The following is a 288,358-nucleotide window of genomic DNA, read 5'->3' as shown; positions in this document are numbered from 1 at the left end:
ATGTGTACCGAGTTTCATATCATTACATGCAAGTGTGTTTGATTTATGGACAAGTGTTCGGATCCCGTTCCAGGGGGCGCTGTTGAGCCCCCCTGCCACGCCCGGGTACCAGCTTCAGCCCGGCCCTGATGGCCGCGGGTTCTGACCTGTGTGCAAAGTTTCAAGAGTTTTCGAGCACGTTAAAGGCCCCAAAAGACCCTGAAACCTTGAAAAACAGGAATTTTAAACAAATCTCACTCAAAAGACAAATCCCCCCACCCCTCACACACACAGAGACGCAGAGGCAGAGAGAGAGAGGGAGAGAATTCTCCAAAAAATCACATTCAAACCAAAATATCTCACTTCCTGTTGGTCACAGCTTATGACTATAAATTAGAAAGTTGTCCGGCTTGATGAGAACAATATACATAACGATTTTTGTGACTCTACTTAAAACTAAGCTCCCATTTTTGACTAAAGGTGGCGCTACTGAGCCCCTCACCACGCCCGTTTCTGAAACTTTGCACATGTCTACTGGATAATAAATGTGATGTGTCTGTCGAGTTTCATCCAATTTCAAGTATGTTAAGAGTCTCAAAAGCATCTGAAAAGAATATTAAAGTTTGATGCGTTGCCACGGCAACAGTATTTAAGATATCAATAAACCTTTCACAGGTCTACATCTGCCGTGTGTCTACATTATACACATAAAGTTTGAAGCAAATCGGGTAAAAATAAGAGGGTGATTTCAAAGCATTTTGAAAGTGACACACTTCCTGCTGCCAGTTGGTGGCGCTATAACTTTGACTCACAATAGTCACATCCATGTGATCGGCCTCTTACAACAAACACACTGCTGAAGTTTAATCAAGATCAGTTAATGTATGCAGAAGTTATAACACACTTCCTGTTTCCATTATTCGCCATAAATTCGTGTCCTCGCCACGGCCAAACCGTTCGAGATATCAAAAATCCGTCCGCAATTTAGCATCCTCAATGTCTTGACTTCATGCTGACTGAGTTTGGAGGCGAATGGATGAGTTCCCTAGGAGGAGTACATTAAATTCCACAGCATGCATTTCAAAACAACCCATAATAGCCGACTTCCTGTTGGGCTGGCATAAAAAGTAAAAGTACGAAAGTTGTTCGGCCCGATGAGATCTATATGTGTACCGAGTTTCATATTATTACATGCAAGCGTGTCTGATTTATGGACCAAGTTTTCGGACCCTGTTCAAGGGGGCGCTGTCGAGCCCCCCTGCCACGCCCGGGTACCAGCTTCAGCCCGGCCCTGATGGCCGCGGGTTCTGACCCGTGTGCAAAGTTTCAAGAGTTTTCGAGCACGTTAAGGGTCTCAAAAGTGCCCGAAAGGTTGACAGAAAAATAATAATAATAATAAATATAGCTGCGAGCAGCGATTACGGGCCCAAGCCGGTGGCACCGCAACCCCGGAGCCTTTAGTTACCTAAAGGCATCGGGGATGGCGGTGCCGCCGGCTTTGGCCCTCCATCGCTGCTCGCAGCTATATTTATATATATATATATATATATATATATATATACACACACACATATATACATTATATATATATATATATATATATATATATATATATATATAAATATCTATCTATCTATCTATCTATGTATATATATATATATATACACACACACACACACATACATATACATATATATATATATATATATATATATATATATATATATATATATATATAAGACAGAAAATATTACTTGTCTTACCTTATTCTGATTTTATGATACACTCAAAATATTCTACAACAAATCCTTTAAATTTAATGTAAAAATAAAAACGAAAGTAAGCAGTGTAGGTCTCACGTAACCCTCTCATTAGAATCACAATGTTTCAATATTTGCGATGTATTTGGATTCTAAACTATTCTTTATTATAGGCTTTGTACTTCACTCGTGTTCCAATATCGATGGAAAAAATCATCCTCTTCACACGCGCAAAAATGTGCTTGGAAACATCACAGTGGAGCTCTGCTTTCTGTGAATGGTACAAATTGTACTACTGACTATTTAAACAGAGCAGTGTAATTCGTTTATGTTAGGTTGACTATTTTTATTATTATATTGTATTAGGGCTATAATGAAGAGGCTGCGATGTCAAGATTGCAATTCTGGAATGTGTGTGTGTGTGTGACGCGGTTGCGGTTGAACAGTGGACACAAAAACATAAATAAAATGTTTTAGTTAATTCCTACATCCATAGGAATACATTGAAAATGCTCGCTCTACTCCGCACCATTATCAATGTCTGTGCGGACGTCTGTATTTTACTAGTATATAGTATACTATAGTTAGCGATTTAAAAGCCCTCAGCGGTGTCACACGTCGATTAACCGGTGGGAAAATTTTATCACAGTCACATCCCTAATATATTTATATATAAATACAATAGGCCTACCTGAAAGAGAATTTTACTTGCCCGACCAGAGTATAGCCTGATTAGAATGTCAATAACAAAAAAATAACTTGGGAGTCACTAAAACGAGACATTATTCTAATTTCATTACATTCATTTTAAGTTGCAATCAGCAGTTAAAAATGAATGTATTACTGATCAATGGTAACAAGGTTGCACTGCTGAGGCTCATGCTGCTTCTCCAGGAGAATTGTAAACAAATGAGCGCAGCACACAAAAAAGCAAACCAGTTAACAACATACTGACTATAAAAATTACAAATATGGAGTTTTTATATATTTTATAACATATGATAGAGTTAAGCAACCTCACTTGACGAGTAGGCAACTATTTCCTGAATACAATCACGATTGAAACTGTGACATTGATTTCATACAACAGGTTAATAAACAGTTACAATTAAGTCACTTACATTTTAGATGCAATATTGACTGTTTAACTATTTTTGCTGCTGAAACAGAACAAAAACAAAGATCACAGCAGAACCATTGCGCATCTCACAGCAACTTGTTTTCTCATTACTGAATGATTCACATTTTGAAACGAATCGGTTGACTTAAAGATTCAATGGTCAATCCATAAACATCTGTCTCAATCATGAATGACTCAGTCATTGGAACGAATCGTTTGAACGAATGAATCAATGACTCGCTCATTAAGATGGTCGCCTGGCGACACCTAATGGCGGTTTAGTGTTATGTTTAAAAGTATCATTTTTTTCAACGTGCACCATTATCAATGTCCGTGCGGACGTCCGTTTTTTACTTTCACTTTTATATTAGCGATTTAAAAGCACCCGCTCGTGTCACACGTCGATTAACCGATGGGAAAATATCCTCACAGTCATATACCTAATAAATTTATATTTAAATACAATAGGCCTACCTAGTAAAACGTTTTATATACTATTTTGATATCCTTTTGGACACAAGAGGGCAGTATAGCCCTATGTTTGCTTTTTTGTTGAACCAAATAGCACTAAATAGCCTGTTTTTAACTTTTTCATACTTCTTGAATTGCAAAAACAGAATAAAATAGGTTTAGTTCTAATATTTGTATAATTTTATATAAAAATAAATGGTGTATAATTACATTTTTAGAAGTTATGAGATGTTTCCTGCTTCCTTTTTGACATTAATTTAATCCCTCGCCATAGCAAAACCGTTTGAGATATTCAATATCCGTTTACAATTTAGCATCATTAATATATTTTTATCATGTTGAAAAAGTTTGGTGGGAACAAAATAAACCTTTTAGGAGGAGTAACTAAAAACTCAGAGGCTGATTTAACAAAAAATCCATATTCAGACCAAAATATTTGACACCCTGTTGGTCGTAGCTAATAACTGTCAATTAGAAAGTTGTCCGGCTCGATGAGACCAATATACGTACTGATTTTTGTAATTGTGGGTAAAACTAACCCCCCCACTTTTGTCAAAAACATTTTGAAAGTGACACACTTCCTGCTGCCAGTTGGTGGCGCTATAACTTTGACTCACAATAGTCACATCCATCTGATCGGCCTCTTACCACGAACACACTGCTGAAGTTTCATCAAGATCAGTTAATGTGTGCAGAAGTTATAACACTTCGTGTTTCTCTTTTCTCGCCATAAATTTGTGTCCTCGCCACGGCCAAACCGTTTGAGATATCAAAAATCCGTCCGCAATTTAGCATCCTCAATGTCTTGACTTCATGCACACCGAGTTTGGTGGCGATTTAATTAATTCTCTAGGAGAAGTGTTTCAAATTCCACAGCAAGCGTTCTCCAAACAACCCATAATTGCTGACTTCCTGTTGGGCTGGCATAAAATTTAGAGCACGAAAGTTGTTCGGCCCGATGAGATCTATATGTGTACCGAGTTTCATATCATTACATGCAAGTGTGTTTGATTTATGGACAAGTGTTCGGATCCCGTTCCAGGGGGCGCTGTTGAGCCCCCCTGCCACGCCCGGGTACCAGCTTCAACCCGGCCCTGATGGCCGCGGGTTCTGACCTGTGTGCAAAGTTTCAAGAGTTTTCGAGCACGTTAAAGGCCCCAAAAGACCCTGAAACCTTGAAAAAAAGGAATTTTAAACAAATCTCACTCAAAAGACAAATCCCCCCACCCCTCACACACACAGAGACGCAGAGGCAGAGAGAGAGAGGGAGAGAATTCTCCAAAAAATCACATTCAAACCAAAATATCTCACTTCCTGTTGGTCACAGCTTATGACTATAAATTAGAAAGTTGTCCGGCTTGATGAGAACAATATACATAACGATTTTTGTGACTCTACTTAAAACTAAGCTCCCATTTTTGACTAAAGGTGGCGCTACTGAGCCCCTCACCACGCCCGTTTCTGAAACTTTGCACATGTCTACTGGATAATAAATGTGATGTGTCTGTCGAGTTTCATCCAATTTCAAGTATGTTAAGAGTCTCAAAAGCATCTGAAAAGAATATTAAAGTTTGATGCGTTGCCACGGCAACAGTATTTAAGATATCAATAAACCTTTCACAGGTCTACATCTGCCGTGTGTCTACATTATACACATAAAGTTTGAAGCAAATCGGGTAAAAATAAGAGGGTGATTTCAAAGCATTTTGAAAGTGACACACTTCCTGCTGCCAGTTGGTGGCGCTATAACTTTGACTCACAATAGTCACATCCATGTGATCGGCCTCTTACAACGAACACACTGCTGAAGTTTAATCAAGATCAGTTAATGTATGCAGAAGTTATAACACACTTCCTGTTTCCATTATTCGCCATAAATTCGTGTCCTCGCCACGGCCAAACCGTTCGAGATATCAAAAATCCGTCCGCAATTTAGCATCCTCAATGTCTTGACTTCATGCTGACTGAGTTTGGAGGCGAATGGATGAGTTCCCTAGGAGGAGTACATTAAATTCCACAGCATGCGTTTCCAAACAACCCATAATAGCCGACTTCCTGTTGGGCTGGCGTAAAAAGTAAAAGTACGAAAGTTGTTTGGCCCGATGAGATCTATATGTGTATTGAGTTTCATATTATTACATGCAAGCGTGTCTGATTTATGGACCAAGTTTTCGGACCCCGTTCAAGGGGGCGCTGTTGAGCCCCCCTGCCACGCCCGGGTACCAGCTTCAGCTCGGCCCTGATGGCCGCAGGTTCTGACCTGTGTGCAAAATTTCAAGAGTTTTCGAGCATGTTAAAGGCCCCAAAAGTGCCCGAAAGGTTGACAGAAAAATAAGAATAATAATAATAATAAATATAGCTGCGAGCAGCGATTACGGGCCCAAGCCGGTGGCACCGCAACCCCGGTGCCTTTAGTTACCTAAAGGCACCGGGGTGGCGGTAACGCCGGCTTTGGCCCCCCATCGCTGCTCGCAGCTATATTTATATATATATATATATATATATATATATATATATATATATATATATATATATATATATATATATATATATATATATATATATTATTGTTCAAAAGTTTGGGGTCAGTAAGATTTTTAATGTTTTTAGGAGAAGTCTCTTCTGCTCACCAAGGCTGCATTTATTGATTAAAAATACAAACAAAAACAGTAATATTGTGAAATATTATTCCAATTTAAAACAGCTGTTTTCAATTTTTAAATATTTTACATAGTAATTCATTTCTGTGATCAAAGTTGAGTTTTCAGCATCATTACTCCAGTCTTCAGTGTCACATGATCCTTCAGAAATCATACTAATATGATGATTGATGCTCAATAAATATTCATTATTATTTTCAATGTTGAAAACAGTTGTGTACAGATTTTTTTTTTTTTTCAAAATGCTTTGATGAATGTAAAGTTCAAAAGAACAGCATATATTTCAAATATATATATTTTTAACATTATAAATGTCTTTACTGTAACTGTTGATCAGTTTAACTCATCCTTCATAAATAAAAGTACTGATTTATTTTATTTATTTCCCCAAAAAATAAAATTTTAATTATTACTAACCCAAAACTTTTGAGCGGTAGTGTTTAACGTTACAAAAGCTTTAGATTTCAGATAAATGCTGTTCTTTTGAACTTTCTATTCATCAAAGACTGTACACAACTGTTTTCGACATTTAAAATAATAATGAATGTTTCTTGAGTATCAATCATCATATTAGAATAATTTCTGAAGGATCATGTGACAGTGACGACTGGAGTAATGATGCTGAAAACTCAGCTTTGATCACAGGAATAAATAACAGTTTAAAATATATTAAAATAGAAAGCAGCTGTTTTAAATTGGAATATTATTTTACAATATTACTGTTTTTGTTTGTATTTTTAATCAAATAAATGCAGCCTTGGTGAGCAGAAGAAACTTCTCTGTTATGTGCGCGCCACAGACTGCACGCACGTCCGCTTAGAGTTCCGCCTTTTGCCTTCCGTCAATATTTACATTTACATTTACATTTATTCATTTAGCTGACGCTTTTATCCAAAGCGACTTACAATTGCTATATATGTCAGAGGTCGTACGCCTCTGGAGCAACTAGGGGTTAAGTGTCTTGCTCAGGGACACATTGGTGTCTCACAGTGGATTCGAACCCGGGTCTCTCACACCAAAGGCAGGTGTCTTATCCATTGCGCCACACCACCCCGTTATTATTATTATTATTATATTATTATTATTATTATATTACGTTATTAGAAAAATATTTTTTTAGAGAATCGATTTTTTGACATTTGTGAATCGATTCAGAATCGTCCACGTCCGCATCGCGATGCATCTAAGAATAAATTTTTTCTCCCACCCCTAGATTTCATACAACAGGTTAATAAACAGTTACAATTAAGTCACTTACATTTTAGATGCAATGTTGACTGTTTTTGTTCTGTTTCAGCAGCGAAAATAGTTAAACAAAGATCACGGCAGAACCATCACGCATCACGTGTTTTCTCATAACTGAACGATTCAGCATTTTTAACGAATCGGTTGACTCAAAGATTGAATGATCAATCCATAAACATCTGTCTTAATCATGATCGACTCATTCGAACGAATCGTTTGAACGAATGAATCAATGACTCGCTTATTAAGATGGATGCCTGGCGACACCTAATGGCGGTTTAGTGTTGTTTAAAAGCATCATTCTTTCCCACATGTGTGTGATTTGTGTGTGCAACATTATCATTATTTTTCTTACACTATTATATTAGCGATTTAAAAGCACCCACTCGTGTCACACGTCGATTAACCGGTGGGAAAATATCCTCAGACACATACCTAATACATGTATATTTAAATACAATATTGGCCTACCTGGTAAAAAGTTTTATATACTATTTTGATGTCCTTTTGGACACAAGAGGGCAGTATAGCCCTATGTTTGCTTTTTTGTTGAACCAAATAGCACTAAATAGCCTGTTTTAACTTTTTCATTCTTCTTGAATTGCAAAAACAGAATAAAATGGGTTTAGTTGTGATATTTGTATACTTTTATATAGAAATAAATGGTATATAATTACATTTTTAGAAGATTTTTAGTGTTTCCTTTTTGGACATTATTTAATCCCTCGCCATAGCAAAACCGTTTGAGATATTTATTATCCATTCACAATTTAGCATATTTAATGTAGTTTCATCATGTTGAAAAAGTTTGGTACGAATAAAATAAATAGTTTAAGAGGAGTGGCTAAAAATTCAGAGGCTGATTTTGCAAAAAAATCCACATTCAGACCAAAATATCTGACTTCCTGATGGCCAGAGCTATTGAATGTAAATTAGAAAGTTGTCCGGCTTGATGAGAACAATATACAAACTATTTTTTCTTTACTGTAGTTAAAACTAACCCCCCCCCACTTTTGTCAAAAGCATGTTGAAAGTGACACACTTCCTGCTGCCAGTTGGTGGCGCTATAACTTTGACTCACAATAGCTACATCCATCTGATCGGCCTCTTACCACGAACACACTGCTGAAGTTTCATCAAGATCAGTTAATGTATGCAGAAGTTATTCCACTTCCGTGTTTCTCTTTTCTCGCCATAAATTCGATTCCTCGCCACAGCCAAACCATTCGAGATATCAAAAATCCGTCCGCAATTTAGCATCCTCAATGTCTTGACTACATCCACACCGAGTTTGAAGGGGGCACGGTGAATTTTCTAGGAGGAGTATTTCACATTCCACAGCAAGCGTTTTCCAAACAACCCATAATAGCCGACTTCCTGTTGGGCTGGCGTAAAACTTGACCGGGGTAAAGTTGTTCGGCCCGATGAGATCTATATGTGTACCGAGTTTCATATTAATTCATGCGAGCGTGTTTGATATATGGATCAAGTTTTAGAACCCCGTTCAAGGGGGCGCTGTTGAGCCCCCCAGCCACGCCCGGGTCCCAGCTTCAGCCCGGCCCTGATGGCCGTGGGTTCTGACCTGTGTGCAAAGTTTCAAGAGTTTTTGAGCACGTTAAGGACCCCAAAAGCCCCTGAAACCTTGATTAACAATATAAAAGCAATAGTCAAATCCCCCCCTCCCCTCACACACACACAGACACAGAGAGGGAGAGAAAATTCTTCAGAAAATCCACATTCAAACCAAAATATCTCTCTTCCTGTTGGTCAGAGATGGTTCATGTAAATTAGAAAGTTGTCCGTCTTGATGAGAACAATACACATACCAAGTTTTGTTGCTGTTGATAAAACTAACACCCCCACTTATGACTAAAGGTGGCGCTACTGAGCCCCTCACCACGCCCGTTTCTGAAACTTTGCACATGTCTACTGGATAATAAATGTGATGTGTCTGTCGAGTTTCATGCAATTTCAAGTATGTTAAGAGTCTCAAAAGCATAAAAAAAGAATATTAAAGTTTGATGCGTTGCCACGGCAACAGTATCTAAGATATCAATAATCCTTTCACAGGTTTACATCTGCCGTGTGTCTACATTGTACACATAAAGCAAATCTGGTAAAAATAAGACAGTGATTTCAAAGCATTTTAATAGTGATGTACTTCCTGCTGCCTGTTGGTGGCGCTATAACTTTGACTCACAATAGTCACATCTGTGCGATCGGCCTCTTACAACGAACACACTGCTGAAGTTTCATCAAGATCAGTTAATGTATGCAGAAGTTATAACACACTTCCTGTTTCATTTTTTCGCCATAAATTCGTTTCCTCGCCACGGCCAAACCGTTCGAGATATCAAAAATCCGTCCGCAATTTAGCATCCTCAATGTCTTGACTTCATGCACACCGAGTTTGGAGGCGAATCGATGAATTCCCTTGGAGGAGTACATTAAATTCCACAGCATGCGTTTCCAAACAACCCTAAATAGCCGACTTCCTGTTGGGCTGGCGTAAAACTTAGAGCACGAAAGTTGTTCGGCCCGATGAGTTCTATATGTGTACCGAGTTTCATATTATTACATGCAAGCGTGTCTGATTTATGGACAAGTGTTCGGATCCCGTTCCAGGGGGCGCTGTCGAGCCCCCCTGCCACGCCCGGGTACCAGCTTCAGTCCGGCCCTGATGGCCGCGGGTTCTGACCTGTGTGCAAAATTTCAAGAGTTTTCGAGCATGTTAAGGGCCCCAAAAGTGGCCGAAAGGTTGACAAAATAATAATAATAATAATAATTAAAGCTGCAAGCAGCGATGAAAGGGCCCTCGCACCCGTGCCATCAACACTCGGTGGCTTTAGGAAGACAGAGCATGGTTGGGAAATGTACATTTAAGGAGGTATATATAGTAAGAGTATGTCAAAGTCAGTTACAAAATGTTTTGTATAATGGTGATAATAGCATGCTTCATGACTCAGCTAAGTGTTGCTAGCATGTTTAGTCTGTTTCTAGCATGCTTAGTACACAATAATTATGTGGTTAGTACTGCATTACTGTGTTAACCATGTCAGTTTCTGTTGCCAGTAGGTGGCGTTATGACTATAACTGAATATGAGCATGGATGTGTGTTCAGGACAGAACTCTTATCAAACGTGTGAAGTTTGGTGCAAATTGGACATTGCCTTCTTGAGTAACAACAAAGTCATGTTTCATTGAATTAGCATTCTTTAGCACTTAGCTAAACATTGTTAGCATGTTTTAACATGTTTCTAGCATGTTTAGAAATCAATGGCATTTTTAACATGTTGCTAGAACGGCATCAACATGTTAAACATGTCACTTCCTGTTGCCAGTAGGTGGCGCTATTACTATAACTGAACATTCTCATGTAGATGTGTTCAGGCCATGACTCTTATCAAAAGTGTGAAGTTTGGGGCAGATTGGACATTCCATGCCTGAGTTACAGCAAATTCCTATTTAATTGCAATAATAGCATGCTTTAGCACTTAGCTAAGAGTTTGCTAGCATGTTTCTAGTATGTTGTTAGCATGTTTAACACTTGCTGGCACTTTTTTATATGTTATTAGGAGTCCATAACAGTGTTAAACATGTCACTTCCTGTTGCCAGCAGGTGGCGCTATGACTGTAACTGAATATAAGCATGGTCATGTGTTCAGGACAGAACGCTTATCAAAAGTGTGAAGTTTGGGGCAGATTGGACATTTGAGTTACAGCAAATTCATATTTAATTGCAGTAATATCATTCTTTAGCACTTAGCTAAGTGTTTGCTAGTATGTTTTAGCATGTCTATAGTATGTTGGTAGGATGTTTAGCACCTACTGGCATTTTTTTATATGTTATTAGGAGTCAAGAACAGTGTTAAACGTCACTTCCTGTTGCCAGCAGGTGGCGCTATGACTATAACTAAATATGAGCATGGACATGTGTTCAAGAGATAACTCTTATCAAACGTGTGAAGTTTGGGGTAGATTGTACATTGCCTTCTTGAGTAACAACAAAGTCCTGTTTCATTGAATTAGCATGCTTTAGCACTTAGCTAAGTATTGCTAGCATGTTTTAATATGTTTCTAGCATGTTTAGAACTCAATGGCATTTTTAACATGTTGCTAGAACGGCATCAACGTGTTAAACATGTCACTTCCTGTTGCCAGTAGGTGGCGCTATTACTATAACTGAATTTGAGCATAGACATGTGTTCAGGCCATGATTCTTATCAAACGTGTGAAGTTTAGGGCAGATTGGACATTCCATGCCTGAGTTACAGCAAATTCCTATTTAATTGCAGTAATAGCATGCTTTAGCACTTAACTAAGTGTTTGCTAGCATGTTTCTAGTATGTTGCTAACCTGTTTAGCACTTGCTGGCTCTTTTTTATATGTTATTAGGAGACCACAACAGTGTTAAACATGTCACTTCCTGTTGACAGCAGGTGGCGCTATTACTATAACTGAATATTCTCATGTAGATGTGTTCAGGCCATGACTCTTATCAAACGTGTGAAATTTGGGGCAGATTGGACATTCCATGCCTGTGTTACAGCAAATTCCTATTTAATTGCAGCATTTGCATGCTTTAGCACTTAGCTAAGTGTTTGCTAGCATGTTTTAGCATGTTTCTAGTAGAGCCCGACCGATATGGATTTTTGGGCGCCGATGCCGATACCGATAAAAAAAAGCCAGATACCGATATATCGGCCGATATTATTTATGTGTATATTATAATACAGTAGCAATATTATTTATGTGTATTATAGTACAGTAAGTTTGGACACACTTTACAATTGGTGTGTACAAACTTTTGATGGGTACTAGAGCCCGACCGATAAAGGATTTTGAAGGCCGATACCGGTACAAATATTTGTTGGTTTTAAAATCCGATATTCCGATATATCGGACGATATTTTTTATTTTTTTTTCAGAAACGCGCAACAAAACATTAACAAATTTCCCTAACATTAGTTATTTGTAGTTATTTATGAGTTTTAACTAAAATAATATGATAATGCATTTTAAAAAGAAACTTGTTTCTTTTATTGTCACAACAGAACAGAAGAACATCAAAATATATTAAAGTTCTGATAAATAAAATGTATAAAAATACAAACTTAAGATTTTTTTTTAAGACTAAACGTTTAGTCCTTTGAACAAAAACAACAATTTCACATTAAAATTGACAACAAATTCAAATAGTCATAATTTACTCTCTCAAGTTGTTTTTTTCTTCTGTTGAAAATAAGTTATTTGGATGAATGTGGGTAACCAAACAGTTGATGTACCCCAGTGACTTCCATAGTATATTTTTCTCCTTTGGAAGTCAATGGGGACCAGCTACTGTTTGGTTACTGTTTGGTTATCATACCCACATTCTTCAAACTATTAATATTAGAAAAATATTAGAAGGAAATTAATACAGTTGGAACAACATTAGAGTGCCTGTAAATAATGAGATCATTTTTATTATTGGGTGAACTATCCCTTTAAGGACAAGAGGCAATGTGTTTACAATTGCTACTGTCTCTTTAAAAGCTGAGCACGACACGTCTAATGTACACGCATTTGACAAACAGATTTTCTCTCAATTTTGCCTTCACTTTAGACAACCGACTTTGTTTATGTAAATATTGTGTGTATTTAACAGTATTAGCACAATAATACTCGAAAGATAACTTAGTCCAGTATCCAGGCGCTGGTAGAAAGGCTTTTAGTGCATGTGAGCTTCACATGTACGCGCTGAGAAACGCACACGTTAGAACAGCGCATCAGCATTTAAAATTAAATGTTTAACCGACAAAGCATTAAAGCACATGCACATTATGAACTTTTGTGAACTGCAGTGTTAACATTTTATGTGAATATAGCCTACGTCGCGTTGTTCCGCTTCACTCTCGGCTTATTTAACCGCAGCAAAACTGGACATGAGTCACGAATTTTGTCATCCTTATTTGAGTTAAGAGAACTGATAGGGATGTTCTTTTAATTGTTATTCAAGCAACGTATGTCTAGTGAGTCGTTACCAACTCACCATGAACACACTTCACCGATGATCTCACTCGCGGTTCTCTCTGCCCGACTCTGGCTGGATCAGCAGGTTGCAGAATGTGTGGCGCGTTATACACGAGTGTTGCCAACAGGGACGGTGTAGAGTACCCTCTGGTGGACTAACTATACAACGCCAACACTCATAACATGGTTGAAGGGTGTTTCGTCCGTTTTTATTTTATTTTTGAAATATTTATTTATCGGCCGTTATAAATGCCGATACCGATAGTTTTGAAAATGCCTAATATCGGCCGATAATATCGGCCTGCCGATATATCGGTCGGGCTCTAGTTTCTAGTATGTTGTTAGCATGTTTAGCACTTGCTGGCACTTTTTTTTATATGTTTTTATATGTCCACAACAGTGTTTAACATGTCACTTCCTGTTGCCAGCAGGTGGCACTATGACTGTAACTGAATATGAGCATGGTCATGTGTTCAGGATAGAACGTTTATTAAAAGTGTGAAGTTTGGCGCAGATTGGACATTGCCTTCTTGAGTAACAACAACATCCTGTTTCATTGAATTAGCATGCTTTAGCATTTAGCTAAGTATTGCTAGCATGTTTTAACATGTTTCTAGCATGTTTAGAAGTCAATGGCATTTTTAACATGTTGCTAGAATGGCATCAACGTGTTAAACATGACACTTCCTGTTACCAGTAGGTGGCGCTATTACTATAACTGAATATTCTCATGTAGATGTGTTCAGTACAGAACGCTTATCAAAAGTGTGAAGTTTGGGGCAGATTGGACATTCCATGCCTGAGTTACAGCAAATTCCTATTTAATTGCAATAATAGCATGCTTTAGCACTTAGCTAAGAGTTTGCTAGCATGTTTTAGCATGCTTCTAGTATGTTGTTAGCATGTTTAGCACTTGCTGGCACTTTTTTATATGTTATTAGGAGTCCATAACAGTGTTAAACATGTCACTTCCTGTTGCCAGCAGGTGGCGCTATGACTATAACTGAATATGAGCATGGTCATGTGTTCAGGACAGAACTCTTATCAAACGTGTGAAGTTTGGGGCAGATTGGACATTCCATGCCTGAGTTACAACAACTTCCTGTTTCATGGCGAAACATCGAAATTTATCAGGCCGCCGAGGACCCGCCCTTTGACGAAAACTCAAGATCTTCGCAATTTAACGTCGCAAAGGCCTTAAGATTACACTCACCAAATTTGAAGATGATCAGATGAAAACTGTAGGAGGAGTTCGTTAAAGTACGAGGCCTGAAAATGGCAAAAACTGCACAAAAATCTGAGAGGAAGTTCAAAATGGCTGACTTCCTGTTGTGTTTAGGGCTATGCTCCAAGAGACTTTTTTGTAGGTATTAGGTCATTACATGTATGTACCGAATTTCGTGCACGTACGTGGAACGTTGCGGGAGGCGCACTCCGTTGAACTTTTATAGGTGGCGCTATCGAGCCATTTTGCCCCGTCCAATTCTGAAACCTATATCAGATGTAAATTTTCGCCAGTTCTGACGCGTGTGCAAAGTTTTGTGAGTTTTCGAGCATGTTTAGGCCCTCAAAAATGCAATTAAATGCGGAGAAGAATAATAATAATAATAATAAACAGAGCAATTCCAAGAGGGTCCTCACACCATCGGTGCTCGGGCCCTAATTAAAGCTGCAAGCAGCGATGAAAGGGCCCTCGCACCCGTGCCATCAACACTCGGTGGCTTTAGGAAGACAGAGCATGGTTGGGAAATGTACATTTAAGGAGGTATATATAGTAAGAGTATGTCAAAGTCAGTTACAAAATGTTTTGTATAATGGTGATAATAGCATGCTTCATGACTCAGCTAAGTGTTGCTAGCATGTTTAGTCTGTTTCTAGCATGCTTAGTACACAATAATTATGTGGTTAGTACTGCATTACTGTGTTAACCATGTCAGTTTCTGTTGCCAGTAGGTGGCGTTATGACTATAACTGAATATGACCATGGATGTGTGTTCAGGACAGAACTCTTATCAAACGTGTGAAGTTTGGTGCAAATTGGACATTGCCTTCTTGAGTAACAACAAAGTCATGTTTCATTGAATTAGCATTCTTTAGCACTTAGCTAAGCATTGTTAGCATGTTTTAACATGTTTCTAGCATGTTTAGAACTCAATGGCATTTTTAACATGTTGCTAGAACGGCATCAAAGTGTTAAACATGTCACTTCCTGTTGCCAGTAGGTGGCGCTATTACTATAACTGAATTTGAGCATATACATGTGTTCAGGCCATGATTCTTATCAAATGTGTGAAGTTTGGGGCAGATTGGACATTCCATGCCTGAGTTACAGCAAATTCCTATTTAATTGCAATAATAGCATGCTTTAGCACTTAGCTAAGAGTTTGCTAGCATGTTTTAGCATGTTTGTAGTATGTTGTTAGCATGTTTAGCACTTGCTGGCACTTTTTTATATGTTATTAGGAGTCCATAACAGTGTTAAACATGTCACTTCCTGTTGCCAGCAGGTGGCGCTATGACTGTAACTGAATATAAGCATGGTCATGTGTTCAGGACAGAACGCTTATCAAAAGTGTGAAGTTTGGGGCAGATTGGACATTCCATGCCTGAGTTACAGCAAATTCATATTTAATTGCAGTAATATCATTCTTTAGCACTTAGCTAAGTGTTTGCTAGTATGTTTTAGCATGTCTCTAGTATGTTGGTAGGATGTTTAGCACCTACTGGCATTTTTTTTATATGTTATTAGGAGTCAAGAACAGTGTTAAACGTCAATTCCTGTTGCCAGCAGGTGGCGCTATGACTATAACTAAATATGAGCATGGACATGTGTTCAAGAGATAACTCTTATCAAACGTGTGAAGTTTGGGGTAGATTGTACATTGCCTTCTTGAGTAACAACAAAGTCCTGTTTCATTGAATTAGCATGCTTTAGCACTTAGCTAAGTATTGCTAGCATGTTTTAACATGTTTCTAGCATGTATAGAACTCAATGGCATTTTTAACATGTTGCTAGAACGGCATCAAAGTGTTAAACATGTCACTTCCTGTTGCCAGTAGGTGGCGCTATTACTATAACTGAATTTGAGCATAGACATGTGTTCAGGCCATGATTCTTATCAAATGTGTGAAGTTTGGGGCAGATTGGACATTCCATGCCTGAGTTACAGCAAATTCCTATTTAATTGCAGTAATAGCATGCTTTAGCACTTAGCTAAGTGTTTGCTAGCATGTTTCTAGTATGTTGCTAACCTGTTTAGCACTTGCTGGCTCTTTTTTATATGTTATTAGGAGACCACAAGAGTGTTAAACATGTCACTTCCTGTTGCCAGTAGGTGGCGCTATTACTATAACTGAATTTGAGCATAGACACGTGTTCAGGCCATGACTCTTATCAAACGTGTGAAGTTTGGGGCAGATTGGACATTCCATGCCTGTGTTACAGCAAATTCCTATTTAATTGCAGCAATAGCATGCTTTAACACTTAGCTAAGTGTTTGCTAGCATGTTTTAGCATGTTTCTAGTATGTTGTTAGCATGTTAAGCACTTGCTGGCACTTTTTTTATACGTTTTTATATGTCCACAACAGTGTTTAACATGTCACTTCCTGTTGCCAGCAGGTGGCACTATGACTGTAACTGAATATGAGCATGGTCATGTGTTCAGGACAGAATGTTTATTAAAAGTGTGAAGTTTGGCGCAGATTGGACATTGCCTTCTTGAGTAACAACAACATCCTGTTTCATTGAATTAGCATGCTTTAGCACTTAGCTAAGTATTGCTAGCATGTTTTAACATGTTTCTAGCATGTTTAGAAGTCAATGGCATTTTTAACATGTTGCTAGAATGGCATCAACGTGTTAAACATGACACTTCCTGTTACCAGTAGGTGGCGCTATTACTATAACTGAATGTTCTCATGTAGATGTGTTCAGGACAGAACGCTTATCAAAAGTGTGAAGTTTGGGGCAGATTGGACATTCCATGCCTGAGTTACAGCAAATTCCTATTTAATTGCAATAATAGCATGCTTTAGCACTTAGCTAAGAGTTTGCTAGCATGTTTTAGCATGCTTCTAGTATGTTGTTAGCATGTTTAGCACTTGCTGGCACTTTTTTATATGTTATTAGGAGTCCATAACAGTGTTAAACATGTCACTTCCTGTTGCCAGCAGGTGGCGCTATGACTGTAACTGAATATGAGCATGGTCATGTGTTCAGGACAGAACGCTTATCAAAAGTGTGAAGTTTGGGGCAGATTGGACATTCCATGCCTGAGTTACAGCAACTTCCTGTTTCATGGCGAAACATCGAAATTTGTCAGGTCGCCGAGGACCCGCCCTTTGACGAAAACTCAAGATCTTCGCAATTTAACGTCGCAAAGGCCTTAAGATTACACTCACCAAATTTGAAGATGATCAGATTAAAACTGTAGGAGGAGTTCGTTAAAGTACGAGGCCTGAAAATAGCAAAAACTGCACAAAAATCTGAGAGGAAGTTCAAAATGGCTGACTTCCTGTTGTGTTTAGGGCTATGCTCCAAGAGACTTTTTTGTAGGTATTAGGTCATTACATGTATGTACCGAATTTCGTGCACGTACGTGGAACGTTGCGGGAGGCGCACTCCGTTGAACTTTTATAGGTGGCGTTTTTTTATAGCATGTTTAGAACTCAATGGCATTTTTAACATGTTGCTAGAACGGCATAAAAGTGTTAAACATGTCACTTCCTGTTGCCAGTAGGTGGCGCTATTACTATAACTGAATTTGAGCATAGACATGTGTTCAGGCCATGATTCTTATCAAATGTGTGAAGTTTGGGGCAGATTGGACATTCCATGCCTGAATTACAGCAAATTCCTATTTAATTGCAATAATAGCATGCTTTAGCACTTAGCTAAGAGTTTGCTAGCATGTTTTAGCATGTTTCTAGTATGTTGTTAGCATGTTTAGCACTTGCTGGCACTTTTTTATATGTTATTAGGAGTCCATAACAGTGTTAAACATGTCACTTCCTGCTGCCAGCAGGTGGCGCTATGACTGTAAGCATGATCATGTGTTCAGGACAGAACGCTTATCAAAAGTGTGAAGTTTGGGGCAGATTGGACATTCCTTGCCTGAGTTACAGCAAATTCATATTTAATTGCAGTAATATCATTCTTTAGCACTTAGCTAAGTGTTTGCTAGTATGTTTTAGCAAGTCTCTAGTATGTTGGTAGGATGTTTAGCACCTACTTGCATTTTTTTATATGTTATTAGGAGTCAAGAACAGTGTTAAACGTCACTTCCTGTTGCCAGCAGGTGGCGCTATGACTATAACTAAATATGAGCATGGACATGTGTTCAAGAGATAACTCTTATCAAACGTGTGAAGTTTGGGGTAGATTGTACATTGCCTTCTTGAGTAACAACAAAGTCCTGTTTCATTGAATTAGCATGGTTTAGCACTTAGCTAAGTACTGCTAGCATGTTTTAACATGTTTCTAGCATGTATAGAACTCAATGGCATTTTTAACATGTTGCTAGAACGGCATCAAAGTGTTAAACATGTCACTTCCTGTTGCCAGTAGGTGGTGCTATTACTATAACTGAATTTGAGCATAGACATGTGTTCAGGCCATGATTCTTATCAAATGTGTGAAGTTTGGGGCAGATTGGACATTACATGCCTGAGTTACAGCAAATTCCTATTTAATTGCAGTAATAGCATGCTTTAGCACTTAGCTAAGTGTTTGCTAGCATGTTTCTAGTATGTTGCTAACCTGTTTAGCACTTGTTGGCTCTTTTTTATATGTTATTAGGAGACCACAAGAGTGTTAAACATGTCACTTCCTGTTACCAGTAGGTGGCGCTATTACTATAACTGAATTTTCTCATGTAGATGTGTTCAGGACAGAACGCTTATCAAAAGTGTGAAGTTTGGGGCAGATTGGACATTCCATGCCTGAGTTACAGCAAATTCCTATTTAATTGCAATAATAGCATGCTTTAGCACTTAGCTAAGAGTTTGCTAGCATGTTTTAGCATGCTTCTATTATGTTGTTAGCATGTTTAGCACTTGCTGGCACTTTTTTATATGTTATTAGGAGTCCATATCAGTGTTAAACATGTCACTTCCTGTTGCCAGCAGGTGGCGCTATGACTGTAACTGAATATGAGCATGGTCATGTGTTCAGGACAGAACGCTTATCAAAAGTGTGAAGTTTGGGGCAGATTGGACATTCCATGCCTGAGTTACAGCAACTTCCTGTTTCATGGCGAAACATCGAAATTTGTCAGGCCGCCGAGGACCCGCCCTTTGACGAAAACTCAAGATCTTCGCAATTTAACGTCGCAAAGGCCTTAAGATTACACTCACCAAATTTGAAGATGATCAGATTAAAACTGTAGGAGGAGTTCGTTAAAGTACGAGGCCTGAAAATGGCAAAAACTGCACAAAAATCTGAGAGGAAGTTCAAAATGGCTGACTTCCTGTTGTGTTTAGGGCTATGCTCCAAGAGACTTTTTTGTAGGTATTAGGTCATTACATGTATGTACCGAATTTCGTGCACGTACGTGGAACGTTGCGGGAGGCGCACTCCGTTGAACTTTTATAGGTGGCGCTATCGAGCCATTTTGCCCCGTCCAATTCTGAAACCTATATCAGATGTAAATTTTCGCCAGTTCTGACGCGTGTGCAAAGTTTCGTGAGTTTTCGAGCATGTTTAGGCCCTCAAAAATGCAATTAAATGCGGAGAAGAAGAAGAATAATAATAATAATAATTAAAGCTGCAAGCAGCGATGAAAGGGCCCTCGCACCCGTGCCATCAACACTCGGTGGCTTTAGGAAGGCAGAGCATGGTTGGGAAATGTACATTTAAGGAGGTATATATAGTAAGAGTATGTCAAAGTCAGTTACAAAATGTTTTGTATAATGGTGATAATAGTAGCTTCATGACTCAGCTAAGTGTTGCTAGCATGTTCAGTCTGTTTCTAGCATGCTTAGTACACAATAATTATGTGGTTAGTACTGCATTACTGTGTTAACCATGTCAGTTTCTGTTGCCAGTAGGTGGCGTTATGACTATAACTGAATATGAGCATGGATGTGTGTTCAGGACAGAACTCTTATCAAACATGTGAAGTTTGGTGCAAATTGGACATTGCCTTCTTGAGTAACAACAAAGTCATGTTTCATTGAATTAGCATTCTTTAGAACTTAGCTAAGCATTGTTAGCATGTTTTAACATGTTGCTAGAACGGCATCAACGTGTTAAACATGTCACTTCCTATTGCCAGTTGGTGGCGCTATTACTATAACTGAACATTCTCATGTAGATGTGTTCAGGCCATGACTCTTATCAAAAGTGTGAAGTTTGGGGCAGATTGGACATTCCATGCCTGAGTTACAGCAAATTCCTATTTAATTGCAATAATAGCATGCTTTAGCACTTGGCTAAGAGTTTGCTAGCATGTTTCTAGTATGTTGTTAGCATGTTTAACACTTGCTGGCACTTTTTTATATGTTATTAGGAGTCCACAACAGTGTTAAACATGTCACTTCCTGTTGCCAGCAGGTGGCGCTATGACTGTAACTGAATATAAGCATGGTCATGTGTTCAGGACAGAACGCTTATCAAAAGTGTGAAGTTTGGGGCAGATTGGACATTCCATGCCTGAGTTACAGCAAATTCATATTTAATTGCAGTAATATCATTCTTTAGCACTTAGCTAAGTGTTTGCTATTATGTTTTAGCATGTCTCTAGTATGTTGGTAGGATGTTTAGCACCTACTGGCATTTTTTTATATGTTATTAGGAGTCAAGAACAGTGTTAAACGTCACTTCCTGTTGCCAGCAGGTGGCGCTATGACTATAACTAAATATGAGCATGGACATGTGTTCAAGAGATAACTCTTATCAAACGTGTGACGTTTGGGGTAGATTGTACATTGCCTTCTTGAGTAACAACAAAGTCCTGTTTCATTGAATTAGCATGCTTTAGCACTTAGCTAAGTATTGCTAGCATGTTTTAATATGTTTCTAGCATGTTTAGAACTCAATGGCATTTTTAACATGTTGCTAGAACGGCATCAACGTGTTAAACATGTCACTTCCTGTTGCCAGTAGGTGGCGCTATTACTATAACTGAATTTGAGCATAGGCATGCGTTCAGGCCATGATTCTTATCAAACATGTGAAGTTTGGGGCAGATTGGACGTTCCATGCCTGAGTTACAGCAAATTCCTATTTAATTGCAGTAATAGCATGCTTTATCACTTAGCTAAGTGTTTGCTAGCATGTTTCTAGTATGTTGCTAACCTGTTTAGCACTTGCTGGCTCTTTTATATATGTTATTAGGAGACCACAACAGTGTTAAACATGTCACTTCCTGTTGACAGCAGGTGGCGCTATTACTATAACTGAATATTCTCATGTAGATGTGTTCAGGCCATGACTCTTATCAAACGTGTGAAGTTTGGGGCAGATTGGACATTCCATGCCTGTGTTACAGCAAATTCCTATTTAATTGCAGCAATAGCATGCTTTAGCACTTAGCTAAGTGTTTGCTAGCATGTTTTAGCATGTTTCTAGTATGTTGTTAGCATGTTTAGCACTTGCTGGCACTTTTTTTATATGTTTTTATATGTCCACAACAGTGTTTAACATGTCACTTCCTGTTGCCAGCAGGTGGCACTATGACTGTAACTGAATATGAGCATGGTCATGTGTTCAGGACAGAACGTTTATTAAAAGTGTGAAGTTTGGCGCATATTGGACATTGCCTTCTTGAGTAACAACAACATCCTGTTTCATTGAATTAGCATGCTTTACCACTTAGCTAAGTATTGCTAGCATGTTTTAACATTAGCTAGCATGTTTTAACATGTTTCTAGCATGTTTAGACCTCAATGGCATTTTTAACATGTTGCTAGAATGGCATCAACGTGTTAAACATGACACTTCCTGTTGCCAGTAGGTGGCGCTATTACTATAACTGAATATTCTCATGTAGATGTGTTCAGGACAGAACGCTTATCAAAAGTGTGAAGTTTGGGGCAGATTGGACATTCCATGCCTGAGTTACAGCAAATTCCTATTTAATTGCAATAATAGCATGCTTTAGCACTTAGCTAAGAGTTTGCTAGCATGTTTTAGCATGCTTCTAGTATGTTGTTAGCATGTTTAGCACTTGCTGGCACTTTTTTATATGTTATTAGGAGTCCATAACAGTGTTAAACATGTCACTTCCTGTTGCCAGCAGGTGGCGCTATGACTGTAACTGAATATGAGCATGGTCATGTGTTCAGGACAGAACGCTTATCAAAAGTGTGAAGTTTGGGGCAGATTGGACATTCCATGCCTGAGTTACAGCAACTTCCTGTTTCATGGCGAAACATCGAAATTTGTCAGGTCGCCGAGGACCCGCCCTTTGACGAAAACTCAAGATCTTCGCAATTTAACGTCGCAAAGGCCTTAAGATTACACTCACCAAATTTGAAGATGATCAGATTAAAACTGTAGGAGGAGTTCGTTAAAGTACGAGGCCTGAAAATAGCAAAAACTGCACAAAAATCTGAGAGGAAGTTCAAAATGGCTGACTTCCTGTTGTGTTTAGGGCTATGCTCCAAGAGACTTTTTTGTAGGTATTAGGTCATTACATGTATGTACCGAATTTCGTGCACGTACGTGGAACGTTGCGGGAGGCGCACTCCGTTGAACTTTTATAGGTGGCGCTATCGAGCCGTTTTGCCCCGTCCAATTCTGAAACCTATATCAGATGTAAATTTTCGCCAGTTCTGACGCGTGTGCAAAGTTTCGTGAGTTTTCGCGCATGTTTAGGCCCTCAAAAATGCAATTCAATGCGGAGAAGAATAATAATAATAATAATAATAATAATAAACAGAGCAATTCCAAGAGGGTCCTCACACCATCGGTGCTCGGGCCCTAATTAAAGCTGCAAGCAGCGATGAAAGGGCCCTCGCACCCGTGCCATCAACACTCGGTGGCTTTAGGAAGGCAGATAGTGCAGCAGATTAGTAAAAAAATCGTTCACTTTGGTATAGAAGCATGAAATTTGGCACAGATACTCTCTAAGGGCCACTATTTTGGAAAAAGGCGTTGGCCACTCAAAAATTCAATATGGCGGCCATTTTTCAAAATGGCCGCCATTGCTATTCAATGCTTATTATATCAATTATTCAAACAGTGATCCAAGCATAAAATTTGATACAAATATACTCTCTAAAGGACATGTTAATAGAAAAAGATGCTTGTCCCTCAAAAATTCAAGATGGCCGCCATTTTTAAAGATGGCCACTGTTCCTGTTGAATATTAAGGTGAGACATGGCAGGCAAAAACATTTTTTTTTTTTTTACTGGTCAATTTTGAGATTTTTGGATATTTGTCTTCAATAACATGTCTTCTTTCAGACTGTGGTGAAAAAAAGTCCAAAAAACACATTTAGATCTTTATTTTACTACACTTTGTCTGTTTGCGTCTGTAGATTTCGCATAAATTCAAAAAAAGTTGTCGTTGTAAATCCTCCCGCCGATCCGCGATCTCTGTCTGCTCTCTGTCATCACAGGCACCGCTGGAAAGCTCTCTCTTCACTGTACAATTCTGTCGAATCCAAATATGGTCATTTCCTTTTTATCAGCAACCAATCGCGAAAGTAAAAGGGCTGAATGCGCGATCTCATTGGCTGATGATAAATCTTTAAAGCCCGTTTTCTCAAAATGACCTTTCTCTCATACTCCAAGTCTGAAATCTCCACTTCAGTAGCACCTACATACACCAATCTTTCCAGTCTTGTACCTAGTTATATTATGAAGACATTTACCGAGGGATCTGTAAATATATTATTCCTAGCCTGAATTATATAACATTTTATTCCAAAAAACATGGCGAAAATCATTTTTTAAGGCTATTGACAGTATATTATGATTTACAGGATAACAAAAGTAGATATCCATAAATGCCTCTGTATTTTTCCCCATCTAATATGTGAACACAATGAAAAAATATTTTTTAATCTGGCTTTATCCAATACTCAGATTTCGTTTTTTAAAATATATACAAATTAGCGCATATTTAATTAGATATTGCCTAATTTGCTAATTTAAACATTAAATCACAGAAAACTTAATACATTTTTTGAGGCGGCCACAAAAAAAACAAGGAAAAAAGCAAACAAACAAACACCACGGCCTATCTCTGAAAAGTAATAGCCCTATGAACTAAATAATAATAATGACTTTTTATTTATATTTTTCCTGTGAAGGACAAATAGCCTAAATGTATGTAATCTCTCTATTTATAAGGTATTTTGAATGTTTTTAGTCAGTGGAATTTCTCGCGATCATTGACCTGATGAGAATGTAATGTTATGTTTCTTTGTTGGTTGCAGATGACTTGAGAAGACAAATGTGGCCTCTCTGCTAAAATTGCCAGGGCCTCTTTTTGGTGCCAGTCCGCCACTGGATACACTGCTGATTTTGAAGGTTTTCCTACTTACAAAGCATGTAGAGGTCTGTAATTTTTATCATAGGTACACTTCAACTGTGAGAGACGGAAATCCAGAAAATCACATTGTATGATTTTTAATTAATTTGCATTTTATTGCATGACATAAGTATTTGATCACCTACCAACCAGTAAGAATTCCGACTTTCACAGACCTGTTAGTTTTTCTTTAAGAAGCCCTCCGGTTCTCCACTCATTACCTGTATTAACGGCACCTGTTTGAACTCGTTACCTGTATACCTGTACACACACTCAATCAAACAGACTCTAACCTCTCCACAATGGCCAAGACCAGAGAGCTTTGTAAGGACATCAGGGATAAAATTGTAGACCTGCTCAAGGCTGGGATGGGCTACAGGACAATAGGCAAGCAGCTTGGTGAGAAGGCAACAACTGTTGGCGCAATTATTAGAAAATGGAAGAAGTTCAAGATGACGGTCAATCTCCCTCCATCTGGGGCACCATGCAAAATCTCACCTCGTGGGGCATCAATGATCATGAGGAAGGTGAGGGATCAGCCCAGAACTACACGGCAGAACCTGGTCAATGACCTGAAGAGAGCTGGGACCACAGTCTCAAAGAAAACCATTAGTAGTAACACACTACGCCGTCATGGATTAAAATCCTGCAGTGAACGCAAGGTCCCCCTGCTCAAGCCGAAGCATGTCCAGGCCCGTCTGAAGTTTGCCAATGACCATCTGGATGATTCAGAGGAGGAATTGGAGAAGGTCATGTGGTCTGATGAGACAAAAATAGAGCTTTTTGGTCTAAACTCCACTCGCCGTGTTTGGAGGAAGAAGGATGAGTACAACCCCAAGAACACCATCCCAACCGTGAAGCATGGAGGTGGAAACATCATTCTTTGGGGATGCTTTTCTGCAAAGGGGACAGGCCGACTGCACCGTATTGAGGGGAGGATGGATGGGGCCATGTATTGCGAGATCTTGGCCAACAACCTCCTTCCCTTAGTAAGAGCATTGAAGATGGGTCGTGGCTGGGTCTTCCAGCAGGACAACGACCCGAAACACACAGCCAGGGCAACTAAGGAGTGGCTCCGTAAGAAGCATCTCAAGGTCCTGGAGTGGCCTAGCCAGTCTCCAGACTTGAACCCAATAGAAGATCTTTGGAGGAGCTGAAAGTCCGTATTGCCCAGCGACAGCCCCGACACCTGCAGGATCTGGAGAAGGTCTTTATGGAGGAGTGGGCCAGAACCCCTGCTGCAGTGTGTGCAAACCTGGTCAAGAACTACAGAAAACGTATGATCTCTGTAATTGCAAACAAAGGTTTCTGTACCAAATATTAAGTTCTGCTTTTCTGATGTATCAAATACTTATGTCTTGCAATAAAATGCAAATTAATTACTTAAAAATCATACAATGTGATTTTCTGGATTTTTGTTTTAGATTCCGTCACTCACAGTTGAAGAGTACCTATGATAAAAATTACAGACTTCTACATGCTTTGTAAGTGGGAAAACCTGCAAAATCAGCAGTGTATCAAATACTTGTTCTCCCCACTGTATCTGCAAGAGGGAAGGCGGAAGGACCATCAGAATTAAGACTGGTTTCAACAATATAGGTGACCAGTTCAGAAAGAGCCATAAGAAAGATGGCTGGTTGAATCGTTTCACTCTGTGACTCTTTCTCAAGCCTTCTGAGGTGGAGTTTCTCTCTGTTGTAAAGATGAATGAGACACAAATGATGGTATTTCAGCTCCTGTGCAATGGCATCAGCACCACTTAGTTGAGACAATAATTCAGCAGCCTTTCTCAAACTTTTTTCAGTCAGGGCACCTTTCAAAAGTGGATAAAATCTCAAGGCACCCCAGTGTAAAATATAATTTAAAAACACTGCATAACCCAAATGTAAATGCAAATTTTATATATATATATATATATATATATATATATATATATATATATATATATATATATATATATATATAATGAATTTACAATTTTATTAATCCGTTCATATGTTTAAAAAGAAGAATGTATTTATGTACATTCAAATATATTTATATATGAAATGTCAGGGTTTTTTTTTTTTTTTTTTTTTTTTTTTTTGCCTACGTAATTTTTTGGCGGCACCCCTGACACAGGCACCCACTTTGGGAAAGGCTGAATTTAGCATCATTCAGTGTTTGTGCACATTCATGTAGTCTGTCATTCAGTTGGAGTGTCATTACCTGACGTAGGTCAGATTCAGGAGATATGTTATCACAAAAAAAGCAAACCTGATCATCTAGACTTTTCTGCATCATGGTTCTGCGATGCTTTGTTTGGCCTTCATCTGTCTCACTACATTGAGCATCGGATTGTTGCTTCTGGGCACGAAGTAACTTTGTGTTGTTGAACCGAAGTCGACAATTGTAGTGATACTTCGCTTGGTTCCTTCTCAAAGTAGCTTCTATACCACCACCTTCATCCAGTCGTTCCAGGTCCAGGGTCATTGGCATTTTGTTCATCTTGTGAAAGAGTGGAATGTTGGTGGCAATCATTTTATAGCCATCATGTTGAGAAACATGATGGGTAGGTGGTGATTGGAGGGGTTCCTTTGTGTCTGTCTGACAAAGACAACATTTCATCCAATCAGTTGGCCTCTTGGCTGACATGGGATTTTCATTTGCCATTTTGGAGATTTGTTGTCTGATTAAGGCCGAGGGGTTATCCTTTTACCACCTCAATCATAGACATAGTACACATTCAGGTATGGGATACAACCAGGTGCGGGTCACCTACACCTAGCCCGATCATTCATCCAGTGCCATTTAAGTCACGTGTGATCTGTACACCTTCCAGGTAAGCATACATGAACAAGTCATGTATTGCCCCGCTTACCCTTGGCTCGGCTCTCCTACGCTGGCACAACCTGTCAATTCGGGTGTGGTTTAGGGACACTAAACTTAGCTATACTATTACTACTAGTCAAGAACTACAGTGAAAGTAAAACTAGATTAGCTGACACTGAATCCCATGCTGAGTTCCACAGCAGTGAAGTCACCAGTGTGCCCTGGTTGTGTAATGACGTTCACTCTATTAAACAAAACCTTCCTTAACACATTAAATTGAGCTCTGACAGAAATGGTGGCCATCTTGAAAATGGTCGCCATCTTGAATTTTTGAGTGGCACACATCTTTTTCCATGATAATGTTCCTTTAAGAATATTTGTACCAAATTTCATGATAGTATCACCATTTGAAAAAAAAAAAATTAAGGATTCAAGAAAAATGGCGGCCATCTTGAAAAATGGCGGCCATCTTGAAAAATGGTTGCCATCTTGAATTTTTGAGGGACAAGCACCGTTTTCCAAAAAAACATTCTGAAGAGAGTATTTTCACAAAATGTTATGCCTACATCACTGTTTGAACGATTGACATAATGAGCATTTATCAGAAATAGCGGCCATCTTGAAAAAATGGCCGCCATGTTGAATTTTTGGATGGCCAGCGCCTTTTTCCCAAAGAGTGACCCTTAGAGAGTATCTGTGCCAAATTTCATGCTTCTATACCAATTTGAACGATTCTCTTGAAATATGCCATTAATCTGCTGCACTAAGAGCATGGTTGGGAAATGTACATTTAAGGAGGTATATATAGTAAGAGTATGTCAAAGTCAGTTACAAAATGTTTTGTATAATGGTGATAATAGCATGCTTCATGACTCAGCTAAGTGTTGCTAGCATGTTCAGTCTGTTTCTAGCATGCTTAGTACACAATAATTATGTGGTTAGTACTGCATTACTGTGTTAACCATGTCAGTTTCTGTTGCCAGTAGGTGGCGTTATGACTATAACTGAATATGAGCATGGATGTGTGTTCAGGACAGAACTCTTATCAAACATGTGAAGTTTGGTGCAAATTGGACATTGCCTTCTTGAGTAACAACAAAGTCATGTTTCATTGAATTAGCATTCTTTAGAACTTAGCTAAGCATTGTTAGCATGTTTTAACATGTTGCTAGAACGGCATCAACGTGTTAAACATGTCACTTCCTGTTGCCAGTTGGTGGCGCTATTACTATAACTGAACATTCTCATGTAGATGTGTTCAGGCCATGACTCTTATCAAAAGTGTGAAGTTTGGGGCAGATTGGACATTCCATGCCTGAGTTACAGCAAATTCCTATTTAATTGCAATAATAGCATGCTTTAGCACTTGGCTAAGAGTTTGCTAGCATGTTTTAGCATGTTTCTAGTATGTTGTTAGCATGTTTAACACTTGCTGGCACTTTTTTATATGTTATTAGGAGTCCACAACAGTGTTAAACATGTCACTTCCTGTTGCCAGCAGGTGGCGCTATGACTGTAACTGAATATAAGCATGGTCATGTGTTCAGGACAGAACGCTTATCAAAAGTGTGAAGTTTGGGGCAGATTGGACATTCCATGCCTGAGTTACAGCAAATTCATATTTAATTGCAGTAATATCATTCTTTAGCACTTAGCTAAGTGTTTGCTATTATGTTTTAGCATGTCTCTAGTATGTTGGTAGGATGTTTAGCACCTACTGGCATTTTTTTATATGTTATTAGGAGTCAAGAACAGTGTTAAACGTCACTTCCTGTTGCCAGCAGGTGGCGCTATGACTATAACTAAATATGAGCATGGACATGTGTTCAAGAGATAACTCTTATCAAACGTGTGACGTTTGGGGTAGATTGTACATTGCCTTCTTGAGTAACAACAAAGTCCTGTTTCATTGAATTAGCATGCTTTAGCACTTAGCTAAGTATTGCTAGCATGTTTTAATATGTTTCTAGCATGTTTAGAACTCAATGGCATTTTTAACATGTTGCTAGAACGGCATCAACGTGTTAAACATGTCACTTCCTGTTGCCAGTAGGTGGCGCTATTACTATAACTGAATTTGAGCATAGGCATGCGTTCAGGCCATGATTCTTATCAAACATGTGAAGTTTGGGGCAGATTGGACGTTCCATGCCTGAGTTACAGCAAATTCCTATTTAATTGCAGTAATAGCATGCTTTATCACTTAGCTAAGTGTTTGCTAGCATGTTTCTAGTATGTTGCTAACCTGTTTAGCACTTGCTGGCTCTTTTATATATGTTATTAGGAGACCACAACAGTGTTAAACATGTCACTTCCTGTTGACAGCAGGTGGCGCTATTACTATAACTGAATATTCTCATGTAGATGTGTTCAGGCCATGACTCTTATCAAACGTGTGAAGTTTGGGGCAGATTGGACATTCCATGCCTGTGTTACAGCAAATTCCTATTTAATTGCAGCAATAGCATGCTTTAGCACTTAGCTAAGTGTTTGCTAGCATGTTTTAGCATGTTTCTAGTATGTTGTTAGCATGTTTAGCACTTGCTGGCACTTTTTTTATATGTTTTTATATGTCCACAACAGTGTTTAACATGTCACTTCCTGTTGCCAGCAGGTGGCACTATGACTGTAACTGAATATGAGCATGGTCATGTGTTCAGGACAGAACGTTTATTAAAAGTGTGAAGTTTGGCGCATATTGGACATTGCCTTCTTGAGTAACAACAACATCCTGTTTCATTGAATTAGCATGCTTTACCACTTAGCTAAGTATTGCTAGCATGTTTTAACATTAGCTAGCATGTTTTAACATGTTTCTAGCATGTTTAGACCTCAATGGCATTTTTAACATGTTGCTAGAATGGCATCAACGTGTTAAACATGACACTTCCTGTTGCCAGTAGGTGGCGCTATTACTATAACTGAATATTCTCATGTAGATGTGTTCAGTACAGAACGCTTATCAAAAGTGTGAAGTTTGGGGCAGATTGGACATTCCATGCCTGAGTTACAGCAAATTCCTATTTAATTGCAATAATAGCATGCTTTAGCACTTAGCTAAGAGTTTGCTAGCATGTTTTAGCATGCTTCTAGTATGTTGTTAGCATGTTTAGCACTTGCTGGCACTTTTTTATATGTTATTAGGAGTCCATAACAGTGTTAAACATGTCACTTCCTGTTGCCAGCAGGTGGCGCTATGACTATAACTGAATATGAGCATGGTCATGTGTTCAGGACAGAACTCTTATCAAACGTGTGAAGTTTGGGGCAGATTGGACATTCCATGCCTGAGTTACAACAACTTCCTGTTTCATGGCGAAACATCGAAATTTATCAGGCCGCCGAGGACCCGCCCTTTGACGAAAACTCAAGATCTTCGCAATTTAACGTCGCAAAGGCCTTAAGATTACACTCACCAAATTTGAAGATGATCAGATTAAAACTGTAGGAGGAGTTCGTTAAAGTACGAGGCCTGAAAATGGCAAAAACTGCACAAAAATCTGAGAGGAAGTTCAAAATGGCTGACTTCCTGTTGTGTTTAGGGCTATGCTCCAAGAGACTTTTTTGTAGGTATTAGGTCATTACATGTATGTACCGAATTTCGTGCACGTACGTGGAACGTTGCGGGAGGCGCACTCCGTTGAAATTTTATAGGTGGCGCTATCGAGCCATTTTGCCCCGTCCAATTCTGAAACCTATATCAGATGTAAATTTTCGCCAGTTCTGATGCGTGTGCAAAGTTTTGTGAGTTTTCGAGCATGTTTAGGCCCTCAAAAATGCATTTAAATGCGGAGAAGAATAATAATAATAATAATAAACAGAGCAATTCCAAGAGGGTCCTCACACCATCGGTGCTCGGGCCCTAATAAACAGAGCAATTCCAAGAGGGTCCTCACACCATCGGTGCTCGGGCCCTAATAATAATAAACAGAGCAATTCCAAGAGGGTCCTCACACCATCGGTGCTCGGGCCCTAATAAACAGAGCAATTCCAAGAGGGTCCTCACACCATCGGTGCTCGGGCCCTAATAATAATAAACAGAGCAATTCCAAGAGGGTCCTCACACCATCGGTGCTCGGGCCCTAATAATAAACAGAGCAATTCCAAGAGGGTCCTCACACCATCGGTGCTCGGGCCCTAATAATAATCCTAACGAAAACAATAGGGCCTTCGCCCTTTCAGGGCTTGGGCCCTAATAATCCTAACGAAAACAATAGGGCCTTCGCCCATTTTCAGGGCTTGGGCCCTAATAATAATAATAATAATAATCCTTACGAAAACAATAGGGCTCTGCGCCCTTTCAGGGCTTGGGCCCTAATAATCCTACCGAAAACAATAGGGCCTTCGCCCTTTCAGGGCTTGGGCCCTAATAATAAATAATCCTACCGAAAACAATAGGGCCTTCGCCCTTTCAGGGCTTGGGCCCTAATAATCCTAACGAAAACAATAGGGCTCTGCGCCCTTTCAGGGCTTGGGCCCTAATAATAATAATCCTAACGAAAACAATAGGGCCTTCGCCCTTTCAGGGCTTGGGCCCTAATAATAATAATCCTACCGAAAACAATAGGGCCTTCGCCCTTTCAGGGCTTGGGCCCTAATAATCCTACCGGAAACAATAGGGCCTTCGCCCTTTCAGGGCTTGGGCCCTAATAATAATAAATAATCCTACCGGAAACAATAGGGCCTTCGCCCTTTCAGGGCTTGGGCCCTAATAATAATAATCCTAATGAAAACAATAGGGCCTTCGCCCTTTCAGGGCTTGGGCCCTAATAAAGAATAATCCTTACGAAAACAATAGGGCCTTCGCCCTTTCAGGGCTTGGGCCCTAATAATAAATAATCCTACCGGAAACAATAGGGCCTTCGCCCTTTCAGGGCTTGGGCCCTAATAATAATCCTAACGAAAACAATAGGGCCTTCGCCCTTTCAGGGCTTGGGCCCTAATAATCCTAACGAAAACAATAGGGCCTTCGCCCTTTCAGGGCTTGGGCCCTAATAAAGAAAAATCCTTACGAAAACAATAGGGCCTTCGCCCTTTCAGGGCTTGGGCCCTAATAAAGAAAAATCCTTACGAAAACAATAGGGCCTTCGCCCTTTCAGGGCTTGGGCCCTAATAATCCTACCGGAAACAATAGGGCCTTCGCCCTTTCAGGGCTTGGGCCCTAAATATAGCTGCGAGCAGCGATTGCGGGCCCAAGCCGGTGGCACCGCCACCCTGGTGCCTTTAGTTACACTAAAGGCACCGGGGTGGCGGTGTCACCGGCTTGGGCCCTCCATCGCTGCTCGCAGCTATATTTATATATATATATATATATATATATATATATATATTAGTGGTGGGCCGTTATCGGCGTTAACGCAGCGACTCTTATCGCGCGATAAAAAAAATATCGCCGTTAATCTATTCTCCATGTTGGGTTGGGAGCGTTGGGAGCTGGCTCAAGCTACACAAGCTATGATGACGCAATCTACCCACGGCTGCGAGGAACACCCGGCTGCAATGCATCATATTCGTCGTCATCTTAAGTAAACACGGCTGAAAGTGAAAGCTGGTGTAAAAGATCGGTGCAACATCCATTATTTGGACTTGGTTTGTATTTAAGCCGTCCGACGTAGACTGTGTGGTGTAACAGTTCGGTAAGTTAACACACGACTAATCCGTTCTACCACCTCAAATTCAAAACGAAACATATCACTGAATACCAGCGCGCGCGTATTATTCCCAATATATCTTAGTGAGTGGTGTAGCACATAATCTCTTTTTATTAAAAGCGCCCGATTTTAAGAATCGTTGTTGTGTTTCTTTTTAACTGAAAAGACATCAGTTAGTCAATATTCTAATTTTAAATTTGGGGTTTCATAAGCTCCAAGCCATAATAAACATTAGACCTACATAAGTCTCTGCAGCTAGTGTACTTAAATTTTATTTATCTGCAAAATTATGTTGTATAGTTACAGTTTTGCACAATATATGTTCTCAAAACTACATACACCCTTTCAAAAAAAAAAAAAAAAAAATACATTTAGCAGTTGTTTAGCTGGGTCTGTGTAACCTGTTCTGAAATGGTTTAATTATAATATCGTTATCGCAAGAGGCTGCAATCGCAATATGGATTTTAGGCCATATCGCCCATCCCTAATTGATAGCCTATAGTAGTTGATAATAACATAGGCCTACCTAATGTTGCCTACGGACGGTAACAGTACAGTAGTAACCTTTTACAGTCTATGAGTAGAACAGCTTTCTCAAGCAGTTTGTGATGCATTTTGGAAACAGGAGATGAGCACCTGGTCTAATGCGCCACCTGGCTTGAGAAACCCGTTCTCAAAGACTTACTTTTATAGTCATTATTTGGGTAGCACACATACTCAGAATGCCTTCGGCAGAATTCAAATGAGCCATTTTAATCTAGATTAATCTAGATTAATTTCAAAATTAATCTAGATTAATCTAGATTAAAAAAATTAATCTATGCCCACCTCTAGTTTTAATACATTTAATATATTTTTGTTAAAAATGTTTTGTTTCAAGTTATCATTAGGGTGATTAGTGTCGTTCTTCTTTGTGAAGTTTCAATTTTAGTGATTAAATTCTTTTGGTGCATAGAAGTAACCCTACATAACCTTTGAGTTTGTGCCAATACCTGCAAACTGAGATTGTTTAGTGGAAAGGTTAGTAATATTTGCATTAGTAATGTGCAATATTAACACTCAGCTTAAGTTCAAAATGCAGGCATATTGAACTTGGATCCACAAGTATTAGGTACACACCAAGGATGATCATTATCAGTACATACAGTTGTAATGATATTGACACAGAGGAGCATATTTTTTCCCCAGTTAATAATTATTTTTTTCTCAGCAGCAGACGACATAACGGTAGCACACGCTCATAATAAACAGAACATTATCGTTCACTGTCGCCTTTTGGCTTGCATAGTTGGGGACAATTAATATACAGCAATATTATTGATTCGACTGCACTGACACTATTGGATGAGAACTGAACTGAGCTGGATGATGACATCACTATATTTTCTTCAGAGCTGCTTTATAGATGAATTTAACTAATTTCATAATTGATGAACTTTACACAGTCATTGAACTGAACTGAATTAACACTAAACTGATTTCAACTGAATAACAACTGTTTACTGTACTATTTTCTTTTTAGAGCTGCATTACTGCAGAATTGAATTCTGTTTATATCAATGAATCATTAATTTCCATATCAATGTAAAGCTGCTTTGTATATCTGTATTGTATAAAACGATATATAAATAAAGGTGAATTGACTTCAATCACAGACCAAATTTTTTTTTTTTTTTTTGGTAGTTGATATAACTAATTATTAAACTAAGTTATTTATTTATTTATTTATTTATTTTTTACAGTGGATGCCATTTTCCGAGGATATCGAATGAATCACTGTCTTCATTGTAAAACCATACTCTTCTTGGAAAATTTAAAAATAAATTTTTACAAAATAGTACACATTTTGCTCTGAAAAGCTCAGTATACTCTTTAACCCTCTGGGCTTCTTCGTATAATAGTAACACTTAGCTTCCTCCCGCCCGAAAACGGGCGAAGCCTTAAAACTTTACTTTACTTTTTCCCAGGATAACCAATCAAATATATTTTTGTTCTATAATGTTTTCTGATTATTATTTAGAATTTTTTGAATTTTTTATGATACTTTGCATTAATTATATAATTTTTATGAGCTATTTTTTCAATTAGAATTAATATACATATTTTTATTTTATTTATTTTATTTTATTTTTCAATAAATGCAACATTTCACATCAAAATAGAGTGCAGGCCTAAAAAAAAAAAAATTCAACTGAGAAGAGCGCCATCTAGTGGCTTCAAAATGTATTAATTTGTGTCATGCCCTATAACCGCCTATAGGCGGCCTATAGCTTTTTTATTTATTTATTTTATTTATTCCCATTCGGAAAGAATGTTTTTTATTACTAAGCAACCACTGAATGGAACAACACAAATTATATATCATTTTAAAGCTTAGGATCTCAGCTTTTTAATGCATATAATTACATTTATTAACTCCTAACGAGTGCTGAGTAATCCCTCTAAAACCAAGTGTACCGCCAGCAGGCGCCACCTAGCTGCGAAAATATTCTTTACCATATTTTTAAAAAATCTTGCCTTGATTAACACAAAGTTGATGTCATTTGAAAGCTTAGAGTCTGAACTTTACAGTGAATGTATCCACTTTGAAAAACTCTTAAGTATTGCTGAGTTATTTGCTGATAAATAGAATTTCCTTTTTTTCATAATCTATAAAATAATGTACTGCAATGTGTCAAAAACATCATACAGCTCATGAAACATTCTCAGATAATTGAAAATGGCACTTCATTTTTTACAGCATATTATTACAATTAAAATGAGCCCAAAATTAACATAATCTATTGCTTTTATGACAAGATATTCTTCATGGAGAAAATATTGCCCATGAGGGGGTGTCAAAGACTGTACAAAAAGGCTATCTCTTTTCCAAATGCTGTAACTTTTGATTCCTTTATCCAAAAATTATAATTTTTTTATCCAGATGCAGCTAACATGTAGGGGGACTTCACTAATTTTTTTAGTGAAATAAGGTAGAATTTTCCTCCTACCTTATTTCCTTCCTGAGTTATTCCATGACAAATAAGAAAGATATGCAAAATCATAATAAAAATTAAATATATATATTGTCTTTTATCCGCTGTTTCTTGGCAGGACAATGTCCAAATGTAATGTAATTTATATTTTCAAAAAATGTAAAAAGAGTTCTTTCAAACGATACCTACCTTTTGACTCTCCTTGCTATAGTTTTGGAGTTATTATGATTATATAATTTTTATATAGTTTGGGGCAAAATTGGCTGTTTCAGTCTTACCAGTTCATTTCTCTCTCTGTGTGTGTGTGTTTGTGTGTGTGGGTATGTGTGTGTGGGGGGGAGGGTGTCTTATTTGCACTCTTGATGTTCTAGAGTGTCACCCCTTCATTGCTGTACACTTATTTTCAGCACAGTGGCTGATCTGTAGCTTGTACCACCAAAAGTTTCTCTGAGTTTTCCTATTTTTTCGTATTTCCCATTCATTTCCTATGTCGCCCGTTTTCGGGCGGGAGGAAGCTAAGTGTGACTTTTTTTTTTACGACCCTTTAACATATCAGAATCATCTCCTTGATTTTTTTGTGTGTTCATATAGGTAATAAAACAAAAGTCACCAAGTTTCACCCCCATCCGATGAAGCAAAAAAATTAAACAATTCGAAATGTTCAAGTTTTCGCCCGTTTTCGGGCGAAGAAGCCCAGAGAGACCTGTTGTTAAATAATAATTAATTAACAAAAACAAATGTCTTCTACAGAGGACAAATAGCAATTGCTGGGACCTGCAGGAGGATATACAGTATGCATACTCACTTTTTGCCTGTCCAGAATCTTCATAGCATAGTATTGTCCCGACTGTCTATGCTTGACTAGCATTACTCTCCCAAAAGATCCAGTCCCAAGAGTTTTCAGCCTGTCAAAGTCATCTAGACATGATGTGCTCTGCAGATCCAAAGGCAGAGGACAACAATTAGTTCTGCTGGAGAAAATGGTCTTTGACTTTGATGTTTACTGTAATAAAGCTCTCATACCTGTGGCTGACTCTCCCATTTAATCAAAAAATCATCTTTGGCTTTTGTCAAGACTTCTTTCACTAAACGGAACAGATTACAGAATAAACATCAGTGGCAAAAGATTGTTCTCTGCTTGAGGGGAGAATAAATGTTAAAATTAAATGTAATTTTATGTTTTTGAGCAAGAAGGAAAAAAAGGCAGGAAACCTCAGTAGAGTCAGTGCACTTCCTGCCAACACCGTATGTTAGACATAATACAAATTAAAATGGTAACACTTTACAATAAGGTTCATTAGTTAACATTAGTTAATTACATTAGTTAGCATGAAGGAATAATGAACTGCACTTATACAGCATTTATTAATCTTTGTTAATGTTAATTTCAACATTTACTTTATTAAAATCTTGTTAACATTAGTTAATGGATTTTGAACTAACATAAATTAACAATGAACAGCTGCATTTTTATTAACTAAAGTTAACAAAGATTAACAAATACAGTAACAAATGTATTGCTCATGGTTAGTTCATGTTAGTTAATACATTAACTAATGTTAGATAGTGTAGCTTATTATAATGTGTTACCATTAACACATTAAAAAAAGTGTGTGCTATAGCTATACTAAAGCCAGCTGCATAAAGCCAGCTACAACCAACATTACAATATAGGCCTATGGACTTTTGATTGATATCTTTTATGAGGTGCAGGCTGCCACTTGGTCACGAGATTTGCTTTTGCATCTGTTTGTCAGATGTATATCAGTAACAGAGAATTTGGTTACATTTTATATTGTAATTTCACTGGAACCAAAAGTGCCGTGTTAGTAAATACAGACATCAAGTAAACTGTGATAGCAGTGTGCAGGGCGGCCTATTATCTCGTCTGTTACGAACTAGAAGGAAAGATAATAATTCATAGATGTAATGCTTTAATAGCCACTGTTCACTAAAGTGAAAATTCAGGTTTGTTTGCTAGCTCTGAGAAGACTTGTTTCTCTTCCTGTTAAAACCACAAACAGTCTGACAACAATCAAAGTGTACGGAAATATATGCATTTGGACAAGGCTAACACATTTTACTCTGCACTCATCAGATATTTTCTATTAAAATACCTACATCACATCATATCCTTCAATCTATAATGGTTGAGAAAATAAACCAGAGATATAATCTATGCAATGAGTTAATATCAAGAGTAAGCCAGTTTAAGAAAGCAGTATTCTAGTGCATTGAAACAACATTCATTAGATTGTTTATTAATTTAAAATATATCTCTGAAAAGGCTTAGACTTACTTGTTGCATCCCAAAGGCCAGAGTACTCTGACACATGTGGCCCTTCATTCTCTAGTCCTTTCTCTTGGTTTCCTTTCCGGTATTTGTAAAAAAAACGGCTAGCTAAAGTGTCCAGTCTCTGAAGGGCAGAGTTAGTGCCTGATGACTGCCCAAAGTTTGGATCTTTTGTCTGGGCCATCACACACGCACTGTTCATACAGGAGGAAACTCTCAAACTGGTTGATAACCACAAATGCTCTTCAACTAAAGTCTCTGGAGCACAGACAAGCCATAGTCATTTCCTGTTTGAGAGTACAGATTAACATAGAGTCGTTGTCTTACCACCAACTGAGCTAGTTATACTTCCTGTTAGAATATGTGTTAATGAAGAAGTAAATACGGGTCATCAGGCCCTTTGCTCAACATCCCAAACAGTGGAGGAAAAACAAAAGAAACACTCTGAGGATCCAAAGGCCAACACAGGGAGAATGTAGGCTATTGATTCCAACTAAGAGATAACTCGTCAATAGAACCTGTAGAAATCTTTTACTTATTCTCAGAAAAGACAATTTCTTTCTTCTGCTGAACACAAAAGATATTTTGAAGAATGTAGGCCTACCCACTGACTTTCTAAGTCAGTTGTCATTGTCTAAGTCAATGTTGCTGTCATTATGCGCTCTATAAAGTAATCACATCAACAGGTTCATCAGTGTTACTCAGTCCTGACTTATGCAATCATGTAAAGTGTGACATTATTATTGACTTGTATTAGCCTACTGCTACTCATCACTCTAATTCACAATTCAAACTAAGTTCCCCCTGATAAAACCACTAAGGTAAGTATGGTAAGTGCTTTCCTTAGAGTATGAATTGAACAAACAAACAAACAAACAAACAAACAAACAAACAAACAAACAAACAAACAAACAAACACTGGTGCACATTTCCAGGCAGTTGCCACTAGACACCCTTACAAACAAAAGCAAAATAATAGGCCACCGCCGTGTCGAACGGTTAAGTCGTGGCGCCATCATGTGGAGAACAGATGAAATAAACTTCAGTGATGATTTGGATATCTACATTAATTGGCCAGTTTATTAAAATGCACGACTAAATGGTGAGATTAAAATATCATTCAAACACAAATGTTACAAAATTACTAATAGGCTAGGTAGACAAAGGACATCATATTTGTTTAAATATTATTAAAGTGAAATACAAAAAAGCAAAATCTAGCTGTATTTTACTTACTGTCAGTTTTAAGTCACCTTTCAGTTTTTAATCTAATGTCACAGTAGCCTAAACAGTGGAAAATGCTTAACAATCTAATTTTGTTCATATATTGGTGTCTGTTAGGGTCACATAATAACATTTTGTGAAAAAAAAAAAAAAAAAAAAAAAAATTGATACAATTAATTTAGAAATAGGAAATGTATAATATTTATTATTAGCTTCTTTATTGATATTAGTCATCTGAATAAGAACCCGGATGGAAACATTGGTTTGTTGCTAAGAATCCGTGCGCTCCGGAAGAGTCCATGTATTTCGCAGTGGGGAATTATGATCACTCAACAGTAGACATACACGCTAAAGCATGCCACTTAATCATGTAGTAATACACAGTAATCTTATTACATTTTATAGGCAATAAAAATGTCCAAACTGTGGTTAAATTATATTGTGTTATTTATACTGTGTAAACAGCATGCAGTCCACGCGCCCCTATCTGAAGAATAAGTCGGTCCATCTTCATCGTACACTTGCGGTAACTGGACAACATACAGTGCAGATTGAGGTCTTTCATTCAAAGCCAAACATTTAATTGAAATGTTAAAACGAAATAATATTAATTAAGGTAAAAACATAAGAATTACACACAAAGAAACAGAGAAAAGCGAGGAACAGCGACATCATCGCAGACAGAGAGACAGAAGCCCGTGTTTAGGTAATTTACTCACAACCTTCTCATTTTCATCATCAATGATCTGATTACAGTGGTCACAAAGTTTATACAAAATAATAATACTATTGACATATAATTATTCAATTGCTTGGGCTCAGTGTCTGTAAGCTATCTGGCTGTCTTGTGTGTCAGAATGCGGCGCATCTCTGCATCTCTCATCGCATCCGCATCTACAGTTTATAAATAATGATTATTTGTCACTTTAATAACATGCAATATAACCTAAGCATTGTTGACGAGTTCATTGTGCAGTTTAGATGAACAGCTGCATAAATCCTGGCAATGCATTACCGGTGTTTTATTATCATTTGGGCCTCCTTGCATCAGTGGATCATGCAGAGAAATCAGAGGCAAATGGATCACATGACAGCGCGAAACACCCTGTATTTAACTGTGAGTTAGAAGGAGAATGAATGGAGAAAGCCACGTGTTTGGATGCAGTTCGGGTCTTTTGATCATCCTCGTTATATGTGGCCTACACAACACGCATGCCAATTGCCAACACTTCCATCACATAATGATCATGAATTAACCTGTGCACATGAGCCAAGAACAACAAAAGATCAGGATCTATCTGTCTGTCTGTACATTTCTCCACCTCATGCCACATCCTCTATAGCCTCTTAGCAGTAGAATATAACGTTTGTTGAGCCATGAGCTCTATGCTGTAACAGACCAGTGATTCAAGTCTAACAGCAGATTACATCACTGATGTCTTCTGTTCATGAGAGAGAATGGTTGAAGAGAGGTTGATGTTGTTTGGTCATTGGTTCACTGTTGCAATAGGGATCTCCCAGTCACGTGACCCCTAGCCGTGTGTCAGCCATTTTGACGGTATACATCCGTCAGCTACTCACATTGGCTATACTGTCTATGGACTGTCTAATGGCAATAGATCTATTATTAGGGGTGGGTAATATATTAGGGAGTATATTATTATACTAATAATATAATTATTAGTATAATTGTTTTATAATTAGCCTAAATATTGCAATACTTTGCGCTACAGTATTGATATAATTGCGTGCGCAAAATATCTCGATACTGAACAGAATCGAGTTTTCCCCCACCACTATTATTAGCTTCAGCTAACTCTTCACGTCATGTCATCGCACTTATTAGCATCACAAAAATATATATCAAGTATACAAGAGGAAGATAGGAATCATAGATCCATATGAAGCACCGCAAGTTCTTTTTACAGGCATTTAATGTGTAGAAAAACTTCCTGACATTGAGTTCGGTGACATTTACAGCTGACGTTACCTTATTCACTTCCCATCACGCTACACCAGAGCTTCATTAAAAGCATACAAAAGCAGGCTATCGGTTGTCATGGACATGTTACAAAAACTGAATAGACGTAAAAAGTCAAGTAACCTTGTATAATTTCATCTCAACTTTATTGTATATTTTACATGCACTTTTAGGGGTGTTTCCTCAAGGGGAGTGTCTAAAAAAAAAACTGGGTGAGAAAATAACCCATATTACAAAATGTGACATTAAACATGTAAATAACTAAAAAAGCAAATAACACTGCCCAACAGCAACATCCGCAGCCGCAGGTGAAGTTACAGCGGGAGGCGCTGATCTCATTGACTTAAAAAAGACACCCTACATGTCTGCGGTGGGTTTAGTGGGGGGTAATTGAGAATGAATGGGGGAAAGTCACGTGAGAGGAGGCAATGTCTCTATCATGATATGATTGGTTTGTGCTATAAATCCCGCCTCTTGTTTACGTGCGCATTCTTGAATTGTCCCGAATGAAGACATGTTTCTCAAACGGAAGGTTGCATCCTACGAAGGCTGCATATCTCAGCTGCCATGTCTCAAATGTCGCTGAAGGCCATCTCAATTTGAAGGATCCCTTGGAAGGCAGCCTTCGTTTTGAGTCCTTCATTCGGCCTGTTTTGAAGGATGCATCAGATGTATCCTTCGTTTCCTTAAATAACACACAATCCTTTGCACACATTTAAATTCACGAAAAAAAAACAAAAAAAACAGATGGAAAACGAGTCAGTACTGAGCTTGACTGAGTTTATTATGAAATGTAAGACAAAAAATATGTTTCGGACATGAAAGCATAGATGTTATCTTTTGTTTTGCTGTAAATTAATCACTTAACACTAAACTGACAATAATGTAAGCCACTGGGAGACCTCAGATGGCTGTCATTCACTGTATTGCATTAGTCAAGTCAAGTCAACTTCATTTATATAGCGCTTGTAACAATGTAGATTGTTCCAAAGCGGCTTTACAGAGATACAAGGATAGTTTAAAGTAACAGAGATTGTTTTGGCTTTATAGCAGTTCTTGATTAAAGTTATTTTCCAGCTAAAGTTAATTTGATTGATTCACTTCCGCAACGATCATTAGTTATTAACTTAGGGGCCACTAACACAACACCGTTTTAACAGGAATCTCTAAACAGACTTTAAATGCGAAACCTGTGAGAAACGCTGATGGCGTGCACATGCGTATTACGAGTTCAGTCTATTGGTATGCACGTTTGAATGTATGTGCGCAGGTTTGTAATTCCCTACATACCAAGCCTTAAAAAACTACTTGTCTGGCCTTAACATTTTTGATACAGAATTTTATCACTTCGGGGTAGATACGCGAACCGAATTTTCCCGACAACGCTTTATCTGTAGAGTGGTAAAGGGATGCTCCATAAGGAGAAACTAGTTGGTACTTTAGCATCCGCTATGACATCGGGTCCAGGCGCAGGTCCTTCATCAGATCTGTATACAGCCTGGATCCGGCAGGCTGCGGGAAAACCTCGGGATAAACAAAAACACTAAAATTAGCGTAGATGCCATTCTTCTTATGATGTAATGAGTACATCAGGATTTATGGGAAGTGTTCCCGGTTCCGGCTGACCTGATCTATGCAGCCTAACATTGAATTATAGAAGTCTATAATGTGTTATGTGTATGCTAAGTCAAAGAGATGTGTTTTTAGTCTAGCTTTGAACTGACAGAGTGTGTCTGCTTCCTGGACAATGGTAGGAAGACTGTTCCAAAGTTTTGGTGCTAAATAGGAAAAGGATCTACCACCAGCAGTCGATTTTGATATTCTAGGTATTATCAACTGGCCAGAATTTTGAGATCGCAATAGACGTGAAGGACTATAATGCGTTAAGAGCTTGCTCAAGTACTGCGGAGCTAAACCATTTAGTGCTTTGTGAGTAATCAGCAATATTTTAAAATGTATACGATGTTTAATAGGTAGCCAATGCAGTGTTGACAGAACAGGGCTAATATGGTCATACTTCCTGGTTCTAGTAAGAACTCGAGCTGCTGCGTTTTGGACCAGCTGTAGTTTGCAGGGCAACCACCCAGTAGAGCATTACAATAATCTAGCCTTGAGGTCATGAACGCATGAACTAATTGTTCCGCATTTGTCAATGAGAGCATATGGCGTAATTTAGATATATTTTTAAGATAGAAAAATGCGCTTTTACAGATACTAGACACGTGACTTTCAAATGAAAGATTGGTATCAAAGAGCACACCCAGTTTCCTAACCGACGACGAAGACTTAACAGAGCAGCCATCAAGTGTTAGACAGTATTCTAGGTTATTACGTGAGGAGGTTTTTTGTCCAATAATTAGAATCTCTGTTTTTTCAGAATTTAGTAGTAGGAAATTACTAGTCATCCAATTTTTTATATCAGCTATGCATTCCATTAATTTTGTGAATTGGTAGTTTTCGTTAGGTTGTGAAGAAATATAGAGCTGAGTATCATCGGCATAACAGTGAAAGCTAATTCCATGCTTCCTAATGATATCTCCTAATGGTAGCATACGTACAGAGTGAACAGCAGTGGTCCTCCTAGTACTGAGCCTTGTGATACGCCATACTGAACTTGTGATCGATAAGACATCTCTTCATGTACTGCTACAAACTGATAGCGGTCAGATAAGTATGATTTAAACCATGCTAATGCAATTCCACTAATGCCAACATAATTTTCAAGTCTATTTAAAAGAATGTTGTGGTCAATAGTGTCAAATGCAGCACTAAGATCGAGTAACACCAATAGAGAGATACAACCACGATCGGATGATAAGAGCAAATCATTTGTGACTCTACTGAGACCTGTCTCGGTACCAGAGCATATGATTGGAGTGGAGCGGTGAGAATCTCAGCTCATCGCTCACGGAACTGTTCACCCCTCCGCTCCCCTGCTCAAAGCTACATCAGGCCGCTCCGCTCATTATCGCTCAGCGCTCAACGCAGTTTGCTTCGCGCTCCACTCAAATCCCCCCCCGCTCGCTCCAAAAAAGGAAAAAAATCTACATGTATAATCACTTTTAGCTTAGACCACAGCCTTACCTCCTAAAGAACTAATGAGCAACAACAACATTTTTCAAATAGAAATGTTTTATTTCAAATTACAAATTAGGCCTATGTAAGAAGGAATATAGCCTACACAAAAAGTCCTGTAAAATTAAACGAATAAATGGGCCTAATAATATAAATAAAAATTATATAAACAAAAATATACATAAAAGTTTTAAAAGTAAATTTACTATTAGGCCAGAATTTTGATAAGTGAACTTTTGCGCAACGCGCACGATTAAAATTTAAATGGGGATAAATTCGAGAGATGTGTCTTTTTTTTACTGACTGAAACGATGTCTCAAAATTCGTTTTCTTCTACCACATTATCATATGAACTCCATTATTGAGCCGAGTTTTGACTGAAAATAGAATCCATCTTGCACAGTCATCAACAGTAGTCAGGCTTGACTGAGCATGCTTCAGAATCGTGGTGTGAGCGGAGCGAAATTGGAGCGGGAAATAGGGCGATGCTCCGTCCTTTTAAAAATGCCGCTCTGCGCATTTCTATGCTCTGCTCGGTAGTATGGTACGGTCTAAATCCTGACTGAAAATCCTCGCAGATATCATTTCTTTCTAAAAAGGAACATAGTTGTGAAGATACTGCCTCTTCTAGTATCTTTGACAGAAAGGGTAGATTCGAGATCGGCCTGTAATTGACTAATTTTGTAGGATCAATTTGCGTTTTTTTAACAAGCGGTTTAATCATAGCCAGCTTAAAGGTTTTTGGTACGTATCCTAGAGATAAAGATGAATTAATGATAGTAAGAAGAGGATCTATGACCTCTGGAAGCATCTCTTTCAGTAGCTTAGTCGGTATAGGGTCTAACATACATGTTGTCGCTTTAGATGATTTAATGAGTTTAGCGAATTCTTCCTCTCCTATAGCAATACACTGGGGACACTATACTGTCAAAGAGCACCGTCCTTCGGATGAGACGTTAAACCGAGGTCCTGACTCTCTGTGGTCATTAAAAATCCCAGGATGTCCTTCGAAAAAGAGTAGGGGTGTAACCTCGGCATCCTGGCCAAATTTGCCCCTTGGCCTCTGTCCATCATGGCCTCCTAATCATCCCCATATACTGATGGGCTTCATCACTGTCTCCTCTCCACCAGTATGCTGGTGTGTGGTGGGCGTTCTGGCGCAATATGGCTGCCGTCGCATCATCCAGGTGGATGCTGCACATTGGTGGTGGTTGAGGAGATTCCCCCTTCCATGTAAAGCGCTTTGAGTACCTAGAAAAGCGTAACAAATATATAAATGTAACGAATTATTATTAATTATTATTAATAAATGAATCGAATTTTTCCTTAGGGAGACTACAATGCACTCCCTGATGCGGTACTGTAGTAGACGGTTGCATAGTTATAATTTTGTCCCTGATATTATCAATCTTATAAGTGAAGAAGTTCATAAAGTCATTACTGCTGTGTTGCTTGAAAATTTCTGGGCTTGAAGCTTTCTTTTTCGTTAGTTTAGCCACTGTTTCAAATAAATACCTAGGGTTTTGTTTATTTTCTTCTAATAGGGTTGAAAAATAAGCAGATCTAGCAGCTTTTAAGGCCTCTCTGTATGCAATCGAACTCTCTTTCCATGAAATGCGAACTACCTCTAGTTTTGTTTTCTTCCAGTTGCGCTCCATTTTTCTGGCTGCTCTCTTAAGTGCCTGAGTGTGCTCATTGTACCACGCCGTTGGACTATTTTCTTTAATCTTCTTTAAGCGCAACGGAGCAACTGTGTCTAAAGTGCTGAAAAAGAGAGAGTTAAAAGTTTCTGTTGCAATATCGAGTTCTTCTAAGCTATCCGGGATGCTGAGATGATGAAACTGATTAGGAAGATTATTAATAAAGCAATCTTTAGTGGCAGAAGTGATAGGTCTAACATATTTGTAATACGGAGTTGGCTTTGCAGCCTTTGCTAAATGTAATTTACACGAGACTAGATAATGATCTGAGATGTCATCGCTCTGCTGCAGAATTTCAACGGCATCAACATTTATTCTGTGTGATAATATTAGATCTAGAGTATGATTACGACAATGAGTAGGTCCTGACACGTGTTGTCTAACTCCAATAGAGTTCAGAATGTCTTTAAATGCCAATCTCAATGCATCTTTTTCATTATCTATGTGTATATTAAAATCACCAACAATTAGTTCTTTATCTGCAGCCAATACTAACTCTGATAGAAAGTCAGCAAATTCTTTGATAAAATCTTTATGGTGCCCTGGTGGCCTGTATACAGTAGCCAGCACAAATGTCCAACGTGATTTGTCATTTACACTATATATTTTTACATTAAGCTCCAACACTTCAAAAGAAGTATATTTAAAACTAGATTTCTTAGTGATTTTGAAAATATTACTATAAATTACAGCGACACCCTTTGCGTTTCAGACGAGGTTCATGTTTATAACAGTAATCTTGCGGGGTGGTCTCATTTAAAGTAATGTAATCGACGTCATTTGGTTTTAGCCAGGTTTATGTCAAACACAGCACATCTAGATTATAGTCAGTAATCATATCATTAACAATAAGTGCTTTTGAAGTAAGGGATTGAATATTCAGCAACCTAAGCTTTATCATTTGCTCATCTGTATTATAGCTGTTTTTTATTTGTTGAACATCAATAACATTTTTAACCTTAGATGGGTTGAAACGTTTTTTTGGATTTCCAAATTCGGGAAACAGACACAGTCTCTATGTGATGATAGCTAGGTGAAAGAGTCTCTATGTGATGGGATTTATCTGACCTTGGTGACGTGAGACAGCTAGCAGACGGTCGGTTAAGCCAGTCTGTCTGCTTCCTGACCTGAGCCCCAGATTGTCATGTTTTATCTCTAAGACTATGAGCCAAATTACTAGAGAGAAGAGCAGCACCATCCCAGGAGGGATGAATACCATCTCTTTTCAACAGGTCAGGTCTGCCCCAAAAACTTTTCCAATTGTCTATGAATCCTATATTATTTTGCGGACACCACTTCGACAGCCAGTCATTGAGTGAACACAATCTACTGACTATCTCATCACTCCTGCGAACAGGAAGGGGACCAGAGCAAATTACAGTGCCTGACATCGTACTTGCAAGTTCATACACCTCTTTAATATTAATTTTGGTGATCTCCGACTGGCGGAGTCGAACATCATTTGTGCCGACGTGAATAATAGGCCTAATCTTAAAGAATTTACGATTAGCATTTGCCAGCATTTTTAAATTTGCTTTGATGTCAGGCGCTCTGGCTCCCGGCAAACATGTGACTATGGTGGCTGGTGTCTCTATTTTCACGTTCCGTGTAATAGAATCGCCAATAACTAGGGCACAATCAACAGGATTCTCAGTGGGTGTTTCCCTGAGTGGGGAGAACCTGTTTAATGTTGTTATCGGAACGGAAGAGCGGTGTTTTATCCCCCGACTATAGCGTCTCACCGTCACCCAATTGCCCTGCTGCATGGGCTCTACTTCAGCTGGAACCGAACAATGTACAGAGTTCACTAAGCTAGTCGCATCCAAAGCAGTATCTAAAGCCCTTGCATTCTTACTATCCTCGATTAAAGTTTGGATGCGTGTCTCTAGTTCTGAAATGTTCCCCGTCAGCTTTACTATCTCCCTGCATTTATCACATGTAAATCCTTTGCTGACAGAGAAGGATATGCTAAACATGTTGCATGAGGTGCAAGTAACAATAAGAGGAGAAGATGACATGACTTACCGTGTTTGTTGACTGATCCTACTCACCCAAGTTGTTTGATGGACTCGCGAGCGTGCGTGAGAAAAATAAATAAATAAAGAGCTTGCGGATGGCACGCTAACAGGCTAGCGAATTACTAGCGTGTTGTGCTAGCAATAATGATTTAGATTGAAGCTAGCTATGTCAGGTGAATGTGTGATGTTGTGTAAGTTATATTTAGCAGTATAAACAACAAGGAATGATAGTAAATAATGATTCAAAACAGAAAGATATACGAAGCTTTCAGACGCACACCAACGCAAACAGCAGCAGAAGCAACGAGGCAGACAGGAGCAATCGATCCTGAATAGGAAGACAATTAATATAACGATTTGTAATACAAAGCATTTATCCAAAATTAAGTTTTAATAGTATTTTCGTTCCGTGAACGTGGGGGCGGGAACTTGACGTAGCCATGCACACATACTAGACCGTCTCATTCTAGAGTTTAATTGCTGAGGAGGACACTAGCCTACAAGGACTGGACTAGGAGGGACACAGTCTCGGTAGGATGCAGCCTTCAGTTAGAGAAACACCCCATGGCGTTAATGGGAAGACTAATTAAACAGTAAGTAAACAACTCAGCCATTTAGATATCACAGCTTTATGTAATGCCAAAATCAAACTGGAAATAGCATGAAAACATAAAGACTTTGGGTTTTTTTAAGTGAACAATCAGCTTGGGGAAATTAAAGGTAGGCCTATATCTTCTTGTCTGTGACCAGTGTGTAAAGCTTGATGACCCAAAACACACCCATTACTCATTAAGAGAACAGGGACAATCCTTTTAGACCATGCGCCGACCATTTTTCCCATCGTTAAACTAGCAAAAGTGGATTCGGTTAGCCGTGGATTCAGACACTAAGTGCACTTGCGCTGTGTGTTTTAGACAATGCGCTTAGATCGTTAAAATAGGGCCTGATGACTGCTGAAAATAAGTTCACTATTACAAAGAAAAGCTGAACATTAGTTCACAAATAATATAGGGTAAGTGTACCCATTAAGCCCATTTTCAACTCTGAAGTCAAATTTAAAAAAGAGAAAATAATATTTTATGCTGCTCATTATTTTAACCAATCCAGTGATTTGCTACTTCCTTGCCATTTTTATTGCATACCAATCACATTTGGCAATGTTGAGTTAGCCCCACCATGTGCATGCTGTCTCAGGGGACCTCACACAAAGTCACCCCAAAACTTTGGTGTTTCGGGGTCCTTCAGAAATCAACACAGTTCTGCAATTTTCAGCCATTTCTTTGGTAACTACATTGATATTATGTCAAACAAGAGATAAATGTATTGTTTTTTGTGTATGAACAAATAGTACTTTATCATTATATATAATTTTCCTTTAAATGGAAAGATGAGTTTTATTAGCTTGCGTTCAAAGCTAATCTCTAGGTCAAACCATTAACCTTACAGAAAGGCTAGACTGCCAAAGAATTAAGCAGTGAACTGCAAACAATAAATGTTTTGAGATTCATTTTACATCAATTTACAAATAAATACATCATAAATTGTTTTGTAGAGAAGATTATTTTCATAAATTAACTTCTTTTAAGATGGGCTTAAATGGTACAGTGTCACAAAACGCATGCAAACTATAGCCAACACAAGCTAACCTTGAATGAAAAAAAACAACATTTCTCAATGTGGGCACAATGAAAACTACTATGATACTTAGTCCACAGTATATTTAAGCTCCATGCATGCATTTGTAAACATATATTACATTTTTAAAGGAAAACATTGTCTTTTTTCACCATTACTTACTGTGGAACCATTTAAGCCCACCTTATGTGTTTCAATGAGGAATCCCTCTAATTGCAAACTTTTATCAATTTTCTGAAAGTGTTTAATGATAACATTTTTTTGTGTGCTTTTACCTTACTAACGTTTTACCCTTACCTTACTTACTACCTTAATTTACAACTATATTTAGATAGGCCTACAAATTACACACATTCATTCAAATGAGATAGAGCCTGTTTTGTCCTAATGTCCTTTATGTATAACCAGGCATAATATATTCCCTATATTCCCCACAGTCCTGAGCCCCTGGGACCGTCCGGCTCCGAGATACCGCGACTTCCTGCCCTCTAGGAGGCCCCCCTAAGCCCTGATTATGGAGCCCCAACTCGGTTTGGCTCCCGAGATACACCCAGTCAAACTTCCAACTTGACTCTAGCTACAACTCCAGTCAAGCCGACTTAAGGCTCCAGACCACCGGCCACTAACACCTACCCATCCCACCCAGGCAAACATTAGCAAAAGGAATTTTTTTAATACTTCCCTGTCACTGAATAAATATATGGATGTTTTACTTCTTTAAAATCAATTCATTTTTATATTTTGTGAATCAATAATGATGTGGGCTTATTTGGAACTCATGCGGGCTTAAATGGTGCAAAATTACCAATTAAGCCCATGCCAGACTTCTGACTTTATTCCAAAAATATCTTAATTTTATATTCTAACATGTACATCAACTACTTAATACATTTTCAAATGAGAGATATTGCATTTTATTGCATTTTAACAAATGATTTTTCTTATAAACTATGCCAATATCTATGAAAGAAACCTAGACTTAGATTTTGGTGGGTTTAATAGGTACACCTACCCTTGCCTATATTGTTTAAATTGTTACTATCTTTAGTTATTATTTTGGAATAAAAAAAAAAATGCGTAAAAACACTAACTTGATGAAATTTATACTTGGTTTTGAAAAATAGAACATTACATAGTTAATGTATACAAAATAGAATTGTATTTGGTATCTCTTTTTATGTAATGTTTATTTTAACCAGGAACATTTAGTGTAAGAGTGACATTTTTTACATTTTACATTTACATTTGATATATACACCACTGCTGTGTGGCCAGGCAATCTTTTTCTTGCATACTATAATTAAAACTGGTGTGGTTATTATGTTGCCAAGGGGACATATATGTCCAAGTCTAAGAGCTGTGCTCTAATTTTAGAAACTTACACAAAACTTAACACCCACGCTTAGTGTGACCTATTTATAAGGAAAGACAAGTACTTTGTTTAGGCTTGGCTTGTAGGGAATTCCAAACCTGCGTATTTTCAAACGCACATAACTATAGAACCCATTCTAAATGCGCATGTGAACGCCATCAGCGTTTCTCACAGTTTCGCGTTTAAAGTCTGTGTAGAGGGAATGGTGTCGTCTTAGCGGCCCCTAATTTAATAACAAATGATCGTTGCGACGGAAGCAAATCAATCAAAACTAACTTTAGATGGAAAATAACTTAACTCTGCTATAAAGCCAAAACAATCTCTGTTACCTTAAATTATACGCTTATCTCTGTGAAGCTGCTTTGAAACAATCTACGTTGTTAAAAGCGCTATATAAATGAAGATGACTTGACTTGACTTGACCTCACGCATGGTTTATCAGAGTTTGGAGATTTTTGTCATTGGTTAATCCATGAAAATAGTATTTGACATTATATTAAAAGTATTTTACATTACCAATCTCAGGAAATTGGAAAAAAATATACTGTACAAATGTCACTAGAGCACATTACTGTTTATTATCTACCACTAAATACTGCATATTAGTACTTTTTGATAAACCAAAATCAAAGTTTTAGTTATCATATATTCAGTTCCATTGTAAAGATAAAAAAAAAAAAAAAAAATTAAACAAAATAAAATTAAAACACTCAAACATTTCTCAAAATATCTAAGAAAGTACAGTTTTGGAATGAGGTGTACCCCAGTGACAAGCTACAATTTCTGAATAATCAAACACTGGAAATTTTTAGTGAAATATTTAGGCAGTTTTGAATTCTAAATACTAAACATTTTATGTTACAATTTAGCATGTAAATGTGACTTTTTTTTCTTAGCAAAACACAAATTACATATAATGGCCTTAAATGTAGGGCTGTCACTATCAATTATTTTGTTAATATCAAGCAGGGACACTTTTGTGTGCATTTAAGTTTTGTAATTTCACCGGAAAGACAATAGAGTCTCCGCAACAGCAAGGGATGGTTCAGAGTAAAATCAACCTAGGGTCCTTTGCTCCATGACCTGTAGTGTAGTGTAAAGACGCCCAGTTCCAGGAATGCACTAATATTTTGTTGGTGGTAGTACCAGTTTGCAACAATTATTAGTTAACACCAAGTTGTTAACACTTAGGAAAAAATAATAATTCATTGTTACACTACATCCTTATGCATCGCTTTCTGCTAGGACTTTTACATGCTTTTCCGAATTCACTGAAGTGACCTCGACGTCCGGGTTAGCAGTAGCATGAGCCGTCAGGCAAGTGTTATTTAAATAAACTCCTGATGTACTTAAAACTTTACAATGCCTCGTTTTATGAGTACAGAACCAATTTGTGCTACTGTATAAGTTTGGTACCATTCTGGGCATTATTAGTGGGGTTATTTATGAGATACATCATAGGGTCCATTAGCGCCTGCACTAAGCCATCCGGCTGATTTCTCTAAATAAACTCTAACTTTAATAATGTTCAACCAAGGGAAAAAAGACTTCTGAGGGGTGTTTGGCTCGAGGTCATTGTGCAAAGGACCCTAGGTTGATTTTACTCCAAACCATCCCTTTAAGTCAGGGTTTCTCAAACTCGGTCCTGGAGGGCCTTGGGGCTTGTGTTTGATCAGGGTTGGAGCTACAGTAAACTGTGCAGGACAGTGGCCCTCCAGGACCGAGTTTGAGAAACCCTGCTTTAAGAGATAGATTGAAGCGCGGATATTTGTATTAGGCAGTGTTGTGCCTGAACGCATTCATTGAACGATAGTTCATGAACTCGTTCATATTTTGGGCGAACGTGAACTGAACGTACTGTATTACTGCCTGATGAACGTTACTGTGAACTCGTTCATTCTGGTGTCTGTGAACGCCACGCTCTCTCAGTTTAACTTCGTTCAATAGAGTGGCAGATTTCTATAGAGCCTTCCAGGCGAAAACCCGGCTAAAACACACCGTAAACCGGCCTTAATATGTAGCAGAAAAACACCCAATCTGGCAACACCAGCCACCAGTGTCCACTGACTCTCTTGTTCGATCTCGTTCATCAAAATGAACAAATCTTTTTTCGAGTCATTTCATTCAGTTAAGGGGCTTTAAATGTTATACTATTAACTGCCAAATTCCCAGAACACATCCACCTACGCAATCTTGATCATATTCTGAATTAAGAAAGCATCATAATGCAGTAAAAAATCGTTTACAGGGAACATAAATAATTACTTTACCTTCCGAGTCTTTCGTTCATTTGTCACGTGACAGACGCAATGAATGGATCATTCATGAATGACTCATCACTTACGTTACAAATCAAAACAAAAAGCAGCAAGGAGGCGTCGTATGATCATTTAAACGAGTTTTATGACAAGGTCGGTGTGGATGTAAAAAATCTGACGCATAGCTTCAGTGTTAAAACTGATCAAATAATTGTCTGTGGTTCTATATGGGCTGTGGCAATCATTTTGAAAAATAATATTTCGCAGCAACATGGGAAAAAAAGAACTATTAACTAGTTCATTTTTGGAACTGTGAACTTAGTTCAAAATTTTGAGTATGAACTATGAACTGAACTAGTTCATTTTAAAATTTGTGAACTGAACTTTGAACTAGTTCATGTAGAAAGTGAACTTCCCAACACTGGTATTAGGTACATCCGTGCCGCGAGATGTTTCAAAAAGTGGTGGGGACATGTCCCACCTGCAAATTACGCCACATGCATGAGTCATCTTCCAGATTTAGATCTGTAGTATAAATACTGTTGTCTATCACTAATATTAGTGCCACAGTAACTCAAAGATCTGAGTAATCAAAGGCAATTAAGTGATTGAAATATTGGTTGGTAGTGTTCATTTAAGAGATTCAAATGTTAGTTTGTTTTGTTCTAAGTGAGAATAAGTGATTCTCAAAAAGTATAAATGAAAATATGATCATTGTTGCAAGTGAAAATAGAGTATAAAGTATAAATAGAGACACCAAATTGGGGAACTTAATGCACACCTGAACTGAGAACTCTAATCAATGTGTAACTATGGTGACAAACATGTAGGGAACAGAAGCGAACAGAACTAATTAACTCTCAATGAAACTGGGTCTGTTTACACGACACCTTTTTCAACTAAAAATGTAAAACTCTTTATGCATTTTGGCCGTCCATTTACACGATAATGGCATTTTGGGTGCCTGAAAACGCAAACTTTTGAAAACGGGTTTCAAAGTGCAAGTTTTTAAAAACGGTCTTCGTTTAAACAACAAAAATGTGAATTTCTGAAAACGATGACGTCTTGGACATGCGTAGCCTATTACGTGTTCAATCTATAGTGTTTCATCGCCATCTATTGGCATGGTACTGTAGCAGAATACAGCTTTTTTTTGTGTCTTTTTCGCGGATCTGTTTGAATGGGGGATCGTTTTTACAATGGTGTCGTCTGTATGCTGAAAACTCAAAGGAAAAACTTCTCCGTTTTAAGCATATCGTTGTCGTGTAAATGTACCCTAAGGCATGAATAGAACAGAAACACATGAAAAAACAAACTCTGAATGTGACATAACCACCCCCTGCCGGAAGGTGCGACCTCGCGCCAAAAAGAGTCCGAGCAGGGAGGGAGCGGGCACCCTGGAGTCGTGGCAGGTTACAGGCCGGTAAGCAGGGTGGTGCCGGTAGGCTATGAATCCTCCAGGGTGGCACCGGCAATACAGGGAGCCAGGGAGGCACCGGTAGCTCGGGGAGCCTGGGAGGTGCTGGCAATACAGGTAGCCAGGGAGGTGCCAGTAGCTCAGGGAGCCTGGGAGGTGCCAGCAGTAGGAAGCCAGGGACTTGTCGTCAGTACAGGGAATTGCCAGGGTGGTGCTGGTGGTACAGGGTTAATAGATATTTCAGAAGCGGTCCCTTTGGCTGTGATAGGGAAGCTTGAGACATTGGAGCCAAGAACTATGGCTGTGAAAAGAGGTTTATGGAATTTATTTATGGGTTTATTTCACTCTCTGGAATGGATTCTGGATTTTGATCCTTTGGAATGGACTCTGGACATGGGGACTGAAGAGTGGCGTTCTTGCCTAGAGCTGCCCTGATGAGCATGTTGGGAGGATCTGCTATTACGCTGTCAGGTCCACACTGTTGAATACAGCTTTTCGGGTCCGGGAAAAGGCTGAAGATATGACAGGTATGACAGTCTCTACAGCCGCAGATGCAGAGTCTGAGGGAGTGGGGCTATGACAGGCACATGTAATTAAGTGAGAGTAAACAATTTTCAAAAAGTATCAATGAAGATATGATTGGTTGTCTTAAGCCCGGGACACACCAAAGAACTAGCGCTGATGAAAGCCGACTGTGTTGTCGCTTCGTGTTGCCTGCGTCTGGGAAAAAAGCTGCACTTGAACACACCGAGAGAACTGCTGCCGACTGTCAGCTAGAATGCGTGTTCTGCGCCTGTGTGTAAATTAGACAACTGTCTATTTCTGCTGATATATTAGTCTATATTCGTCATTCCAAAAGGGAAACCGATGCTGCAGGCTGCAGATACACAACCATAAACAAAGCAGTGCATTACTGTTTTGAATATCAATCCTGTTAAACACTTTCTTTATTTCACTCCACTCATGTTAATATTGAAATATTCGCCAAGGAACACTCAGGTAAGATGACGTAACATTAGAACAGCCTTCTATCTGTACCGTTTTGGGGCAATTCTGCGCAAAACTGTCACATCCATAACACCAACACAATGCCATGGTATTTAGTTGGCGTTATGGATGTGACATTTTTGCGTGGAATTGCCCTTTGACTTCTTTGCTCGCTGTTTTACTATTATCGTGCACTGACTCTTTCACTAAGCTGAATAGCCAATCAGAGTTCCCTCCTTCACCGATGGCCTGATGCCGATTCAACATGTCGAATCTACCGAAAAAAAGCAGACGAGGACCAATTTCTGCCAGAACACACTGAGAAAACTTAGTCGGCAGACGCACAAAAACTGCCCAACGGCCGATCGTCGGCTTGGTGTGTCCCGGGCTTTAAGCCCTATTCGGACGGTAATCATTTATCATCGGGATGTAAGGTAATTTCACCATTTTCAGGTGCAAGTTGGTGATTTTATTGCTTTCCGAATCCAGAATGTCAGTGTTTTTCTCCCACCACCTGCGTTGAAATTCCTTGCCGAATTACCTTCTGTTTATTGACCAAGGGCTTGTGGTAATTAAATTGCTGTCCAAATCCACATCTCAGATTTTTTCAGAAGGGATCAATCCAAATATCATTCTGTTAAACCTTTTTGACCACTGCCAAGCACTGTACTATAACTGTTGTGACACTTTTATTATTAAAATGCTGGAAACTTAAAAGAATAACATTGTCACCACTCCACTATACAGTGTGTATGAGCTGTTAAAGGGGGGGTGAAATGCTCATTTTCACTCAATCTCCTGTTAATCTTGAGTACCTATAGAGTAATATTGCATCCTTCATATCTCCAAAAAGTCTTTTGTTTTTTTAAATTTTTAACAGAAAGATAGACTGTACCGAGTCTTTCCGGAAAAAAACGAGCGGCTGGGGGCGGGCCCTGTGGGCGAAGCTTAGCTGTGCTAACGCGCCAAGCTAGTGACAACACACAGAGACATTTGTTCAACAAACAGTTTTACTCACCATCCGGTTCCAACGCACGACCGCGAACCTTTATCATTGTGACTGCTCGATCCTTAAGCATTAGACGATCTGCAAATCCGTCGATATGGGCTTTGTTTATAAAACAATCATCGTCGAAATGCAGGGAACAAACAGTCTAACAGTTACACAACTCCGTTTATGCTCAGGAAAACAAACTCCATCCACGGGTTCCTTAACGCTGGGTTCTTTGGGAATCTGTGCAGGGTTGTCTTGCCCTGGCAACCAAAAACACACTTCTTTGGTGACATTGACTTCCCAAAAGCCGGGCAGGGCGCTTTGATGGCGAACTGCTTTCACTCTCTTGCTCTAGTCTACGAGTGCGCGCGCGGCCGCGATCTTACCGGAGAAGTGCCCTTAGGACCCATATAAGGAAATTCCGCCCTATCTTACGTAAGACAGAGCCATACTCGAAAAAAACTTTCCGAAACTTGTGACAAACCGGAAGGAGTATTTTTGTTCCATTGAAGTCAACAGGGTGCAAATTTTAAAAAGAGGATAACACGGTGTAGGCAACACCGATTTTTGTCGTTGTTCTCTGTATTGACAGCACTCCAAATGTACAAAAAAATGTTAAAATGTCAATGTTAAAATTGACCGGAGTTCTCCTTTAAGGTGGACAATGTGTTTAATTTAAAATGATGATGAAACTGTTTCCAAATTTTCAGCGATGAAAGCACAATCGGGTTAGTGGTGTATTTAGAGGGGCGTCGCAAATCGGGATACAATTTGAGGCTCTATAGCTAAGGCAAAGAGGAGAGGTGAAAGTGGGCAACCTTGACGGGTGCCACGAGAAAGAGAGAAATAAGGAGACGTTTCAGAGTTCGTTTTCACACAAGCTGATGGAGTGGAATATAGTAGACAAATCCATGATATTATTTTAGGTTCGAACCCAAATTTTTGTAAGACCGTGAATAAATCCCTCTCCACTCGGTCAAAAGCCTTCTCTGCGTCTAGCGAGATAGCATTTCTGGCCTTGATGACATAGGAGTCTACGTATATTGGAAGACAACTGACGACCCAGTATAAAGCCAGTTTGATCATCTGATATAATGGACTGGAGATGAGCCTCTAAACGTTTGGCCAATACTTTAGCTTAGGGCTGCACGATTAATCGAAAAAAAAAATCACAATCTCGATTCAAACATAAATGCGATCTCATTTCTTAATGATGGCGATTCACTTCCGTGTATTTCCCTGCATTCAGATCATGCTGCATTCACGCGTTATTGGTCACACTCACACAATAACAAAATAGGGTTGTGATGGCTGACCGACATCACGATGGAAAGCCACCATCGTGATGTCACGCCCCCCACCCTGTCGTGACGTGAACAGTCTCTGGATCGGCAGACATGACCTGAACAGTCTCTGGATCGGCAGACGTGACGTGAACTGTCCTTGGATCGGCAGACGTGACGTGAACAGTCTCTGGATCAGCAGACGCGACGTGAACAGTCTCCGGATCGGCAGACGCGACGTGAACAGTCTCGGGATCTGCAGGCGTGACGTGAACAGTCCCCGGATCGGCAGAACTCACCCCTCACCTCCTCCCCTGCGGCCTCCACGGGTCCCAGAAAACCTGGCCAGACGGGTTCCCTCAAAACATTGTCTATGGACAGGGGTGTTAATTGACCAGTCGTCTGCTGTGCTGACGAAAGAGGGTTCAGGGGAGCTGACCGCCATGGTCTCCTCAGTCTTACGCGCACACAAGGCAAAATACTCAAACAAGGAAATATGAGACCCTGAATTTCCTCCAGGTGGAAAAACCTCACTCCGCGGTATCCACATGTTGGTTAGTTCGTTCTGCAATTCCGCCGTGCTTGCTGGATCTAATGATGGTCGGTTCGTTCTGTCACAATGAGAGTCGAAGATCCAATTGCAAGCAAGCAGTTTATTGACAAACGGGTTGAACTGATGGAAACACTCAAAACACCACGATTAGCAGGCGGGCGACCTGGAAGCAGATATACAGGAGAGGATGAGTGATATGAATAGTCCTTGAGCGGATGACAACGGGAACTGGAAGAAGAGGACTCCAACGATCTCCAGAAGTCTGGGAACACAGACGAGATCGATCCTATTCCATTATTCCTAGCCGCAGAAATAATTCCATCAGGAAACTCAGACACCGGAGCTGGTAAGAGAGCATACACAAGAGTAACAAGAGTAACGAACCGACAACATGCAATAATCACTCCCGCTAGATATAGGCAGCAAACAAACAGAATTAACTAGCTGCAACTGCAGACTGATTAAGTGATCAGCTGGTTTCTAAGCAACAAACAAGCAAACCACCCACAGATCCCACACCCACAACATATCAACAGATACACAAAACCAGACACTGTGACAAATATGGTCATAATCCATAAGCATATTTACAGACATCGCTTGAGACTTGATATGAATATTATAATTAAACTTTATTTGGAGTACTTCTTTATTGCATAATACACATTTCTTAATATTAAGCCTAAAATGTGTTTTAATATCACTATTAGTAATGATAGTATGATCTCTGTATAATATCAATCTTTAAATACAAGATATTTAAAGTGTACCTGAAGTATACTTGCAATAGTTCCACTTTAGCACAATAAAATACTTGTTGGACATCAGCACTATTTCTAGATAACTAAAGTGCATTAAGTACAAAATTAGTTGTTCCAATTTATCAGACTTTAAGTATACCAATTTAGTATAGTAAAAGTACAATTGCAGGGTATTTATATTAAGTACATAAATATGTAAATGTATTTGTAGTATACTTAACATAAAATAAATGTATTTCAAATACATTTTAGTATATTTATTTGTCACTAGGTTAAATCTGACCTGTCATCAACATTTGGCTATTCATTTTCATCAATATCACAGTGAATATATTCGTTGTTCATGACGAATCCAGTCTTGACATTGCTGTGCAGTTATGTCATAGCAAGCCTCATTAATGAAAGAGGATGACATGTTCATGAGGATGGAGATCATACACCTTCCACCTCCAGGTACTTGAATGGTTGCCCATTGGCCAAAAAGGTGTCCACGGTGTCTGGTTTTTGCCAGATTGAAACCAATGGGTTACTTGTGATGATTCAGAGTTGGGTCTGTCTGCGGTCTGCAAGAGAGAGGCGTAACTTGAAGGGGCGTAACTTGAAGTTGTCCAAATCACACCGAACCACACGAGATGTCAGAACGAGATTTTGTTGGCAAGATGGCAGCTCGTTTAGAGACAACAGTAAGAATATTTTCCAGAGATAACCGAATAAATTGAAGTGTATAAGTCACTTTCATACAGTAGTAACACATTTTGGTATTGTTTCTGGAGTTGATAATCTATTAAAACTCAACCGTCCTCGCTTAGCGTTGTTAAGCAATATTTTACATTCTGGCGGTATAATAATGCTGCCTTCTCGTGCTCTCGGAATTCGCTCTGTGCACGGCGACCGTTGACGTTCGAACTTGAGTGTGTGGGCCAGTACATCTGACAGCGAGAGATAGAGACAACAGCGACCGAGTTCCATCTGTGGTAAATTACCACAGAGATATTTTTTCACAATGAGTGATTTAGGATTCAGAGTGGTGACTTGCCTTTCAGAGGGTGACAGCCTCAGCACTTCATCGTTATGTACCGTTTCGTCACGTTACAACAGATAAGTCAGCTTTCATGCATTCCCCGTTGACGCTGCGGTACGGGCTGAGTGGATGCAGAAGATCCGGAGGGATGACTTCAACCCGACCAAATTCTTAAATGCATATAATTTTCAGTGTATTTCACCTGTGCATTTATATGCTTTTGTAGCAACAATGGGTTGTACATTAATATTAATATTAGCTCAAATGATCTATAGGGAATTTTAATAATTAATCATGAATATGATTAATATTTTGTATGTTACAGTTACATTAATTTATCGCAGCTGAACTAGATTGATATATGAACGATTACCATAACGGGTCATGGTTCGTCATTAATACATCAATTGTTCTTATTTCAGCTCGAAGTTATGGGATAACTTTAATGGAATTAATTTAGTTATCAAACAATCTGTTTGTCCAGCAAACATTGAACGTAAGATTAACTTAACTCTCAAGGAAAATTATCCTTCTTACAAACACGAGAAAGAGTATCTTTTTCAGGCCTTGAAAAGACACTCTCGGTGTTTGTAGACTAAAATTAGGTTACTTAAATCGTAGCCTACCAAGATAAAGCATATAGCTAAGATCGAACATTTCAGGGACTTAGTAACATGAGCAATTAAAACAGAGTCAATCAAGGATATATGGAATTTAATAATTGGACTAATACATCGACCTAAGGAATATATCAAACTACACAATACACACGGATTATATGTCTATGTACATAAAATACAGTTAAACAATACAAGATAACGAATAACAGTGAGAGAATAAAATGATCAGAATTAGAAAAAGATAGAATGACAGAAAAGGATGAGAGAGAGAGAAGGATGGGAGACGAGATCGGAAGTGAAAGCAAACATCTGTGATCAGAGATCGCAGTTGGCTATGGCAAAAATCACAGACAAGTAACCCTTAAGAGACAACAAAGAAATCACATTGTAAGTTCAATTCAATTCAATAGTTCTCTTTGTATGAGGGAGGAAGGCAGGGTTCTGCGTGTCTTTAGGAGCAGCGCGAGTCGTCTGAGGGGAGACGTGCGCGTGCCGTGTTTCTTTAAGAAAACAGGGCTTGCTTCGGTGAGCGCGGCCGCGGGATGTTCAAGTCTCTTTAAAGTTGGAGTTGCTTGCTGAGTGTGCTTCGCTGAGTCCGAAGACGAAAATAAAGATAAGACTTAAAGAAAATAAGAGAAAACGGAGATGAAAGCAAAGCTCTCTACGGAGTCATGGACTTCTCTCAGATGAAGTGCTCGTGCTCGTGCCCGTCTTGTAGGAAGAGGAGCGCGGTCGCGGACTTTCGGATGGAGTCTTTCCTTTGAGTTGAAGTTGCTGAAGTTCACTTCGCTGAACGTAGGGAGAGTCCGAAGACGGAAACAAAGAAAGACTTAAATAAAATGAAAGAGAAAAGAATACTCCCTAAACGGGAGGCATGAATCTTGAAAAACCTCTCACGAAAAGTGCTCGTTCTCGTGTCTTCCTGGATCGGTCTTTATGGGAAAACTCAGCGTACGCCTACTTGCGTACGCTAACCAATCATCTTAGAGCATCTCGGGCGGGAAGATCTTTCTTTTGTCTTGTCAAGCAACTAATCTGCATGGTTTATGATGGTATGAAATTTCGTCATTTCTACCCAGAAAGATTGTATATACAGAAGATTACATTTTACAGTACTCTAGCATGTATGAGTGTTTTAGTCAGGATAATACGGTTATCCAGATACCAAAGATGACAGATTAAACATTTAAGCATACAAAATTACACTCAAAAACACGATTATAGGCATTTTACATGTGGTTAATATACAATAAAATTGTAGACACTTAGATTGTGACAGGTGAAGACATCTAAGCACCAAAAGGAATATATTTGAAATATTTACGGTACTTTTCTTTGGTGAAAAGTGTCTGTGTGTGTAATGTGTGTTTTGGAATGTGTGTGCGTTGCGCCCCCGTTATCTCCTTTGCTGGATGAGCTTGGGGGTAGTGAGATCGGGTTACGGGATGCGATTCTATTGGGAGAACATTCTTCAAAAATGCATTTCAGAGCCAAACACTCGAAGATCATGACTATATGATCAAATCAACGCTAATCAACATGCATAATAGAATTGTACAGATATTAAGTTGAACACAAAGGATGTTGGTGTGTGTATGTGTTCGAATGTCTTTCAGAGTTCAGGCTGTTTGGTGAACTCTTGCCCTTCCGGGGGTGGGGGTGGGGGTCAGGACGTGTGTCCTGTGAGTCGGCGAGATTTGAAGCCTTCTGCTCAACGCTCGACTTGTTATAAATGTGTCATGTTCTAGCGAGGCTCGCCCGAGTGGCGCCCTCGTTGGTCAATCATGCCCCAAAGGGGTCGTAAACAGAATGCCCCTTTGTTTACTCAAGAACAAACGAGCTGTGTCTTGCAAATCAGGAGTCACCAATTCAGAACATCTGGCCGGATAGACTGTCAGTGTCGTTACACTTTCTATTACTGCATTTATTTTTTGCAAGTGAGATGAGTAAAAACCATGTTTCATAAATCATTATCTGTCTGGTGTTTATAAGCAGCACATACAATATTGTAGGCTACTACGTGTAAAATATACACAAACTTATCTATATTAAATTGTTTGTGGTAACGTTACCTACAGTAAAAAATGTAAATGTAAAATATGTGATGATAATATTGATCGAGCAATTGATGTAGGCTAAGTAAGTAAAAATATATGCGCAGAATTGAGAAAATAGTATTTATGGAGATAAATTGTAGCCTATCACAGGGCAAACAATGTGAATGTTCACGGTGCATTTTATGCAAACAACTCTAATCGTAGATGTAACTCTATATTTACAGTAGGCATAATTGTCATTGCGTATGTGTATGCAGCATGAGTCAAATGCAATCTTCTGTTCCTGAATAGTTGTATTTCATTCATTAATCTGACTATGCATCCGTTCATTTATGCATAGTCACAGGCCATTGGCTTGTGTGATAGTAATATGGATCTTAGTAGCTAGTATTTTAAGTGACAATTGATTCTATAAACAACTATAAAAGATAATTTTCGGCTTATTTTCAGTATCATAAGATGTGTTTGACAGCAGTGCATTTAGCTGTTCATTAGTGTTGTCAAAAATTAATTGTCAGCACATCAAGCATACAATATGACATGAAAAGATGTTTAAGAATATTTATAAAAAATTCCAATTCCAAAAGGATATCTATATTAATGCTTGCTCCAAAGTAGTTGAGGTGGAACAAATAATGGAAAAAACAATACATTGCAAAATGGTTTCTAGCAATACATTATCAATACCCTGCCACTAATGCAGATTGCAACTTGCTTTACTGTACAGACAAAACAAGCATTTGAAAATGTAATCTCAGAGGATTCTGTTCTTAAACAGCTAAGAATCCATTAAATTACCTCGAGTATGTTCAGTTTATGTTAAACTCGTGCGAGAGCGATTTACGAGCGATCGCGAGAGCGTTCTCTAATCGCTCTCGCGGTCACTTGAAAGTGGGCGTAACTTGAAGGGGCGTAACTTGAAGTGGGCGTAACTTGAAGTGGGCGTAACTTGAAGGGGCGTAACTTGAAGTCTTGCAGGGTGCAGACAGATACTATTGATGATTCACAGCAGAATTCAGCTCCATCAGCCTCTAAAACGATAATTTGGTATGGTAAATTTGTTTAATAGAAACCTGATGCTTCTTCAAACGGCAGGCAATAGTTGGAAGGCTGATTGATGCCACACTGGCAAAGATGTCATGGCTCTCCTTGATAGCTGGCTTTATGCATAAACACGATCTGGCACAGAACAAAAAACACGATGGGAATATAAAGGAAAGCTAATGAGGGGTAACATGAGAGTAATAAATAACTAACATGGTAACAAGAGGGCGGTGTGACATCTGACAGTTGAATGCATGGCAAACACAACAGTACCACACATGCCGAAGCACAAGGCGAACGAACACAAACACGACACGCCAAAGCGAGTGATTGGACAAACAAGACAGCCATGATCTCCGGACGAACAACGGCAGAGACATAATACTGGTATCATCTACCACGCCCTCTGGAGTCCAGCAATCTCCTGACAGTATACACAGGGACCCCGTCAACCAAACGGGGTGGGGGGAAGGGAAAGACACACTAGGGTTCAGAGGGGAAGAAAAAACTGGTTTAACTCGAGTCATGGAAGAGGCAGGTCCTTGGATAGCCATACCCTTTGCCCACAGACATACTTGGGCGCCGGAGTCCGACGACGGTCTGATGCCACCTTGGCACGTCTCCCTGCCTGAAACAGGACCTCTCGGGCTCTTTTCTAGGTTCTCCGTGCAAACTATTGAATATAAATCAAAGTGAAAGTAAGTTGCAGACGCTTAACACACAATCAGCTTCATTAAAAGTAAAGATCTTACCAGGGCTGTTGCTGCTCTCATTTATCAATATTACTCCAAATATGCGCACTTTTGGACTAAGAACCCTAACGGACGCTGTCTTGTGCACTATAGGCTCGTTTCCACCGAGCGGCACGGTACAGTGCAGTACAGTATTTACTGTACGCAATTATTTACCTTTCGATTGTCAGGAGTTGTGAATGCTACCAAGATTACGAACAGTACCGTACCATTTTTTTGGGACCCTTCTGTTGGGGTACTTGTCACAGTAGTCTGGTACCTAAAAGGTGGAGCTAGACTCACAGCAGAACGTTGATTGGTTGACAGAGAATCGTCACTTGCAGTTGAAAAACAATACCATTGCAACACAATGTTTTTTTGTCTTGTGACAAACAGCTACATGCCGAGAAGCATGAACAAGATCTGCTGTATGTCCTCCATTGTTGTTTACTGTATAGATTTCTTCTTTGCACGAGAATGAAGTCGATTGCTACTTTCCGGCATACTTTTGGCGGTGGAAATCAGCCGGATCAGGGTTTACCGTCCTGAATCATACTGTAATGTACTGTGCTGCATTGTACTGTACTGTACTGTCCTGCGGTCAAATATTGAAGCTGATGTCTTAAATCTTTCTAATGATATTAAGTTTGTTTAGATCAAGTAATAGTGTGATGTTGTGTGTGCTCTATGACTCCCTCTACAGCTGAGAGAGGTGTTAGCAGGAAGTGATGCAACATCTCAAAGGAAAAAAGGTGTGAGTGGATTGTGGGTGGTGGAGCTGTCAAGGTGATGCATGATAGTATGAGATTACTCAAGCACTCATTCATCATTTACACGCCTGCCTGTCATTGTGTTGCTGTCTTGTGCTGTAACAGATTGACTGTACCTTCATAAATTGCTTGAACGTCTCTTTTAGCAACTGTTCTAATTGCAGTATGAATTCATAATTTGGAAATTGTATTGATAAAGCAGATGCTTTCATGCATATATTTCATTGCAGTGTAATGCATTGAGCTAATTGCAATAACACAATGGTGACAGGGTTTTCTTAGAGGTTTTGCAGTTTATGAGTCATCCCTTTGTGGCGATGACACTTTTGAGTCAGAGCCCAGAGACTTTTTTGAATAAAGCACTGAAGCAAATAAATGGAGAACTTGGACATATAACGGCTTACGTTCCCCTCCATTTTCTGTCAGTAAAGGGAAGTCATTAGAGAGATAAAACAATGTTTGAGATTTATCAATCTGTAGAAAATTCTTCAGCATCTGGTTTCATCAAACCAATTTAAGAAAACCTATAGTGATAATTCATTTAAGATTACAAGGGTTTTCTTACAGTAGATTTAAGGGTTTGTTGCAACCATTTCCAGAGCCGTAAAATAAAACATTCATAATCAGTCTGGGGTGCGTTTCCCAAAAGCATTGTTAGGCAACTATGCTCGCAAGGTCCGTCGTTATCAGCATAGTTCAACGAGTCAGTGTTTCCTGAAACCGTAGCTCAAAATGAGGAACTACCCCTGATTAGATTTAGTCATTGATATTCATTGAGATGCTGAATGAAATATTTCCATTACTACATAACAAATTTTCTTGTTTTAGGAAACTTCATAGAATCAAACCAAAACTATAAAATTAATACATTTCTACAAATGTGTCTAGAGGACCACCTACAGTTCTCCCCTATTAACCTATCAATCAATCATTACACGTTTTTATCTGATTACATGCAGGTTTCCGATTGGAAAAACTTGCACAAGACTTCACAATCATTTGAGACACACAGAAATACAGTAACTGGTGTAAACATGCAAGAGTGTGACCAAATGGCTTCAGGCATTCCCTTGAAATTTTTATTTATAATTTAAATCTGTAAATCAGCCATTTTATGTTGTTTTGTTCTTTGTTTCATTCTTGATCAGTGATCTGTTTGTATGTCCTTTATTTGTATGAAATCAGGTATGTGCAACTGCGCTTTACAAATTTACCACTAGAAGTCAGTGTTGTGTTATATTTTGCCACTTGGGTTGCCATAAAGTAAGTTATGGTTGAGGCATAAAAGTTAGAATCATTTCATTGAAAAAATAAATAAAAAAATTGTATATATATATATATATATATATATATACATACAGGTGCTGGTCATAAAATTAGAATATCGTCAAAAAGTTGATTTATTTCAAGAATTCAACTTAACATGTGAAACTAATATATTATATAGACTCATTACATGCAAAGTGAGATATTTCAAGCCTTTATTTGTTATAATTTTGATGATTATGGCTTACAGCTTACGAAACCCACGAAATCAAAATCTCAGAAAATTAGAATATTACATGAAATCACACAGTAATTACACAGTGATACCATGGTCATTGAACCAGGTTTTGGTTCTTTTGGCAGTGTGGGCAGATGCAAATCCTGCTGGAAAATGAAGGAAGCATGAAGTGCTCTGAACATGTCCTGGTAGACGGCTGCGTTGACTCTGGATTTAATAAAGCACAGTGGACCAAAGTCCTCTTTTCTGATGAGAGCAAATTTTGCATCTCATTTGGAAACCAAGGTCCCAGAGTCCGGAGGAAGAATGTAGAGGCACACAATCCAAGATGCTTGAAGTCCAGTGTGAAGTTTCCACAGTCTGTGTTGGTTTGGGGAGCCATGTCATCGGCTGGTGTTGGTCCACTGTGCTGTCCACTCAACGCAGCCGTCTACCAGGACATTTCCAGAGCACTTCATGCTTCCTTCAGCAGACAAGCTTTATGGAGATGCTGACTTCATTTTCCAGCGGGATTTGCACCTGCCCACACTGCCAAAAGAACCAAAACCTGGTTCAATGACCATGGTATCACTGTGTAATTACTGTGTGATTTCATGTAATATTCTAATTTTCTGAGATTTTGATTTCGTGGGTTTCATAAGCTGTTAGCAATAATTATCAAAATTATAACAAATAAAGGCTTGAAATATCTCTCTTTGCATGTAATGAGTCTATATAATATATTAGTTTCACATGTTAAGTTGAATTCTTCAAATAAATCAACTTTTTGATGATATTCTAATTTTATGACCATTACCTGTACATACATATATATATATATATATATATATATATATATATATATATATATATATATATATATATATATATATATATATATATATATATATTGTAACTTTACAAAGATATGTATATAAAAAAATAATTAAAACTATTTTCTTTTCCACAAACAGAATATAAACTATTTAAAGTATTGTGCACAAAATTAATTTAAATTTATGTATTTGGTAGATGTTTTATCCAAAGTGACTTACATTGCATTTAGTTTTATCAGTTCAAAGCACACTTTCTCAAGCATAAAACATAGACATTTTAAGGATGTTTTAATGATATTGTCATTTTGAAATGTTTTTAATCTGTAAACTATTCCCTCTCATCATGCATAAAATAGTGGTTCTGTAAAAAAAACAGATAAATATATTTTGAGTTACTTGCAAGGTGGTAAATTTGTATATATATATATATATATATATATATATATATATATATATATATATATATATATATATATATATATATATATATATATATATATAAGCATAATATTGGGAACATTGATCTTGGAGTGAGTTTCATCGTGTTGACTGTCGTACCCGAACGTGACGCGCTGTTTGAATGCTAAATGGAGAATGACTGAGGAGAGATAAATTTCCATTAACTTTAACTTAACGACTTAAATATTCATTAGTACCTAACATTAAGCTATTGAATGGCTTCAGAAACCTTGGAATATAGTGCACAAAAACCGTATGGTGCTTTACATTGTTCTATGCATTTAGTGGGGCTTAACTATAACACAGAATAGTGCGCACAATATTGGATGTCACTGAGAAGCCGCAGCCGCGGCGGGGATGATTTTGGGTGTGGCAGCCCGCCACCACAGAATGAATGTAGCGGAAACTTTTTTGGGGCATTTCAACAATCTTTAACATATGAGATACAGTTGTAATCAAAATTATTCAACCCTCATTGCAAATCAGGTTTATTGGCAAAATGTACAGACTTTCAGCTGTTTGCAATGAACAAATCAAACAAAAGTAATTGAAATAGCTCAACACAACAAATGTTTCAAGTGGTTTCCCCAAATTCAACTGAAAATGCAACTTTTAATGACTTCTGCAGTCTCAAAATGATTCACCCCCTGAATAGAATCCTTCACAACAGCACAAATCTGCAAAACAGGTGTTGTCTCAAGCACACCTGATGCAACTAATCAAGGGCTTCATTAGTTGCACCAGTTGAGCTTGAGCTAGTACACATAATGTATATTGTTGAGTGTCATGTTTGACTGCATGTTAGAAATATGGCTTAGTCAAAAGAATGGTCTAAAAACTTAAGAGAAGATATCATCGCCCTTCACAAACAAGGAACAGGATACAAAAAGAGAGCGAAGGCACTAAATGTTCCTAGAGACACCGTTGTAAGCATATAGCTCGTAAGTTCAAAGTTAAAGTAACAATGGTTACACTACCTGGATGGAGCAGAAAAAGGAAGCTATCAATGGCTGCAACCAGATTTCTGAGAAGGCAGGTTCAGAAAAACCCTTGAGTGGTAAAAGACCTACAGCAAGACTTGGTGGCAACAGGCACTGAGGTTTCAGATTGCACAGTTAGGTGCAAGCTGAACTGTTTAGAGAATTTAAGGCTCTTAACTTCTCTTAACATAACTCCAAGACGTACACCACTACTGACCCAAAAGCATAAGGAAAGTCATCTCCAATTTGCATAAAATCATATTTATAAGCCACAGAAGTTTTGGGATTCTGTTCTGTGGAGTGATGAAACAAAACTGGAACTTTTCAGCCCTATGGATCAGTGGTATGTCTGAAGAAAGAAGAATGAATCATATGCTGAAAAGAACACTTTGCCTACAGTTAAGCATGGTGGTGGCTCGGGGATGTGCTGGGGCTGCTTTGCATCCTCTGGCACAGGAAACCTGCAGCGTGTTGAAGGCAAGATAGATTCATTTTTGCATATCAGGAGATCCTAGGAGAAAACATCATGCCGTCAGTGAGGAAGCTAAAGCTTGGTCATTGGACCTTCCAACAGGACAATGATCCCAAGCATACCTCAAATTCCACTAAGGCTTGGTTCCAGAAGAAGTCTTAGAATGTTCTACAGTGGCCGTCACAAGGCGTAATTCCATTACAGATTTGTGCAAAACTCTTGCGATTTTTTTTCTAAATGTTGACAAAGAACTTTTGCGAAATGACAGCATTTCCATTAACCGATGTTATGCGACTAAAACTTTTCGACTGACTCAGTTATGCGACTGACTTCACTTTTTCCTCTCGCAATAAGTCATTCCAAAAATCATAGTTGGTTGGATTTGAAGAAGGCCATTGCAGCACGCAAACCCAAGAATATTACTGAACTAGAGGCCATTGCTCATGAGGGATGGGCTAAGATTCCTCAGAGACGTTTCCAGAAGCTGGTGTCTGGTTATACATCTCGTTTGCAGCAGGTCATAACAGCACAAGGGTGTTCTACTAAGTACTAAAGATTGCCATGATGGGGTTCGTTAATTTTGAGACTGCAGGAGTCATTAAAAGTTGCATTTTCAGTTGAATTTGGGGAAACCTTTTGAAACATTTGTTGTGTTGAGCTATTTCATTTACTTTTTGTCTGATTTTTTCATTGCAAACAGCTGAAAGTCTTATCAATTTTGCCAATAAACCTGATTTGCAATGGGGGTTGAATAATTTTGATTACAACTGTATGTTGAATATTGTCAATATATTTGTGAAACATATTTATGCATTTCCTCTAAGCTATCATCCCACTCACCTACTAAAATTTTGATTCAGATTCATAATTTTTAAATGGGACCTATTATGCAAAATTCACTTTTAGATTGTCTTTGAACATAATTATGTGTATACACAACCATCCTATTGTGGTAAAAATGTATCCACTCCATTTGTTATTTTAAGTCTGAAACAGTCGCTGCGTCCTTAATCGCATACTGTCTAAGTAGGTACTACATTTGAATTTACTTTGCGACCATTAAAAAAGTAGGCTACTCTCTATATAGTATGAATATGGGTAGTATGAATGAAATTAGGATGTACTGTACTACATCCACCACTGTTGTTTGACATCCTTGTGTCAAATCCTTGTTTTTGAGTTTGATGTTAATATAGAGCATGTTGTGCTGTTAGACGTGTGCTTTGCTGCGTGACAGATTACAGACATGTAAAGCGAACATTAGAATGTTAAACATGGAAAATCTCACAGGCTGATGATCCAGTGGCGCTAATGTTGCGTTTGCTTGACAAGAAGCAGACAGACCCTCATCGGCTGAAGCCCCCATCAGGCAGCAAGAGCTGATCAGTGAGGTGAAACCTGCTGTCAGCGGCACTGATGGGTTTGAGTGACACAGCAAACGTTTGGCCAGACTGTGCAGTTCCCTCGCTTTTCTTCTTTGTCTGACATTACCAATCTTCCGCTTTCTCTCTCTCTCTTCCTCAGACACCTTGTCTATATGCCCATCTGTGGTTGTGTGAACAAGCCTTGACCTCTTTCCTTATAGATATCCGGTCTACAACCAACCTTCACCTCGTCCCCTGCCTCATGATCTAAGTGGACAGATGATATTGCCACCTCCTAAAACTGTTGTCACAAAGACAGCGAAGAGGAAGTAGATTGGTGCCAAACTGTGCCTCAAAAGTCTTTGAGGCAGTAAGAGATCAGCTGTTGGAGATATGCCCTCTCCCCCCAATGATGGAGGTAAGTTTGATACAATTACAACTGTGACCCCAAAAGCCCACCCAGAATACCAGAGCATACATGCCCAATGCCCAAAAGTAAAGTGCTTTTAAAAACTTGAAATTTGAAGGTTTTTAGTTTTAAGGAGTTTTAAAGTTTGAAGTTTAAAGGTTTTGAAGGCCATACGGTCTATCATAAAAAAAAAAAAAAAGTTACTCTGGATGGTTGCTAGCTAGAGTGTTGCTCTCCAGATGCTAGTACATGTTATCGCATTGCTAGCATGTTTCAGATAGATACTATGCTAGTTGCGTGGTAGAGAGATTAAGGGCCATATTTTAACGATCTAAGTGCATGGTCTAAAGCGCACGCCGCAATTGCACTCAGGGCTTGTCCGAATCCACTTTTGCTAGTTTATCGACGTGAAAAATGGTCCGCGCACCTAGTGTACACATCGCATGGTCTAAAAGGGTTGTCCCTCTTCTCATAATAAGTAATGTGTGTGTTTTGGGCGAAACATGCAATAAACCAATCAGAGTCTCATCTCCCATTCCCTTTAAAAGCCAGTTGCGCTCGCGCCATGGTGGATTCACTATTTACATGATGGAATTTGCAAGCGGAAAAACTGAACGCTTCTCTAGCGAGGAAACGGATCTGAGCAGACCATCTATGGGACAAAGTGTACGTGCATTGTGGACCCACCTATAGGCGCACATTACTAACGCGCTCTTTAAATAACAAAAAAAAAAAAAACTAAGTCTATGAGATTTTTTAATTCTCATTTTCAGGAAAACCGTAAGTTGATCAGTTAGAAAAGCTAATAACAAAATGAGTCAGATCAGCCTTAAGGTCTGTGCCGAGTTTGGTAGTTGTAGCTTTAAAGTTCGAAGAATTACAGTCAGAAATTTTAGAAGAAAAAGTTTAAATGGAATATCAGTATGTTGGCTTTCTCAAGCCAAGATAAAAACCTTAGTGAACTGTCAGTCACTAAATGTTCTACATGTTCCACAGACAATCAAGGAACGTCCCCCATGAACATACCACCGGCACTATCCAATCAGAATGGAGTAAAGAGGAAGGTCCACACCAAGAAGAAGAAGAAGGGTTTCATCACAGCCAACGTTGCAGGAACAAAATATGAGATCGGTAGAAAAAACGATTTGTTCATTATGTCAAACTTGTTGATGAAAGGGGACATTCACACAAAGCGTTTTGGTATTTAAAAATGCAAGATGCATACAAGTCAGTGGAACTAAAAAAATAGCAGACTTTTAAAAAACAAATTTTATTAAACAACAATATAAAAAGACTAAACAGTAGACCTACTTTTTATGCTGCATAGACAAACATGAGAATTACTGACACAATTTTTTCACTTTTTTTTTTCTACATCAGCCTGGAATTTTTAATTGTTTTTATTACTTATTTATGAAATACAAGTACAAGTATAATTCTTTACAGTAAATCTCTCAATTAACAGTCATATAATTACTTAACAGGCATGTCAAGATTTCTAGCTTTGGTTTAACCGGATTTCAGTCTAAGCCACACCGATTTGGTTTTATCCAGTAATGCTGATATTTATGGAAAAAACAACATGATGATTATAATATTGCCAATTGCTACAGCTATGCAATGTTTTTTTTGAAAGACAATGAAATGCAGACAAAACATTCTTAAAGCACTTGGGTTGATGCAAAAGCATAAGTCATGCATAATCATTATTAAAGCATGAGTTTTTATTTAAAGTAAAGAACAAGATTTCTGTGGATGAATTCTACTAATGAAGTCAGTTGTTTGTGCCCACTGAAAAAGAAAGATGATCCAGTATTGTCAGAGTCAATGCATATCAAAGGAATCTAATTTGATTTATTTGCAGTTCGTATCGTCATTGAGGAGATGACCTTTCATAAAGCCAGAGATGAGGATGAGATGGCCAATCTCATCTGGAACGACTCTGCCGTGCAACATGAGAAAATCGCTGAGCTCAGGAACTACCAGGTACTCTGATTTTCCTTTCAGTTCAAAGAATGAAAACAAAAAACAAACAAACATGCTGTTAAGGTTTCCTCTTATTTTCCCTGGATTAAGAGATGTGACCTTTACCATGGCTTATACTCATTTCCCCATCATCCTTCACAGGCATTTGCAGTTTAATCAGTTTATCAAATCTCAAATGGACACACTGTAACTGCTCTAAACGAATTGGTTCCGAAACTTAGCTCAAGGTCTGAGCGCACTACGAGATCTTTTACAAATGGACTCTTGCCTTTACCGGCTTTTAAAAACTGTTATGGACAGAGATCTTTTTTTCATGTGCTCACTAAAACCTGGAATGAGATCCCACAGCACATCAGAACTATCACATCAAGAAGACTATTTAAAATAACATTTGCTCGCCATTTAATGGACAGGTATAGCTGTGACCATTGAGACGGCTCTATAGCCCCTCTTGTTGTCCAATATCTTGGTTTGTGTGTCTGTTGTTGTCTCTAGCTGTTTAGTGTGTGAACTTTGTTGTGTATGTGGTTTATATGTTCTGCAGAGCAGGAACCTGCTGAAAATCAGTTTTATACTGAGCCAGGCCCGATTGTCCTTAATCTTTTCCTGTTTTAAAAATATAAATAAAATAAAAATAAATAAAATAATCAACAGAAGTCATCTAATGTACTGTATATAACCTTTATGGCTAAAGTACTATACAGTATTAAAGCATCAATTGAGGTCACCTGAGGTCAGCAAATTTGTCAGGAACAGATTTGAACCAAAGTCCGTTTTAGGGCAAGTCAGTTCATTCAGCAGCCATTGAACTGTGGCTGCGTTCGAAAGATTAGCAATCGTTCAACTTGTTCCCTTGCTGCAGGCATACCCTAAACTGATTTCAGACAGGCTTCTGAGGCGGCATAAAGGTCTAATGATCTACAACAAAATAGAGAGACTATTGTGATAACCAAGCAATTATTTACTTAAGACAATATTAATTTCTTGCTTGAGATAAAATCAGGTGCCATTTATTTTTTAGCTCAACTCAAGGGATCAAACACACAGGGGTGCTTTTCCCAAAGCCAACTATGGTCGCAAGTTCTGTTGTTAGCAATAGGGTTCCAACCAAGGGTTGCGACCATAGTTGGCTAACGATACGTTTGGGAAACGCACCCCAGGATAGTAGAATAACATAGGCAGTGAAGGATACATATATGTTGCCTTCAAAAATCGATCAGATGAAGGTTGACGGGATGTGTCAATCTTTGGATTCGGACATTCCTTGTTGGCTTCCTACCTCTGCCTGCAGAAGAAGAATTTTTTACAATTTGAATGCAGCCTGTGTTTCAATAATATATGTCAAACCAGAAATAAAATCTGGCAACATAAACTTAGCTTAAATCAGGCCAAAAAAAAAAAAAAAAATGCGCATATATGTTGTAGAGTAAACAAAAAGCTGACAATACATCTGTTACGGCGGGGCTATATGAAGCGCATGATGAAGACGAAGGAGATAACAATAACAGTCTTTATCATAATCCACAAGGTAAACTCAGGAGAAATGTTGGAGAAAACACAACCACATCTTATATCAACAAGATGGGACAAAGAACCAAGCAAAATGGAGTATAAATACACAGACTAAATGAGATAATTAATTGAACGACAAGTGAACAGAATCATAATCACAGGATCAAACAGGCACACACTAGGAAACTAGAGATTGGCGGCTGACTTGAAGCAGTTGCATGCCGGTTAGAAATTGTGTCCGACTTGAGACAGCGCATCGCCATGTGACTGTGATGTATAGCAAGTATGGCAAGATGCGAGATCAGCCGGCTGGTTCATTCTGACGAATAGGAATCTCGCTAGAGAGGCCAATCTACTTTGAGTGAAACTAAACGAGCCAATGCACATTGGCATGCAATCATTTGCATCAGCTGTTCAGCCAAGCAGCACGGGTATATAATGAGCAGAGGGTGCGACTGCACTTCAGTCTTTTGCTTCGGAGCCAAGCACTTCAATGCCTTCTACAAACTCCCAGGAGATTGTGAAATTCGAGCCAGCTTTTTTTTGGACCTCACCATTCTGGTGCGGGTGTGACAGCACAGCAGCTCGAGCAGTCTTTTTTCTCTCTCTTCCTCTCTTTTCTGTTTTTTGTTTTCACAGCTGGTAAGGTGTGCAGGTGAGAGCGCTCAAAAGCCGTTTCACGGCTGGTAAGACCAGCGAGAGAGAGAGACAGCGCACATTCCTGTCTGTGCTCGCGGTGACCGATCCCCTGCGTCCTTCAGCACCAGTGAGAGCAGTCCCTAAAAGAGCTTACACAGATAGAACACGTCTTTCTAAAGATAACATTTTATCTGTGTGTTTCTGGATGCGGTCGCTATCTGGGATCGCGGGATGGTCACGATTGCTGTGTCTGGGCTTCGAACACGCAAACCTTCGTGGATGAGTCATGTACCTATTGTGGGAAGATGACCATCTCGGAGCTGCGGTTGAGACTCTCGTTCCTGCAAAGGGGCGGAGTCCCCGTGCCTGCGCCTCGATCTAACCCTCCTCAGAGGGTTGCTTCGGGCACTGACACGGGAGACCTGAGGATCACGGTGAGCGTGCTTCCTTTGGGGAACCAACCCCCTAGGAACCCTCATCCCTCTCACACTCCGCAGCCAGTAGAGCCGCCAACGGAATGTGCTGGACCATCATCGAGGTGTGTACCAGTCGTTTCCTTCGGTGCTCCCCACAATGAACAGATGTCGATCGCTGCATCGGAGGGTGGGTCAGACCTCTCCACGGACCCGAAGTTGGACCCGAAGATGATGGCCATGCTTTCCCGGGCTGCCAACAGGATCGGGCTCGGGACACGGTGGTGGGTTCCACAGCCTCGAGGCTGGATGATTGGTATATTGGGGTGGTGCGCGCTGGTTCTTAGAAACCCACCCCAGTGCCTTTCTTCCCGGAGGTGCACGAGGAGCTCATGGACATGGACGGCACCTTTTACTGCCAGAAACCATCCCGGTGGCCCCTCCTCCCTCACCACCCTTGATGGCGGGGCGGCTAAGGAATATGTGTATCCCACCAGTGGAGCGGGCCATTGCTATGCAGCTGTGTCTTACTTGTCGCGGAGAACCGTGTCTCCCTTCCCGGGCCTGTAAGTACTTGTCAGACTTAAACTGCAAGGCTTACAAGGCCTGTGGGGAAGCCTCTCAAGTGAGATTTCTATTCGTCGGTTCGACGTGCGTCTCCGATCCCTCCTTCAGGGAACGAGGTTTACCATATGTAATTGAGACGTTTCGTGTTTATTCGAACACCTTCACTTCCACTAATGCTCACAAATCTGCATTTTTACAACAGTAAAAGCTCTTTTCATGTAGTCGCAATGTTATTCTGTGTCATGTTTATCAAAATAAAACTGAAAAAACGTAGACCCCACTTCATTGGTATTTAAATAGTGTATATATATATATATATATATAGTATAATAGTATTATGTTGAACTTTATTCTTGTACAAATTCTGTATTTAGCAGTACATAAAGTATTAAATGGAAACGTATCTGAAACGTCTGTGTATTTGACAAAGGTTGCATTTATTTCACTCCAGCTATGGTAAAGTATGCCAACACAGTGTGAGCTGTCACTACGGGATGCAGAAAGTGTCTGTCTTCACGTCTCCGTTTCCCCGCCTGCACATGGCAACTCTCGCCGATCGGTTACATACAGCCGCAGCCGATGTCTAACACACCTAATGTCACACAGGCAAACCAGAACAAAGAATAATGAAAACTAAATCCAAACAGAGCACACGTTACACCTATCCAAAGGCTATGAGTTGTCCACTTGTTCTCATTATACATTTTTGTCCAATCTGTATAGCTATATAAAAATATATAGCACTGTATAGCACAAAAAAATTAAATAAAAAAAAATCGCAGCCTGGCAGAAAGTTATAGGATTGGGTCTCTGTTTATGTGGTCAGTACTTCAACTAGCATCAGATTCTAAGCTGTCAGAGGTAAAAACAGTGATGTTAACATTTTGATAAGCTAAAAGCACAATACTCTAATATGTGTTTTTATGCATATCACACAAACATAATGGGTATTCTGTTAAATGACACTGAATATTTTTACTAATTCATTTCAGAAGTGAAATTCATTCTGTCATATCGTCCAACATTTTTTATTTCGTTTCTCACTGAGCTTACATTGCATTTTGGAATTGTCTTCTGTGTAAAGGATATAAGCTTTCTGTCTTAAAATTTTGCAAAAATAAGGTATCTTAGGAGGCATCTGGAAACAACCTTAAAGGAATGCATCACCCCCCCCCCCCCCCCACAAAAAAATAAATAAATCATAATTTACTCCCCCTCATTAAACCACTGGAGTTACACATTTGGTTACATATCAGAACCAATTGCATTTACTTGGAAAAGAGCAGCTTCAAAATTTCTCCTTTTGTTTTCTGGAGAAGGAAATTAATAGGGAATGTTTTATGTTTTCTTGTCTTTCATATTGAAACAAATGACTTTTACACCCAATTCATATGGCATAAACGGTCTGTATGAAACAATAGTGTATTGTGTTAGTGTGAAAAAATCAACTCTGCATGTCGGTGTAATATTATATACACAATATAAATAATTGGCTTTGATGCTTTGATCCATGAAACACTTTTCATACAGTTGTGTTCTGTGTTATTTTCTTTTTTGGGAAAAGCAAGTTGTGCTTTCATACAAAAAGGTTTGTTCTTTAGTCCCCCCCCCCACACACACTTTCCTGTGATTGGCTTAGCTGCCAAGCTACAGGTCATATGAGTCAAATTAATGGCCTTGTTCAGCCTCATTTGCTCAAATACAGAAAAACTCACCAGCCCCCATCCCTTCCTCTTTGCATTCAAAGCAATTCATTCATCTGTCAGTACCTACAACTACATGGGCTCTGATGCAGAACCAATTACCTTGGCCCTTAGAGTCAAAATTGATCGTCTTTTTTAGTTTTAAATTAAAAACAATGTGGGGAACTAAATAGGGGTTAAGAAAGGTCTGACAACCACCTTTTGTTTTGAGTCTGTAATTGGACATAAATGTCAAAATATTATAGTCTCAGTTCAAGACTTGGGCTCTAATGTTGTGTTTTTCCTCTAAGAGGTGAATAACCGAGTGTCCTCTAACAGTGTGATTATTTTCCTCAGAGGATAAACCATTTCCCGGGAATGGGTGAGATCTGTCGGAAAGACTGCTTGGCAAGGAACATGGCCAAGTGAGTTGAAAACATGATACCATATCAGATACATGATCTGCCTTCCAGCCAAGGAACATTGACTTTACTCTTCGTTTTTATTCATTTTAATACCCTCTTCTTTTCCTTAGAATGATTAAAAGTCAGCCTCAGGAATATAGCTTCATCCCCAAAACCTGGATCTTCCCAGCCGAGTGCACACAGTTCCAGAACTATGTAAAGGAGTTGAAAAGAAAACGCAAGCAGAAAACATTTATCGTTAAGCCTGCAAATGGAGCCATGGGCCATGGGTAAGTTACAACAGACTGGAAGTTTTGCATCCTGTGGAGTATTTTTTTTTTTTTAAATATATAGATTATTTGTCATTTTCCCTATGAACAGCATACTGCCACAAAAGTGGCAAACATTTTACAGTAACATTTAGTTCAACTTAGCATTCTCCGAGAACCTTAACATGCAGTAGAACAGTTTGTAAAATACTCTGATCAGCATAGCCTACTTTATTGGCTCTGGAACAGTATCCTGATTAATTAGTCGTTGTTAAATAAACCTACTACGCTTATGAATAGGGTTGCGTTATGGCTAGGCTGCAAGGAGCTGCATGAAGTTCCGACCATATGCATATTTGGATCAGATTTGAGCTTTTTGTTGTGTTGAAATATTTGAACTTTTGTGGTTATGTGACCGCCCAGCTGGTTGTGTGTATTATAATCACAATTTTGAGCATGAGGTGAGAATTACCAATATTTTCTATTAAAATGTTTTTCTGTAAACTATATATATATATATATATATATATATATATATATATATATATATATATATATATATATATATATATATATATATATGTATAATTTAATAAGCAGAGGGTAATGGCTGGTTTATGTCCAATTTGAAAAGTTCAGTGCAGCTGCCATTATGGGTGAAATGTGACAATCGTCTGACATTATGAAAACACAGATGGAAGTTAAAAGTAATCCTGAATATCTGGATTAGGGTTAGGATTGTGATGGGCTGATAGGAGTGTCGCTCCATGTTTTACTTATATTGGCCAGAGGAGAACTGCCCCCCCCCCCAACCCCCCCAACCCCCCCCCCAACCCCCCCAACCCCCCCCCCCCCCATGCTGAAACCTCATACCTATGCTAAAAGTGTACAGCAGCAGATGGGGCACCTGATTTATTTATGACTGTCTTTTATCCGTTTGTAAATGAATATTTCTATGGTCATACGCTACAGCAAGCCTGTACTTATTAAAATGAGAAGTCATCAAAGGTTGAATTATTGTGCTGCATTTAACAAGTGAAAGGAGATCGTCTGCTAGGCTAGAGATTAAATTTGAAAAAGCGTAGCGTGACGCAGGAAATTAAGTTATATCTTCCTACGTAATTTATTTTTCAGGCCGAAAACTAAATGAATATTGTTTGCGTCTATGCAGAGGCTTGTTAAAAACTGTGGCGGGCTAAAAGACGAGATCCCCACTGGTGCCAAATTAAACAGTCAGCCAAAGTGGGTTTTGATTACCTGCCATCAGCCCTCATCAATCATGTCATGCAATTCAAACAACCCCATTATCCTCTACAACATAACACAACACAAGCTACTGGACGCTAAACACACACCTGAGCCAACGGACGCCAAGTGCAGGACTAGAGACTGTGTGCCAAAACGGTGGAGATAAGGAAGATTGGCAAGTGTGCTGCTTTTGGCTGAGCATCAAATTCAAGTTCTCAGAACTCCCTTCGCAAAGCAGAAACAATTAATATTTAATTTTTAATTATAAATTACATTTTTATTTATTAAACAAAACACCTTTCAACGATAAGCAGCTATGGATGTGGCATTTCTCATTGAAAACAGAATGCATTTGAAGTGTAATAAATCCTAGAAATCCCTCAAGAGCCACTTATTACGCTAGAGACTCAATCATAGTAAATCATTTTTAATTGTTTTAATTGAGAGAATGGAGCATCTCAATGTTATGCATGTCTTTTTGCGGCCCATGTTCCTGTTTGGTCATTTTCTGCAATGTTATGCTTGTACTAAACAAACAACCGTAAATGAGTCAAATGTATCATGAGTCACTAGAGAATATTTCGTAACATCACAACTCATGAGAACGTTCAGCTGTGTTTTAATAGTGCTGAACCTCTACACTGAATTGCACCAAGAACAAGCAGACAAATTCTTTTGCAATATTTATCAGCTGACATAGCTAACAAATGAACTGTGGTGATCAAGCCCTCCTTCAGCAGCTTGTGGTCCTTGGAAAGTTGACGTCTCAGGTAATTGTTGAGGCCATGGAAACCGGACGAAGAGAAACATGTATCCAATTAAGTCAATGCAGACCAATGGTCGTATATTTTACTGTCAAAATGGTTTTTCTAAGGCCCCTTTGTTTGTTAAACATCCAAACCTCACTTTTTTCATGTGTTTGGTACTGGTGAACACATCGTTGTCTGTATTCTAGAACAGCCAAGAGCTGGAGATCTGTTCAACATCAAAATCAAAGGAAATAAATGATGGCAGGGCTTAAAACAGACCAAGACATCTGGTCTTATTAACCTGGGCCTAGTCAGGGTCCAGGGACCAGCGATAGAGACAACGCCTTATTAAACTCGCTCTCTCTGATACGCTTCAGAGGTTTGGATTCTTAACCAACAATAAAATATGCACCACATTTTAGGGATGTGCTCTGATAGAATCTTATCCATTTTCTCCCAGAATATCTCTGATTCGAAACTGCGAAAAGATCCCGGTCCAGGACCACTTCATTGTGCAGGAATACTTGGACAAGCCTTTCCTTATGGAGGGCTACAAGTTTGACCTGAGATTCTACATTCTTGTTACTTCCTGTGATCCACTGCGTGTCTTCCTCTACAACGACGGCCTGGTTCGAATGGGTACAGAGAAGTACCACACGCCAAACGAGTCCAACCTGGTAAGTTGGCTTATGACATCATTAAAACGATGTGAACATTTTAATTCTATGTAGTAAATGAACTAATAAAAAGTCATCAAAATTTACTTCATTAATGGTCAAAACCCTCTACTCCATACTACTCAAATAGACACTTTTCACAATCAGGCCAATCCTGATAGATAAAAGCAATTCTTCATAGCTAAAAGTATACAGTATGCTGCAAATGCTGTTTCATATTGACTTTAACACTATTATACATAAAGGTAACAGATTCATTAGAGTAAACACCATATTTGATGTGATGACAATGAGATTTCTGCAATTCTTGCAGTCATTTTTAAACAAGTTCACACATTGTAAAGTATGTGCAAATGACATATTGAAAATCTTCCTAAAACTATTCTAATGTAAAATGGTTGAAATGTAACCATCTGTTAATCCTTTTTTTTGCTTGTAAACTGTCATATTGTAGGATCTTCATTAAGACATGTTGCATTAAAACATTTGGCATTACATATACTAAATAAAATATTATTGTATTGCCAATATATTTTTTAAAACCATTCTGTGAATTGTTGTAAGAGAATAAATGTGACAATTTATATAATATTGGTTTTATTTACATAGATTTACTTCTTTCAGCTGCCAAAACACTGACATTATGCTTTTTTTCACAAATTATAAAAAAAAAGGCATCTATGCTCTGATGGACTTTTATTTTTTAATACCCTCAGAACCAGCTGTACATGCACTTGACCAACTACTCTGTAAACAAACACAATGAGAACTTTGAGCGAGACGAAACGGTGGACAAAGGCAGCAAGCGGTCTATTGGGTGGTTCACAGAGTTCCTTCGAACCAACGATTACGACGTGGCCAAATTCTGGGGCGATGTATCAGTGAGTTGTTTTTATTTTATTGCTTCTCTTTGTTATCTTTTAAATTTAGGGCTGCATGATACAATGGAGAAATGTGATGTACAATATAACTTGTTTGATAATAGAGTGGTGCAGGAATGACGTCAGAACCTGGATGTCTAATTCGCCGCTGGTTCTTTCGAGATTTTCTTATTGGGTTTTATAATGGGGTTTTTCAATTAATGAGTAAAATAAAGCCCTTGGTAAATATAATTTGTCTTGACTATACTTTGGCATTTTGTTCTACAACATACACTGTACACACTCTCACCCCAAGCTGTCTAATCTAGTTGCTTATTAAAAACGCACATTTTCAGAAATGAACATAACTACTTCAAAATTTGCGTTTTCACTATGGGTGTGTGTCATTTACATTGTAGAATAAAACATCAAATCATCATCAGGTTATGTTTATCAAAGGCTTTATTTTATATATAAATAGAAAAAAAGAAAACCCCATTATAAAACCCCATAGGAAAATCTTGAAGGAACCAGCAGCGAATTAGTCTTCCAGGTTCTGACGTCATACCTGCACCACTCTGTATGACACGGTGAAAGATTATTCAATTTAATTGATTTTCAAGTACATTTAACCATTACTAGAAATGGGCTATACCATTTGTTATTTTTAATCTGATACTTTCAAGGCCAGTATCGATACCAATACCTCTAAACTAAACTCTTAAATGATTTTAAGAATAAAATGGGAATTTATACCCACTTAACATTATATTTGAATGCCATGTTTTAACGTCCAATAGGCCTAAACTGTGAATTATTAGGGCCCGTGCACCAATGGTGTGAGGACCCTATTGGAATTGCTCCAGTTATTAGATTATGCTTTTGTTTACACTGTCAGAAATAAAATGTTCTAGAATTGTACTTTTAGCTTCTCACTGGGACAGTAACCTCAAAGGTCTACCTTCTCTATCTCTAAAAGGATGCATATTAGTAGCATAAGTGTCATGGTTCTTAGTGAGAGAGGACCCGAATGCAGAAATGAGCGATGACAAGATTTATTGACATTACGGTAGACAAGGCACAAGATGTAACTGAGGAATGAAACAGTCCAAACAGTAGGGGCAGCGCACACACTGGGGAAACAGGCTGGTGGGGGGTGAGACTGAAACAGACACGATGACCAGTGATGGAGACTAGGCAGCGGCTGAGAGAACCAGAGGCTTGACACTTGGTGATGAGAATTAATGTACAGTAGCACTAGACTGACGTACAGTAGCACCAGGACTAGCTGCCAGGCTGGGAGGATCAGCGACCATGGAGGAAGCAGGGCAGGAATCAACATGAGACACACATGCAAGACAAGAAAACGAGATTGAAAAAAAAAAAAGAGTTATTTGAGAATGGAGCTCAAGCGTAATTCAGGCAGACCATGGCGTGACAGACAACTATCAGCTGATCTGTAACTCCTCCCACTACCAGTTAATCAAGGCATAAGTTCATCCATACACTCATTTGCTTTAGTCTGTCGCACAGACATGCGTTATGCCAGATTTCAGTTCACACAGACAGACACTTCAGTCTGTCGCACAGACATGCTTCCCCATCCTCCACCCCTAACTCCTCCTCATGCAGGCACATGATTGCTCAATCTTGTCCAATCTCATTACTTTGGTTTACTCATTACTACTTGTATTACAGTACTTCCACGTGGAATTATGTAACTGGTGCTTATAAAAATTCTGGTTAATTGCCTTAGGCTCCAGGGGGTTCAAACCTCAGCTAGGTTTGCTTGTGGACAAACCCTCAAGCTGAACACTTCAGAGCAAAGCCTGACGGCAAATAAAATTCAGAGCTTCTACAATAATCTTAATCAAACAGAGTGGTCCTGAAAAAAAACAAAAAAAACACACACACTGGCAATAGCTATGACTTGAGAAAACAAAATAATGAAACTAAAAATATAAGCTTGTAAAATAAAATAAAAAGTAATAAACAAAAGAAAGAATACAAAATAAATTAAAGCTACAAGCAGCGATGAAAGGGCCCTCGCACCCGTGCCATCAACACTCGGTGGCTTTGGGAAGACAGAGCATGGTTGGGAAATGTACATTTAAGGAGGTATATATAGTAAGAGTATGTCAAAGTCAGTTACAAAATGTTTTGTATAATGGTGATAATAGCATGCTTCATGACTCATCTAAGTGTTCCTAGCATGTTTAGTCTGTTTCTAGCATGCTTAGTACACAATAATTATGTGGTTAGTACTGCATTACTGTGTTAACCATGTCAGTTTCTGTTGCCAGTAGGTAGCGTTATGACTATAACTGAATATGAGCATGGTCATGTGTTCAGGACAGAACGTTTATTAAAAGTGTGAAGTTTGGCGCATATTGGACATTGCCTTCTTGAGTAACAACAACATCCTGTTTCATTGAATTAGCATGCTTTACCACTTAGCTAAGTATTGCTAGCATGTTTTAACATTAGCTAGCATGTTTTAACATGTTTCTAGCATGTTTAGACCTCAATGGCATTTTTAACATGTTGCTAGAATGGCATCAACGTGTTAAACATGACACTTCCTGTTGCCAGTAGGTGGCGCTATTACTATAACTGAATATTCTCATGTAGATGTGTTCAGGACAGAACGCTTATCAAAAGTATGAAGTTTGGGGCAGATTGGACATTCCATGCCTGAGTTACAGCAAATTCCTATTTAATTGCAATAATAGCATGCTTTAGCACTTAGCTAAGAGTTTGCTAGCATGTTTTAGCATGCTTCTAGTATGTTGTTAGCATGTTTAGCACTTGCTGGCACTTTTTTATATGTTATTAGGAGTCCATAACAGTGTTAAACATGTCACTTCCTGTTGCCAGCAGGTGGCGCTATGACTATAACTGAATATGAGCATGGCCATGTGTTCAGGACAGAACTCTTATCAAACGTGTGAAGTTTGGGGCAGATTGGACATTCCATGCCTGAGTTACAGCAACTTCCTGTTTCATGGCGAAACATCGAAATTTGTAAGGCCGCCGAGGACCCGCCCTTCGACGAAAACTCAAGATCTTCGCAATTTAACGTCGCAAAGGCCTTAAGATTACACTCACCAAATTTGAAGATGATCCGATTAAAACTGTAGGAGGAGTTCGTTAAAGTACGAGGCCTGAAAATGGCAAAAACTGCACAAAAATCTGAGAGGAAGTTCAAAATGGCTGACTTCCTGTTGTGTTTAGGGCTATGCTCCAAGAGACTTTTTTGTAGGTATTAGGTCATTACACGTATGTACCGAATTTCGTGCACGTACGTTGAACGTTGCGGGAGGCGCACTCCGTTGAAATTTTATAGGTGGCGCTATCGAGCCATTTTGCCCCGTCCAATTCTGAAACCTATATCAGATGTAAATTTTCGCCAGTTCTGATGCGTGTGCAAAGTTTCGTGAGTTTTCGCGCATGTTTAGGCCCTCAAAAATGCAATTCAATGCGGAGAATAATAATAATAATAATAATTAAAGCTGCAAGCAGCGATGAAAGGGCCCTCGCACCCGTGCCATCAACACTCGGTGGCTTTAGGAAGGCAGAGCATGGTTGGGAAATGTACATTTAAGGAGGTATATATAGTAAGAGTATGTCAAAGTCAGTTACAAAATGTTTTGTATAATGGTGATAATAGCATGCTTCATGACTCAGCTAAGTGTTGCTAGCATGTTCAGTCTGTTTCTAGCATGCTTAGTACACAATAATTATGTGGTTAGTACTGCATTACGGTGTTAACCATGTCAGTTTCTGTTGCCAGTAGGTGGCGTTATGACTATAACTGAATATGAGCATGGATGTGTGTTCAGGACAGAACTCTTATCAAACATGTGAAGTTTGGTGCAAATTGGACATTGCCTTCTTGAGTAACAACAAAGTCATGTTTCATTGAATTAGCATTCTTTAGAACTTAGCTAAGCATTGTTAGCATGTTTTAACATGTTGCTAGAACGGCATCAACGTGTTAAACATGTCACTTCCTGTTGCCAGTTGGTGGCGCTATTACTATAACTGAACATTCTCATGTAGATGTGTTCAGGCCATGACTCTTATCAAAAGTGTGAAGTTTGGGGCAGATTGGACATTCCATGCCTGAGTTACAGCAAATTCCTATTTAATTGCAATAATAGCATGCTTTAGCACTTGGCTAAGAGTTTGCTAGCATGTTTTAGCATGTTTCTAGTATGTTGTTAGCATGTTTAACACTTGCTGGCACTTTTTTATATGTTATTAGGAGTCCACAACAGTGTTAAACATGTCACTTCCTGTTGCCAGCAGGTGGCGCTATGACTGTAACTGAATATAAGCATAGTCATGTGTTCAGGACAGAACGCTTATCAAAAGTGTGAAGTTTGGGGCAGATTGGACATTCCATGCCTGAGTTACAGCAAATTCATATTTAATTGCAGTAATATCATTCTTTAGCACTTAGCTAAGTGTTTGCTATTATGTTTTAGCATGTCTCTAGTATGTTGGTAGGATGTTTAGCACCTACTGGCATTTTTTTATATGTTATTAGGAGTCAAGAACAGTGTTAAACGTCACTTCCTGTTGCCAGCAGGTGGCGCTATGACTATAACTAAATATGAGCATGGACATGTGTTCAAGAGATAACTCTTATCAAACGTGTGACGTTTGGGGTAGATTGTACATTGCCTTCTTGAGTAACAACAAAGTCCTGTTTCATTGAATTAGCATGCTTTAGCACTTAGCTAAGTATTGCTAGCATGTTTTAATATGTTTCTAGCATGTTTAGAACTCAATGGCATTTTTAACATGTTGCTAGAACGGCATCAACGTGTTAAACATGTCACTTCCTGTTGCCAGTAGGTGGCGCTATTACTATAACTGAATTTGAGCATAGGCATGCGTTCAGGCCATGATTCTTATCAAACATGTGAAGTTTGGGGCAGATTGGACGTTCCATGCCTGAGTTACAGCAAATTCCTATTTAATTGCAGTAATAGCATGCTTTATCACTTAGCTAAGTATTTGCTAGCATGTTTCTAGTATGTTGCTAACCTGTTTAGCACTTGCTGGCTCTTTTATATATGTTATTAGGAGACCACAACAGTGTTAAACATGTCACTTCCTGTTGCCAGTAGGTGGCGCTATTACTATAACTGAATTTGAGCATAGACACGTGTTCAGGCCATGACTCTTATCAAACGTGTGAAGTTTGGGGCAGATTGGACATTCCATGCCTGTGTTACAGCAAATTCCTATTTAATTGCAGCAATAGCATGCTTTAACACTTAGCTAAGTGTTTGCTAGCATGTTTTAGCATGTTTCTAGTATGTTGTTAGCATGTTAAGCACTTGCTGGCACTTTTTTTATACGTTTTTATATGTCCACAACAGTGTTTAACATGTCACTTCCTGTTGCCAGCAGGTGGCACTATGACTGTAACTGAATATGAGCATGGTCATGTGTTCAGGACAGAATGTTTATTAAAAGTGTGAAGTTTGGCGCAGATTGGACATTGCCTTCTTGAGTAACAACAACATCCTGTTTCATTGAATTAGCATGCTTTAGCACTTAGCTAAGTATTGCTAGCATGTTTTAACATGTTTCTAGCATGTTTAGAAGTCAATGGCATTTTTAACATGTTGCTAGAATGGCATCAACGTGTTAAACATGACACTTCCTGTTACCAGTAGGTGGCGCTATTACTATAACTGAATGTTCTCATGTAGATGTGTTCAGGACAGAACGCTTATCAAAAGTGTGAAGTTTGGGGCAGATTGGACATTCCATGCCTGAGTTACAGCAAATTCCTATTTAATTGCAATAATAGCATGCTTTAGCACTTAGCTAAGAGTTTGCTAGCATGTTTTAGCATGCTTCTAGTATGTTGTTAGCATGTTTAGCACTTGCTGGCACTTTTTTATATGTTATTAGGAGTCCATAACAGTGTTAAACATGTCACTTCCTGTTGCCAGCAGGTGGCGCTATGACTGTAACTGAATATGAGCATGGTCATGTGTTCAGGACAGAACGCTTATCAAAAGTGTGAAGTTTGGGGCAGATTGGACATTCCATGCCTGAGTTACAGCAACTTCCTGTTTCATGGCGAAACATCGAAATTTGTCAGGTCGCCGAGGACCCGCCCTTTGACGAAAACTCAAGATCTTCGCAATTTAACGTCGCAAAGGCCTTAAGATTACACTCACCAAATTTGAAGATGATCAGATTAAAACTGTAGGAGGAGTTCGTTAAAGTACGAGGCCTGAAAATGGCAAAAACTGCACAAAAATCTGAGAGGAAGTTCAAAATGGCTGACTTCCTGTTGTGTTTAGGGCTATGCTCCAAGAGACTTTTTTGTAGGTATTAGGTCATTACATGTATGTACCGAATTTCGTGCACGTACGTGGAACGTTGCGGGAGGCGCACTCCGTTGAACTTTTATAGGTGGCGCTATCGAGCCGTTTTGCCCCGTCCAATTCTGAAACCTATATCAGATGTAAATTTTCGCCAGTTCTGACGCGTGTGCAAAGTTTCGTGAGTTTTCGCGCATGTTTAGGCCCTCAAAAATGCAATTCAATGCGGAGAAGAAGAAGAAGAAGAATAATAATAATAAATATAGCTGCGAGCAGCGATTGCGGGCCCAAGCCGGTGGCACCGCCACCCTGGTGCCTTTAGTTGCAGACTACATTTTTAGAAGATAGGAGGTTTTTAGTGTTTCCTTTTTTGAGATTACTTTAATCCCTCGCCATAGCAAAACCGTTTGAGATATTTATTATCCGTTCACAATTTAGCATCTTTAATATATTTTCATCATGTTGATAAAGTTTGGTGGGAATAAAATAAACCACTTAAGAGGAGTGGGTAAAAATTCAGAGGCAGATTTTGCAAAGAAATCCACATTCAAACCAAAATATCTGACTTCCTGTTGGTCGGAGCTAATGACTGTAAATTAGAAAGTTGTCCGGCTTGATGAGACCAATATACATATTGATTTTTTTAAACTGCAGGTAAAACTAACCCGCCCACTTTTGTCAAAAGCATGTTGAAAGTGACACACTTCCTGCTGCCAGTTGGTGGCGCTATAACTTTGACTCACAATAGTTACATCCATCTGATCGGCCTCTTACCACGAACACACTGCTGAAGTTTCATCAAGATCAGTTAATGTATGCAGAAGTTATTCCACTTCGTGTTTCTCTTTTCTCGCCATAAATTCGTTTCCTCGCCACGGCCAAACCGTTCGAGATATCAAAAATCCGTCCGTTTGATATCTCGAACGGTTTGGCCGTGGCGAGGAAACGAATTTATGGCGAGAAAAGAGAAACAGGAAATGTGTTATAACTTCTGCATACATTGACACTAAAATATAAATAGTGAGTTTTTATACATTTTATAAGAGTTAACGTTAAGAAACCTCACTTGACGAGAAGGCTGTTTCCTGAATACAATCACGATTGAAACTGTGACATTGATTTCATACAACAGGTTAAAAACAGTTACAATCAAGTCACTTACATTTTAGATGCAATATTGACAGTTTTTGTTCTGTTTCAGCAGCGAAAATAGTTAAACAAAGATCACAGAAGAACCATCACGCGCATCTCTCAGCAACGTGTTTTCTCATTTCTGAATGATTCAGCATTTTGAACAAATCGGTTGACTCAAAGATTAAATGATCAATCCATAAACATAATGTCTTAATCATTAATGACTCAGTCATTCAAACGAATCTTTTGAACGAATGAATCAATGACTCACTCATTAAGACGGTCACCTGGCGACACCTATTGGCTGTTTAGTGTTATGTAAGTATCATTCTTTCCAACGTGTGTGTGATTTGTGTGTGCACCAACAATGTCCGTGCGGACGTCCGTATATTACTTTCACTTTTATATTAGCGATTTAAAAGCGTCCGCTCGTGTCACATGTCGATTAACCGGTGGGAAAATATCCTCAGACACATACCTAATAAATGTATATTTAAATACAATATTGGCCTACCTGGTAAAAAGTTTTATATACTATTTTGATGTCCTTTTGGACACAAGAGGGCAGTATAGCCCTATGTTTGCTTTTTTGTTTAACCAAATAGCACTAAATAGCCTGTTTTTAACTTTTTCATTCTTCTTGAATTGCAAAAACAGAATAAAATGGGTTTAGTTGTGATATTTGTATACTTTTATATAGAAATAAATGGTATATAATTACATTTTTAGAAAATTTGAGGCTTTTAGTGTTTACTTTTTGGACATTACTTTAATCCCTCGCCATAGCAAAACCGTTTGAGATATTTATTATCCGTTCACAATTTAGCATATTTAATGTATTTTCATAATGTTGAAAAAGTTTGGTGGGAATAAAATAAATAGTTTAAGAGGAGTGGCTAAAAATTCAGAGGCTGATTTTGCAAAAAAATCCACATTCAGACCAAAATATCTGACTTCCTGATGGCCAGAACTAATGAATGTAAATTAGAAAGTTGTCCGGCTTGATGAGAAAAATATACAAACTAATTTTTTTTTACTGTATTTAAAACTAACCCCCCCACTTTTGTCAAAAGCATGTTGAAAGTGACACACTTCCTGCTGCCAGTTGGTGGCGCTATAACTTTGACTCACAATAGTTACATCCATCTGATCGGCCTCTTACCACGAACACACTGCTGAAGTTTCATCAAGATCAGTTAATGTATGCAGAAGTTATAACACTTCGTCTCCTCTCTTTTCTCGCCATAAATTTGTTTCCTTGCCACGGCCAAACCGTTCGAGATATCAAAAATCCGTCCGCAATTTAGCATCCTCAATGTCTTGACTTCATGCTGACTGAGTTTGGAGGTGATTGAATGAATTCTCTAGGAGGAGTACATCACATTCCACAGCAAGCGTTTTCCAAACAACCCATAATAGCCGACTTCCTGTTGGGCTGGCGTGAAACTTGACAGAGGGAAAGTTGTTCGGCCCGATGAAATCTATATGTGTACCGAGTTTCATATTAATTCATGCAAGCGTGTTTGATATATGGACCAAGTTTTCAGACCCCGTTCAAGGGGGCGCTGTTGAGCCCCCCTGCCACGCCCGTTTCTGAAACTTTTCACATGTCTACTGGCTAATAAGTGTTATGTGTCTGTCGAGTTTCATCTAATTTCAAGCATGCTAAGAGTCTCAAACGCATCCGAAAAGAACATTAAAGTTTGATGCGTTGCCACGGCAATAGTATCTAAGATATCAATAATCCTTTCACAGGTCTACATCTGCCGTGTATCTACATTATACACATAAAGTTTGAAGCAAATCGGGTAAAACTAAGAGGGTGATTTCAAAGCATTTTGAAAGTGACAAACTTCCTGCTGCCAGTTGGTGGCGCTATAACTTTGACTCACAATAATTATATCCATCTGATCGGCCTTTTACCACGAACACATTGCTGAAGTTTCATCAAGATCAGTTAATGTATGCAGAAGTTATAACACACTTCCTGTGTCCCATTATTCGCCATAAATTCATTTCCTCGCCACGGCCAAACCGTTCGAGATATAAAAAATCCGTTCGCAATTTAGCATCCTCAATGTCTTGACTTCATTCACACCGAGTTTGGTGGCGATCGGATGAAATCCCTAGGAGGAGTATTTCACATTCCATTGTATGCGTTTTCCAAACAACGTATAATAACCGACTTCCTGTTGGGCTGGTGTAAAACTTAGAGCACGAAAGTTGTTCGGCCCGATGAGATCTATATGTGTACTGAGTTTCATATTATTACATGCAAGCGTGTTTGATTTATGGACCAAGTTTTCAGACACCATTCCAGGGGGCGCTGTCGAGCCCCCGTGCCACGCCCGGGTACCAGCTTCAGTCCGGCCCTGATGGCCGCAGGTTCTGACGTGTGTGCAAAATTTCAAGAGTTTTTGAGCATGTTAAGGGCCCCAAAAGTGCCCGAAAGGTTGACAAAATAATAATAATAATAATAATAAATAATCCTACCGGAAACAATAGGGCCTTCGCCCTTTCAGGGCTTGGGCCCTAATAATAAACAGAGCAATTCCAAGAGGGTCCTCACACCATCGGTGCTCGGGCCCTAATAATTAAAGCTGCAAGCAGCGATGAAAAGGGCCCTCGCACCCCTGCCACCGCCACCCGGCGCCTTTAGGAAATGCCTTAAGATTACACTCACCAAATTTGAAGAGGATCAGATCAAAACTGTAGGAGGAGTACGTTAAAGTACAACATCAGGAAATTATGAAAAATGTCCAAAATCTAGGAGGAAGTTCAAAATAGATCACTTCCTGTTGTGTTTAGGGCTATGCTCCAAGAGATTTTTCTTTAGGTATTGGGTCAATACATGCATGTACCAAATTTCATACCTGTACGTGAAACCAGGAGCCGGGGCAAAATGTGGGGGCAATAATTTACTGAATTTGCCCCCCCCCCCCAATTCTGAAAACCATATCACACGTAAATTTTCACCACTTCTGAGGCGTGTGCAAAGTTTCATGATTTTTCGAGCAAGTTTTGTATTTGCCACACTTCCTGCTACCAGCAGGTGGCGCTATTGCTATAACCAAATATGAGCATGGTCATGTGTTCAGGACAGGACTCTTATCAAACATGTGAAGTTTGGGACAGATTGGAAATTGTATGGCTGAGTTACTGCAGGCTGTCTGTGGTTGCCTAGCAACATCGGAACTGCATTCAACATTAATATTGAACTTATCTGATCATGCATATATCACCAGAAGGCCGAAATTGGGTGAACGTTTGTCAGGCCGCCGAGGGCACACCCTTCGACGAAAACTCTAGATCTTCGCAATTTAACGTCACAAAGGCCTTAAGATTACACTCACCAAATTTGAAGAGGATCAGATCAAATCTGTAGGAGGAGTTCGTTAAAGTACAACATCAGGAAATTACGAAAAATGCCCAAAATCTAGGAGGAAGTTCAAAATAGCTCACTTCCTGTTGTGTTTAGGGCTATGCTCCAAGAGACTTTTCTGTAGGTATTGGGTCATTACATGTATGTACCAAATTTCATACCTGTACGTGAAACCAGGAGCCGGGGCAAAATGTGGGGGCAATAATTTACCGAATTTGCCCCCCCCAATTCTGAAAACCATATCACACGTAAATTTTCACCACTTCTGAAGCGTGTGCAAAGTTTCATGAGTTTTCGAGCATGTTTAGGCCCTCTAAAAAGCGATTCACTTTGGAGAAGAAGAAGAAGAAGAAGAATAATAAACGGAGCAAAAACAATAGGGTCCTCTCACCATCGGTGCTCGGGCCCTAATAATAAACAGAGCAATTTCAAGAGGGTCCTCACACCATCGGTGCTCGGGCCCTAATTAAAGCTGCAAGCAGCGATGAAAAGGGCCCTCGCACCCCTGCCACCGCCACCCGGCGCCTTTAGGAAATGCCTTAAGATTACACTCACCAAATTTGAAGAGGATCAGATCAAAACTGTAGGAGGAGTACGTTAAAGTACAACATCAGGAAATTACGAAAAATGTCCAAAATCTAGGAGGAAGTTCAAAATAGATCACTTCCTGTTGTGTTTAGGGCTATGCTCCAAGAGACTTTTCTGTAGGTATTGGGTCAATACATGCATGTACCAAATTTCATACCTGTACGTGAAACCAGGAGCCGGGGCAAAATGTGGGGGCAATAATTTACCGAATTTGCCCCCCCCCCCAATTCTGAAAACCATATCACACGTAAATTTTCACCACTTCTGAGGCGTGTGCAAAGTTTCATGATTTTTCGAGCAAGTTTTGTATTTGCCACACTTCCTGCTACCAGCAGGTGGCGCTATTGCTATAACCAAATATGAGCATGGTCATGTGTTCAGGACAGGACTCTTATCAAACATGTGAAGTTTGGGACAGATTGGAAATTGTATGGCTGAGTTACTGCAGGCTGTCTGTGGTTGCCTAGCAACATCGGAACTGCATTCAACATTAATATTGAACTTATCTGATCATGCATATATCACCAGAAGGCCGAAATTGGGTGAACGTTTGTCAGGCCGCCGAGGGCACACCCTTCGACGAAAACTCTAGATCTTCGCAATTTAACGTCACAAAGGCCTTAAGATTACACTCACCAAATTTGAAGAGGATCAGATCAAATCTGTAGGAGGAGTTTGTTAAAGTACAACATCAGGAAATTACGAAAAATGCCCAAAATCTAGGAGGAAGTTCAAAATAGCTCACTTCCTGTTGTGTTTAGGGCTATGCTCCAAGAGACTTTTCTGTAGGTATTGGGTCATTACATGTATGTACCAAATTTCATACCTGTACGTGAAACCAGGAGCCGGGGCAAAATGTGGGGGCAATAATTTACCGAATTTGCCCCCCCCAATTCTGAAAACCATATCACACGTAAATTTTCACCACTTCTGAAGCGTGTGCAAAGTTTCATGAGTTTTCGAGCATGTTTAGGCCCTCTAAAAAGCTATTCACTTTGGAGAAGAAGAAGAAGAATAATAATAAACGGAGCAAAAACAATAGGGTCCTCTCACCATCGGTGCTCGGGCCCTAATAATTAAAGCTGCAAGCAGCGATGAAAAGGGCCCTCGCACCCCTGCCACCGCCACCCGGCGCCTTTAGGAAATGCCTTAAGATTACACTCACCAAATTTGAAGAGGATCAGATCAAAACTGTAGGAGGAGTTTGTTAAAGTACAACATCAGGAAATGGCAAAAACTGCCCAAAATCTGAGAGGAAGTTCAAAATAGCTGACTTCCTGTTGTGTTTAGGGCTACGCTACAAGAGACTTTTTTGTAGGTATTGGGTCTTTACATGTATGTACCAAATTTCATACCTGTATGTGAAACGTCGAGCCGGGGCAAAATGTAGGGGCAATAAGTAAGCCATTTTGCCCCACCCAATTTTGAAAACCACATCACACGTACATTTTCACCACTTCTGAAGCGTGTGCAAAGTTTCATGATTTTTCGAGCATGTTTTGTATTTGCCACACTTCCTGCTACCAGCAGGTGGCGCTATTGCTATAACCAAATATGAGCATGGTCATGTGTTCAGGACAGGACTCTTATCAAACATGTGAAGTTTGGGACAGATTGGAAACTGTATGCCTGAGTTACTGCAGGCTGTCTGTGGTTGCCTAGCAACATCGGAACTGCAAGCAACATTAATATTGAACTTATCTGATCATGCATATATCACCAGAAGGCCGAAATTGGGTGAACATTTGTCAGGCCGCCGAGGGCACACCCTTCGACGAAAACTCTAGATCTTCGCAATTTAACGTCACAAAGGCCTTAAGATTACACTCACCAAATTTGAAGAGGATCAGATCAAATCTGTAGGAGGAGTTCGTTAAAGTACAACATCAGGAAATTACGAAAAATGCCCAAAATCTAGGAGGAAGTTCAAAATAGCTCACTTCCTGTTGTGTTTAGGGCTATGCTCCAAGAGACTTTTCTGTAGGTATTGGGTCATTACATGTATGTACCAAATTTCATACCTGTACGTGAAACCAGGAGCCGGGGCAAAATGTGGGGGCAATAATTTACCGAATTTGCCCCACCCAATTTTGAAAACCATATCACACGTAAATTTTCACCACTTCTGAAGCGTGTGCAAAGTTTCATGAGTTTTCGAGCATGTTTAGGCCCTCTAAAAAGCGATTCACTTTGGAGAAGAATAATAATAATAATAATTAAAGCTGCAAGCAGCGATGAAAGGGCCCTCGCACCCCTGCCACCGCCACCCGGCGCCTTTAGGAAATGCCTTAAGATTACACTCACCAAATTTGAAGAGGATCAGATCAAAACTGTAGGAGGAGTTTGTTAAAGTACAACATCAGGAAATGGCAAAAACTGCCCAAAATCTGAGAGGAAGTTCAAAATAGCTGACTTCCTGTTGTGTTTAGGGCTACGCGCCAAGAGACTTTTTTGTAGGTATTGGGTCTTTACATGTATGTACCAAATTTCATACCTGTACGTGAAACCAGGAGACGGGGCAAAATATAGGGGCAATAAGTAAGCCATTTTGCCCCACCCAATTTTGAAAACCACATCACACGTACATTTTCACCACTTCTGAAGCGTGTGCAAAGTTTCATGATTTTTCGAGCATGTTTTGTATTTGCCACACTTCCTGCTACCAGCAGGTGGCGCTATTGCTATAACCAAATATGAGCATGGTCATGTGTTCAGGACAGGACTCTTATCAAACATGTGAAGTTTGGGACAGATTGGAAACTGTATGCCTGAGTTACTGCAGGCTGTCTGTGGTTGCCTAGCAACATCGGAACTGCAAGCAACATTAATATTGAACTTATCTGATCATGCATATATCACCAGAAGGCCGAAATTGGGTGAACATTTGTCAGGCCGCCGAGGGCACACCCTTCGACGAAAACTCTAGATCTTCGCAATTTAACGTCACAAAGGCCTTAAGATTACACTCACCAAATTTGAAGAGGATCAGATCAAATCTGTAGGAGGAGTTCGTTAAAGTACAACATCAGGAAATTACGAAAAATGCCCAAAATCTAGGAGGAAGTTCAAAATAGCTCACTTCCTGTTGTGTTTAGGGCTATGCTCCAAGAGACTTTTCTGTAGGTATTGGGTCATTACATGTATGTACCAAATTTCATACCTGTACGTGAAACCAGGAGCCGGGGCAAAATGTGGGGGCAATAATTTACCGAATTTGCCCCCCCCAATTCTGAAAACCATATCACACGTAAATTTTCACCACTTCTGAAGCGTGTGCAAAGTTTCATGAGTTTTCGAGCATGTTTAGGCCCTCTAAAAAGCGATTCACTTTGGAGAAGAAGAAGAATAATTAAAGCTGCAAGCAGCGATGAAAGGGCCCTCGCACCCCTGCCACCGCCACCCGGCGCCTTTAGGAAATGCCTTAAGATTACACTCACCAAATTTGAAGAGGATCAGATCAAAACTGTAGGAGGAGTTTGTTAAAGTACAACATCAGGAAATGGCAAAAACTGCCCAAAATCTGAGAGGAAGTTCAAAATAGCTGACTTCCTGTTGTGTTTAGGGCTACGCGCCAAGATACTTTTTTGTAGGTATTGGGTCTTTACATGTATGTACCAAATTTCATACCTGTACGTGAAACCAGGAGACGGGGCAAAATATAGGGGCAATAAGTAAGCCATTTTGCCCCACCCAATTTTGAAAACCACATCACACGTAAATTTTCACCACATCTGAAGCATGTGCAAAGTTTCATGATTTTTCGAGCACGTTTTGTATTTGCCACACTTCCTGCTACCAGCAGGTGGCGCTATTGCTATAACCATAATGAGCATGGTCATGTGTTCAGGACAGGACTCTTATCAAACATGTGAAGTTTGGGGTAGATTGAAAAATGTATGGCTGAGTTACTGCAGGCTGTCTGTGGTTGCCTAGCAACATCGGAACTGCAAGCAACATTATTATTGAACTTATCTGATCATGCATATATCACCAAAAGGCCGAAATTGGGTGAACGTTTGTCAGGCCGCCGAGGGCACACTCTTCGACGAAAACTCAAGATCTTCGCAATTTAACGTCGCAAAGGCCTTCAGATTACACTCACCAAATTTGAAGAGGATCAGATCAAAACTGTAGGAGGAGTTCGTTAAAGTACAACATCAGGAAATTACGAAAAATGCCCAAAATCTAGGAGGAAGTTCAAAATAGCTCACTTCCTGTTGTGTTTAGGGCTATGCTCCAAGAGACTTTTTTGTAGGTATTGGGTCATTACATGTATGTACCAAATTTCATACCTGTAAGTGAAACCAGGAGCCGGGGCAAAATGTGGGGGCAATAATTTACCGAATTTGCCCCACCCAATTTTGAAAACCATATCACACGTAAATTTTCACCACTTCTGAAGCGTGTGCAAAGTTTCATGAGTTTTCGAGCATGTTTAGGCCCTCTAAAAAGCGATTCACTTTGGAGAAGAATAATAATAATAATAATTAAAGCTGCAAGCAGCGATGAAAGGGCCCTCGCACCCCTGCCACCGCCACCCGGCGCCTTTAGGAAATGCCTTAAGATTACACTCACCAAATTTGAAGAGGATCAGATCAAAACTGTAGGAGGAGTTTGTTAAAGTACAACATCAGGAAATGGCAAAAACTGCCCAAAATCTGAGAGGAAGTTCAAAATAGCTGACTTCCTGTTGTGTTTAGGGCTACGCGCCAAGAGACTTTTTTGTAGGTATTGGGTCTTTACATGTATGTACCAAATTTCATACCTGTACGTGAAACCAGGAGACGGGGCAAAATATAGGGGCAATAAGTAAGCCATTTTGCCCCACCCAATTTTGAAAACCACATCACACGTAAATTTTTACCACATCTGAAGCATGTGCAAAGTTTCATGATTTTTCGAGCACGTTTTGTATTTGCCACACTTCCTGCTACCAGCAGGTGGCGCTATTGCTATAACCAAATATGAGCATGGTCATGTGTTCAGGACAGGACTCTTATCAAACATGTGAAGTTTGGGACAGATTGGAAATTGTATGGCTGAGTTACTGCAGGCTGTCTGTGGTTGCCTAGCAACATCGGAACTGCATTCAACATTAATATTGAACTTATCTGATCATGCATATATCACCAGAAGGCCGAAATTGGGTGAACGTTTGTCAGGCCGCCGAGGGCACACCCTTCGACGAAAACTCTAGATCTTCGCAATTTAACGTCACAAAGGCCTTAAGATTACACTCACCAAATTTGAAGGGAATCAGATCAAATCTGTAGGAGGAGTTCGTTAAAGTACAACATCAGGAAATTACGAAAAATGCCCAAAATCTAGGAGGAAGTTCAAAATAGCTCACTTCCTGTTGTGTTTAGGGCTATGCTCCAAGAGACTTTTCTGTAGGTATTGGGTCATTACATGTATGTACCAAATTTCATACCTGTACGTGAAACCAGGAGCCGGGGCAAAATGTGGGGGCAATAATTTACCGAATTTGCCCCCCCCAATTCTGAAAACCATATCACACGTAAATTTTCACCACTTCTGAAGCGTGTGCAAAGTTTCATGAGTTTTCGAGCATGTTTAGGCCCTCTAAAAAGCGATTCACTTTGGAGAAGAAGAAGAAGAAGAATAACTAGAATGTACATTTCCTGAAGAAAATGTGAAATGGTGCTTGCAGTGGCAAAACTCTCCATTCGGTTGCTAGGGTGTTGTACATGATTGCATGCGAGCCAACAACCACGTCTGTACGATGTTGTGGAGCTGAAATATAGCTTCTATATGTTGCAATATTGTTTATATGTGGCTCTAAACGGTTGCTAGGGCGTTGCTAGGGTATTCTGGGTGGTTGCTATGGTGTTGCTAGGCAGTTGCTAGGGTGTTCTGGGTGGTTGCTATGGTGTTGCTAGGCGGTTGCTAGGGTATACTGGGTGGTTGCTAGGCGGTTGCTAGGGTATTCTTGGTGGTTGCTATGGTGTTGCTAGGCGGTTGCTAGGGTATTCTGGGTGGTTGCTAGGCGGTTGCTAGGGTATTCTTGGTGGTTGCTAGGGCGTTGCTAGGTGGTTGCTAGGCTGTTCTGGGTGGTTGCTATGGTGTTGCTAGGGTATTCTGGGTGGTTGCTATGGTGTTGCTAGGCGGTTGCTAGGGTATTCTGGGTGGTTGCTATGGTGTTGCTAGGCGGTTGCTAGGGTATTCTGGGTGGTTGCTAGGCAGTTGCTAGGGTGTTCTGGGTGGTTGCTATGGTGTTACTAGGCGGTTGCTAGGGTATTCTGGGTGGTTGCTAGGCGGTTGCTAGGGTATTCTGGGTGGTTGCTATGGTGTTCTGGGTGGTTTCTATGGTGTTGTTAGGTGGTTGCTAGGGTATTCTGGTTGGTTGCTAGGGCGTTGCTAGGGTATTCTGGGTGGTTGCTAGGGCGTTGCTAGGCAGTTGCTAGGGTATTCTGGGTGGTTGCTATGGTGTTGCTAGGTGGTTGCTAGGGTATTCTGGGTGGTTGCTATGGTGTTGCTAGGCGGTTGCTAGGGTATTCTGGGTGGTTGCTAGGGCGTTGCTAGGGTATTCTTGGTGGTTGCTATGGTGTTGCTAGGCAGTTGCTATGGTATTTTGGGTGGTTGCTATGGTGTTGCTAGGCAGTTGCTATGGTATTTTGGGTGGATGCTAGGGCGTTGCTAGGCAGTTGCTAGGGTGTTCTAGGTGGTTGCTAGGCAGTTGCTAGGTGTTCTGGGGGGTTGCTAGACAGTTGCTAGGGTGTTCTGGGTGGTTGCTACGGTGTTTTTGGTGGTTACTAGAGCATTTCTAGACATTGCTAGGGTGTTCAGGATGGTTGCTAAGGTATTTTTTTAGTTGCTATGGTGTTACTAGGTGGTTGGTAGTTGTCAAAGATGGTTACTATGGAGTTTTTATAGAGTTATTAAAATCTTTAATAACGAGTGCCTTGAGTACGGCACTCGGCCTGCGGCCTCGTGCCTATGGCCGAATAGGCACAAGCATGGAGCAATATCGCAAGGCCACGAGTGTAATATTGCGTTAAAAAATACAAAAAAATTTAAAAAACATTTTTTTTTGGTTTAGGGTGGTTGCTAGGGAGCTCTTAGTGGTTGCTAGGGTGCTGAAACTGGTTGCTAGGGTGTGGCTATGAAGATTTTAGGCCATTACTTATTGGCTGCTTGATAATATAAATCCTCTGAGGGAGAGAGAGAGGGAGAGACGCAGGGCTGTCAGGCCCTTTGGAGTCTGTGTGTGTGAAAACGGCAGTTGGGATTCAAATATTTTTAGAACTCCCAATGTAAAGTCAATGGGACTTTTTTGGCCGCTTTTTCGTCCGCTGTGCGAACATCGTACACCCGATCGCTTAGAAAAGTCATTGCACACCTCTCCTCAATGAGCTGGTCGATTTGACACCTCACTCATGGGTCTGTGACAAACGGTGCGGGGCGCATTACGCGCCAAACTTTGTCCAGAATAATAATAATAATAACTAGAATGTACATTTCCTGAAGAAAATGTGAAGTGGTGCTTGCAGTGGCAAAACTCGCCACTCGGTTGCTAGGGTGTTGTACATGTTTGCATTCGAGCCAACAACCATGTCTGTACGATGTTGTGGAGCTGAAATATGGCTTCTATATGTTGCAATATGGTTGCTAGGTGGCTCTAAATGGTTGCTAGGGTGTGAATACACAGTTACCATGGTGATATTTACAGGCTGTTTTACAACTGAAACTAATGAGCCAACCCCCATCTCTATACAATATTCTGATGCAGAGATGTAGGTCTTGTAAAATGGTTGCTAGGGTACTCTGTTTGGTTGCTATGGAGATGCTTGTCAGCTGCTAATGATGAAACTACAAAGGCTTCTTGTTAGCATGAATGATATAAACCAACTCCCATCTCTATACGATGTTCTGATGCAGAGATATACGTTTTGCTAAACGGTTGCTAGGGTACTCTATTTGGTTGCTAGCGAGTGGCTTGTCAGCTGCCAATCATGAAACTCCAAAGGCTTCTTGTCACTATGAATGATATAAACCAACTCCCATGCCTCTGCGACATTCAGAATGGAAGATATGCCTCTTTGGATTTTGGTTGCTAGGGTACTCTGTTTGGTTGCTAGGGAGTGGCTTGTCAGCTGTCAATGATGAAATTCCAAAGGCTTCTTGTCATTATGAATTATATAATCCAACTCCCATGACTCTGTGACATTCAGAATGTAAGATATGCCTCTTTGGATTTTGGTTGCTAGGGTACTCTTTTTGGTTGCTATGGAGTTACTTGGCACCTGCCAATGATGCAATTCCAAAGGCTTCTTGTCACTATGAATGATATAAACCAACTCCCATGCCTCTGTGACATTCAGAATGGAAGATATCCCTCTTTGGATTGTTGTTGCTAAGGTGCTCGACAATGGTTGCTAGGGAGGGGCTAGGAAGTGTTGAGGTGATTTATGATTGGCCGTTTGCTGCCCTGAGTCAAACTTGTGTTAACCCCATCTCTTTATGATGTTCTGATGCAGAGATATAGGTCTTGCAAAATGGTTGCTAGGGTACTCTGTTTGGTTGCTAGGGAGTGGCTTGGCAGCTGCCAATCATGAAACTCCAAAGGCTGCTTGTCAGTATGTATGATATAAACCAACTCCCATGCCTCTGTGACATTCAGAATAGAAGATATCCCTCTTTGGATTGTTGTTGCTAAGGTGCTCGACAATGGTTGCTAGGGAGGGGCTAGGAAGTGTTGAGGTGATTTATGATTGGCCGTTTGCTGCCCTGAGTCAAACTTGTGTTAACCCCATCTCTTTATGATGTTCTGATGCAGAGATATAGGTCTTGCAAAATGGTTGCTAGGGTACTCTGTTTGGTTGCTAGGGAGTGGCTTGGCAGCTGCCAATCATGAAACTCCAAAGGCTGCTTGTCAGTATGTATGATATAAACCAACTCCCATGCCTCTGTGACATTCAGAATAGAAGATATCTCTCTATGAATTTTGGTTGCTAAGGTGCTCGACAATGGTTGCTAGGGAGGGGCTAGGAAGTGTTGAGGTGATTCATGATTGGCTGTTTGCTGCCCCGAGTCAAATGAGACCACCCCCATGTTTCTATGACAATTCAGTCCTGAGATATCCCTTTGATCTCTTTCAATGGAAGTCTATGGGACTTGTTGCTAAGGTGCTCTAAATGGTTGCTAGGGCGTGGCTTGATAGCTTCACAATGATCCTGAGAGACTGATTGGTCATCTGAGTAAGATGAGCCCTCCCCCTTGTCTCTATGACACTGTGATCCAGAGCTACGTTCATTACAAAATCCCTATGCAATTTACCATAGTAGGAAAAGCATGTGTGTTTCACGGGACATTCCTTCCCCATAGTAAGTCAATGGGACAACTTTGGGACGCTCCTGCCCCCCAGGGGTGCAACTTTTACCCCATTGTGAGGTATGTTCTTACAGAGCCTGTCAGCCTCTTCAAATGTGGCAAATCACACGTTTCTGCAAAATCCTCGCTCAGAGCTATGAGTGCTCAAAGTTCGTCGCAATGTTAAGTCAATGGAACTTTTTGGGGCGCTTTTTCGCCCCTGGGGCGAACACCGCACCCCCGATCGCTTATAAAAGTCATAGCACACCTCTCCTCAATAAGCCGGTCGATTTGACACCTCATTCATGGGTCTGTGACAAACGGTGCGGGGCGAGTTACGCGCCAAACTTTTGTCCAGAACAATAAGAAGAAGAAGAAGAATAACTAGATTAAAAAGTTCGTCGAGACAAACTTTAAGTTGGCTTGAGAAAGTTTGGACCGGAAAGTTTGAAGTTTAAAGTAGTTTGAAGATTAAAATAGTTTGAAGTTTAATTTAGTTTAAAGTTTAATTTAGTTTAAAGTTTAAAGAAGTTTGAAGTTTAATTTAGTTTAAAGTTTAAAGTAGTTTGAAGTTTATAGTTTAAAGTTTAAATTAGTTTGAAGTTTAAAGTAGTTTGAAGTTTAAATTAGTTTAAAGTAGCTGAAATGGATTAATGTGATAGATAGATAGATAGATAGATAGATAGATAGATAGATAGATAGATAGATAGATGAGTTTAACTCACACTCGCACATGCACTCACTCACACACAGAACACACACTAACTCACTCAACACTCACTCAGACGCACACACACTTAGTTTTTGAGTTTAGAGTTTACACGTTTAAATTAAGTAAATTTAGCAGTTTGAAGTTTAAATTAGTTTGAAGACACACACACGCACAGACACGCTCACTTGCTCACACTTTTTCACACACACACACACACACACACACACACACACACACACACACACACACACACACACACACACACACACACACTCACTATCTCACAGACACGCTCACTAACTTTCACACACACACTCACACACATAGACACACACACACTCTCTCACACACACACACCCTCACTAACACACACACACACACACACACACACACAGACATGCTCACTGTCTCACACACACACACACACACACACACACACACTAACTCGCTCTCACACACACACACACACACACACACACACACACACACACTCACTATCTCACAGACACGCTCACTAACTTTCACACACACACTCACACACATAGACACACACACACTCTCTCACACACACACACCCTCACTAACACACACACACACACACACACACACACACACAGACATGCTCACTGTCTCACACACACACACACACACACACACTAACTCGCTCTCACACAGACACACTCACACACATAGACACACACACTCTCTCACACACACACACACCCTCGCTAACTCTGACACACACACACTTACGCACACACACACACTCACGCACATACACTCACTCACGGACATACACTCACACATGCACACACACACACACACACACACACACACACACACACACACACACACAGACATGCTCACTATCTCACACACACTCACACACACGCACACTCAAGAGTTTATGAGTTTAGAATTTATAAGTGTATCAATTGATGAGTTTATAAGGTTATGAGTTTTTGAGTTTATAAGTTTAAATGAGTTTAAGAGTTCAGAGTTTATTAATTTATGTGTTTAAGAGTTCATAAGTCTATAAATTTATGAGTTTATAAGTTAATTAGTTTATAAGTGTATGAGTTTAGAGTTCATTAGTTTAAATGAGTCTCAATGGCTCATATAGTATATAGAACGGCAGTTTGGTTTAGTCTTCAAGGTGTTTAGATTTAAATTTTCAACATACACACACACACACACACACACACTCAAGCACGCACGCACAGACTCTTACTCTCTCACACACACACTATCTCTCACACACACACTCACTCACTCACACACACACACACACACACACACACACACACACACACACACACACACACACAGACAAGCTCATTAACACACACACACACACACACACACACACACACACACACACACACTCACGCACATAGACACACACTCTCTCTCACACACACACACACTCAGAGTTTATATGAGTTTAGAGTTTATAAGTGTACAAGTTTTTGAGTTAAGAGTTTATAAGTTTAAATGAGTGTGTACGAGTTTTTGAGTTTACACACACACACACACACACACTCACACATAGACACACACATGCTCTCACTAACTCACACACACACACACACACACACACACACACACACACACACACACACACACAGACATGCACACTGTCTCACACACACACACACACACACACACACACACACACACTCTCACTAACTCACACACACACACCCTCACTAACTCACACACACACACACACACACACACACACACACACACACACACACACACACACACAGACATGCTCACTGTCTCACACACACACACACACACACACACACACACACACACACACACACTAACTCGCTCTCACACATACACAGACACGCTCACACACATAGACACACACACACTCTCACACACCCTCGCTAACTCTCTCTCTCACACACACACACACACACACACACACACACACACACACTCACGCACATACACTCACTCACGGACATACACTCACACATGCACACACACACACACACACACACACACACACACACACACACACACACACACAGACATGCTCACTATCTCACACACACACACACACACACTCTCTCTCACACACACATACACGCGCACACACTCACACACACACACTAACTCGCTCTCACATAGACACACACACACTCTCTCTCTCTCACACACACACACACACACACACTCACTCACGGACATACACACACACACAAACACACACACTCACTCACGGATATACACTCACACATGCACACACACACACACACACACACACACACACACACACACACACACACACACACACACAGACATGCTCACTATCTCACACACACACACACACACACTCTCTCTCACACACACATACACGCGCACACACTCACACACACACACTCTCTCTCTCTCACACACACACACACACACACACACACACTCACTCACGGACATACACTCACACATGCACACACACACACACACACACACACACACACACACACACACACACACACACACACACACACACACAGACATGCTCACTATCTCACACACACACACACACACACACTCTCTCTCTCTCACACACACATACACGTGCACACACTCACACTAACTCGCTCTCACATAGACACACACACTCTCTCTCTCACACACACACACACACACACACACACACACACACTCAGTCACGCACATATACTCACTCACACACAGACACACACACCCTCACTAACTCACACACACACACACACCCTCACTAACACACACACAGACATGCTCACTGTCTCACACACACACACACACACACACACACACACACACACACACACACACATCACGCACATACACTCACACAAGCACACACTAAGTCACTCACTCACACACACACTTAGAGTTTTTGAGTTTAGAGTTCACTAACACACACACAGACACACACACACCCTCACTAACACACACAGACACACACACACACTAACTCACACACACACACACACACACACACACTCACGCACATACACTCACTCACGCACATACACTCACTCACACAGTTTCTTTTACACACACACACACACACACACAAAGACACGCTTGCTAACTCACACACACACACTTACACACACACACACACACACACACACACACACTCTCACACACACACACACACACACACACACACTCACACACACACACACACTAACTCGCTCACACACTCAGACACACACACTCAAGAGTTTGAGTTTAGAGTTTATAAGTGTATAAATTGATGAGTTTATAAGTGTATGAGTTTTTGAGTTTATAAGTTTAAATGAGTTTAAGAGTTCAGAGTTTATTAATTTATGAGTTTAAGAGTTCATAAGTCTATGAATTCATGAGTTTATAAGTTAATTAGTTTATAAGTGTATGAGTTTTATAATTTATTAGTTTAATTGAGTCTCAGTGGCACATATAGTATATAGAATGGCAGTTTGGTTTAGTCTTCAAGGTGTTTAGATTTGAATTTTTGTCGGTTTGAATTTTTTAGAACTCCCAATGTAAGTCAATGGGAGTTTTTGAATGAGTTTTTCCGAGTTTTGATCGGCATTTTTAGGAAAACCGTAAGTCCGATCAGTCTGAAAAGATATAGCACACCGAGTCAGATCAGTTTGAGTGTCTGTGCCGATTTTGGAGTATGTGGAGTTAAAGCTCTAGGAGGAGTTTGAGTTGTAAATTTTTACGCTCAGAAGAATAATAATAATAATAATAATAATAAGTTTAAATAGGATTTCAATATGTTGGCTCTCTCAAGCCAACTTAATAAGTATGAGCAATAACAATAGTGATGCCTTGCTTTCAGCAAGCACCACTAATAATAAGTATGCAAGAGAACACTAATGATGCCTTGCTTTCAGCAAGCACCATTAACCCTTAAAGAGTTTCTGTATCTTGGGGGATACAGTCATTTAACAGGCTGTAGGGGGGAGGGCTATGGGGGGAGGGGCATTATGTGGTTGCAGTTGATGAGAAACACTGATGGGGTGATGGGTCATGTAATCAGGTCATGTGACTTTATGCCAACATTCCAAACATTTGTATCAAAATCCAAAATGGCAGCATACGTGGACAAAGACACTGGCTATGAGGGAAGTGTTTTTATATTTTTCATGATTATGATATTTTAGAGTGATTTTGTTTTAGAAAATAGTTTTTTAAGGATAGTTTTACATGTTCTTGTGGATATTTTTAAAATAATCTTCTCACATCTTTGATTATCAGGCATTGAATGTCTGTATCCTGGGGGATACATTGCCCATATAAGGGTATTTAACAGGGCTGATCACTCACATATATTCTTATGTTTTGAGGCCTGTTCTCTACAGATATTGAATAGGATAAAGGTTTTTCTTTGACTTGTAGTGTAGTGTAGTGTAGTGTAATGTAGTGTAGTGTAGTGTAGTGTAGTGTAATGTAGTGTAGTGTAATGTAGTGTAGTGTAGTGTAGTATAGTGTAGTGTAATGTAGTGTAGAGTAATGTAGTGTAGTGTAATGTGGTGTGGTGTGGTGTGGTGTAATGTAGTGTAGTGTAATGTAATGTAGTGTAGTGTAATGTGGTGTGGTGTAATGTAGTGTAGTGTAATGTAGTGTGGTGTAGTGTAATGTAGTGTAGTGTAGTGTAATGTAGTGTAGTGTGGTGTAATGTAGTGTAGTGTAGTGTAATGTAGTGTGGTGTAATGTAGTGTAATGTAGTGTAGTGTAATGTAGTGTAATGTAGTGTAGTGTAGTGTAGTGTAGTGTAATGTGGTGTAGTGTAGTGTAGTGTAGTGTAGTGTAATGTAGTGTAGTGTAGTGTAGTGTATTGTAGTGTAGTGTAGTGTGGTGTAGTGTGGTGTAATGTAATGTGGTGTAGTGTAGTGTAGTGTAGTGTAGTGTAATGTGTTGTAGTGTAATGTAGTGTAGTGTAGTGTAGTGTGTTGTAGTTTAATGTAGTGTAGTGTGGTGTAATGTAGTGTAGTGTAGTGTGGTGTAATGTAGTGTAGTGTAGTGTAGTGTAGTGTAGTGTGGTGTAATGTAGTGTAGTGTAGTGTGGTGTGGTGTAGTGTAATGTGTTGTAGTGTAATGTAGTGTAGTGTGGTGTAGTGTAGTGTAGTGTAGTGTAGTGTAGTGTAGTGTGGTGTAGTGTAGTGTAGTGTGGTGTAATGTGGTGTAGTGTAGTGTAGTGTAGTGTAATGTGGTGTAGTGTGGTGTAGTGTAGTGTGGTGTAATGTGGTGTAGTGTGGTGTAGTGTAGTGTGGTGTAATGTAATGTGGTGTAGTGTAGTGTAGTGTAATGTGTTGTAGTGTAATGTAATGTAGTGTAGTGTAGTGTAGTGTAGTGTGTTGTAGTGTAGTGTGGTGTAGTGTAGTGTGTAGTGTAATGTAATGTGTAGTGTAGTGTAGTATAGTGTAGTGTAGTGTAGTGTAGTGTGGTGTAGTGTAAAGTAGTGTAGTGTGGTGTGGTGTAATGTAATGTGTAGTGTAGTGTAGTGTGGTGTAGTGTGGTGTAGTGTGGTGTAGTGTAGTGTGGTGTAGTGTAGTGTAGTGTAGTGTAGTGTAGTGTAGTGTAGTGTAGTGTGGTGTAGTGTAGTGTAGTGTGGTGTAATGTGGTGTAGTGTAGTGTAGTGTAGTGTAATGTGGTGTAGTGTAGTGTAGTGTAGTGTAGTGTAGTGTAGTGTAATGTGGTGTAATGTGGTGTAGTGTAGTGTGGTGTAGTGTAGTGTGGTGTAATGTGGTGTAGTGTAGTGTAGTGTAATGTGTTGTAGTGTAATGTAATGTAGTGTAGTGTAGTGTGTTGTAGTGTGGTGTGGTGTGGTGTGGTGTGGTGTGGTGTGGTGTAGTGTAGTGTAGTGTAGTGTAGTGTGGTGTAGTGTGGTGTAGTGTGGTGTAGTGTAGTGTAGTGTAGTGTAAAGTACTGTAGTGTACTGTAGTGTAGTGTAGTGTAAAAGTTGTCATATGAACTGAAAAAAGAATACATTGCAAAATGTTACCCTAAATGGGCAATGTATCTCGGGAGATACAGAGTGTAACTTAGAAAATAAAGGTCATATTTTGGAAAAAATGCATGAACTGTGTCATTTTAGTCTAGATACATACAAAAATAGCAATGAATCATTTTTCCATCAAATTTATTTATGCTTGCCCCTTTAAGGGTTAATAATAAACGGAGCAAAAACAATAGGGTCCTCTCACCATCGGTGCTCGGGCCCTAATAAACGGAGCAAAAACAATAGGGTCCTCTCACCATCGGTGCTCGGGCCCTAATTAAAGCTGCAAGCAGCGATGGAAAGGGCCCTCGCACCCCTGCCACCGCCACCCGGCGCCTTTAGGAAATGCCTTAAGATTACACTCACCAAATTTGAAGAGGATCAGATCAAAACTGTAGGAGGAGTTTGTTAAAGTACAACATCAGGAAATGGCAAAAACTGCCCAAAATCTGAGAGGAACTTCAAAATAGCTGACTTCCTGTTGTGTTTAGGGCTACGCGCCAGGAGACTTTTTTGTAGGTATTGGGTCTTTACATGTATGTACCAAATTTCATACCTGTACGTGAAACCAGGAGCCGGGGCAAAATATAGGGGCAATAAGTAAGCCATTTTGCCCCACCCAATTTTGAAAACCACATCACACGTAAATTTTCACCACTTCTGAAGCATGTGCAAAGTTTCATGATTTTTCGAGCACGTTTTGTATTTGCCACACTTCCTGCTACCAGCAGGTGGCGCTATTGCTATAACCATAATGAGCATGGTCATGTGTTCAGGACAGGACTCTTATCAAACATGTGAAGTTTGGGGCAGATTGAAAAATGTATGGCTGAGTTACTGCAGGCTGTCTGTGGTTGCCTAGCAACATCGGAACTGCAAGCAACATTATTATTGAACTTATCTGATCATGCATATATCACCAAAAGGCCGAAATTGGGTGAATGTTTGTCAGGCCGCCGAGGGCACACCCTTCGACGAAAACTCAAGATCTTCGCAATTTAACGTCGCAAAGGCCTTCAGATTACACTCACCAAATTTGAAGAGGATCAGATCAAAACTGTAGGAGGAGTTCGTTAAAGTACAACATCAGGAAATTACGAAAAATGCCCAAAATCTAGGAGGAAGTTCAAAATAGCTCACTTCCTGTTGTGTTTAGGGCTACGCTCCAAGAGACTTTTCTGTAGGTATTGGGTCATTACATGTATGTACCAAATTTCATACCTGTAAGTGAAACCAGGAGCCGGGGCAAAATGTGGGGGCAATAATTTACCGAATTTGCCCCACCCAATTTTGAAAACCATATCACACGTAAATTTTCACCACTTCTGAAGCGTGTGCAAAGTTTCATGAGTTTTCAAGCATGTTTAGTCCCTCTAAAAAGCGATTCACTTTGGAGAAGAATAATAATAATAATAATTAAAGCTGCAAGCAGCGATGAAAAGGGCCCTCGCACCCCTGCCACCGCCACCCGGCGCCTTTAGGAAATGCCTTAAGATTACACTCACCAAATTTGAAGAGGATCAGATCAAAACTGTAGGAGGAGTACGTTAAAGTACAACATCAGGAAATTACGAAAAATGTCCAAAATCTTGGAGGAAGTTCAAAATAGATCACTTCCTGTTGTGTTTAGGGCTATGCTCCAAGAGACTTTTCTGTAGGTATTGGGTCAATACATGCATGTACCAAATTTCATACCTGTACGTGAAACCAGGAGCCGGGGCAAAATGTGGGGGCAATAATTTACCGAATTTGCCCCCCCCAATTCTGAAAACCATATCACACGTAAATTTTCACCACTTCTGAGGCGTGTGCAAAGTTTCATGATTTTTCGAGCATGTTTTGTATTTGCCACACTTCCTGCTACCAGCAGATGGCGCTATTGCTATAACCAAATATGAGCATGGTCATGTGTTCAGGACAGGACTCTTATCAAACATGTGAAGTTTGGGACAGATTGGAAATTGTATGGCTGAGCTACTGCAGGCTGTCTGTGGTTGCCTAGCAACATCGGAACTGCATTCAACATTAATATTGAACTTATCTGATCATGTATATCACCAGAAGGCCGAAATTGGGTGAACGTTTGTCAGGCCGCCGAGGGCACACCCTTCGACGAAAACTCTAGATCTTCGCAATTTAACGTCACAAAGGCCTTAAGATTACACTCACCAAATTTGAAGAGGATCAAATCAAATCTGTAGGAGGAGTTCGTTAAAGTACAACATCAGGAAATTCCGAAAAATGCCCAAAATCTAGGAGGAAGTTCAAAATAGCTCACTTCCTGTTGTGTTTAGGGCTATGCTCCAAGAGACTTTTCTGTAGGTATTGGGTCATTACATGTATGTACCAAATTTCATACCTGTACATGAAACCAGGAGCCGGGGCAAAATGTGGGGGCAATAATTTACCGAATTTGCCCCCCCCAATTCTGAAAACCATATCACACGTAAATTTTCACCACTTCTGAAGCGTGTGCAAAGTTTCATGAGTTTTCGAGCATGTTTAGGCCCTCTAAAAAGCGATTCACTTTGGAGAAGAAGAAGAAGAATAATAATAAACGGAGCAAAAACAATAGGGTCCTCTCACCATCGGTGCTCGGGCCCTAATTAAAGCTGCAAGCAGCGATGAAAGGGCCCTCGCACCCGTGCCATCAACACTCGGTGGCTTTAGGAAGACAGAGCATGGTTGGGAAATGTACATTTAAGGAGGTATATATAGTAAGAGTATGTCAAAGTCAGTTACAAAATGTTTTGTATAATGGTGATAATAGCATGCTTCATGACTCAGCTAAGTGTTGCTAGCATGTTTAGTCTGTTTCTAGCATGCTTAGTACACAATAATTATGTGGTTAGTACTGCATTACGGTGTTAACCATGTCAGTTTCTGTTGCCAGTAGGTGGCGTTATGGCTATAACTGAATATGAGCATGGATGTGTGTTCAGGACAGAACTCTTATCAAACGTGTGAAGTTTGGTGCAAATTGGACATTGCCTTCTTGAGTAACAACAAAGTCATGTTTCATTGAATTAACATTCTTTAGCACTTAGCTAAGCATTGTTAGCATGTTTTAACATGTTTCTAGCATGTTTAGAACTCAATGGCATTTTTAACATGTTGCTAGAACGGCATCAACGTGTTAAACATGTCACTTCCTGTTGCCAGTTGGTGGCGCTATTACTATAACTGAACATTCTCATGTAGATGTGTTCAGGCCATGACTCTTATCAAAAGTGTGAAGTTTGGGGCAGATTGGACATTCCATGCCTGAGTTACAGCAAATTCCTATTTAATTGCAATAATAGCATGCTTTAGCACATGGCTAAGAGTTTGCTAGCATGTTTTAGCATGTTTCTAGTATGTTGTTAGCATGTTTAACACTTGCTGGCACTTTTTTATATGTTATTAGGAGTCCACAACAGTGTTAAACATGTCACTTCCTGTTGCCAGCAGGTGGCGCTATGACTGTAACTGAATATAAGCATGGTCATGTGTTCAGGACAGAACGCTTATCAAAAGTGTGAAGTTTGGGGCAGATTGGACATTCCATGCCTGAGTTACAGCAAATTCATATTTAATTGCAGTAATATCATTCTTTAGCACTTAGCTAAGTGTTTGCTATTATGTTTTAGCATGTCTCTAGTATGTTGGTAGGATGTTTAGCACCTACTGGCATTTTTTTATATGTTATTAGGAGTCAAGAACAGTGTTAAACGTCACTTCCTGTTGCCAGCAGGTGGCGCTATGACTATAACTAAATATGAGCATGGACATGTGTTCAAGAGATAACTCTTATCAAACGTGTGACGTTTGGGGTAGATTGTACATTGCCTTCTTGAGTAACAACAAAGTCCTGTTTCATTGAATTAGCATGCTTTAGCACTTAGCTAAGTATTGCTAGCATGTTTTAATATGTTTCTAGCATGTTTAGAACTCAATGGCATTTTTAACATGTTGCTAGAACGGCATCAACGTGTTAAACATGTCACTTCCTGTTGCCAGTAGGTGGCGCTATTACTATAACTGAATTTGAGCATAGGCATGCGTTCAGGCCATGATTCTTATCAAACATGTGAAGTTTGGGGCAGATTGGACGTTCCATGCCTGAGTTACAGCAAATTCCTATTTAATTGCAGTAATAGCATGCTTTATCACTTAGCTAAGTGTTTGCTAGCATGTTTCTAGTATGTTGCTAACCTGTTTAGCACTTGCTGGCTCTTTTATATATGTTATTAGGAGACCACAACAGTGTTAAACATGTCACTTCCTGTTGACAGCAGGTGGCGCTATTACTATAACTGAATATTCTCATGTAGATGTGTTCAGGCCATGACTCTTATCAAACGTGTGAAGTTTGGGGCAGATTGGACATTCCATGCCTGTGTTACAGCAAATTCCTATTTAATTGCAGCAATAGCATGCTTTAGCACTTAGCTAAGTGTTTGCTAGCATGTTTTAGCATGTTTCTAGTATGTTGTTAGCATGTTTAGCACTTGCTGGCACTTTTTTTATATGTTTTTATATGTCCACAACAGTGTTTAACATGTCACTTCCTGTTGCCAGCAGGTGGCACTATGACTGTAACTGAATATGAGCATGGTCATGTGTTCAGGACAGAACGTTTATTAAAAGTGTGAAGTTTGGCGCATATTGGACATTGCCTTCTTGAGTAACAACAACATCCTGTTTCATTGAATTAGCATGCTTTAGCACTTAGCTAAGTATTGCTAGCATGTTTTAACATGTTTCTAGCATGTTTAGACCTCAATGGCATTTTTAACATGTTGCTAGAATGGCATCAACGTGTTAAACATGACACTTCCTGTTGCCAGTAGGTGGCGCTATTACTATAACTGAATATTATCATGTAGATGTGTTCAGGACAGAACGCTTATCAAAAGTGTGAAGTTTGGGGCAGATTGGACATTCCATGCCTGAGTTACAGCAAATTCCTATTTAATTGCAATAATAGCATGCTTTAGCACTTAGCTAAGAGTTTGCTAGCATGTTTTAGCATGCTTCTAGTATGTTGTTAGCATGTTTCGCACTTGCTGGCACTTTTTTATATGTTATTAGGAGTCCATAACAGTGTTAAACATGTCACTTCCTGTTGCCAGCAGGTGGCGCTATGACTATAACTGAATATGAGCATGGCCATGTGTTCAGGACAGAACTCTTATCAAACGTGTGAAGTTTGGGGGAGATTGGACATTCCATGCCTGAGTTACAGCAACTTCCTGTTTCATGGCGAAACATCGAAATTTGTAAGGCCGCCGAGGACCCGCCCTTCGACGAAAACTCAAGATCTTCGCAATTTAACGTCGCAAAGGCCTTAAGATTACACTCACCAAATTTGAAGATGATCAGATTAAAACTGTAGGAGGAGTTCGTTAAAGTACGAGGCCTGAAAATGGCAAAAACTGCACAAAAATCTGAGAGGAAGTTCAAAATGGCTGACTTCCTGTTGTGTTTAGGGCTATGCTCCAAGAGACTTTTTTGTAGGTATTAGGTCATTACACGTATGTACCGAATTTCGTGCACGTACGTGGAACGTTGCAGGAGGCGCACTCCGTTGAACTTTTATAGGTGGCGCTATCGAGCCATTTTGCCCCGTCCAATTCTGAAACCTATATCAGATGTAAATTTTCGCCAGTTCTGACGCGTGTGCAAAGTTTCGTGAGTTTTCGCGCATGTTTAGGCCCTCAAAAATGCAATTCAATGCGGAGAAGAATAATAATAATAATTAAAGCTGCAAGCAGCGATGAAAGGGCCCTCGCACCCGTGCCATCAACACTCGGTGGCTTTAGGAAGACAGAGCATGGTTGGGAAATGTACATTTAAGGAGGTATATATAGTAAGAGTATGTCAAAGTCAGTTACAAAATGTTTTGTATAATGGTGATAATAGCATGCTTCATGACTCAGCTAAGTGTTGCTAGCATGTTTAGTCTGTTTCTAGCATGCTTAGTACACAATAATTATGTGGTTAGTACTGCATTACTGTGTTAACCATGTCAGTTTCTGTTGCCAGTAGGTGGCGTTATGACTATAACTGAATATGAGCATGGATGTGTGTTCAGGACAGAACTCTTATCAAACGTGTGAAGTTTGGTGCAAATTGGACATTGCCTTCTTGAGTAACAACAAAGTCATGTTTCATTGAATTAGCATTCTTTAGCACTTAGCTAAACATTGTTAGCATGTTTTAACATGTTTCTAGCATGTTTAGAAATCAATGGCATTTTTAACATGTTGCTAGAACGGCATCAACATGTTAAACATGTCACTTCCTGTTGCCAGTAGGTGGCGCTATTACTATAACTGAACATTCTCATGTAGATGTGTTCAGGCCATGACTCTTATCAAAAGTGTGAAGTTTGGGGCAGATTGGACATTCCATGCCTGAGTTACAGCAAATTCCTATTTAATTGCAATAATAGCATGCTTTAGCACTTAGCTAAGAGTTTGCTAGCATGTTTCTAGTATGTTGTTAGCATGTTTACACTTGCTGGCACTTTTTTATATGTTATTAGGAGTCCATAACAGTGTTAAACATGTCACTTCCTGTTGCCAGCAGGTGGCGCTATGACTGTAACTGAATATAAGCATGGTCATGTGTTCAGGACAGAACGCTTATCAAAAGTGTGAAGTTTGGGGCAGATTGGACATTTGAGTTACAGCAAATTCATATTTAATTGCAGTAATATCATTCTTTAGCACTTAGCTAAGTGTTTGCTAGTATGTTTTAGCATGTCTATAGTATGTTGGTAGGATGTTTAGCACCTACTGGCATTTTTTTATATGTTATTAGGAGTCAAGAACAGTGTTAAACGTCACTTCCTGTTGCCAGCAGGTGGCGCTATGACTATAACTAAATATGAGCATGGACATGTGTTCAAGAGATAACTCTTATCAAACGTGTGAAGTTTGGGGTAGATTGTACATTGCCTTCTTGAGTAACAACAAAGTCCTGTTTCATTGAATTAGCATGCTTTAGCACTTAGCTAAGTATTGCTAGCATGTTTTAATATGTTTCTAGCATGTTTAGAACTCAATGGCATTTTTAACATGTTGCTAGAACGGCATCAACGTGTTAAACATGTCACTTCCTGTTGCCAGTAGGTGGCGCTATTACTATAACTGAATTTGAGCATAGACATGTGTTCAGGCCATGATTCTTATCAAACGTGTGAAGTTTAGGGCAGATTGGACATTCCATGCCTGAGTTACAGCAAATTCCTATTTAATTGCAGTAATAGCATGCTTTAGCACTTAACTAAGTGTTTGCTAGCATGTTTCTAGTATGTTGCTAACCTGTTTAGCACTTGCTGGCTCTTTTTTATATGTTATTAGGAGACCACAACAGTGTTAAACATGTCACTTCCTGTTGACAGCAGGTGGCGCTATTACTATAACTGAATATTCTCATGTAGATGTGTTCAGGCCATGACTCTTATCAAACGTGTGAAATTTGGGGCAGATTGGACATTCCATGCCTGTGTTACAGCAAATTCCTATTTAATTGCAGCATTTGCATGCTTTAGCACTTAGCTAAGTGTTTGCTAGCATGTTTTAGCATGTTTCTAGTAGAGCCCGACCGATATGGATTTTTGGGCGCCGATGCCGATACCGATAAAAAAAAGCCAGATACCGATATATCGGCCGATATTATTTATGTGTATATTATAATACAGTAGCAATATTATTTATGTGTATTATAGTACAGTAAGTTTGGACACACTTTACAATTGGTGTGTACAAACTTTTGATGGGTACTAGAGCCCGACCGATAAAGGATTTTGAAGGCCGATACCGGTACAAATATTTGTTGGTTTTAAAATCCGATATTCCGATATATCGGACGATATTTTTTATTTTTTTTTCAGAAACGCGCAACAAAACATTAACAAATTTCCCTAACATTAGTTATTTGTAGTTATTTATGAGTTTTAACTAAAATAATATGATAATGCATTTTAAAAAGAAACTTGTTTCTTTTATTGTCACAACAGAACAGAAGAACATCAAAATATATTAAAGTTCTGATAAATAAAATGTATAAAAATACAAACTTAAGATTTTTTTTTAAGACTAAACGTTTAGTCCTTTGAACAAAAACAACAATTTCACATTAAAATTGACAACAAATTCAAATAGTCATAATTTACTCTCTCAAGTTGTTTTTTTCTTCTGTTGAAAATAAGTTATTTGGATGAATGTGGGTAACCAAACAGTTGATGTACCCCAGTGACTTCCATAGTATATTTTTCTCCTTTGGAAGTCAATGGGGACCAGCTACTGTTTGGTTACTGTTTGGTTATCATACCCACATTCTTCAAACTATTAATATTAGAAAAATATTAGAAGGAAATTAATACAGTTGGAACAACATTAGAGTGCCTGTAAATAATGAGATCATTTTTATTATTGGGTGAACTATCCCTTTAAGGACAAGAGGCAATGTGTTTACAATTGCTACTGTCTCTTTAAAAGCTGAGCACGACACGTCTAATGTACACGCATTTGACAAACAGATTTTCTCTCAATTTTGCCTTCACTTTAGACAACCGACTTTGTTTATGTAAATATTGTGTGTATTTAACAGTATTAGCACAATAATACTCGAAAGATAACTTAGTCCAGTATCCAGGCGCTGGTAGAAAGGCTTTTAGTGCATGTGAGCTTCACATGTACGCGCTGAGAAACGCACACGTTAGAACAGCGCATCAGCATTTAAAATTAAATGTTTAACCGACAAAGCATTAAAGCACATGCACATTATGAACTTTTGTGAACTGCAGTGTTAACATTTTATGTGAATATAGCCTACGTCGCGTTGTTCCGCTTCACTCTCGGCTTATTTAACCGCAGCAAAACTGGACATGAGTCACGAATTTTGTCATCCTTATTTGAGTTAAGAGAACTGATAGGGATGTTCTTTTAATTGTTATTCAAGCAACGTATGTCTAGTGAGTCGTTACCAACTCACCATGAACACACTTCACCGATGATCTCACTCGCGGTTCTCTCTGCCCGACTCTGGCTGGATCAGCAGGTTGCAGAATGTGTGGCGCGTTATACACGAGTGTTGCCAACAGGGACGGTGTAGAGTACCCTCTGGTGGACTAACTATACAACGCCAACACTCATAACATGGTTGAAGGGTGTTTCGTCCGTTTTTATTTTATTTTTGAAATATTTATTTATCGGCCGTTATAAATGCCGATACCGATAGTTTTGAAAATGCCTAATATCGGCCGATAATATCGGCCTGCCGATATATCGGTCGGGCTCTAGTTTCTAGTATGTTGTTAGCATGTTTAGCACTTGCTGGCACTTTTTTTTATATGTTTTTATATGTCCACAACAGTGTTTAACATGTCACTTCCTGTTGCCAGCAGGTGGCACTATGACTGTAACTGAATATGAGCATGGTCATGTGTTCAGGATAGAACGTTTATTAAAAGTGTGAAGTTTGGCGCAGATTGGACATTGCCTTCTTGAGTAACAACAACATCCTGTTTCATTGAATTAGCATGCTTTAGCATTTAGCTAAGTATTGCTAGCATGTTTTAACATGTTTCTAGCATGTTTAGAAGTCAATGGCATTTTTAACATGTTGCTAGAATGGCATCAACGTGTTAAACATGACACTTCCTGTTACCAGTAGGTGGCGCTATTACTATAACTGAATATTCTCATGTAGATGTGTTCAGTACAGAACGCTTATCAAAAGTGTGAAGTTTGGGGCAGATTGGACATTCCATGCCTGAGTTACAGCAAATTCCTATTTAATTGCAATAATAGCATGCTTTAGCACTTAGCTAAGAGTTTGCTAGCATGTTTTAGCATGCTTCTAGTATGTTGTTAGCATGTTTAGCACTTGCTGGCACTTTTTTATATGTTATTAGGAGTCCATAACAGTGTTAAACATGTCACTTCCTGTTGCCAGCAGGTGGCGCTATGACTATAACTGAATATGAGCATGGTCATGTGTTCAGGACAGAACTCTTATCAAACGTGTGAAGTTTGGGGCAGATTGGACATTCCATGCCTGAGTTACAACAACTTCCTGTTTCATGGCGAAACATCGAAATTTATCAGGCCGCCGAGGACCCGCCCTTTGACGAAAACTCAAGATCTTCGCAATTTAACGTCGCAAAGGCCTTAAGATTACACTCACCAAATTTGAAGATGATCAGATGAAAACTGTAGGAGGAGTTCGTTAAAGTACGAGGCCTGAAAATGGCAAAAACTGCACAAAAATCTGAGAGGAAGTTCAAAATGGCTGACTTCCTGTTGTGTTTAGGGCTATGCTCCAAGAGACTTTTTTGTAGGTATTAGGTCATTACATGTATGTACCGAATTTCGTGCACGTACGTGGAACGTTGCGGGAGGCGCACTCCGTTGAACTTTTATAGGTGGCGCTATCGAGCCATTTTGCCCCGTCCAATTCTGAAACCTATATCAGATGTAAATTTTCGCCAGTTCTGACGCGTGTGCAAAGTTTTGTGAGTTTTCGAGCATGTTTAGGCCCTCAAAAATGCAATTAAATGCGGAGAAGAATAATAATAATAATAATAAACAGAGCAATTCCAAGAGGGTCCTCACACCATCGGTGCTCGGGCCCTAATAATAATAATAATAATAATCCTACCGAAAACAATAGGGCCTTCGCCCTTTCAGGGCTTGGGCCCTAATAATAATCCTACCGAAAACAATAGGGCCTTCGCCCTTTCAGGGCTTGGGCCCTAATAAACAATAATCCTACCGAAAACAATAGGGCCTTCGCCCTTTCAGGGCTTGGGCCCTAATAATAATCCTACCGAAAACAATAGGGCCTTCGCCCTTTCAGGGCTTGGGCCCTAATAATAAATAATCCTACCGGAAACAATAGGGCCTTCGCCCTTTCAGGGCTTGGGCCCTAATAAATAATCCTACCGGAAACAATAGGGCCTTCGCCCTTTCAGGGCTTGGGCCCTAATAATCCTACCGAAAACAATAGGGCCTTCGCCCTTTCAGGGCTTGGGCCCTAAATATAGCTGCGAGCAGCGATTACGGGCCCAAGCCGGTGGCACCGCAACCCTGGTGCCTTTAGTTACCTAAAGGCACCGGGGTGGCGGTGCCACCGGCTTTGGCCCTTCATCGCTGCTCGCAGCTATATTTATATATATATATATATATATATATATATATATATATATATATATATATATATATATATATATATATAGAAAAGACAGAAACCTTATTACCTTATTCTGATTTTATGATACATTCAAAATATTCCACAACAAATCTTTTAAATTTAATGTAAAAATAAAAACGAAAGTAAGCACTGTTGGGCTCACGTAACCCTCTCATTAGAATCAAAATGTTTCAGCATTTGCGATGTATTTGGATGCTAAACTATTCTTTATTATAGGCTTTGTTCTTCACTCGTGTTCCAATATCGACGGAAAAAATCATCCTCTTCACACGCGCAAAAATGTGCTTGAAACATCACAGTGGAGCGGTGCTTACTGTGAATGTACGAATTGTACTACTGACTATTTAGAGCAGTGTAATTTTTATATGTTAGGTTAACTATTTTATTATTATATTTTATTAAGGCTATAATGAACAGGCTGCGATGTCAAGATTGCAATGCTGGAATGTGTGTTTGTGTGTGTGTGTGTGTGTGTGTGTGTGTGTGTGTGTGTGTGTGTGTGTGTGTGTGTGTGTGTGTGTGTGTGTGTGTGTATGTGTGTTCATGTTTTTCTATCCCGGTGGGGACTTCAACCTGAATGCACACAGACTCATGGGGACTTGTGTCACAATCTTCACAGATTGAAGAGTGGACACATAAAAACATACTCCGTCATTATACAGGACGACATTCAAACTGCAAAGTGTTAACTTATATGTGTGTACAGTCGCAATAAAACACAACATTGTGCTTTTGTAAAATAATTTCAAGCAATCCACCCCCCGAAAGGCGCTAATTGTAAAATTAAACTAAAATGCTCATGGCTGCACGGGCATTCATAACGGTGCGCATCCACGGCGAGGAACGAGCAGAACAGAGTGAACGTTTTTCAGTTAATTCCTACTTCCATAGGAATTCATTTGAAACGCTCGCTCAACCACTATCAATGTCAGTGCGGACGAGCATATTTTACTTTCGTTTTTAAGTTGGCGATTCAAAAGCCCCCAGCGGTGTCACACATAGATTAACTAGTGGTAAAATATTCTCACCGTCACAAACCTAGTATATTTTTATGTAGATACAATAGGCCTACCTGATTTTGAACACAAGAGGGCAGTATAGCCCTATGTATGACTTGACTTTTATGGGACTAAATAGTACAATTACTATTTTTAAACTTATAAATTATTATTAAATTGAAAAAAAAAAGAATAAAATGGGTTTAGTTGTGATATTTGTATACTTTTATATAGTAATAAATGGTTTATAATTAAATTTTTAGAATATATGAACCTTTTAGTGTTTCATTTTTAGACAATACTTTAATCCCTCGCCATAGCAAAACCGTTTGAGATATTTATTATCCGTTCACAATTTAGCATCATTAATATATTTTTATCATGTTGAAAAAGTTTGGTGGGAATAAAATAAACCACTTAGATAAAGGTGGCTAAAAATTCAGAGGCTGATTTTGCAAAAAAATCCACATTCAGACCAAAATATCTGACTTCCTGATGGTCAGAGCTAATGACTTTAAATTAGAAAGTTGTCCGGGTCGATGAGATCAATATATGAACTGAGTTTTTTTTACTGTAGTTAAAACTAACCCCCCCACTTTTGTCAAAAGCATGTTGAAAGTGACACACTTCCTGCTGCCAGTTAGTGGCGCTATAACTTTGAATCACAATAGCTACATACATCTGATCGGCCTCTTACCACGAACACACTGCTGAAGTTTCATCAAGATCAGTTAATGTATGCAGAAGTTATTCCACTTCGTGTTTCTCTTTTCTCGCCATAAATTCGATTCCTCGCCACGGCCAAACCGTTCGAGATATCAAAAATTCGTCCGCAATTTAGCATCCTCAAAGTCTTGACTACATGCACACCGAGTTTGGAGGGGACACGGTGAATTTTCTAGGAGGAGTATTTCACATTCCACAGCAAGTGTTTTCCAAACAACCCATAATAGCCGACTTCCTGTTGGGCTGGCGTAAAACTTGACCAGGGGAAAGTTGTTCAGCACGATGAGATCTATATGTGTACCGAGTTTCATATTAATTCATGCAAGCGTGTTTGATATATGGACCAAGTTTTAGAACCCCGTTCAAGGGGGCGCTGTTGAGCCCCCCAGCCACGCCCAGGTACCAGCTTCAGCCCGGCCCTGATGGCCGTGGGTTCTGACCTGTGTGCAAAGTTTCAAGATTTTTTGAGCACGTTAAGGACCCCAAAAGCCCCTGAAACCTTGATTAACAATATAAAAGCAATAGTCAAATCCCTCCCCCCCCTCCCCTCACACACACATAGACACAGAGAGAGGGAGAGAAAATTCTTCAGAAAATCCACATTCAAACCAAAATATCTCTCTTCCTGTTGGTCGGAGATGGTTAATGTAAATTAGAAAGTTGTCCGTCTTGATGAGAACAATACACATACCAAGTTTTGTTGCTGTTGTTAAAACTAACCCCCCCACTTATGACTAAAGGTGGCGCTACTGAGCCCCTCACCACGCCCGTTTCTGAAGCTTTGCACATGTCTACGGGCTTATACATGTGATGTGTCTGTCGAGTTTCATGCAATTTCAAGTATGTTAAGAGTCTCAAAAGCATCAAAAAAAAAATATTAAAGTTTGAAGCGTTGCCATGGCAACATTATTAAAGATATCAAAAATCCTTTCACAGGTCTACATCTGCCGTGTGTTTACATTAAACACAAAAAGTTTGAAGCAAATTGGGTAAAAATAAGAGGGTGATTTTAAAGCATTTTGAAAGGGACACACTTCCTGCTGCCAGTTGATGGCGCTATAACTTTGACTCACAATAGTCACATCCATGTGATCGGCCTCTTACAACGAACACACTGCTGAAGTTGAATCAAGATCAGTTAATGTATGCAGAAGTTATAACACACTTCCTTGTTTCCATTATTCGCCATAAATTCGTTTCCTCGCCACGGCCAAACCGTTCGAGATATTAAAAATCCGTCCGCAATTTAGCATCCTCAATGCCTTGACTTCACGCTGACCGAGTTTGGAGGCGAATGGATGAATTCTCTAGGAGGAGTACATTAAATTCCACAGCATGCGTTTCCAAACAACCCTAAATAGCCGACTTCCTGTTTGGCTGGCGTAAAACTTAGAGCACGAAAGTTGTTCGGCCCGATGAGATCTATATGTGTACCGAGTTTCATTTTATTACATGCAAGCGTGTTTGATTTATGGACACGTGTTCGGATCCCGTTCCAGGGGGCGCTGTCGAGCCCCCCTGCCACGCCCGGGTACCAGCTTCAGCCCGGCCCTGATGGCCGCGGGTTCTGACCCGTGTGCAAAGTTTCAAGAGTTTTCGAGCACGTTAAGGGCCCCAAAAGTGCCCGAAAGGTTGACAAAATAATAATAATAATAATTATAAATAATCCTACCGGAAACAATAGGGCCTTCGCCCTTTCAGGGCTTGGGCCCTAATAATAATAATAATAAATAATCCTACCGGAAACAATAGGGCCTTCGCCCTTTCAGGGCTTGGGCCCTAATAATAATAATAATAATAATAATAATAATAATAATAATAAATAATCCTACCGAAAACAATAGGGCCTTCGCCCTTTCAGGGCTTGGGCCCTAATAATAATAATAAATAATCCTACCGGAAACAATAGGGCCTTCGCCCTTTCAGGGCTTGGGCCCTAATAATCCTTACGAAAACAATAGGGCCTTCGCCCTTTCAGGGCTTGGGCCCTAATAATAATAATCCTAACGAAAACAATAGGGCTCTGCGCCCTTTCAGGGCTTGGGCCCTAATAATCCTAACGAAAACAATAGGGCCTTCGCCCTTTCAGGGCTTGGGCCCTAATAATCCTACCGGAAACAATAGTGCCTTCGCCCTTTCAGGGGGCTTGGGCCCTAATAATAATAATAATAAATATAGCTGCGAGCAGCGATTACGGGCCCAAGCCGGTGGCACCGCAACCCCGGAGCCTTTAGTTACCTAAAGGCACCGGGGATGGCGGTGCCGCCGGCTTTGGCCCTCCATCGCTGCTCGCAGCTATATTTATATATATATATATATATATATATATATATATATATATATTTATATATATATATATATATATATATATATATATATATATATATATATATATATATATATATATATATATATATATATATATATATATATATATATATATATATATATACACACACACACACACACACACACACACACACACACACATATATATATATATATATATATTATATATATATGTATATAAATATCTATCTATCTATCTATCTATCTATAATATATATATATATATATATACACACACACACACACATACATATACATATATATATATATATATAAGACAGAAAATATTACTTGTCTTACCTTATTCTGATTTTATGATACACTCAAAATATTCCACAACAAATCCTTTAAATTTAATGTAAAAATAAAAACGAAAGTAAGCAGTGTTGGTCTCACGTAACCCTCTCATTAGAATCAAAATGTTTCAATATTTGCGATGTATTTGGATGCAAAACTATTCTTTATTATAGGCTTTGTACTTCACTCGTGTTCCAATATCGATGGAAAAAATCATCCTCTTCACACGCGCAAAAATGTGCTTGGAAACATCACAGTGGAGCTCTGCTTTCTGTGAATGGTACAAATTGTACTACTGACTATTTAAACAGAGCAGTGTAATTCGTTTATGTTAGGTTGACTATTTTTATTATTATATTGTATTAGGGCTATAATGAACAGGCTGCGATGTCAAGATTGCAATTCTGGAATGTGTGTGTGTGTGTGACGCGGTTGCGGTTGAACAGTGGACACAAAAACATAAATAAAATGTTTTAGTTAATTCCTACATCCATAAGAATACATTGAAAATGCTCGCTCTACTCCGCACCATTATCAATGTCTGTGCGGACGTCTGTATTTTACTAGTATATAGTATACTATAGTTAGCGATTTAAAAGCCCTCAGCGGTGTCACACGTCGATTAACCGGTGGGAAAATTTTATCACAGTCACATCCCTAATATATTTATATATAAATACAATAGGCCTACCTGAAAGAGAATTTTACTTGCCCGACCAGAGTATAGCCTGATTAGAACGTCAATAACAAAAAAATAACTTGGGAGTCACTAAAACGAGAGATTATTCTAATTTCATAACATTCATTTTAAGTTGCAATCAGCAGTTAAAAATGAATGTATTACTGATCAATGGTAACAAGGTTGCACTGCTGAGGCTCATGCTGCTTCTCCAGGAGAATTGTAAACAAATGAGCGCAGCACACAAAAAAGCAAACCAGTTAACAACATACTGACTATAAAAATTACAAATATGGAGTTTTTATATATTTTATAACATATGATAGAGTTAAGCAACCTCACTTGACGAGTAGGCAACTATTTCCTGAATACAATCACGATTGAAACTGTGACATTGATTTCATACAACAGGTTAATAAGCAGTTACAATTAAGTCACTTACATTTTAGATGCAATATTGACTGTTTTTGTTCTGTTTCAGCAGCAAAAATAGTTAAACAAAGATCACAGCAGAACCATTGCGCATCTCACAGCAACTTGTTTTCTCATTACTGAATGATTCAGCATTTTGAAACGAATCGGTTGACTTAAAGATTCAATGGTCAATCCATAAACATCTGTCTCAATCATGAATGACTCAGTCATTGGAACGAATCGTTTGAACGAATGAATCAATGACTCGCTCATTAAGATGGTCGCCTGGCGACACCTAATGGCGGTTTAGTGTTATGTTTAAAAGTGTCATTTTTTCCAACGTGCACCATTATCAATGTCCGTGCGGACGTCCGTTTTTTACTTTCACTTTTATATTAGCGATTTAAAAGCACCCGCTCGTGTCACACGTCGATTAACCGATGGGAAAATATCCTCACAGTCATATACCTAATAAATTTATATTTAAATACAATAGGCCTACCTAGTAAAACGTTTTATATACTATTTTGATATCCTTGTGGACACAAGAGGGCAGTATAGCCCTATGTTTGCTTTTTTGTTGAACCAAATAGCACTAAATAGCCTGTTTTTAACTTTTTCATACTTCTTGAATTGCAAAAACAGAATAAAATAGGTTTAGTTCTAATATTTGTATAATTTTATATAAAAATAAATGGTGTATAATTACATTTTTAGAAGTTATGAGATGTTTCCTGCTTCCTTTTTGACATTAATTTAATCCCTCGCCATAGCAAAACCGTTTGAGATATTCAATATCCGTTTACAAATTTAGCATCATTAATATATTTTTATCATGTTGAAAAAGTTTGGTGGGAATAAAATAAACCTTTTAGGAGGAGTAACTAAAAACTCAGAGGCTGATTTAACAAAAAATCCATATTCAGACCAAAATATCTGACTTCCTGTTGGTTGCAGCTAATGCCTGTAAATTAGAAAGTTGTCCGGCTCGATGAGACCAATATACGTACTGATTTTTGTAATTGTGGGTAAAACTAACCCCCCCACTTTTGTCAAAAACATTTTGAAAGTGACACACTTCCTGCTGCCAGTTGGTGGCGCTATAACTTTGACTCACAATAGTCACATCCATCTGATCGGCCTCTTACCACGAACACACTGCTGAAGTTTCATCAAGATCAGTTAATGTGTGCAGAAGTTATAACACTTCGTGTTTCTCTTTTCTCGCCATAAATTCGTGTCCTCGCCACAGCCAAACCGTTTGAGATATCAAAAATCCGTCCGCAATTTAGCATCCTCAATGTCTTGACTTCATGCTGACCGAGTTTGGTGGGGATCGGATCAATTCCCTAGGAGGAGTATTTCACATTCCATTGTTTGCGTTTTCCAAACAACGTATAATAACCGACTTCCTGTTGGGCTGGTGTAAAACTTAGAGCACGAAAGTTGTTCGGCCCGATGAGATCTATATGTGTACTGAGTTTCATATTATTACATGCAAGCGTGTTTGATTTATGGACCAAGTTTTCAGACACCATTCCAGGGGGCGCTGTCGAGCCCCCCTGCCACGCCCGGGTACCAGCTTCAGTCCGGCCCTGATGGCCGCGGGTTCTGACGTGTGTGCAAAATTTCAAGAGTTTTTGAGCATGTTAAGGGCCCTAAAAGTGCCCGAGAAGTAGAAAAAAATAATAAATATAGCTGCGAGCAGCGATTACGGGCCCAAGCCGGTGGCACCGCAACCCTGGTGCCTTTAGTTACCTAAAGGCACCGGGGTGGCGGTGCCACCGGCTTTGGCCCTTCATCGCTGCTCGCAGCTATATTTATATATATATATATATATATATATATATATATATATATATATTAGGGGTGTAACGGTACGTGTATTCGTACCGGACCGTTTTGGTACAGGGCTTTCGGTTCGGTGCACGTGTGTACCGAATGACTGAATGCAATATTTTGTGTGCGGAACATAGGTACATTTTCGTGTTTCCACACGAACATATTAAGTGGCGGAAGTCTCCGCGTTCAGCGCAAATCCCGCCCTGCAGCTGATTCTAATGTTTTTTTCCGACAGGCTTTCAGACATTCTCTGGTTTTACCGTGTTTTACCCGTCGTCACTGTAACCTAAACCAATGAAATAGACTGCAGGGCGAAAAAAAGCTTTTCCGCTTCGTGTGCGCCGCCGCACTCTCCGTTCCGTGGCGTGTGTGTGTGTGTGTGTGTGTGTGTGTGTGTGTGTCGACGACCCGCTGCGCTCTCTGCTCAATGTTCGAGTCCGTGTTTGCGCTGCGCGTTCTGCTCTGTCGTTAACGGCCCAAACACTCCAATCATGTACCGATCACGCACTGGAAAAGCAAAGTCCGCAAATAAGGTGAAATTTCTCAGTAGTAACTAGACTTCTGTTTGCTGAGCAGCTGGTATAGTTATGCTGGCAAGTTGTGGCAACGATGGTAAAATGACCTGCTCTGATCACATGCTCTGGTAATAATAGCTTTGTACTATAGCTTTGGACTATATTTTATTTTGATAATTATTAAAAAATTGGAAAAAAAAATCTTAAATTGATTATGTTGATTGATTATTGAAAAATAATAATACATTAATATATTTGTTTAATATTATTTTAATATAGGGCTATTTTCTGTTCCTGCACTGTAATCATAGTTATTTATTTATATTTTTCATTATATTTTATTATGTGATATTGGTTTGAGACCGAGTATTTTATTTAGTGGAGAACTTTGCAGGAGTATTTTATTTCTTATTCTTTTTTTTATTTTATATCTATTATATTATATTTTATTAAAAAGTGTTTAAAAAAGTGTAAACAACTTGTTAAAAAAAGTTTATAGTAATAAACAACCTGCAGTTTAATGTTTGCATTTCTTTCCCTTACTGTACCGAAAATAAACCGAACCGTGACTTTAAAACCGAGGTACGTACCGAACCGTGATTTTTGTGTACCGTTACACCCCTAATATATATATAATATATTATATATATATATATATATATATATATATATATATATATATATATATATATATATATATATATATATATATATATATATAGAAAAGACAGAAACCTTATTACCTTATTCTGATTTTATGATACATTCAAAATATTCCACAACAAATCTTTTAAATTTAATGTAAAAATAAAAACGAAAGTAAGCACTGTTGGGCTCACGTAACCCTCTCATTAGAATCAAAATGTTTCAGCATTTGCGATGTATTTGGATGCTAAACTATTCTTTATTATAGGCTTTGTTCTTCACTCGTGTTCCAATATCGACGGAAAAAATCATCCTCTTCACACGCGCAAAAATGTGCTTGAAACATCACAGTGGAGCGGTGCTTACTGTGAATGTACGAATTGTACTACTGACTATTTAGAGCAGTGTAATTTTTATATGTTAGGTTAACTATTTTATTATTATATTTTATTAAGGCTATAATGAACAGGCTGCGATGTCAAGATTGCAATGCTGGAATGTGTGTTGTGTGTGTGTGTGTGTGTGTGTGTGTGTGTGTGTGTGTGTGTGTGTGTGTGTGTGTGTGTGTGTGTGTGTGTGTGTGTGTGTGTGTGTGTGTGTGTGTGTGTGCGTGTGTGTGCGTGTGTGTGTGTGTGTGTGTGTTCATGTTTTTCTATCCCGGTGGGGACTTCAACCTGAATGCACACAGACTCATGGGGACTTGTGTCACAGTGGGGACCTAAATAGAGGTCCCCATGGGTAAACAAGCTTATAAATCATACAGAATGACTTTTTTTGGAAATGTAAAAATGCAGAAAGTTTTCTGGGATAGGTAGGTTTAGGGGTAGGGTTAGTGTGAGGAGATAGAATATACAGTTTGTACAGTATAAAAACCATTAAGTCTATGGAGAGTCCCCACAAAGATAGTAAACCGTGTGTGTGTGTGTGTGTGTGTGTGTGTGGCGTGGGCGCGATTGAAGAGTGGACACATAAAAACATACTCTGTCATTATACAGGACGACATTCAAACTGCAAAGTGTTAACTTATATGTGTGTACAGTCGCAATAAAACACAACATTGTGCTTTTGTAAAATAATTTCAAGCAATCCACCCCCCGAAAGGCACTAATTGTAAAATTAAACTAAAATGCTCATGGCTGCACGGGCATTCATAACGGTGCGCATCCACGGCGAGGAACGAGCAGAACAGAGTGAACGTTTTTCAGTTAATTCCTACTTCCATAGGAATTCATTTGAAACGCTCGCTCAACCACTATCAATGTCAGTGCGGACGAGCATATTTTACTTTCGTTTTTAAGTTGGCGATTCAAAAGCCCCCAGCGGTGTCACACATAGATTAACCAGTGGTAAAATATTCTCACCGTCACAAACCTAGTATATTTTTATGTAGATACAATAGGCCTACCTGATTTTGAACACAAGAGGGCAGTATAGCCCTATGTATGACTTGACTTTTATGGGACTAAATAGTACAATTACTATTTTTAAACTTATAAATTATTATTAAATTGAAAAAAAAAAGAATAAAATGGGTTTAGTTGTGATATTTGTATACTTTTATATAGAAATAAATGGTTTTTAATTACATTTTTAGAAGATGAGGCTTTTAGTTTCCTTTTTGTACATTACTTTAGTCCCTCACTATAGCAAAACCGTTTGAGATATTTATTATCCATTCACAATTTAGCATATTTAATGTATTTTCATCATGTTGAAAAAGTTTGGTGGGAATAAAATAAATAGTTTAAGAGGAGTGGCTAAAAATTCAGAGGCTGATTTTGCAAAAAAAATCCACATTCAGACCAAAATATCTGACTTCCTGATGGCTGGAGCTAATGAATGTAAATTAGAAAGTTGTCCGGCTTGATGAGAACAATATACGTACTATTTTTTTTTACTGTAGTTAAAACTAACCCCCCCACTTTTGTCAAAAGCATGTTGAAAGTGACACACTTCCTGCTGCCAGTTGGTGGCGCTATAACTTTGACTCACAATAGTTACATCCATCTGATCGGCCTCTTACCACGAACACACTGCTGAAGTTTCATCAAGATCAGTCAATGTATGCAGAATTTATTCCACTTCGTGTTTCTCTTTTCTCGCCATAAATTCGTTTCCTCGCCACGGCCAAACCGTTCGAGATATCAAAAATCCGTCCGCAATTTAGAATCCTCAATGTCTTGACTTCATGCACACCGAGTTTGGTGGGGATTGGATGAATTCTCTAGGAGGAGTACTTCGCATTCCACAGCAAGCGTTTTCCAAACAACCCATAATAGCCGACTTCCTGTTGGGCTGGCGTAAAACTTGACCGGGGGAAAATTGTTCGGCCCGATGAGATCTATATGTGTACCGAGTTTCATATTAATTCATGCAAGCGTGTTTGATCTATGGACCAAGTTTTGGGACACCGTTCAAGGGGGCGCTGTTGAGCCCCCCTGCCACGCCCGGGTACCAGCTTCAGCCCGTCCCTGATGGCAGGGGGTTCTGACTTGTGTGCAAAGTTTCAAGAGTTTTTGAGCACGTTAAGGACCCCAAAAGCCCCTGAAACCTTGATTAACAATATAAAAGCAATAGTCAAATCCCCCCCTCCCCTCACACACACAGAGACACAGAGAGAGGGAGAGAAAATTCTTCAGAAAATCCACATTCAAACCAAAATATCTCTCTTCCTGTTGGTCGGAGATCGTTAATGTAAATTAGAAAGTTGTCCGTCTTGATGAGAACAATACACATACCAAGTTTTGTTGCTGTTGATAAAACTAACCCCCCCACTTATGACTAAAGGTGGCGCTACTGAGCCCCTCACCACGCCCGTTTCTGAAACTTTGCACAAGTCTACGGGCTAATAAGTGTGATGTGTCTGTCGAGTTTCATCCAATTTCAAGTATGTTAAGAGTCTCAAAAGCATCAAAAAAGAATATTAAAGTTTGAAGCGTTGCCATGGCAACAGTATTAAAGATATCAAAAATCCTTTCACAGGTCTACATCTGCCGTGTGTTTACATTATACACATAAAGTTTGAAGCAAATCGGGTAAAAATAAGAGGGTGATTTCAAAGCATTTTGAAAGGGACACACTTCCTGCTGCCAGTTGGTGGCGCTATAACTTTGACTCACAATAGTCACATCCATGTGATCGGCCTCTTACAACGAACACACTGCTGAAGTTTAATCAAGATCAGTTAATGTATGCAGAAGTTATAACACACTTCCTGTTTCCATTATTCGCCATAAATTCGTGTCCTCGCCACGGCCAAACCGTTCGAAATATCAAAAATCCGTCCGCAATTTAGCATCCTCAATGTCTTGACTTCATGCTGACTGAGTTTGGAGGCGAATGGATGAATTCCCTAGGAGGAGTACATTAAATTCCACAGCATGCGTTTCCAAACAACCCATAATAGCCGACTTCCTGTTGGGCTGGCGTAAAAAGTAAAAGTACGAAAGTTGTTTGGCCCGATGAGATCTATATGTGTATTGAGTTTCATATTATTACATGCAAGCGTGTCTGATTTATGGACCAAGTTTTCGGACCCCGTTCAAGGGGGCGCTGTTGAGCCCCCCTGCCATGCCCGGGTACCAGCTTCAGCCCGACCCTGATGGCCGCAGGTTCTGACCTGTGTGCAAAATTTCAAGAGTTTTCGAGCATGTTAAGGGCCCCAAAAGTGCCCGAAAGGTTGACAAAATAATAATAATAATAATAATAATAATAATAATAATAATCCTACCGAAAACAATAGGGCCTTCGCCCTTTCAGGGCTTGGGCCCTAATAAATAATCCTACCGGAAACAATAGGGCCTTCGCCCTTTCAGGGCTTGGGCCCTAATAATAATAAACAATAATCCTACCGAAAACAATAGGGCCTTCGCCCTTTCAGGGCTTGGGCCCTAATAATAATCCTACCGAAAACAATAGGGCCTTCGCCCTTTCAGGGCTTGGGCCCTAATAAAATATAGCTGCGAGCAGCGATTACGGGCCCAAGCCGGTGGCACCGCAACCCCAGTGCCTTTAGTTACTTAAAGGCACCGAGGTGGCTGTGCCGCCGGCTTTGGCCCTTCATCGCTGCTCGCAGCTATATATATATATATATATATATATATATATATATGAAGAGTTCGGTTGCAAAACGCGATAAACGCCATTTTTTGACATTTGGATTTTATTATTGGAAATCACTGTTCAGATGTACCTTAATCTATGTGTGAATTGCTGCCATTAATAAGATTTAAAAATGTACATTTTAAGCCTACTACAAAATGTATTTTTTCACAAAACGCGATATCCGCCAGCCTAGTTTCTTTACAAAGTGCGATATAACGGTTAGAACGTTCAGGATGCTGCGCGAGCTCAGGATGTCAAGCGAGGATCCTCAATGTCTTGACTTCATGCTGACCGAGTTTGGAGGCGATTGGATGAATTCTCTAGGAGGAGTACATTAAATTCCACAGCATGCGTTTCAAAACAACCCATAATAGCCGACTTCCTGTTGGGCTGGCGTAAAAAGTAAAAGTACGAAAGTTGTTCGGCCCGATGAGATCTATATGTGTACCGAGTTTCATATTATTACATGCAAGCGTGTCTGATTTATGGACCAAGTTTTCGGACCCCGTTCAAGGGGGCGCTGTCGAGCCACCTTGCCACGCCCGGGTACCAGCTTCAGCCCAGCCCTGATGGCCACGGGTTCTGACCCGTGTGCAAAGTTTCAAGAGTTTTCGAGCACGTTAAGGGTCTCAAAAGTGCCCGAAAGGTTGACAGAAAAATAATAATAATAATAATAATAATAATAATAATAATAATAATAATAATAATAATAAATAATCCTACCGAAAACAATAGGGCCTTCGCCCTTTCAGGGCTTGGGCCCTAATAATAATAATAAATAATCCTACCGGAAACAATAGGGCCTTCGCCCTTTCAGGGCTTGGGCCCTAATAATCCTTACGAAAACAATAGGGCCTTCGCCCTTTCAGGGCTTGGGCCCTAATAATAATAATCCTAACGAAAACAATAGGGCTCTGCGCCCTTTCAGGGCTTGGGCCCTAATAATCCTAACGAAAACAATAGGGCCTTCGCCCTTTCAGGGCTTGGGCCCTAATAATCCTACCGGAAACAATAGGGCCTTCGCCCTTTCAGGGGGCTTGGGCCCTAATAATAATAATAATAATAATAATAATCCTACCGAAAACAATAGGGCCTTCGCCCTTTCAGGGCTTGGGCCCTAATAAAATATAGCTGCGAGCAGCGATTACGGGCCCAAGCCGGTGGCACCGCAACCCCAGTGCCTTTAGTTACTTAAAGGCACCGAGGTGGCTGTGCCGCCGGCTTTGGCCCTTCATCGCTGCTCGCAGCTATATATATATATATATATATATATATATATATATATATATATATATATATATATATATATATATATATATATATATATATATGAACAGTTCGGTTGCAAAACGCGATAAACGCCATTTTTTGACATTTGGATTTTATTATTGGAAATCACTGTTCAGATGTACCTTAATCTATGTGTGAATTGCTGCCATTAATAAGATTTAAAAATGTACATTTTAAGCCTACTACAAAATGTATTTTTTCACAAAACGCGATATCCGCCAGCCTAGTTTCTTTACAAAGTGCGATATAACGGTTAGAACGTTCAGGATGCTGCGCGAGCTCAGGATGTCAAGCGAGGAGAGAGTCACCGCCGGTGAAGTGCTCCGAGTTTGCTCAGTGATTTAACGATAATATCAAAACATAAAACATATATTTTTAAAAAGAGGATTCAATAGGCTAACTAAAAAACGTTTACCATTTAATTGTTTATACTGTAGGCGGCGAGCTGTCAGTCACGTAGGCTACGTCACTGATCAAGCTGTCTGTCAAGCGGGTCGCACACCGGACGCGCAGCTCAGCGCCGCGCCGCGCATTGCCGCGCAGCGCCACGTCTTTTAAATTCGAACACATTATTCTCTATGAGAGTACACACACCGGCGGCGCCTTTCGGCGTCTGTCCGCGACGCCCAGCAACGGCTCAGGACCGTGTTCAAAATCCTGCCGCGCCACAGCGCCATTTATAGTTTTATATTAAATTTACATTTATGTGTCTCAAATCGTAGTTAATGTATATACGGACTTAACCCCGTGCTGCAATATACATTTAGTTTTAAATTTATTTACAGAAATCAGAAAATTGCTGATGCTAACGGATTTTCAGGTGAGAGTTGTCCTAGACGTGGCGCGGCGCGGCGCTGAGCTGCGCGTCCGGTGTTGCGACCCACTTCAGAGTCAAGCTAACGTTATGGATCTGATCATACAGGTTTGGTTTTCAGCAGCGGTGTGGAAGGAGCCTCCACTCTTTCTGTAACAAGCTACAAGTCGTTTATCTAACTAACTTAATCTTACTTATCTAAATTGTAACTAATCACAAATAGTCCGAAGCTGTTTAAGGATGGTTGAAACGATAAACATCCTGCAGTTTGTCTGCTCTGACAGCTCAGCTAGCCAGGCAGCGCAATGGGTTTTTTTTTTTTTTTTTAATGCCCACTGTCCCTATGTGAAGCACAAGCACACAGACGTCCGTACGTTGTTATCCGACCTTTTCATTCAGGGACTGCCCTGGATTACTGGCACATGCCATAGTCACATTATGTTTATTATGGCATTATGTTTTTGAATATTATTTACGATTAATTGATAAATTATTGTTAATTTTCCCACTGATGATCCAAAAGATTTATTCAATGGTATTACAGTAGTAGAATATAGCCTATGGTGGATATATAGCGTTTTGAAAAAAAAAAAAAAAAAAAAAAAAAAAAAAAAAAAAAAAAATGTTATGTTGTGTATGTTCTGGCCAAAACTAACTCAGAATCTTATTATTATTAATCAATCTTTGTATATACTATTCCATATATTTATGATGTATTTTTTTTAACCAATTTAAGATGTTTGACAATGTTAAGATAAATATGTTGCATTTTGGCATGGTTTTTGACTTATTTATGAACTATTTATGGACATAAAATTAAATTAAAAATATCGTGGATTTGAAGAATATTGTGTCCCTGGCCTTCACTGAGCTCAAGTAATAGTTTAATGTACAAACAATTTATAAAATAATAATGTCAAATAACCAACATTTCTCAAAATGGATATATCTCGTTTTGCAACGAAACTCTTCATATATATATATATATATATACACACAGTATATATAAAAGAGAAAATATTACTTGACTTACCTTATTCTGATTTTATGATACACTCAAAATATTCCACAACAAATCCTTTAAATTTAATGTAAAAATAAAAACGAAGGTCAGCAGTGTTGGGCTCATGTAATCCTCTCATTAGAATCAAAATGTTTCAACATTTGTGATGTATTTGGATGCTAAACTATTCCTTATTATAGGATTTGTACTTTACTCGTGTTCCTTAGGAGGAGTAGGTAAAAACTCAGAGTCTGAAATATCCAAAAAATCCACATTCAGACCTAAATATCTGACTTCCTGTTGGTCGGAGCTAATGACTGTAAATTAGAAAGTTGTCCGACTTGATGAGAACAATATAGGTACTGATTTTTGTAACTGTGGGTAAAAGTAACCCCCCCACTTTTGTCAAAAACATTTTGAAAGTGACACACTTCCTGCTGCCAGTTGGTGGCGCTATAACTTTGACTCACAATAGTTACATCCATCTGATCGGCCTCTTACCACGAACACACTGCTGAAGTTTCATCAAGATCAGTTAATGTGTGCAGAAGTTATACCACTTCGTGTTTCTATTTTCTCGCCATAAATTTGTGTCCTCGCCACGGCCAAACCGTTCGAGATATCAAAAATCCGTCCGCAATTTAGCATCCTCAATGTCTTGACTTCATGCTGACCGAGTTTGGAGGTGATTGGATGAATTCTCTAGGAGGAGTACATCAAATTCCACAGCATGCGTTTTTCAAACAACCCATAATAGCCGACTTCTGTTGGGCGGAGCTAATAACTTAGAGTGCGGAAGTTGTTCGGCCTGATGAGATCTATATGTGTACCGAGTTTCATATTAATTCATGCAAGCGTGTTTGATATATGGACCAAGTTTTCAGACCCCGTTCAAGGGGGCGCTGTCGAGCCCCCCTGCCACGCCCAGGTACCAGCTTCAGCCCGGCCCTGATGGCCGCAGGTTCTGACCTGTGTGCAAAGTTTCAAGAGTTTTCGAGCACGTTAAGGGCCCCAAAAGACCCTGAAACCTTGAAAAACAATTATAAAAGCAACTTTCTCCTAACAGGCAAAACCCCCACACCCCACACACACACACACACAGAGACACAGATACAGCGAGAGAGAGAGAGAGAATTCTCCAAAAAATCACATTCAAACCAAAATATCTGACTTCCAGTTGGTCGGAGCTAATAACTCTAAATTATAAAGTTGTCCGGCTCGATGAGAACATTATACATACCGATTTTTGTTATTCTAGGAAAAACTAAGCCCCCATTTTTGACTAAAGGTGGCGCTACTGAGCCATTCCACCACGCCCGTTTCTGAAACTTTGCACGTCTACTGGCTAATAAATGTGATGTGTCTGTCGAGATTCATCCAATTTCAAGCATGCTAAGAGTCTCAAAAGCATCCGAAAAGAATATTAAAGTTCGATGCGTTGCCATGGCAACAGTATCTAAGATATCAATAATCCTTTCACAGGTCTACATCTGCCGTGTGTCTACATTATACACATAAAGTTTGAAGCAAATCGGGTAAAAATAAGAGAGTGATTTCAAAGCATTTTGAAAGTGACACACTTCCTGCTGCCAGTTGGTGGCGCTATAACTTTGACTCACAAATGTCACATCCTTGTGTTCGGCCTCTTACAACGAACACACTGCTGAAGTTTCATCAAGATCAGATAATGTATGCTGAAGTTATAACACACTTCCTGTGTCCCTTATTCGCCATAAATTCGTTTCCTTGCCACGGCCAAACCGTTTGAGATATCAAAAATCCGTCCGCAATTTAGCATCCTCAATGTCTTGACTTCATGCTGACCGAGTTTGGAGGCGATTGGATGAATTCTCTAGGAGGAGTACATTAAATTCCACAGCATGCGTTTCAAAACAACCCATAATAGCCGACTTCCTGTTGGGCTGGCGTAAAAAGTAAAAGTACGAAAGTTGTTCGGCCCGATGAGATCTATATGTGTACCGAGTTTCATATTATTACATGCAAGCGTGTCTGATTTATGGACCAAGCGGGCCCAAGCCGGGCCCAAGCCGGGCCCATTGCGGGCCCAAGCCGGTGGCACCGCCACCCTGGTGCCTTTAGTTACACTAAAGGCACCGGGGTGGCGGTGTCACCGGCTTGGGCCCTCCATCGCTGCTCGCAGCTATATTTATATATATATATATATATATATGTGTAACAAGAATATATATATATATATATATATATATATATAAGACAGAAAATATTACTTGTCTTACCTTATTCTGATTTTATGATACACTCAAAATATTCTACAACAAATCCTTTAAATGTAATGTAAAAATAAAAACAAAAGTAAGCAGTGTTGGGCTCACGTTACCCTCTCATTAGTATGAAAATGTTTCAACATGTGCCATGTATTTGGATGCTAAACTATTCTTTATTATAGGCTTTGTACTTCATTTGTGTTCCAATATCGACGGAAAAAATCATCCTCCTCATACGCGCAAAAATTTGCTTGGAAACATCACAGTGGAGCGGTGCTTACCGTGAATGGTACAAATTGTACTACTGACTATTTAAACAGAGCAGTGTAATTTTTATATGTTAGGTTGACTATTTTATTAATATATTTTATTAAGACTATTATAATATTCTCACTGTCACATACCTAGTATATTTTTATATAGATACAATAGGCCTACCTGATTTTGAACACAAGAGGACAGTATAGCACTATAAATGACTTGATTTTTTTATTTTTATTATTATTTAGTATTTTTAAACTTAGAATAAAATTAGAATAAAATTCTTTTTAAAAAAAGAATAAAATGGGTTTAGTTGTGACATTTGTATAGTTTTATACAGAAATAAATGGTGTATAATTACATTTTTAGAATATATGAGGCTTTTAGTGTTTCCTTTGTGGACATTACTTTAATCCCTCACTATAGCAAAACCGTTTGAGATTTTATTTTTAAAAATAATCAGTTAACAACATAGGCCTGCTGACTATAAAAATGACAAATATGGAGGTTTTATATATTTTATAACATATGATACAGTGAAGCAACCTCACTTGACGAGTGTCATTTCCTGAATACAATCACAGTTGAAACTGTGACATTGATTTCATACAACAGGTTAATAAACAGTTCCAGTTAAGTCACTTACATTTTAGATGCAATATTGACTGTTTTTGTTCTGTTTCAGCAGCAAAAATAGTTAAACAAAGATCACAGCAGAACCATCACGCATCACGTGTTTTCTCATAACTGAACGATTCAGCATTTTTAACGAATCGGTTGACTCAAAGATTGAATGATCAATAAACATCTGTCTTAATCATGATCGACTCATTCGAACGAATCGTTTGAACGAATGAATCAATGACTCGCTTATTAAGATGGATGCCTGGCGACACCTAATGGCGGTTTAGTGTTGTTTAAAAGCATCATTCTTTCCAACGTGTGTGTGCAACATTATCAATGTCAGTGTGGACGTCTGTATTTTTCTTTCACTTTTATATTAGCGTTTTAAAAGCACCCGCTCGTGTCACATGTCGATTAACCGGTGGGAAAATATCCTCAGACACATACCTAATAAATGTATATTTAAATACAATATTGGCCTACCTGGTAAAAAGTTTTATATACTATTTTGATGTCCTTTTGGACACAAGAGGGCAGTATAGCCCTATGTTTGCTTTTTTGTTTAACCAAATAGCACTAAATAGCCTGTTTTTAACTTTTTCATTCTTCTTGAATTGCAAAAACAGAATAAAATGGGTTTAGTTGTGATATTTGTATACTTTTATATATAAATAAATGGTATATAATTACATTTTTAGAAAATTTGAGGCTTTTAGTGTTTCCTTTTTGGACATTACTTTAATCCCTCGCCATAGCAAAACCGTTTGAGATATTTATTATCCGTTCACAATTTAGCATATTTAATGTATTTTCATAATGTTGAAAAAGTTTGGTGGGAATAAAATAAATAGTTTAAGAGGAGTGGCTAAAAATTCAGAGGCTGATTTTGCAAAAAAATCCACATTCAGACCAAAATATCTGACTTCCTGATGGCTGGAGCTAATGAATGTAAATTAGAAAGTTGTCCGGCTTGATGAGAAAAATATACAAACTATTTTTTTTTTACTGTATTTAAAACTAACCCCCCCACTTTTGTCAAAAGCATGTTGAAAGTGACACACTTCCTGCTGCCAGTTGGTGGCGCTATAACTTTGACTCACAATAGTTACATCCATCTGATTGGCCTCTTACCACGAACACACTGCTGAAGTTTCATCAAGATCAGTTAATGTATGCAGAAGTTATTCCACTTCGTGTTTCTCTTTTCTCGCCATAAATTCGATTCCTCGCCACGGCCAAACCGTTCGAGATATAAAAAATCCGTCCGCAATTTAGCATCCTCAAAGTCTTGACTACATGCACACCGAGTTTGGAGGGGACACAGTGAATTTTCTAGGAGGAGTATTTCACATTCCACAGCAAGCGTTTTCCAAACAACCCATAATAGCCGACTTCCTGTTGGGCTGGCGTAAAACTTGACCAGGGGAAAGTTGTTCGGCACGATGAGATCTATATGTGTACCGAGTTTCATATTAATTCATGCAAGCGTGTACCTTCATCCACGCCCAAACGTTCATCCACGCCCGGGTACCAGCTTCAGCCCGGCCCTCATGGCCGTGGGTTCTGACCTGTGTGCAAAGTTTCAAGAGTTTTCGAGCACGTTAATGGCCCCAAAAGCCCCTGAAACCTTGAAAAACAAGATTTAAACTCAAAAGACACCCCCCCCCCCCACCCCACACACACACAGAGACGCAGGGTCAGAGAGAGAGAGAGGGAGAAAATCCACATTCAAATCAAAATAACTGACTTCCTATTGGTCGGAGGTAATGAATGTAAATTAGAAAGTTGTCCGGCTCGATGAGAACAATATACATACCAAGTTTTAAGACTCTATGTAAAACTAAGCCCCCATTTTTGACTAAAGGTGGCGCTACTGAGCCCCTCACCACGCCCGTTTCTGAAACTTTGCACATGTCTACTGGCTAATAAATGTGATGTGTCTGTCGAGTTTCATCCAATTTCAAGCATCTTAAAAGTCTCAAAAGCATCCAAAAAGAAAATTAAAGTTTGATGCGTTGCCACGGCAACAGTATCTAAGATATCAATAATCCTTTCACAGGTCTACATCTGCCGTGTGTCTACATTATACATATAAAGTTTGAAGCAAATCGGGTAAAAATAAGAGGGTGATTTCAAAGCATTTTGAAAGTGACACACTTCCTGCTGCCAGTTGGTGGCGCTATAACTTTGACTCACAATTGTCACATCCATGTGATCGGCCTTTTACCACGAACACACTGCTGACGTTTTATCAAGATCAGTCAATGTATGCAGAAGTTATAACACCCTTCCTGTTTCTCTTTTCTCGCCATAAATTCGTTTCCTCGCCACGGCCAAACCGTTTGAGATATCAAAAATCCGTCCGCAATTTAGCATCCTCAATGTCTTGTGTTCATGCACACCGAGTTTGGTTGCGATTGGACGAGTATTTCAAATTCCAGAGGATGCGTTTTTCAAACAACCCATAATAGTTGACTTCCTGTTGGGCTTTTGTAAAACTTAGAGCACGAAAGTTGTTCGGCCCGATGAGATATATATGTGTACCGAGTTTCATATTATTACATGCAAGCGTGTTTGATTTATGGACCAATTTTTCGGACACCATTCCAGGGGGCGCTGTCGAGCCCCCCTGCCACGCCCGGGTACCAGCTTCAGTCCGGCCCTGATGGCCGCGGGTTCTGACGTGTGTGCAAAATTTCAAGAGTTTTTGAGCATGTTAAGGGCCCCAAAAGTGGCAAAAAGGCAAAAAAAAAAATAAAATAAAATAAAAAAAATAATAATAATAATCCTACCGGAAACAATAGGGCCTTCGCCCTTTCAGGGCTTGGGCCCTAATAATAATAAACAATAATCCTACCGAAAACAATAGGGCCTTCGCCCTTTCAGGGCTTGGGCCCTAATAATAATAATAAACAGAGCAATTCCCAGAGGGTCCTCACACCATCGGTGCTCGGGCCCTAATAAATAAACAAAAAAATTGGAACTGCAAACAAAAGAATAAAAAAAAACAAGACTGCAATCTTTCAGGGAACTAGAGAGAAAATAAAATAATAGACTAGATAGCAACAAAATCAAAATCAAGAGAGAACTTAAAAATAAGGCTTGGGAGAACTAGAGCTAAAACAAAGACTGGAGCTTGACTAGAGTAAAAAAATTGAAACATCAAAAGAAAAAAGAAAGAAAATACAAACCTAGACTGGCAGGAAAGACAAAATGTAGCGGTGTCTAATAAGACCCGTAGAAACAGGCAAGCTAAAATGCATACAAAGAATGCAGACAAGGCACACAAAACAAACCAGCAAAGACATGAGGGAAAGGAGCACAATATAAAGGGAGAGGAGAACATGAAGAACAGGTGAACACAATCAAGAAAACGAGAACTAGACAAGGACTTAAAAAGAGGGCATGGTAACGGGAAATAAGGAGGTGGGACGAGAGGAGCACATGCCCAACACAAACAAAGACAGTGTCATGTCCTCAAGCACAAGACAAACAAAGAAACATTAACCCTCTGGGGTCTGAGCTGTTTTCTGGGCCTGGAGGTGTTCTGACATGCTCTGACATTTGTGCTTATTTCTGTTACTTGTGACATTTTCATGGCTAAAGTCTGATTACACTGTATTCAGCACAAACTCTGCTACAATAATATATCAGCAGCATGTATGTAAAAGTTTGTAGTTTTGAGATAATGACATTTATGCGTGGTTTGTGAAAATACAAAAAAAAAAATTGTCACTGAAATAAGGTCATGAAACCCATACTGATTATAAATCTTCCAAAAGATTTCAGTAACAACTACGCTAGAGAAAAATATATTGATTATCATATGTTACTTCAAATGTTTCCATTCGTTATGATGATATGAAATGAGATAATAGTAAAAACATGAAACCTTTGTTTGGTGCGTTTTGCTTTTCAAATGCGATCGTTTCAAACGCGATCGTGATACATTCAAAACCAGAGCTCGCTCCAAAATATGAAACATTATGGTTACCATATTATACATATCTACATTTGAGCAGATATCCACAAACACAGTAACAGTAAACACGGGTCTAAATATTATAATATTCACCATGTATCTAGCAACAGTTCAACTGCAATGTGAAGTTTATGCAACAATAACATGAACTAATAATTAAGAATTTCTTACCTTACATCTTTCTTGTCTTCAAATCACGTTCTTCTTCTTCTGGGGTAAATCCAATGTAAGTTCACGGCACGTCTTTCAAACTCGACGAAAAGCAGAGACTGATGAAGTGTGGTGTTTTGTTTTTTGAGGTAGGCTAATGAGCGCGATCGCGTTCCATGTGGAGATTTGCATGTGAATCTCTTTTGCGCGTGTGGGCGTGGTCAAATTAAAAATAATTAGCTGGACATCTTGTTGGTTTTATACAAATTACTTAAACAGAGAATATTTGTTTTCAGTTTGAATCCAATCATTTAAAAGTACACACTTAAATGCAGAGGTGGGTAACGACATTTACTTCGTTACATTTACTTGAGTATTTTTTTGGAAAAATTGTACTTTTAAGAGTAGATTTGAATGTGGGTACTTATTACTTTTACTCGAGTACATTTCTAATGAAAAAACTGTACTTTTACTTCGTTACGTTGGGCGACGTTCCTCTCGTTACTTTATTTTAATGCAATATGTGTTGTTAAATGCGTAAGTGCAATGTATCTTTTTTCTGGGCTTGAGCGATGCTCAATTCACAAATGAATCACTCTTTTGAGTCGATTCTGTTCAAAGACTTCATCAAACAAGTTGGCAGATCTGTCTAAATCGGTTCGCGAATCAGTTTGAATGATTCAGTTCCTGATTCTGTTCAGTTCCTGCACGCACTGAATCGTCTGAAACGATTTCAATTCACACTCGACTCGGAGTCGTAACAGGAAGATTTAAGCACATCAAGAGCGTTGGATGAAGTGGCAGTGGACCGTACAGTACAGTCAAGTGAGAGCAAATCTTCCAATGCATCATATATTTGCCAGCGATGAAGATCTTTATTAGTTGAACATCTTCGTAAGCTGTCTGTGAATGAATGATTCCACAGGACGATATATTCGATTTCATTTCACTCAGGTAATACATTTTACAACCAAACAGATTATTACGCCATGATAGCACTACTAGAAAGTATGACATTACCCGTTTTTTGGACATATACATTAATTTATACATTAAATAAGCTACCATTGTTCACAGTTTATGAACACCCGCCATCCCGCGGTAGTTTGTGTGTATTGTTGCGCAGTGGCGTGCGAACTCGGCTTGAAAACGAATGCCTTGCCTGCCGTCGACACAGTTGAGTTAACCAGTTTAAACATGCTTGCAGAAATACAGTATACATTTGATTATATTTTGGAGAACCGACAGAAGAAGATCCGTCGATGTACTTTTTTTTTTTTTTTTGTGGTCAGATATTCAGTAGCAGTCATGAGCGTGAGCACATGTGAAGAGTTTTAACTCTTTCTTCTCTGTGTCAATTACATGCTTTGAATGCAACACTCTGCAGATTCACTTTATTTCGACATTGTCTAATAATCCAAATGTAGTTGTATAAGTTACTATTATACAAACTAAAGGACAGGCAATGATTTTCTTTTTCGGGCTACAGATTTTACTTTTTGTTGCAAAGAGAGCCAATCTACTTATGAAAACGATAGTCATTTAAATAAAAAAAAATCTAAATAATATCATTTTATATGATGACTTCAGATGCAAAAGCCTATAAGTACCATCTGAAATTTTCTTCTAAAAGAGCATTTTTATCAAGCTTGTATGTTTATGTTCAGTTATTTCACTTAAATGGCAATGAAAAGTACCTATTAATTGTCATTAAAGTGAAATTACTGAACTTAAATATACGAGCTTGATAAAAATGCTTGTTTTAGAAGAAAGTTTCAGATGGCACTCAGAGGCTTTTGCATCTGAAGTCTTCATATATATATATATATATATATATATAGGCCTATATGAAAGTTACTCGCTACTTGAGTAGTTTTTTCATTGGATACTCTATACTCAAGTAACTATTAAGATTATTACTTTTACTTTTACTTTGAGTAAATATTTCTATAAGTACTTGTACTTTTACTTGAGTACAGTTTTTGGGTACTCTACCCACCTCTGCTTAAATGTTTATAAAGGTATATGGCTCATAAATGTGTGACAAGTATTCGCTGAGTTTTGTTTCAATTTATAGACGTGCTCAAGAAAAAAAAGTTCACCGTGACGAGGAGGCAGAAAGCACACCCTGTTTATTATTCTTTATTTTACAAAAGCACAATATTTTGATTCGATTGTAAGTGGACACATACAAAAGTAGAAATATCACAGATTCTTTTTTCATATTTCTTTTTTCTGTATGACCATAAATGACGGAGAAACTTAAGTTTATTGTGCTACTATGTGAAGAAAATCCAGCAAAACGCGCGGGCGCGTTTGTCGACCCCAGAAGGTTAAACAGAGACAAAACAGAGAAGGCTCCCAGGACAGGACCCTGACAAAATGATACAAGTATGCACCCTTTAAGGGTAGATAAGATACAAGGTGAACCTTTGAGGATACCTTATGAAAAATAACCATGGTGTTACACAAGTGAAATTTCAGTAACCATGTTCCCTTTCGAGGGAACTCGCGATGCGTCGATAACGCTTTGGGAACGCCCCCGGCGTGAATGCGTCTGAAGCATCTATGTCGACTAGTCCAATGGAATGAATGAAATGCGCGTCACGGGCGGGTGACGTCATGACCAGGAAGCTATAAAAGCGCATCCGGTGAAACCGGCTTTAGCTTCTGTTGCCTCAGCAAGCGATCTGTGTACTCTGTCTGTCTTATTTACTGTTGTCTGTATTTGAGAAAATGGAAAAGCAAATGTTCAAACTCTGTGCCCCTCCTTGCCCGCGTTATTTAACGGGTGAGGATACACACGAGCTTTGTGTCATTTGTTTGGGAGTGGAGCATGCGGTGTCAGCCTTCGAGGGGGGTGATTGCCAGCATTGCGAGCGGCTCCCTCTCCGCACACTCCGCTCCCGGCTGGCACTTTTTGAGGAAAGTGGTCAGCCTCGCGATCCTCCGGGTGCAGGACCCGCTGCTGCTGAGGCAGCGCGGAGAATGCATTCCTGGGGATCGCAAAAGGATCTCTCAGAAGGGTTGGAGACGGGTCCGAGGACCTTATCTCCTTCCTGTCCTGGGGGATCCAGCGCTCTCTCTCCGGTGTCGGAAGCCCGCGCTGCGGCTTCTTCCGCCCGGGAAGAGAGCCCAATGCTTCAGTGCTCTAGCTCCGAGGAGTTAGATGTGCTGAGCGTTGGCAGTGAAAGCAAAAGCACTACAATAAGGGAAGAGGATTCACAGTCCTCTTCTCCAGCGTATGAGGAGTTGGTGGATGTGATTACTCGCGCTGTTGAAAAGTTTCATATTGAATGGCCAGCCGAGAAAAGGGACGCTCGTCCTAAAAGCAAACTAGATGAGCGTTTCCTTCCATCTATTAAATCATTTCCACCACGAGGCCTTCCATTTTTTCCAGATCTGCACAGTGAGCTGTCTAGATCTTGGAATAAACCATATTCCTCTCGTCTCTATAGTCCCCATGTTCACGTTTATTCAGATATTAGGGGGCTGAGAGAATATGGTTATGGGTCGATGCCCCAGGCTGAACAGACGCTCGTGAGCTATCTGTCGCCTGGTACAGCATCGTCCCTGAAGGCCTCAGCTTTGCCCACAAAGCCTCTGAAAACTACATCATCTCTCGTGGGCAAAGCATATACGGCAGCAGGTCAGGCTGGAGCATGTCTACACACTATGGCAGTGCTCCAGGCTTATCAGGCTGATCTGCTGGGGGATTTGGACAGAAGTGAGGGGGTGGGGCCCGATGAGGTTCGAGAACTTCGTCGGGCCACGGATTTGTCTCTCAGGGCTACTAAGGAGACCGCCAGAGCAATTGGGCGGTCTATGGCAGCCCTTGTAGCCACTGAGAGGCATCTTTGGTTAAACTTGGCAGAAATAAAAGAAAAAGATTGTGCTTTTCTGTTAGATGCACCTATTGATCCCTCTGGTCTCTTCGGTGAGGCTGTTAATTCTGTTGTGGAAAGATTCCAGGAGGCTAAGAAACAGTCAGAGGCATTTAAGAGATTTCTCCCTCGCCGTGTCCAACCCCCTGGGGCTGCTGGGCGTGAGCAGTCCCAGCCGTCAAGCTCCTCATACAGAGCACAGCAGAAAGAGAGTGTTGCGTCTCATGCTCCGCCACAGAAACACTGGAAGCAGACGCAGCACTCTCAGCCGAAGCCTTCAAAGAAGAAGCCGGATCTGAGGACCGTACTTCAGGCTAAGAAGGCTTCGGCTCAAAAGAAAAGGTCCTGACTCCTATGGAGTCAGACCCATGAGGGCAGCCCCACCCGGGGTGGAGCGGATCACACCTCAGCATACGGTGTCCGCTCCACCTCGGTGTCCTCAGGGAGCCATTCTGCCAACCCCGCACCCTTGGTCTCGGGGCGCAGTGGTTCCCAGCGATCGTCTGGCGCAATGTCAACTCGACATTACGCCAGATATGAGCCTTCTGAGGGGGGTTCAAAAACATTCAGTTCGGGTGGTTCCTGCCGGTATGTTTCAGGCCCCCGGGCCGAGTGTCTCAATTACACCAGAGGCCAGCCTCGAGAGGCTGGTTCCCTTAGTAGATTTTCTGACAGAGTGGAAGAAACTGCCAAATATTTCTCTATGGGTCCTGCATATAGTAGAGAAAGGATACAGAATCCAGTTCGGTTCTCGTCCTCCACGCTACAACGGGGTGTTGCCCACGCTGGTACACCCCGAGCAGGCTCTGGTGATGGAGCAAGAGGTGAAAGCTCTTCTGGCAAAAGAAGCGATAGAGCAGGTGTATTCACCCGACAGAGAATCGGGTTTTTACAGCCGCTATTTCATCGTTCCAAAAAAGGATGGGGGGTTGCGTCCCATTTTAGATCTTCGTCTGTTGAATCGGACAGTTCAAAAACTCAAGTTCAAGATGCTGACACTCAAACAGATCGTGACTCAAATCAGATCCGAGGACTGGTTTGTCACGATAGATCTGAAAGACGCTTACTTCCATGTCTCCATCCTCCCTCAGCACAGGAAGTTCCTGAGGTTTTCTTTTGGGGGCAAAGAATACCAGTATCGGGTACTTCCATTCGGTCTAGCTTTATCACCCCGCACATTCACCAAGTGCGTAGATGCAGCTCTGGCCCCGCTCAGGCTGCAGGGCATACGTATTCTGAATTACATAGACGACTGGTTGATTCTAGCAGAGTCAGAACAGTTAGCGGTTCGGCATCGAGATGTCGTCCTCGCACATATGCAGAGATTGGGGTTGAGGCTCAACGCCAAGAAGAGTGTGCTATCTCCATTACAGAGGACCACTTTTCTGGGTGTGGTATGGGATTCAGTCACGATGCGAGCCAATCTATCGCCCGTTCGTGTAGCTGCTATCCTGACAGCCATGAAAGAGCTAAAGCTAGGCCAGTCACGCACTGTGAAACAGTTCGAGAGACTGTTAGAGCTAATGGCAGCGACGTCCAACGTGATACCTTTTGGCCTGCTGTACATGAGACCTTTGCAGTGGTGGCTCAGGACCAGAGGGTTCTCTCCGAGGGGAAACCCACTTCGTATGATCAAGGTCACGCGGCGGTGTCTCCGCGCTTTGGTTATATGGAGGAAGCATTGGTTCCTGTCCCAGGGTCCGGTGTTGGGAGCTCTTTGCCATCGAGTTGCAATCTCGACAGATGCTTCCCTCACCTGCTGGGGAGCGGTGATGGAAGGCCGCTCAGCTCAGGGTCTGTGGAGGAGTCATCATCTCTCCTGGCACATAAATTGCCTGGAGATGATGGCCGTCTTCAACGCATTGAGACATTTCCTTCCAGACCTGAGGGATCACCATGTGCTTGTCCGGAAAGACAACACATCGGTGGTCTCTTATATAAATTGTCAGGGGGGTCTGCGTTCGCGTCCACTATGCAAATTGGCACACCAGATCCTCCTATGGTCCCTGGGGAAAATACTCTCTCTGAGGGCAGTGTATATTCCAGGGGGCCAGAATATCGGAGCAGACGTCCTGTCGAGGCAGGAGCTGAGGCCAGGGGACTGGAGACTTCACCCCGAGGTGGTGGAGAAGATATGGGAGTTTTTCGGCAAGGCCGAAGTGGATCTGTTCGCGTCTCAGCATACGACGCACTGTCCACTCTGGTTCTCCCTTACCCACCCAGCCCCCCTGGGGCTGGATGCTATGGTGCAGACGTGGCCGAGGCTACGTCTGTACGCCTTTCCCCCTGTTGCTCTGCTCCCAGGAGTTCTGGAGCGAGTTCGTCAGCACGGAATAAGCCTATTGCTAGTAGCACCACGTTGGCCGAGTCGAATCTGGTTTGCGGACCTGATTCATCTCTTAGACGGTCCTCCCTTGGAGTTACCGATCAGGAGAGACCTTCTGTCTCAGGCCGGGGGCACAATATTCCACCCCCGACCAGAGATTTGGAAACTTTGGGTTTGGCCTCTGAGGGGGCCCAACTCATAGAGAGTGGTCTTTCAACCGGGGTTGTTGAGACCATTCTAAGCTCCAGAGCTCCCGCTACGAGGAAATTGTACTCTTTAAAATGGAGAGTCTTCACTTATTGGTGTCACCAGCGTCAGTGGGACCCAGTTAACTGTTCAGTAAACGCAGTACTGGAGTTTCTGCAGGATCGCTTTTCATCAGGTTTATGTCATTCCACCTTAAAAGTTTACGTGGCAGCCATTGCGGCTTTTCACGTCCCCGTGGGTGGTATATCGTTGGGTCGAGACCCCCTGATTACTCGTTTCCTTCGTGGCACCTTGAGGCTGAGGCCTGCGATACGCACTAGGATGCCGGCTTGGGACTTGGCATTGGTACTAGAGGGCCTATCTGGGGCTCCGTTTGAGCCCTTAGAGTCGGTCTCTGAGAAATTTCTGACCTTTAAGACGGTTTTTCTACTAGCCATTTCGTCCCTCAAAAGAGTCGGAGATCTTCAGGCCCTTTCGGTTTCTCCCACCTGCCTTGAATTCACACCAGGGATGGTCAAGGCATTCCTGTATCCTAAACAGGGTTATGTCCCTAAGGTGCCAACCATTATTCCGAGGCCTATCGTGCTTCAGGCTTTCTGTCCTCCGCCTTTTACTTCTTCGGACCAGGAAAAGCTGAACCTTTTGTGTCCAGTGCGAGCACTGGATACTTATGTTCATCGGTCTTCTCCATGGAGGAAGTCCGATCAATTGTTTGTCTGTTTTGGACCACCCAAGAAGGGTCTGCCTGCCTCTAAGCAGACAGTGAGTAAGTGGATAGTCGAGGCTATTTCTCTTGCCTATGAGTCATCTGGCCAGCCTTGCCCTTTGGAGGTCAGAGCTCATTGCACGAGAGGTATGGCGGCTTCTAAAGCCTTATTATCCGGAGTTTCTCTTCAAGACGTTTGTGATGCGGCGGGCTGGTCCTCTCCGCTCACATTTGTCAGGTTCTATAGCCTGGACCTGGATGCTGCCCCAGGGTCTCAGGTGCTTAGTGCTTAGTGTGTCTTTGACATCAGGCTTACACTCAGGCTTTTGGAATTCTGGCGGTTTGGGTATTCTCGTTCCCAAAGCGTTATCGACGCATCGCGAGTTCCCTCGAAAGGGAACGTCTCAGGTTACGACTGTAACCATAGTTCCCTGAGAAAGGGAACGAGACAATGCGTCGCCCTGCCATACTTCCTGCATTCCTGTGATCGACTTGCTTCGGCAAATTTCGAAGCTAAAGCCGGTTTCACCGGATGCGCTTTTATAGCTTCCTGGTCATGACGTCACCCGCCCGTGACGCGCATTTCATTCATTCCATTGGACTAGTTGACATAGATGCTTCAGACGCATTCACGCCGGGGGCGTTCCCAAAGCGTTATCGACGCATCGTCTCGTTCCCTTTCTCGGGGAACTATGGTTACAGTCGTAACCTGAGACGTTTTTTATTATTACCATGGTTTTTACCACAAATATCATGGATAAAATATGGTTCCTGTATTGGTAACCATGGTACATTTCTGGTCACTGGAGTTTTACTACAAATACAAAAGTCACACTGTAATTATTGTTGTAAAACCATGGTTAATTTGTGTAAAGGCCTGCCAGTGACATGCTGTTGTTGTACCCCCAAAGGTAAAACTTTTGCACATTTTTTGACAGAGATATTAACAACAATTTACAGAACATAACATGATCCATTTGAACTTTTAACTATCAATTTAACCTGTTAAGCTTCACCAGTGCGTCGGCGCACTGAAGCGTTTTTTTATTTATTTAATTCAAAATTACTATCAGATTTAATGTTATACCTTGACAAACTATACATCATTAAAAAGATATAAGACTCAAGTTTCAGTATTTGACCACTATTGTATTCTGAGAAACTCATAGTGACAGTTATGTCTTAATTTGTGTCAGGAGTTATGAAATGAAAAAATGAGTCGATACCTTTAATATGAATTATGCGCGTCAGCCGCTTTCATTCATAAAAAACTCCCGTGCTGTCGTCATGACAGCGATACACAAAACAACGTCCCTCAGGGCTTTAGCTCAAAAATGTGCAGATTTGGAGAAATATTGATAGATTCTTTTAGATTTACATCATATTTCTATAGACAGGAATAATATTTATTGAATTTATACCCAAATGCGTCAATGTAATCTTTATGAGCGTTTGGTATTCTAATTCACAGTGTTTTCAATTCATACCAATAGCCTGAGGGCGCTATATGCACAGTAATATAGTCCATATATGAAACATGAAGAAGAGCCATGATCATGTGACATTCCAGGAAGCCTCGAACACACACAAAGCTACAGAGTTCGCGCTGTAAAATGCAGATACAGATGTTTTGAAGACAATAAACATGATTGCAATGATATCTGATTTGCCTGTGTTCTTCAAGCCATGCCAGGTATTTTCATAATAATATATTATATTTATAATGTAATGCTAATCTATATAGATTTCATCATTGTGCATAATACTATCAAATAATATATTTTCTGTCTGATTTTTTTATCTGAAGCTAAATTAGATCACAGAAGATTATTTAAAACATTCGGCTTGAGTTATAAAGTACGTTTTGAGCATAAACATGGTTTTAATCTCATATATTGTCGTGTATTGATGGTGTGCTAAGCTAACATGCTAGCTAGCCCTAACTGTTAGTCACATGACATGGTCTTGAAAAACATTTAACTAAATACAGAGTTTTGGGCTTATTATCTTCAGATTTTAAACATAAAATGTTTAGACATGTGGCTTTAGCTGTAGTGCATTTCTAGATTGCTCCAGTGCCAACTTCAATTTTATTTTCATGAGGATGTTTCATAAAAAATAATTTCTAATAACTTTACAAAACTTTGAAGCTATTTATAACAATTTTTGTCATTACGACAATAATTAATTCTACATTTACAATAAACTGCCAGGTGTCAGCTTTCAAACGAGATCATACTTGTGCTTTTAGTACAAAGGGTTCATGAACTGTATCTGTTTCAGTTTGGGTATGTCATTTCTGGGGATTTTTCAAAAGTGGCGTTGCAGCTTAACAGGTTAAATAACTGTGTGTACGCACACTTTTACTGGAGTGAGCGAAGTACTCAATTAAACAGAATTATTTAAACTCTGTTTTACATCTGATATACACATTTAGATTTAAATATGCCACTCTCATTCATGGAGTTAAGCACTGAAATAAATAATAAATACATAATTGATGCGCACATGACTCCGTCTAAGCAGATGGCTTAGCAACATAGACAGTTATAATGACAGACACAGAAGAACTCGCTCAGTGATCGAACGGTCCATTGACCGGTTTGAATAAGTCCGTTAACACAGTGACTGTTTTAACAGTAACACTGTTGCTGAATCATAAAAAAAAATCTTACTGACGTCAAACCTTTAAAATGTGTACACTTTTAATTTGTTTATTGTGAAATAACTCTCGAAATAACTGCGTATATTCAGATGAGTAGGAGAAATAGTTGTAACCTACACAATTATTTGCTAACAGTTTATTTTTCAACTTAGAAGCTTATTTTTTATGCACTGAATTTAAAATTACTGGTTAAAAACACACCTTAGGATCTATATTTTTGCTTGAGGATCAATCCTTTCGTTACAACATCAGTATCAATACTTTAGGATCAATCCTCCCATCTCTAACCATTAGCCATATAGCACTGTTACGAACTGCTCCGAGACACGAAGGTTTAGATCCAAATGCAGCTTTATTTGAGGGCAATCCAGAGGCGTAATCCAATGTACAGGCAAGGGTCATACACAGATAGGCAGTCCAAACAAAGAAAACAAACAAACAAACAAAACAGGCAGGGACCAGAGGCAAGAGAGTAATCCAGGGACCAGAGGCAAGAGAGTAATCCAGGGAACAGGGCAAGATATCCAAAAACCAAGAGACAAGAAAACCAAGAGAATGCTCAGAAATGCAGTGTAACACTAAAACAAGACTTCGCGGTGAGTGAATGAATGAACATGGTATAAATAGACAGACTAACAGGATGATGACACAGGTGAATGCAATCAGTGAATGAGGTACAGGTGAATGTGATCAGTGATGATGAGTCCGGGCAGTGAGTATGGGAAATGTAATTTATGAGGAAGTGATCCTAGTCTATTGTGGAGCGCCCTCTGGTGGCTCTCGAGGGCACTCCAGCTGGTTATCGTTACATAGCCCCTCCCCAAAGAGCGGCTTCCAGACGCTCCAAAACTGTCCAGGTGGGAGGTGGCCCGGAGGCGGATCCGGGGGCGGGATGGAGGGCCAGGTCCCTGGAGCGGAAGAGGACCTTGAGACTGCGGTAATACGGGAGACCAGGGCGGAGCAGGCAGTGCAGGCGACCAGGGCGGATCAGGCTGTGCAGGCGGCCAGGGCGGAGCAGGCTGTGCAGGCGGCCAGGCAGGAGACGACCCTTCAGGCGGCCAGGGAGGAGACGACCCTTCAGGCGGCCAGGGAGGCGACCATGGCACAGGAACAGACACCGGCTCAGGAACCGGAACAGACACAGGGACAGGAACAGACACCGGCTCAGAGACAAGAACAGACACCGGAACAGGAACAGGAACAGACACCGGCTCAGGAACAGACACCGGCTCAGGGAAAGGAACAGACACCGGCTGAGGAACAGACACCAGCTGAGGAACAGACACCGGCTGAGCGGCGGCCATCTTGTCCGAAGACACTGGCTCGGCGGAGGCCATCTTGTCCGGAGACACTGGCTCGGCGGAGGCCATCTTGTCCGGAGACACAGGCGTGGAGTCGGCCATCCTGTCCGTAGACACAGGCGTGGAGTCGGCCATCTTGTCCGAAGACACAGGCGTGGAGTCGGCCATCTTGTCCGAAGACACAGGCGTGGAGTCGGCCATCTTGTCCGAAGACACAGGCGTGGAGTCGACCATCTTGTCCGAAGACACAGGCGTGGAGTCGGCCATCTTGTCCGAAGACACAGGCGTGGAGTCGGCCATCTTGTCCGAAGACACAGGCGTGGAGTCGGCCATCTTGTCCAAAGACACAGGCGTGGAGTCGGCCATCTTGTCCAAAGACACAGGCGCAGAAAGAGGAAGAGGAACAGATTCAGGCTCAGGAACAGATTCAGTCTCGGCGGGACAAGACTCTTGACGGGCGGATTTGACGTGAAGCTCAGTCTCTGGATCGGCTGACGTGACGTGAAGCTCAGTCTCTGGGTCGGCAGAAGTGACGTGAAGCTCAGTCTCTGGGTCGGCAGAAGTGACGTGAAGCTCCGTCTCTGGGTCGGCAGAAGTGACGTGAAGCTCCGTCTCTGGGTCGGCAGAAGTGACGTGAAGCTCCGTCTCTGGGTCGGCAGAAGTGACGTGAAGCTCCGTCTCTGGATCAGGATCAGCGTGCTCTGAGCTTGACGGGACCAGCGGTGGCGAGGGCTTGGAGCTGGGTTGGACCAGCGGCGAAGAGGACTCTGAACTGGGCAGGACCAGCGATGAAGAGGGCTCTGAGCTGGGCAGGACCAGCGGCGAAGAGGACTCTGAACTGGGCAGGACCAGCGATGAAGAGGGCTCTGAGCTGGACAGGACCAGGACTGTGAAGTGCAGACGGTGACATGGCGTGCCACGGAAGGAAGCTCTCCAGACATCTGGAGAGTGCCTCTCTCCAATCCAGACCGGAGAGATCGGGGAGCTCCCTCGGGTCGACCTCCTTAGCCCCCAGCCGGTAACACAACTTAATTGCCTCGTCACCCAGAGAGCAAGAGGCAGCGAGAGGAACAAACCCCCAGGTGTACTGGAACAGATCGAGGCTATCCAGGGCCAAGGCCGCGATCTGTCCAGCGAACTCCCGGCTCATGCTGGGAAGATCAGGCGAGATCTGTACTGTTGGATTCCTGGAGGTCATAGCTGCTGGATCTATGTTGGCGAAGTCTTCTGTTACGAACTGCTCCGAGACACGAAGGTTTAGATCCAAATGCAGCTTTATTTGAGGGCAATCCAGAGGCGTAATCCAATGTACAGGCAAGGGTCATACACAGATAGGCAGTCCAAACAAAGAAACAAACAAACAAAACAGGCAGGGACCAGAGGCAAGAGAGTAATCCAGGGACCAGAGGCAAGAGAGTAATCCAGGGAACAGGGCAAGATATCCAAAAACCAAGAGACACGAAAACCAAGAGAATGCTCAGAAATGCAGTGTAACACTAAAACAAGACTTCACGGTGAGTGAATGAATGAACATGGTATAAATAGACTGAGACTAACAGGATGATGACACAGGTGAATGCAATCAGTGAATGAAGTACAGGTGAATGTGATCAGTGATAAGTGATGATGAGTCCGGGCAGTGAGTATGGGAAATGTAGTTTATGAGGAAGTGATCCTAGTCTATTGTGGAGCGCCCTCTGGTGGCTCTCGAGGGCACTCCAGCTGGTTATCGTTACAAGCACATTGGCCCTCATTTATCAAAAGTGCGTACACCAAATTTCCAGCGTACACCTGGCGTACACCCAAAACCACGGTGACTTTGAGATTTATCAATATGGACGTTGGCGTACGGCACGCTCAAATCCTACGCCAGCTCAGGAGGTGGTGTACGCACGTTTTGAGTGCGGGAATGCGCAGAAAAACAATTCCTAACTCCACAAAACGCACTGACAAACTAAAAGATATGATATATTATGACCCACTGTAAAAAAACAACAACATAGTAATTATAAACTTCAGTGTTTATTTTTGTGCAACATGGACTTCAATGTTTAATTTGTGTGATTTTACCAAAGCATTTGATTTGTAGGCATATGTATTCCTTCAGTTGCGAGCCTGTGCGCTTTACCTGACGTTTTAAGCCTTGTTTATACTTTCGCCTGGCTCCGCAGCGTGAGTCTCCGCAGACTGCGCGCGCACCTCCCCAAACGGACGAGGCGTTTATACTCGACGCGCTCGCCGTTGTACTATTCTTTGAAACGATGGTTAGGCCAGGGTTTGCACGGACTGGGTTTAGTAATGAAAGGCTTTCAATGACCAAAAAAATAATTCAGACTGACAAAATAATAAAAATGACATTCTTCTTCTTAAATAATAATAATAATAATAATAATAATACAAATAATAATAATAACGACATTCTTCTTCTAAATAACAATAAGCGTCATAAATAATAAAAATCTAGAAAACAATTTTTCTTTCAAAGTTTCTTTCCACTTCCCTGGTTTCGCTTTCTCTTTCTCAAAGAAGTTCCTCTTCTTTGCCGTCTTCCGTGTGTCCATGGCGTAAAATGAGGGCGTGGGGGGAGCGGAGACTTGAATATATAGGGGCGTGTTATTCAAATGACGATCGTTTTCAGCCGCGGCATTTATCAAGGGCAGGTATTGCGTACACCTGGATTTCAAAGGTACGCACAGCTTCATAAATCAGGCGATGAGAGGAGTGTAAGCATAATCTTACGCCAATATATACGCCCGTTTCTACGCAAGAATGATAAATGAGGGCCATTGTGCTTGGACTTAATGAAGATCTTCAGATCTTATAGATCTTCTTTTTGCAACTCATTTTAAGCTAACACAATTAGAGCCTTTCACAAAGGTCATGCTTTTTCATCTATTTTTCATGTGCTATTTTTTAATTATCTATGTAAACTTGCACTAGATGGACAGTTGCAGTGTATTTCACTTACTTTTTAGCTTTTTGCACCACTAGCAATGTCTTTTTAAGGCACTGTGTCAAGTTAAAAGAAGTTCTACAAATTATGCATATGATGTCATCGCTTCACACACGTCAGAAGACATGGCTCACTCAGATTTTTATCCACATTCCCATTAATGGGTTTAATTTCATATCGCAATGCATATCACAACCCTGATGATAAGCTTATCGAGATTTGCAGTATTTTTCAGAATTCGATAGATCATGCAGCTCTACTTTTAATCAGCCTCCTGGCTCAGGTTTCTCAATTGGATCAAATGTTCCTTTCAAAAAGGAATCTGTTTCTTGTCAGTGTGTTACCAGTGTGACAGCTCTGCCCTTATCTTTCCCCTGCTTCTGTTTGCACTGCCTCTTTCTGCTTGCTGCCCACTTCTCTCTTTTGATCTAATTGTAATTCTTCCATCTTTTAAATTGAGAGCTCATCCACTCACTGCACGTCTGCATCTGTTGACTCCTTTGCCAAGCATTCTGAAGTGTCACAATTTACCCAGCATGCGCCTTCTCTGTAACCCATTCTTTCTTCACAAGTTGTTCTATTTTATTGAAGTAATTCTCAGTTGTAGAAGTCGGTCAGAAGGCACTACTGATAACTAATAACTAATCTAGCTGAGGACACACACACACACACACAATTCCTTCTGTTCCCTGTGGAGGATGCACGCTGGGATCTAACCTGCTTCTCCGGAACTGCACGTTTGGGGTCTGCGGGACGCTCAGCAAACGTCCCGCCGGTTATCTGCCCCTCATACTTCAAGACAGGCTCTGTTTAATCATGCAGGGAGACCGCCGGCCTGCCAGACCTCTGATAAGCGAGTACAGGAGCTGATACAGGCCGTCTGTTCCTGTCTTCCTACGATCTGCCCCTGTCTTCCCGTAGTGTGCTGTCAGTCTTTGACCTATCATGTCTCTTCAGGGAGCTGGGATGTTAATGAGTCCCTCATACGGGCTGTTTGCACATGCACATGAGATTTCACGAGCATGTCCTCACCGAAAGATGTCACAATGTAATGCATATATTGCGATTAGTGCAATTCAATTCACAAACTTCCACCTTTGAATGTACTGTTTGGAGTTAAGTTTGTTGTGTCGTCTTTTATAAAGAAAGCGTGTTTTGTGCATGTGTTCGCAGGAGCTGGTGGTGAAGACCCTGATAGTGGCCGAGCCACACGTCCTCCACGCCTACCGTATGTGCCGCCCTGGACAGCCACCAGGGAGCGCCAGCGTCTGCTTCGAGGTGCTGGGTTTTGACATAATCCTCGACCGCAAGCTCAAGCCCTGGCTGCTAGAGGTCTGTTCTCACCTTCTCTCCTCAATCAGTACACTTTTTGATCCCACTTATGCTGATATACAGTATACACTCCACATTTGAGTGCCCTCACCTGTTAGAAGCCAACATGATGGAGGAAAAATCTAATGTTTATACCACCATGAGACTTGAGTCTTTTTTTTTTTTTTTTACCTCTTTTTTATTTTTATTTTATTCTTATTTTATTCTTATTATTATTTACATTTATAGGGTCATCTAACAGTGCTGTAATTTTTCACATCGTGTCTTTAGTAAATCCTGACAGTAGTTTTTTAATACCAAAAAAGAGTTTGCGCTGGTGCCAGCTTTTACTAAATCTGGCCCAAAACGTATTATTACGTTTATAAAAAAAAATGCTGTCGTTTTTACTGAAAAGAAAAACGCAAACAAACAAAACAAAACTGCCAGCTGTGGTTGCCTGAATAATTCAGTTAAAATACTGTAAAAATGTAAACATGTTTATTGAACAACCTGTAAATTCTATAGTTTAGAACTGCAATTTACAAAAAATAAAATAAAAATTAAACCGGTAAATCCAACAGCCCTTTTCTGCTGAAGTAGCAAGGCCACCAGCCTTTTTCACGAGCCGAAGTAAATACTAATATATAGAAGAACAGTGTCATGCACACAAATTCAAAACACCATTATGGTAACATACATGACACTAAAATAATGCAATAAACATATATTTAATAACATAGAACCCTAATGTACATAACTGAAAATAAAAAAAACTAAGAAGAAACATAAGCTGCTTTTCCACCGTCAGGCTGAACGGTTCTAAGAATGGTGAGGAACGGTTCCAGGTGTATTTCCACTTGAGCATAGTTCCATAGTTCAGCACGGCACCTTTACCAACCGTTCTCGGCCTGGAATTCTCGGCACGGTTGGCTAAACCATGCTGGTAGAATGCGTGTAGTGAAATCACAACTCAGGATTGGTCACTTGTCTGTTGCTTGGCTACCAGTTTCTCTGTAGCTGGCTAACAGCTCTATTTGAGCGATGTAAACACAAATGAATAATACAATTTAAAGAAATATCTGATCATCCTCCATAACAAAGTCGCTATTTACATCTTATATCGTCTGTTAACTCTTGCGTTAAGGGAATGACTGATGCATTTGTATTACTTTCAAAAGAGCTCCGTTATTAGCCCTACAGTGGAAAATAAAACCATATCCGTACCGGCTGGCCTGGATCGGCACAGAATGGGAAAGCAAAGAGAAGGGTTTGGCCCGATGGTGGAAAAGCGGCTATTATTAATAGAATTTAAGAAAACATCAAATGTGAAGTGTTACACAGGAAATTCCGGGAATGTTTATGGCTTTTCATTGTAAATTATAAGATGATTTGTTCCTTTTTACCTAAAAAATTGTGCATTTAACAGTATTTTACTGTAAAATTACACAAAATGTCTATTCGAGTTTTTCCTCGTATATAGTTCAGCTCCATAAACAGGTTTTTTCTGTCACATTTTTACAGTCTTTTACTATTAAAATTACAAACATTTTTTACAGTGATAGTTTTACGTTAGTGGGTTGCTAAGCTCATAAAAATACAATCAAACTATTTTTTTTTTTTTAAATCAATGCTTTTCAGTATTTAATGCAATCTACCATCTTGGATTAATTTTTTTTTTCACTGAGGTCATTGTATTGCATTCACAGATTGCCTAATTCATGAAGGACACATGCAAAGTACAATGTTTCTGCTTATCTTTTGGAACTTTGTTTCACAATGGTTGCATGCTGACGCCTAAAAATTCAGTCTAGGTAGGCAGCTTAATAGGTTTTTAACAAAGATATAGAGTGGAATGATTGCCAAATGATGCCCATTTTAATTTTGTGGAAATGGGTATATGATAGATTCACCTCGATTTTGCTAAAGATGTTGGGTTTTGCGTCCTTTTGTTCAACTTTTAACAATTTAAGGCAAAATGTTCCATGTAATTCAGCTAAACAAGGGACTCCCACTGAAAGATGAATCTAAAGAGGCAGTTGTTTGTGTGTTTGAAAACAGTTGGTTCCTTAGATTCTGGGGTTTGGCTTTTTTTTTGTTCTGTTTCTCATTTTCATTTCCTTTTGCTGTGGTGTTCTGTAATGTCGGATGACAGTCATCTAAACAACATTTCCCAGCCGTTCCCAGCATGGACATCTTTGAACTCGACAATCATAAAAGGATTGTGCTGACTATACCACTTCACCATGTGTTTGTCATGGTTATTGCTTAACCATTTAGCAACTATATTTTTTAGTGAATTGTAGAGGACGCCAAACATTCACAACCCAGTTGGCATTTAAATGCTTATTCATGGTTGAATCGACGTCATTGATAAAGGTTGAATCACTGCTGAATTTTGTTTTGATTGTGCAAGAAAAATCTTTGTTGTCGTTGTTTCAACTATCTTGTTAAATTATCAGTGTTGAATTATGTGTATTTTCTTAACCTTTTTTAAAACCATTTTGTAACGGGTAGTCTGAGTTCTGTTCTGTTTGGGGTGGGTTTTGTGTTTTATTTCAGTGTCTCTGTTTTCAGTCATTCTCCTGTGTTCATCAGTAACCTTCATTTCTCATTTTTTGATTAGTTTGGTCAGGAGTTTCTTGTTTCGTTAATCAGTTTGTTCAGTGTATTTAACGCTTTCCTCGGTCAGTCCTTCCTTGGTCAGTCCTCATCGTGCTTCTACCGTCTGTTCTGTTCCTTGTTTCTAAAGAAGAGTGTTTTGTTTTGTTGAATAAATCTGATAGTGCTGCAAGTAGATCCATCTTTTCACCTTATCGCAACCTACACATGACACATTTAGCATTATTCATTCAAAAAATTGGGTAACACTTTACAATAAGCTTCCTTTATTAAACATTAGTTAATGTATTAACTAACATGAACTAACAATGAGCAATACATTTATTACTGTTTTTGTTAATCTTTGTTAATGTTAGTTAATACAAATAAAGCTGTTCATTGTTTGTTCATGTTAGTTCACAGTGCATTAACTAATGCTAACAAAATTTTAATAAAGTATTAGTAAATGTTGAAATTAACATTAACAAAGTTGAACAAATGCTGTATAAGTGCAGTTCATTATTAGTTAATGTTAACTAATGTAGTTAACTAATGAACCTTATTGTAAAGTGTTACCAAAAATTGTTTTACGTTTAATTAACAACTGCCGGCTGGGAAGACCTATATCAAGGTGGATATTTCAATTTTTTAGAGCTGTCAATCGAAGCTTTAATAAGTTAAAATATTCTTTGTTTTGTTTCCATATCATTGAACAATAAGCTGACCTACAGTCCACAGCAATCCATTCTTGAAATCAAATTTACCAGTTTGTTTGACGTAAACATAGAGGCAGTTTGCAAAAGACATAAGCTGTTTACATTTTTTGTGTTTTGTCTGCAATATTTTCCCATGACTTCTTTGGCTGTTAGGACGCATCATACTGGCATGGTTTTAAGACAGAGACGGAGTGTTTCTAGCTGTCTGAGTGCATGGACGTGTCCTATGTGAACGATTCTTCACTCATTTTGCACTGCCTGCCCACAGTAAGGGTGATTTTGATGATGAATGTTGACTGCAGTCTGGCAAAAGGTGGTACTTCCTATGTTATGGAATGCACAAACTGGTCAAGACACATTAAAACCTTGATTTTTGAAAAGCAGATTTCATATATTTGATTGTTCTAACTATGTTATATTGGCAGCCCTACACATTTTTGAGTGCTTTTGACTTGAGAAAAGGCTGCCTTTAACATCTAAAGTGAGGTTCCTGCACAACAGCAAGGATAAATGCTTAAATAGCAGCGTATTCAGGACTGACGTTCAGCATAAACACAGGGCTGAGTTTGCTTACACCAGAGCAAGAGCAGACTCTCTCTCCTCTTTCCTCCGTTTGACAGACACGCTGCCGAAATGTAGGTCAGGACTGTGAGTTAAGACGGTTAGGATGCAGGAATGCTGGCACTCTTACATGTGGGCTAATGTGCCTTTTGCTAACCCAGAAGTTCCATGTCAGGTTTTCTGGATCACCCACACTTTTGTGTTTCAGTTAGAACATGACCTAAATCTTTTAACCCAAACTTCTGGCTCCAGCTTCCATCTTACTAACCAATTCTAGAATGTAAAATGCCTTGGGATGATTATTATTATTATTATTATTAATTTTTTTTTTTTTTTTTGCCATTGGTTAAATTCTCTGAAGAATTGTATATTTTATTAGAAACATTTTATTTTGGGGCTTTTTGCCTTTTTTTAAATTTTTTATTGGACAGACGCACCAAAGAGGGAATTTTATCAAGGGATTGGAATCACACTGCAGGCTGGATTCAAACCGACGACTCCCATGTGAGCACCACTTTATGGCACATTGTGTTTACTGCTTGGCCACGGCTCTGAAAGAAAAGTAAATCTTTTTTAGGGAAGTTTGTTTTTCATGGACTTTCATTTTTGGACTTTTTGCCACTTTTTTAAATGGGACATTAGAGAGGAGATATTATTAAGGTAATAGGATCAGTTTGCATTAAAATTTAATAGGTGTAACAATATATCATGTCACAATATATCACACTACAAAAATGCAACAATATGTTTTGTGGATAGTGACAGCATATTTCAACCAAAATAAAAATTACTGTGTGAGACATTTAGTTCACAGAGTTTTAGTGTCAGTACTAAATTAAACTACTGTTGAATATGATGTATACTAATGCAATGGGTTAATATGTGTTGGTTCTGAGAATGCCAAATGTCATATGTTACCAGTAAAAAGTATGATTTAATATATTTCATATATTTAATATATTTAATCAGTGACAGAGTGCAAGAATATTCATCTAAAATAATTCTGTATTTACAGCTTCAGAATCATGAATATTCTGGTGTCACCATTGTCCTGTGCATTGGATTATCAGCACCAAGCCTATTCATTTACATCCACAATGTAATACCAAACTTTGCATTTTAATCAACAGTATTTATTAACAGTAATTAACCTTTTATCATATGTCTTGGAGCATCACAATACTATCGTATCGTGAGTTCAGTATCGTGATATGTATCGAATCGTGACATGAGGGTATCGTTTTTTAGGGCGAGCCGTTTAGTAAGTTTGTTATGTGGTATTTTCCTTTTTTTAAATTTTAACTTTTGCCACTTTTTATTGACATAAACATTTTATTTTTGTGGAACTGGATCACGTTGCAGGCTTTATTTGAACTCGTATGTCTCGTATGAGCACCGTAGCTCAATGCACGTGTGCTAACTGCTAGGCCACGGGCCCAGAGAAAAGTGATTTTTTTTTTTTGGTTTGTTTGTTGTTGTTTTAAGTGTTGCAGGTGTTAGGAATCTCTCGTGTTGAGTGACGGTCGTTCCCCGGCAGTTCTCCGGCGCTGTTCGTGTCTCTTTGCAGGTTTTGGGAGAGAACAAACTCTGGCGGTAGATTCAGTCGTTCAGCCCCAGTGATAATGATCCCTCAGTGCTACTAGCAGCCGCCACAAACTCCCATCAATTAACATCCCACAAGCTCCTCACTGAGGGGGAAAAAAAGCTGTTTCTTTTTCACGCTACATTTACCGAGCGAACATTTATTTCCGATTTCGAGTGATTAGTCAAGACACATATCCACACTGCAGCATCTGACGGAGAGAGGCAGGAGGTGTGATTTTCTGCTGTCTGTTCTCTTATGAAAGTTTCAAAGCTTTAGTGGATAAATATTGGCAATTGTCCGCTGCGGTATTCTTTCAACTTCCTCCATCGTCCTCGGTTTAATTTCAAGTTTTGATGGCTTATTCTTATCAGATATTCTATAAAATTTATTTCTTTGACGCAGAAATTGATTGATCTACAATTATAATTTATTCAGGTTTCAGTACATATGCGGGTCTTCTGGTTCTTTTATCAAGACAATTTACTGTCTGCTGCAGTGGCAACAAAAAAGTAAAATGTAACCTCTTACTTTGACAGAGAAATGTCATATTCTCCTTTTCTTCATCACTTATCAGCTGTTTTTCATTTTTTATGTTCAGTTTATTTTCCCTCTGCAAATGAGGCTGAAATGCCATCTGGGGTTTTATAATACCTTCAAACTGACAGCTCTCGCTCTCTCTCTCTCTCTCTCTCTCTCGCTCTCTCTCTCGCTCTCTCTCTCGCTCTCTCTCTCTCTCTCTCTCTCACACATCTTACTGAGAGCTCTAAAACTTGTGTTTTTAATGGACCCCAGCTCAAATAAACATTATGATACATTCATTGACAATCAACGCTCGATTTTCAACAAAACACTAACTCAGACACACTCAAATAACACAATTTCTCTAGAGCACACACTGGATAAATTAACACTTAACACGCATATAAACGGACACTGTTATACAAATACATTTCAAAATTAACACACTAATGCACACACAAATACACCAAACATTTTTAAAGCCACACATAAACACAAAAACAAGGCTTTTCAAACCGGGAGACCCACAGGGTAAATACAAGCCTATTTTTTTAAATTAGTTTTGAAAATGAAGTGAATTGAAACTTTTTTTCAGGTTTATACATTTAACTGTACTCTTATAGTGGGCAGAAAAAAAATATAAACTTATTGCAATACAAAGTAAATATTTCCAGATACAATTTAAATTGTTTTCAGTACAGTGAAAATATAAACTCTAATTATTTATTTAGGCTTAATCAAATCACACTTTTTTTTTCTCACACAACATAAATGGGTCTTTAAACAATACACAATTTTTTTTTTATAAAATACAATTTTTACTTTTTACTTTATTTTTATAACGTTTTCGAAAAATGCAGCTCACTTCTGGGTACAAGTTAAAATATGGCTAAGTAGGCACACACATACAATCATCACACAACATTAAAATAATGTAAACACACATCATAGGAATGCTAACATATACGCTCCAACATAAACCTAAATCAAAAACACACAAACGCGTACGCACTCACACACAACACACATCGCTAAAACAACTCAATCACACTCAAACAACACTCAACTACAGCGACTAAATGGATCTAACATTTCACCAATACATATGCGCCTTCAAAAACACACATTGGCTAAATAAACACTTAAAGCACACATTTGCACACACACACACACACACACACACACACACACACACACACACACACACACACACACACACACACACACACACACACACACAGCTGCAGCACTTTAGCTCTGGCCAAACAGCTAATTTTCTGAGGCTTTTGTACTGATTTTATCTTCTCTGCGGGTTTTATTCTCCTTCCATTGACATTCAAAACATTTGAGCCATTGATACGAGCAGGAACACAAACATGGAAACCAGAGAAACCTCACTCTCTTTAACTCGCCTCACATCATCCGCTAGACGTGGTGAGGCACCATTGTCCACGTCTTCACCAGAGCGCATCATTAACATGTTAATCTGGGTGCTGCTCATTCGCAGGGCTGCTGGGAAGGTCCGTCCACTCCACAGGTCAGACAGAAGCATCTGAGGGACTTGAATAGACATTAGTCAAATGCTGTGGTGCGACATTGATATCACCCCCCCCCCCCATCTCTGTCTTTCCCCCCCTCTTTTCTTTCCAGAAACTGCTCACACTGGAGCTGTTAAGCTGGCATGACGAATAATGCAAAGGCACAGAGAGAGAGAGAGTGAGAGAGAGTGAGAGTCATGGCTTCTCAATTCACTTCTTTCAATGAGTAGTCTAGTGTCTGGATGGTTTTGACAGCATTGCTGTTCCAAAACTTAGCGAGCTGCCTACCTAGAAAGCATTTTAGGGCAACATATTAGGTGCGCTCCCGACAAGACAGCTGTTTTAAAAGGTAAGTGGCAACATTATGCTGCCTTCTACTTGGGCACAGTTTAGTGCAGCATTGCATGTATTTTTCAGAAGGCAATCCCACAATGCATTGCGACAAGCACATTAAGCTTTATATCATGTATTATCATGATATATTACATGTGTTGCGATATATTAAATGTTGCATATATAGTACATACTGCTTTACATGCATATACATTATTATCATATAAAGCAATACATGCTACATTACAGATCATGTGTGATTGTCTGTATCGTTGCAAAATGTAAACTGTATTTTGCACAGCTCCCTCTCTATATAAAGTTGGTTATATATTATAGTGTTTAAAACTTCGCTGAAAAGTCATTCAAAATTTTACTTCCATAAGATGGAAAATATTGTGAAATATATTGCAAAACATGTGAAAATTTTTTAGGGCATGACCATTGGTCATTTAGCAGAATGTAAAAAAATTTAGTTTGATAGGTTGTAGGGGAGGCTCTGAAAAAAATCCAAAAAAGAAAGTTTGAACAACAGCTATTACATTTTGATTAAAAAATAAAAAATAAAAATAAAAAAATAAATCTATTTGGAATTGAATTTCTAGAATTAAACCTGAAACGAAAATAATCGCATAATAAAAATGTGCAAGGAAACTTAACTGAAATGATTCATCCGTTTCTGAAACTGAAATGCTGCATTTTTATATTTTCAGAAAACATCACATAGTATGTTTTATAAGCTGTTTTCCTCATGAGGACCAAAAAATGTCCCCCCAAGGACAAGAATGTTGGATATTGCCATCTTTGTGGTTAGAATTTGTCCCCATAATGTTGGGTATACCAGGACCACACACACACACACACACGCACGCATGCACGCACGCACACATACGCACACATACGCACACACACACACACACACACACAGAGATATGTGTCCATTTTCATTAAAGGGATTCTTCACCTCTGGGAAGATGAATGTGTATTTAAAATAGGTCATTTATGTAGAAGAAATGTGAAGACATTTTTTAATTTGGAGCTTTCTAGACTGAGAAAAGCCAGAAAATGTATTTTTGGCTTATGTGGATGAAAGACAACAACTCCCAGAATGCACTTAATTCGCTGCCCTAGGAGGCCACGCCTACCGGTAAGACAGCGCAGTTGAAAACAAGTCTAGGCTACCAGTGAGTCTCTGTGACGAGTCTGCCTGGGATTTCGGTATCGCCCAAAATGTCCGGGATTCGGCTTTTGCGTTCTACAGTCGCCATTCATTATGTTTACTGTGGTGAGCAGGACGAGGCTGACGGTCGCGGGAGAACGGCGCGAGGCCGGTGGCGTCATTACTGAGACGCGCCGGTCTCGCAACGGAGGTGCGGGAATTTTCATAGCAATGTTTAAAACGCACATCAACCATCACTTGTTTAGCGTTCATGTAAACACTACATTCAGATTCACCGATCGGAATGAATTCAGTTAGATTGAAACATGAGGTGTGCATGTAAACAATGAATGGCGACCGCAGAAAGCAAACGCCGAATCCCGGACATTTTGAACGATCCTCGCCCGCCGGACATGTCTGGGAAAAGGAGGATGGTTACCCACACTTACTCAGCTTTCTCCTACAATTCAGCTTTCTCCACAGAACAAGAGCCTGCTAGCTTAGCTTCCAAAGAAAGACGGCTGACTGTGTGTACATTCTGTGAGTGAGATCCCACCCTCCTATGGGCGGGCTGAAAACATGCGGAACAACGCCATCTACTGGCTGTAGGCTTTAGCCTCTGGCCAGAAAATCCTCAGATGACGCAAAATGACGATTTTTGCGTCATCGGAGGATTTTTTCCAGACAAAAAATACATAAATCTCTCCTCTCAGGGGGATATGAGGGTGGAAAGCATGGTAATTCGAAAATACTACAGGTTTTCTACTAATACAAAGCTTAATGCTAAATCCTGAAGTATCCCTTTAACACAAATGCACTAGCAGTGATCTTGACCAATTTTCTGTTCTATCTCTCTGATTCCGGGTGGGTTCAATGTGCAGAGACTGTATCTGCAATAAGGACAGAGTAGGAACAAAAAAATAAATAAAACAAACTGACTTTATTTTGTGTTTGGCTCTCGTGAAGGTTGTGTACTTGACGCTGTTGGTTTTCTGACAATCATTAGAGAAGCAGCAAGCATCCGGGGACAGGAAGTGCTTGTCAAGTGTTTGCCAAGCGCAGGTCAAGTAGAGCTTTAAGAGCTCATCCGCACACCCTAGATGGTCCAAAGCACACATTTTATATGCTCCTCTTACTACTTTTCTTAACATGACTTAAAAGTGTTTTTTTAAGTCATGCGATAATAATGTACAGGATATTCCAGACCCATATGCTGTTCATTCTTTATTTATTTTTTTACCAGGTTAAAAAACTCATTGAGATTAAAATCTCTTTTACATGAGTAACCTGTCCAAGATAGCAGCTACAATAACATAGACATACAAATACACATCAAAAACACAATCAAGGATCACAACAGCAATTTACCAAAGGATAAAACACATAATCAGTTAAAAGTAACTTAAACTCATTTAGTGATGGAAGCACAGTCAGCTTTAAGATGTTTTGTAAATTATTCCAAGCAGATTATATTTATATTACATTTAATATTATATTTAAAGCCTTTTTTTCCTAGCTCTGTTTGAACCTGAGGAACCTTAAGATATAACAAATCATTAGAATGGAGATTGTAGCAAACATTTGTTTTACAAATAAGATGGAATTAGACCACAAATAGACTTATAAATAAAACAATACCAGTTAAAACATCTTCAAGTATACAAAGATGGCAACTCAGCTTTATCATATAAAGTGCAATGATGTGCTTGATAACCATAACCAGTATTGAAATGTAAAGCGCTGTATAATAGATAATAATATAATAGACTGTATAATTTTTTTTTATTTTTTAAATAATGTAGCCTACTGGGGCATTCATATAAAGCAGATCTCCATAATCCAATAGTGGTAAAAAGGTGGTAAACTGTTATTTTATTGGAACACAAAAGTGGAATTTTTTAATAGAACTGTCACACAGCTCTTATCATAGAACTGTAAGGAGTTTCCTGTTTTGCGATAGCTTTGTATGAGAAACACAGACTTTAAATTCTCTACATTATGGATGCTTTAAAAAAATACTGTATATACTTTTTAGAGATGGACAGTGGTGGATACTATGAATTATTTCAATTTTGTGTTCCATAAAAAAACAAAAACTTTAGCTATGCTGGTCAGGCCATTTTGAGGATAGCAGAGTTTTTTTTTTTTTTTAAGAACATAAAAAATTTAAGAAGAACCTTAAAAACACTTGGTTTATTTGGTGGTTTAAAAATATTTTTAAATTTCACCAGATGCTTTCATTTTTTAAGCACTACGAATTTGGTTTTACGCATTAGGAATTCATGCATAAAACAGAATTTTACAACTGCCATCGTTCTTAAGATTTCTCACTGGATGATCATAAATTATGCAAGACATGTGTTATGAGATGTCTGCTTTTGCCATATATGTATCCACACATATCCAGCACATTCGCTGTAGGGTTAATTTGATTTTCCTTGCAATAATTAGCCATCACATTTCTCTATTTAATTTGTATGCCTTTAATTAAGTCATAAAAGTGGTTCAGTGAGTGGAAACTCTAGGTGGCAGTGTTGCTCTGGAGTTCTGCTCTTTTCAAATTTATTAAAACAAAAAAAAATATTCCAGTGATCTATTCATCAGTCTATATAAGGGAAAGCTAAACTACTTAGCTTTTTTAATGTAAATACTTTTTAAATGAAGTAGTATCCTTTATAAATTCAATCTTTCTTTCACTTGAGTGTTTGTTTTGTATGACAGTCAGTGTGTGTTTGGGAATTTCTGAAAGGGGATCAGGTCAGTGGCTGGCCCTGAACACGCACCGAAACACTGACTGGGTTTCGCTGTTGGAAGCAGCCTCTCCAAATGTGACAAAAGAACAAAACAGTGATTGATAAGGATGTGAAATGTGATCCGCACGTCTCTCTGCAGCTGCTCCATTAGCAGAACTCAGATCAGAATTCCTGCATGTACAGCACGCAGAGAATTTGAGCAAGGGTTGTTTTTGTTTATCCTGATGTTGTTTATCCTGCATGCATGGGATGGCACATTCGGTACTGCTGCATAGTAATTCATTGTATGCTTTGCATCATTTCAAATATCATATTGTTATTTATAACTATTATCAAAATTTCCAGTTCTATCCCAGAGATTTATAGTGCACCATTCATAAATGTACTGTTTATTTTCTAATATATATATATATATATATATATATATATATATATATATATATATATATAAAAAAATAATGAAGTTTAGATGTGTTTAAGAATGTAATATACAATACGAAGGCAAATATTTAAAATCTAAGTAAACTTAATTTAAATTAATAGTATGCACTGAAATGATTGCACAGTGAAATGATAATCCACTCTCTGTGGTTTCTTGGATTACTGTCAGGGCATGAATATACCAAAACTTTGAGGAAAGTTACTTTTAGAATCTGAGTAATTTTTTTTAAATTTATTTAACTTCAACAAACCTTTGAATGTAATCGCAAAATCTGTGACACTTGAGGACATGTGTATTGTGTTTTAAAGATGATGCGTGCCATTTTTTTTTTCTCTGTTAATAAAATAGAAAACTGATGTAAAAGAGGCAACTGTAAGTATGCCATCCAGTATCTCTTAAAAGTGTAAACAGCCCAACACAGCAGTGTTGGCTTATACAGTGTTTATGGGACTATGCCTGACCAATAGCATTGCATCCTGAAATGAGGAGGCAAAGTCCTCACAGGTGTTTATTTTAAATAAATCAAATGTAAATTCATGTCCCAGTTACACTTAATGCTGCCACATTACTTTAAATTACATCAAAAAAAAATAAAAAAATAAAAAAAGAAAGAAAGAAAGAAACCAAATACAAATCTATTTTGTATTTTTACATTACATAATTAAATCAAGTAAATCACATCAAGTTAGTGTTTTAAGCATTTTTACATTAATTCCAAAATAATAAAAACAATATAACCTTTTGAGCAGTACGGTCCCCTATATGGGATTTTTATTTCTGTGCCCCTGAGATTTGTGTGCCCCGCTGATTTAGAATGTTCAGTGATAAACCATATATTTTATTTTATTAACTGATGTTCAGCTGTTCTTTTTAATACTCTATTTTTGGATCATCAGTCATCATGCTCCGCAAACACTGGTCACAGACACAAAGATGTATCTTTAATTTGCTCATTTTGATTGTTCACTAAAAAACACACAGTCATCATTTTTTCAGGCCATTTCAAGTTTGATTTTGATTTGACATAAGGTGGTGATATCTGAGCTGTTTATTTACTTTGTAATTAGTCTTCCCATTAACGGCATAATTTTGCTCATTCAGGCTGATTCGCGAACATGGAACAATCACGATTAACAAGAGGCGGGATTTATCTTGTGAACTAATCATAGCCAATCACATCATAGCGTGAATGAGACATTGCCTCCTTTCACGTGACTTTCCCCCATTCATTCTCAATTACCCCCCACCAAACCAACCACACGCTTTACGGGGTCTGTTAAAAGTCAAATGGGCTCAGGGGAGGCAAGAGAAATACGGCATCCCGCTATAAATGTACCTGCTGGTGTCGCTGTTGGACACTGTTTTTTGGGACACTATTTTTGGACATTGTTTTATTTTTGTAATATGGATTATTTTTTCATCAAATGTTTTTGAGGAAGCACTATTGACAGGAGATATATTTTTATTTTTGAGTGTGTCATTAGACAAGCATTCTTATTAGATCATCAGTATTATTATTATTATTATTTTTCAAGAAGGGAAAGCTTGTAGATTTAAAATGTGTCTATCTGCTATAGTTTGACTTTTGGTCAACTTTTAAGTGTGCACTAGCATATGGAGAACTTCAGAGCTAACAGTCACACTTTTGATTGAATGGGGTCTTTACAGAGATACATTAATCTCAGAACAGCTGGATTTCCTACAGTTTGACCCCATACCAAGTCTAAGTAAAACACAATGAAGGTGTTTAAATTAAATATCAGCGATATCTTTTGATGGTGTCAAAAGGAGCTTTTGTAACATACTGTAACTTGCGTCAGAACGATTTTTGTCAAAAGGTGTTGAATTATTAATAAAAAAAATGGCTGACATCCTAAATCTGCAGGACTCCTGCGTGGCAGATCTTGATGAGGTGTCTTTGTTGCTTTGTGAAATGGGCCATCTGCGGGGCATCTACTCAGCGAGAGGTGACGTGGCCCAGCTCGGAGAGCTAAGAAAGCGTGAGCCGGATCAGCTTCTGCTGCTACAGTTACTGCTGCTAAGGTTACGGCTGATACAGTAAATTCATTGATTTAGTCCACCCTCTCACCAAACCCCCCTCTGACGCTCAGTTGTGATGTAAATATTATCTTACGGTCCTCTCCTAAGCGATCACCTTTCTGAGGGAGATTAACATCCGAGCGGGGCAGCTCTATTAAGAGCCCAGCAAGGGGTGGCTGTGTGTGCTGTCATCTCTCTCTGTTGCTTCCATCTTTCTTAAACCGTTTGTCCGTGCTGATGCTGAAGCACTTATGCCATGTGTCTTAGACACTGTAATGTGCAAAGCTGTACTCAAAACAATTTGTTTGCCATATCGGAGCTGGCAACAGTGAGCGAATGCTTTTGCTGTTATTTGTCATGGATGGAATACAAAAGAGCATATTATTATCTTAGGTGAAGAAAACCCTCCAGGATTCTTACCTGCTGATAAATGGCGTTAGAAATTGTGCTTCAAAAAATCCTGCTGCCCTTTACTCATCCTCATATCGCTCCAAACATATTCCTTTCACAAAAGGTATGAATATCCTATCAAAAGAGCATTGTATAAAGAAAGGATTTTGTTATGTGGAAAAATGTTGTGAGCTGTTAACAAAAAGGTTGAAAATTCATAATATAATGCATAATGAACATTATTTCATAAATGTCTTGACGACTTATCAGATAATCAATATATTTAATTTAAACATATTTGTTGAGAGGTTTGTGTTCAGGGAAGAATGAGACGGGAACCGGCGAATGTTCAAACAAATTTGAATCATAGTCAAGTCAAGTCAAGTCACCTTCATTTATATAGCGCTTTTAACAATATAGATTGTTTCAAAGCAGCTTTACAGTGATAATTTGAAATTACAGTAACAGAGATTGTTTTGGCTTTACAGCAGCTCTAGAATAAAGTGATTGTCCAGCTAAAGTTATTTTTGATTGATTCACTTCTGTCACAACGGTCATTAGTTGTTAACTTAGGGGCACGACATTGTTTTAACAGAAAAACCTTAAGTTCTGTCTGCGCAAACTTTAAAAATGCGAACCTGTGAGAATGCTGATGGCGTGCACATGTGTATTATGTGTTTAGTCTATAGGTATGCGTGTTTGAATATATACTGTATGTGTGCAGGCGTGTGGTGTGTAGTCTTTCTTTACAAACCAACCCTCAACAAACGACTTGTCTGGCCTTAAAATTTATAATACAATTTTTATCGCTTCCGCGTAGCCACGTGAACCGGAATTATCCCGACAACGTTTTATCTGTACAGAGGTAAAGGAAGGGAAGGAAACCTTCACAGGGGAGAGACTAGTTGGCACTTCAGGACTGTGTTGTCGTCGTATCCAGACGCAGGTCCTTCATCAGATCTGGATACGGCCTGGATCCAGCAGACTGTGGTAAACCTTGGGATTAACAGAGAGACTAATATTAGCATTGACGCCATTCTTCTTATGATGTAACAAGTAAAAGTGTTCCTGGTTCCGGCTGACCTAATCTATGCAGCCTAACATTGAATTATAGAAGTCTATAATGTGTTATGTGTATGCTAGGTCAAAGAGATGTGTTTTTAGTCTAGATTTGAACTGACAGAGTGTGCTTCCAGAACAATGTTAGGAAGACTGTTCCAAAGTTTTGGTCCTAAATAGGAAAAGGATCTACCGTCAGCAGTCGATTTTGATATTCTAGGTATTATCAACTGGCCGGAATTTTGAGATCGCAATAGACATGAAGGACTATAATGCGTTAAGAGCTCGCTCAAGTACTGCGGAGCTAAACCATTTAGTGCTTTGTAAGTAATCAGAAATATTTTCAAACGTATACAATGTTTAATAGGGAGCCAGTGCTAAAATGGTCATACTTCCTGGTTCTGGTAAGAACTGTTGCTGCTGTGTTTTGGACCAGTTGTAGTTTATTTATTAAGCATGCAGGGCAACCACCCATAATAGCATTACAATAATCTAGCCTTGATGTCATGAACGCATTAACTAATTGTTACGCATTTGTCAATGAGAGCATATGACGTAATTTAGATATATTTTTAAGATGGGAAAATGCGGCTTTACAGATACTAGACACGTGACTTTCAAATGAAAGATTGATGTCATATAGACCAGGGTTTCTCAAACTCGGTCCTATTATTATAAGTAATAATATTATTCCTTGGCTGTATGTTTTATTTGAGATACAGATGATTATTATGTTTTATTAATCATCAATAACACTATGACTTCTTGTATTAAATATGATATTGTTTTCTAGTCTTTTTTGCTTTAAGTCTATTAATGGCATAGTTAGTTTTGGTACATATATACATTACCCATCAAAAGATTTTATAATATTTTTGAAAGAAGTCTCTGAACAAGGCTGCATTTATTTGATCAATTTGTTTATTTGATCATTTATTTATTTGATTTATTTGGTTCACCAATCTCGGTCCTGCAGGGCTGATGTCCTGCAGAGTTTAGCTCCAACCCCAATTAAACACACCTGAACCAGCTAATCAAGGTCTCACTAGGCATACTAGAAACTTTCAAACAGGTGTGTTGGAGCTGGTTGGAGCTAAACTCTGCAGGACCGCGGCCCTCCAGGACCGAGATTGGTGAACCCTGGTATACAGTAAAAACTGTGATATTCTAAAATATTATTACAATTTAAAATAACTTTTCTATTTTATTATGTTTTCAAATGTAATCCATTCATGTGATTGCACAGCTGAATTTTCAGCAGCCAATACTCCAGTCTTAAGAAATCAATCTAATATACTGATTTGGCTCTCAGTTATTATCTGTGCTCAGTTATTATGTCACATTCAGTTTTGGTTTTGATGGACTCTTACTTTGTATATCGCTGCCTCCCTTCAGCCCTGGTTCCTCTTTCAGTGGCTCCACTCAACTTCTCGGATCAGCCTTGTGCTTCTCGGTCTCCAGCTCCACCTTGGTGTGAGGATTCCCTGGCTCTGCCTCGGGCCTCTGAGCCCGTGACTCCACCTCGGCCCATCGACCAATTGGCTGCACCTTGGCTCTTCGCTCCCTCAGCTCTACCTGGGACTGTCATTGTTTTGGCTCTACTGGGCTGACTCGTCCCTCCGTCGCTCTGCCTCTGACACAGACTTCTGGGACTATGGGTCCACCTCGACCTCGTCCCTCCATCCCTTTCAGCTCTGTCGGGCTACTCCTTCCCTTTCAGCTATGTCGGGCTACTCCTTCCCTCCGCCTCCTCCTCAGTCCTCACTCACACCGGCTCTGCCTCAGTCCTCCGTCACCCTGGCTCCACCTCGTCCCTCCAACCCTTTTGGCTCTGTCGGGCACCTCTCTCCCTCTGGCTCCTCCTCAGTCCTCACTCAAACCGGCTCTGCCTCAGTCCTCTGTCTCCCTGGCTCCACCTCGTCCCTCCAACCCTTTTGGCTCTGTCGGGCTCCTCCTTCCCTCTGGCTCCTCCTCAGTCCACACTCACACCGGCTCTGCCACAGTCCTCACTCAAACCGGCTCTGCCTCAGTCCTCCGTCTCCCTGGCTCCACCTCGTCCCTCCAATTCTTTCAGCTCTGTCGGGCTCCTCCTTCCCTCCGGCTCCTCCTCAGTTCTCACTCACACCGGCTCTGCCTCAGTCCTCCGTCTCCCTGGCTCCACCTAGGCTGCTCATTACCTCGGCTCTGCCTTGGCCCCCTGGTGCTACAGTGTCTCCTGGTCCTCGGACTGTGCCTGGGTCTCCACCACGCCCAACTTCACCTCTGTCGGGCAGACCCCGGGCTCTGCCCTTGCTCCATTACACGTGGGTCATCCTCTTCTTGGCTCCTATTTGGGTCGATCAAGGGACTCTAACTCCACTCCCCAGGGTCTCGTCTGCCGCCGGCTCCACAGTGTTCTCTTCCTCACCATTTCCTCCACCCTCCCTCCACTTATGTTGTTCCTCTCGTGGCGGCAGGAGGTGCCTAACGAGAAAGGGGGGTAATGTCACAAAATCAAATTCTTCCTTTCTTGAAAAACAGTAGGCCAAAAGTATTTGAAGTGTTTAAAGCATGTTAAGTATTTGAAAAACAGTAGGCCAAAAGAGTAATATATACGAAAACATAGTATTCAAAAAACAGTAGGGGTAAAGTACCCGAATGAATTACTACTGACTTACTACACTGAGATTCTTAAGTGACCATTTGATAGACACTCTACTATCCCATTAGGCCACTGGAGAGGATTTGTGAAAGGTGGTGAAGCCATTCAACTGCCATTGGTAGGTCACATGACAGTAACAACATGGTGGATGTAGTTAGTCCGAATTTCATTCATACTACCCATATTCATACTATATAGAACATATTTTTTTAACGGTCGCAAAGTACATGTAAATTAAAATTAAAATGTAGCACCTACTCAAACAGTATGCAATTTCGTACGCAGCGTTAGTTTGTATATCATGTGTTTCTTTTCTGTTTCTTTGGTTGTCATGGTTTCATTTTGTTTTCATAATTACAAATTTTTTTTGATTGATTACTTCCACCGGTTTCTAGTTTAGTTCTCATTATCCTTTAAATATTTATCCCTCGGTTAGTTCGTTTCTTTATCTTGTGTTGTTTTTTACTGCCACTTGTTTGCTCCTGAGATTTCTACTATTTGGATTAACCTCATTATTTTGTGTTTATAATAAAAAGGCTGCATTAAAGGATTCTCCTAGTTTTTGCCTGACCCGCCATGTTATTATCAATGCTGAAAACAGTTTTTGCTGCTTAATATTATTTGTGTGAAACCATTATAAAACTATACCATTCTAAATGAATTAATTTTATTCAGCAATAGTCCATGAGCCAGGGGGGTCCATCGGTATCAACAGGGGGGCAAATGCTATCATTGTTTTTTGGCAAGGTATACACCCCTAGTATTATAAAAATCACGATAGCAGTGCAGCGGTGGTAGCGAAATCACTTTTTTGAGCTCATGAAGTTACTAACCCCCTAAAATAAATTCCGTTTTTGAAATCTGGTGTATATCTGGTTTAGGCTCATGCTAAGGATATTATCAATATTCTATAATATGGTGCTTGGTATCATTGGAAAGGGGACCTTTTAGGCTTTCATTTAAGCCCAGTACTGAATCTGTCTGACAAACACAGAGGTCACAAGACTTCTTTAAACCAGAAATAGCACACATTTTTTCACAATTTCCGCCTAAACTGTATGCTTTCTTTTATCCCTGTGGCATGAAAGAACAACATGGACACAAAACTCAACAACTTCAATACTCAAGGCACTCTGATGACTCAGAAAATGTATAATATACCCATACTATTTATTTGTGAGAGCCTTAAATTAGACTTGTGCAGCCAGCACAAGTCTTCAAAATAGAATAGAGCCAATAGAATGGACAAATAGAATACCCTATTAGTCCAGGGCCAAATGGCCTATTTATTCATGTACAGTTGTAATAAAAAGTAATTGTTTCAATAGTGTAGTCAATGGTGTTGTAAACATAACACTTGTAAATGGTTTAACAAAATGTTTCTATCATGTATTTTGATATTCAGATATGATGTCAGAAAGTAGCTCGTGCACGGAATGTTGATGGATTTTGACAGTTTGACGAGGTTTTGTCAGTTTTGTGAAAAGATTGTTGGTTCAGTTGACTGGTTATAACAACACTACCAACTATGTCATCTTCAAACAACTTCCATTGAGTTCCAGGGGTATTAAATGTAAGTACAAAATACTTTTTCTCTTGTGCTTGTGAATTGGTGGGGAATAGTAGAAGTAGCTAATGTAAGCTTGGTGTTTTTAGCAGGCTAGCTATCTAGCAGGCTAGCTAGCTTGCAGGTTAAACAGTGTAACAGTAACTGCTACAGTGCAGTCAGGGCTCTCAAGTGTCACGTGACAGTCACTCATTTCGGTCTTTTGTCACGCCCTCTCGCCACACATTGTATTTCTAACGCGGAAAAACTATTTATAATATATTTAATATGCCGCAGTGCCCAAAATGTCTCTGGCCACGCCAGTCTCATTATGGAACCGGCAGGAATCAATCGCTGTAAAAATCTATTATTGTCTATCCATTATAAAAGTGCATCTATCCATTATCCATTATAAAAGTGCATCTATCCATTATAAAAGAGCATCTGTCCATCATAAAAGTGCATCTGTCCATCATAAAAGTGGATCTATCCATTATAAAAGTGCATCTGTCCATTATAAAAGTCCATCTATCCATTATAAAAGTCCATCTATCATTATAAAAGTGCATCTATCCATTATAAAAGTCCATCTATCCATTATAAAAGGGCATGTATCCATTATAAAAGTGCATCTATCCATTATAAAAGAGCATCTATCCATCAAAAAAGGGCATCTATCCATCATAAAAGTGCATCTATCCATTATAAAAGAGCATCTGTCCATTATAAAAGTCCATCTATCCATTATAAAAGTGCATCTGTCCATTATAAAAGTCCATCTGTCCATCATAAAAGTGCATCTATCCATTATAAAAGTGCATCTGTCCATTATAAAAGTCCATCTATCCATTATAAAAGTCCATCTATCCATTATAAAAGTCCATCTATCCATTATAAAAGTGCATCTATCCATTATAAAAGTCCATCTATCATTATAAAAGTGCATCTATCATTATAAAAGTCCATCTATCCATTATAAAAGTGCATGTATCCATTATAAAAGTGCATCTATCCATTATAAAAGTGCATCTATCCATCATAAGTGTATCTATCCATTATAAAAGAGCATCTGTCCATCATAAAAGTGCATCTATCCATTATAAAAGAGCATCTATCCGTCAAAAAAGGGCATCTATCCATCATAAAAGTGCATCTATCTATTATAAAAGAGCATCTATCCATCAAAAAAGGGCATCTATCCATCATAACAGTGCATCTATCCATTATAAAAGTGCATCTGTCCATCATAAAAGTACATCTGTCCATCATAAATGTGCATCTATCCATCATAAAAGTGCATCTATCCATCATAAGTGCATCTATCCATCATAAAAGTGCATGTCTTCATGTTCATTTTATGAAGTATACTTAAGTAATTTTCAAGTATATTTTTTAAGTATACTTTATGTTGTAAGTATACTAATAATGTGTACTTGTAGTAAACGTGTGTACTATTTCAATACTGCTTGGGACTAAATTGGCCCACTTTTAGTATTTTTAGTATTTGTAAGAGTAAACTAAGTACACAACTAGTTTTCTCATTTGTAATGCATCTGTACTACAAGTGAACTTATAAGTATACTAGTAGTTTACTATTTTAATACAAGTAGTACATTTTTTAGTTTATGAAAGTACAAACTGATGTGTGCTCTCAGTAAACTACTAGTTTCGTAGTTTATACTACAAGTATACTTGTAAGTTTTCTTTAAGTGAACATAACATTATACTTATAGTTTACTATTTATATATTATTTTTGCACTTGAAAAATACCTTTAACTGTTCTTTAATTTTAAAAACATTTTATTAGCTTCATGCATCCTTTTTTAATCAACACTTGAATGTCAGTAAGTTTCATAAAGAAAGGCAACATTTTAAACAAAAAAGTAGAATTAGAGTAAATTGCTATACACTACCAGTGGACTAGCCTACACAAAAATTCAGATATGCAGAATTAGAAACATATCTGTTTTATATCAATATTCTAATCAATATTTTCAAACAATGTAAGTTTCATAAGACTGTATATGAAAAACTATGTAAAAAAAGTATATTTAATTGACTACTCAATCAAAAGAGTTAACACAACTACAAGACAAGTATACTTTGAATTCTTAATTATTCTTTTAAGTATATCTGGATCAAAAGATTGAGTTCAAGTACAGGCCAAATATACCTGGGCCCGTATTCATAAATAATCTAATGCAAAGAGTAGCTCCTAGTGACAAAATTCTAAGAAAATTCTTAGAAATGTGGGCGTTTACTCTTAAAATTAAAGAAAAAATCCCAGTAAAGAAAAAAGTAATTCAGAAAGCATCTTAACCCTTAAAAGAAGTTTTAAGGTCAAAATTGTAAGGAGTACGGACGAGGACTTTTCAGAGGCTGAAGAGATTCTTTAGCAGAGGAGAACATGGCAGAAAGACGAAGAGGGAGAAAAAATGTGTTGCAGACAATGGATGACAGTGAGTTAATAAGACGCTATAGATTAGATCGTGCAGGGATCATGTTTGTGACTGATCTTAGAGACGCGCTAACATCTCCGACACAGTGCAGAAATGCCATAGCGCCAGAAATGAAAGTAATCACTACATTACGATATTTGGCAACTGGGAAAATGCAACAATGCAGCAGTGTGTAATGTACACAGTCACATGTCATTTCAAAGTGAAGGCTTAGAATAGACCCTATACTTTTCACTCTTTTTTTCCTTCTTGGACAACCAGCCAATCACAGTCTTCAAAAGATTGTGTCATACATAGCAACGGGGTCAGCCCCGCCTCCTCACTAAGATGAAAGTTTTTGTCTTTTCCTTGCTCAGAGTTGCTCTCAGATTGGCCCCGAATCGCTCTTAAGCTAAGACTCTTATGTAAAAGTTTTTAAGCTAAATTAAAGGACAAGTTCGGTATTTTACACTTAAAGCCCTGTTTTCAGGTCGTTTCTGATGAAATAGAACAGTTAAGATCTCGGTTTAAAATTTTAAAATTTTAAATTTTCGGTTTCTGGGGTAGCACCCCCCCACCTCCACAATGGCTGCATAGGTTCACTGGAACAATCCTTCCTAAAACGCATTAAACAAAAATTGCAGCAAAAGATGCATAGTGCACCTATGCAGCCATTGTGGAGGTGGGGGGGTGCTACCATAGAAACCGAAAATTCTCGGGACAGCAACATGTGTCCAAATTTCAATCTTAACCATTCTATTTCATCAGAAACGATCTGTAAACAGGGCTTTAAGTGTAAAATACCGAACTTGTCCTTTAAGAGTTTTCTAAGAGGATTCTTAGAATCTTTATGAATACGGGCCCTGGACTTTTCTCTCAGTATAAATCAAGTAGGCCTACACTGAAGTGTAATTTTAAGTCTATTTCTGAGAAGTACATAAAAAGTAGACTGAAAGTATACTTTCTTATTTTAAGTTTAAAAGAAGTATACTAAGTGTGAAAAACACCAAGCTTACATTAGCTACTTCTACTATTCCCCACCAATTCACAAGCACAAGAGAAAAAGTATTTTGTACTTACATTTAATACCCCTGGAACTCAATGGAAGTTGTTTGAAGATGACATAGTTGGTAGTGTTGTTATAACCAGTCAACTGAACCAACAATCTTTTCACAAAACTGACAAAACCTCGTCAAACTGTCAAAATCCATCAACATTCCGTGCACGAGCTACTTTCTGACATCATATCTGAATATCAAAATACATGATAGAAACATTTTGTTAAACCATTTACAAGTGTTATGTTTACAACACCATTGACTACACTATTGAAACAATTACTTTTTATTACAACTGTACATGAATAAATAGGCCATTTGGCCCTGGACTAATAGGGTATTCTATTTGTCCATTCTATTGGCTCTATTCTATTTTGAAGACTTGTGCTGGCTGCACAAGTCTAATTTAAGGCTCTCACAAATAAATAGTATGGGTATATTATACATTTTCTGAGTCATCAGAGTGCCTTGAGTATTGAAGTTGTTGAGTTTTGTGTCCATGTTGTTCTTTCATGCCACAGGGATAAAAGGTTTATTTCTGGTTTAAAGAAGTCTTGTGACCTCTGTGTTTGTCAGACAGATTCAGTACTGGGCTTAAATGAAAGCCTAAAAGGTCCCCTTTCCAACGATACCAAGCACCATATTATAGAATATTGATAATATCCTTAGCATGAGCCTAAACCAGATATACACCAGATTTCAAAAACGGAATTTATTTTAGGGGGTTAGTAACTTCATGAGCTCAAAAAAGTGATTTCGCTACCACCGCTGCACTGCTATCGTGATTTTTCTAATACTAGGGGTGTATACCTTGCCAAAAAACAATGATAGCATTTGCCCCCCCGTTGATACCGATGGACCAAATTTGGGGCCCTGGCTCATGGACTACAAGGATGCATTAGGATTGATTAAACATGATGGTAAAGACATTTATAATATTACAAAAGATTTCTACTTCAAATTAATGCTGTAAATTGAAAATCTTTAAAATATTTTAATATAAAACTGCAATTATATTTAAACTAATAATATTTCCATTTTACTGTATTTTTGATCAAATAGATTAAGCCATGCTAAGCATAAGAGACTTCCTTGAAAAACAAATCAAACTTTTGGTCAGAAGTGTATGTTTCTTTAGCTAAAATATGGCACGTTATTTATTAAAAAAATTGTAAGCATATTTCACTTGTATTTCTTGAATTATAGTTGTTTTTCTGTCCCTTGCAACAATAAGAACGGCAAAAGATTGAGTTTCTGGTCAACATTACAAATACTGCAGCACCGTGCATAAAAGTTATGAATGAATATTACTATATATCACTGCGATTGTGCAGATATCACGAGCTGGTCTCATTTCCTGTGCTGTTTTTTTCCCCACCAGTTCCACAGAGAAAATAACTCTGGCATCTGATGAATTAGCTTGTGTTGGCAGGAATGTGACAGATTATACTAATGCACGGAAAGACATTCTATTGCTCAATTATCTCTAATTAACTGCTCAAATCAGTCTGAATGGTTATAAATGATTTAATTCAAACAAATATGTAAAGCAGAATGCAAAGCTTTGCTTTTCATGCGTTTAGATCGTGCCATTATTCCATCCAAAGCAAACCATACAAAGCTGATCTGATACATATAAAATGTAAATGCGTGCTCATCACCCTGGGTAATGACAGAATGAAAGGGCTAACAATATATTTGCATTTAGTGGTGATTTCTTTCCCAGTCAGTTGTCAGACATCCACGAAGTGTCAGCACTTGAATAGATTCCTCGTGCAAAGATAAAATATTGTGCCGATCAAGTGGTGAAGTCTATCTGCATCATCATTGGTGGTTCTGTTACGTTCTCTGAAAGGAAGGACCCAAAAGCAGAAAAATCGATTTATTGCAACTCACAAACAACGCAAGCCGCTGGGCAATTGGTAGAGGGAAATTCAAATTGGCTGGTGTTGAAATCCAGATCAATCCATCAGCAAATAAGACGAACAGAGAGATCGAACAAAGGGGCAGATAGAAATAGAGAAATCCAAGCTCACGGTCAAGATTAGGCTGATAGAACAGCAAGACAGTCCAAGCAGGCAAGCGATGTACTGAAGGAGAATCCAGACTCAAAAACCAGAACCAGGTCAGATGGTCAAAACCAGGAGAGCTGTCCAAGACCGGAGAGTTCCGGGGGGCAAACAGGCAACCGAAACACAACTGGGCAGAAGAGAAAAACTAAACTAAACAAAACAAAACCAACAGGGATCCCAAACCTAACAAAATCACAAAACACACTGGCAGAGAACAGAGGAAAACAAAGTATATATAGCAGAGAAATCAAGAGACAAAGAGAAACAGGTGAGCGATAATGAGTGGCCGCACTGATTGCGATCAGCTGAGCGTGGTCTCACGTGGAAGAGACAGAAACCAAACAAGAGAAAAGAAAACAAAAGAAGTGATCAAACCCAAGTGCTGACAGGTTCAGCATAATGGACTGGTTGGTTTGTTGCCTGGCTGATCACATTTGTCCCAATCAGACATCATATTTAAAGAACAACAACAGATGTTTTGTCATGTAACAAGCAAGCCAGGAAATGTCTGTAGCACTGAAGAGTAGCAGATAGCATCAGTTCATGATATGCCTTTGTCACAAACTCAATGGAAAGAGACATGCAGTCTTTCTTCCATCTTTTGATTTAATGACACCACATACGCAATGCTATGTGAATTGTCTAGTAATCACTGGCTGTTCTTTGAAAGCTCAGTAGCAAACAAGATCAAAGTTGCAATTGTTTGAACTTTGAACATCACATGACCTGCATGTAGCGCTTCACTCCATAGAGGTCATCATTTACTCGCCCTCATGTTGTCCCAAACCCATGTGATTTTCTTTCTCCCAGGCATACAAATGTTAAGATTTGTTTTCCATGCTCTTTTCCATGCCATTACAATGAGCGGACAATTAAGTTGTCTCTTTCGTAGGGGACTCGGAACCGGGTTTCATACCCAGAGACGCTTTCATTTTTTTTTTTTAAATGATAAATAAAAATATCATAAACAATTTGTGTGTTCCTTGAAGATTTTTAGTTATTCAGTTTAAGGTACCAGACAAAATGCATTTTTTTAAACCTGATTTTGAATATCAGACAAAACTGCAGACAGTTTTGATACCAAACAAAATGGATGTCTTCTCACAGGATCTGGTAAAGAGGCTGGATCCAATATGGACGTGGATGAAGGAGATTCTATCTAATATTTTTGCTGAGCAATGCCTGATTTGTGACCAAAATTGTTCTTTTGATTCTAACCTTTTCAACAAATGAATTTCTTGAGCTTTTGTACAATGACCATTCACAAATCAGACTGACCTGGTTCTTGAGTCCAGTAATCTGGCAGTTAAGAAGTCATTGGAAGGGACGTAACTTTGATGAAAGGTTTTGATCCACTTCAAATGTTGACTTCTGTAGTACATGAGGCACTCTATATTCTCAACATCAGTGCCAATTGCGGTTCTTGGGACACTAAGACAGAACTTGTTTTTAATGAGAGCTGATGCCTCTGATTTCACTAATGGGTAATAGTGACTGTTTCTACTGTGGCTTCTCAGTCCCCTTTAAAAGTTGGTGATTGCTTCAGGTTTTGATTTTGAAATTGAAGAAAACAATATGAAAGAAGATAACATCTCTCTCTCTCTTTTTTTCCCCTCTACAGATCAATCGTGCTCCGAGTTTTGGGACTGATCAAAAGATTGATTACGATGTGAAGAAGGGGGCTTTACTCAATGCCCTGAAACTGCTCAACATCAGGTATGAAGCATTACTCTCTCCAGAGTCCCATTAGAAAGAGAAGCGAATGAGTTAATCAGAAAACTCACTCTCAATTGTCGGCCGTCCACAGTCTTTTTTGTTTTCAAAAATATTGATTCCTCAACTAAAAAGTTGTCTGAAACTCTTTGATGTGTCCTCATGCATTTGTTATAGCTACTGTTTGATTTAAGATACAGTAAGAATAAAAGATAACTTTAAAGTTTTAGCTTATTGTGAGCACATTACGTGCAGCACCTGTGTTATTTACAGTATGTTCTGTTGCAGTGTGAAGGCCCCAAAAAGTATTTGGACTTGAGCTATACTTAAAAATATTTGAAAGTCACTGCTTTGCATAACAAAATATTTAAACAAGTGGCATTTGCAAACAAATGGTGATAGGCCAACCTTTTTTCAGGGCTATCTATCTTTTTTCACAGAACTAACAGCCATTTTGCCGTGACCCTTATGCAACTAAAATCAAGATGATATTTAGTAGATGTGTGGAGTTCATATAGGTTTAAAGACAAACTCAACTCAAGATTGATAACCACAAAATGTCTCAATATTTTTTGTCTTCATTTTGAACAAGATATCTTTTGCCATCAGAATTGATATAATGTGAATTATCAGGTTTACTGAATTTAAATGGTTATGAAATAAGTTAAAAGAAATGGATATAACAAGGTGAGCAAATTATTTTATCCCACTCATCTCAGACATATCATTTTTATAGTTATCATTTTAAAATATTTACAATAATTGTGTATTTTTATTTTAATGTTTTTTTTTTTTAATATTATGCTGTATGATGGCCCCATAGACTTAAGTTGTAAGTGCTTTACTGTAAATACCAAAGGTAATGCATTTTCTTCAAACTGAAGGATGAATCAGAATGTTTTTTTTTTTACGATTTTATTGTATTTAACTTAAAATATTCATTTATGTTTATGTGTGTGTGTGGGTGTGTGTGTGTGTGTGTGTTTGTATGAAAGTTGTGAATGTTTGCTTGTGCTTATTTTCAAAATTTGAGTGACTGACTGCCTGTGTACATCTGTGCATGTATAGTTGTATGTCAGTATGCGGGGTATCCGGTGATTGATTACCGTAGACCTGGCCTTCAAATCCCAGGTCCACCCTTTGTACTAAATATACCAGAGTGGCCCAACAATGGTCCTAGGAAACAACAGCAGACAAACTCAATACAGCAGTGGATCAGATTTCAAGGATGCATTGCTACCATTCTGTCGCAGTGATTTTCTTGGAAGTCTCCACAGATGTTTACTGTGTCCCAACTGATCCAGAGTTTTTCCCAGTAACATATCAAAGCAACTCCTGTGTTATTTCCCCAGCAGTGGCTGGACAAATCCAATAACTCAGCGAGGAGTGTGAAAGTCGTATCAATAAAACGAGAGGGTTCCCCTGTGGTTCAGGAGCCCACTGACCCTGAGTGGTCACTTTCAACAGCAAATTTGAAGGGCCAGTGAGCGATGAAATCTTGAAGTGCTGAATGCTGTCAAGTCGAGTGATGTATGGAGTCTCAGAGTCTGTCAGGATTTCGGCTGGGAGTTTAGGCTACTTTGAGTGCTATTACTTGAGCATTTCCTGTTTTTTATTGCTTTTACCCAGAGCGAGTGATAAACGACGGAATCTGGCCCAGCAGAAAGCGGAAGCCCAGCGACGGCTGTATGGACAGGGATCCACGCGGAAACTGACGGCCGGATCATCGGACTGGGAGAAACAACGTCACCTACTCGAGCGCAGGAGAGAGGAACTGGTATGACCCATTCAGCTGTTAGAGAGCAACATTTTATTAGGTCATGTTTAAGTCAAAGCCATGGCTCCAGACTTGAGTCTTTGTGCTTGTGTGGAAAATGCAAGTTGAAATCTAGCCTGTGTTTTGTCTAATTTGTCACATCCTCCAAAACTAAAAAAAGGTATTTAAAGGAATAGTTCACTTCAAAATGAAAATTCTGTCATTGTTTACTCACCGTCAAGTTGTTTCAAACCTGTATGAATTTCTTTCTTCTGCTGAACACAAAAGAAGATATTTTGAAGAATGTCGGTAACCAAACAGTTGATGGATCCCATTGACTTCCATGGTAAGTCAATGGGGACAGTCAACTGTCTAGTTACCGACACTCTTCAAAATATCTTCCTTTGTGTTCTGCAGAAGAGAGAAATTCATACAGGTTTGAAGTAACTTGAGGGTGAGTAAATAATGACAGAATTTTCATTTTTAAGTAAACTATTCTTATAAGTATTCATATTTCAAAATGCAGACGTACAGACAAAGTATGTTTTCAGAGTAAGTTCTTATGGAGCTTTGTGCACCAGTTCTTGATTGGTCTTTTGATCAACTTTTTTATTAAATGAAGAGATGAATGAGGTTGAGATGACTGCAGGTAGGTGGTATTTTCAAAGGGCAAAGCTAGATGCTATAGAGGAGTGAGATTTGGGGATTGGGGGCTGAGCGAATATGCCTGTACCAGCATTTAACAGAGATCAGTGACTATTATAGAAGACACCCTGCTGCGCCAACTCAAATTGACCAGCTGACCTTTCCGCAATTATAGTTTTTGATGTATTAAAATGGTACAGTGGGAGCTAAATCTATATGAATTATGAATAAGCCCCCTGTATTAACAAGTGCAGAGGAGAGACTGTTATATGCGCCTGCTAACTCTCAGACTTCATTAAGGTGCCTCGTAATATGGGAAACGAGTCATTTAGTGACATTGTTATTCGGTTTTGGGTGGCTAAATTACACTGCAGGATAGCACCAGCAGAAACAGGGCATTATGTCTTTGTCATTCTTCCTACTTCTCACCACTTATTCACTTGTGTTGTGCTTTCAGAAAGAAAGACTGGCCCAAGTACGAAAGCAGGTCTCCAGGGACGAGCACGAAAAGCGCCACCTGGGGAACTACAGGTAGGGAAGCCGCTTTGACGATTGTTATCCTGTAAGAATGCCCGCTTACTCCTGTGGGGTCTCTTGTGGCTTGGTTTGTGATATGCAATGGTATGAATCAATTTCTTGGGCTATCATGTGAGGACAAAGCAAGAACAAAGGTTGTTTCTAAGACTTAAACAATTCTGCCTTCGTAGGCAGAAGAATTAGATAGTAAGGCACCAAGGCATGTCTGAATCCAGTGTTTAGGGAACATTTTGTTTATGAACATGCCCCCATTCGTGTTGTTCAGTGATTGTAACGAAAATAATATATATATATATATATATATATATATATATATAGAGAGAGAGAGAGAGAGAGAGAGAGAGAGAGAGAAACAACATTAAAGGCCATGTCATGCAGAAATAAATTTATTTGCATTTATACTACTAAAAAAGTAGTTACACTAAAAGCCATGTTAAAAAAAATATAAAACGGAATACCATTCATTCATTCATTCATTCATTCATTCATTCATTCATTCATTCATTCATTCATTCAAGGCCACAAGGAAAATGACATATATAATGACATAAAAATGAAATATATTTGCAATATGTACTACCTCACTCATGACCAGTAATTTAAGAGCCCTGGTGTTGAAGCACCAAAAGTTGCCAGTCTTTTTATATATTCTTTTCAGACAAGGAAATCGCTTTCTTCAGAACATTAAACAACTCCAAGTTGCTCCTTTAATGACTACTAATGTTTTGTAAAGAAACCAAATTCCTTAGCAGCCAAATGCTTCTTGCATTTTATTACTCTTGTCAGTTGTTACATTCAAATTCAGACACCAGGATCTTTCAAACGAAGATTTAATTAACCTGACCTCATGTTACATTTAAATTCAGACACCAGGATCTTTCAAACGAAGATTTGATTAACCTGACCTCATTACAGAAGCATCTCAACTAACCATTTGTATTTACTGAAGAGGTAGGGTGGCTTCTTCATAGTGAAACTGCACCATTTAGCATATGCTGAATTTTACACACCATGAGTCACTTCGTAATTGCAACAAATCGCTCCTTAATACGTCAGAGCCACAGAGGAGGAATATGAAACAAATGCCTTTTCTTAAATAGGTCATTTTATGTTCATACGTGTAACTGCTGTTCTGTTCAACTCTATAAAAACACCCCAAAAGATGCTGAAACATGAAAAAAAAGTGTTTGAGGTTTGTGGGTCAGACCCAGATTTCAGCGTGCCATATGCCGAAGACTAAGCCCACTTACTCTTACTAGATTACTTCTCCCGCATAAGTTTGTCCATCGTGCTTGTAGCTCTTAATGGATTTGGGGCGGTTTATCTTCTGATCTGAAAATTTACATTACTTGAGCTTTTGATTACATTGAAGCCAGAATCCAAAAGAGCCGTTTTAAATGTCACACGCCAAGTGAGTATTAGTTTATTAGACAGAAATGTGGGAGGTATAACATGTCACTTGCTCCACCTTCACTATTTATTTAGATTGAGGTGCCTATTATTTTGATCAGAGGATCTCAAATTGTGGTCAGTCTGTTCTAAAAAAGGAAAGAACGATGCTAAATACAAAACAAATAAATAAAAATAAAATAAAACGTGTTTTTTGTAGAAAAATGTAGAAAAGTTGTGATAGCAAAATAAATTATTACATTATTACATTACACTTATTACACAGTTTTCTGGAATATGCTGAATGGTAAAATGTTCAACACTGTGCTAGTTTCATGCCTCTCATATCACTCTGTCGTCTTTTTGTTCTCACATAATAACATTATTTTAACTCAATTCTTTATATTTAAGGTTAATTTATGTGGTAAGTAGCTAGGATAATAATCATGATAATTATTGCAGTCTGACAGTCAAAATCATCTTATGATCTCTACATTATGCCTTACATTATCAACATTTAAAAGGGAGAGAAAACACTACCCATATGTTTTGTTGCTGACGTCAAAGGCTGTCCAATCAAACTCTACAGTACTTTGGGACAAATACAGATTTGTGACTGGTTAAATAGCTAATAGTAATAATAGCTAATACAATTTTTAGCCTGTTGTTGGTTCAATCTAAACAGGTAAATCACACTTATGATGTTGTTTCTGTTTATATAGAATTTAAATTGTTTTCTAATTTCTATTAGTCTAATTCATGGTTATATGGTAGCACTTTACAATAAAGTTTAATTAGATTAGTATGTAATGTAATGTGTTGTTTCACTACATTAGTTAACATGAACTAACAATGAAAAATACTTTATTAATCTTTATTTATTAATCTTAGTTAATGTTAATTTAAACATTTATTAATATGACCTAACAATAGACAGTTGTATTTTTATCATCTAAAATTAACAAAGTTTAAAAGATCAATAAATACTGCATTAATAAATACTGAATTAACTTACTTTAACTACATGTACTTCTTGTAAAGTGTTACGAGTAATATAAATGCATTTAAAGGTTTTTTTTATTTTGCACAATTTTGGTACTGTAGAGTGTTGCCGTCTGATGTCTAATTTAAAATCTGGGTCCCGAAGCAAAGCCAGTTGCTGGTTTTGATTATATACACAACCCAATATGGCGCTGATCTGAAGATCCATCATACAGATATAGACAAAGGTTTACACGTCTCTGGCTTTTGTTTAGTCTTAACGTCTAATATAAAGACACGTTTATTAATCATTAGTATATAACACAGCATTAATGGACAAATGCATGTGTGAAAAGAACGATTGAGGTTTGTTTAAGTGATTAGAAAAGCAGGCAGACCAGGCTGCTAAATCAGATAATCAGATAAAGCTTTTTTCTCTCCCTCTCCCTCTCTCTGCACAGATGTATTTACCCCCCAGATGACAAGCTGCTCTTGGAGAAATATGAGAGTCTCCTTTCAGCTGCCTTTCAGACATTCCTCGCTGGGCGAGCAGCTTCACTTCAAAAGGAAATGAATAATCCACTGAAACGAATGAAGGCATGTACCTGAGACGCAACCCAACAGTCTTTTGCTCTTTTCTTTCTCTTCCCCCCTACACCTACTTCTTCCTTACTCGGTCTTTTGCATTTAAAATAAGATGAGGAAAATTATTTTACTCCCTAACTCTTTTTGTGGCCATCTGTTTTTCATTATTGGAGTTTAAGGCAACTATTGCTCATTCATATGGTTAGGGATTTAAACAATCCATTTGTGCTATAGACATGAATGAAACCGCAAATCATGTGGCTAGTTGAGGAGAGGTGTGCTAATACTTTTCTAAGTGATGAGACTTATGATTGATTGATTGATTGATTGATTGATTGATTGATTGATTGATTGATTGATTTATTTATTTATTTATTTATTTTATTTTTGCATGCCTAGCACATAATAAATCTGGCCCATTGACTGGCACTGTATTCTGAGCCATTCAGAATCTTGAGACTAAACTATAGACAGTGTTGGGAAAGCTATTTTGAAACTGTTGCTTATAAAACTACCAGGTATTAATATTTTAGTTTAACTATAGTCAAGCTAGCAGTTGGCGACACTACAAGCTACTAAAATTGTAGCAAATTATACTAAATGCAGCAAATTACAAGCTGAATTTTCATGAAGAAAGCTAATCATGAAATAAAGTTTAAAATAGTCAAGTACAAGTATTAAGTATATAAAGTTTTTTATAAAGTCTAAAGTCAGTTACGAGAAATAAAGTCACAAATGTGAGATATGATGTTGACGTTAGATTCAGAAAGAGTTTTCAATAAGGATCTCAATTAGGCTGACTCTAAAAACAGTTTATGTAATTGACCTTAGCATGAATGGCAACATTTGACTAAATACATTAGAAATTCCAGAGAAATTACTCCTAAAAGATAATTTAAAGTAATTATTGTGTTAAATGAGAAAAGCATCAAATAGACATAACAAAAAGTAGCTTTATAAAGAAATATGTTATTTCATGTAACAGTGACAGAGTAACAGAGTCAGTGACGGATTACATAGTGGCAATAAGACAATTGTCAAAGGACTGTGAATATGGAACTCATTTAGATGACGCATTGAGAGATCGTCTGGTGAGTGGACTGTCCGCTGAGTCGATTCAAAGGAAATTACTGGCGGAAAGAGAGCTGACGTTTGCCCGAGCATGTAAGATAGCATTGACAATGGAGATGGCGTCAAAGAATTCACTTGAAATCTTGGGAAAAGTACAGGCTGCAGCTGTAAATCAAGTCTCTAAATCATATCTTGGAAGCAAAGGACAACGCCACTTTAGACATGGAAATGAGAATCCAAAACTGAAAAATTATCAGGAAGGGGACAGCGAACAGAGATGCTACCGTTGTGGGGGAGGGGGACACTCACCTCAGGAATGCCGATTCAAAAATGAGAAATGTCATGCGTGCTCCAAGACAGGGCATATTTCCAGAGCATGTCGGAATAGGAGAAAGACCGCCAAGGCCCAGTACGTGGAAACGGAGGATCAAAATGTAGACAGTGAAGATGACCCGTTAGGGGTCTTTACAGTTTACATGGCATCCAGTGGGGATGGAGGCATTAAAGTTATTGTTATTTACAGTTATTACTGGACCATAGTCCAGTGATGGCTCCAGCCCTTGACCAGAGTCCAGTAATGGCTCCAGCCCCTGACCAGAGTCCAATGATGACTCCAGCCCCAGAGTTCAGTCCAGAGTCCGCTTTAGCCCCACAGTTCAGTCCCGAGCCCGTTCTTGTCCTAGAGCCCAGCCCAGAGCGTGCTCTCGTCCCAGAGCTCAGCACAGTGACTGCTCTACCATCAGATTCCTCAACCAACATGGCCACCATGGCAGAGTTCTATCCTGGATTATATGCCTGAGTCTCCTGATGTCACTGCCATCATGCCTGAACCCAGCCATATAGTTCCAAATCCAGGGGATTCAGAGACCCTTCTACTACTGTGTGCATGGCAGTGGCCATCATGTGTGTCTGGGCTGCACACTCAAACTCTTATCGAAGTGGCGGTATTCATCAGTGAACTTCCTGTATGCCCTAAAGCGACCACGGAGTTCGTTCACGAGTTTTCTGTTTACCCAAATGCGACCATGGAGGTCATTCCCCAGTTTCCTGTATGCCCAAATGTGACCATGGAGGTCGTTCTTCAGTTTCCTGTATGCCCTGAAGTGACCACAGAGGTCGTCCTCACATTTTTGGTTTGTTCAGATGCGACCACGGAGGTCGTTCCAGAATTTCCGGTGTGCCCAGATGTGACTAAGAAGATCTTTCTCCAGTTTCCTGTCTGTCCGGATGCGAACACGGAGGCCGTTCCCGAGTTTCCTGTTTGCCCTGATGCGACTAAAAAGGTCGTTCTTGAGTTTCCTATCTGTCTAGATGCGACCACGGAGGCCGTTTACGAGTTTCCTGTTTGCCCTTATGCGACTAAGAAGGTCATTCTTAAGTTTTTTGTCTGTCTAGATGATTTGTCTGTCATACCGAATTTCCAGTTTGCCTTGATGTAGCCATGGAGGTTGTCCTCTGTCCACAGAGGTCAAAGATCCTTCATCACGGCCACAGAGGCTGATCAAAGTCCCCTCGCCACAGCCACAGAGACCGATCAAAGTCCCCTCGCCAAGGCCACATAGGCCGATCAAGGTCCCCTCGTCGCAGCCTTGATGGTTGCCCTTGAACTCTGTTTGTCTTTGTTTTATTAGGTCTGTCAAAATTAGCCCTTCAGACATCAGCAAGCCAGCTGGCACTCCAGACGCCCGTCTTCCAGTCGGCACTCCAGACACCCGGCTTACTACTGGCACTCCAGACGTTCTCAAGCCTGTCACCCATCCAGATGTTCTCAAGCCTGTCACCCATGCAGACGTTCTCAAGCCAGCTGCCCTTCCAGACGATCTCAAGCCAACTGCCCCTCCAGACATTAAGCCAGCTAATCCTCCTGATGGTCTCTAGCCAACCGATCTGCCTGGGGTTAGGTTTGTCTGCTCTGATGGTGGTGGTTTTTGTCGCCGCCTTTGGAGGTCTAAAGCTCCACTGTGGGGATCTACTGTTCTGCCAGCTCCACATTGGGAGTCTTCAACTCCGCCCAGCATCATGGACCTTCTGCTCTGGATTCTACCCTTGCTCATCCTGTCCTGGCTTCTTCCTCCCCAGTTGGATTTATTTTGACGCGAGGTCGCACCTTCCTGGAGGGGGTAGTACTGTCACAATCCTCAGTCACCAGCCCAGTCACCACAGAACTACATTTCCCAGCATCCCTCCTGACTCCCACCTGCACTCAGTCAGCCATCATCACACCTGCCACTAATTATCACCTCATCAAGACAAGACACTCGCCTTGCATAACCTCATTGTTTGGTCTCGTTGGACACTAGCATGTTTACTTACCTGTTGATCCATACCGAGCTACTTACACAACTACCTTCCTGTGATACTTACCAGTTACGATCCTGTCTTTTATTATCTTCCGTTTTCAGTCATCATCAGTCATCATCAGTCATCTTCTGTCTTCAGTCGTCATCTGTCATCTTCAGTCCTCTTCAGTCTCCAGCCATCCAGTTTGCATCAGTCGGCACCTGTATAATATCAAGAACTGTTATTCGCAGTTAAGTGTTTGCTGCTATTTAACCGTCTGGGGTCTAAGGTGTTTTTGGGGTCCTTGAGATGTTCTGACATGCCCTGACATTTGTGCTTTTTTCAGTTGCTTATAAACATATTAATGGCAAAAAAAAATTACACACTATTTAGCACAAACAGGGCTACCAGAATATGTGAGCAACAAGAATGTACATGTCTGCATTTTTGAGAGAATAATGTTTATGCATGGTTATTGAAAAAACTAAAAACTAAAGTTTCTGAAATAAGGCCATAAAACACATTCTAAATATGTGCCAATAAGACTTTTGTCTAATGGATGTCATCACCTAGTGTTTTTTCTTCAAAATGATGTGAAAATCACCCTGCCTTATCATTCACATAACACAATACATTGATTTGAATTTTGCAAAGCACTTTCTGTTTGGAAAGGCAATATGCGGAGTGGGCGTCAACGATCATGCATATTTAGTGGTTCACACCTGAGGAGACAATGGGGCCTGCATACTTAATTAGCCATTCATTCAGGTGAGTCACTGAGCCACAAGAATGCAAGAGCAACAGTTGGAAGCATCTCTATTCTTTTTTATTTTTCCACATATTGTGCTTGCAATTTGGCCTATAATATCCAAGGAAAACATGTCTAGTAATTGTGCAGTTAATTCTCATACTGTATTTTCAGTTTTGGAATATTTATCCTCTCCCCAAATTTGTCACTAATAAAACACAATAAAAATTATTTAAAGAAAAGGCTTATATTTACCTTTTAATAGTTTGTTTACATCTACCTTGTAAATATATTTTTTTATTAAAAAGGTTACAATTACAACAACAATTCAAGTGTAATCTTTCTTTGTAAAAACTAAAGTATACATTTTATCATACATATTTCAAAGTTAAGGATTTGATTGATTATTTGATTACTTTATTTTTCACAAAACATACTATATTTAACATGAGCAAATATTGGCAAACAAAAGCTTATTTGAGGTGGCAGATATTTTACAGTAAAAATGTATAATCTATCCAAAACTAATCAACGAAATGTTGTCTTTCATATGTCTGTAACATAGGTCTTTCATTTTTATTATAAGAAATATAAATGTTAATTTGCAGTTTAATACGTTGCTTATACAAATACATTTTATTTCAACATATTTCAGTAGATTTTTACTCAGTATAGCAATACAGTTTGCTAAAACCGAAACATTCATTCACAAACAGAAACGCCTGACTGTAACGTTGTTTTTATGAAATATTAGGGCATATAAATGTTAATTTTCAGTTTAATACGTTGCTTACAAATAGCCTACATTTTATTTCAACATATTTCAGTCGATTTTTACTCAACTAAGTATAGCAATACAGTTTGCTAAAACATCATCATTCATTCACACAGAGACGCAATTTAAATTTAAACTGTCTTTTTGCGAGCTGTGGTAAACAGCGCGCATCTCTGCGGCTGCCGTTCATTCATTCACAGAAACGCGATTAACTTGAGAAGGAAAAAAAAACTTACTACATATTCGGATCCTCTCTCCTGCAATACCCGCACTCTGAGGTAGATTTTCCATTATTATTATTCCTCACAGCGCTGCCAGATGGTGTAAACACGTAGGCTACAATGATTAAACTTGTGTTTTCTCGACCTGATATGGGGGCGTTCACAGGTTTGCTTGGATTGCCTCAGTAATTTGCGTTTGAATAGCACGCGCTCTCCGTGGGCGTGTTCACATTACATTTGAATGAGCTCTAATTAGCTAGACTGGAATCGCTCTCTTTTAATAAAGATTTCACAAGATGAGAATATTTGTTTTTTATATAAATTACCTCATTTAAAAGAAGAGAATTCAATCTTCATGCCTGTGTGTCTGTATGCCTGTTTGACTGAGTATTCGCTGAGTTACAGTTCATTTTCGGACGCGTTTCAGAATGGTCTTCACTGACAGAGAGAAGGCAGAACTCGCATCACGTTTATTTTTCTTTATTTGGCAAAAAGCACAACACTTTGTTTTTATTGTGAGTATACACAAAAATAATACACATTTAACAGAATCGATTGATGTATGAAACTTGCTTGTAATATCAAAGTCAACAGAGCAAAATTAATTTCTTTTGAACTGAACTGAAAAAAAGCGAGCCTATCGCGCCGGCGCGATTGTCGACCTCAGGGGGTTAATGAACTCAGTCTCCCACCTGCTTGCATCATTTATTTCCTGCACTTACCTGCAAATAAACACCCTTTGTGGAAGTTACCTTTGTGTTACATCCTTCTGTTTGCTGACAAATATGACTTTTTTATAATAAAATATAAAAATGTAATTGTTAAGCAATGTTTTAAAAGCTTTATTAGCCTTTTATACAAATTGTCCCACTGCATTTCTGAGCATTTTTTCTCTTTTTTTATTTTTATGAAAGCCTCTGCTCTCAAATTCTCTATTCAGATGGAGTTCATTATTGTGCTCCGCAACCCCTCTGAAACCTCTGGATGTTCATTTTACAGGGAATTTCAAGGCCGAATCTTAGTACCCATGCAAATTAATGTGGCATATTGTTGGAAGGGTTTCATCCTCATAGCACACATTGATGGAATCTGAAGTCTAGCATTGGAGTGGGGTTGCGCATGAGTTTGAATGGAGATTGTTGTTAGGCAGGTTGTAGTTTTGAGTCAGGAACTGACTGTTGATATGGCAGGGGAGTGTGTGAGCCATTTTCTACGGAGCTAGTGTCTGGCTTATTTCGGCAAGATTCAAGAGCCCTAAGTTTGTGCCATTGCCTTGTGGGTTTTGACCTTTTTGTCTGTCATTGTGTTTATGTATTGTAGCTTTAGACTTTCAGCAACCCTGAGCATTTACCATTAGTCTAGGGCCTGTCTAATTCTCACAAATTTACAGAGAGTTTGGGAAGTTACTCAAAATAAGTCATTAGTATTACTAATTACTTTTCTAGTTTTTCATGGGAATACTTTAGTAATTACTCTGTCTAAACAGCAATCACATTTATCTTTACTGTCGCTGCAAAATTGGCTTGCTGCAGAATCACTGGATTACAATAACCGACCAAATTTACGTCAACAGTGCCTACTCTTAAAAAAAAAAAAAAAAAAATCAGAATCCATAGAACCTTTTTATCCACAAAAGGTTTATGGTTAAAAAAAGGGTTATTTAGATTATTAAAATGTTCTTCACACTAGGATACCACAAAAAAGTTTTTTTTTGTTTTTTTTTAGAACTGTTCACTGAAAGGTTTTTTGGGGAACCCAAAATTGTTCGTCTATGGCATAGATGAGAAAACCCTCTTAACCGTTATTTTTAAGAGTGTATTTGGTGTTCTGAAAATTGACCCACTCCATCATGTTTGAGTAAAAAGGAGAAAGTGCTATGCTTATTATTCCTAAACACTAGAAGAACTATCAAATGTGGGGAAGTCTGTGTGTAGCGCTTGTCTCCCTACATATTCTTAAGGATACGCTCATTACAAACGAGTGGCTGCGGTTTATTTTTAAGGACCCTGATCATTTCAGTCTGATCTTAACAGTATGAGAGGTACATTTCAGCTTGAATTTTATTTTAGCTGACATAATGTAATGCAGTCGGTGCAAAAAAGCTGTTTTTGAAAGATGCAGCAGGCAGCAAGGGCAGCACAAACCATACTGGACCCGAAAGCAAACTCACAGTTCACGGCTTGAAGCAAAGCATTATCTCTCATTTCATATGCAAAGAAGCATTTACATTTTAGAAGCACAGCAGCAAAAAAAAAAAAAAAAACCTTCCAGTCAATATAATGCCAAGGATCACAGAGAGGGTGGAAAATGGTCATGAAAATCGTCTCCGGTTACTTATTGTAACCTTGTTCCCTGAGAAAGCGGAACGAGATGCTGCGCTGCTCAGCGCATTGGGAACATATTTTATCGTGACCAGCTGTGAATAGTGTGTATAACACGTCGATGGAATTGACCCGGAGGTAATATAGCCTCGGTCGGTGACGTCATCGGCGCGCCCCCGCGACACGAGGCTATAAGTAGATGAGCCACAGGTGCATCGTCAGGATATTTTGTCTGAAGAGCAGTCCCGGGACATCTTCAGCACGGCAAAGTAGCGCAGCATCTCGTTCCGCTTTCTCAGGGAACAAGGTTACAATAAGTAACCGGAGACGTTCCCTTTCGAAAGCTACAATCGATGCTGCGCTGCTCAGCGCATTGGGAACGAGAATACCCACGCCGCCGTGCTTGAACATGTCTGGACTCCCACGGTTGTGCAGGTGTGTTTCACAAGAACGTAAGAAGGCCTAGACATTAGCTTGCGATGTTGACTCAAGGACATGAGAGCCCGGAGTGGAATGAACATCCAAACTATAAAATCTTATGAATGTGTGCGGAGAGGACCAACCTGCCGCATCACAAACATGTTGCAAAGGGGCCCCCCTTGCCAGAGCACTAGAAGAGGCGACCCCCCTGGTGGAGTGAGCTCTAAGACCTATAGGCGAAGTTTGCCCACGCGCCTCATAAGCAAGAGCGATAGCATCCCTGACCCAATGAGACATAGTCTGCTTGGTAGCAGCTCCTCCTCTGTTGCTGCCCCCATAACAGACGAACAATTGCTCCGACTTACGCCACTGGCTAGTGCGGTGGACGTAAGCCTGAAGAGCACGGACTGGACACAGCCTATGAGATCTCTCCTGCTCCGGCGTTGAGAACGGCGGGGAGCAGAAAGCCTCAAGAGTGACAGTATGTACAGCCGAAAACGGAACCTTAGGCAGGTAATCAGGATGTGGATGCAAAATCACTTTCACCATACCTGGGGCAAAGTCTAAGCAGGATGGCGAGATAGACAGAGCCTGCATATCCCCAATTCTCTTCAAGGAAGTTATTGCCATCAGAAAAACCATTTTTAGAGTCAGAAGTTTATCAGACGCTGATTCTATTGGTTCAAAGGGGGTGTCAACCAGACCCTCAAGAACTATAGCTAAGTCCCATGAAGGGATCTTGGTTCTTACTGGAGGCCTCAGCCGCCTGGCTCCCCGAAGGAAGCGTGAGAGCAGAGGGTGTCTCCCAAGTGGCGCCCCGTCAACTAAGGCGTGGCAAGCCGAAAGAGCGGCCACGTAAACCTTAAGAGTGGCAGGACATGTGCCTGTTGATAATTTCTCTTGCATGAAGTCCAGCACTGAAGCAATCTGGCAGTTAACTGGATCTACATTGTGTTCAACGCACCACCTTTCAAAAACACCCCATTTAATAGCATAACTTCTTCTAGTAGAGGAAGCCCTAGCACTCAGAATGGTCTCAATAACATCCGGCGAAAGCCCAGTGTCTCTTAATTGGTTCCCATCAGGGGCCAAACATGAAGATTCCACAGGTCGGGCCTGGGATGGAATATCGTGCCCTCCGCCTGAGACAGAAGGTCCCTCCTCTCCGGAATCGCCCACGGCGAGCCGTCGAGGAGAGCTATTATCTCCGAGAACCACACTCTGTTCGGCCAACGTGGCGCTATCAGCAAGAGGCAAGACCCTTGTTGGCGAACTCTGGCTAGAACTCCCGGGAGCAGAGAAACTGGAGGAAACGCATACAGGCGCATCTTGGGCCATGTGTGCGCCATCGCATCCAGACCCAGAGGAGCCGGGTGACTCAGAGAGAAGTAGAGGGGACATTGCGCTGTCTGTTGTGAGGCGAAGAGGTCCACCTCCGCTTCGTAAAATTTGGTCCAAATCTGTTTCACTACTTCTGGGTGGAGCTTCCACTCCCCCGTCGGTAGTGTCTGTCTGGACAATAGATCTGCTCCTACATTCAAATGCCCTGGGATGTATACTGCCCTGAGTGACAGGAACTTGCCCTGGGCCCAGAGAAAAATCTGCCTCGCTATTCTGTTCAGGTTGCGTGAGCGCAGACCTCCCTGGTGATTTATATACGAGACTGCTGCTGTGTTGTCCACCCGCACTAGGACATGACAGCCCCTCAATTGATGGAGAAAATATTTCAGAGCCAGAAATATGGCCATCAGCTCGAGGCAATTGATGTGCCAATCGAGCTGATGACCCTCCCATTCCCCTTGAGCTGGACGGCCATCCAAGACCGCACCCCAGCCTGTCAGGGAGGCGTCTGTCGTTAGCAGTTTGCGACGACACGGCGCCCCTAAAGTGGGACCCAAGGCGAGGAACCGGGGTCTGAGCCACAGAGATAGTGTACGAAGCCCGCGGCGCGTCACTTTTATTAGCCTTTGAGGATTGGCTCTTGGATGAAAACCTCTGGCTTTTAGCCACATCTGAAACGGTCTCATGTGCAACAGCCCCAGAGGAATCACCGTGGAGGCTGATGCCATGAGACCTAACATTCTTTGATACTGTCGAACAGTACGATCTTGGCCTAGCTTGACTTTGGTCATGGTCTGCCGAATGGTCTCGATTCGAGCGGGAGACATTTGTGCCCGCATCGTAACCGAATCCCAAACGATCCCGAGATAATTCGTTCTCTGAGCAGGAGAAATAACACTTTTCTTGGTGTTGAGTTTCAGCCCTAGAGAAACTAGATGAGCTAACACGATGTCTCTGTGTTGGAGCGCCATCTCTCGTGATTGTGCTAGTATTAACCAATCGTCTATGTAATTCAAAATGCGAATGCCCTGGAGTCGTAATGGAGCCAGTGCTGCATCCATGCATTTTGTGTATGTGCGGGGTGACAGTGCTAGACCGAATGGAAGAACCCGAAATTGGTACGCTTCGCCCCCGAAAGCGAACCTCAGGAATTTCCTGTGTTGTGGCAATATTTCTATGTGAAAATATGCGTCCTTCAGATCGATCGTGACGAACCAATCGTGATGTTGTATTTGCGACACGACCGTCTTGACGGTTAACATCTTGAACTTGAGTGCTTTGACTGTGCGGTTTAAGCCTCGAAGATCTAAGATTGGACGCAACCCCCCATCCTTTTTGGGTACCAGGAAGTATCTGCTGTAATAACCTGACTCCCTCTCTGGAAGAGGAACACGTTCTATGGCCTCTTTGCTCAGAAGAGTTTGCAGCTCTTGCGACAGTACATGCATCTGCTCCGGTTTCACGGTAGTGAAAATCACGCCGTTGAAACGCGGAGGACGACGAATAAATTGGATTCTGTATCCTAACTGTACTGTGCTTAATACCCACGCAGAAACGCCCGGCAGAAGTTCCCACGCTGCCAGACTTTCTGAGAGTGGTATTAGTTTTAATACTTCCTTTTGAGGGGATATTAGATGTTCCGTGTCCGGAATGACAGCCGGAAACAACGGAACATCTAATATTTCGCTGGAAACCGCTGCCCCCCGAAGCACGAGAGGTGGCGGGGATGGAGAGGTTTTGTGAGGGTAGCGGGAAGGGACGAATAGATTTTGAACGCGCCCCATCCCGCGGGGGACTACCCCCACTAGATTGGGCGCCAGACCATCAGGACTTCCTCTTTCTATTGATGATAGTCCTGAGGTCTGGCTTGGGAGGTTGCTGAGCCTGGCGAGTCTGCCTCCAGTCTCTCTGAGGGGGAGCGCGACTCGCCACGCTCTGCTTTTTTACCTCCCTGACTTTTGAAGGACCGGGGCGGGGCTGGGTGGCAGACGGCCCCTCCCCTTGAGTGCGGCGAGGAAGAAACTGCACAAACGCTTCCTCGTGTTTCTTGACTTCCTTAAAGCGTGTGACAACGGTGTTAACCGCGTCACCAAACAGCCCAGATGGAGATACGGGAGAGTCAATAAGAAACAAACGATCTTTTTCCTTAATCCCTGTCAGATTAAGCCACAGATGCCTCTCCGTGCTGACTAAAGCAGACATAGAACGGCCGATGGCACGGGCCGTCTGCTTGGTCGCACGGAGAGACAGATCTGTGGCACGACAAAGCTCCGTGAACGCTTCCTCGTCGATCGTACTGCCCACACTCAAATCCTTCAACAGGTCAGCCTGGTACGCCTGTAACACTGCCATAGTGTGCAGCGCAGCACCAGCCTGACCTGCAGCTTGATAAGCTTTCCCCACTAATGATGATGTTATACGACAGGGTTTAGTGGGGAGGGTAGGTTTCTTTATCGAAGATGCCGATTCGGGTGAGAGATAGCCCGCGAGCGTCTCTTCAACCCGAGGCATCTCCGTATACCCTCGCGCTTTCGCGCCCACGATAGTCGAAAAAGTCGACGTCGAGGGCACAAAAACGCGAGAAGTATATGGTTTACTCCATGACTTAGACAGCTCGTCATGGAGGTCCTCGAAAAAGGGGAGAGACTGATGTAATGTTCTCTCCCCCCTGCCACCGGACAGAAACCTATCCTCAAGCTTACTGGGTTTGGGGGTCTCTTGGTCGCGTGGCCAGTCAAGCTGTAACCTGGCCACCGCGCGAGTCACCACCTCTAGCAATTCCTCGACAGATCTTTTTTCACGGGAGGAATGCTCAGAGGCTGGCTGCTCGTTATGATCTGACGAACCAAGAGATATATCATCCCCCTCGTGAACCGAAGAAGCACCGGAGCGCGCTTCGAGATCACGAGAAGGGATGTTAGGATCTGGTGACGCAGCAAGCGAAAGGGACGGACCCGTCTCTTGCTCGTCATGCAGATCCATACGAGAGCCCCACGTTGGTAATGCGGGTGCGGACTGGAAATAGTTCAGACGGGAGCGGAGCATCTTAACTGTGAGCTGATCACAATGCTCGCACCCGCCCTTCTCTATCGCCAGTACCGCGTGCTCTTCCCCCAAACAAACAAAGCAATAATCGTGTGTATCTAGCTCAGACATGGGGCGGGAGCATGGAGGAACACAGCGCTTATTGCTTTGTTGACTCATTTCACTTCTTTTTTTACTTTTTAAACTCTATGATGTAGCGAGAGAGAAAAAGATTTTTGAAATGAGAGAGATGAAAATTCTGCACACTGCCTGTAGTAAACTAACTCCTAGCAACAGATCTGTATCAGAACGAAGGTAGAGAGAGTTTCAACGCACACACTGCACAGTAATGGTCTGAAGACAAAAGACCTGACGATGCACCTGTGGCTCATCTACTTATAGCCTCGTGTCGCGGGGGCGCGCCGATGACCTCACCGACCGAGGCTATATTACCTCCGGGTCAATTCCATCGACGTGTTATACACACTATTCACAGCTGGTCACGATAAAATATGTTCCCAATGCGCTGAGCAGCGCAGCATCGATTGTAGCTTTCGAAAGGGAACTAACTGATGCCACTAAAAATTGTTAGTAGCCAGTGACTTCTCAGATAATTTAATATTATACAACTTTTGTTAATAAAATTATCTCAGGGACTGAGACTGACAGATATCAGGGACTGTCAAATCAGATTTTCTCATGTCCACAGACTAATATAACATTGTTATTAGAAAAATCAAAAAATGTCCAAAATTACATTTGATTAAGGTAAACAATAAATTATGTTGGTCATTAGATAAATGGACTTAAAGGGATAGTTGATGCAAAAATGATCACATTATGAAAAACATGTTTTTCTCCAGAACACGTTGGGAACAATTATTTGCCCCCTTTTATTAAATACTTTTTGTAACCTCCTTTTTCTAAGATAACAGCTCTGAGTTTTCTCCTATAATGCCTGATGAGTTTGGAGAACACCTGACAAGAGATCAGAGACCATTCCTTCATACAGAATCTCTCCAGATCCTTCAGATTCCCAGATCCATGTTGGCGCTGCAAAGATTTTTGCATTTTTTAATAAAATATCAAAAGGATTAACAATGCAGTTTTATTTTTTACAGCCATCTTTGATCATATTTACCAAGGGGGCAAATGATTCTGTCCAGCACTGTATATATAATATATTAAAATAATCTAAATTAAAATATTTAAATAATCTAAACACATAATAAACACATACAATCACAAAATGTTTATTCCTTTTATATTCCCTCAATAACTTTTTTTATTTATTTATTTATTTTAATAAGAAGAAGAATAACATACAGAACATAACTTCTGGAAAGACAAAATAAATTGTGGTTAATTCATATATTTAACTAAGCATGCTAATTAATTCAATATAAAAAAAAAAAGAAGAAAGAAAGGCAGCTTTATCATAATTACAACAGAAATACCAGAAAAATATCAGCATATATTGAATACTGTATTATTATTATTATTATATTATTATTATTATACATTTTATTTATAGGCGCCTTTCTTGACACTCAAGGTCACCTTACATCATCATCAACAACAATAACAATATTTAAAAACAATGAGATACAAAACAATTAAAAGAAAATGCAGTTGTGGTCAAAGGGAGTACGCTATTCTAAACAAATGAGTCTTGAGTTTGGATTTGAAAAGTGTGAGAGAATCAATATTACGGAGGTCCGGTGGAAGCGAATTCCAGAGCTGAGGAGCAGAGAAACTGAAAGCTCTACTCCCCATAGTAACCAGGCGGACACGGGGAACGGTGAAATGAATAGAAGAAGAGGATCTAAGAGTACGAGCGTGTGTAGGTATATGGAGGAGATCAAAAAGATACGAAGGGGCTAGATTATGAATGAGTTTAAAAGTAAGGAAATATTTTAAGTATTAAGTATTTGTAAGTATTTTATAGTTGATACGATAAATGATAGGGAGCCAATGGAGCTGTTGTAAAATAGGAGTGATGTGATGAATAGAAGGGGTACGAGTAATAATGCGAGCAGCTGAATTTTGGACCAGTTGAAGTTTATGAAGAGTTTTATGTGGAAGGCCAAACAAAAGAGAATTACAATAATCTAAACGGGAAGTGACTAAGCTGTGAACAAGAATGGCAGTGGAGTGAGGCGTGAGGAAAGGACGCAAACGGTTGATATTACGAAGATGATAATAAGCAGACCGGGTAACAGTATTAACATGAGATGTAAAAGAGAGGGTGCTATCGAAGATGACACCCAGACTCTTAACCTGAGGGGAGGGAGAGATAAAGGAGCTATCAATGGGAATAGAAAAATTATGGAGTTTGTTTAGTGTTGATTTTGTACCTATAAGAAGCAATTCTGTTTTATTGGCATTTAATTTAAGGAAGTTTGAGGTGAACCAGGATTTTATGTCAAGAAGACAGTTAGTAAGGGAAGATGGTGGAAGTGTGGAATTAGGTTTGGTTGAAAGATAGAGCTGGGTGTCATCTGCGTAGCAATGGAAATTAATCTGATGTTTACGGAAAATGTAACCAAGGGGAAGAAGATAAATAATAAACAGTAGGGTTTACACCTGTAGTAACAGGGACAGAATGGGAAGTGAATGATTTTAACTGAATAAACTGAGTGCGGCCTGAAAGATATGAATGAAACCAGTTAAGAGGTGTGCTAGTAATTCCAATAGAAGAAAGTCTGTTCAAAAGGATGGTATGTGAAATAGTATCGAAGGCCGCACTCAAATCAAGCAGAAGAAAAATGGATATTAAACCAGAGTCAGCCGCAAGGAGAAGGTTATTAGTAATTTCAAGTAATGCTGTTTCCGTACTATGAAAAGGACGGAAACCAGACTGGAATTGTTCATATAAATTATTGTAGGAAAGTTGAGTATGAAGTTGAGCAGCAACTATTTTTTCCAGAATTTTGGAAATGAATGGAAGATTTGAAATAGGACGAAAATTATTATAATCGTTGGGATCTGAACCAGGTTTCTTAAGAATGGGAGTTACAGAAGCTGTTTTAAGAGAAGAAGGAACAATTCCAGTGGTAAGTGAAGAGTGAATAATGTTAGTAATGAGAGGGGACAGAAAAGAAGCAGTGGCTTTCACAAGCACAGTTGGAAGGGGGTCTAATCTGCAAGTTGAAGATTTGGATTTTTGAATGAGTTCATTAATTTCATTTACTGAGGGTAAGTTAAATGCTGAGAGTAGACAGGTGGGAGCAAATGAAACTGGGACAGGTGAGTTCGGACCAGAAGTAGACATAAGGTGCTTGTGGATATGTTCAATTTTTAAAGAAAAAAATGATAATATAGCATTACAGAAATCAGAGGAATACAAGTGAGGAGGAAGTGGATCCCTAGGTTTTATGAAGTTTGTAATGAGAGAAAAAAGGGCTTTTGAATTTCCTTCACTTGAACTAATTAAACCAGAATAATAGGTGGTTTTAGCTTGAGAAATCGAATCTTTGTAAAACAGGATGTGATTTAAATACATGTCCTTGTGCACGGTGAGATTCGGACAACTGGGGTCTTGGAGTCAAAAATGTTGAGAACTGCTCTAGTGGTAATATTTTTTGTATTTTGAGTGCGACACAATGGTTATACTAATATAACATTTTATTTTAAAAACAAAATTTGTTCTGTACATCAGTAAATGTATAAAAGGAATGACAATGTATTTGTTTGCATTTTGTTTCTTTCAACACAGGCTCATTGGAAGTATGACATTTTTGCAAAACTCAAAAAACTTACCAATACAAATCCATGTTTCCAGCTGAAATTAACACAAAAGGCAGTTAAACAGCAACAACTTTATTTCATTTTCACACAAAATTGTGATTATAGGGGCAGATTATCGATTAATAAAGACTTATTTTCACTTGGTTCCTTGCACAATACTATGTTATGACCTCAAACAATTATATCATAGTGCATAATTTGTAAACTAAGTTTTGATGTTTGCATCATCACATAACCAGCTCCATATGTGTAGCTTTTCCCATGCAATAGACTTGCTCGGTAGCTCACCTAGTAAACTTGGGTACTTAGGTACTCAAGTCACATGAAACTCAAGTCTTGACAAAAGAGCTCGGTGACTTACCTCCGTGAAGTTGGCACCCCATAAAACGAAATAATTTCCAAAACTATGCCATTCGTTTGTACTGCGTTTGTGCTGATTTGTGCCGCAAAAACGAACGTTTGTGCTGGTTTGGTGTTTGAGATATTGAACATTATTTTTTGGGTTGTGTGACGTCACTCTCCACCCCATGTCCTTCAAATCGCTCCAAACCGGTGTCATTCGTTTGTGCTCGGTTTGTGCTGGCTTGTGCCGTCAAAACAAACACTGTATCTGTTTTCCTTTCGCAGATATAACAAATTTAATTCGTGAGCTGTGACGTCACTCTCCACCCCACCTCATCTAAATCGCACCAAACCGGTGTCCTTCGTTTGTGCTCGGTTTGTGCTGGTTTGTGCCGTTGAAAGAAACACTGCAACTACGATCCCCTCTTAAACATAAAAAAATAAACTTTTTAAGTACAGTTACATAACTGTCCACCCCATATGGTCCAAATCGTTGCAAAACTGTGCCGCTCGTTTGTGCTCGATTTGTGCCGGTTTGTGCCGTTACGATGAACATTGTATCTTTTTCCTTAGAAATAACACATTGGATTCGGGGCAGTGACGTCACTCTCCACCCCATGCCGTCCAAATCGCCCCAAACCGGTGCTTTTTGTTTGTGCTCGATTTGTGCTGTTTTGTGCCGTAGAAATAACCATCATAAATGATTTCATTCTTTAGACATCACAAAATCTTTGGAGGAGTAGTGACGTCACGCAAGCAAGCCGCGCTCTCCATCCATCTCGTCTACAAACCTGTCCGGTTCGTTTGTGCTCGCACAGGGCCGCAGCTGTCAGTGTTCTTTTCTTTAGATATGGGAATGTTTTATTTTAGATTTGTGCTATTGACATTTGGTCTTTATATAATCACCAATGCACGATATGTAATGTAGGCTACTATGATATGTAATGTACTTTCACTACTCTGGCTGTAAGCTACGTGTGACTGATGCTTAATTTTGTATTAAAATAAAATAAAATAACCAATAAAAAACAAATATTTAAAAAATTGTGTGCTGTCTTAAGTTTTCTGAATACTTTTAACAGCTTACAGTGCCGGTTTGTGCTGTAAAAAGTTTTGTTTGTGCTGCTTCGGTTTTTTAGATATTAAAATAATATTTTTTGGTCATTCTGAGGTCCCAAATTCACCCAAAATAGTCTTGTTCGTTTGTACTTCGTTTGTGCTGGTTTGTGCCGGTACAAATTTACTTTGTGCTGCGTCGGGCTTTAAAATATTAGACATTAAATTATTGTTGATGACGTCACCAGTCCCCTACATGCTCCAAATTTACCCAAAATAGTCTCCTTCGTTTGTGCTGGTTTGTGCCGGTACAATTTTCGTTTGTGCTGCATCGGCCTTTAAAATATCAGACACTGAATGAAAGCGAATTATAGACGGTGACTTCACCAGCCCCACACCTGCATCTTCGTGAACGCGCCACAGAGAAATGCACATTTCATACATAGGCAGAGAGCAGTCTGTTTTCTTTCGTTTTTAATTGTTCTGTTTAAAAGTAGACATGTCTGTGATGCAAGTAGGCACTGAGTTTTCGGTTAATTTATGAGACCAGCTGCAGTTCAGTCGCCGGCACCTCCATGTCCTGATTATATTGTCTGATATAGGCCTATTTACTTCTTATTTTGCCTATTAAATCCTGGCAATTGGTTGATGAAACATTGCTTAAAATTAAGATACAATTAATACAAAACGAATTTCACCTTAAAGAAAGGCTTTGTGCTTTCTGTTTGAGGTCTCTGTGGAAGTTTTAAAGCAGTCTTTTAGTGCCGCTTTCAGAGCAGTCACCGTAACGGAGAACTGTGCCGTCCGTAACATTGTTTTTTCCTATAAATGCAAACACGAAAAATAAAATAAAATGAATAATTTATGTTCTACGGAGAGCCAACGCTTCTTCATCCGGTGGGTAGTATTACTTTTGGTTTGTGCAGTGTAATTCATAGAATTACTAAAAAAAAATGTAACGCACATGCATGTCTAGACTATTTCCCTCATATTAAATATAAAACGCATGAGTAGACTGCTATTTTTCTAATGCCTGGACTCCTTTATTAAGGGAGTAGCCTATGGATATATAAACATATATAAAGACGTTTCAATTGGTATTAAGTGCATTTTCTGATCATTTATATTTCAAGTTTTGACTTGCAAATGTCACATCACGCTGGAATTGCCCAATTTTAAAGAATTTATCCTCAACTATTTTTGTGGTGTAAGTCTATGTATTTTATAATTTTAACTTCAAATAATAGTAATTTGAAGATGTAGCACTGGATCTAGACGGGAAGGATAACTCTGGAGTTGGAAGGGGTATGGCTGGTGACGTCATCGACCAAACATTCAATGATTAATATTTTAAAACCTGATGCAGCACAAAATAAACTTTTTACAGCACAAACGGAGCACAAACGATTGTGTCTATTTTGGGTGAATTTGGAGCGTGTGGGGCTGGTGACGTCATTGTCTATGTCTGATATTTTAAAGGCCGATGCAGCAGAAACGAAAATTGTACCGGCACAAACCAGCACAAACGAAGGAGACTATTTTGGGTAAATTTGGAGCATGTAGGGGACTGGTGACGTCATCAACAATAATTTAATGTCTAATATTTTAAAGCCCGACGCAGCACAAAGTAAATTTGTACCGGCACAAACCAGCACAAACGAAGTACAAACGAACAAGACTATTTTGGGTGAATTTGGGACCTCAGAATGACCAAAAAATATTATTTTAATATCTAAAAAACCGAAGCAGCACAAACAAAACTTTTTACAGCACAAACCGGCACTGTAAGCTGTTAAAAGTATTCAGAAAACTTAAGACAGCACACAATTTTTTAAATATTTGTTTTTTATTGGTTATTTTATTTTATTTTAATACAAAATTAAGCATCAGTCACACGTAGCTTACAGCCAGAGTAGTGAAAGTACATTACATATCATAGTAGCCTACATTACATATCGTGCATTGGTGATTATATAAAGATCAAATGTCAATAGCACAAATCTAAAATAAAACATTCCCATATCTAAAGAAAAGAACACTGACAGCTGCGGCCCTGTGCGAGCACAAACGAACCGGACAGGTTTGTAGACGAGATGGATGGAGAGCGCGGCTTGCTTGCGTGACGTCACTACTCCTCCAAAGATTTTGTGATGTCTAAAGAATGAAATCATTTATGATGGTTATTTCTACGGCACAAAACAGCACAAATCGAGCACAAACAAAAAGCACCGGTTTGGGGCGATTTGGACGGCATGGGGTGGAGAGTGACGTCACTGCCCCGAATCCAATGTGTTATTTCTAAGGAGGGGAAAAAGATACAATGTTCATCGTAACGGCACAAACCGGCACAAATCGAGCACAAACGAGCGGCACAGTTTTGCAACGATTTGGACCATATGGGGTGGACAGTTATGTAACTGTACTTAAAAAGTTTATTTTTTTATGTTTAAGAGGGGATCGTAGTTGCAGTGTTTCTTTCAACGGCACAAACCGGCACAAATCGAGCACAAACAAACGACACCGGTTTGGTGCGATTTAGATGAGGTGGGGTGGAGAGTGACGTCACTGCCCCGAATTAAATTTGTTATATCTGCGAAAGGAAAACAGATACAGTGTTTGTTTTGACTGCACAAACCAGCACAAACCGAGCACAAACGAACGACACCGGTTTGGTGCGATTTAGATGAGGTGGGGTGGAGAGTGACGTCACAGCTCCCGAATTAAATTTGTTATATCTGCGAAAGGAAAACAGATACAGTGTTTGTTTTGACGGCACAAACCAGCACAAACCGAGCACAAACGAATGACACCGGTTTGGAGCGATTTGAAGGACATGGGGTGGAGAGTGACGTCACACAACCCAAAAAATAATGTTCAATATCTCAAACACCAAACCAGCACAAACGTTCGTTTTTGCGGCACAAATCAGCACAAACGCAGCACAAACGAATGGCATAGTTTTGGAAATTATTTCGTTTTATGGGGTGCCAACTTCACGGAGGTCAAAGACCTGTAGAAGCAAGCTAATATATCATGGTTGCTTCAGCAAATCTGTTTTGATGTAATGTTTGCTGTTTGTTTATAAATTCAAGTATGTTAAGGAAATGTTGCCACTATTTCCAATGAGCCTGGGTTGATTTCTTTAGAACACCTAACAAGCTGCAAACAGCTGTGTGCGGGAGAGAGCGTTGCTCTGTTGTTACCTTGCTTTTCACAACCACAACCAGCACTCAGTAAAACATTTACAATGGCAATTTCCAGCATTTCACCGCAACTTATTGTAACACACGCTGACAAAATGAAAACTCCTGTTGAAAATGCGTCCTCTGCATTAGACACACACCTGACTTAAGCTATTTCATATGTTCCCACCATCCCTGCCATAAATGATGCTTAAGGCCTATCTAAAAAGAATCTCCCCAAAATTGACCCAAAACAAGGTAACAAAAACAAATTTCATAAACATCTAATGGTAGCAAACACTGGCAAATATTGACACATCACCTGCAGTCAGAGTGTTGGCTCATTGTGGGCTTTTTTCTCTTTACCTACTGCCTGAACAATAAGTCTCACTCTGAATTTGGGAAACAATGGAAGGCGGCGATGAGCAAAAGAACCGAGTTTAATGCACTTAAAATCTCTCTCCATCTGAGCCAGAACAACAGATCAATGCCTGGCTTATTGAGTTACAGCTGGGATAATGTTTCTGCTTGAAAAGCATGCAACATTTGTAATGGAGAAACATCAGAGTCACATCAGAGAAACATTAAAAAAAAAAAAATGTTGATTCAGAAGCAGATTCAGAACAGTATTGATCAAATTTTTGAGACTGTCACCAAAATACATTTATTGTTTGTTTATACAACTGCACGCCTGCCGTTTTCTCATCTGAGCTACTGTCATTATCCAATCGTGTTTTGTTTGGACTGAATTTATTTGTATGAACCAGTTGACAGACACAAAGTCCCTTTTTAGATTAAAATTTAGTTTTGTATTCAAAGCTTAATAATATCTCTCATGTCAAATGACTAAAATATAATTTTACACTGAAATATACAAGTTATTTTTGATGTTATTAAATATTAATTAAAATAATAATGGTATTAAATTGAAAGCACCTAATGTGTTTCTGAATTATTTTGATATTTATAAATTAAATTTGCAAAGGTGGTATAATCATTGAGTTAGTAATGAAGAAAAAGTCTGTATTAAAGTTTACAGAGTGAAAGGTGTACATAATAGACCATACAGATAATTAGATAAAATAAATATTTATCAAATGAACCTTGGAATTTATGACTACATCAAGTACCCAATTAAATGCACCAATTGGTTAGAATAACGTGCAAATCAGATAATTAAAGAGAAAGGCTAACCTTTTATAAACCTCAATAAACTGGTCTGGTTTGGTCATAAGTGTTGGAGTACGTCATGCCGATATCAAAAGAACTGCCTGAGCCCCCCAGAAGGAAAGTTGTAGAGGCTTATGAGTCTGGGAAGGGATTCAAAGCCCTTTCCAAGATATTTTAAGTCCACTATTGTAAGTAATCTACAAATAATGGTTTCAGACCACTGGCAATCTGTCCAGGCTGGTCTGTCACACCATTCATCCCAAGAGCAGAGTGCAAGATGTTTCAGGATGTCTTAAAAGAACTGTAGGGTGTCATCAAGGGATCTGCAGGCAGCTCTAGGAACAGTCTGTGTGAATGTGCTACTGTTGTGGAAGATAAATACGTTATTTTAAAGACCGCTGGATTTATCAAAAGTGTTACACTATAATTGGAATCAGAATTATTAATCATACTTAATCATACCAATAATTAGTTTTACAGTGTTTTAAATTAACTGGTGTTGCTTGCCTGAATCATTGGTTTTAATTCATAAAATATAATGGAAAATGAATTGGTCATTTTAGAGGTAGGATTTAGTAATCTGTGATTTGTAATACCATGGAACTTTAAATTTAGAGTCTTTTCTCATGTGAACTGAGCAGTTGCAGTGAACTCATACTTCAAAGTCAACAACAGAGTGCTTTATTTGAAAGAAATGACAAGGAAGAAATGCCGAATAGATTATGATGTGTTAAACTCAAAGTGTGGTTCAGATTCCAGATGGATTCCTGAACTCGAAACACATGGCTTTGATTTATGCCAAGAAATTGTTTAGGTGTCATGCAAAGTACTGTTTTGATTTAGGAAATTTTTCCAGAAATTACTCAATTTGATTACTTATAGTTTGCACAAGATAATAATGTGTTTAAAATATTTTTGGAATGAAGAGGCCTCACTAAAATATATATATCATTTTTTTTGCTGATTTCACAACTAATAGTATGAGTTGGCATATATATCCAAAAGAGTTGTATTTTGATTGTTTTAGATTGGTATTTTATCTTGATCTTTATGTATTTAATATAGTATCGCTTCATAAGGGTCAGTTAGAGCATCCATTATTTCATCCAAATAATTTGATTTAAAAATATACATTTCACAGTAAATATTTGGTTACAAATAAACAATATATGATCAATATGCAAATGGATTGATTTTGATTGTTAAAAATAATCACCAATATATAATCAATATGCAACCAATAAATCAACACATAGTAATATACAATTTATATGTGAAAAACAAAGACAATCTTATGCATTTGTTTGTGACTTGTTCTGCAGGAGGAAGATATCCTAGACCTCCTGGAGCAGTGTGAACTGGATGATGAGAAACTGTTGGGAAAAACCTCTAAACAGAAAGGTTCTAAGGTACGTAGTCACAAATGTAGATAAATGCACTTTTTTAATCTAAAGAAATTTAAAGTAATTACATTTGCCAACTATATTTACTATGTACGTTTTATTTCTTTTCTTTTTTTTTACATGGCAAATGCTTTTATCCTAAGCAAGTTGCATTGCATTCAAGGTAGTTTGAGAATTTTGGGAGACTAATTTGATTACGTCATTCGCAATGAGTCGGTGATCCCCACTGATCTCTTTTACCACAGTTCTTATTACTCTTATGGTTCTCTGATTGGTGAAATCACACTGACTTCTGATTTTTACAAAGTGCACCGCCCAGCAAAGGCAATGGACAGATCATAGTCTAAGCAACCAATTCATAACTTCACAAAATAAGTAGTTACTGCTTTTGAATTTGTATGGCAGCCTATGCTATTGCCATCTCAGAGCTCATGATAAGTCTGTCTTGAAAGTTTTCTTTACAATTCTATATATAGATGGAGAAAATGTATGGGATTATTACTTGTGGTACCTGACTATCAAAAATGCCACAATGCAAAATATAATTCCCCCCCTTTTTTAGTTTGGGGTGAAATGGTTTTCATGACATTTGCTTATAAAGATGTTACAGACACTGTTTGGCATGATTTGGAGTTGGTTCACTTTTGACTAGCAGAATGTAGGTTTCATTTTGGCCGTATCCGCTCTGATGGATTGGAACACTCTTAACAGTGCCATTTGGAATAATCTGACAAGGCAGAAATTAAGAAATTTAAATAGTCCCAAGCAGTTTCTCTTAAAAAGCAGGAACTCTCTGCCTTCTTTCAAAACTCTTTTGGAGATTACATTCAACGTGTTAATTTAGACCTTTGAGCCAAATTGAAGTTGAAAAGGTGAAATTAGTGCATTCAGGAAGCTAATAGTCAGTGGATCCCAAGTGTTGGACAGATATTCAATTTGTTGTTCAATTCTTCTTGAAGGACATAATAGATTAGTTCCCCTGACATACAGTGCATGTGTTTCAGACCAAATGAACATGTTTCTGCTGTGACATTAATCAAGACTTCAAGAAAATCAAGACAGGGTTCGCCAGGCATGCATCACCGCCGCCCTTACATTCTTTCAATAGTGGCAAGTGTTAATTGGTCTCAGGCTGAAAGCTGCAGAACTGACATTTTTCTAGGATCTTCTCTCATCTCTCCCTCCGGATGTGTTTATGTGATTGTTTGCCTATAGGTCCTGTCATCCATGCCTGAGAGCAGCCCGACACCCAGAGGGCACAGAGACCCTGAAGACTCTTCGGCCAGCTGCAGCGACAGCAGCTCTGGTTCTGACGCTGATGGAGAAGATGAGAGTAGCAGCATCACGCAGGAGAAACTCAATCGCCCCGAACGCTCCAGTGAGTTCCTCCCCTTGTGCCTGTGAAAGAAAGTGCTCTGGGAACCTATTAGGTCCTTTCCACAGAAATGGTGCTGGTTCTCTTTTTCTCGAAATGGTTCCAGTGCAATCAATATGGTTCCATAAGTCAGGGTAATGTAAAGTTTAAAATTCACGCATGACATAAAGTTCTCAGCAGACAACAACAACAGTTCTGATGGAAATGCGAAACAAAACTAGATTGCTGTCATTATAATCAAGAAATCTGTTTACATAGGAAACAGTCAATGCAGAGATGTGCCAAGTGTTTCAAGCGTCTTGGAGATATTGCCGCAGATCTTCTGGATTTAGTCTGTCTCAGTTTTTTCTGTTTCTTCATGTAATTAGAGATAGATTCGATGATGGTGAGATCAGATCTCCGCGTGGAGCACCGGCTTGCTTTTACATACAAAAATCTCACTGGATTATTACAATTAATGGCAAAATTAATGTTTGGAAATGTAAACTGATATTTCCTACCGACACACTAGAACAAAAGATATAATTAACTGGCTTAAAACCGTTTTTTTTTTATTTTTTAAATATGAATGAAAAATATGAATATGAATGTAAAAATATGAATGTGCCTAAGACTTTTGCACAGTATTGCATTTTTTAGGATTCTTTGATGAATAGAAAGTTCAAAAGAACAGCATTTAATTTATTTGAAATACAACGTTTTTCCAATAATAAAAAAGTCTGTACTGTCACTTTTGATCAATTTAATGCATCCCTGCTGAATAAAAGTATTAAATTCTTACAAAAAATGTCATACTGACCCTAAACTTATTTGTTATGGCTTTTGACTTCAGCATCAAAAGCAGCAAAACAATCAAATTGTACTAATACATTTACAAGAATGAATTAATTACAAAATGAATGTACAAATCTTTTTGTTTTGATAACAAAATGTAACATCCCCAAAAAATGTAATTCACTATATTTTTCCATCACACCACTTTCATCACTTTCCATCACTGTTTGATGCAGCTGTTAGAAGTTAATTAATTTGATTGCAATCAATTTACAAATGATTGCAAATAAAATAATTTCATTTTAGCATCATTTGAACATGTTTCACAGTTGCATCAAATGTTTCCAGTGTAGAAAACTTTAATGATTGTAATGGGAGTGATCTAGTTTTGTTTTGCGTCAGCCTTGCCAGAATGAGTTGTTGTTTTGAGAACTTTACTTGATCTCACTAATAGACTTCTGACGTTATCTGTTCCTAGTTTTAGTCCAGGTTTTAGGGGTCTCCTCGGTGGAAAAGCTATGTATCACCTGTGGGCTGGGACTATTAGGGTAGACTTGGAGGTTCTGGGATGTTTTGCTGCTGAGCTGCTTTTATATGTGCTATCTGTCCCTCGATGGTTTCCAGATGACTGCGAGAGCTGCTTATGGCTTAAACTTTTAAGCAGCCTTTTGTCTAGCCAGACATATTAAATCTTCAGTGCCGTTTGCAGAGCCTGAGCTAAATTACAGATGTAAATCTACTATAATGCATTTGTTTACCTAATTAATACATGAAACAGAGAAAATCCATCTTTTTTAATTAGGGTCACAGTATTCGCTGGCCCAGTGCTGTGGCTCTTAATTTGACTGGCTGACTGCGGCAGGTGATGTGGTGAGAGGTCCCCCGGCTCTCATGCCATGCAGCTTTAATGAGCTTTTCTGATGTTTCAGTCCGCTGGTTTAAAGGGAGACCGGACGCTCAGCTTGGGAAAGGCACAGGTTGGGTATAAGTTCTGAGAATCACTTCTGGCGTACCATGAAAATTGTGCAAACAAGCCCGAAAATGTTTGTGTTTCACTGTAGAGCTTTTTTAGAAGCTGAGTGTTCCTTGTGATCCAGCAGCTCAAGCATCTATCTATCTATCTATCTATCTATCTATCTATCTATCTATATACTGTATATATATATATATATATATATATATATATATATATATATATATATATATATATTCAACAGGGTTGAATGATTGAGCTTGAATTCATTTAAATCTACAGTTTGTGTAAAAAAAAAAAATCATGATTTTCACTTCCCACCATGCACTGTGCAGGTTGTACAGGGTTGTGCACAAAATATGGGACACAGCTAAATTAACAATTAATACTTTTTACACAATTATTTTAACAATTATTTTAACAGCTTATGTCAAAATTATTTTGTTTGATTATTAGTTACAGGCAAAAACGTAATAGGCAGTATTTAGAAAGTGTCCAACAGTGATAGGACAGGCCAAAATTATGCATTTTATGTAAGATAATAATATGCAATAGTTCAATAATGGAAAACCAGTTTGTATCCTGTTTTGGAAAGTGCCATTGATTGTGCAGTTTATTGATTATTCGTGCCTGACACAGTTTAAGCCATGACTTTTCCATTAGCCAGTAAAAGTGGGACAAAGAAGCAAGCTGACAGGTTTATTTGGTGTGCAGGGGGTCACTGGTGATTGGGTTGCTGCCAGAGGGGGCATTAGGCCATTCTGGGGTGACATTGTTTGCCCCACACTACCCTGAGGCCATCTGCGATTTCCCGAGCTAAGCTGCTATAATACCGCTTTTGGCAACTTCTTCCCTCAAGATTCACGGATGAAGCGGCCATGCCGCTGGCCAGTTCACAAACTGGAGGTCATTCAAAATCGTAGATTTTCTGTATGCGTGTTTCAATTCGCTGTCCACCCTGAGTTGGAAACCTGACAGGCCTGCAGGATGATCACATGTTGCAGTGATTAAGCTTTTAATAACGGATTTCAGATGTTTGACTTAATGTCCTTGGTGATCCAGGATGGTGTGTGAATGTATGTGTCTTAAATTGAAGTCAAATGCTTTGGTTCTTTGTTTTAGGTCGCGTTCATTGGAAACCTGCCCCTAAACCAATACGAGGTCCTTCCTGCTCCCCCAATCTTTCTGGGCTCATCCGCCGCTCCATGTCCTGTCCACGCTCCATATCCTCTCTGACTGCGCAGTCCCCTACCAACGAGACCAGACAGCCGAAAACAGCCAATCACATGGCAAATGCATCGCCTGCACCCGCTCAAACAGCAGCCGCCATGACGCAGATGACCCCAGGTCGACTCCACTCAGCATCTCGCTCCCAGTCGCTCAGTCGCAACAGTTCCACAAACAGAGTTCCACACAGCAACAGCCTAGGTGCCATTCATCCCAATACGGCAAGTATCGGTTCTCTCTGTCACACATAGGGAATTTGCTCCTTCTATTTATACAGTATATTTGCTGCAATTCCATATGCATGGAATACCTTGTCAAAAGATTACATTGATCTGAATTTGCAGTATACAACTAGAGCACACTATGTGGAATTAAAGGGGTAGTTGATTATGATTTCACTTTTCTAACTTTAGTTAGTGTGTAATGTTGCTGTTTGAGCATAAACAACATCTGCAAAGTTACAATGCTCAAAGTTCAAAGCAAAGGGAGATATTTGCTTTTAAAGAAAAGGAGTACAACAAACGGCTGGTAGAGACTACACAACATTCCTCCAGGGTTAGTGACATCACTAACCCTAAAATTGACATAAACCCCTCCCCCGGGAACACGCAGTCTGTGCTGAGAAGAGGAAAAGTTGTTGTATAAGAGTACATTTGTGAGTCAGCTCAAACTTTAGCATCCATCTTTTCACATGCAATAGAAAGTCACTCTGTGTGCATCTCACAACAGTTCCTATACGAGCGATTTATAGATTATCATGACAGAATATGCTAATTGAAGATAGTTAACTCCACATCAGCAACATAAATTCATCAACTAACCATTCAGAGGCGTCCTGTTGCATTCTACATGTTGTCACTTCTTCTTGAGTCTCTCCATCTTTGTCTGACTCCGTTTTAACATTAAAGGCAGAACAGTTTCTGCCATTTTAGTGTGTCTACGTGAGGTAATCGTTGCTGCTAACACACAGGAGCTCTTGAAACCCCGCCCTCTGCAGCAGCTCATTTGCATTTAAAGGGCCAGGCACAAAACGGTGCGTTTTTGCAAATCCTCAAAAAGTGACAACTTTAACATGCTATATAAAAATATCTGTGGGGTATTTTGTGCTAAAACTTCACACACACACTCTGGGGACATCAGAGACTTATTTTACATCTTGTGAAAAGGGCATTTTACCACCCCTTTAAGTATATAATAAAGGACCTGCACTAACCTGAATGAACCAGAAGTTCAAGGGTTAATTTACACCCCAAGAAATCAGAAAAAATAAATAAAAATATATATGTATGTATATATATATATATATATATATATATATATATATATATATATATATATATATATATATATATATATATATATTAAAATAATTTAGAAATAAGGATAATATTGTGCATAAATGTGACCTGTGTTATTTCATGATTGTTTTCACATATATAAATGTTTTAATGCCTCAATATTTGGTTGGACTGACTTAAGTTAAGACATTTTTACATAAAAATTGCAACATACTCTAACATATTTTTTTTCTTCTCCCTAAACAGTTTCTGTATAGCAAAGGCTACATAGTTTGCATAGTTGACATAGCTACATAGTTACATGGGAAATATGTGGAAAAGTTAAATGGGAAATATGTGGAAATTTGTCATTTTAGACACTGCTGGACTGTGTATGCAGTATACAGTAAGCATTACTCTAGTATTTAATTCTGAACAGACGTATTTCACAAACACATCTATCTTTTTCTTTACCCTAGATGTCCTCTAGAGAGTCTGAACAGATGTTCACAAAGATGGCTGATTTAGAGAAGATCTGGCAACACACCACTTGTAAAAATGAAAAATATAATTTTTATTTTCCCCTCGCTGTCCTGAATCATTCCAATCCATCAAACAATAGAGATTCAACACACACACACACACACACACACACACACACACACACACACACACACACACACACACACACACACACACACACACACACACACACACACAATCAGTCAAGCTGTGTTTTCATACTGTGATAGTTTCTTCTCATTTTCACACTCCTATATCTACTCTCGTTCTCTCACTCTCTCTGGGCATACCTTAGAGAGGAAGATTTGTCATATTGTGGAAAAATTGTGAGTGTGAAGCTAAATTGGGCCTGTATTTACGGACACATTCATCTTGTGAATATCAGCACTCCCCCTTGTTCAAACTCTCATTAAGGAATATTAATCAAGAAAAACAGCACACACACTTATGCACTGTTTAATAATATTTTAGATTGTGTTTAGCAAGACGGACTACTACATACTCTTTTCAGAGTAATTGTATATAGGATGCATGATCATCAAGTTAATAAGGCTTCATTTCTAATAATGTAACCTGTTTAATTAGGATTTGCACTCTTTCCTCAAAACTCTTCTAATACCAGGATTTTGTGCTGTGTTTGTAGAACTCTAATAAGCCTCCATAGACTACATTCAGTTTTGGGATTTTTTTTGTATTTTTTTTTGCTCAGTATATGAAGCATTGAATGTGGTAAATCTTATGAAAACATGCCTGGGTTACATGGTACCTGACACAAATTACAGATTTTTCTTAAACCAGCCAGTCCAACTAATAAAAAAAATAAATAAAAAAAATAGTGCTGTCAAATCGAGTATAATATATATATATGTATATATGTATATATGTGTGTGTGTATGTATGTATGTATAAATATATGTGTGGGTATATTCAGTATACATATTATATATATATATATATATATATATATATATATATATATATATATATACAGTGAGGAAAATAAGTATTTGAACACCCTGCTATTTTGCAAGTTCTCCCACTTAGAAATCATGGAGGGGTCTGAAATTGTCATCGTAGGTGCATGTCCACTGTGAGAGACATAATCTAAAAAAAAAAAATCCAGAAATCACAATGTTGGTACAGTAGCCTTTGTTTGCAATTAAAGGTCAAACGTTTCCTGTAGTTTTTCACCAGGTTTGCACACACTGCAGGAGGGATTTTGGCCCACTCCTCCACACAGATCTTCTCTAGATCAGTCAGGTTTCTGGGCTGTCGCTGAGAAACACGGAGTTTGAGCTCCCTCCAAAGATTCTCTATTGGGTTTAGGTCTGGAGACTGGCTAGGCCACGCCAGAACCTTGATATGCTTCTTACAGAGCCACTCCTTGGTTATCCTGGTTGTGTGCTTCGGGTCATTGTCATGTTGGAAGACCCAGCCTTGACCCATCTTCAATGCTCTAACTGAGGGAAAGAGGTTGTTCCCCAAAATCTCGCAATACATGGCCCCGGTCATCCTCTCCTTAACCCTCTGGGGTCTGAGGGGTTTTCTGGGCCCTGGAGGTGTTCTGACATGCTCTGACATTTGTGCTTTTTTCAGTTATTTATAAACATGTTAATGGCAAAGGTGTAAATTCACTCTATATAGCACAAACAGGGCTACCATAATATGCGAGCAACATGCATGTATATGTTTGAATTTTTAAGAGAATAATGTTTATGCGTGGTTATTGAAAAAAATAAAAATGAAAGTTGCTGAAATAAGACCACAAAACACATACTAAATATGTGTCAACAAGACTTTTGACTAATGAATGTTGTCGCTTTGAGTTCTGGCTTCAAAATGATGTGAAAATCATTCTGCCTAATCGTTCACACACAATTTAAATCAATGTATTGTTTTATAAGACAGGTTTTGCTTGGAAAGCCAATATGCGAGGGGGGCGTGAACGAGGAGTGGTTTACACCTGAGAATACAATGTCACACCCAGTATGCGTAATGACTCTGCATAATGAGCCATTCATTCAGGTGTGACACTTCAGCCACAAGAATGAATGCAAGGACAAAAGATATATTTAGAAGAAGACTTATATTGACCATTTAAGATTTTGCTTACATCTATCTTGTAAATATGTTTTGCTATTTTATTAAAAAGGTTATTAATTTCAACAATATTTCAAGTGTACTCTTTCTTTGTAAAAAATGATTATAGGCCTACATTTTCATATGTATTCATTAGTTTGAATATAACCAACACTGGAACAGCTAACATCTTAGTTGATGACTTTATTTTTGACAAAAATAGTATGTTATATATATATATATATATATATATATATATATATATATATATATAACATATGAGCAGAAATTGCTAAACAAAAGCTTATTTGATGTGGCAGTATATTCTACAGTAAAAACTGTACCCAAATCTAGTCAACAAAATGTTGTCTTTCATATTTCGCCTGACTGTAACGTTGTTTTTATGAAATATTAGGGCATATAAATGTTAATTTGCAGTTTAATACGTTGCTTATACAAATAGCCTACATTTTATTTCAACATATTTCAGTCGATTTTTACTCATCTCAGTATAGCAATACAGTTTGCTAAAACATCATCATTCATTCACACACAGAAACGCGTTTAAAATTTAAACTGTCTTTTTGCGAGCTGTGGTAAACAGCGCACATCTCTGCGGCTGCCGTTCATTCATTCACACAGAAACGCGATTCACTTGAGAAGGAAAAAAATCTTACTACAGTATTCCTCAGCTCAGTCGGATCCTTGCTCCTCGAAATAGCCGCACTTCTGAGGTACATTTTCCATTATTATTATTCCTCACAGCGCTGCGAGACGGTGTAAACAAGTAGGCTACAATGATCTGATTAAACTTGTGTTTTCTCGAGCTGATATGGAGGCGTTCACAAGTTTGCAGGATTGCCTCAGTCATTTGCGTTTGAATAGCGTGCGCTCTCCGTGGGCGGAGTCACATTAAAAATAATTAGATGAGATGAGAACGACTGACATCTCGCTCTTTTCTTACAGATTACATGAACTGAGAATATTTGTTTTTTATATAAATTACTTCATTTAAAAGAAGAGAATTCAAGCTTCATGCCTGTGTGTCTGTATGTCTGTTTGACTGAGTATTCGCTGAGTTATTGTTCATTTTCGGACGCGTTTCAGAATGGACTACACTGACAGAGAGAAGGCAGAACTTGCTTCGTGTTTATTTTTCTTTATTTGGCAAAAAGCACAACACTTTGTTTTTATTGTGAGTATACACAAAAATAATACACATTTAACAGAATCGATTGATGTATGAAACTCCTATGGAAAATCAAAGTCAACAGAGTATTTATGAGTCTCTTTTACACTGATAAAAAAAAGTGAGCTGGTATCGCCGGCGATACCGCCGACCCCAGGGGGTTAATACAGTGCAGTCGCCCTGTCCCATGTGCAGAAAAACACCCCCAAAGCATGATGCTACCACCCCCATGCTTCACAGTAGGGATGGTGTTCTTGGGATGGTACTCATCATTCTTCTTCCTCCAAACACGTTTAGTGGAATTATGACCAAAAAGTTATATTTTGGTCTCATCTGACCACATGACTTTCTCCCATGACTCCTCTGGATCATCCAAATGGTCATTGGCAAACTTAAGACGGGCCTTGACATGTGCTGGTTTAAGCAGGGGAACCTTCCGTGCCATGCATGATTTCAAACCATGACGTCTTAGTGTATTACCAACAGAGCCGTCGCATAGGCTGTGCGAACTGTGCAACCGCACAGGGCCTCGCGCCAATAGGGGGCCTCGCAATCCTGCTGTTTTTTTGTTTGTTTTTTTTCACCACTTTTTAAAACATCTCGCGTCACGAATGTAACAATTCTACAAATAAATAAAACATATCCAGTTAACTGGCAAATCATTCATTTCGTTCGTTTTTTTTTTTTTTAAATAAGAGAAGATCTAGCGCTGAAATGTGTTTTTTAAATCAAGTGATCAAAGTGCTCGTTGCCGCTGCGATCAGAGGCGCGGATACAGTGTTTTCTCGTGTGGCTTGCGCACACGCCGCACTGTCTTCATTTGGACGCGCGCTTCAATCCGTTGTGGATACTCTAACATAATGCACACAAATGTGTCCCTGCTTGATATACAACCACTGATTAACATAATCGGTTTTGATGAGAAAAAAAAACTAACGTTTTACGAGAAAAATAAAACCATACGACAGTGGATTCGAACCTACAACCCTCTGACATGATAGGTGAAAGTTCTACCACTGGACCATTAAGACACATAAGAGCTAAGTAGGCGAATTCTCGACCTGACTTGATGTAAAGCCATTCGTGGTTGCACAGTTGATTTTTTTCCCCTCTGAAATACATAGCAAAAAGTCATAGCTGAGACTATGTGCATGATTATGCTGTATTATTCTACTTGATAAAAACGTATTGCAGCAAGATTATGCGTGCAAAAGAATTAGAACAGCTACGTCCGTGTGACTGTAATTCATGCGCAATTGAGCATACACATCAAAGAGCAGGGCCTCGCATTTCAAGTTCGCACAGGGCCTCGCACCCCACCAGCGACGGCACTGATTACCAACAGTAACCTTGGAAACGGTGGTCCCAGCTCTTTTCAGGTCATTGACCAGCTCCTCCCGTGTAGTTCTGGGCTGATTTTTCACCTTTCTTAGGATCATTGAGACCCCACGAGGTGAGATCTTGCATGGAGCCCCAGTCCGAGGGAGATTGACAGTCATGTTTAGCTTCTTCCATTTTCTAATGATTGCTCCAACAGTGGACCTTTATTCACCAAGCTGCTTGGCAATTTCCCCGTTGCCCTTTCCAGCCTTGTGGAGGTGTACAATTTTGTCTCTAGTGTCTTTGGACAGCTCTTTGGTCTTGGCCATGTTAGTAGTTGGATTCTTACTGATTGTATGGGGTGGACAGGTGTCTTTCTGCAGCTAACGACCTCAAACAGGTGCATCTAATTTAGGATAATAAATGGAGTGGAGGTGGACATTTTAAAGGCAGACTAACAGGTCTTTGAGGGTCAGAATTCTAGCTGATAGACAGGTGTTCAAATACTTATTTGCAGCTGTATCATACAAATAAATAGTTAAAAAATCATATATTGTGATTTCTGGATTTTTTTTTTTTTTTAGATTATGTCTCTCACAGTGGACATGCACCTACGATGACAATTTCAGACCCCTCCATGATTTCCAAGTGGGAGAACTTGCAAAATAGCAGGGTGTTCAAATACTTATTTTCCTCACTGTATATATATATATATATATATATACAGGGTGCGATTTGCCAGGGGGGATGCGTGGGATTTCCCCCTTTCTGGTCATTGTATCCCTGCCTCTGCTTAATTATTTTTATCCCCGGTGGGGATAAATTTATCCCCCCCTCAAAGTGATCAGTGCTACTACACTAGTGACGAGACGGATCACAAAACTTATCACGGATCCGTGGTTTGATTAAAGTCAATTTTATTTTAAAATGCGCTACTTTGGCTGGCTCTGACATAGCTGCCGCAAACTTTCTGTAATTACCACTCTGTAGACTTGCTCAATGTCCCGCCCACGGCGCTATCTGATTGGTTACACCTCACGAGTAATAGCCTATCAACACTTGCGAGACGGTTGCAGGTCCGCTGGGCAGTGGGGCTGTGTTAGATCGGGCCCAAAAATTCAAGCCCGACCCTACCCGAGCCCATGCACGTTGTGTCCGAGCCCGGCCCGGCCCGGCCCGGCCCGACACATTAACTGTAATTATGAGCCCGAGCCCGATTTAAACCCGAAAAAATTTTTTTATACGTGGGCCGTTATAACCAGGGACGGCGTCAGATAGGCTAATTTTTTAACGCAGGTGCTGAGGGGGTGCTAGACATATTATATATAAATACTAATAATAAATGAGCAAACATAGGCCACTTAATATTTAATATTCAATTATTTTAATTATTCCGCTTTCAATCAAATATTCTTAAAGATTTATTAGGCTATTATAAATAATGTTATTTCAACATAATATCTCATTATTTCGTAATATGTATAATGTGTGCGTGCAACAAGCAAGATGTGCATTTGTAAATCAGGTGACAGGCGTGCATTGATTTTTATTAATAAACAGTGTCGGCTGGAACTGCAAAGATGAAGTTGACGATCGCCATCTCCGTAGTGAACGCGCAGAGAGAATCATGGATTACATAATCAGAGAGTTGCCTATTTCTTTTAGTTTTTGAATTGTTTCGTTTAAAGACATTTCAAGCTTTCTTTATATTTCTCATGTCTGTGAGGCATACACTGAGTTTCGGTTAATAAATGATGAGGTGCGCTCCAGTTAACGTGCAATGCATGTGACCGCGCGGGCGCCTCTATGATGCTTCTTATTTATCAAATCCAGGCAATTCATTGATGTAAAATTGATTAAAATTAAGATACAATTTATACAAAACGAAATTCACTTTAAAGAAAGGTTTTCTACAAAACAAAACTTAATAAAGTGGTCAAAATCATGTCTGACCCACTCCATGTCTCTCTCATATTTATATCGAGAGACATGGACAGTTATTTAGCCTATACTATTGCGCATCCTATCTTACTCATGCTGTTCACTTTTCATAATCGACATAGATGAAAAAAAATAACATTATACTATTTTAACATATGAAACTAAATGTTCTTATTTAATGGCTACAACACATATAGGCCTGACTTTTTATTTGTACAAATTGCTGCACTCTGAATTTTGCACACATAAGTTAAAAGGCATTTGTTTGTGCATATAAAACATATATGCAACATTTATTGCAGATAAGTTCACTGATAATTGTGCGTGCATGCATTTATTAATCATTATCTTAGTGAAAAATGCAAGGACGAAGCATGTGAACTGCGTTGTTTGTTTATTCAGAATGGAATGGATTTCAATATATATATTTCAATGTTAAGTCAATGTAAAGACGCGTTTACACACGCTATAGAGGTTCCGCGGTCCGAATGAGGCGAATTGACTAACAGATAATGCATCTGTCTTTTCTATCATTTCACTGTAGCTCAGCATCGCGATGTAAAGTTAACGTTATTACTTTAACTGCAGCAGTAAAACTGTTTCTGTGATAGTTTAACTTTGCTATCAATACGTGGTTCAGCAGAGGCTGATATAGAAGTAGCCTAGTCTATTACGGTAAACCAAGTAAAGCGCTGTAATGTGCCATAAATAAGTGTTTTGACATGTCTAGCAGAGTGGCACTATTCGTACTGGGAGGGGGATTTAATTCTTGCATGTTTTTTCGTTGTGCATGATCACAGTTCATATGTGTGGGGAACAGTGATGCGCGGGTTGATCCGAAATGAGCGGGTGCCTGCGGTCACCCGCGGTTACCCGCGGTTACGAGTCATCCAAAAATATTTTTAATGATATTCGGGTCGCGGTCGGTCGGGTCGTTTGAAATAAAGATGCCAATTAAACCTTTGTAATTGATATAGTTCTAGACACAATTTTCTATGAATACGTTTTAAATTTAATTTACACTTTATTGGCTGAATAACTGGCGCGAAGATGACGCATGAGCTCAGTCTGCAGGTCGAGATGGAGGCGGCAAGAGAAAAGGTGAAGACTGGGGAGTGGAAGCTCCGCAAAATTATACACAAATAGAAAGAGCAAAGTGTGGGAGACATTTGCCGAAATAATGAAAGATGATGACCAAAGTGCTGGATTTGTCATGTGTAGGCTACTTCTTGCGATGCTATTTGCACATTTGATAACCACAAAACTGGCACGACCAACCAGGCACGGCGCCAGGATTCCAGTTTTGGATAAGCCAGACCAATTGTGGGTGGGCCTTAAATTAAAAACGTTAAATAAAATAAAATAAAAAAACGTTATCCAATCACTGCTTAACCTAATAAAAAAATATTGACTAATATAGCCTACTGTTATATTATCTGTGTGTATACATAATATAGATTTTAATAGCTTGATGCTCTTTAAATATTGTGTTGCATTGTAAAAGTAAATCCGCGATCGCTCTCCATGGTTCTGACCAAAGAAGAGAGCTTTGGAATCTCCATTATGAATATACCTGGGCTGCATTTTCCAATAACATTGTCTCTTAGCGCGCTGCGATAACTTAACTAAAGGTATACTACCACTAAAGGTATATCATTGCTAGGCGTCTTCAGGGCTATCATCCACTCGTGAGGCAGAGGCGCTGAGAGGCAGAGGCGCTGGCGCCCTCCTAGCAACGGCGCTGTTTTTGGTAAAACATGATTTTGACGACTTCATTAAGTTTTGTTTTATAGAAAACTCTTTTTAAAAGATTTTCGTTTTGTATAAATTGTATCTTAATTTTGATCAATGTTTTATCTATCAATTGCCCGTATTTATTAAATAAGAAGCAAATATATAGCAGACAAAATAAGGCGCCGGTACGCGATCACTGCATGTGAACTGGAGGGCGCCGAAACTCAACTTGTGCCTCACAGATTTGATAAATATAGGCTATATATTACAGAAAGCTTGAAATGTCTACTTTTAAACGAAAATATTCAAACCAAAATAAATAGGCTATACTCTGATTATGTAGGCTAATCCATATGAAATGTATACATTTCTCTCTGGCGTTCATGGCGAGTCCGCAATCTCCGCATTGTCAACTTCATCTTTGCAGCGACACAGAAAACACCAGTTTATTACTAAACAATTAAATGTCTCCTTGCTAATTTAGACACATTCATAATCATTACTTCAACCGGTTCTTTGTGGCAAGCTTTAAGCGTGCGGTCATTACGCTTATTCCTGTAGGCTAGCCTTTAAGTAATTAATTTAATATAAAGGGGCTATTTGTCCACGAATGGCTTAAATGAACAACTAGTCGACAAGAAAAAAAAATAGTCGGAGGCAGCCCTTATTCCACATATTTTCGAACCAGCAGGCCATCTGGGTTGGGCGAGCGACCATGAGCGGAGCGGAATATTCAGAAATGCGCTCTCCGCTCACGAGCTCTGATCGGAACAAACCCGAACCTCACTGTCTGCTGAACTTGCGCAGAAACATCAAAATAGACATAGCCAGCTTTTTAAAATTGTTTTTAAAACTAAATATTTAGACTATTTTAGTACAAATTATGAGCTTATATTGACGATTTTTTATAATTCTTGACAAAATTAGAATATTAAGTTATATTAAGAGCTACGATGAGCATTATAGCTATACTTTAAAAAAAATGCGGGTCAGGAAGCGGGTCGGGTACAATATTTTCTTTTTCGTTTTTTGCGGTCCGAGTTGCGGGCGGGTTAGTTGAAAACGTCGGTCGGGTGCGGTTTGTTTATACATTGACCCGCGCATCACTGGTGGGGAAAGATAAGCTATTACAGTAAAAATATTGCGTTAAAATAATTGTCTATAGGCTACTTCATGAGTTAATAAGAAAAAAGATTTTACAATTCCTGCAAATGAAGTTATGAAGTTCATGTTCAAGTTTATTTTTATGAATAAAAATATTTGAAAACATCCCCCCCTCTGTTTTTTTCACAAATCGCACCCTGTATATATATATATATATATATATATATATATATATAAACACAAGGTTTTATGTTAGATTCGATTAATCACAATTAATCGATTTGACAGCACTAATACATATAAATTCATTTGAATGCTAAATTTATAATTTATATTCTACACTAAGAACTGATAACCTGGTTATTTTGAGCTATTGCTACCTGATTCAACCCCTTAATTTAGATTTGTCAAATATGTTTAGGTTGATTCAGGGATTTTAAATAGTATTTTTTATTTTGTTATCACATGAAGCATTTTAGGTTTTTTTTTCTTTTTTTTTTTTTCAGTGTACAAATCTTTTTGTATTTTCCATTATTCTCCATGATGATCTCTTTTGATTAGTGTTTTACTATGTTGCAGAAAAAAAAGAAAAAGATTTTTAACATTAAATCAACACAAAAAATATTACCAAAAATACTTTGATAAATATATATATATTTTTTTTTTTTCATTACTGAAATGAAAGTTTTAGGAGAACAATGCAGTTAATTGACATTTAAATTTCTTCTTTCTTTTGATTTTGGGATGAAACTTAACTATTTTATCGACATAACATACTAGAAACTAGAAATCTATATGTTCTTAAGATTTCTGTGATTCAACCTTGTGGGGCCTCAGACTCTGATATGCCTAACCCTAATATATTCTGTAATTTTAAAACTTTTGCTCAGTTTGTGAAGCCTAATGTCTAAAAGTAAAGATCGCTGTTTTTTCCTTCCCACAGCGAGCAGTCAGGTGCCATATGAACACACTGCTGTGATGGCCAAAACAAACCTGATGACTGCAGAGAAAAGACGTCACACTTAATAACTCATCTTTATTGTGTGGGTTCTTTGCATGTGCAGGCGCAGGGAGAGACCCCGCTGAGTAAAGAGCAGGAGGCCGAGCTGATGCAGCAAACGCTGGCTGCGCTGGGGGAGATGAGGATTCGTTACCCCGGGAAGAGCGAGGAGGAGGCCGAGGCCGTGTTGGATGAGGTGAGCTACGCAGCTGAGAGAAAGCGCTCGTTCAGGGCAGGCGGACCGGCTGCTCTGTTCCCCTCGTTCCCCGAACTCATTTGAGGACGTCCGAGCCTTTCGCAGTATCTCTCGCTGTATGTAGAGTCATTAGACATCCACCTGTATGCTTAATGAGATCCATTAGCTGTCTGTGCAGAAACACATCTGGCCAACGGCACCTGTTTAAGGCACTTTTCCAGCATTCATTTACACATCACTTTCGCTGCGATTGATCTGGCGTACATTTGCACATCAACAATCACGGAAACACAGCATTTAACATGAGAAGCACAATTGAACGGATGCTGGCTCTATCAGAGCTGTGAAATTGTAATTGGTGCTTTCCAGAAATACGGTACACTTTGGTAATTATTTTATTTTCAACCATTAGAGGCACATTATTAGGCGTGTTAGGTAAAGTCTTATCTAACATAAAATTAACCTTGCATGAAAAATAGCTTGTTTTAATCACACTGATTAAACACCGTGACCCATGTGAAGGTAAAAGAGTAGCATTTGAATTTGAGAACTTGTACAGTAAATATTCACACTTATAAGTGTGAAGACAATAATTAAAACACCTATGGTTTGAATTCGAAATTGCAGAAAAATAGATGCAAATGTGTAAAATGGCATTTACATGAACAAAAAAAAACAGGGACAAATGTTTATCATATATTTACTTTAGTCAGTTTTGCTGTGCAACCTCAGGTCGCTAACCTCTTAAATCCTGCAGTAGAGTCCTAAATCTTAGCGTCTTGATTTGTATTACTACTTTTATGATATTCCTGTTGCAAAACTCACTTCATCGTCAAAGAACAGACATGGTTTATTTCATGTTCTTGCATGATCTTTTTCTAATTTATTTACACAAGAAACTGAGGACAACATTATCACACCAATATAGGTTCCAAAAATTGTATTAGGCCACAGATACATTTGTACAGTTTATTTCAGGTGTTGTCAGCAAGGCTGTAGCCAATAAATTATAACTATTGGTCAGGCATCGACCAATAAAACGGCTTCATATATATATATATATATATATATATATATATATATATATATATATACACTGTATGGATATACACTGAATATATTTGCAGATGTGTGCAAATCGAAACATTCAGCCTTGCACATCAGAGCTGTGAGTGTAAATTTCAATTTGGAAGTGTGAATATTTATTGTACACATTCTCAAACTCAAATCTACAAGCTCTCGAGTTTTGCTACTCTTTTAGCTTTGTTTAGCCACCTCAGCGGCCTTTACATTCTCGACTGCATACGACAATTTAAATGATACAGCAATATTATAATTTTGACACACTTGTGAATTTATATTAAATTTGTTGTAGTACATGTTTTATTTATTTAATTCATTTAAAAAAAAAAAAAAAGATTAAATGACTACATTTATTACCATTGCGATACCTTGGCAGTAACATCATTTGGACCCTTTTTACAGGCTAGCGGGAAGAAAAATATATTATTTCATTCTATTTGCGTAATTTTTTAAACAAACGGCAGCGTTAACTACATTCATTAAACTCAACCATTCAACCGTGTTTCTCTGTTAGTTATTATCAAAATAATGTAAACAAACAAATAGTTATCTTGTAAATATAGGAAATACTGTAAATGACAAACCAACATTTGGTCAAAATTCAGTTTACCCCTTCTAAGGTTTTAAACTGTATTTAGAAAAAAAAATCTATATAAGAAGGACTGCAAAAATCTCAAACCTCATATAAAATGACTAGAACATCAAATATTTAGTTTGACCCCATGATATTGATGATCAACAGTTTGAAGGTTAAGCATCTCGTTTCACTGACACTTGACTTTTGAATGACTTGGAAATGACTCTTGAATTTCGACAGTGTTACATGTATATGTTTGTAATTAATACTTCTTAAAATGATTGGTCTAGTTCAGTCTAAATTAGTTATTAATGATTTAGCAAGGAAGATAAATGATAAATATGACAATATTTATGCCATCATCTCACACTCAAAACAAGAGAATAATTTATCCACTTATTTTAGTGGAAAGTACGAGAGAAGCAGCGTGCACTGGTGCATGCACTGGTACCACGGGACCCAATGAGGAGAGTGCGTATATTTTATTGATAATGTAAATGATGTAAATATATTCACACATTCAGATCAATGTTCAGACATGTTAAAAATGTATTCTTGGGGAGAAAACTTATGCGAATGGACTGTTCCTATTCAAGGTCCTTGTGTTTGGAACATAAAAGAAAGAGAGACAGACAGACAGATAGATAGACAGACAGACAGATAGATAGATAGATAGATAGATAGATAGATAGATAGATAGATAGATAGATAGATAGATAGATAGATAGATAGATAGATAGATAGATATTCAATTTCACACACAGATAATAGTTGTGCATATTGCAATAATGAAATTATTTTCATTTGCTCCTTTAGATTCAGAACAACTGGAAATACCATAAGCCAAAAGTTGCGTCTTACTGGCTGGTAAAGTTAGATGCCACCAAACAAAGGAAGGTGAGTGGACTAAAAAATGCATGAAGTTTGCAAAAAACATAAACACTCAATAATTTTTTGATAAGTTACAGTCTCTTTGATAAGTGTATGGTGAAAAAAAAAAAAAAATGGGGGTCTTAAAACATGCCATTTGGATCTGTCTTAACAGAAGACATGATGCAACAAAATGAAACTTTTCAAAGCCACTCAATTTCAACACTATTACAGTAGTGAACGACTGGTGGTTACAGCAGGTTACAGGTGTTTTGATTTGACACAGCAGGTTGGACGTTGTAGGATGGGCATGGCAGACTGATATAATGAGGGATTGTCTCGTTCCACAAGCTGATTATCAGCCGAAGTTTGAGGGATCAATCAGAATAGAGTTAACATGCCTCATACAAGGCCATTAAATCAGACATATTGTTGAAAGTCACTTCATAGATGTCGATGAGCAGAATGGTGTGAGGGAGCTGGAGGGCGAAGAGAAAGATGAGTGGAAACTCACTGAGACTTCTTCCATTACTCTTCTTCTGGATTTTACTGTTCACAGTACCCTCCAGTATCTGTGGGAAGTCCGGTTAATTTGAGCAAAATTGGTTCATTAGGACATTTCATATCAATTAATGATGCATTGATTCATTTGAATATTGTGCCTAGAAGTCCCTGCAAAATGTTTGTAGCAAAATAAACATTTACAGTATTTAAACCGTTACTATCATAAGTAGAAATCATAATTTATTTGAGCTGTATTTAAAGTGCATTCTTCATTGAATAGCTTCAGTGTAGTTTGGTACGTTTTGTAAGGAACTTTTAGAGCCAGATTTACTAGCAGCTTAACCCTCTTTGGGCGTAAAAAAAAAAAAAAAAAAAAAAAACTACTGTAAAGACAAAATTAGTACTGAAAAATTTGTACTGAAAGGCGTGGACTGGGTTATTTTTGCAGCTGACCTTATTGCATATGCATTTGAGTTTCCCTTTCAAAAGCAAAATTTATAGGAGGAGAGTATTTAAATGAATCACGCAACAGGATTTACTTAGTCAATTTACTGGTATTTGCGCCATTATTTACCACCCCAAAAAAGCATGTCTTAAACCAGAGGCTAATTTGCACTGCTCTTGGTAGATTGTTTTGGTCATTATGGAAATGATCCGTCTGCGTTCTTTAATTTGCTCAGTAGATCGCAAGTAGATCATGCGCAGAACTTTTCACTCCCAGGGTGTTTTTAATCACTATTATTTATCTGATTATTTCATGAAGGTTTTGGACATTGTTCGTACCAACATCCGCTCAGTGCTGCAGAGGATTTGGAGTGAACCGGATGTGGAGAGTCTACGTCTTTATCACCTTTTCAACCGTGTTTTTAACCGTCTGCTCTGGAGTCACGGTCAGGGGCTCTGGAACTGCCTCTCCAGCTCTGGGTAAGAGAATTATATTCTGCCTTTAAAGTCAACATGAAATTAGAATTAAGCATATTTACATTTACTTTATTAATACACATTCCTGGTCTTACTGTGAATTATTTATTAGGGCACATAATTTCAAAGAAAAAAATTGGATATCTTCTTAAAATTCATCTGCTTGTTTATTGAACTGTGGTGTAAAAGCAATATCACAATCATAATTGGTTAGGATAACAGTGCGACTGTGATTTAATGTGATATTGTTTAATTATTATTCGTTATTACACTTGTAAATGTCACATTATGGAAGATAAGTGGTTTGTAAGAGTGTGTAATGTTGAAAAGGCATTGAGACAGAACAACCATGGTCATGAGAAAAATGGTCTCTGTTTTGTCTTTATTGACTCAATCATAAGTCTTGATATAGACTTTTACTTCCTTAGAGAGTCGCACATAGAAGCATACACGCTTGCTGTTATAATACACATAGACTCTTACATGCTGCGATTTTACCAGCTCTGAGAGCAAACAGCAGGGACTCCTCCGTATTGACCGCCTTTCTCTCTCTAGTCATTGCGAGCGCTTCTCGGAGGCTTTGTGTGGCCCAATCACTCTTGTAATTGCCACAGAGTGAAGGATGTTATATAGCCAGGTTTAGACCATTTGGAGTTGATGAGAGCGAACACAGCTCTAGGGGATTAGAAGCAGTGCCAGCAACCCATGCTGCTTCTGTTTAATCAGGGCCTGACATGTGAAGGTGGCCTATGAGCCAGTAGCACGGGGAGGAGATATCAGTGGGAGAGCACTGCATAGCCTTCCTGCCTGTAATGTACAATTCAGATCCCTAGAAGTTACATTTCATCATCTCTATAATAAAACCTCATCTCCTCTGCCAAGACTTTAAAGAGACTTTTTATCGTTTCTTTCTTCAACAAAAGCCAAAAGAACGAGAATCAGACCCTTTAACCTTCCTGACTGATTGTTCCAGCAGTGTCTATTACAATAAAAGCTGTCCCGTATCGCCTGTATGATGACATACTACAGCAAAATGTCTTAAAATTGTTACTAAATCAGTATTTAATCAGTTATTTTAAAAAAATATATATTTTTATAAAAATGTTATAATGTTCCAGGTAAGACAGACTTCTCTCTGATGACGTATGGCAGACTTTTCCAATCAATTAGGCCGCTTAAACTATTCCCCTACACAATTGACTGCCAACTTTTATTTTTCAATAACCTGTTACACTCACACACTATGTCACAATATGGAAGAAAAGGACTGTTGTGTTAAGGATTAATATATATACACACATTAACACCTGCCAATAAAATATACATTTTATACATTTTTCAATTGTAGTATTTTAAAAAGGCATCTGAAATAATAAAGTAAGCACAATGTTGCATTGTCAGAAATATAGATTTTTCGATACATATCGATACTGAAATATCTGAAACTATTCCGCAGGATTCACAATACCAACTCATTCGATTAATTTGTTCCGGATTAATATTGTTGGTGTTACAGGGCTTGAATTTCGGCGAGGGATTGCGTGTATTGGGTATAATTTTACTCATTCCCACAGATTTTGAACCCATATATATATATATATATATATATATATATATATGGGTTTCACAATGGACCAAGATGAAGTTGTTATTAAGAGGTTTAAGTCGAGTTTATTTTGTGTACACTTGCCATGCAACACTGTAACTTGATACTTTAATAAAAAATTGCACTGATGTGCAGTCACGGGTGTGCATATACTGTATTTATTTAATTTAACCCTGTAAAATGTGACTCATGTATTTAATTAGGATGAAGTTGAAAATATCTATTTTACTATGTTAGTTTTTACCATTTTGAATCTTAATGAAACTTGTGAGACTTATCATTCAGTTGATAGGAATAATCTTATATTTTGGTTTGTGTCCATGAAGTTCATTAACTACAATAATCAAATGAAAATATCTAAAAAATGTAATTGACTGGATTATTTACAAAAGTAATTACCACATGCCATGGTGGTTATTTAATATTTAAACTTTTTGAGTTTCCAGTAAAAGATAACTATACCATGTAATATTGTTACTGTTATATAAAAGTATGCATACCATGACATGTAATGTTGGTACCACCCACTTCTTGGCTGTTGTATTTATGTGCGTATCTTCCTTCAGCAGGTCATCATGGGAGAGCGTCTTCAGTAAGAGCAGTGAGGTGGTGACCGCGCATGAGCTGAGGTGCTGCCAGCGTGTTGTACAGTTGTGTAGAGACTGTCTGCTTGTAGTCTACAAGTTTGTGGCCGACTCGCGCGGTTCTCTCAGCGGCCTTAGCCCAGACTGGGATGACACAAGGTATAGTTACCCTCTTCAAACGCCCATGACGATGCTGCTAAAAGAATGTATTGACACTCACATCACCATTTTGTAAAATATATATACAGTGAGGAAAATAAGTATTTGAACACCCTGCTATTTTGAAAGTTCTCCCACTTGGAAATCATGGAGGGGTCTGAAATTGTCATCGTAGGTGCATGTCCACTGTGAGAGACATAATCTAAAAAAAAAAAATCCAGAAATCACAATGTATGATTTTTTAACTATTTATTTGTATGATACAGGTGCAAATAAGTATTTGAACACCTGTCTATCAGCTAGAATTCTGACCCTCAAAGACCTGTTAGTCTGCCTTTAAAATGTCCACCTCCACTCCATTTATTATCCTAAATTAGATGCACCTGTTTGAGGTCGTTAGCTGCATAAAGACACCTGTCCACCCCATACAATCAGTAAGAATCCAACTACTAACATGGCCAAGACCAAAGAGCTGTCCAAAGACACTAGAGACAAAATTGTACACCTCCACAAGGCTGGAAAGGGCAACGGGGAAATTGCCAAGCAGCTTGGTGAAAAAAGGTCCACTGTTGGAGCAATCATTAGAAAATGGAAGAAGCTAAACATGACTGTCAATCTCCCTCGGACTGGGGCTCCATGCAAGATCTCACCTCGTGGGGTCTCAATGATCCTAAGAAAGGTGAGAAATCAGCCCAGAAGTACACGGGAGGAGCTGGTCAATGACCTGAAAAGAGCTGGGACCACCATTTCCAAGGTTACTGTTGGTAATACACTAAGACGTCATGGTTTGAAATCATGCATGGCACGGAAGGTTCCCCTGCTTAAACCAGCACATGTCAAGGCCCGTCTTAAGTTTGCCAATGACCATTTGGATGATCCAGAGGAGTCATGGGAGAAAGTCATGTGGTCAGATGAGACCAAAATATAACTTTTTGGTCATAATTCCACTAAACGTGTTTGGAGGAAGAAGAATGATGAGTACCATCCCAAGAACACCATCCCTACTGTGAAGCATGGGGGTGGTAGCATCATGCTTTGGGGGTGTTTTTCTGCACATGGAACAGGGCGACTGCACTGTATTAAGAAGAGGATGACCGGGGCCATGTATTGCGAGATTTTGGGAAACAACCTCCTTCCCTCAGTTAGAGCACTGAAGATGGGTCGAGGCTGGGTCTTCCAACATGACAATGACCCGAAGCACACAGCCAGGTTAACCAAGGAGTGGCTCTGTAAGAAGCATATCAAGGTTCTGGCGTGGCCTAGCCAGTCTCCAGACCTAAACCCAATAGAGAATCTTTGGAGGGAGCTCAAACTCCGTGTTTCTCAGCGATAGCCCAGAAACCTGACTGATCTAGAGAAGATCTGTGTGGAGGAGTGGGCCAAAATCCCTCCTGCAGTGTGTGCAAACCTGGTGAAAAACTACAGGAAACGTTTGACCTCTGTAATTGCAAACAAAGGCTACTGTACCAAATATTAACATTGATTTTCTCAAGTGTTCAAATACTTATTTGCAGCTGTATCATACAAATAAATAGTTAAAAAATCATAAATTGTGATTTCTGGATTTTTTTTTTTAGATTATGTCTCTCACAGTGGACATGCACCTACGATGACAATTTCAGACCCCTCCATGATTTCTAAGTGGGAGAACTGGCAAAATAGCAGGGTGTTCAAATACTTATTTTCCTCACTGTATATATATATATATATATATATATATATATATATATATACACTCACCTAAAGGATTATTAGGAACACCTGTTCAATTTCTCATTAATGCATTAATGCAATTATCTAATCAACCAATCACATGGCAGTTGCTTCAATGCATTTAGGGGTGTGGTCCTGGTCAAGACAATCTCCTGAACTCCAAAATGAATGTCAGAATGGGAAAGAAAGGTGATTTAAGCAATTTTGAGCGTGGCATGGTTGTTGGTGCCAGACGGGCCGGTCTGAGTATTTCACAATCTGCTCAGTTACTGGGATTTTCACGCACAACCATTTCTAGGGTTTACAAAGAATGGTGTGAAAAGGGAAAAACATCCAGTATGCGGCAGTCCTGTGGGCGAAAATGCCTTGTTGATGCTAGAGGTCAGAGGAGAATGGGCCGACTGATTCAAGCTGATAGAAGAGCAACTTTGACTGAAATAACCACTCGTTACAACCGAGGTATGCAGCAAAGCATTTGTGAAGCCACAACACGCACAACCTTGAGGCGGATGGGCTACAACAGCAGAAGACCCCACCGGGTACCACTCATCTCCACTACAAATAGGAAAATGAGGCTACAATTTGCACGAGCTCACCAAAATTGGACAGTTGAAGACTGGAAAAATGTTGCCTGGTCTGATGAGTCTCGATTTCTGTTGAGACATTCAGATGGTAGAGTCAGAATTTGGTGTAAACAGAATGAGAACATGGATCCATCATGCCTTGTTACCACTGTGCAGGCTGGTGGTGGTGGTGTAATGGTGTGGGGGATGTTTTCGGTAACCCTTCCTTTTACAGTCCCCTAATTACTAGCTATTTACCTGGTAAATATATGGTAAGTTATAGTTGGTTATTGGTAATTACCACAGGTAACAAGTATGTAAATGCAGAGAAACTACAAACTAATTACTAAGTATTTACCTGGTAAGCATATGGTAAATTATAGTATTTTAGTGTGTAATTACTTAAGGTGATTAGTATGCAATTACAGAGAAACTACCAGGGAAAAAAAAACACCACTGTTAAATATTAACTCAACAAAGTACTGTGTACTTGTTACCTGTTTAGGTTGGTAATAACTCAGATTTAATTGTGTACTTCCTCAGAATGTAGGCAGCCAAGAAACACCTCCTGTTTTTAGAAACACCTCCAGTATTACCCATCAATTCAAGTTAGGTTTGTAGTTATCCTAGGGTTATGTTGGTAACAGTCCATGTTTTTTTATTACTATCTTGAAATTAAGACGGTAGTTTCCAATAAATTACCTTGTCTTACATAGTTGTTGTTCATTGCTACACCCATTTATAGAGGGTTTATCAAATAATTTACCTTACACTTACCTGGTAACTACCCCACAGGAACAGTTTTCCCTAATGTCATGGCACATCTTAAATACTGGGTATGTTCTTGCAGATGTTTTTACAATGTACTCAGTAAGTAAAGTGCAACTGTACTGTAAAAGGAAGCCTTGTTTATTTCCATGGTATTACCGGAATTGTACCATATAACCTGATCATTCCCTTTTCCATATAGTCACAATTTTTTTACCTCGTATGTCCTGCAATGTTACCAAGGAAAGCATGACAATTTACTCAGTAAGTAAAGTGAAACTGTACTGTAAAAGGAAGCCTTTTTATTTCCATGGAATTACTGGGATCTTACCCTATAATCTGTAATAGCTACGTAACTGTAGCTTATAACTTGTAACTTTTTTTCCCTGGTAGTTTCTCTGTAATTGCATACTAATCACCTTAAGTAATTACACACTAAAAGACTATAATTTACCATATGCTTACCAGGTAAATACTTAGTAATTAGTTTGTAGTTTCTCTGCATTTACATACTTGTTACCTGTGGTAATTACCAATAACCAACTATAACTTACCATATATTTACCCGGTAAATACCTAGTAATTAGTTTGTAGTTTCTCTGCATTTACATACTTGTTACCTGTGGTAATTACCAATAACCAACTATAACTTACCATATATTTACCAGGTAAATACCTAGTAATTAGGGGACTGTAAAAGTAAGGGTTACCATGTTTTCTTGGCACACTTTAGGCCCCTTAGTGCCAATTGGGCATCGTTTAAATGCCACGGCCTACCTGAGCATTGTTTCTGACCATGTCCATCCCTTTATGACCACCATGTACCCATCCTCTGATGGCTACTTCCAGCAGGATAATGCACCATGTCACAAAGCTCGAATCATTTCAAATTGGTTTCTTGAACATGACAATGAGTTCACTGTACTAAAATGGCCCCCACAGTCACCAGATCTCAACCCAATAGAGCATCTTTGGGATGTGGTGGAACGGGAGCTTCATGCCCTGGATGTGCATCCCACAAATCTCCATCAACTGCAAGATGCTATCCTATCAATATGGGCCAACATTTCTAAAGAATGCTTTCAGCACCTTGTTGAATCAATGCCACGTAGAATTAAGGCAGTTCTGAAGGCGAAAGGGGGTCAAACACAGTATTAGTATGGTGTTCCTAATAATCCTTTAGGTGAGTGTATATATACAGTATATATATATATATATATATATATATATATATATATATATATATATATATATATACTGTATATATATATAAAAAAAACAGAAGCACAACAGGTGGTACTGGCTATAGTAAAATTGCATATTTATCAAGAGGGAGAACCCAGAACAAAAATTCTGGGGCAAATTCATGAAACCTTTGCATGTAGTATTTCAGTACAAACACTTGTTTTTAAAATATTTGATGTAAAGTCAATGCAAGTCTTTTCAGGGCAAAATACACCCCCTTTCTATGTATAAATATTGCCCAATATACAGAATTGCAATTGATTCACAAATCAGCCTTGTATAAATAATGCGCTATACACACATTTTCTGAATGTTTACAAGAAAGTGTTCCACATTTTTGTGCTGACACACTTACCTTACCACTTTTGTGCATGCAACATGCATTCAAACCAAACACTCCAGCACAACATCAGAAGCACATCTGAATGACTCCTTTCATTCACTATTAGCTCCACATTTGCTGAAACCCATGCACAATTTGGTTCTTATCACCTTATATTTGACAAGTTCAATTCATGACAAACTGAATCTACAATTGCGATTAGCCGAATCTGGTTTGTTAGGAGGTTTTAAACACTAAAAAGTTGGTACAGAAACTGCAACTGAAGTAGTATTTATATGTAAAGCCAATTGATATTTTTTTCTTTCTGTAAGAAAAGATGTTATGCTTAAAACAAGAAACAAAAATATTAAAGATATTCTCTGAAAACACATATCTCTTACTAACTATTTTTAAAGCAAATCAATTTGTTTTGTGTTAAGGATGTTTAGGTATTTTATTTACTGGAAAAGTACTGTACACTGAAAAAAAAAAAAAACACTGATTAAGGATCCCCTGCCTCCGGGTTAACTAACAGAAAGCTTCTTGGTTTGAAAGTGACTTCTGTGTGAGTGGTGCTTCATGCATTACTACACTACTGGCAATGGACAACAGACCTTTTCAATGAAATTTCACAAATCTGATTCTTGCAGAGCATTTTAGCTTGTCCTATTAGAATATTGTGTATTATTAGAGCTGATCAACTCCATTTAAATCACCTACATTAGTGATGTGCTTATGCAGACATTGTGTGTGAATTTTACCTGAGATTAAGCTACATGAGTTTAAGCACTTAAGTGTAGTTTATGAATCATGCAGAATTATTCAGATTCAGATTCTGTCCTTCGAGTCTGGCCTGTTGACTACCCAGAAATGTATCATTGTTTGCACGACAGCACTCATCCTGTGATTCCACCCCCTTGGACTTTATCTTTTGGTTTTGAATCATACACTCTCTCCCCTCCAGTTTGTCTGATCTTCGGCCATAAACCTTTGTCCACCTGTTTGCTGTTTTTTTTTTGTATTTCCATGGGGGCATAACCTCAGAGAAACCCAGCCAGTCATTTTCGATTTCCTCTCAGCTCTCCATCCTAGCCAATATCCGCTCTCTTCTCACACTTGTGTTCTCTCAGGACATGCCTCATTGACGGCTCATTGCTGGAACGGCCCTTGGGGATCCGTTATTTTTCAATCAGCCAGCATCTGCTTTGCCTCGTTAGGAAAATGATGCCTGGGTAACAGTTTCATCCTTGCTTCTTACTCCATCGCCGCCCCCTTATTCCTTGATCGGATCCATCAGGTGACTGTCATGTCTCCGATAGAAGCTGTAGAAGTCACATGACATACCAGAGATGTGCACTTTGCCCAACTAACCCATTAGTTAAGTCAGCACAAAATCAAAATTGACCATATGTACTTCATGTTCTAAGTCTATTATGCATGATTGCATCAGCGCACATTATTTCAAGGAAATGTTTTCAGAATCATTGTTCAAAATTTAACAAATTGCTCTGAAACGACTTATTGGTTACCATCATCCAAGACCCTTCTCTCTAACCACTTGTTATATGCAGGCAATTTATTTATTTTTTTACATTCCAATCAGTTTCTTATGGATAAAATCAAGTCCTAGATTTTTATTTTAAATATTTTTGGGAAATTTGTCAGATTATGGAAGTATGCGAACATTCACCTAACATGAGCGCAATGTGAAACTTTGCTTTTAAAAGTAATGGTACATTATTCTGTTACTCTTAAAACAGTAAATAGTTAAAAATCCACTTACAGAGTAGACAGCTTTGTGAATAATAATGGGAGCAATAGTTTGCTGTTGTCGGGTGATTGCATTTGTGATTAAATAAATAGAAAATTTACAACCTGTTCCACATTTAAAAAAATAAGTGCAGATTTAGTAAAGCATTACTTCAAAAAAGGGTTGCATGTAGCATGTTACCACCAACTCAGGTTCAGTGTTTAGTCACGAAAAGTAAGAGCAACCCACAAAATTATAGTATAAACGAAAATAGGTGCCATTGGAAGTTTTGTGAGATTTTTTTTCTCGATGTAGAACTACAGAGATTTCTTTCTTAACTTTTGAGAAACCTAATATGATATCTGGTGAATGGGGAAGTCTCCTTTTTCTCTCAAAGTGTCTAAAAGTTCTCTCTCAAAGTTTTATGCTGCATGTGGCAGTTGGGTGATAGAGTGTAGGCTTTAAACAAGCAAACAGACTTGAGATATGTGCAGATCTTCGAGCGATTGTGTGTAATTAGTAAAGCACACACACGTTCGAACGTTAGACAGCTGGCGGTTCTCTAGGGGCTTTGCACTGGCAGGTTTTTCCAAGAACTGCTCAGTGATCAAAAGCCCAAAGACCTGGAGGAATCCTCACAGAGGTCCAATTAAACACTGCCTGCAGCCTGATTGGACCCTGAGTGATGGAGCTCTCTCATGGATGAGACTTCCTTACAGGGAATTCTTCAGAGCCAGAAAGGTCCACCTCCATGTATGTTCATATTTGAATTTCATATTCCTTTGACATTTCCTTTTGTTGACCAAACTCGGCAGTCTGTACTGAAAAATATGCTAATGAGGCACAACCCCCAACCCACAACCATTTCCTGAGAACTCACCTGTCTGGAGTTCCCTGAGGGAAGAACCAAAAAAAATCGGGCTGGATGTTTTTAAAGCTTTAATGAAAAGAATGTAGAGAAAGACCATGTGCGCATGATGTGAAAGGTGGCTCGGTGTGTGTGATGGAGACATTCATCGATATTCATCATTGTCCAGAGTTTTTATGATCCATAAAACATGCATGACATCCATGTTCCATATTGCTGATTGAAGGGAATGCACTGCAAACACATGCTTAGTGCGGTATTATGAGAAGATTCAAGGGCATTCTTTTATAAAAGTTAATTTGATTCTTCCCAAGTCTCTTGGCCCTGTCTTTCTACAGCAGGAGCTTTAGAACAAATCTTCTTTAGTTAGATAAAGAGCAGCCCTAATTTGTACTGGCATTATGTATTGCTGTCGTAACTACATCATTGCATTCATACAAAGCCACTTCTTTCATTCACACAAAGCCACTTCCTGGGCCCCTGAGTCGTGACACTTATTCTTTTGTTTTTTAATTTATTATTTAAAAAATCCATTTATACAAGCAATAATTTAAATACAATTCTTCTATGATGAACAAGTTTTCAGTTTTAGAATTGTTACAAAATATCTTATTGACAATTCATGAAAAAATAACTGTTTAGGTATTATTATTATAATAAAGCCTATAATGTACGAAGCAGTATTGATTTATTTATTGATTTTAATGAGTGAAGCAGTTTTATTTGATTATTATATATTTTTTTTTTTTTAAATATTAATGATTGAAAAATTCTTGTTTGCCAAATCAAAGTCACTGTGATACAACCAACATGCAGGAAATTATTTCACACAAAAAAAAGCCCCAAAACAGAAAAATTTTGCAAAAACATATGAGACTTAAAAAACTTGTATACCTATTAGAAATATAAGAACTATATTTCTAAAAGACGTTTCCTGTTTATCATTTCAGACATCCTTATTTGTCATTGCCCCATAGTTTTTTTTTTTTTTTCAACATTACTAAAAGGAGAGAGAGAGAGAAAAAATTATTTGTCGGTTAGTAGATTGTTTTTTATCACTGTGTTATTTAATTAATTAACTGTTTAAATTGCTTTGTTTTGAGTAGAATTATAATTAAGCTGTTGTGGTATTAGCAAGTGTGGGTCATCAGCTGTCTAGGCTGGTTACCCTCCTTGTCTCTGTCCTGTCTTGGAACATCCTGTGCATTAAACAAGTTCTTATCTGTTAAAACAAGTCCCGTTCAGCCACTTGTGTCACTCATTATTAAAAACGGCACAGTGTAAACGTGAGGGTCAGCGGAGGGGACAGGAATCTAAAGCATCAGCTGGGGAGCCGAGAGAGAGCCTGATCTCTTTAGGTGACCTTTGTGCCTCTAATCCTGCCTTTGAGTTTGGCATCCGACCCCTATATCTGATTCCTCTCTCCGTCTGTACAGGTATCTGCTGCCAGTCACTTCCCAGTTCATCATCAAGTGGCCGTCTTCTAGCTTCGGCCGCTCGGCGTCCTCGACTCGCCCCCGCAGCGTCTTTACCACACGGATGGGCCACTTCTGATGGCCGCTGGACTCCTGATGGGGGAGAACACATTCAGACCTCTGTGAGAAGGGCATACTGCCTGGGACCTCTGCAAATTCCTGGAGCATACTTAAGTGGATTTGCCTGCCTGCTTTGGTAATGCATCCGATGCATACGATCGACATTTCTCTGCCTCCCTTCTGCTGGAAAAAAACAAAAAAATAAAAAAAAATTCCTGCATTGCTATCTCCCTTAGGATGCTTGTAAATAAATTGATAATGTTCATCATCTTTACAAGACTGTACAATTTATTACATGGATTCCAGGGAATGTTTTAGTGTCATGGAATCAGAAAAAGTCATGGTAACCTCTTTTTTTTTTTTTGCTTTGACAATAGTGGTACTTTTACTCTGTTTTTCCCTAACATGATGTAATTTTCTTAATATTCAATTTATAATTTACATAATTTAGTAAATGTTTCGTTCTGCTAAGAATTTAAATTACAATACAGGGCCGTTCACATAGGTTCTCAACAGATATGTGAAATGACTTTAATTTATGGCGATAGACACACACACACACACACACAAAACAGCATGATGTGTTGCAGTGGCCAAAGATGTGAGTTTAAAATCAGAATTTTGCTTTCCACTGTGGGGAACCTTGTGTACGTTTCATTTGATTTGCTAATCAGTTTAATTTATGCATTAACAATTATCATAAATTTAATGTGAAAATGTAATGCTGTCAGGAAGAACAACACAATACAAAGTTGCATCTCATGAAATTAATGAAATTTAATGTGTCACGGTGCAGGAAAAGATTTTAAAATAATGCAAACTGAATATGTCCAGTGTGAAAGCCCCCCTTAAACTGATTAATAAAGGGAAAGAGTGTTAAATGGTTAGTATTAGATTTGGAGTCAGGGTTTGGGTTAGAGGTTAGGTCTAGGGTCTATTTAGGTCTATTGTAGGTTAGGAATTAAAAATGCTTACCGTTTGGAGTTAATGCTCTGTTATTCTAGACTATAGTTGCCTGTTTTGAATTTAAAGCTGAAATCACCTATCAACTTAAGGATCATAAGTCTCTTAACTTTTATGAGCCATACTGTGTAGATGCAAACATGAACCTCAGCGTCTGAGCTGTCTGATGTGTGTCCTTGCACTGTTGAGAAGAGGGATTTCCAATATTGCTGCCCGTAGAGTATGTTTGATAAATTGTTTATGAGCTCAGTGTGCTAAAACTCGGATGGCTGCATCTTTAAGATACTTGAATTAATTTGTGCTATTTATTTTATTAAAATGTCTGTGTTTACACCTAATTTAAAGTTTGTTTTAACCATGGCATTACCAATGTATCAGTGATTTTATGAAGAGAATAACCTTTTATGAAAGTACTGTAATAAGTGCTAATTGCAGAGCTTTGCTATGGATCTAATTAGGATACAGTAAATGTTCATGTAGTGTTTTAGTAAAAGTGACCTGGATGTGCCAGCTCAAACCACGCTGTGCCAACACTTCTCACAACCAGCAATGTGTTATTTTGATGTGTTTTTGGGGAGCTCTGTGACTGTTGGCAATATTTTTTTTTATTTTTTTTTTATTTGTAAGTAAGAGAAATTGTAGTGACAGTGTTCTGACAGCCAGCTATTTAATTCCCTCTGAAAACAGCGATAACCAGACACATATTCAACGGGCCATTTCAGGTCATTTTGCCCAACTTACCATCATGTCACAATGCCAAATATTATTTTCATTCAGGAGAATGTTTTTTAATAGCAATAAAAGGCTTAAAACATCTAAACAGACTCCAGAATTCTATTTGCGAATCTCATTGAGCTGCGTCTGACCTCTCTGACTTTTGCTTCTTTCTCCTGAGGGTTTCTTAACACAAGGTACCTTACACACACACACATACAATCCACAGCATGACACTTCATGTCATTCCACACAGTCTCGCATGAGATTTCAGAGCATAACCTTGTCCTGTTTTGATCTAACCTGAGGTCATTCTTGAAAACTAAAAACTACACTGTAAAACTCCTTGTTTCTTCCCTTGTCTAAAAAAAGAAAGAAGAAAGACAGTGATGGTGTTACTTAGCAACAGCAGAGAGAAAGTATTGAGATTGAAACACGTGTTGACACGTCAGTGTGATTCTTGATTCAAAGAAATAAAAATTGTCAACAGCTGACGCTTGAAGGGAGTTTTGATTGAATTGCTTTCAGTATTTTTTTGCCTTTGTCAAGCTGTTTTGTTAGTGGTCAACAGTATTGCTGTCCTCAGTTAACAGAGCACAGTAATAGACTACAAATGGCTGAAAACAGATTGTATGCAGGTAAAAGAACGCAGATACATATGCAAGCTCGGTCCTGTGTGTTGCTGAACAAGAGGCGCCATAGCAGGAATTTGCATAAATGCTATTTAATGCTTCTTTTATGGTCTTTCTTCTCTTTCAGGTCAAACTACTAGCAACTTACCTGATAATAACACATTCAACTTAATGTCAGAAACATTTCAATGCAACTCTGTTGCTCTTTTAAGTACTGAGGTTTGTTACTTGTTACCGCAGAGCGCAAATCAAGTATGTTCAACTGGGCCATGTATTGGCACATAACACGCAGTTGTGTAATTTATATTTCAGGATTAATAGAGCACTGCAGGCCAATATGTTTTTGATTAAATGCTTGAAATACGGTCTGTGGTTAACATTTATCTTTAACATAAAATATATGAGTAAAACCAATTTTTTTTTTAAAGCTTCTCTTGGAAAAGTGGCTAAGTGGGACTACAGAGGTTGTCAGGGACATTAAACATCATTACACTGAATAGGTAAACTCATACTGTTTATAATTCTATAGTTCAATGTTAGGCTGCATAGATTTGGTAAGCCGGAACGAGGAACACTTCCCATAAATCCTGATGTACAGTACTTGTTACATCATAAGAAGGATGGCGTCTACGCTAATATTAGTCTCTCTGTTTATCCAGATCTGATGAAGGCCCTGCACCTGGACACGACGACAACGCAGTCCTGAAGTGTCAACTAGTCTCTCCCCTGTGAAGGCCTCCTTCCCTTCCCTTTACCTCTGTACAGATAAAACGTTGTCTGGATAATTCCGGTTCACGTGGCTATGCGGAAGCAATAAATAATTCTTTATAACATTTTTTTAAGGCCAGACAGTTTGTTGAGGGTTGGTTTGTAAAGAAGGACTACACGCCTGCGCACATACATATTCAAACGCACATTCCGCACATTCCGGATTTGCGTTTTTGAGGTTTGCGCAGAGAAAACCTTTTTTTTTTTTCAAAAAATTTCAAGGCTTGCACCTTGGAATCTATTTCAGGGTTTGCGTTCTCGAGCCACCAGGCACTGTTTTGTGCGGATGAGTGTTTTCTGTTAGAACGGTGTCGTGTTAGCGGCCCCTAAGTCAATAACTAATGATCTTTGCAACGGAAGTGAATCAATCAATCAAAACTAACTTTAGCTGGACAATAACTTTATTCTAGAGCTGCTGTAAAGCCAAAACAATCTGTGTTACTGTAATTTCCTATTATCACTGTAAAGCGGCTTTGAAACAATCTATATTGTTAAAAGCGCTATATAAATGAAGGTGACTTGACTTGACTTTAATTGTGCTTTTGCAAACTATTCTAACTCGAACTTTCAGGGAAAATGTTTTTAGATGAAGACTGAAACAGTTGGAAGCTTAGAGATGGTGACATTGAAGACAGGCAACTGTGGTGTAGTTCGTTTATAGCTACGTTTAGCTTTTTACTTCTGGCGACTGTATTTAGGCTTCAAAATTGTGAAGTGTTCAATTTTGAAGATTATTATGATGAACAACTTTTGTTGGTCACAGAGCGCATTTTCTGCAATAATCCAAAAGCCAATGGAAAAATCCTGTTTGGTTTTTGTTGAGTGAACCAGGGTGTTGCCAACTTCCGGGTTGGCCGACAAAAATAGTACATAGTATAGTATAGTTGTCTAAAATGAACAGAACACCCCCAAAAATGGAATGTCTATCAAATGAAGGCATTTTCTATGCAGACACTTACAGTTTAGACTGCTCCATTGATTATGCTGTGCGCAAACTTTTTCATGACAGTGCAGACTCCCCCAGTGCAGAAATGTAACAACAGGTCAGCTCTTTACAGGATAGGATATATTAAGTAAGATAATATTATGATAGTAATAAGGTTCATACAGTAATGGGCTACATTAACATTTGGTCAGGACACCACTTTGTCTTAATAATCCTTTTCAAAAAGTGAGGATAGAACAAAATAATCAACACAGAAGAATTGCATAGATTGCGCACCCCCATATACTCCATCAGTAGTTCTTGTCAGTGGGGCTATATCCTTTCACATTTCTTGTTTATTGATCTTTATCTTATATTAGGCCAAAAAGAGGTATAAACATTATTTTTGTAGATACCCTTCCTTCATAAAAGCTTGTGTAAGGTCTGTGTAATGCATTTCATTGCACTATAGGCGTTACAACTGTAGAGAAGCATTTTAGAATTACTGTATCTTGAGCCTTCTACACTGCAGCCTTTCTATTTCCCACATGTAAAGGTCTCTCAGTGACTATTTAATGGATCACAGCCATAGACGCTTTCATGCGCTGAAAAGTGTGAGTTTAAAGCCTCAGATTACCTGTGAACATCCAACAAGAATAGTATGATTCTGAATGCTTGAAAGTACTTATGGTGAAGTTTGTTTTTTTCCTGCATGTCTTACTGTCACAAAACCGACTCCAACCACGGTGTGGGCATTTCCACAGCTCAGCTGAGTTAGTGTCAGAAGAAAAGCCCATCTCCCAACTGGGGGCTTGTCCGAGATCCTTCTGGAGATTATCGTAGCCTCCTCTCTAGACAGTTTCGCAGACAGAACCCGATGCACTGATGTTCTGAGCTCAGGGACTCAACAGCTGTCTGGCGGTCACAACTACCTCTTTCATGTCGAGTGCTGATGTATTCAACAGTCTCATTCAAAGCACTTGGTTAATTAGAACTCTTGTGTTTTTCAAGTGGGGTGATTCATACCATTACCTTTGCCCCTCTCAATCATTTTGAAGGATGGCTTGCTAAATGAAAATGGATTAATTAACATTGATAATTTTTTTCAGCTATTTTTCTCTTCCAATCTTCTGTGGGAATGCAAGAAAAGTCTAGCTTGCCTTCTGTCCATCTTCTTTTGACCCACTTGCAGGTATTGATTCAAGATTACAAACAGCCACAGTGATGGCTCCATTCTCACTGAGCAACTAACTTCTAGAAAGCCAGGCAGCTACTGTGAGTTGTAGTGGTCAATTAATGTGGAGAATGAATGGTCATGTCAGTCTGTCCAATGTTTTTGGGTCTTATTGTCAACACAGCAAATGTTTTTTATTTGTAATCGAATACATTCCTCCTGTGACCTGGACTCATTATGCTTGACTTTTCTTCTGAGGTTTCCAGGAACTGGAATGTCAAGACCTGAGCAATCCCTGGAATATTTATGAACCCCCATGGTCCCAAATGAAACACATCAGGCTTTGAACAATCGACTTCTTAACGTTTAGTGATTTACTCTCCACTTCTAAACATAATTAAGTGTGGATTGACAGTAAATGGTTATAATTATAATAATTATAATTACAATAATGATTATACTTCTTAGAAAAGAGGCGAGTGGAGAAGATCAGTTCTTTACAATGTGGGAAAGTGACTAAAAATGGGCTTTTCTCAAATGTGTTGTTTCCTTTTCAAAATTACTGGTGTTTTTCTTGGTGTACACTGTACACACACACACACACACACACACACACATATATATATATTAATAATTCACTAACCATACTTATCAAAAGCCTTTCAAAGAGGGGTATTGACTACAAAAGCCTGAACTGACTGATTACCTGGACAAAAATGCCGTTATCCTGCTGTTTAGCAATCTTATGCAGCTCTCGTCTTATCAGTATCACAAAGTGAGGGGAGATGCTTATAATGTGGGATTCTTTTGGATATCCATATGTGCTCTCCAAAATTTGTCAAAATCCTTATACCAGTCCCTCTCCAACCTCTAAACCCTCTCCAGTCTAAATGGCGGTTTACACGACACCATTTTTAATAAAAAATGGAACACTTTTTATGTTTTTGGCCATTCATTTACACAACAACAGTGTTTTGTGGGCCTGAAAATGCAAACTTTTTAAACGGGTTTCAAAGTGCACGTTTTTGAAAACGATACCATTATTGTTTCTGTTTAAACAACAAGAATTTGATTTGTGAAAACGGTGACATCATTCGAATGCTTATTAAGTGTTCAGTCGATAGGCATGTAGTTCCTCTTCAGTTGGTTTCTCGACGCCACGTCGGGGACCGACGAATAGGAATCTCGCTAGAAAGGCCAATCTACTTCAAGTGAAACTAAACGAGCCAATACACTTTGGCGTGCAATCATTTGCATCAGCTGTTCAGCCACACAGCACAGGCCAACAAGATCGGGCTTGTGTGGAATCCTCCACCATGTCCCGAGCCCTCGAAGGCTGGATGATTGGTTTCTCGGGGTGGCCCGTGCCCATTCTCAGCAACCCACCCAGGTTCCTTTCTTCCCGGAGGTGCATGAAGAGCTCACTGGGTCATTGATGGCACCTTTCACTGCCAGAAATCGTCCCGACTGCTCCTCCTCCCTCACCACCTTTGATGGCGGACCGGCTAAGGGTTACATGTTCTTCCCTCCAGTGTAGCGGGCTGTAGCTATGCAACTGTGCCCTAATTCCATCTGGCGCGGAGTGCCGTATCTTTCTTCCCGGGCCTGTAAACACTCGTCGGACTTAACCGGCAAGGCTTACAAGGCCTGTGGGGAAGCCGCTTCTGCCTTACAAGCTACCGTTCAAAATGCTCACGCAGAAACGCATTTTCGAATGCATCCATCCCCGAGATTGGTTTACAGCAATCGACCTGAAGGACACGTACTTCAATGTCTCGATTCTTCCTTGACACAGGCCGTTTCTGCGCTTTGCGTTCGAGGATCGAGCATATCAGTACAAGGTCTTGCCCTTTGGGCTGTCCCTGTCTCCCCGTGTCTTCACGAAAGTCATGGAGGGGCCCCATTGTTCCCATGATAGAACAGGGCGTTCTCATCCTCAACTATCTCGACGACTGGCTCATACTAGCACACTCTCGAGATCAGTTATGCGAACACATGGACCTCGTGCTCAGGCACCTCAGCCAGTTGGGTCTTCAGGTCAACTGGGAAAAGAGCAAACTCTCCCCCATGCAGCGGATCTCTTTTCTCGGTATGGAGTTGGATTCGGTCTCACAGAAGGAGTCTCTTTCAGTGGCTCCTGGGGCATATGGCAGCGGCAGCAGTGGTAACACTTTTCGGGCTGCTCCATATGAGACCGCTTCAGCACTTGCTTCACGGCCGAGTCCCGAGATGGGCGTGGCATCACGGCACTCACCAGGTGACAATCACACCGGCGTGCCGCCAGACCTTCAGCCTGTGGTCAGACCCCTCGTTCCTGTGGGCAGGAGTGCCCTTGGAACCGGTATCCAGGCATGCTGTGGTGTTCTGAGATGCCTCTGCCACCGGCTGGGGTGCCACGTACAACGGGCATGCAGTGTCAGGGGTGTGGACGGGCCCCCAACTGCATTGGCACATCAACTGCCTCGAGTTGCTAGCAGTACGTCTCGCTCTGAGCTGCTTAAAAAGGCCGCTACAGGGCAGGGACGTGCTGTTCCATACGGACAACACTGCGACTGTTGCGTACATCAACCTACAAGGTGGCCTATGCTTCCGTTGCATGTCGCAACTCGCCCGCCATCTCCTCCTCTGGAGTAAGAAGCATCTGAGGTCGCTTCGGTCCATGTATGCCCCCGGTGTGCTCAACCGTGTGGCAGATGAGCTATCACGAGCTGTGCTCCTGGTAGAATGGCGACTCCAACCCCAGTCGGTTCAGCTGATCTGGAGAGAGTTCGGGGAGGCTCAGGTAGACCTGTTTGCCTCTTCAGGGACTTCCCAACTGCCAGCTGTTTTACTCCTTGACCGAGGGAACACTCGGCACGGATGCACTGGCACACAGCTGGCCCCAGGGCCTCCGCAAATGTGCGTTTCCTCCAGTGAGCCTACTTGCACATACCCTGTGCAAAGTCAGGTAGGGCGAGGAGCAGGTCCTTCTGGTGGCTCCCTTATTGGCCCACCCCAACCTGGTTCCCAGAACTTATGCTCCTTGTGACAGCCCCTCCCTGGCCCATTCCTCTGAGGAAGGACCTTCTCACTCAGAGACGGGGCACTCTCTGGCACCCGTGTCTGGACCTCTGGAAACTCCATGTGTGGTCCTTAGATGGGACGCGGAGGTTCTATGTGACTTACCCCCAGAGGTACTTAACACCATCGCTTCGGCACGGGCACCGTCTACAAGACGTGTGTACGCTTTGAAGTGGAACCTGTTCGTCGAGTGGTGTTCCTCTCACCGAGAGGACCCCTGAAGATGTTCGATAGGGTCCGTGCTTTCCTTCTTGCAGCAAGAGTTGGAACGAGGGCTGTCTCCCTCCACCCTCAAAGTACATGCTGCCGCTATTTCAGCATATCACAACCACATAGATGGCAAAACAGTGGGAAAGCACGACCTGGTCGTCAGGTCCCTTATGGGGGCGAGACGATTAAATCTCCCTCTACCCCCCTCCATACCCTCTTGGGACCTGTCCCTGGTGCTTCGAGCACTCTAGGATGCTCACTTTGAGCCTTTGCAATCAGCAGACCTAAAGCTTCTGTCCATGAAGACTTTGCTACTGGTTGCACTGGCCTCCATCAAGAAGGTAGGGGACCTGCAGGGATTTTCGGTCGACGAAACGTGCCTAGAGTTCGGGCCGGGTGACAACCATGTTGTACTGAGACCCTGACCTGGCTATGTGCCCAGGTTCCTACCACTCCTCTCAGGGACCAGGTGGTGAACCTGCAAGCGCTGCCCCTGGAGGAGGCAGACTCAGCCCTGGCTTTGCTCTGTCCCCTCCGTGCACTACGACTGTACGTGGACAGAACTCAAAGCTTCAGGACCTCAGACTAGCTCTTTGTCTGTTACGGAGGCCAGCAGAAGGGAAAGGCTGTCTCTAAGCTGAGGATGGCCCACTGGATAGTGGTTGCCATTGCCTTGGCTTACCAAGCACAAGGCGTGCCCTGCCCGCTCAGGTTGCATGCTCACTCCACGAGAGGCATTGCATCCTCCTGGGCGCTGGCACGTGGCGCCTCGCTAACAGATATATGTTGAGCTGCGGGCTGGGCGACACCTAACACGTTCGCTAGATATTATAGCCTACGTGTAGAGCCAATCTCCTCCCGTGTTCTCACCATAAACGGGTAGAAGCACAGAGAGGCCTGGCTCTGTCAGCCCCTTATTGCTCCTGAGTGAAAAACTTGTTGAGTCCTCCAACACCCTCGCCCTCTTACATGGTAGAGCGTTCAGCACCAGGCCTTTATCCATTGAATCCTTGAGAACCGGGTCTTGGCTGGGTTCCATATGTGTGACCCTGTGAGGATCCGATGTGTGTTTTCTTCCACGACTGCTCCTAAACGGAAGCCTGTGTCTTTCCCTTGGGCTAAGTCACCTAGTATTTCATATACAGTACAACCTTCGGGTTAGTCCATATGTATATCTCCACATAACTCCTTCGGGGAAGAATGTGGATTCCGCAGCATTCTCCTTCCTAACAGAAAGGGCACACTATCACGGAACAAGAGTGACAGATATATATTGTGGCCCTTTGTAAGGGATTCCTATTCGTCGATCCCCGACGTGGCGTCAAGAGGCCAACTGAAGAGGAACATCTTGGTTACATAGGGTATATAATGTAGTATATACTCCCCCCTATTGGTCCTTTTCTTTTAAAACCACTCCCATTACCCAGACCACTATTGGAGGACAGGACACATTGAAAACCCAGGAAAGTGATTTGATTGGTTACTTTTAGAACATAGCCCACCCTAGGCCTTATCACACAGTGATTTGATTGGTTATAGGCCAGCTATGCAGATATTGCTCAGTATACACTAAACCCCCCCTTCCCCCAATTTTAATACATTCAAATATAATTTTAAAAACACACACAAAGAACAATGAGAAAGTCTGACATTTTTATTAAGGTAAATAAAACATTCCAAAGAGCATTATAAACAAGCATTAAAAAGGAATGGGGGAACAAAAAATATTTGAAGGGATGAAAATGTAAAGGAACAAAAACAAATATAACATGAACATTCCAAAGAACATTATAAACATACATTAAAATGAATGGGGAAAAAGAAATGTGAACAAAGGTGTAAAGGAAAAAATTACAAAACGTGGAGATAAGCAACATGCACATCAAAAAGGAACAAATATACAAATCAATATCAGAGATCAATAAATAAGAAATATAGAAATTAAAGTGTATATAAAATATATGTAAATATTCATTTTTCAAACTGCCATGATGCACTGGTGGTGTGACGTAGCGTGGGTCAGGCTCTAGTCTGGTTTGTAGTACCTGGCAGAGAGCAGATGACTCTGTGGTTCTGTTTGGTGGAGACCTCACCATCCACACTGGCCTTCCATCAACAATAGCATCTTCATCAGACATCAGTTCTATTGTTGCAGTCTTCCACAGTTCCCTTTCTGTGTTGGTTTGTACAACACTGGACCTGGTCTCCAGCAACTGCAAAACATGACAGTAATTTAACCACTAAAACACAGAGAGAAGGACAGTTACATTCTGAAGAAGAAAAAACAACAACTGCTTAACCAGTTTCTTAACTTACCCGTCTCTTTCTTTGACGGTTCTTTGCAATGTTCTTCATAGTGTTTCTTTTCTGGGCCTTTTCAGGCTGAGCCAAAGAATACTTCCTCCGCAAAGTCTCAAAATACGTCTTGCAACCTGTTAAATAAATCATAAATAAATGTAATTCCAATAAAACTAAGTAAAACAGAGGACATTAAAATGATTACAACATCTTTAAGATTACCTTTTGCACATTCAGGGTCAACGTCTGTAAAAGTTGTCCTTAATTCTTTGAAGAGGTAAGTGGTCACAGACAGGTTATGTGATGAATTTATTCTGGGGGAAAAAGTTGCAGGCATCATTAATGAAATTCAGTTTTGGTATTTCAAATCCATATAGTAGTAGATTAAACTAACATTTACAGTATACAATACGCAGTCTTACCCGGTTTGTGGATCGTATTTGTGTGGGTTGTTCTCTGAATTATGGAGGCACCTTACAGATTCCTGTAAAGTTTGAAATTAAAAAGCGTTTAAGTGGATTCACAATCTGCAAGAACCACAAAACTGAATTTTCAGTTTGAATAAGTTGGACATCACAGTAAACATAAGAGACAAAACATATCTGTTCATAAATCTTTAAGATGTCACGCAGCGCCTCTGATATCTTACCGGTTCGTGCCGCCTTCTGCCTATACAAGGCCACCAGTGCAGGTGTATGTTGGTCAAGCACAGCGTAGAACTGGTTCCGTATGTTGACGTTTGTGATGCGTTGGAACTCAGCACAAAGCTACAAAACCAAAAACAAACAAAAATAATTATATAAAAAGACTAATACTCGATTTGCAACAGAAAACACATTTGTGATGCAACATGTTCAGTTAAAATACATTGTTGAGCAACATGGTCACATGCAAAGTGATAGTTCTTACACACAGTGAATAGTGGCATTTGCTGTTCCATTTGAATGTGATACATATTAAAAATTTGGCATAGAAATATGTGTGAAGAGTGGCAGAAAAGAGAAGTGAGTCTGTTTTACCTGTGATTCAATCCGAAGAGCCGGCCATTTCCCCAAGAAGTCCTTCACCTGCACAGATAAAACAATCAATATGAAACCAGTCAAATTATGCAATCAACCTCTTTAATGACAAATTAATGATACAAAATTTCAAGTGAATGTAACTTACCGATAAAGTTGCTCTCTGGTGACAATGTAGGTCTGCACATGCACACAAAAACAGACAACAAGAGATTTAATTTTTAAGAGACGTTTGATTGATGCTAATGAATTAGGCTCCAAATAAAATAAATGGTGAAAAATAGTTACAGCCTAAATTAACATTTGAGTCACCTTGATTTTGTGGGATACTCACTGCACTCCTTCCACTTAAACCTATAATGAAAAGACGTTTGTAAAGGTTTAATAAAAACTTGCATAGTTCATTCGGTAACTATTATGTCCATAACCTTAACTTTGTTTAGCATATTTGTTTAGCATAATTTAACATAACTGCTAACGTTAGCCACTAGCTCATTTGGGTGCATGTAGATAACATCACATTGAACTTGCCAGAGCAGGGCGCTTAACACAAACAGCAGCAACACACTCAAAAACAGAAGGACTATCGCTTGCTGAAAAGAGTTATTGACTAACGTTAACATTATTGCCATGCCATGACATTAACAGTACACAGGATATTCTGTCACCAGCAGGCGGACTGACGGCAATCGCGCCCGCGGCACCGCGCTTGCAACTTAAAAATAGCCTCGTCTAACAGTCAAATATCACGTGTAATATGATATTCTTACAATATTACAACAAGCAAAGTAGTTTTGAAGTGTTTTGGTTTACTTACAAGTTGTTTCATTCTTGATACCACGTCGCTCGAGAGGGTAGCCATCTTGGATAGATTTTTCAGGTAACGTCAGCTGCACGTCATGACGTCAAATCACGTGATCGACAGTACACTTTAAAATAGTGAGTCAGTGAACCAGCGGTGTTACATAAAAATACACACAAACATAAAAATACATATTTGTTCATAGACATTAATAGTTTAAAGGTGGATTAACTCAGCAAGAGATTGTAACTGTAGTGACCTCGGTCTTCAATTCAGTGGAGTAGAAAAGCTCAGGTTCCTTCTACCTTTTTAATAAATATCAAGTCACCTTTATTTATACAGCGCTTTTTACAATACAGATTGTTTCAAAGTAGCTTTACAGAGATAACAGGAAAATAATGCAAGAAAGTTTGTTTCCAGAAGAAAATAGCTTCACAGTCCAGCTTAAGTCAGTTAAGTGGTGATTCATTTTGTTGTATAAATAAATAAATAAATTTATGTGTAAATATAGCCACTTTGGAGAAAACCGTGATGTCATCGTCCAGCTCAGTTCAGATCTCATATAATAGTGTCAACGCAGGCAGATCAATAATATTGTTGAATATTAAATTAAATGTCCCCAACTAAGCAAGCTAAAAGCCAATTGTGAAAAAGGTGTTGTCTGCAATTTGTAAAACTTCACAATAAAATTTGATATATTCTGAAATGTTTGGTTCATTTTTCTTTATTTGTTCCATTAAATTTATTGCTGGGAAAAAATTAATCGTGATTAATCGCATCCAAAATAAAAGTTTGTTTTTGCATTATATATGTGCGTGTACTGTGTATAATTATTTTGTATATATAAATACACACATATGCATGTATATATTTAAGATTTTTATTTATTTATATATATAAATTATTTATATTTATATATAATATAAATTATGTATAAATGTATATACAGTATATACATGCAAATATTTCTTAAATAAATACATGCATATGTGTGTATTTATACATACAAAATAATTATACACAGTACACGCACATATATTATGCAAACACAAACTTTTATTTTGGATGCGATTAATTTTTTCCCAGCACTAATTAAATTCCTTTGTTTATTTCATTAAATATTCAGATGTTTTTGTGAACGTATATGTTCAGACTGGGTGTTTATTTTGTCCTGTTTTTATAAAAAATATTTGATTAAGAGACTTTTTTTCATGCAGTGGTTTTAAAGAGCAACTTGCAGGTTAAATTTATAACTGAATTAATACTTGATATTGTCTGAAGAGGTTTTTTAAAAACACATATGTAGAAATTACTAATGAAATCTAATTGGTTGTAGAGATTTTGATGAAAATGTGCTAGGCTCTGGAATACGCCTTTCCCCCTATAGCAACGCGTCATATGACGTATGCCGAGGTAAATATGAGCTCGCGTTCAGCCAGCGCTCTCATTGTGGGTGTAGTAGTTAGAGCAGTAGTGAGCAACAGAGAAAGTTTTAGATCGAGTTTTAGAGAAGCCATAATGGTAAATTATTGTGTTTGTGTTGGTTGCACAAAATCCAGCCTGTCAGGACATCGTGTCCATCATTTTCCTTCTAGGAAAAACAAGGCTTTTCGTTCTTGGGTGCGTTTTGTTCAGGTGAAGAGAGCAGACTTCACTGCCGCGTCTGTCACCGCACACTCGGTCGTTTGTGGCGCACATTTCACTCCGGAGAATTATCGACCTGGAGATTTGTTGGAATCTCGGATGGGATTTCGGAGTAAGGACCATGATGTGAGGCTGATCACTGTGGGCCATCATAGGCATGCTCGTCGGAGAACTCGGTTTCTTCATTCACATCCATTGTAATTTGTAACCTGAGCTCTTTCAGTGCACGCATCTTCGGGTTCTCCCGCCGGATGTAGGCGCGAGCACAACATCAACTGGCAAACGCAATGTAAGCGGAACGAAACTGAGCTAACGTTACTCGTTATTGTGTTTGTGTGGACCGTTTATCAGTTTGGACCAGTGCAGCGTGAGCCTGATCAAGCAACACTGTAACTGCGAGATCCAGTAAATAAAGCATTTGAATTCGCCACTGAAGTAATAACATCGCTGCGAGATCTAGTGAGAAATATTCACATTTCTCCGTTATTAACGGATCAAACAGCGCTGACGTGGAAACCAGGAATAAACATTGTGCAATGAATGAACGAACTATCCAGTGTCCACAGATCAGCAACATTCACCATGGCTTTACTGTAGTAACACTAACTGCAACCATGGAAGTTTGGCATTTTCCAGTAAGGCCCAGTATGCATCCACCTCCCTGCAACACTGACTTTCCTCAGCTGTAAACATTGCCTCGCATTTCCCACACAAGCACCTACAGTATGGAACAAAAAATGTTAGCAGGAATAAATATCTCTCTGTCTCTCGATGAGAAACCGCTAAGTTATATCATGTAAGGTTAGTCTGGGCGGATATTAATGAGCATGACAAACGCCTGATCAAAGCTTAGTTTCTGTTATTGTAAGTTCCAATATGTTCTGTCTAACATTGATCCTGGCCTGTCCCTGCTCTCTTGGCAGCCTAGCAGGCTCATAATTGTATGGCTGTGGTCCGTCAACAATTTCCTCAGCGTCCGAAATGTCATTGCAATCCATTTTTCCCTGTTGTTTGAATCGACCGCTCTCCCTCGTGCTACGTCACGACTCTCGCCCGTCACGCCCATTTTCAGATGCGGAAGTACAATTTTCTCACAAAAACGACTCCAGAAGCCACTGTAGCGTATTTATAATTTTTTTTTAAAGAAAATCTAGTTCCTACATTATTTTTCTATACATTGACTTGTTGGGTCTTCTAACCTGCAAGTTGCTCTTTAAGGCCCTGACACAGGCGACGTGAGTCAACCCTAGAGTCGGCTTTAGTCATTGCTAGTTCTTTGACGTCGGTTTTGTGTTTCAGGGCCTTTAGAATTTATTTATTTTTCTGTACAAAAAGCTTGTTTGCTGTAGCCTAACCTAGTAGTCCAGAGATAATTCAATCCTGAAGTCCTCCCTGGCCACCCCTCCCTCTGAGAACAGCCAGCACTGTCAGTCATTAACATATGAAAGGTCTTCACACCTAACAGTTGTCAGTCCTCTCACACCCAGCAGTGTTTCAGCTGTATATGTCCGTGAAATTTCACGGATTCCTGTATATGTCCGCATATGTGAGGTTTACGGGTTTATCTGGAAATATACTGTTCCATGTTACTCTGATCCGCTTTTTCCCACATACATCCGGCAAACATCAAATTACACAGGAGTTTACCATGCCCGTATTTTGCCGGATTTGAGTCTTTTCATGCAGTGTTGTGTAAACATACCCTAATATTAAACTTCCTGGATTGACTGCAGATCCTCAAATCTACCCTATTCTTCAACCAGTGATATTATCAAAACAGTTCAGTTCCAATTTCAATTTCTAAGCATGGTTCTTTGTAGAATCTTATAAAAAGGGTCCTGCTATTGTTACAAGCCCAAGAACCCTATTCTGGTAATGTTTAGATCTATTTTTCTTAAGAGTGTACAATATATGACTCTGAAGGGCAAATTACTGATTTACCATCAGTTTACTGTGTACAGTATGATGCAATTTAATGATAGCAAATGAGATGTATACACTTTTAGCAATATTGTTATTGCTAAATAACAATTTAGCCCTTCGGGGACAGGGCTTGCAAGTTCAATTAGGCTCGCCCAGAATGTAAACGGCGCGGAGCGACCTGAGCATTTGCTGACTCCAGAGGAGGAGATGACGGGCGAGATGTGATATGCAACGTGAGCGCACCCCGCCTTGATGTACGCAACCATCGCAGTGTTTTCCGTGCGGACCAACATGTGCTTGCTCTGAAGCAACGGTTGAAACCAGCGCAGGGCAAGTAGCTCTGTCAGCAATTGGTATGCCACTGCAGTCAAGGTCCTGTCCAGAAGCCCGAAGCTGCATGCCCATTGCACACACCGCCCCAGCCCGTTATGGAGGCATCTGTTGGCAACATGTCTGGACACTTGTTCTAAGGGCACTCTGGCTCGTAAAAAGACATAGTGACTGAGTCCAACTCCATAGAGTTAGAATGAGCCACTTGTCAAGATAGTTCAGAATGCGAATGCCCACTTCCCTTAGTGGGGCAAGGACAGCCTTCACGACTTTAGTAAAGACGCGGGGAGACAGGTACAGCCCCAAAAGGGAGGACCTTGTACTGGTATGCCCGACCCTCAAAAGCAAACCAAAGAAACAGTCTGTGTCGAGGTAAAATTGAGACATGGAAGTATGCATCCTTCAGGTCGATCCCTGCTAATCAATCCTGGGGGCGAACACGCGGATGCGTTTCTGCATTACCATCTTGAACGGGAGCTTGTGAAGCGCAGATCTAAGATCGGCCGTAACCCACTGCCTTTCTTGGGTACAATGAAGTACGGGCTGTGAAATCCTAACTTCATCTTGGCTGGAGGGACAGGCTCTATTGCGTCCTTCGCCAGCAGAACCACAAATTCTGCATGCAGGACAGGGGCGTCTTTGCCTGCCACCGAGGTAAACCGGACGCCACTGAACCTAGGGGGGGATGCCTGGCAAACTGAATCGCATAGCCAAGTCTGATTGTCCGAATGAGCCAGCAGGACGGACTGGGAAGTGCTAGCCAGGCTCCTAAGCTCTTCGTGAGCTACACAAAAGGGACAGCCGTGAGTGTGGTGTAACTCTTACCTGGCTCAGTGGTTCCTGCAAGGGACTGGCTAGGGGAAACAGCGCATCCTCGAAATGCAAACTCCTGGCCTCTGGTGAAAGAAGGGGGGCTGAGAATGAAGAAGCAGAGTGTCGCTCACTGCCAAACCAAAACCAATATGGAGACTGAGAAAACTGTCCTAAAAGACTGCTCTTTTATTGAAAAAGTGGGGAAATAAACTATTTAAATGAAACTGAAGGTTCGCTGCCCGGCCCTCCTACAGGGGAAGGAGTGTTGCGGGCCCGCGCTGTAACTTTCGTTGCCCAGAGGGCGAGGTCAGTCACTGTGCAAAATTTCTGCATCAGCCCCGGCTCAGATCTACCTTCGTGCAGTTCTTTGAGTGCTTTGACCTGATGGACTTGCAAGATGGCCATCACATTCAGGGCGGAGGCGGCCTGTCCAGCAGCACTGTAGGCCTTAGCAGCCAGGGCTGTCCTCGTCTTACAGGCCTTGGGAGGGAGAAGCCTTGGACCAGATTCGCGGCCATCAGATGAGGACAGGAAACAACCGCGTCCAGAAACACACGGTCGGAAAGACATCTAAAAGAGTGCTTGCTCTTTTAGGGAAATCTGCTCTTTTTAGCTTAAAGGCCAAGGGGGCAATCGCTGCACTTATCCATGCAGTGAATTCGAAGGCGAAACGCCGCTGAATAGGCAAGGCAAGGCAAGTTTATTTATATAGCACATTTCATACACAATGGTAATTCAAAGTGCTTTACAGAGAAGAAATTAAAATAATCAAAAGAAATAAGAATAATTAAAACAGTTTAGAATAAAAGAGAAAATAAAATACAGAACAAATAGTCGGACGAACAGTGGCACAGTGCTCATTCAGTAAATGCATAGCTAAACAGATGTGGTTTGAGTCTGGATTTGAATGTGACTACTGTAGGAGCACATCTGATCTCTTCTGGAAGGTGGTTCCAGCTGCAGCTGGCATAGTATCTAAAAGCAGACTCACCATGCTTAGAGTGAACCCTTGGTATTTCTAGCTGATGTGATCCTAATGATCTGAGTGATCTTTTGGGTTTATATTCAGTGAGCATATCTGCAATGTATTGAGGTCCTAGGCCATTGAATGATTTATATACCAGTAATAATACTTTAAAATCTATCCTAAATGTAACTGGGAGCCAGTGTACACCTTCTCTCCAGCAAGAAAGATCTCCTCTCGATTGCAAGCTCTTTTAGAAGCAGTAAATGCTCTTATTGAGGTGATTGGTAGAGAGTGATAGCTGTACGCAAGCACTCGGCTTGGAAGAAAAAATTTGTATGAGTGGATGTATGCCATCATCTTATAGACCAGTGTGTACAGGGGAGTGGCTTGGCATGCAAATTCCACTTGCCAATTCCATTGTAATGGGTAAGAGTAATGGGTATTAATCTTGATCTGTAAGAGGACATAATCAATGGGTTCTTCAATATGTCCTCTATTAAGTTGATGTAACCCCTCTGGGTTGATCTGAGCTGCGGCTCCTTTAGAGTTCATGCCAAACATTAAATCTCTTCCTCCTACACAGGGTGGTAGAAATACAGGTTAATCTGAGCTCACCGGCTGCTGCAGACACAAGATTTAAGGCTCTGACTGGGCCAGCCAGGGATTCTTGAGTGAACAACTGTGAATTACTTTAACAGGTGTGAATCTCTGTATGTGTGTGACCTTCTCTACAATGTAGCAGTTTGTGCGCAAGTTGTGATGTCTTGCCTAATTTGTTTATGCCTAATACCCGTTTCACATTTACCTTTACTCATCTGACATTTATTCATCTTGCCAACAGGTGATCCAAGAGAACCAACTGTTCTCTGTATTGTGTTTGCAGAATTCTAGAACAGAGTGTGTGAGGGGTGCGGAGTGGAATATGCAGAAAGTCAGATTGTGTGATTGTGCTTATATTCATTACAACAGCACTCTTGCTTTTGTGATTTTGCTTAAATATAACTTGTCTTGAACACCTGACACATGTGTGTAGGACATTGAATTCTCATCTGTCTGTCAAACACTGCATATTTGCATGGAGACCTTCTTTCCAAAAATGGACGTTGAATATATGTTAGTGAGAATGTTGGAGAGAAGCCAAACCATGCAGCATTTTCAGATGACAAGGGTGAGATGTGTTAGTAATGTAGCATGAAATCAGTAGGGTAAATAAAGCTGTCTGTTATCTCTCTACCATGTGATGAGGCAGAAGCCAAAGGAATAGGACTTACTCAAGAGGGAGTTGATGCCCGCAGGAGAATGCAAATGTCTTCCTGTCAAAAAAACGTCAGACAGCTTCTTACTTTCTCTCCTGGCTTATTCACCGTGGTCCTAATTCCTCACCGAGCAACTGCAGAGATAAGTGATTTAGTTTGCATTAGATTGTTGAAACAGTTTTCAACATAGTTGACATAGTGACATTGCATATTTGTTGCATACAAATATGTCACTTCCTGTCACAAATAATTGTTCACTGCACTGCACTGTTTTTTTGTTTGTTTTTTTTTAATGGAAAAATCCATATCCCTACGTGATATCATGAGTAAGAATGTATTTACGTAAAATGCATTTCTACCATATGTACATTAATTATGTTTGCATAGACACTAAAACATACAATACAGATGTATTAACTACGGTGGCCGAGAAGGGTCACAACACAAACAAACACCACAACAACTACATATTCAGAAAACACCTCCAAATTCAGAAAACACATGCAAACGCCGCCACAAGAACTACATATTCAGAAAACACCTCTAAATTCAGAAAACACATACAAACGCCACAACAACTACATATTCAGAAAACACATACAAACGCCACAACAACTACATATTCAGAAAACAACTTCGTCGATTTCACATCACGTACGCTGCAAATATTCACAGCACGAGCAAATAGGGAAACGAACTGCAAACTGCAAAGACACAACGGAAATGTTTCCAGGGGGGCCATAATCAGTGACGGCTACAAGAGGTAAGTGTTTCCAGAGCCCGTCTACGGCCTTATTAGACATTCTCTGGTGTTTCTCTTTTATTATGACAGACTAGTCGATGTAGCCTGACTACGTCAGACTTCTTACTTCCGCTCAATTTCATTTCGCTTCTGTACTCAGTCTGAGACAGCGTAATAGCTTTCCGTTTTCCTCCGGCCTGAAAACAGCCGGCCAATCAACGAACAGAGGGCGGGCTGAGAGCCGTGACGTAGACACTGATTGTACCGTGGATGCGTAGATTTACTTCACATAATCTGCAAAAGTCGTTCACAGCCATGTTCACTCTGGTATTTCGCTCGATGGTTTTGTTTTCGCATCATACATGTGTTTACAGTGGAAGTTAGATGCGGCTGAGCATGCGCATAACACACGCCATAACCAAACGTTATGTGATTGGCTTACGGGTAACCAATGATTTTAAACTTCAGACAAGCGCCCCCCCCCCCCCCCCGCGAGAAAGAAAACGCTTTTCAATTATGCCATGCCAGACTCTGTCTACGAAGCAAAGCGAAGTAGCAGAGTTTGGTATTACCAGGCTATTGTCGATGTGCTTTGATACCGAAGTGGTTTGCAGCACAAAACGGACAGAACATTTCAATCTGAAAAATAAATAAATAGTTCAGATATCAGGACAACAATATACAAACACCGGTAATGCATCTATTTAGTGACCAGAAGCGAGCTAGCCAGCTAGTTTCCAGCTAACAACGTTGGCAGAACGTTTAACAATTATCTGCGTGGACAAATACATAACGTGGGGACAATAACTTAATATGTTGAAAACACACAAAACCACTTCGGTATCAGAGCACATCGACAAGTCTGTCATAATAAAAGAGAAACACTTACCTCTTGTAGCCGTCACTGATTATGGCCCCCCTGGAAACATTTCCGTTGTGTCTTTGCAGTTTGCAGTTCGTTTCCCTATTTGCTCGTGCTGTGAATATTTGCAGCGTACGTGATGTGAAATCGACTAAGTTGTTTTCTGAATATGTAGTTGTTGTGGCGTTTGTATGTGTTTTCTGAATTTGGAGGTGTTTTCTGAATATGTAGTTGTTGTGGCGTTTGTATGTGTTTTCTGAATTTGGAGGTGTTTTCTGAATATGTAGTTGTTGTGGTGGCGTTTGCATGTGTTTTCTGAATTTGGAGGTGTTTTCTGCATATGTAGTTGTTGTGGCGTTTGTTTGTGTTGTGACCCTTCTCGGCCACCGTAATTAACAGCATCTAAAACGTGAATTTACGTGTGAACAGCCTTACAGATGTGCAAATGTTTTCAAATCTTTATTTAATATATGAGTATTTAATTAGTGGAATTAAGTAGTTGATTGTATGGTAACATTTTTACAATAAGGTTCATTAGTTAACATTAGTTAACTACATTGTTAACATGAACTAATAATGCACTGCACATATTTGTTAGTCTTTGTTAATGTTAATTTCAACATTTACTAATACTTTATTAAAATCTTCTTAACATTAGTTAATGCACTGCGAACTAACATGAACAAACAATGAACAGCTGTATTTTTTGTAACTAAACTTAACAAAGATGAACAAAAACAGTAACAAATGTATTGCTCATGGTTAGTTAATGTAATACATTTTCTAATGTTTAATACATGAACCTTATTGTAAAGCGTTACCAATTATATTTTATTAATCATCAATGACATTATGTTTTCAAATGCATTTATTAAACACAGTATTTACTTAATTTGAAATGATAACATTTAACTTTGTTCTGTGTGACTTCTAGACGGTGGGCCGAGGGGAGATTTCCTGTTTTCGGACGATCTGTGGTGAGGGATAACCCAGTTTTTTATATGTAACTGCTACGCTTTTCAACAAAGTAAATAAAAATTGTTGCCACTCACATACTTTGTCCATTACTATAATATCGGTAACTTTCTCCAGGTTATTTTCCCGGCGAATAGAACAGGCAGCTACGTGTGGGGTCTGACATGCATGGCGTATTTGTTGCCTTCATCCAATAGCATGCGTGGAAAAAGTGTCGGTGTTGGTGATTGTCGGTGTTGGTGAAACGCGTGTTTGTCAAAACCTTTATGGTCAAAACACTGGCGCTCCGTGCACAGGAAAGATTTAACTTAACTCATTTTACCCACTTATGCTACATATTCAGTTTGACACAAAATGTGAATGTAGAGGTAACGTTATCCATTCTTACTGTTTTTATTTTATATAACCATCTTTTGTCATACGACGTCCTGTAATTTAGTTGTAATCTTTAATAAATACACCGTTCTGATTTCACTTTTTTTTTTGTTTCGGTTAATTTTTTTTATTGAATTCAAATTTACAGACAAAATAAGGTATTGAATAAACAATATTAACTTACAATTGTCAAAAGGCAGACACACTTGCAAAATACAATAAGTAACAGTGACGAAGTCTCAAATCAAATATACAATCAAGAAAGACAACAAAAAATAAATAAGTAAATAAAATAATAATAAAATAAGTAAAATAAATAACATTTATGTAAAAGTAAGTCCTTGCAAGGGGTAAAGGAGCTAAAGTGCACTTAGCTCATTGAAGAAATTGGCTACTATAGAAGCTTTTTCATTTGGAAGGTGCAAACTGCAACGTGAAGCAGCAAAAGCTTTAAGTTCATTAGTAAAATGAGGAAAGGACGGGGAGGATTTCATAAATCTGCATTTATGAATGAAGTATTTAGCAAATTCAAAAAGATTATTAAAACAAGTAGTACTGTGGACAATCTTTCTTAAGTACACCAAACTTAATTTGTATTCAAGGGGATTTACACATGTAATAATGCATGACAGTTTACTGTACAATTGAGACCAAAACAATTTTGAGTGATTACAATAATAAAAAAAATATGTTCAGTGGTTGGAATACTCGTTTCACAAAATTGAGAAGAGTTTTCTCCAATATCAGATTTAGTTCCCTTTCGTAGTCACTCCGAGTTACGTCGGATGACGACGAATGGGGTTTTGCTTAGAAAGCCTGTCATATTCGAGTATATAAAACAAGCCAATGGCAATGAAATGCCATGGGTCTGCGGAATTTGCATAGCGTAACTCCGCCCCACCCTGGGGGTATATAAGGAAGTGCGCTGGCAACATGCAGATATGTTTTCGCTTCGGAGCCAAGAGTTTTCTTCACTCCTACAAGCCAGTCTGTATCATCTTCACTCTACGAGACGAGCGGCTCTTCAGTGTGTTGGTGTGACGGCGTGTTCCAGCGAGATCGCATTGCCTGCTGCTGATCTGTGCAGTGATCTGCTGACAGTGTGTGTGTTTCTCCCTGGGCGCTTCAGCACTCTGCTTTTCTCTCTCTAAAAGAGCTGCACGCGGCACGTCTTTTTCAAGACGGCTCGCCCGTGTATTTTCTGGATGTGGGCGCGTGACTCATCTGTCTAACGGTCACGAGCGCTGTTTCGCGTGTTGGGCTTAATCACGCTCGGCAGCGCTCGTGGATGACTCATGTTTTCATTGCGGGAACATGACCATCGCGATGTTTATAGATCGAGACTCAATGATCTCTGTGTGAGAGTCCCCTCTGCCACACCCCAATCTATCTCTTCCTCGAGAGGGGATACTTTGGCTGGTGGCCAGGGTGATCTGAGGGTTATGGTGTGGCATAATTCCGACGAGCCTTCCTCGGGCCACGCCCCCCTCCACATCGCAAACCGTGGGGATTCCGTGTGTGCCTGGTTCCTCTCGGGGACCCAGTGTTTTCATTCGGGACTCCAGCAGATGGTGTCATGTCACTCACAGCATCACAAGGCGGGCTTGTTTTCTCTGGAAATGAGGATTCGACTGCGTTGTCTCCCTCGGGAGTGTCAGTGTTAGTCGAGTCAGATCCAGAGCTGATGGCCATGCTTTCCCGGGCAGCTGAAAGCATCGGTTGGAGGGGCGCTCTCCCCCCCGAGCGCTGTAGGCTTACGATTGGTTTCTGGGCGCGTGTTGCTCTACAGCACTCGCTCCCAGTGCTCCCAGGTCATGCTTTCCCAGAGACTTACCATCAACTGCGTCGTGATGTGCGGCAATGGCGGCAACATTCACTTTCAGGGCGGAGGGAGACAGCCTTCGCTCCAACCCTTCTTGCAGGAAGGAAAGCACGACACTGATGGGGCATTTCGTGGGTTCTAGATGTTTAGAAGAACACACCAGTTGACGAAGAGGTTCCACTTCAACGCATAGGCATGTCTCGTGGACGATGCTCTAGCAGAAGTGATGGTAGCCACCACCGCTGGTGGTAGGGTACTCAAACCTACCTCGTCCCGTCCAGGAGCCATACGTGGAGGTTCCAAAGATCGGGACGAGGGTGCCATAAGGTGCCCCGTCCCTGAGAAAGCAGGTCCTTCCTCAGAGGAATTGGCCAGGGAGGTGCTGTCGCGAGGAGTACTAGTTCTGGGAACCAAGTGCGGTTGTGCCAATACGGGGCAACCAATATTACCTGCTCCTCGTCCTCCCTGATCTTGCGCAAAGTCTGCGCAAGAAGGGTCACTGGGGGAAACGCATACTTGTGGAGGCCCCGCGGCCAGCTGTGCGCCAGTGCATCCGTGCCGAGCGTGCCCTCGGTCAGGGAATAAAACAGGTCGCAATGGGACGAGTCGTGGGAGGCAAACAGATCTTTTTACCTGTCGGATCTTTTTACCTTTTTACCTGCTCGTCGGCCGCCTGGTTCAGGTCTCCCGGGATATAAATGGCTCGAAGCGATCTCAGATGCTTCTGACTCCATATGAGGAGGTGGCGGGCGAGTTGCGACATACGGCGGGAGCGTAGACCACCTTGACGGTTGATGTACGCTACTGTGGCGGTGTTGTCTGATCGGACTAGTACGTGTTGACCCCTGAGCAACGCACGGAAGCGGTGCAGAGCAAGACGTACAGCCAACAACTCGAGGCAATTGACATGCTGAAGGCGCTGGGGTCCTGTCCAGGAGCCCGCGGCAGCATGTCCATTGCACATGGCGCCCCAACCTGTGGTGGAGGCATCTGTTGATACAACAACATGCCTGGAAACTCATATGAAGCAATCCGAGCGGCGTGACTGTGGCTGCGGATGACATATGCCCCAGGAGCCTCTGAAATTGTTTCAGTGGAACCGCACTCTTGCCCTCGAACTGACGAAGGCAAGTCAGCAGTGACTGCGCGCGCTCGCTCGTAAGCTGCGCGCACATGGCGACCGAGTCGATTTCCATACCGAGAGAAGAGATCCTCTGCACGGGGCAGAGTTTGCTCTTCTCCTAGTTGACCCGAAGGCCCAGACGAGCTAGGTGCCGGAGCACTAAGTCCCTGTGTTCGCAAACCTGGTCTCGAGAGTGAGCTAGGATCAGCCAGTCGTCGAGATAATTCAGGATGCGAACCCCGTGTTCCCGTAGTGGAACAAGGGCTGCCTCGACGACTTTCGTGAAGACGCGAGGAGACAGGGCTAGCCCGAAAGGGAGAACTGCGTACTGGTATGCCTGTCCCTCGAAAGCAAACCGTAGGAACGGTCTGTGTCGAGGAAGAATGGTGACATGGAAGTAGGCGTCCTTCAGGTCGATCGCTGCCTTCAGTACAATGAAGTAGGGGCTGTAGAAGCCGGACTTCATTTCGGCTGGAGGGACAATCTCGATCGCACCCTTCGCCAGTAGGGTGGCGACCTCCACTCTCATGACAGGGGCATTGCCACCGACCATAGTGAAGCGGACTCCCCTGAAGCGGGGAGGAGACCGCGTGAACTGAATCGCGTAGCCGAGCCTGATGGTTCTCGCGACCCAACGGGACAGTCTGGGAAAGCTCCCAAAAGCTGTACCAGCAGGGTCAAGCGAACCAGACGTACACTGGTGGTGCAGCAAAGCGGAATGACCGGCCCGGACGTGGGTGGCATAGCGGCCCGGTGCGGGGGCACGGTCATTAGCCGCGCCCTGCCAGAGGAGGCCAAGGGAGCGTCCCACGGTGGCGTGCTCTGGCAGGGGTCTGGCGACAGAGGGGGACGAGAGTGGCGAGGCTCGTGAGCGGCGCGCACTTTCATCCACAGCCTCTTGGGGCTCGGAGGAAGGGGCATCAGTTCTTGAAACAAGAGATACTCCCCCGGCCCTCCACCGGGGGACAGAGTGGCCCTGCTACCAACTCCTGAGAAGAACTGAGCCCTAACTCCAAGCTGCCCGTCTCGAAAGTGCTGCTTAGCCTGGTGTTTGGCCAGCTAAGGGGCGGAGACGGGCAGTGCCGCCCTCCTGCAACCCTCTCCTGCTCGGGGCCAGTGAAGGCCCGAGGGGAGGGGCCGCAGGGAGGTGACCTCGGCGGGGAGCAGACTAAGGAGACCGCACGGACGGATGACCGTCGGTGCAGAAGGCCTCAGTCTGCTTCTGGGGGCGTCAAAGACTGTAGGGTACAGTCCTCAACCACACCGCCGAGGAGCCCAGCCTGGGACATGGGGGAGCTGAGAAAATGAATTCTCAGACCCCCTCACATCAACCTGGCTGAGCCCAATCCTGGACCACAGCTGTGGACATCACCTGGCCCCGTGATCACGCAGGTACCGATGTCGCCCGTAGAGCGAGGTCAGTAGTGTGCGTGGCGGATCGACCAGCCCAGATATGGGAGGCATAGCGTCCCTGCGTGGGGGCGTGGTCGAGTTTCCGCGTTCTGTTAGTGTTGGTCAGGGAAGGACCAGCGTTCCACGGCGGCCTGGTCTGACAGAACTCCCGAGTCAGCAGTGCCTCGAAGGCGAAGGCGACCCACAGCACTGCATGCCTGTGCCACGATAGTGACAGAACATACAGCCCATGATCGCCACGCGATCGAGTGCAGCGAAGGCGGAGGACGCCTGCGGGGCGCGATAAGTCACGGGACTCTCGCGAGCCGGAGGCGTCCTGATGCACGTCCGGGAGAAAGGCACTGGGAGCGAGTGCTGAGAGCAACACGCGCCCAGGAACCAATCGTAAGCCTACAGCGCTCGGGGGGAGGGCGACGCCACTCCAACCGATGCTTTCAGCTGCCCGGGAAAGCATGGCCATCAGCTCTGGATCTGACCCGACTAACGCTGACACTCCAGAGGGAAGCAACGCAGTCGAATCCTCATTTCCAGAGGAATCAAGCCCGCCTTGTGATGCTGTGAGTGACATGACACCACCTGCTGGAGCCTTGAATGAAAACACTGGGTCCCCGAGAGGAACCAGGCACACACGGAAGCCCAACGGTTTGCGATGTGGAGGGGGGCGTGGCCCGAGGAATGCTCGTCGGTATTATGCCACACCATAACCCTCAGATCACCCTGGCCACCAGCCAAAGTATCCCCTCTCGAGAAAGAGATAGATTGGGGTGTGGCAGAGGGGACTCTACCCACACGGAGATCATTGAGTCTCGGTCTTTAAACATCGCAATGGTCACGTTCCCGCAATGAAAACATGACTCATCCATGAGCACTGCCGAGCGTGAATAAGCCCAACACGCGAAACAGCGCTCGTGACCGTTAGGCAGATGAATAACGCGCCCACATCCAGTAAATACACGGGCGAGCCGTCTTGAAAAAGACGTGCCGCGTGCAGCTCTTTTAGAGAGAGGAAAAGCTCAGCAGAGTGCTGAAGCGCCCAGGGAGAAACACACACACTGTCGGCAGAGCACTGCACAGATCAGCAGCAGGCAATGCGATCTCGCTGGAACTCGCCGTCACACCAACACACTGAAGAGCCGCTCGTCTTGTAGAGTGAAGATGATACAGAATGGCTTGTAGGAGTGAAGAAAACTCTTGGCTCCGAAGCGAAAACATATCTGCATGTTGCCGGCGTACTTCCTTATATACCCCTGTAACGAATGTGCATGAATCATGATTCTGTTTTCCCTGCACACAAAACTCCAGAAGCCTTGTCATTATAAATTTTGACAAAACTTTTAACGTTTAACCTGAAAATGTAACTCATGGCCTGGGTGCCATCAGGTCTGCGTCTCTGACACTTATGGCATCTCAGAGATACTCCAGAAACCTGAAACCAACATTCTTCTTCCCTGTGGGGAGCTTCAAAAGGACCCACAGAGAGATAACGAAACTTTCTATGTGACATACACACACATACACACACATACAAAACATCCTTTGGGTGCAACTTCATATAGAAATATGGCTCTTGAATGTATACCTTCCGATATGTATGTGTGATTAGTTTTGCTTTATAATAGAGGTGTGGTTTTGAAATGTATTCTTTAATCAATAGTGTTTTAGTTAGAGAATGTTCACCAACACGATTTAAGTAACCTAATTCTACAAACACGGAGAGTTGTTTTTTTTCAAGGCCAGAAAAAATACTCTTTCTTGCATTTGTAAGAAGGATAATTTTTTTTGAGAGTTGAAGTTAATCTTACGTTAATGTTTGCTGGACAAACAGATTGTTTGATAACTAAATTAATTCCATTGAAAGTTATCCCATAACTTCGATTTGAAATAAGATTATTGATATATGAATGAGGAATTATAATTCGTTGTGATTGGTTATTCATATACATATCGATCTAGTTTCAGTTTCGATAAATTAATGTAACTGTAATATGCAAAATATTAATCATATTCATGATTAATTATTAAAATTCCCTATAGATCATTTGAGCTAATGTTAAATGTACTACTAATGCCAGTGCGTTTACACCCCCAGGGTAGGGTGGAGTTACGCTATGCAAATTCCGCAGACCCATGGCATTTCCTTGCTATTGGCTCGTTTTATATACTCGAAGATGTCAGGCTTTCTAAGCGAAACCCCATTCGTCGTCATCTGACGTAACTCGGAGTGACTACGAAAGGGAACGAGGGTTACATACGTAACCGAGACGATTTCAGGAATTCTTTAGATGGGTATATGTCATTTATAATTTTAAAATGAACCTTTCATTTTAGGGAGACATGGAAAGGTAAGATAATTCATTCTCAATTCCTTCACCTCCTCTAGGTTAAAATCTTTGAAAATATAGTACTGATTTCACACATTTGCTCTGTATTGCTTGGAAACACAACGTCATAAAAATGATTTTTTTCCAGCACATGTTTACTGGGTAGAAATGGCAAAACATGAAGTGCTGTATGCATATATTTGAGGCAAGTGGACCCACCATTCCCTTCACAGACATAAGTTGGGACGAATTCATTAAATCAGTGTTTTTGTGGAAAGACCTTGAGTGCAGAGAAAGTATTATAGCAGAAGAAGCAGTACAGGCATACAAGTTACAAAGCCATGAACCTACAAACCAGTTAGTCAAACCAGCTAACACTGGCTACCACAGGGAGTGCTACAGCCATTTCACATATATCACAAAGATAAAACGAGCACAAAGGAGAAGAGAGAAGGCAGTAATAGCTGAAGAAACTGCAAAGGAAGGTTGGTATTATATTGTATAGACAGGCGGTGCAGTGTAAGACATACAGTGCAGTGTAGACAGTAGTATACAGTTAAGATAGTATGGTTTGCAGTAATATAAAGTAAATATAAATGTGCAATGTATTAGCAGTAGCCTTATAAGAGCAGAATAGATATGGATATGCAGTACGAACAACATATGCAGATATGTGCAGTGTATTAGCAGTAACAGTATGAGAGTAGTACAAATAATATAGATAATATACAGTGCATTAACAGTAATATAATAAAAATACCCTGCAAAAATTGACCCTTCCAATTATGGCATCATTAACATCAACAAGGTCGGACACCTGAACGCTGTGAAACTGGTCTATTACCCATGTTAAGGGAACAGGTGGAACCAATATATGGAGCATGAGTTTCCCTGCTGAAAGTTACAAACCATTTCTCCTTAATCAGTGATGTGGGGAAGGGTGCAGAACCTAGATCTATTGTTTTGCACTTTTTGTAGTGGTAGAGGCAGAGGATGGTGAGGCAACTCCAGTAAAACACGGGCTCTGAGGTCTTGCGCCCGTGATCTCTACACGTCCAGCTCCAGAGGCCATACTGGAACTCGTGCACTGCTCGTGTAAAAAAACAAATTGTGTGAAAGGTAGATGCACATGTAATCAACATGTAATTTGATTAAATCAAATATGTAATCGCATGATGCTAGCTACTGCTAGATAGCCAGCTGAAACTACCCTACTTAACCCTTGTGTGGTGTTCATATTTCTGTTACTCAGCCAGTGTTTGTGGGTCTGCTGGACCCGCTGTATGTTTGGGTTTTTAATTCAACACAATCAAAAATGTTATGTTAAAATACTCAACAGATGTTTACTTCTTCCCAATTACAAGCAATATAAACTGCATATATGGTTAATATTTTCTCTTTACCTTTGTTAGATCACATTAAAGAATTGCAACCCTGTGCGGGAACGGCAGGGGTAGAAACACAAAACTCACTCTTGCACTCACACACACCTCACACTTATACTCAAACACACCTCACTCACTCACTCATTCAGATATGTGGTTTACGGGGACTCTCCATAGGCGTAATGGTTTTTCTAATGTACAAACTGTATACTCTATCCCCCTGCACTAACCCTACCGCTAAACCTACCAATCACAGACAACCTTTGGCATTTTTTGCATTTCAAAAAACACCATTTAGTATGTTTTTTAAGCCGTTTGGTTTATAAGGACACAGATGTCCTCATACACATTTGTGTCCTCATAAACCATATGCAAGAACACACACACACACACACACACACACACACACACACACACACACACACACACACACACACACACACACACACACACACACACACACACACACACAGACACACACACAGTAGGCCCTGACAGGAGGAGGACAGAGTAAAGGTACACAGACAGGACCTACAATTTCCACACTTTTATTAGCCCCGGGTCCAGTGGACCCGCACATCCTGTGTGTAATATAAATGTGTAGGGGGTGGAGGGGGTGGTACAGTGTGTGGTCATTGAAAATGTGTTCGGATATATATTCTTCACAGAAAGACCAATGAGTCTGAGTTTGAAAAAATAATTAATCGTATAATTTTTCTCTTGATAAAAAATGAAAACGGGTCCTACAGACCTGCCATACAAGGGTTAAAACAACACTAACGAGACGCTTACAGTAACGTTACATACGTTTGAACAACACAGTGTACAAAAACTTTTTATATAGATATCATATTCTAATTAAATTAATACTTACAATCACAGAAAGAATGTCCTTGGCGATGGTCAATGTGCTGCTGCCGACGCAGCTGCTCGTGTCCGATAGCTGAATCATACGTGTAACAGCTGTTCTAGGGGGGAGGATCCAAGATGGCGGAATGAGAGGTCTAACTTTTGCGGGCTCTGTATATTAGTTGTCATTTAGTTCCCAGATTTTGACATTCAAAGATGCAGCAAACATAATTTTCATTGGAAATATTGTTTTAATACTTTTGGAGTAATTATCACTCGCACTGAAGTTTTTTTTTTTAGTTTTGTGAAGATGTCTGTTCACAACTATAATCTGTTAGCCCTGCACGAGGCTTGCGACGAAAGTGATTTGGAAGGCATGGATGTAGCCAGCTCAAAGTCTATCAATCCTACACACACGCCGATTGATAGCCCGCTCCCAAAAAGGTTGAGATCCGTGGAAGAAGGTGAAACTAGTATGGCTATTCTCAGTGCCTTACAACTGTTAACCAAAAAAGTGGATGAGCAGACCGAGCTGCTGAAAGGCTTTGATAAGCGTATTGAAGTTAACAAGGGCGCCATCTCTGAAAACAAGGAAGAAATCTCCGTGCTGCAGAAGAAAGTCGCCGATTTACAAATAGTGAACAGCTCTCTCAAGAAAGCCCACGAGGAACAAGCTCGCTACAAACGAAGATGGAATCTGAGAATGATTGGTCTACAAGAAAAAGACGGAGAGGATGCAAGAGAATTGGTGATTGGGATTTTAACCAGAGTGGTTCCGCTTTCTGTTGATCGGCTACGAGACACGGTGGATGTTGTTCACCGTTTGGGGATCAAGAGAAGTGATGGCACGCCAAGGCCCATTATCATTCAGTTCGGAATGAGAAATGTACGTGATGATGTTGGTTCAAGAGGCTCGGAAGAGGGGGAAGCGAGCGTTCCTTAAAGAAGGTTACGCATTGATTGATAACCGGCGTGTGGACCCCGAATGACTGATTCAATGCCTTTTAGTCTAAGGTAATGTTTGACTTAACGACAATAGTGCTTTTTTGGTTTGTTGCATCTTCTTTATTGCTGAGAATTTAAAGGAACATATTCTTCTCGTTCCTGCGCATCGTCCTTATTGTTTGGTTTTTGAGATACATTCGATTTAATGGTGTTTATCATTTCTTTCTTTAAATTGTAGGGGGCTAAGAGATAATTTAAAACGTAAGGCTATTTTTCTTTATTGCAAGGAGCAAAAGACGAACTGTGATTTTTTACAGGAGACTCACTCTCAGGAAGATGATGTTAAATTTTGGAAGAACCAATGGGGGGATTCAGTTTTTTTTAGTCATGGTACATCCCTTTCTGCAGGTGTCATGGTTCTATTTAATAGGATGCCATGTAATGTTATGTGCCACCTAAGTGATTCTAAGGGTCATTGGCTTATGGTAGTAATTGAACAAGGAGGTGTAAATTTTATTTTGCTGTGTATCTATGGTTATAACCAAAAAACACTGAATAGGGAATTGCTTGTTCCCTTTCGTTGTCACTCCGAGTTACGTCGGATGACGACGAATGGGGTTTCGCTTAGAAATCCTATCACCTTCGAGTATATAAAACGAGCCAATGGCAAAGAAATGCCATGGGTCTGCGGAATTTGCGTAGCGTAACTCCGCCCCACCCTGGGGGTATATAAGGAAGTGTGCTGGCAACATGCAGATATGTTTTCGCTTCGGAGCCAAGTTGATGTACTTCACTCCACAGCCAATCCTGAGATTCATCTCTTCATTCTTCATTCAAGTGTTGGTGTGACAGCGAGTTCCAGCGAGTGCACATTCCCTGCTTATCTGTGCAGTGATTTGCCAGTGTGTGTGTGTTCTCTCCCTGGTCGCTTCAGCATTTGTGGAGAAATCTCCTTTCTAAAAGAGCTTGCACGCGGCACGTCTTTTTAAAGATGCCTCGCCCGTGCACTTCTGGTTGCGGTCTATTCATTTCTGACTCTGATGGGCACAATCGCTGTCTTGTGTGTCTGGGTGTTGAGCACGCTAAGGCAGCGTTTGTGGATGAGTCATGTTCCCATTGCGGGAACATGCCCATCGCACGGTTGCGGTCGAGACTCAATGACCTTCATGGTAGAGTCCCCTCATCCGCACCCCGATCTACTGGCTCCGCGAGAGTTAGTACTTCGGCTGGCGGCCAGGGTGACCTGAGGGTTACGGTGTGGAACAAAGCGCCGACAATTCCACGCTCCACACCGTCCTCTAGCGCCGTGCAACCCGCGAGTGCCCCAAATGAAACTGCCGTACAGTCCTCTGACTTGCCGCGCGTTTCATTCGGCGCTCCAGAGGAAGATGTGATGTCAATCGCTGCATCACAGGGTGGGCAAGAGTCCTTGGGAAGTGAGGATTCGGCTGTGCTGCCACCTTCGGGTGTGCCAGCATTGCCCGAGTCTGATCCCGAGATGACTGCCATGCTTTCCCGGGCAGCCGCGCCCATTGGGCTTGAGTGGTCCCCGCCACCTGGTCCGGTGCGCTCGCGGCTGGACGATTGGTTTTTGGGTGCCGCCGCTGATCCTCGTCAGCGCGCGTCCCCAATGCCTTTCTTCCCGGATGTGCATGAGGAGGTCACGAGGTCCTGGAAGGCACCATTGTCTTCTCGTGATCGCTCGGCGACCTCCTCCGCCCTGCCTCCTCTCGATCAGGCGGCCGCCAAAGGGTACACTGGGGTTCCCCAGGTTGAACGCTCTGTTGCGATTCAACTGTGTCCTCAGAGTGCTTCTTCCCGCGGTGACCCAAAGCACCCCTCCAAAGCCTGTAGGTTCTCTTCCACCCTTGTGGCGAAGGCCTATAGAGCTGCGGGACTGGCGGCCTCCTCACTGCATGCCATGGCGACACTCCAGGTCTACCAGGCCCAGATGTTGCGTGACATGCACGAGGGGAGGACTGACCCAGGGCTCTTCGATGAGCTGCGTGCCGCCACCGACCTTGCTCTCCGAGCGAAAAAAGGTGACCGCACGCTCCCTGGGTCAGGTGATATCCACTTGTGTGGTCCAGGAGAGACATCTGTGGCTCAACCTGGCCGATATGCGTGAGGCCGAGCGAACCCGGTCCCTCGACACTCCCATACCCCAGGCTGGCCTCTTCGGCGGGGCGGTTGAGGACTTTGCCCAGCAGTTCTCGACCGCCCAGAAGCAGACTGAGGCTCTCAAACATGTCCTGCCCCGACGGCCCGCTGCTGCCTCCACTCAGCCGTCGGCACAGGTACCTCAGTCTGCTCCTACGGCTCCCGCCCCTCCCGCACGGCCCCAGCAGCAGCCTCCATCCGGGTCGCTTCGTGGAGGACGTCGTAGGAAGACGCCACAGCCCTCTCCCGCCCCGTACCCCGCTAAACGCCAGGCCAAGCGGCGCTCCTGTGACGGGCTGCTCAGAGATGACGTTGAGTTCTTCCCAGGAGACGGTAGCAGGGCTGCTCCTTCCCCCGGTGGAGGGCCGGGGGAGAATCCTTGGTTTTCCCCACCCCGCTGCTCGTCCCACGACAAGCAGCACCCTAATGTGGTTAAAGAAAGAACTCACTCTCCCATCTCTGAGCACACAGAGTGTCCGGATGACAGTGCGCGCCGCTCACGAGCCTCGCCACTCTCGTTCCCCTCTGTCGCCAGTCCCCTGCCAGAGCACGCCCCAGTGGGACGCTGGTCCTCCCCTGGCCTCCTCTGGCAGGACGCGGCTAATGACCGTACCCCCGCACCGGGCCGCTATGCCACCCACGCCTGGGCCGGTCATTCCGCCTCGCTGCACCACCGAGGGTACGTCTGTGGTCCGTATGACCCCGCTGGTACAGTTCCTGGAAGCCTGGTTAGAGCTTCCCAGGCTGTCCCGCTGGGTCGCGAGGACCATCAGGCTCGGCTACGCGATTCAGTTCGCGCGGTCTCCTCCCCGCTTCAGGGGAGCCCGCTTCACTATGGTCGGTGGCAATGCCCCGGTTATGAGAGCGGAGGTCGCTACCTTACTGGCGAAGGGTGTGATCGAGACTGTCCCTCCAGCCGAAATGAGGTCCGGCTTTTACAGCCCCTACTTCATTGTACCGAAGAAATCCGGTGGGTTACGACCAATCCTCGACTTGCGCGTCTTGAACCGCTCCCTTCACAGGATGCCGTTCAAGATGCTCACGGCCAAACGCATTTTCGAGTGCATACGGCCGCAGGATTGGTTTGCAGCGATCGACCTGAAGGACGCCTACTTCCATGTCTCCATTCTTCCTCGACACAGACCGTTTCTACGGTTTGCTATCGAGGGGCAGGCATACCAGTACGCGGTTCTCCCTTTCGGGCTAGCCCTGTCTTCTCGCGTCTTCACGAAGGTCGTCGAGGCAGCCCTTGTTCCCCTTCGGGAACACGGGGTTCGCATCCTGAACTATCTCGACGACTGGCTGATCCTAGCTCACTCTCGAGACCAGGTTTGCGAACACAGGGACCTAGTGCTCCGGCACCTAGCTCGTTTGGGCCTTCGGGTCAACTGGAAGAAGAGCAAACTCTGCCCAGTGCAGAGGATCTCTTTTCTCGGTATGATCGACTCGGTCGCCATGTGCGCGCAGCTTACGAGCGAGCGCGCGCAGTCACTGCTGACTTGCCTTCGTCAGTTCGAGGGCAAGAGTGTGGTTCCACTGAAACTGTTTCAGAGGCTCCTGGGGCATCAGGCATCCGCAGCCGCAGTCACGCCGCTCGGTTTGCTTCATATGAGACCACTTCAGCTTTGGCTTCGCGATCGAGTCCCGAGGTGGGCATGGCATCACGGCACGTTCCGAGTCCCAGTGACTCCGGCCTGCCGTCAGACCTTCACCCCGTGGTCGAACCTCAGTTTTCTTCGGGCCGGAGTGCCCTTGGAACGAGTTTCCAGGCATGTTGTTGTATCAACAGATGCCTCCACCACGGGCTGGGGCGCCATGTGCAATGGGCATGCTGCCGTGGGCTCCTGGACAGGACCCCAGCGCCTTTGGCATGTCAATTGCCTCGAGTTGTTGGCTGTACGTCTTGCCCTGCACCGCTTCCATGCGTTGCTCAGGGGTCAACACGTATTAGTCCGATCGGACAATAACGCGACTGTAGCGTACATCAACCGTCAAGGTGGTCTGCGCTCCCGCCGTATGTCACAACTCGCCCACCACCTCCTCATATGGAGTCAGAAGCATCTGAGGTCGCTTCGTGCCATTTATATCCCGGGAGACCTGAACCAGGCGGCCGACGAGCTGTCTCGGCTTCGGCCTCTCGCTGGAGATTGGCGACTCCATCCCCAGACGGTTCAGCTGATTTGGGATCAGTTCGGGGACGCACAGGTAGACCTGTTTGCCTCCCACGACTCGTCCCATTGCGGCCTGTTTTATTCCCTGACCAAGGGCACGCTCGGCACGGATGCACTGGCGCACAGCTGGCCGCGGGGCCTCCGCAAGTATGCGTTTCCCCCAGTGAGCCTTCTTGCGCAGACCTTGCGCAAGATCAGGGAGGACGAGGAGCAGGTAATTTTGGTTGCCCCGTATTGGCCCAACCGCACCTGGTTCTTAGAACTAGTACTCCTCGCGACAGCACCTCCCTGGCCAATTCCTCTGAGGAAGGACCTGCTTTCTCAGGGACGGGGCACCTTATGGCACCCTCGTCCCGATCTTTGGAACCTCCACGTGTGGCTCCTGGACGGGACGAGGCAGGTTTGAGTACCCTACCACCAGTGGTGGTGGCTACCATCACTTCCGCTAGAGCATCGTCCACGAGACATGCCTATGCGTTGAAGTGGAACCTCTTCGTCAACTGGTGTTCTTCTAAAAATCTAGAACCCACGAAATGCCCCATCAGTGTCGTGCTTTCCTTCCTGCAAGAAGGGTTGGAGCGAAGGCTGTCTCCCTCCACCCTGAAAGTGTATGTTGCCGCCATTGCCGCACATCACGACGCAGTTGATGGTAAGTCCTTAGGAAAGCACGACCTGATCGTCAGGTTCCTGAGGGGAGCCAGGAGACTGAATCCTCCTCGTCCTCCCCTCGTACCCTCTTGGGACCTCTCAGTGGTTTTAACTGCCCTGCAGAGTGCTCCCTTTGAGCCTCTGCAATCAGTGGAGCTTAAGTTCCTGTCAATGAAGACAGCGCTCCTGGTTGCATTGGCCTCCATCAAGAGGGTAGGGGACCTGCAGGCATTTTCGGTTGACGAAGCGTGCCTGTGCTGCGTTCCAGTCCACTTTTAGACACGCACTTGCGAACTTCCCTAAGCACTTCCCCTCGGGGGAATCCCTGCCGCCATTTTGAAGTGCGTTCCACTTCATGAAGTGGATGAGGGAAGTTTATATGGACAGACCCTCGTTCCCTCGATTTTGACCGAGGGAGCGAGTCTACTTCAAATGTACACTTCAGGCACCTATATGTCCCACAATGCAGTACGATTGTGACGTCGCCAAAGATTGTCTAATCACCACCACAACAGACAACTCTATGATATTTTAATTATATTTTTTATTTTATTTAAAACAACCCAAACACATAAACATTTCTATGCTGCATTAAACAAATTCTTAAAGGAAAAAAAATGTAAATAATAAATCAACTCCATAGCTGATTCCAAGTGATCAAGTGCTTAGGACGTTCCAGTTCAGCCCCTTGCAGTTTCCGCCAGTAGTGGGCACTCGTGCTACGTAAGCAATGACGTACATCCGAGTGAACGAGACGGAGGGAAGTTAGCGAGTGAAGGGCATGACAATTTTGGACTGGAACGCAGCATTGGAATTTGGACCGGCTAACTCGCACGTGATCCTGAGACCCCGGCCTGGATATGTGCCCAAGGTTCCCACCACACCCTTTTGAGACCAGGTGGTGAACCTGCAAGCGCTGCCTTTGGAGGAGGCACTGCTCTGTCCAGTACGCGCACTCCGTGCTTACGTTGACAGGACGCAGTGTTTCAGGACCTCAGACCAGCTCTTTGTCTGTCATGGTGGGAAGCTGAAGGGAAAGGCTCTCTCCAAGCAAAGGTTGTCTCACTGGATAGTGGACGCCATTGCTTTGGCATACCAGCAGCAAGGTCGACCATGCCCCCTTGGTGTGACGGCCCACTCCACCCGGAGTGTGGCATCCTCTTGGGCTCTAGCGCATGGCGCCTCGCTAACAGACATCTGCAGAGCTGCAGGCTGGGCGACACCCAACACATTCGCGAGATTCTATAATCTCCGAGTGGAGCCAGTTTCTTCTCATGTACTCGCTTCAACTAGCCGGTAAGAGATTCAGCTCAGGTGTCTTCGCTTGCTCGCCATTCCTCTCCACGGACGGGATACGTGCGATATTCTCCTCAGGTGAGCCTAATAAGCCCTGAGTCTCCTCCAGCACTGACGACGTCAACGCCAGAGTTATGCCACCGGCAGCTTCGCGCTTGGCTAGGTGCCTCCATGTGCATGGTTCCCCTCCGGGTGACCCCCACATGTGTATTCCACTGTAAGCCTCTTTGAGCATGTGTCTTTCCCTTGGCAAGCCACCTTGCCACCCCTGGGGTTGAAATATTCCACCTGCGGCTGGACACCCCGGTGATTCTCCATATGCAGCCCTTCGGGGTCATATGTGTATCCCAAGTCCCCCCCTTCGGGCTGGGCATAATTGCATATTTCTACTGGATATGCTTTCCAGTGTACCTTGGTATTCCTGTGTTAAGTAGGAGTCCTTCGTCCGTGCCAGTCTCACGACAGGGAGCTCAGACTTACGCAGGGCACTGGAAGACAGTCGAGAGGTGGCGTGATTACACTGGGAACCCCATTCGTCGTCATCCGACGTAACTCGGAGTGACAACGAAAGGGAACGTCTCGGTTACGTATGTAACCCTCGTTCCCTGAGTAGGGAACGGAGACGTTACGTCTTCCTGCCACTTCCGCTGTACCGCTGGAACGCCGAGTTCAGTCTCGGCTCCTCAGCGAAGACATATCTGCATGTTGCCAGCGCACTTCCTTATATACCCCCAGGGTGGGGCGGAGTTACGCTATGCAAATTCTGCAGACCCATGGCATTTCTTTGCCATTGGCTCGTTTTATATACTCGAAGGTGATAGGATTTCTAAGCGAAACCCCATTCGTCGTCATCCGACGTAACGTCTCCGTTCCCTACTCATGGAACGAGGGTTACATACGTAACCGAGACGTTTTTCTTAAGGAGTCTGTCAAAAAATGGAGAATCACCTATGCTGTTGATAGAATTATTTTGGGAGGGGATTTTAATTTGGCTCATGATCTTTGGTTAGATCGTTCTCCTCCAAAAGCAAATTGTCATTGTTATGAGGAAGTTATTTCAGATTTGATTTCAGAATTACACTTAACAGATTATTGGAGATGGAGTAATCCTCATAAATCACAATTTACATGGTTCAGTTCTTCTAATAAGGCCCAATGCTCAAGACTTGACTACTGGTTGATATCTAATAATCTAATTAACAACGTATCGAAATGTGACATTTCAGTTTCTCCCTTAACCGATCATTGTGCAGTTTTGCTATCCTTTTCATTCCATAAATCAGGTTGTGAGCGCAGTGTCATTTGTAAGTTTAATAACAGTCTTCTTGAAAATGAGGGTTTTTGTGAAAAGGTTAAAGAAGCTTTAAAAGATGTTAATGCAATGGAAACGTCACCCCTGAGTAAATGGGAATGGTTTAAGTTTAATGTTAGAGGATTAGCAATAGAGACTGGTAAGCAAATTAGCAAATTTAAAAGTATGAAATGGCTTGAATTGATAAATGAAATGCACAAATTTGGCAACAAAACTGATTTAACTATAGATGAACAGATTCAGCTAAATAATCTACAAGCGAAATTTGACAATTTATACTTGGAGAAGGCCAAGGGAGCCTTCATTCGCTCTCGAGCCAGATGGTTAGAAGAAGGGGAAAAAATTTTAATTTTAATTTTTTAATTTGGAGAAACAAAGACACTAAAAAGAAGATTCAGAAGTTGTCAATCAATGGCATAATTATTGAAGATGATGATCAGATTAACGAAGAAATAAGAACTTTTTATTGCAATCTGTATAGGCCTAATTCTAAATTCTCAGGTATCGAGTCTTCAATATTTTTCACAAAGATAAAAGAACTAAGAAAAGAGGAAATAGAA

The 288,358-nt window shown here is 40.1% G+C and overlaps 2 protein-coding genes and 1 long non-coding RNA gene across 4 annotated transcripts in view; 1 reads left to right on the top strand and 2 right to left on the bottom strand.

Annotated features, from left to right (window-relative positions):
• Positions 1-38,760, bottom strand: part of prkacba (protein kinase, cAMP-dependent, catalytic, beta a) — an 83,061-nt gene extending 44,301 nt beyond the window's left edge. Inside the window, exons 1-3 of the mRNA XM_079856800.1 lie at positions 38,466-38,760; positions 37,190-37,251; positions 36,972-37,100 (exon numbers count right to left, since the gene is read on the bottom strand). Coding sequence (XP_079712926.1) covers positions 36,972-37,100; positions 37,190-37,251; positions 38,466-38,661 — 387 coding nt within the window. The 5' untranslated portion in view covers positions 38,662-38,760. The remainder of the gene's footprint in view (positions 1-36,971; positions 37,101-37,189; positions 37,252-38,465) is intronic.
• A 33,139-nt stretch (positions 38,761-71,899) lies between these two features.
• On the top strand, positions 71,900-249,676 carry ttll7 (tubulin tyrosine ligase-like family, member 7). 2 transcript variants are annotated; one of them, XM_079857474.1, is made up of 20 exons: positions 71,900-71,972; positions 72,960-73,094; positions 73,828-73,949; positions 79,120-79,187; positions 79,298-79,456; positions 81,893-82,109; positions 82,826-82,990; positions 159,829-159,987; positions 187,034-187,128; positions 188,755-188,902; positions 189,984-190,057; positions 192,895-193,030; positions 216,042-216,128; positions 217,338-217,500; positions 220,367-220,692; positions 232,702-232,833; positions 235,310-235,390; positions 236,631-236,791; positions 238,964-239,137; positions 247,803-249,676. In XM_079857474.1, the coding sequence occupies exons 1-20, from the start codon at positions 71,948-71,950 to the stop codon at positions 247,918-247,920; spliced, it is 2,745 nt and encodes a 914-aa protein (XP_079713600.1). In that variant the 5' UTR covers positions 71,900-71,947; the 3' UTR covers positions 247,921-249,676. The 2 variants fall into 2 exon arrangements, with proteins under 2 accessions (XP_079713600.1, XP_079713599.1); XM_079857473.1 differs by having other exon boundaries at positions 238,961-239,137.
• LOC307150347 lies at positions 83,814-147,014 on the bottom strand. Its single transcript, XR_013819689.1, has 3 exons — positions 146,953-147,014; positions 143,673-143,990; positions 83,814-84,257 (listed from the first exon to the last, which is right to left on the bottom strand). It is a non-coding gene; the product is annotated as an uncharacterized lncRNA (long non-coding RNA).
• Positions 249,677-288,358: the final 38,682 nt, after the last annotated feature.

The sequence above is a fragment of the Squalius cephalus genome, assembly GCF_949319135.1.
Source record: "Squalius cephalus genome assembly, chromosome: 22".
Classification (NCBI taxonomy): domain Eukaryota; kingdom Metazoa; phylum Chordata; class Actinopteri; order Cypriniformes; family Leuciscidae; genus Squalius; species Squalius cephalus.
This window is presented reverse-complemented; position numbering and strand designations above follow the sequence as displayed.

Bases quoted from the DNA above. Each gene is read 5' to 3' on its own strand.
- ttll7 (XM_079857473.1), top strand. From the start codon at position 71,948: ATGCCCTCTCCCCCCAATGATGGAG. The intron at 71,973-72,959 runs GTAAGTTTGATA...CATGTTCCACAG, and splicing joins CTCTCCCCCCAATGATGGAG to ACAATCAAGGAACGTCCCCC. The intron at 73,950-79,119 runs GTACTCTGATTT...TATTTTCCTCAG, and splicing joins CTGAGCTCAGGAACTACCAG to AGGATAAACCATTTCCCGGG.